The following is a 258,100-nucleotide window of genomic DNA, read 5'->3' as shown; positions in this document are numbered from 1 at the left end:
TTTAAATTTCGATGAGCATGAAAAGTTTATGGTTGCAAATTAATGACATCAATTTCTCATATTGCAAGCATAGCGAATACTAATTTTTATGTACTCAAGTCAAGATATGAGTGCTGTTTTTTACCTGGTTGGTCTGTTGCCAAGTATTATCAATTACTGAACCCTGGACGGATCGTATGATCCCTTGAGTTAATATTGGAATGTAATATGTGTTTGTGTATTTGTGTTCTGTATTTATCTTTATGTGTTAATTAAATTTCAATTTCAAAAAAAAGATACGGTCACTATTTTTCTAGGTTTAGTTCGGTTTTGATAGAGCGTTGCATAAATGATTATTACTCTCTTCCGCCCTCTTTCAGCGATTACATTGTATCAAAAAGTAATTACCTCACGTAGATTCCATTGCACAGAAGAAATGATAATAATAACGAAGCATTTCTTTTTATCCCCAGGTGGAGTTGAGGTTAGAGAAAGATATCTCTCAAGCTCTTTCTGGTGCAACTTGTGATTTTTCCACGGAGGGAGATGATTTCGTGTTACCACCACTATCAATATGCTTTCTTCCATATTATGGCCAGTTTTGTCTCCGCCCTCATGTTCTCGATGTCTACAGTACTTGTCTGCAGTATTGACACTAGCTCGTGAGTAATAAATCATCCGCCGCATCTATCTCTGCCAACGTGAACCTTAAATTACACAAGTTTGCCGCCCATCCTGTCCTCAAGAGGAAAAAAACACTTGCCACGAACAAGAGCATCATGAAGGTTGCTAAAATAATAATAGTAATAATAAAAATAGCAAAAATATATATTTTTTTCCTTTTGGTATTCTGTCCCCGTGAAGTTGGTTTTTCCCTATAAATTAGCATACGACGATGAGACGATCAACATCTCTCTCTTTCTGTTTTATTTATTTATTTCATATTATTCAGGCGTGATCACCATTTAACCCTAAAGGGCACCAATCAGGTTTGAAATCGTTGTTTTGTACTCACTGTTTTCTCGGGAAAAAATACTCATGTAAATCAGATTTTACGATGCACTTATATTCCTGAATATACACAATGATTCAAAACTGTAGGTAAAAATTTTAGGTGGGGGGGGGGGATAGATAGAACGCAATCTAAACAAGCATTTTTTCGTCATGGAACGTATGGTCAAGTATGAAACATTCACGTGCAAAAACCGTAATACGGCACATTACAGACACGAATCCTGGGGAAGAGATCTTTAGGGGTGTCAATGGGAGTCTGGGAGTCACGTACACAATGTCCAGAAGATGGCCACTATAAAAAGAAGACGTGATAAGAGGGTTCGTGGTGGATTGGAGCCATGGATTGGGCCCCACCGTGTCCAATTCACTGGAGTAAAAATGTAATGCTTAAGTAATTCCACATTTCAGGGCGAAAACGGGTCTGCTTCATGATCAAACCACGTGCAACCCTCGGATAGTTGATGGAACTTATTGTGACGAAAACGTTGAGAAAAATTTGTAACCTGAAATTTCTTGCGTATAATCCGCACATGCGAATTTCTCTGCTTGGAGAATCCAAGAGAAGTTCCTGGTAGACTATATAACACACATCTTTAACATGCTGCTCGCCAGCACTGTAGTGCTCAGTGAAGCACCCAAGAGTGCTCGATGCTTATATGTAATTTCATGCTCACGAGGTCTTCATCGGGACTCCAATTAAATCACTACATTCAAATTTCATTAAAGGATTAATTCAGCATTAAGCAAGTCTGAGTTTTAATATTGTATACACCAACATCAACTTATGCCACTTCAGCTGATTGACCGTTAAATGTTATGACAGATTTGGCAAGAAAATTAGTCATTCCATCACCTTTCGTGATTCTTATTTGTACGCAAGAACAGCCATATTTACGCATGACCATAATAGTGCAGATACGGGCCCCACGTCGCATGGGAAACACCATTATAATCTAGCATTGCAATTACATTAATCGTTACGGATTGGTCATTTGTAGGGGCCAAAGTGTAACATTACTTCGTCCGGATGCCCTTATGAGCTACAAGATGACCTCTTATACGCGACCATCAAACTAAATTAGAGAATGAAAAGAGCACCTCTACGCTTTTTTTCTAGAAATACACGTTATTGCTTTTAAATTAAAATCTTCTGAAGATAGAATGGGGGAGGGGCAGTTGATTTTTCTGGGTGCTCCTCTTCAGACACTAGATATAAACGGTGCTCCCGACTTGAAAAGTTTGAAGACCCCCATCTTTTTCTATAAAGCTTGTTTTGGGACATGGTAGTCATGGTATTAATAGACACCTCTCGACTTATTCAGAAGAGTCTAGAATAGAATATGTTTGGAACCAGACAAACTAAAAGTTTGTCTTGTAAATTTTTATTTAAGTTTTTAGAGCAAAACATACCATCAATCAGCTAAGACAGCGAACATCCGATCTATAACGATGCCATATTCAATTATAGAGGAAGCGAAACATCCGGCCATATGTTAATAATGTCTCACACAGTGGTAAGGTGTGAAAGCTTTGGTTTTTTTCCCGGAATAAAAAAAAATGGGAAAGGGCCGTGTTTAAAGCAAATAAATTTATTCATCCTGACAAGATATATGAAGAGCAAAAGCTAAAATTTCGCAGATGCTCAGTGTTTTTTTCGTATGTGTCTCCGAGCAAAATATGACGCAAATTTTTTCAAAATATAACTTATTTTTCTTCTTCTTTTCGTCTCAGTGTTAAAGATTTGGAGAAAACGGTTTTTCGAAGTTGTAAATAACTTGTGGGCAGGCATATCCAAAAATAAAGTTATGCCTTCTTTAGGAAAGGGCATCTTTTCGGTAATGACGTTGCTTTAAACAAAGTTGAGCTCGTTTCTTCATATCCACACACACCACACCAGAGGCTAACGAGTTCCAGCAGCAAATATCCCGAGAAAGAGAGAACCTTGTCTGTTTTCTTTTTTTCCCAAAAGATTCGCCCACCATCCGGAAACATAAACTTTCTTAAAATGAACCAGTGTATTCATTCTTGCTTCCTGTTGTCCGTGTGGTGTGTGTATGTACATAGACACGAATAACATCTAAATCACTGATTGAAAATACACTGTGTATTGGCTATATCTTCTCATTTTAGTAACTAGCAAATAAACCGTAAAACTATCGAGAAAGTCTTAAAAAGCATTTCATGAAATTAGTCGAGAGACACGTCGATCATTGAGAAATGACATTTTTTGGTACGCTTTTGTGATGACATTTTTTCAGAAATTAAATACAAATACAACGACACAACAGGCAAAATGCCCAACGAGGTGGCTGAGAAAAACATACCCATAACAAATATGGATGTCATATATTTGGGGTCATTCAAGTATTACGTCAGCATCGAGGGGGGGGGGTTCGGATTTGCTGACTTTTGATGATAAGGGGGGAGGGGGTGGGTTTGAAGGTTGCTTACGTCATCAACCACCCATTTTTGAAGATATGAAATATTCTAAGCTGCTGACGAAATTTTGCTGACGGGGGGGGGGGTCAAAAGTGGCTGAAAATCTGCTTACCTAATACTTGAATGGCCCCTTTCAAAAGTACAGCAACCCAATTAAACTTTTAAAAACGAAAATTATAAACAATATATACACATGATAAAATATTAGACAATTCCCATAATGTATTTATGGTTGTCTTATTCTAAGTATGGATAGCTTCTCGATTTACCCCAACGAGGAGATTACCCCCCCCCCCCGATTTACCCAACTTTACCCCCAATCAGGAGCTTATATTTTCAAAAAAGGGAACCTTTCCGCAATGACTCTAAATTTACAGTAGAACTAAAAAAGTATTCCTCCGGAATAGACTGATTTACAAAAAAGAAAAAGTCCAACAGGTAGCATGTGGGAGTGGTAGAAGAGTATTTTAAATACACTAGAACCCCGCTGATCCGAACTAATTGGGACCAATATTATGTCTGCTTCAGTCAATGGGTGTTATAAAACATGATGTTGCGTTGATCTCATTGAAGATAAAAACGAGTCCCATTTCCAAAAAATTATGAAATTTTTTTTTGAAAAATGTCATTTACCGGTCATTTATGTGATTTTACAAACCTTGCTAAAGTAAACCTGGTAAAAGTTATGGCCAAGACTTGCTTTCGACGATAATCAAGAAACAATAAAGGAATCCGACGAAATCATCCGGCTTACAGCAATCAAGTTTTCACGGATGCAGGAATCGTCTCCGAGTTTTAACCGGCAATGACTCATCGTCAAGGGATGGATTTGGTTAAGTTCAGGCGATGAGGGAAAAAAAACTCTGAAGAAGGAGGCGGTGACAACAAAAAGTTTGGGAAACTGCACTAGAGCATAGTTTCCCAAACTTTTTGTTCTATTGCGCCCTTCTTCATGAATTTTTTCCTCTCATCGCCCCCCCCCCCCACAACACGAGCGAACCTATAGGATCCTATGTTATACCCATAACTTCTATCGCCTCCCTGGACGATCCCATCGCCCGCCAGGGGGCGACATTGCCCACTTTGGGAATCACTGCACTAGAGCTTAAAAAACCTAAATACTTCAAAAATAAGTATCTTGTCAGGCATAGGCGTATGCAGAATTTTCTCGAGGGTGGGGGGAGGTGGTTACGTTTTTTTCCGTAAAATAAGACTATGATCTCAGTTCAAGCGTACGCCAATGGTCAAGGGTATAGCGGTGAGCGGCGAACATTAATGATTGCCTATTCAGTGCTTTATATTGGTTCTTTCTCAGACTATTCTGGGACGTCGCGGATAAACGTTGTCATAGCAAGAAAGCCACGGATGGCAAAAGTTTGAAAACCTCTGGATTAGATTATGACGCTCCACCACGAAAGACTCATTCAGAAGCTGTGGTTGCTTTTGAAACTGCCCTTTAATACCTGTAGCAGCATAATAATGCAACTCCTGCAGACATCATGTTTCTGAGACGATGGCTACGAATTGCTAGGTATATGTCGCTTCTTCAAATGAAAACGGAAAATTTTTTTCAAGGCAACTATGTAATTCATCATCATGAGGTGAGATCATGTATTCATTGTCCATATGTAAAATGTAACGCATTACGATGCAGAATTTATGAGCGTTTGTTTTTTCTGTTGTTTTCTTACAATTTCTTGCGCACGTCACTTTTTTTTTTCTTTTTAAAGAGCCGTTCGGATTAGTGGAGTACTATGTTTCTTGATTAACATTCGCGAGGGAGTTATATACATTTAAAGGATGTCACGACCCTGAAGAAAAATTCGAAGTTTTACAGAAATGTGTTAGTACTCTTAATGCACCTCAGATAGAAGTATTTAAAAAAGTTGAATATATTCGGATTTATGAAATTTATATATATTTTTTTTCAAACTTTAAAAATTCCTAAAATTCTAACGAATAGTCAGATATCCAAGTTCGAGGTTCATTTTACTAGCATATGTCGAATAAACATTTCTGCAAAATTTCAGAATTTTTCGTGCAGGAGTTTTTTTAAATCTTACGAATGAATTTGAAAACTGCAATCTAAGAAAATCGCGTTCAAAGTATTTTTTTCTTGTGTACATTTACACTATAATTCATTACTTCTTTTTTTTTAATTTTGAAAGAACAAATTAACCGATTGACACGGAAATTTTTGCATTCGATTTACAATTGAATGAAATAAGTTATTTTTTGAAGTCATTTTTGAGAAATAAGACTTTAGGGGTCCCCTTAAATTTGTGAAATGTTCCGTTTTGAGGGGAAAAAACTTGGAAATGTTACGTTTTGATTAAAATTGGTCTTATTAAAGTCTGAGAAATTCGAAACTTCAAAAAAATTCTACGTAATATATATATATATATTTAACGTCTTTATTAAAAAACAAAATGAAATGAAATAAAAAGTAAAAAGTCACGCAAAATACAATAGAAACTTAAGAGCCTAAAATAATATAAGTAACCTTTCATTCTTGACTAAAGTAGTCGTAGTTATTTACCGTCATTAAAAAGAAAATGAAATGAGACAAAAAACTTTCAAAATTAATTAACAAAAGAATATAAAAATAAAATAAAATTTACACACCAAAAAAAAAGGAGAGAGCGTATAATCACGTGGTCGTGACCGTCATCAATTTAAGGAAATTCTTTTAACACCATAAGTGATTCTGTTTCTCATTCGAAAAAGTAAGTCTCGAATATAAAGTAGGTATAGTCAGAAACGTTTTAAAGAGTTCAAAGCCCCGGGATTGCAATTTTTTATGGGCTCTCTTCAACCCTGATTTAGTGAGAAGTCACCATCAAAAGAGTTTTGCTGATGCACAGAAATGTTAAAAAAAAAATTCTCACGTCAAAAATATGCTCTCACTAAAATATACAGTAAAACCTCGTTAAGTCGTCACTCCGGTTAAGTCGCCATTTTTCTTCTGGCCCTTCCAGCTTTCATAGACAACAATGTTATTAAACCCTCGTTTTCGCGTCGCTAATTTCGGTTAATTTTCACTATGAAAAAGTTTGAGAAAGTCAGAAAAAAAAACAGACTATTTTTACAGACTCCCTAAAAAAAATAGCTTATGCTATAAAAAACCATATGCTTAAAAGTCACCATAAAATCCTATATACCCAAACGGAACACAGTTTAAGTAACGAAAGTTACGCTGAAGAAGTTCATTTGCCACCTAAGGTTTTTGAAACGTTAGGAGCTGTTAGAGCTATAGATCTCATTTCTGCATCGACCCTACTAATTTAGGGCTTCAAATTTAAACAAAATATCTTTGTCGAAAAAAATCAGACATTCTTTCCCAAGTTGAGGTCTTCTGTTTACTTTTCCCTGCCCAGGGCCCACCGCCTCAAGTCAAAAGTGTTCGAGATCCTGTGTTCGAGATTACCTTGTAGTTGTATCATGAACTACTGATGAAGAATTAAAACACAAATTAAATTTGATGTCTATGTAAAATTAATGTTCAATAGAGAGTTCTGTTATGAAGAAAAAGCTACCTATTCGAACAGTTGCTCTGTTATTCTAAATTAAAAATTACTAGTATATATCAAAGTGTGTTTTACCATACATTTACATACATTTTACCACAATAAGTTAAGTAATAAGAGATCAAAAAAAGGTAAAAAATTGCTATTATTTTTTCTTTTGCAATCTATAAATTTTATTAATATTGTTATTTTGATTCACACTTCAATAAATGTCATATTACTTTAAATTTATACGATTTTCACAAGATTGCACACAAAAACTGACGGCACTCCGCTTAAGCTGTCATAATTTTTCGATAACATAAGGTGACGACTTATCGAGGTTTTACTGTAATAATTTTGGAGACCCCGGTTTGACTTGGGATTCATTGTCTCACCCATAAACACGCTACTGGACTTGGCGTACCCACAGGATTTTGAAATTATTGACATTTCTCAGAGCATTGAACGCAAGACCTTCACGGAATACTAAGGATCTGTGGATCACAATTTGAGAATTCCTGATGCATTGTATCTTGATATATCGTCAAGCAATACTGCAAATATATGTTAGGTAAATGTGAGAATCCGGTAATTATGCGTAATCACTGGTTATTATGCATAATCACAAACCCTAGCTATAAATTTGATAAATTGCACAGCATTTATCATTTTTATTGGCGGATGACCGAAAATTGTTTGTTTAGATCTGTTCTATCACTCCTTGAAGTTTTGCACGTGAATTCTGAATCATTTGAGTTCGAATGTGAGTCCGATTGTTTTTTTAAATATCGCATGTTTTTCTTTTCCCCTTGTTGCTGTCATTGTTGTCGCAGTGTGTTTATATTGTTTGAAGAGTCGACTAATTCAATAAGAACCTGAATAAGAAAGTACAAGCTGCGTAACGTTTATTAGATAACATGCAAAACAGCCGAGCGCAGTTATAATAAAGTCTCACGGTGCAGAAAAACAACAAAGAACGTGTCTTTATATCCGATGTAGTTTCGTTTTCATTGACGTTATGAGCAAGATCCATTAACATCATTCTCTACGGCAGTGGTTCTCAAACTCTTGTCACCTGAGGCTCTTTTGACCCATACATGGTTCATCTGTGGTTCCCCAAATTAGTTTAGTAGATACGAGCAACTTTGAAACTTCAAAGCATGAATAGGCACACAGAGAGGCACCAACATGAAGTAAACATTGGGGGTGGGCTGAAAGTTGCTGGTCGTCCCGTATATACGGGACTCGTGCGCGTACGCTGGCGAAGGAAAGTGAATTGCATTGTTTTTTTTAGAAATTATTGGGGGGGGGGCACACACACACACACAGCCCCTTAATAAATTTATTGGGAGGTCTTAAAAGGCCTCAGCCCCTATTTTCCGGCACCTATGCCGCTGTGGTGGTCGAGTGGTTATAGTGACGGACTCGCGATGCGAGGATCCGGGTTCGAACCCCACAGTGGTGGTCGGCTGAAGTTGGTTTTCTGTGGTTCCCAACTTCAAGGCGCAAATGCGAGCCGATCTCCCCGTTAAAAAGTCTCGCCACAGAGAGCAGCAGTCCTACAACGATAAATCATTCAATCATAACACTTCACTCATAGTTAGAAAAACTAGTGGCAGATGGCAGCACTACACATAACAAGCATTACAGAGAAACAACAAAAACTTCACGTCAGGTTTCACTACACGTACACGCACATTCCCGCATGTACTGATTCGGTGGGGGGTTCCGCGGGGGGGGGTGGGGGGTCGGAGTGCATGTGTGGTGTAGTAGTAGTAGTAGGTAGGGCCTCCAAAAAATGGCTCGGGGATCCATGATGTTCTTAAGTCAGCCACCTGGTTGGGCAATTTGCCTGTTGTGGCGTTGTATTTGTATTTGTATTTCCAGCTCGTCACGACGTTCCTGACAAAGGTTGGCGGCGGCCCCTAGGAACCACGGCGCACACTTTGCGAAGCATTATTCTATGCTGTGGGAATCAAAAGAAACTACCGATCATTGACGTTATAACCGAAATGTCGTTACAACCGAAGTAGTTATAAAAGAGCTCAACCGTAGTACAAGTTCAATGGGTAAATATTCATTACTGTATTACATAATACAGTAACATACAATTACATAATACAGGCCGCTGTGGTGGTCGAGTGGTTATAGTGCCGGACTCGTGATGCGAGGATCCGGGTTCGAACCCCACAGTGGTGGTCGGCTGAAGTTGGTTTTCTGTGGTTCCCAACTTCAAGGCGCAAATGCGAGCCGATCTCCCCGTTAAAAAGTCTCGCCACAGAGAGCAACAGTCCTACAACGGTAAATCATTCAACCATAACACTTCACTCATAGTTAGTAAAACTGGGGGCAGATGACAGCACTACACATAACAAGCATTACACAGAAACAAACTTTACGTCAGATTGCACTACACGTACACGCACATTCCCGCATGTACCGATTCGTTGGGGGGGGCGGGGGGGTAGCATGTGTGGTGTAGCAGTAGTAGGTAGGAGCTCGGGGATCCATGATGTTCTTAAGTCAGCCACCTCGTTGGGCAATTTGCCTGTTGTGGCGTTGTATTTGTATTTGTAATAATATATATAATACAGTAAAATCTCTCTTAACGGTCACCCCCTCAGATGCGGTCACCTATGTTTTACGACCAAATAAAAATATCCCGGCAAAAAAGCATATTGAAATAATGTATTTTAAACCCTGCTTATCCGCCATCCTCAGATACGGTCACGAACACCATTTTCGTCATTTCGTTCCATTGGACTAAAACCCCTGTATTGACACCAATAGTTGAAATTTTGGTTCAAATTATTCTCACTAGATGACAGCACAAATTCTGATATTTCATTCTCTTTTTTTTGTCAATGGAATTTTTGCTTGAAATTTTCGTTAACTTTTGGCAACTCTGATGCCAGTTAGCTGGTTGTGTTCGTATATTTTACATGATTTCACGCTGTTTAATTTATCTATCTCTAGTAATTCTCGCTCTCTATTACTAAGAGAAGAGATTCCGAAGGGAAAAAATTGATGCCATCGAATACAACGAAAAACGTAAAATGGGAGTTCGTGCAAATAAATGCAATGTCGAGAGGACATATACAGTATATAGATATGATCCATTTTGAAACAAAAAGAACCTTGACAAGAAAAATGGCTGAAAAACGGAAAGCAGGTTAGGAAAAATAAATTTCCGAAGACAGAAGGACTTGCCATAGACAAAGTTGTATACGATTGATTTGTTTTAGCAAAAGGCAAGAATTTACCTGTTTCCGACCCGATTCTACAAGAAAAAGCTCAAGAAGTTGCAGAAGAACTCGGACTCATCAACTTCAAAGCTTCAAATGGTTGATTGGATTGTTTTTGTGTGCGTCACAAATTGCATTTAAGAAATTGTGCGGTGAATATGCTGATGTCAATGATGAAGTGTGCGAAGAATGGAGTAAAAAATTGCCAAAAATTATCGAGGGATATTCAGCTAATGACATATACCAGGGGTAGCCAACAGCTGGTCCACGGGCCACATGCGGCGAATGTTAGAAAGAGTTGGACTACTCAGCAGACCCACCAAACATCGATTGATCAGTTTTTTCAAAAGATGTAAATTTACATCGTGAATTTATTCACGATATACACTTTGTGTAATATTTATTTTGTAATTTTAATTTTGTATCTTCGCAATCATTATGTACTTTCATGTTTAAACGCATTTTATATTGTCGGAATGTCATTCATTTGCAAACAAAGAATCATTTCAGTTTTTAACATAGGATCTTATGGGTTCGCTTGAGTAGGGGGGGGGGGCGATGAGAGAAAGAAATTCCTGGAGAAAAGGGCGACGGAACAAAAAGTTTGGAAAACCATGGTTTTCCAAACCTTTGCCCTTGGACCAAACACCCTTGCCTGTACAGCAAGGGTGTTCCACCTCCCTGGAGAGTGCGAGGCACTTCGTTGATTTGAAAACATGCGCATGTTTTCACCAGATTCGAAGCCCGTAGAGAAAATGATCTGTGGGGGCTACTTCGAGTTGCGACTCGTTTATTTGTTGTATTATAATTGGAATTAATTATTGAAACAATCATTATCATTTCTATAGTTGAAACATAGCTACCTTGTTTTATTGTAAAAAAAATTAACTTTTTTTTATATTGCCACATACGCGGGATTCCTTCAAGCGCGAGGCCTTGTGTGGTCGCATCTGTCGCACGCCTCGGGGAGCGACTCTGGTCAATATAATCCAGAACTAAATATGCATGTAAAATAAATAGCCACGGTTGTACACCATTATGGTGTCAAAAACAAAATCAAAACAACATGAGCACAATAATGTTTTTCCTACCCCCGCCTCGTGTGAGCCACGACGTCAACTGATATCCTCTCGGGATAGGCATCGGTCAGCTATACATATACAATCTAGTCCAATGACTGAGCGAGGCATGTAGAGAAACAAATTTCTGATTGTCCTTTGCTTTTCTAACATGGGCTGCGTTCATCTGAGAAAAAATCATTCAAGTCTAACACCTTCCGGTCAAAGCAAAGTTAATGCATGGCAACACCAGAAAAGTTCTCTATCTCTCAGATCACTTATTCGCGTTTAAATGGGGATGGAAGGGAGCTTTCTCATGATGATTAGTACTGAGAGTTGGAAAATTTTTAAAAGACCAGTTCTTTTGTTCTCAATGCTCAAGATATCCAAATATTACAGATTATGACCTCTGAAATTCACTAATAAGCCTACAAATATGTTAAAATAGACACTTATGATAGAAAAATTCCAAAACAGGGTATTTTCACCAAAAAAGTTTGGAAAATAGGCAAAAAAAGGTATTTATGACATTTTTCCTGACCTTCCGGGCTCTATTAGTAACTAATGGTACATCCTATCCTTCGCGTTGAAAATTTTAAATACTTTTATCATATCCCCCCCCCTTCCCCCACCGACACCTGCGTTCCTCCAATGTAAAAATATTCAATGAATCAAGTCTTTCTTCATAGCTCAAGCCTTGTACGCCAACAAGAGCTCGCGTAGCTCTGGAGACCGTACCTACAGAGGAACATAGACTTGATTGAGGGAGGGCAGAGAAGAGCATGCGTCATAGGCGCTGGAACTTAGGGGCTGGGGAAATTTGAGTATCCCCTCCAGATAATTTAAGAAAAAACAATGCAATGTACCCTCCCTTCTCCTGCGTACCCGCTTGAGTCCCGTATATGCGGAAAGACCAGCAACTTTCAGCTCCCCCCCCCCCATGCTTTCTTCATGTCATCGCCTCTGGCCTCCTCGCGTAGCTCTTTTCTGCACCCTTTCAACCAAGTCTATGTCCCTCTGTAGGTATAGTCTCCAAAACCTTACGGCATACTCCAGTCCAGGACAGACTAAACGTTGAAAAAGCAGAAGAATGACTATATTAAAACAAGAAGAGACCTTTTAAGAATAAAACAGCGGTCGCTTTTTTGGCCACAGCTGAACAGTGTTCAGGAAACCTAAACCGCTCGTCTATGAGAATTCCCGAATCGGTGATTCTAGTTGCATATATGGGATAGTAATATTCAACTATTCGTGTAAGTGAAACGGGGGATTGTATGATTTTGATATAGTGTTTTCGAGTTTGTAATTGTAAACACCTGGAAAGCATTTCTTTTACTACTACGGTAGATTTTTATTGATTTATGGATAGCAAATAATAGCCCTCCTCTAGGTTGGCTTAGGTTAGCTTTTTTTGCAGGTAAGGTGAAGACTTAAAAATTATCCCAGACCAGAATGTAGACATCTCGGGTTCAGTACAAAATGTTTCAACTTGACCAAAAAATAAGAATTGCGGCAGTTCATGTACAAAAAAATCTAAATTGAGTTTGGGCCTCAGGCCGCACGCATTATAGAAGAAGCATTTATTTAGGGAATTGATTGTTTGTTGGGTCATTGGATTTTCCGGGAAGAGGGTTGTTTACAGATCGGGCTCCTCCCGCTTCGACAGAATGTCAATTTCTGGGCTTAGACGCGTGATTTTCAATTTTCACTATTGAGTCATCGTTGGTGTCCGATTCGTCGTCAATATATAAAATATCATTAATGAGTGTTACTCTCTCACCTGACTTGATGCTTGAATTCATGAGTGGGTGAAGCAAATACTTGATTTTGCGGGTAGCTACCGAGAAGTCCTTTTTGACACGAATCCCCCCTCAAGGCCGGAGACTTCTTGCGGCGTGATTCTCTAAAAGCACGAAGGGATTCATCCCGTTGCGAGCGGCTGATGAATTATACGATCAAACTTTTGGCACCTTCTCGGGCACCACGTGTCGGGAATTTCAGTGGGTGTGCGATGCTGATGTCGATTCTCTCGGCGTCGTGCAACTGTAGATTTTCCGACAGTACCTCTTTCGCCACGCTGGTCCAGTCAGTTTCAGCGCCTTCGGGTGGTCCTGCAACGTTCTCGAAGATCAGATTATTATGCCTATAGTAATCCTCCATACTATCTCTCAAGTCGCCTGTTTACACGTTGGAAGCTCAGATAAAAGTTTGCTACACTTCAGGCTGAGAGGGTTTTTACCCTGGGGACTCTCAGAAAAACCAGATTTGTTTTCCTATCGAAAGCCGTACACCACACCATTGTTTATCCAATGAAATTCCTTGACCATACGTCCCACTTTCAAAGAAACTTTTGCAGTTTTTTGGTTCAGAGTTATTTCGCCGTTTTTAATTATGAAAGTATTGATGAGCCAGTTGAACCTTGTTAAATCCCTACTCCAATGTTCCCAGGGAGGCCCCGACTATCAGGGCAGAAACTAGGGAGCTGTGAGGGGTTATGGTGCTCCAGGCCCTCGACAAGTAAGAAGGGGAATTCTTTCCTTGCCTTTATTTGACTGCTCTCGAAAAATAACTGGGTGTGGGGGACACCAAAATGCACACTTGCCCCGTGTGATAAAGTCTATTCTTGTTTCTGATATTACGCCCCAGGCTCTGTCTGTTCCCTCAAGTTTTCTTAATATCTTCGTTGTCAAGGTATAGTTCAAAAGAGTGACAACACGTGGTGTCTTGTGAATATTTATTGTTCCAAAATTTTGAAAATTTCTGTGTCTAAACAAAAGCCTAAGCTGCCACACGGGTGCACCGCACCGCACCCCTTGTACCCTCGCTTAAGCTGCCCCTGCATTCGAATGACCGTGGTATGTCTTGACGAGGCATACTGAAGCTTCCAACGCAAAGGAACAGCACGAAAGCCCAATTCCAGTACTCGGAACCAGCCCTATTGTCATCCTTTATATGAGCTTCTAAGAGACGTTACTGGCAGCGATAATGGCACATCTGGCGTTCATTCATTCAAAAAAAAAGCTAGTCATTTGCATGTCCTATTGAGGGATTCACACGGTGCAAATTTCGAGTCTATTGAATGGCCAGCAGTATACAGGTTGTTCTGTTAATGGGCCGGCAAACTCAGAGGGTTGTTAGTAGGCATCAAGAGGAACAAAAAGTGCAATGGAACATGGTGTTGCAAACCACGTTGAGAGGGTGAAAATCACGAAAAACGCATGCAGGCTCTGGTCCTGGATTGGATACTGTCCACGATACCTGCTATCTTCTAGCGCGTCCGGGAATCGTTTTTACAACGTTGAAGACTGTGCAATGACGTCAGCGGCCGCCACTTCGAACAACTCTTGTAATAATTAATCAAATAAATCTTTTTGTAGTTATTATTTTACTTTTTGTCGTTCCAGCATGATGTCGAAACCTGCATGCGTTTTTCGCGATTTTCACCCTCTCAACGTGGTTTGCGACACCAGGTTCCCTTGCAATTTTTGTTCCTCTTGATGTCTACTAACAATCCTGAGTTTATTGGTCCATTAACAGAATACCCTGTATATTCAAAAACAAAAAAATAATAAATTATTACACATATTTGTGAAATGTTAGGAATTCTCTCCTCTTACTTATCAAAAAATACTCAAATGATAAATAAAAATGCATATCGTGCGTGTATACCCTATGTTTAATTTTGCTTAAATGCATTATTTTTTAAGCCATTACGGATATAACAAAGTTCGCACATAATGAATAGTTTCGCTGTTATTTTTCAGATTTCATTATAAGCACGGGTCCAACATTATTTTCAGTGGCATTTCCGGGCATTAATGACCATACGTTACTGATTTGTATTTCCAAACCCATTATTGTAGGAGCGGGACTAAATGTTTTATTCACTGAATCAGGAGGCGGCTCACGTTTACCTGCCACCCGGGTGCAAAAAACCTCATGCGCCGCCCTTAAAAACGGCCCCGGTGGGATGGCTACACGGCTTTTGGATGAATCATCCTGTGATAATCGTTATTATTTTATGTAGAAATGTCCTCTCCACTTGTTAATACAAGATTCATTGAAAGACTGGTTATTTGTGGAGATGATTACAAGGAAGAAAATTCATCACTGCCCCCACGGGGACACGAACCCCGGTCTCTCGCTTGCCGGACGAGTGGTCTTCCTTGTAATCTTCATCTCCACAAATAACCAGTCTTTCAATGTCCATGACCATACGTACCGTTTTTTTTTGAGAAACTGTCCGGTATTTAGATCCTGGATTATTTTACCGTTCTTAATAATGCCAGATAACGTGCATAATCCCCATTGCAGCTCTCTTATTGATGAGAAATCATTACTATGGCTCCCACAACTTGCAGCAGGACTCGTAGTCTATGAACTTTGGTGCCGTGGTCCCATATAACTCTTTCAGACCCTGGTGCCACCAATGTGTGTATGACACGAAGGGCTCACCTGAACCGACAAGCCAAGGAGGGAAGACGTGGTCCAAGACCTGGCGCCTGGCCACAGAAAACAACAAAAGGCTCACTAGAGAGCTACAAAGACATTATAAGAGTTCATTGACGCAAATTTTGTAGAATAGAAATTTTTAAATTTGTATATAGCTTTTTTTTTAATAATGTGTTTATATTCATGTATTGTATTTTATATGCATAATAAAGCACCCGACACCGCCCAGCCCCCTCATCCGGGGCAATGGCTAAAATTGACAAATGGTCGATAGAGCCTGGGCGGGGCACGGTATGAAATGAAATGCCACCAATATATGTGGGTTGCTTTTTCTCACTGTAGAATTTTTTCTTTTGACCTCGGGGAATTAAACCCTGACTTGAAGGATTGTGTAAGTTTTGAGTTAGAAATATTATGAATATGAACTTTCATCAGAGGGCAGCACTTAATTAGAGGGAGATTTTAAGATGGCTTCCAGGAGAAAGTGCCTCCGGGAAAAGTAAGATTTGTTACATAAAATTCAGTAATAAAATTCTGGAAAAAAAATTGTGTAAAGATGAATATACTCTGCATCATCTTGGCTGAAAAAATTAGAATGAAGTGAATTATTTCCTTGCAAAAAATAAAAAATTTAAATTAAAAATTAAAATTTAAAAATAACGATTTCTTGACTGCTCCAAAAATGCATAAGTATTTAATGCATTTTTGGAGTATCAAAAATGCAAACGCACACACATTTTGAAAATTACAAAAAATGAATGCTCGAGTCTGAAAGAGCTATATAGGGAACTTATAACATGAAAAAACAAGAAATTAGAAGAATCGTCCTGGGCTGGAGATCTGCCCTCGTGGAGGCCATGATCATTACTTACTTTGTCCGTAAACGAGATCATCTGAAGTATTTTGAACCTATGGGTGCTCGTGTAAAGCTTTATGCAGAAAATTTTGATTTCTGAACCAGTTCTGTGGATGCTCAGACCCATGCTGCCAATGTCTGTCACCCACAGAATCCCCGCCTCCGATGCCGCTGCCCGTAATGAAAAATAATGAGGCTGCGGCCTCGTAGGGTTGAAACTACTGTATTTATTTTCAAGAAGGGACTAGAAATTTACATCTAGGGGAAAAAATCCTGTCTACAAAAAAACATACACCGCGTGGGCGACACCCTTTACTTATAGCTCAGTGGCGACACCACAACAACTTTGTTCGAATTACTCTCGAACACAACTGCCACGAGAGCGAATCTCGGACGCGCCACCTATATTCACGAATACGGCCGGTCTTGACCGTCACAGCCTCCACCTCTAGTTTCATGAAACCGTCTCGGTATGAAACCAGGAAGTCTTCAAACATAAATAATACGGTGCATATAAACAACGATCAAAAATATTTGACGAACACATTTCAATAGTGGAGGGCAAAAAAAAAAAAAAAAAGAGACAAAAAAATCGCACATATTTTCAAAAATATAATATATATATATATAGTTCATTCTTCACGAGAACGACGACTTGTAGGTAGATCAATCTATGACTTTTTCGGAGGACGGCCTTGTTGACGCATAGGTATCACCGGTGTCTGTGCAACGTTCTTGCAAGGTCGAAGTGCTGATGTATGATTCACTCCAAGCGATACCTCCGGTGAAGATGTACTGGCCACATCATGTAGATCTCTGGGACACCGCAGAATTTTGGCGCCTCGGCGATGAGCACCTACAATTTTTGTCTTTTTCTTTCGTCTTGTGGAACTCTATGTGCTCCTGGAAGACGGATTCGTCCTCGAAGGTCATCTCACAGTATTGACTGACAATCACCTGGACGCAAATCGGCTGTCGCGATTCTGGCGATGACGCTGTCGTTTCCTCGGCGTACGCCTCGTTCATGTGGGTCATGACGTGCTTTATCATCTGCAATTTCCGACTGAATGTGGACTGGCAGATTCCACAAGCGTAGGCAGCCTGCGAGCGACTGGCGGACATGACCTTGCCGCTGCTTGAAGTTGGTGACTTTGTGGACATGGAATGGCTACACAGGTGTTATTGAACTACCAGTGTTGATATGATGTTTGAACTAGGCTATCCCCCTGGTTTGAGGACATCCTGATGTTCGCTTAGCAGGGCGCTAAGTTGACGCTTTTGTTCGGGAGTCAAATCTCTTCAATCGTCAGCACGCAATCGGTATGAATGCATTAGATCCACTGATTCAGATACTGCACAATCAGCCGTGGAAACCTGTGGAAATGAGAATTGGTGATAGGGAGTGTCACTGAAAAAACCAACATTTCCTCTTTAGATCCACAGCGATACCTGCTGCCGTCAGGAAGTCCAATCCCAGCAGTGATTGGTTACCCTTTGCTTCTGGAAACACTAAAAAGGTGGTATCAATAGTTCGATTTCCAACGCGTACAGGTACTTTGACTTCATAGACCTTGCTGATAGACCGAGTACCATCAGCCAGACAAATAGACGTGGTGGCACTGTTCATTGGTATATCTTTACTTAGGAAAAGATTGTATAAGAGTTCCCCTGCAACCGAGTGTGTCGCACCTGTGTCGATGCATATGAGACCACGATTTTTGACATACTTGAATTTACATCAGCGGTAGCGATACCTGAGCATCTGTGGGTTGACAACTGTACAAAATAGCGTTGTTTGGGGATTTCACAGCTGTCGCAGTCGATGGAGAGCAATTTGGACATTTTGCTTTGATGAACCCTGGCATATGACATCCATAGCAAACTACAGACGATCTGTCATGAAAAGGTACGGATTTTTGGGGTTGCACAGTTTTGCGAACTTGTTCCTGTTTATTCGAAAAATTGTTTCGGTTGAAAACACTTCTGATATTGTCATAGGCATCCAGTTTATCCGCAAGAACAGTGGGTGAGATTACTTCTGTCCACTCATCCATTAGATGCTCTTTGCATTCAGGAGGGACTTTCTTTTTCCTGTGGTCGGTGATGATCAAGTCCTTTAAGCCATGGAAAGTTGTGATGTTCGATTCAAATAACCAGTTCTCGAAGAACGTCCTGAGCTCGAAATAGTAATCACGCCAAGTACTGTCTTTCGATTTCTTGTGAGTAGCAAACAGTTGACGGAATTTTTCAGCACATAATCGGAAACGTTTCAGGAGGACCCCTTTTACATGTTGATAATCAGATGCTTTATCTTCAGGTTCCTGTGCGATGAGCGATGTTACACTACTCGGCAGGACTGTAATGAGGTGGAATACCCAAAACTCTTCAGGGACCTTCGTCAATTTCAGTTGCCGTTCAGCGAGATATAATAGAAACAAGGATATGTCATCCTTTTGAACGTCGAAACTCGGGAGCAGTTTATGAAGTTCAAATCTAAGTTCTGGTGACGTTGACAGAGCTGGCACTGTTATAAGTCACTTCGGTTTGAAGTTTTCCAAGTTCGAATTGCATTTCCAACTTTCAGATTTCGATTTCCTTTTCCGCTTGAAACGTGGCTTGTTCCCTTTGATCTTGGCGAGCTTAGAGTCCGAAATTCTCTCATCGATGACAGTTAGCAAGAATTCTTTCATAAAGTCCTCCTCATAATCGTCGTGGTCGACTATTGCAGATTTTATCTGAACAACTGTCATGTCGGTTGACACTGCTACTCCCAATGCATGAGCTAGAACGATGAGGTCTTGCTTCTTTCCTTTTGCTAAATAAGCCGTATCACACTATATATAAACTAATGTTTCAATAACAATAAAAAAAATCTACACTTTTTGAGACGCGCGGAGTGACATGAAAAAACCGAACACTATCGCGAATTTCGAAAAAACTGGATACAATGAATTTGTTTCAGGTTGAAAACGAACATCGGACGAACATTTGCGACGAAAGTTTCACTTACCAATTGGTAGGTTAGTTCAGGCTGAACGCTGGTGATTTCCCTCGAGTTGAAAAATCGTCATATTTCACGTTGGGTGTCAAATTGTAGCCTCGTAGGGTTGAAACTACTATATTTATTTTCAAGAAGGGACTAGAAATTTACATCTGGGGGAAAAAATCCTGTCTACAACAAAACATAACATCGCGTGGGCGACATCACAACAACTTCGTTCGAACTACTCTCGAACACGACTGCCACGAGAGCGAATCTCGGGCGCGCCACCTATATTCACGAATACGGCCGGTCTTGACCGTCACAAGGCGAGTCTTATTATGAAATTAATTCAAATAAGTTTCTGGTGCTCCAGAGCCACACAAAGAAGCTAAGTTTTTCCTTTGCCTTCATGTGACCGTTCCGGAAAAATGACAGGGTGGGGGCACCAAAATGCACACTTGCTCCACTTGTGACAAAGTGCATTCTTGTTTCTGATGTCATGGTCACTGTCTGTTCTCTCAAATTTGCTCAACATCTTCGCTGTCAAAGTATGGTTCAATAGCATGATATCATGTGAATTTTCACTCTACTGGACTTTTTTTAATTTATGACTGAAGCCTGAATTGCCACCCCTTACAACTTGTCACCTGAGTGCACTGCACCCCTTGCACCCAAGGGGTACAGGGGCTTAAACTGCCCCTGCACTGAATCATCTCTATCTTTAACCTCTCAACATATAGGGACGACACACACACACCTATATCACGTCCTTGAAGTTTCTTGATTTGATGCATACTCAACATATCCACTGCTATCACTGAGATACAGCATATCTACTGCCTCAGCCTATCCTTTATTGAATAGTTTTGATGAGATACACAGACAAAAATAAAAGAGTATCATTAATTACACTCACAATAACACAAATGTGTTTATGTCAGAATTCGTAAAAATCTTTACAAATTCGAGATTTACAAAAACTATAAAACAGAAGCACTTAGAGTAAAAACTATTACTGAAAATTGAAAACAATGACAGCTCAAAGCAAGTTTATTTAGGACTAGCTTTTTGAGAATAAAAAAAACTTTATTTTCGAAAATAAAAATAAGTTTGACATCTAGTTCAAACTCTACAGGAATGAATATGAACACTCTTAAAATACAGTACATAGTGAATGTCAACTTGACAAAACCGGTTATGAGGGAAACAAACTTTTTTCCCCAATCAATCAATTTAAAAAGAAAAAAAAATTCACATTGAAAAACAAAAAATCATCTTCCATCAAATGCAATAAAATGATTAAAACTCTTTACTGAATAAAATGAAACTTATCACAAACTATGTCATACCTCATTATATTTAATGTAAAAAATCAAAACCATTGGTAGAGAACTTTTATGCGGAGAAAAATATGGCAACTTTTTTAATTTTTTAAAATTTACAAGGTACGTTATCCAAATAGTTTAATTCAAAATCTAAAGGAAAAAATGAAATTAAGCCAGCAAAATTTTTTAAATAAAAAAAACTTTCACATTGACAAAAAAAAAAAAACGTGTCTAATCCATTAAAATGAAAAATGGCAATTTAAACTCTCATGAATCAGAAAACAAACTTATTAAGCTCCACACACACACTTTGGCACATGTAAAACAAAAATCTATAACCGCCTTGGTAAATCCACTTAAAATCATTTTGTGATGAATTTGTAAAAAAATTGTCAAATTTGTACATGTAAGCTTGGTGTAAATTTACACATATTTATATGAAATTTACATGTGATTTCACATAAATATGCGCTATTCTATTATGTCAGGTCAATGAATGGCTTCAAGTTTCTGTAATCTTTATGAAATAAATTAAAATTTTCTGGAGGTAAAAGTTTCTAAATATGATTGCACTAAAACATTTTATGCTCATGCAGAAAGCATTTGAAATAAGCATTTTTGTTGGGTCACAGTTAAGAAATTTTTCTCTCTTTTTCCCATTTGTTAAAATTTAATTGTTTTGTAAGAATGGAAAATCACTTATTTGAAATTCTGAGATTACAGAAAGAATTTTTGTGAAATTCATTGCACAAGTAAACTTAAAAGTTAGATTACATCATAAAGCTCACACAAAAATTGGTAATTGAAAAGCTTTGGCAAGTAGTATAATTGAATATTTACATAGTATGTCATTACATTGACAAAACTAAAATTTTAAAAGAGAAAAGGCAACAAAATGTCATTATATTTGGTGACAGAAATCGTCGAAAATAAAATTCTATTTTTAAACACTTTAGAACTGTATACTATATAGGATGTTTGGCACTGCTTCTTTAGTGTCCCGACAGCTTAATACCACAGCCTAATTGACACAATATAATGAATTTTTTTAATAACAACACAAAGGGACCAGTGTTATTTAAAAAAATAATTTTGAAGAGTAATTCCACTCCTCCCCAAAATTTTAACAGGTAGTCTTATAACAAGAGAGGTTTTTTAAATTATAAAAACAGAAAAATAACTATTAAAAAAAATTAGTGTGCCTGCAATTTGAAGTATTTTCACTCCTCAAAGAAATTTTGGGAAGTAAAATTGAATTTTGATATGTCAATCACATATCTAGATGTGTACTGGCACACACTGGTAGGGACTGCTCACTAGCACAGCATATTAACTACCATTTTTTAAAAATTTGAAGGCACCTATGCATTGTGGAATTTTCTTGATAGACAGTATGTTTCTCGTGAAGCACTAAATTTTAGCAATTGTTTTACTTAAAGATGATTAATAGATATACAGTCTGCTTCAACAGTTTAGTCACAATAAGTAAATTACAACAAACAGAAAACTAGATGGCACAGAAAAACAATATTGAGATTTTATTTACACACAAGGCTATATATATTTAATTTTTTTAATGTGATCTTTACATATTCCCAAGGGATTAGCATGATCTGTCAAGGGAATTTGTTAGTCTTAGTAGATATCCATGCTCAAACCCAGACCTACATGGTCAGAGGCTAGCTTCCTACCCACTCGACTGCCAGGCAGCACAATATATATATAGTATTAATTCGAAAATGTAAATAAATATATATATACACACCAGGTGTTCCAAAGTATGAAAAACCAGTGTTTCAAAAGGTTAGGCACAAAAGGTCATTCTATGCAAATTAATGGCTGTGTGTGATTGGACGATCAAGATTGTGTCACGTGATATAAAAGCAAAATCACCAACTTGATCACTAAATCAAAATGTTGAAGTCATTGAAAATCAAGACAAGTTTATAAACTATGGAAACCAAAAATTTGAGACAAGGGTGTTAATGAAATTTTGAATGCAGCTAAATGAAGTATTTACCCCATGCTAGTTGGTAATATAGATGAGCCACGATATGGAAGACCATGTACAATACTATAGTGAAATGGATTGTAAGAATGACATTTAGTCAGAAAATGTCTCTGCATCAGATAAAGAATGGCCTTGATTGCAAGACCGTGTGTCAACAATTTATCCTCAAACCAAAGGTGTCAACCACATTGTTTTGAAGAAAATGGTTTGCCCTCCCTGCCAAAAATCAATCTTTAAAAATGAAACATTAAATTAGCTCATAGGTCCATACATTTATAAGAAACAAATGGTTATGAAAGTCTGGAATTGTTTATAGAGACTTTTACTTCAATGGATAAATGTTATTGCCTTTTCTAGAAGTCTGAAAATAACCAGAAAACTTGAACATAATCTGCTCACATTTGGGAAAATAATTAGAGGGGAATAAATGGGTATTTAAACAATATAGTGCCCCAGTATATCTTTCCACTTCTACAAAGCATTGGCTTTTATCGCTCAACTCACCGTGCTTGGACCAGCCAGCCCTAAGTCTGGACCTCAATCAAATAGAAAATGTGTGAGGCCATTTTATCACAATCAGTGACAAACAATGGGAAAGATTACCTAACTGTTGTGGAGCTGAAAGCCATGAAGGCATCGTAGTGTTCTTTGCATCCAAAAGTATACAAAATCCTGTTCTGTCATGAAAAAGAATGAATTTTTGAAATGATCTGATACACAAAGGTAACTCTAATAAATATGTAAAATATTTTTTGTGTGATCTACAAACTTAAAAACATGTTTCTTTTTAGATTTGTGCCTAAACATTTGAAACACTTGTTTTTCATACTTTGGAACACCCTGTATATATTTATTTACATTTTCGAAATTTGATACTCACTATGTATATGTAGCCTTGTGTGCATGTAAATACATCTTGAGAGATTTTTTTGCTGTGTCATCTAGTTTTCTGTTTGTTATAATTTTCTTACTGTGCGAAGCTTATGAAACAGACTGTACTTACAGTACAATGCATACAGACTCTATACACTTGAGTCAATACAGCTATGAGTCTATACAGTGGAAGAATTACTAATCTAGAGAAAGCTGAGCCAAGCACAAAGTTTTTTTTTACATCAAGCATACGCATTAACAGCATAGAAACTTGAAGTGGATATACAGATAAGGAACTTTCATTTGTTATCTGTTAATTTTTACCACGATTACTTAATCTATGAATACAACTCAACCTACAAGCTTATTCTATCCCTAAAAAGCCTACAAAGTAGGAATTTTTTGGTGAGTGAGAAAGAAAAAAACCACAGTACATTAAATTTAGATACATATTTGTATGTCTGACATTACAAAACATGGCTTACATGTCAAGTACAAGCAACATCAAATCATGGTGGTGTTGACCAGAGATGCCAACATGAAGAAAACATTGAGAAGGCTGAAAATGACCAGTTGTCCCATATATACAGGACTAGAACCTGTATGCAGGAGGGGAGAATTGTGCTGCATATTGTATATTAAATAATTATTGGGGGGGGGGGGCTCAGATAGCCTCAACCCGCCCTAGGTTCCAGCACCTACGGTGTTGTCTATTGTTATCTTGTGTGGACAAGTTGCAACAGTTGATTGAAACTGTCCTCTCTCAAGACTATACATTTAAAAACCCTCCAAATTTGAAGTTACAATACTAAAAAAAAATTATTATTATTTACACTATACTGTGTGTAAACACAATACATGATACACTCACAGATTTTGATGATTTTAATTTCAAGGAAATTATTAATCACCAGTTTACAGATTGAATACCAGATAGCCATGAACAAAATCATTACTAAAAAAGCGATACTTATGGTTAAAAAAAACCTGGATGTGCTTTGTGTATTGCCTCATACTTTTTACTGCAGAAAAGAAAATGTCCTAGGAAAGTTTACCTTGTAATCAGTACAAAAAAAAACAACTTCCTAATAACCGTGAGATGTCATTATTTTGAAAATAATTAACTGTAACTATTTGTTAAAAAGAAGCCATGAGAATTCTCTTCTATCACATAAGGTGTCTGGCAGTGTTATATGGCAATAAATAATAAAATTCAATATATGGCTACTCAAATAATACTTGCTTAAAATCTTTTTTTAATTGAAAATAGAAGTACTCATTGAGTGAATGATCATTAGTGATATTACCATCTTTTCTGAAAGTGATAAAGCTGTCTGACTTTAGCAATACATGGAAGTCTAAAAATAAGTACGAATGAGAGGATGAATGAAGGTTAAGTTCCAAGACTCATAATTAAGAAAAATTCTGAGTGTGGGTGTTTTATCAGATTCTTCAAAGAACGCACTCAATACATGCAGCAGTTCTCAACCTTTTCTGACTCGTGAAGCCCTTTCTGGTATGTAATTTCTATGGCGGAGCCCTGTAGGCCTATTTTTTATTTATTCGTCAAAGTTAATGATTTATTTATATTATTTAAGATATTTATATTATTTTTTCAAATTTACTGGTTTTTTCTAAATTTTTCTCGAGCTGCCGCTGAGCACCAGTTGAGAACCGCTGGTCTAATGGTTAACTGAAAAAATTTGAAGGGGGGGACAAAAACTTGTACTGTCACGTAAAGAACCAAAATATGGTGGCTAAATATAGAGATTTGGCTACAGCTGCAGATAGCATTAACAGCTTGTAATTATTATAAGATTTTTTAGTACATTAGCAAACATGCAAAACTCAGATATACCTGCAGGGAGCACATCAGTAAAAAACACTTAAAAATAACAAGAATGTTTCTGCAAGAAAGAAGGGATGTTACTTCTATGTACTCCCATATGGTGTTTGCACTTGATTTCCCTTTGTATTAGCTGGGGAACCCAGTAGTATTCTTCAGGAAACATTTATAAAATTACAGTGGTTTTTTTTTTTTAAGCCTCTGTCATTATTTTCATTTTTTTATGGCAGACTTAAAGATACAGTTCTGTTTACTTTAAGGAAAAACAGCAACTATTGCAATACTTTTTCAAGATTTTTAAGGAAGCTTTGGGTTTTACCTCATACAGGTCTATAAATGGCTTTCTCAATTCAAACATGGTGACATATTAAGACAAATCATGATCTATATATCCATCAACAAGAAACACAACTGAAAACATTGAAAAAAACTGATGCTATATTGGCGACCAATCAGCGAGTAGGAAACATTGGCTGGAGTTTTATGGAGTGAATTGTCATGATTACTTAGATACACAAATCATATCTGGATGGCTAGTTACATATCATGCCCTCATGAATGTGCAATATGCTTGGAAAAAAGGTGGGAAATGTTTGAATGTTTACTCTACCTATGTTACTCTATGGAAGTTATTTTCCTAAAATGTTTTGTAACATGTGTTTTACTAGGAATACACATTCCTGTTTCAGGCAAAACTTACGATACCAAAATAAGGTATCCAACCAGCTGATAAAAAAAGGGAAAATTGGTACATTTGTGCTTCTGTTCTGGTATGATAGGTCAGAGAGATGATAGGTACAAACTGCTTGATGAGAAGAATGAAAAAAATACATGCACACTTTTAAACACATACTTATGGTGAGGACATTACCTCATTACATTTTTCACTGGGTATTTAGAGGTAAATACAACTAAAAAGACTAGCAGAGGAATTACTACAAAAAATATGAAAAAGTGAGTACTCACATCAATACAAGAATCAGAAAAATGACAATGAAATATGATACATCTCACTTTGCATATACACATCAAGTCAAAAATGCAAGATAAAAAATATTTTATACACTGTATATACTTATATAAATATTCAAGAATAAGAACTCTTTTGGAATTATAAGAATATTATATACAAATAAAACTTCAAAATCAGAGCATCTTTTTGATCAAAATAACTCAGTTTCTTGTTATAGTTCACCCTGAAAATGATTCATTCCCCCTTTCACAGACATAAGGCTTCTTGTGAACTTAGCTTACAATACTCCCATAGGTTCCCGGGGGTGGTTGATAAAGCTCAGGAAAAGCAATTTTCTGCGTTTTCGTCATGTGATACTTCCTAACCTCAACATTTTTCAGAGTATTTTCTCTTCGAGTTCCTTCACTGAAATAAAAATGCATATTCAGAAAAGTAGATTGATTAAGGATGTTTATATCTTGAGATAACATTTAAAATATATATATTTTGATCAAAAACACATCAGATAATTTTTATTTAAGTACCAGAAACGAAAGTATGATAATTTCTTTATAAAAATATCTCTTTAGAAAATTATCATCTAGGCATGCTCAGATTGGCATTAAGCCTTTCATCAGTGATAAATGTTGATCTTTACCATAAGGGGGGGGGGGCCCATTTCCCAGACAGCATAACCATATCTCAGTAAAAAATAATAAAATTATTTTAATTTTTTTTTTTTTTAAATACCAAATTCAAAGTTCATTTAAATACAGCACCCCAAAGGCATTGGAGCGTAGGGTCCCCCATCTCTCTCAAAGCAACTTTGTGAGGTCGCCAAGTTCCACAATAATTTGGAGCATATGTTTCCAATGACTGAGAGCATGGTAAACAAAATGAGAAAATGTTAAAAATGGTCACAAAATATGAAATTAAATTACAAATTCAAATATATATTAAACAGTTCCAACCCTTAAAAATAGTACCCTTTCCAGTCAAGTAGTTTTACTATCTAATCACCTATTAATTCACACTTCTCTAGTGACCCTATAGAGTATAATGGTTTGAAGTTGAAACTACCTGCATTGGCTTCTATCAGTCTAAGAGAAATTTATAACATGTTTTTTTTCCCCATTTACTTCTTGGTCCTCAATGAGTCTGTTATGATCTGATATGATCAAGAGTGACATTGGGGTGATGTTACTAGCACCAGTATATATTAAAATGAGTACACAGATATAAAATTGCTATATTGTTATACTGTTCATATAATAACATGCAATTGTTTCCATTATGAAAAGTTTATCCATTCATTTGATTCCTGCTTATGCATTCTCTACCACATCTCAAAAATGATGACGAGTAAGAGTCAAGTTCGTTTTTAAGATGATGGTCCCTGGAAAGATGTGTGTTACTGACGAGCTTGTGGACCATCCAGATGTGGATAAAGTACATAATGAAAGCTTTAAATTCTAGTTCATAGGATAAACATTAAAATTCAGGTTTCCTTGGTAATGCAATGGCCAACCTAAGTACGATTTCAGAATTTGGCATTTCAAATTCATCAACATGGGACTATATGTGAAACAATTAATATATTTCATGGAAACTAATGACAATACCGAGGATTTCCAAAAAAAACGTGCAAACTTAATAGCAGTATGCAAAATAAAAACTGTATGAGTAAATTGACTCTCTGATCATGCTGGCTAAAATTTTCAATAAGAGTTATGATGAGATAATCATTGTTTTGAAAAATCATTTCAGTCCAAAACATTTATGTGTGATTTTTGTTTCATAAGCACTAGATTTTCTCAAGAGAGAGAGGTATCTCAACTTTTTTCCCATCATTTTTACTCACCAAATCTCCTTAAAGATGTCTATTGTGAGGGAACTTACGAAAACAGAAGGCACACACAAACTATTCCATGGATTCACAACTCTGTTAAAATATAACTTCTTGTAACACAACGAAACCTGGAATTGTTTTTATACTGCTCAGTCGCACTAATACCACAAATAAAACTAGCACAATTGGAAAACTAACTTTAGCTGACGGATCATTACTGCGCCAGTGGTGGGGTTAAAACCCAGGTCCTCGCAATGCCAGTCTGTCACTATGACTTAAAACCTTAAGTTTAAAGGACTGACTTAAATCCCCCAGTTGAAGCATTTGATTGACGATATAACAATATTTCATGGTCCATCATGATGGTTTTACTTTGCTGTGAAGAGAGACAAGAAATTTTCAAGGTTGCAAGCAAAAAATTCTGTCTGGTGAAATCAACTTTCTTTTTTCATGGCTTGCCTTCTGTTATTTTTTTCTTAGTTCATTACTCTAATGATTATTCAAAAAAATCTGAAAATAACATATGTAACAAAATTAGAATTTTACCTTCTCATAGCATCAAGAGCTCTTGTCATTTCATTTTCATCCAAATCAAAATCTTTCATCAGCACCATAACTTGTTCAAGAGTAGAAGACATGCCGGTACGATCTTTGGCACTTTTACAACTTGTGAAGCGTATACCACCTAAACCTCGGCAAATCTGAAAAAAAAAACCATTTAGTTCAAAAATATGAAAACAGTAAGACCCCTCTTTTGCAGACAAATAATAATTTCCCATTGTATAACAAAAGTATGCATTTCAAACAACTGATTAACGGTCACACTCTTTTGCGGACAAATTTTTTTTGTCCTGTTGGTGTCTGTAAAAGAGAGGTTTTGCTGTAAATATTAAAAAAAAAAAAACCAATGAATAATATATTTAGAATAGAGAAAGCATAAAATATAAGCAATAACATATTTATAAAAAATTTCATATTTCCAGATACACATTACAATATACAGTGAAACCTTGCTACAACCCTACCTGATACAATGATATCTCCTTCTAGAATGATAATTTTCCGTTTCTACTTTGAAACGGCTTTTACCCTAATGCTAAACTCCTCTCGATACAACAATATCTTCTCCTATATAACTCCCTCTATAATGATATTTTTTAGAGAGCTATAACAATATTTTTTTTAGCTTTGCTGTTTTCTTCAATCTTTTTTAAAACTTTTTTCAACAAGTCTTTGTGAAACCAGTTTTGTTCTGCTTTCTTTTCTTAAATGCTTGTTGTGTGGTGTGTTATCAGACTTTTTATCCAGCATCTGCAACCCTTCTACCTCATCCTCCGGCTATTCTTACAGGTTAGCATTTGTTAGCTCTTGGAACAACCTTCTTTTCGGTATTACTGACAATACTTTTTGGGAATTGTCTGTCCTGCATGCAGAAGGCTTCCTTACTATATGAGAATAGCAGCACAATCTAGTTGTTGGCTACTATAGTTGCATGTAGGTTTTCTCACCACCATCTTGTCCCTCTTTTGAGGGCTTGTCAACTGTTTAGACTCCAGCTATTTGGTTGTCTCCTATTTTTTTCTCCTTGCACTCAAATCCTAAAATTCAACATCATCTGCTGTGTTACAATAATGAAATCTAGTGCTTCTGTTATATAACACAAAACCGCTGGGTTAATAATTTTTCCTACAGGATAGGTTTACAACAACTACAGTAGGTGATGTAGGTTTTCAACAACAACTCAAATGTTAAGAGAGTCAGAACTAAGAAGTTCAGCCATCAAATGGATTCCTTCTTCTGTGACTATTATACTATGATGGGGGAAAAAACGGACTTTCAGCATCTCTTGTTTGTAGTGATATATCTTGACTTATTTCAGATGAACATTAGACAATAATGTGGTAGTTGAATTAGAATTTTTGCTTTCAATATTTCACTAATTCTTTTTAAATGAACGTGTTTTCGTGTGTCAAAATAGATTAATACTGATAAATCAGTCATATATTAACAATATAAAATTTTCTTTATCAATATTTTCAAATAAAATAGATATACAGATGCGATACATATTTTCTCTAATTTTAGTCACTCAAATTTCTGTTGTTGTACTATATTTTTTTTCCATGCAAAGTAATTTTAATTATAGTTATCAACACTGGCGTATGCACCAGGGGAGAGGAGGTTTCTCCAGCCAGCATTTTAAAAAATGAAAGTAGTAAAAACCACCCCCCCCCCAAGAAAATTCTGCCTATGCCCATGATTATCAAACCTTAAGGTAAACAAAATTTTTTGTTACCTACATAATTAATTTTTAATAATTAATCAATATTTGGCAAAATAAGAGCTTATAAGTGCATTTCTGATGATATTGACCATAAAAACTGAAAGTTATGCCTGTAATGCCATAATTGTGGAATGGTAAGAGTTGATCCCTCTCGCTATAATGGTAATCTCTCTACAATGAAATTTTTCTCGGGTCTGCAGAATATCCTTATATTAAGGTTTCACTGTATATAGGCTTTAACCCCCTTGACAGTGACATCCAAATCCAGCTCGGGCAGAGCAAAAATTTTATATTTGTGATTATACAGGGTGTTTCAAAAAGAATCACCCAATTTAAAAAATCATAACTATTCAGCTTTTGATCCGTTTCAATTAAATAATGTATAGGTAGACAGAGGGAAGTCTCGAGTTCCATGCAATTGCCGACAGGTAGTGCTAATACTTTTCCTTTAGCTGCCACTTCAGTGTTTGTCAAGATGGCGACTGCACAACAGAAATTGTTTTGTGTTCCAAGCTTCGCAAAGTGTGAGTCCGTAACAAATGTTCATCATGCTTTTCGTCGACAATACCTTGGTGTTGAGCTTCTTACCACTCAAGAGCATTAAGCAATGGTATAAACAATTCCAAGACACGGGTTGCCTGTGTAAAGGGAAATTCCCCTGGCCATCCCACGTGTCGGATGAAAATGTGGAGTGCATCCAACAGAGTTTCGCATGTAGTCTACAGAAATCCACTCGCAGAGGATGCAAACATGTTCGCAGAAGTTTGGGATGAATTTGACTACCGTATAGACATATGCTGTGCATCCCAAGGTGGACATACTGAGAACCTTTAATTTGGTTTGTAAAAAAACTTTGATTAGCCATGTAATATAAAATAAATCTTAAGTGTCTATGTCAATACTTTTTTTGGTGATTATTTTTGAAACACCTTGTATTTTAAACATTATTTTACAAAGATAAATTGTTTTATTTTGCCATGAAGCCTGAATTAATTTCATTTACTTTTTTATTGGTATAATGTACAACAACACTGTGCAACAGTCTTTTAACAGTCTTTGTTAAATTACACTGTCAAGGGTTATTGTTAAATAAAAGCAAAATTTTTATTGACAGATCTACTTGGATATTAAAAAAATACAAGAACAGGCAGAATGCCACATGGAGGTATAATTTTTAATACTGTGGCATTAAACATTTTATGTGCACTTTACTTTTAACTTTTGTTTTTGCGCATGTTATAAAATTTTAGTTTTCTGGCAATATATTAAATTCTACACCTGTTTGTAAGCATGAAATGTGTTTTATTAAAAATTTTAATTGTCATGTCATTTTCAGGATCTGAGCATAAACATAACTATACCAAACACATATTATACGACGGGTTCAATAAAAATATTTTTTCAAATACAAAGGACAAAATGATTTACTCACTTCAGCTGCCAGCTGTAATATTTTAACATTTTTGTTCTTGTTTGCCTGTAGCTCATCTTCTAGTTCTTTGAGAAGCTCCTGAACATGGTTTTCTGAGAATCTAAATCCTATTCAAATAATATAGGAAAAACTTTCAATACAATGGTTAGATTAGTGGCAATTACACTGATGAAAAATGAAATCCCAATACCAAGAAGGAATTATTCCAGTTAAACAAAAATTATGAAATATGTATACACATTTGAGAGAAAGATGACTTTTATATAAATTACAAAGTTGCAGAACATGTGTGGCACTAGCATCAGTGTGTTAAACATGCAAATCAAGTTTGCTTTAAATGCACATTGAAAACTTCATGAGAATTATTTTTATTTTGGATTGAGTTTCTTGACGTCTGATGAGAATGAAGAGTGTCCCCAAAGAGAAGAAAAACATAGTATCTCTCAACATCTGCCTAAGTTTGAGTGATGCCATATGAAAGGCTTTATGATGGCAAATTTTATTACGGCAAAATTGCAGAAAGGGTTAGGTGAGATGCCTCTACAGCTGTGGGCATGCATGTGTATCCTGCTAATTGGCCCAAGCGCCCCATCAATATTTATCACCATCTCCACAATACCTATAGGTAAAAATATTGGGTTTGCCCCCACATCTAACATTTTTGAGCCTTACCAATATTGCCAATAACTTTAAGCTCCTTTCACACGCTACAGATCTGTCTGTATAGAGGATCCAATGTACGGAGGCATTTCATTATTGGCACGAGAAATTTGGTGGTAGCTTCCACACGAGATGATATGGATGAGCTGCCGTCGACTGCCATTACAACAGATAGCTGCTGTGCCGTTTCCAAGAACACAGCGGCCTACGTGACTAAATACCTACTTTCACATGCTATGGACATTCAACCGTATGGAGCTACTTTGAGTGGTTTGGTTGTAAAGTTTTCCTAAATTTTATTTTATTAAATTGAGTACTTAGTTCAGTTTATTTTCTCTTTATAGATTTTACTTTTAAAATTAGCAAGAATGGCTTCTGATAGTGAAGTTCTTATTGCATTAATCGAATGCTTGCTTATTATTTGCCAAATACCTGAAATAAAATTATTCTGGATTATATCTCACTAACTGATTCATCAAATCATTTGTGAATGATTGCTTATTAAACATGCATTTTTTTTCTTTTTGTGAATTTAAAAGTGAACTAATAGATATTGAAGTTTTAAGGAATTAAAAATTAAATTTAGGCCTTATAATTATTTTATTTATTTATTTTAATTAGTGTTAACAAGTTAATTTATAATATCTTAGAAATTGTTTATTACTACATTTTCATTCTTTTTAAAACTTGATGTCAACTGTAGACAGACTTGTAAATTTTTTGTTTCCCCATAATTTTTATTTTTAATTTGGTTTCAATTTTTTAAATGTTAGTTTTTTTATTGTATTCAATTTGCATAATGCATAAATTATTTTTTCTTTCAGATATATTTCTTGCTTAAAACTTGCAATGCCTTTTTCAACAAATTTTTGATAGTATTAGTTAATTTGTATAATTCTTTTAAAACTATAAACTATTTGCTTTGTCATACATTTGTCAAAAAAAACAAAAACAAAAAACATGTTAAATGAAAATTAGTTACATTTGTTTATTTATTACCTCTTCAATGTTTCTTCTATTGTCTATTGTAGCAAAGGTTAATAAATCTATAGCAAAAAACAACTTTCGATTTAATTTCTTTGTGTTATTTTTCTATTTTTTAATTAAGTGAATTATATATACATACACACAGGCAGTGCGGTGACTGCCACCTCTCATGTGAAAGCAATTATCTCCATGCGGAGGATCTTCTGTACGTACGAATCTGCATTATGTGAAAGGAGCGTTACTTTACACCTACGATTTATGATAACAATGATCCTAAGAAGGTATTGCTACAAGGAGGCCAGGGCACAGGTAGATCCTAGCCACTAGTGCGAGAGAAGACCACCATATTTGCAGGATGGCCCTAGCATATTGGAATACATCTGTAACAGAAGTAAACTATGGTGTATAACATGGGTAGAGATAATTGATGCTGGGGGATCATTGCCTCCCCAACATCAAAGGTGGAGTCGGCTGATCTAATGTATGTATATGTGAATTGACATCATACTAACCGTGCCCCCCCTTCCCAGACATCCAAGTCTATCTCCGCCTATGGTATATAATAATGAACCATGGTTGGGTTTTTACTAGTAAATACCATGGTAAAAACCTGGTAACTATAATAAAACAAGTTATGTTGATTTCAGTGCTGTCAAAGCTGATTGGTTCCTGTGATAATGTGTGATGGGAAAATTCCCCTTTATTAACCAGCAGTATGATACGTACAGCAGTAGCAGATCCAGGGAGGGGTAATGGGGGCGATCGCCCCTCACAAGAGTCGTCAAGCAAACAATTCTGGTTACCTAATTTTTTTTCTTTATTAATCCTTAATTTTTTTATTCATTTTTTTTCTCAAATTTCCTTTTGCTAAAGTTTGTGCACTTGAGGAAGTACAACCTGAAATTAAAATTGGAAAAAAAGAAGGCTGAAATTATTTCGGCAAAAATTATGAAACTTTTTTTCTAAGATATTGATTTCTCAAGTCCTCCAGAAAAAATACCTAGTACAAAAGTTTAATGATTTCCAACGACCCCAAATACGTCTACATACGATCACAGGATACATGCTACTATAAAGCCGGGTTTTCCTAGAAGTGGGTGGTTGCAATACCTTCTAGAGCAGAAGGACTTCTACTCTAGAAGAAGGTATTGGTTGGTGGGGGCCAGAGCGTGCCGACTGAGCTGAAGAAAAAAAAACAGCGATCGGAAGTTCATTTTGAACTCTAGCTTTTATTCCATAAAAGTTGCAAGGAAAAAAAACAAGATCATTTACGATCATAAAAAAAATAAATAAATAAAACGGCTGACAAATAATAACCGGCAATCTCAGGGAGAGAAAAAAACAATCCCGACATAGACGCAGAAAAAAACCAGCCTACAGTACAAAGCCGAGCTCCCGTGAGGGTGAGAGCATGCCGCCGGCGATTTACATAGTGTGTCGGGCTGTACGGTTCCATATGCACAGAGAATAAAAAGGGAAAAAACATTCCAACATAGGTTTTTGGCGCCGCATGAACTGAGCTGGATCATTTCGCGTCAACAGAAACTTGTTACATAATCACACTACGCGTTTGTATATTCCTACCGTGGCGCATCAGCTCACGGCCCTGGCATCAGCTACTCTGTCATCTGCATGCTCCGATTTGAAGGGAAGCATCGAGCTCGATGAAGGGAAGTGAAAGAACACAAAAATGAAGAGATCGGTAAAACGAGTGGCGCACAATGCATTTGACTCCTCCAGAAGCAGTCGGCCAATCATGCCCGACGTAAAACACTGCCGTGAGGCTTGTTGCGCTCTCTAGAAAAACAGTCTAACTTGTTTTCTTATTATTGGTGAGTGGACGGCGTGTCACGCTGGACAATTCACTTTGCACGCGGAACAGAAAACCAGCTCCTACGAAAACCTGGCTTAAGAATAATGGGAAAAAAACATGCTTTAAATCCAATTATCCAGGGTTATTGGCTGCTAAGGCCCCCTGTGCTTTGCACTTTTTTAAGGACGTCACTTACGGAGTAAAAAAAAAAGTGGCGAAAACTGTTTCGGAAAACAAATTTTTCAAGGACTCTCACAGAATTCTTAAAAAAAAATTCTTTTTTAAGGACTCTTATGGATTTTCAAGGACTTTCAAGGCCTTGAAAAGAAACTTTTTTTTTTTTCAAGGGCTTTTCAAGGTTTTCAAGGACCGTAAGAACCATGTATATGCCTAATAACCAGCAAATGTGATAAATTTAGGGTAATTTATCAAACTTACAAAAATGGTCAATGATTATGCATAATAACCAGATTTATCACATTCACCATAACATATTATATATTTCAGCTTCTTCTTTGTTTTCATTTTTTGCGAGTAACTTCATGGGTGAAAATAATCCCAGACACCAGAAAGCTAATTATCCTAAATCAATCCACTTCTTTTCAGCCACCTTTCGATGGCGAAGAAGAGTTGTTTGCTTCAATAACAGATCATAATGTTTCTTATCCGAAGTCTTCATCGAAAGAGGCTAAAGAATCATGCAAAGGGGGTGAGCGAGCCATGTTTGAAATGTTAACTACGTAAATTTTCAAAATAATTTCCATCTTATTAATGAAACATCATACTGTTTGAAGTAAATAAACTAATTTGAACAGTAAAAACACTTTTTTAATGAATTAATTTACTATGATGATTATTAATGGTCAGAGTAGATTAATTAGTTAATTATAATTAATAATTGATCAATAAGCATCAGGAGTAAAAATTATAATTATAAATTGCTTAATTTGTATTAAGTATAGTTATATAGTGTATTCATGGCAGTTAATGCATTTTTTAATAATTAATAAGCTAAAATTATTAAAAAATTAATATGTGGCAGGAACTAATAGTGTTCATGATATGGTTAATTTAGTCATTAAAAATGGCTCTGACTTGGTAAAAGTCAGAAATGAAAACGTTTATAAGTGTATCTCAGGCTTTTACCAACTCGCCTTGGTAAAACCTAGGTCTTACCAGTCTTCAGGTTTTTATTGTAACATATACATACAGGACCATTAATCAATGATTTTGAATGCTACATACCTTGATTCCTGGCAGTTTTAGCAGCTCTTTTGTATCTGTCAAAATGTTCTTGAAGAAGAGCAAGGCTGTCCTGATTCAATTTATTTTGCAAGGAGTCCATCTCTTGTCTAAATAAAATTAATAAGGAATTACAAGGAATAAAAAAATGAATATATACAGTATATATATATTTATTTATTTTATTTAAAAAAGAAAAACCTGTTCTCTAAAATAGAGAAAAATGTTTGTGGACATATTCAGCAAATTTCAATTCAAAATTCTTTGTTTTGATTTGGAAGAAAATCATGCTTGATTATATAAACAAAATTTATAGTTTGATAAGAAAGAGTGAATCCCAGTTTTAATAATTGCTTTAAGATGAATATAACTGCAACTGACTTGGTAGCTGTTCATGTTATTTGGTTGACCATTTTAGAAAATACAAATAACTACTGCTGATATAAGCGATAAAAGAAATTCCCATTTTTAGTTGCACTCATTGACAAGATCTGCCAAGAGTTGGAACATACAGGTAGAGAAATTCCCAAGAATCTTTGTAGTTATAATCATTGTTCACACTCTTTCAAGGGCAAAAAAATAAAAAATAAAATGAAAAATCAAGGATGTTCATATTTTGTGAATTAGTGACACGTTTTGAGATTGATAGGAGTGGGGGGAGCTTTGGAAACCTTTTAGGAACTTTTTCTCTGCCAGGGTACTAAAACTATATAATGGAAAACAGGACCAAACTGAACTAATTCTGTTTTCTACAATAGTACTGTACTACTGTACTGAGACACTAAAACCTCAAAACTCGTCTACAATAAGCTAACATCATGATTTGTTGACTTGACACACTAGAACTGAAACGTGTTTGTTGCAAAACTTTAGATCCAAGTCCATTTTTTTGTATGCCTCTCTGATGTTTTGTAATGCCCCTTGGTCCATTAGCTGAAGCAAATACATAACATTTAAAGGTAAAAAAATCACTTTAATTTCCCCGCAATTATTTCAGTCATTGTTATACAGGATTTTGTCTTTAACTCTTATCTCACCTGTAGGGATACTCACTATTATTACAGTTTTAAACACGCCATGTTTGAAAGACAAACCCCAGTAATCCGAAGAGGTTCCTGTTCCAATTAGTTCAGATTAGCGGAGGTTCTACTAAATAGCAGAGATGTACCTAAGCTGAAAATTTTTAAGAGATGGCAGTGAAAACTTGCATAGTGTTTGAAATGACATTCCCGTCTTACCATGTCAAAGGAAGTTGCTAAATGGCCATTAGGTGCATGTCTAACTGGCTTGAAGGGTTAGTTCCCCCCCCCCCCCCAGTGTACACCTGTGTGAGCACCCACGGGTCGAAAATACTTCTGATGCCCCTGGTTTCAAACTTTTTTTGTGACTCTGTATAGCTTGCCGACCCATATTACTCAAACTAAATGTTTTGGTTCACAGACAACACCACAGGATTCGTATGGATCATTCTTAACTGCTTTGAGCCATTCAGCTCATTGAGGATTGGTGTTAAAATCTGTACATTCAAGGTTAAAACCCGTTTTTCTATAGCTCATATTATCAAAGCAAATAAAACAGTTCACAGAAAATAAAAACACCTCCTGGAGACAAAAAAAAAAAACCACAACACCTACACTACTAATGGCAATCTGGTTGCTAAAAAACACATCATTATAACTTATTTGTAACATCATTGTTGCTTATTTTCCTTTGATGCATACTTACTAAGGTTTGCAGAATATGTAAAAGGTTAGTCATAAACGAGTATGCCCCTTACCATAAACTTGTTTTGACGTGACCATAAACTTGATTTATCATGTGACCCCTCTTCGGATGGGAGTAATGCAAAACTGTTGTTTCTTGACAAAGTTTTCTCTATAGGTTTTATTTACAATTCTTATTAATTTTTTTGAATGGATGTCACAAATACTGCTTATTACCAAGATATTTTTATAAAATTTTTAAGATAATTATTTGATTTTTACTGCTGCTGGTACCATCGATAGTCCCCTGTGCAATGTTGATGATTGCAGTTGTAACATCTGTAATTATCTGTTCTGACACTGGTTTCCATACTCTGCTCTGGTGGAACTGTAATCGAGTTTGTTTCTTCAAACTTCTGAACTCTGCTTTCCAAAAGATTAATTGATACAGGGGCTTTCAATAGCTATGCCAGTTTATAACCAGTCATGTGGCTACGACAGCATTTGCAGTTGCGGCCATATGTAACAGTGGTGCCTACGATAGCATATGCCATCTCATGCAGATTTTCTGTCTTTATCACATGAATACAACAGAATAATTTGTCATACAGCTGCTATCACCTGCACAGGCATTCTTCTACTTTATTATTTCGCGATTAGTTAGAGTTTAACAATTATATTTCAAGGTCTGGGGTTATTATTACTATTATCTTCGCCACGCTTTGCAAGGATACATCTTCAAGTGGTTTTTTTTGCAAGGATACATCTTCAAGTGGTTTTTTTTAAGTGAAACTTCTTTAGGAACATAGCAGTGAAATTTTGTGAGAGAAAGGAGACCATCACAGAAAGTGGAACGCTTTCTTTTTCCTCAAAACCGGTTTCATAGAAAAACTGATGTGTGATAAAGTTCAGACTAGCAGATGGTTGGTGGTGGGGATGTTAATAGAGATTTGGTCGCGTAAGAAAATAAAGTTGGGGGAGTGCGTACAGTGATAGAGCCCTGCTTACGCCAACCAAATTTACGTGAACTTGGAGAGTTTTTCATGATTTTTTATGAAAAATGTACATTTTTCAAATTCAAGTACAATCACAGGCTAATTGCTGAATTTGCAGCGATTATAAAGTTATAAGTATCTGTTTCCATGTGGGATTCACATTTACAGGAGTGGTGAAAAATACCTAAACAACAAATTAATGAAAATGGAAATTAATTTAAGAAGTAACTCCAGAACTTATTGAAAGTGATAATTTGGCATTTATTATAAATTCAAAATTTATGAAAAATGATAGCAAAAATTAACGAATCAAAAATACTGCAGCCAACAAAAACAAACAATTAATGAGAGAAATTGTTTTAGAATCAATGAAAATTCAAAATTAATGAAATACATAATTAAATAATTACTGAAAGCTTATAATTTTGGAGCCCTCTCTGATTGATTTAGGTCCCTGGGCAAGACTTAGGGATCCCAACAGTATTGTGAGAGCAGGGGTTGCAGTGGGTGTTGAAGCACCCACCGAATTTCATAAAACCATTCTGAGCTTAGTATTCGGAATTTCAAATCCTATATATAGAGGTTGGCGGGCACTTCAGACACCTCTTGATACCAGTTAATTTGGTATAGATGAGTGATGTCAAAATCATGCATTAATGGAAATTAGTGTAAAAATTAACTCTCCAGAACTTATTGAAAGTGATAACTCAGCATTCATTATAAATTCAAAATTGATGAAAAATTATAGCAAAAATTACAGAATAAAATACAGCAGTTAACAAAAACAAATGTGCAACAATGTGCTTTTTCTAAGTTCACGAGAGTTCCAAGGACATTAAATGCTCGTTTAACCTGTGAATGATGTGTTATTAGGAGAATCAAAAGTTTTTAATATCTCATTTCAGCTATCACAAACAAACCAGTTTAGAAGATATTTGTTGGATTTAACATTTAACAACCTAAAAGTTTCACTTCTATCACGCGAGATTCTCATACAGTTTTTTTTCTTTATATATATTCTAATAATTAGTAGCGTACAAGGAAAAAAAATATATACAAGATATACATGTCATATTATAAATTCCAATGCATCATTTTTTAACATGAATTACTGAGAAACATTTTCTGCATTCATTTTGAACAACCCATGCTGTCATTGCATTTAATTAAGAATTCAATATTTTTATTTATAAAACTAATTATTTTTACTAATTAACTTTTATTATTATTATTTTTGATTTTAAATATACAGCAGAGAACATGTTTTAATGTTTTTATAAAAAATTCAACCAAAAAATATACTTTAATAGCTTCAAGCTTCCAAAAAAGAAAAAAGGATAAAAAGCATACATATCTTCATAAAAAGAAGCACCGCAGGTAGCACACAGCGACATTAATTGGCCACTTTCTTTTTGACCCTGTAACATATCTTACATACGTAGTTGGGTGTTGGTATTTTGAAGTATAAAAGCTGTATAACTATTTTACAATCACTGGATGACAGCATAAGTGTGAGGCAACTAGTTTTTTAAACATGTTAATAAATAAAAATTCATTTAGATATTTCACCCCTGTAAGTGTTTACTGTATACATTTTTTGTGTCATTCAGTAAGACACTCCACCCCAACAACATGTTCTTTAACAAATGCATAAAACAAATTAAGGTTTTCTTTGCTGTAAAATTAATATTCGTGCAGCTGTATTATTCAACATATTTCAAATGGTACGTTTTATTGTAAGCACATAGTGCTGATGATACTTTAAAAAAGCACCACGTTAATTAATTCATTGTGTACTGAATGATTAGTTGAAAATATTTTTTTTATTTTTAGGCATGATTTAGAGGTGATCTGACCTATCAAAAAATTTATATGATAATTATTTCCTTTTTTTCATAATGTGGTAGATAAAGGGTTAAACTCACGAAAAGCAACTGCTGGGTTGAACTGGTGAAGATATAACAATTTCACAAATAATGCACTGTCGTAACATGCATGTTGAGCTGAGCTGAGGTCCACAGAAAGTTGTTCGGACCGTTACCCATGTCTTTAGAGCCTGCATTATTGGCTCATTTAATTATTTTTATTGCACCACGGTCATTTTCTGCACACGAGGGCTAATTAGATCAGGACCTACAATTCATTGCCAATTCCGAACGCAGGCTGGTTTTTTATACTCATCGAGAGGTTGGTGTGCTAACCCATCGATGGGGGACTCCCTGCGGTAGCAATTTTTTCTGTGGTCATGTCACCGTTTCTGCTGTACCTCTGTGTCAGGAAAGTTTTCTGAAAAGGACAAACCGGGTATCGAACTCGCGACACCTCTAAACATCCTTTAGTAGGCGAGTATCCTATCGACCTGGGCTACAGCGCCCCACATTATTGGCAATGTTGTTGATTTTATAGGAGTGAATTTGCATTATGAATTTACTTGTATTTTAAGAAAATTGTTGGTTATGTGAATGAAAAAATTTCATCCTATTGGTGATGTTTGCAATTACAGTTTTTCCACAAATCTTTTTCCTATGCTGTCATCAGTTCTCCTACCAAAGTTTGTGCTATTTCGGTTATCATATCGAGCAACAAAGATGAGTCAGAGTAGTGTCAGTTTAATTACAAACACCCTGTAATATCAATGATGTCACTCTCATCTCTTGGTTCCCTGGTACCCATATTACTGAAAAACTTATATCCTTAATGATTAAAAATATACAGTAAGGTTTGTGAACTTTTATGCTTTATCCACTGAAATTGAGTATTTTACATGTCAGCTACATCCCTGATCAGCAGGAGGCTGAGGGGCATATTTTTTAAATATTTTTATAAAAGAATAAAAATATCGAAAGAAAATAACTTATATACTTTTTCAATCAAAGGTCAATTCTACACATGCCCTATCATTTTAATTATCTGTATTTTTGGATTCAAGCTAAAGGCATATAGAGGTGAACAATTTCTTGTTTGAATAAGTTTTTCTTCCCATTCTCTTTTCAAATTCTTCACAGCCAGGCTGTGTTTGATGCAAGTTCTGGGGAAGGTCTACTATATTTAACTTAAGTCACAAAATGAAAAATAACAGATACACTTACTTTTCAGCCAATGTTGCTTTCTCATTAATCCCAATATTAAAGAAGACTGTACAAACTGAAAAATTACAACCTTGAGCACAATCTTTTGGCAATAGAGCTATCACAGATTCAGGTACAGGGATAACAACTGACAAATACAATCTGTAAAAAAAAATAACAATATATTTGTGAGTGATTCATTCTGATGAAAAACAAGCAGAAATTGAATGCCATAATTTCTTTTTTCAGGATACTGTAAAACCCCTCTTAATGGTCACCCCTCTTTTGCGGCCAAATAATAACTTCCTATTGTATAACAAAATTACGCATAATGCATTTCAAACCCCTGATTAACGGCCACTTCTCTTTTACAGATAAATTTTTTTTTTGTCCTGTTGGTATCCATAAAAGAGAGGTTTTACTGTACACGAAAACAAAGGCAGTATATTAACTATATTTTAAAAATATTCAAATTGCGGTATCTAGAATACCACTGCAGGTCTTTGACAGTATAAATTACTTACCTATAATATTTGTTATTGCAATGAAACATCTAATTAGTACAGCTTTGAAAATTTAGCAACTGAAAATGTTTGACATTGCATTCTGGGAAATCTTGGCAGAACTGAGAAATCACTTTTCCCCATAACCTAATTCACACCCTATTCAAACCACAATCAGTAACAAATGCAGGGCTGGCATGGTATTTACTGCTTTCTACAGTTTTGGTGAAACATTTTTTTTTTAAAGATTTGTATCCCCTTTGGGAATAACTCATAGCTTTTATCAACAAATTTTTCTAATCATTATTCATTTCTCCCAAACAAAATTGAAAACACTGAAAAAAAATTATATACAGGGTGATTATAATTAGAGTTTCCATACTCGGTGTGTGTGTGGATAGTTTTCCTCAAAAACTACTCATCTGAATACAGCCAATTTTCAGAATTTTTTAATGAGACCATGGGAGAGAGATTTATGCAATAAAAAAAAAAAAAAGATCAACTTTGACAACCAGGTGAAAAAGTGGCATTTTTCCATGGCCCATATAGCATATGTACCAAGTTTCAATGGAATATGCAGGGCTCCCACTCAAAAAATGAGAAAAAGTAGGAAAACGCAGGACTAAAAAGTAGGATGGGGGAGGTTAACCCCCTTAGACAACATAATCATAGCATAATGGAAAAAAATTCCTAAAAATTTTTTTTAAATTTTGAATTAACTTTTTTTTCCCTAGCACTATTTCAGTCAAGCCAAAACAAAATGACAAATGGCTTGGTTACAAAACCAATTTTTGGCCAAAACAGTGCACTAGCAACCACAGATAATTCTTTGCCGTCTCTCCTCACATATATCACATTCTTTTCTGGGGTCTTCCAAAGTGAAGAGCTTGTCAACTCTCTTCAACAAGGCACAGCAAATTTCGAAGATGTAAGTTTTTTTAAGAATGACGCACCTTCGAGACCACTTTTACAAGCACAATGCAAAATGTGTACATTACAAGATCCGACGTAAATAAGGCAATGTGAACCAGATATTTTTACTGTGTTGTTCATCCTTTTTTTAATTTTACTGTTTTGTTCATATTTTACTGTTCAATGCCAGTGTATCATTTTTCACAAATGGAGCACTTCCATTTCTAGCTCTTTGCTGAGCATTGTAAATATTGTTTATGCCTGTTCATGCCTTAAAAATACAGAAGACAACTGAATGCTATTGGGTAGCATCAGAATCACCAAACCTAGAATAGGCCTATGTATCCAACTGCTTTGAAATGCAAACTGTTGTTTCACCTATTTGCACCATAATTTTGAATGATGAAAGTTACTGTCCAAGACCATGAAGTAATAAATACAAAATTATTTTTCCATCCAGACAGAAGTTTTTAATGACTACTATACTTGTTGAACCCTCAAACTAAGCAAATGAAAAATTAATCAATCAAATGGTCCACATACACCCTCCCGTCCAAATTACCTTAAAAATGATACAATTTCTGCTTTGGCAGAATCATTAATTGCATTCTCCAACATTTGTAATATTTAGCAATATATCAATAATTTCCTGCTCAATTAAAATCATTTACACAAATTTTGTTGATAGGATTTGGTAAAAAAAGTAGGAAAAGTAGGACAAAACCGAGAAAGTAGGACATTTTACCAAAAAGTAGGAAAAGTAGGACGAGTGGGGGCCCTGAATATGTCTACTAGAATGGGCACTATATAGGTCTGAGTAGTTTCAGTATGCTGACAATGCTCAGATCAAAGTAGCACCCACCAGTATATACTGATGGCGCCACTTTTCACCTGGTGGCCAAAAATTTAGCTATTTTTTTTATTGCCTAAATCTTTTTCTCTCATGGTCTCATTAAGATAGAAAATTTGGCTGCGTTCAGATGAGTAGTTTTTGAGAAAAACTAAACTAAAATAAAGTATGGGAACTTTAATTATATATAGTCACCCTGTACTTACTAGCATGCACATTAAAGTATCTATACCCATTTCATCATATTATTATTCTAAGTTTCTTGTCATAAAGACACTGTCTCATTGCATAGAAATAGTATATGGCCTCTCTATATAACAAAAATAATATAGCTGTATAATATACAAATTCTAAGAATTTATACATACAAAGATTGGGGCAAAAAATAAAGAAAGGTTTTTACACAGACCTAATTCAAAGTCTGCTGCTGATGAAAACAAAAGCATTGCTCATGTTTTTTTTCTACATTGCAACAGTTTGGTTTCTACAATTCTCATTTTCCTTTTCTAATTAAGACAAAAGTTTTTTTTAAATTTTTCTTATAATTATCAGCTAAACAGTGGATCAAGCTTTTAATGTTTTCAAAAACTGTCATGAAAAAAAACTTTATAAGTGGGATTAAGCTTTAAACGAGTAATCTTAATAAGAATTGGTTGCAGTTGAGCCCACAAAAATTAGTTGCACAGAAAAACGTTCAAAGTGGGAACATTATAAACAGGATTAACTGCATATGTCATATTCATAAACTGATACTTATTAGTAAAAGAACAGACTAGTAGTGTATAAACCAGGTTTTTAACCAAAAAAAACCTTGGCCACAAACAAGCTATTTTCACTTATTGATTAAATAATCATTAACTATTATTTGTTAATCAAAAACAGTAACTCTGCATATTAATTCATCAATAGACAGAGGCAAATTGTATTTACCAGTAAAACACAACCCTAGACAAATATCATAGGGATATCTAAATCCATTGTCATGGAATATTGCATTGAAATGAGTAGTCACGGATTGCTTAATTCTACTGTAATCAAATGCTCTAATGAAGCGGTTCTCAACCGGTGCTCTGCGGAGCCCCAAGGGCTCCCTGTGCAACTCCCAGAGGCTCCGCATCGACTCAAGGAAAATAAAATGAATCAGTAAATTTGATAGAAAAGTAAATAAGAGAGGCCTACACGGTTCTGCCATAAAAATTATGTACAAAAAAGGGCTCCTCGAGTCAAAAAGGGCTCCGCCATAAAAATTATATACTGAAAACGGCTCCACGAGTCAAAAAAGGTTGAGAACCGCTGCTCTAATGCATAGCTGCCAACTTTGTTTTTGTGGAATTTTTCGTTAGAAAAAATACAATTTTTCTAACATATTTTCAGACCAGAGGCACAGCAGTTACCAAAACAACTTTTATTTTAAATTTTATTTTAAAGTACAATACAGGAGAAAAAAATAATGGTTTTTTGACCGTTAATATATTTATTCTGGCTCGCAACACAAAATTCATCGAAATAAGACTGGATCGCTACGATTTGAAATCATTCAACTAGATACTGAAATGCAACCCATCATCCCAGATTCCAATTATTATTTTTTGTTTATTACTTCTACTATCATTGTTGACCATGCAAAACTTTAGGTACATATCTCGAAAACTTTTTGAGAAAAAAAAAAGTTTTCTAACCTCACAAATGACGTCTCTTAGGCTAACCCCATTCAAGCAATATTATTTGCGAAAATATATCATAACTTTGCAGATTTGCAATACATTCAAATAAAATTTTCACTAAAATGCTCACAAAAAAAAAGTATATTATGACTAGGAAAGAAAATTTAAACCTTTGCATTAAAAAATTAAATTGCAAAAAATTCGTTGAAATTTAATTTTTGATTCTTTTTATAATAAAAACACAATGGCTCACCTTTGCTTTTTCATTTACAAAAGCTCTCCTGCTTTTTGCACAGTATATTCAGTGAACATTTAACAGATGAATGAATTTTTTTTAATAATAATATCATTCATTCATGTACATTTGTAGTTATGAAGTTTTTTGTGACATTCCCAAATTAGGACAGGTGGTGAAGGTAAGACATATTCTTCATCAAAATTAAATATAACACCTGATTATTGAATGATCTCACTGATACAGCCACTAACTCAGAAAACTTTATAGGTGTTATCATGTTAAATTTAAAATATGTTACAGTAAAATTTCATAAGTAGCTGCCTCTAGTGAATAGTTACACAACAGCTTGTTATAACACACATTTGGGGATTTCTCTGCTTTTTATTGGATCAGTTGTTGAAAATTTAGCATTTGAAACTAGATGAAGTCACATTTCTTCATCCCTCAAATATCATACTTTTTCTCTGTCTCCTGACATGGTAGATATAATGAGGGATAACACTGCATTGAAATCACTTTCATTCTACAGCTATTTCTGCACTTCTCAGCAGTTAGCTTGTCTGCTGCCACTTATTTTGGAATCGATGAAAATATTAGAAAGAGAAAAAACAAGCACTTTTTCTTCAGCCCAGTGTGATTGCACTCTTTTTAGCAGTGACCACAAAAGCATCATGACAAGTTTAGCCTCAGTTATTCGCAATATCTCTTGGTTACTCAGGGTAGAGTAGTAACTAGGATTTTTATGGGAGGTGTAAACATGACTTTGTCATCCCCATCACTAAAATGCAATGATTTTATATAATGGGATTTTTGTCCCAGCCTTAAATTTGCTGCCCCCCTAAATTTTGCCACTGGGGGTAATTGCGCCCTTTGCCTCCCTCTAGTTCTGGTACTCGCTGAGAGTATCATCCCTCAAGATTGGAAACTTGCTGAATGGGTTCCGATTTCAAAAAGGTAGTAGAGATACAATCATACAATCTCTAAATATTGCCTAGCAGGTTTGAAAATACCAGAAATTATCATTAGACTACTACTGGTTAAGTAAATGGAGGAGAATAACATACTGTTCAATAAACAGCATGAATTTGGGAAAGGAAAGTTTTGTGCAACCAACCTGCTTTGCTTTCATGATCATGTGACTTAAGCTTTAGGGAGAGGCAAAACTGACGACTTAGTCGATCTGGATTCTCAAAAAGCATTTAATCAGGTCCAGAATGGTAAACTGAGAAAGTATTTACACAGGATTGGGATTAAGCAGCTTGTTAAATTGAATAGATTCGTAGTTATATGATAGGTCGCAGTGGGTCATGTTGAACAGAGAATTTTCTGATTATATCGGTGTCACAAGTGATGTCCTTAAAGGAAGTGTCCTAGGTTCCATACCTTTACCTTCGGCATACATACATATTTTTATCTGATTTTTTTTCAACCTCTTCATGGGGTGATTGGCCTGTTATGGCCTCAAGATTTTGCATTTTAAAATATATTTGAGGACCTGCCTGTGACCATTTATACCTTGAAACAGACATTTTCCATGCTGTGAAAACTTGAGACATTTTCATAGTCAATTTAGATGCCAATTTGTTATGGAATACTCTTTCACTGATCCCCCTTACATTTTTTTGTTTTACAGTAGCACTAGTTGCATTTCATGCAAACTTTAATAACATATTTATAAAGAATCAACTATAACTTGACATAACTATAATTAGTTTAACTTAGAATTTATCGCTTCTTGTGTAAATTAATACCTATCATATACAAGACAAGACTTTTATGCGATTATATACACAAGGACAATGGTATGATTACGGACTGATTAACTGTGGATAATGTTTAATTACAATTTTTATTCCAGATTTCTCATTGTGTATATGACATGAAACAACTTTGTTTGCCATTTTCATATAAATCAATAAATTTATGGATACACCCATGCTTTGGAAACGCTTTGATATCTCTCTGAGATGTGAAGTGTGGTGTTCCCATTCCTTCAATGTTCAATGCAAATTTATACCACTTTATGAAGAAAAAACTTAAAGCTCATACAATGAGTTATAGAAATGAATTACCTTTTGGGTTTGCTAATACAATTGAATAATCGATGTTTGGATAATCCACACAGCAAACTGATTAAAAACAGTTCCAAAACCAAGCCTAAACCTGAACACAAAAACTTGATCATTTTGCCTTTCTTCCCAAAAACCAGCCAACGCATCGCTAAAATCCTTCGAAAATACAATTTTTCTTTGGTTTTCATCCCCGTCAATAAACTTTGTTTCTCTTAACTAAAAGATCCCATTGACACACTCAACAACTGGGGCATCTACAGCATTTCATGGCAATGCAGATTATCATTATAGGCCAAACTAAACGTGCCCTAAAATACTGTTTAAATGAGCATAAAAGATACGTAAGAAACCAAGACTTTAACCGCTCATCCATAGCCCAACACTGCTGGTCCTTTGACCATAAATTTGACTTCTCTTCTGCAAATCATCCATAAATGTCCCTCACCGTCTGACTTGGATTCCTTCGAATCATTCCACATCAACAAAAACACAAACCAGTTGGTCAATGACCTATCTAGCACACCACCCTTCTCAAAAATCTGGCAACAGTTTCTACAATAATTATTCTTCTCTATCAGCATCACTATCATGTTCTCGGTTGTGATTGGCTCCGTCATTTTTCTTTTTTCCGTCCTCTTACTCTACTCTTTTGTTGCGGTTCATTTTGAATTTGACTCTTGTCTACAACAGCGAGTAACTCCCGCTATGAGGAGTTTCTCAATATTTTCTTTCTTCTTTGTTTCTGCTACTGAGGAAGGAACTTCATATAGTTCCGAAATGCGTATAGCCGTGTTCGTTTTGGAATTTTGGGTATATCCAAACGTAGATTATTCAATTGTATTAATGACAGTTATCCCAAATAATCAGAATAAGTTTTAGAAACTAGCTTTGTGCATTAAAATTTTATTTTGCTTCAATTATGATAGAAAGTTCAAGAGATACACACCTACTCCCAACAATCCTAGGCTGTGGATTTTGCGAGGAACCACAGGGTTCTATTGAGAAAAATACTCTACGAAGATCATCAACACCAACTATCATATCTTCGATACATCCAGTTTCCTCTCCATAGCAACTGAGTAGTCCTTCAAAATGTGCAAAAACACCAACTGTTCGCAATATGTGAATGAATATAGCATCAGGATTCTGGCACCACAGTCTGGTCATAAGTCCAGTAACCAAAGCTGTCAACTGTGTGTATAATATATATAATACGAAAATTTATTAAAAATGTTGAAAATAAATGAATATTAAAAATGTTAGAAATAAAAATGAAATTTAAAAAAAAAGTAATTTTTTGGATGGCACAAGCATTGAATTTCCATGCTTGTTCATTGAAAATAAAGTATAAATGGGGGAAGAAAAAGACAACAAACAGAACTAGAGGGGGAAGGTAAAAAGTTTAGATTTTTCAGTATCCATTCCTTATTATACAGGGTGATTATAATTGAAGTTGCGATTTCATAATGCAATAAAGTAAGAATCACTAGTCAGAATCACTATAAAAGTTGCATGAATACTCATGAAGCAATGGAATTTTGTTTGGTGAGGGAAAAACCAAAAAACTTTGATAGATGGTGCTGTACTCATGAAACAGTCCCTCGATGAGAATATCCACTCCACCAGCTTGAAGGGTACCCTGAAAGCATAAGGGTTCCATCGCTTCATGAGATTTGCGTTACACTTGTACTTTGCCAGCGGCATGTACCAACATCAATTTTAACTCATCCACCCAGGCAACTTTTTTTCATGTCTTTAGGGTCCAGTGGCAATATTTCCATGCCCAGGCTTATTGTAGCACCTTGTTATGTGCAGTCAGCAAAGATACTCTCATAGAACAATGGCTTCTGTACCTAATAGCAAGGAGATGGTTCTGGATGGTGTAGCTGCTAACACGTTTTGGTGCACAAATGTTAAACAGTAGAGTGATTTGTTGCACTGTGGCATGTCTCTATCTATCAATGTTACAATGTGGGCTAGCCAATATTGTCCCTACACATCAAGGTTACCAGACATCCTTCTTTTTGATATCATTTCAAGCATCCTCCTAGGTTTTAGAAAATTCACCCTGTTGTCCACCTTTTCGGGTTTTCAGAATTCTTTTTCTTCCGGGGAAATTTTTTGTTTCACTCTGAAACATAATATATTGTTTGTTTTTTTCTCTTGCATCTTTACATGCACGCTTTAACTAATCACCGTTAAAATTCCCAGAATACAAGACCCAAGTTGCCTCTAAGCAAGATAGGTGCTATTCTAACCATGGCCCAACTTGCTCCAGGATAACATGAAAAAGCTAGCCTGAAAAAAAAAAGGAAAATTTTTGCTCTGGAACAACAAAATCACAACAACCATTTTAAGAATACCATTGTTTGCTTACCAACATCTAATGCCACATCTGTACACTAAAGTGGAAAGGGACATTCCATTCAGAAATTCAAAAAGTAGGAAACAACACTCAATGCTGTGGTAAAATCGCTTCTGGCAAAAAAAGCTCTAGGCAAAGTCATAAAACTGACCAGAATGTGCGAACAATTAATTCATTAAAAGCGAGGGTATCACGCGATATTTGATATTTTTTCCTTTTTTAGTGGTTCTAGTTTAGTTAGGAAAAATTATTGTGGTGACAGATTTTTTTTTGTTGGTATAGTGGCGATATCTGTTGTGGAAATCAGGAAAAGTAACATTACCAAGGAGGCATGTGCAAGAATCCTCCTTTCTCAGTTATCAAATCTGGTAACCCTACCACACATCCACACACTGCTGTCCATGACAGTTGACCCTGGCAGGGATTCTTTTACTGGAATCAGTAACAATAGACCTTTCATGCAGTGTCGTGAAAATTCCCATGCCTGCATGCCTTCCAATATGGAGTGACCCATAAGTGGATATAGACTCCTCAAACAGGGGGGGGGGGAAGATCGTGAGAGCATGCATAGTGAGTGAGGGAGGAATGTCCTCCTTCACCCTCCCACCCATGCCAATGATAAAAACATTTCATGGGGAGGTCACCACTCCTGTATCCACCTATGGAGTGGCACATACGTCTGGCCTCAACAATTTTCCCATGATCAAATGCATTTAAATCTTTTGCCTTACCAATAATACATTCAACTATGACTGCTCTCATGATTCTACTACCAAAGTGCTGCTTACGTCATCTTCATGTCTGTCACTGACCGTCCACAATGTTTTTTTTGGCATATCACCAGCTGTCTCCTAATTCTAATTTTCACAGCATAATATGATTATAACTATTAATATGAAAAAATTTCTTACAGCTTGAGAAAAAACTATATCTCGTCGGTGCCGCACCTCTTGATTATCATCAAGTGAAACATCAGACTCCTAGGAAGTCAAAAATTAATTTGAAGCTGTGAAACAGTTTTGCACACATACAGATTCTTAAAAATTTGACAGTGTCAATTGTTAATAAATAATGTGTTTAAAATAAAATACAAAAAAATCAATATTTTCAAATTGTTTGCTTGTTAATAAACAAAATTTGAAATGTATTTTATTAAAATAATCATAAAATATATTAAATAAGTGAGGTCTTTGCTCACTTATGCAATGACAGAATGGAACTTTGTGCATTTGTTATGTCCAAATTTTTAAAGAATGACATTTGAAAGAAAAATGAATTTGATATTGAAATTATCATGATGTAAATTATTTTATCTATATGTTACAGTAAAAGCTTGAAGAGTGGTAAAAGCCCGAAAAACGCTTGTAAACGTATACATTTCAGACTTTTAACAAGAACTTCGGTAAATGTTGACATTTACCAACTTTCAGGGAAATTAGTAAAAATGTGAATTTTCTAATTTTCATAAATTTGAAAACTTGTCATTTATTAATCACAATGATCCAGATGCTAATTAAGATAATTAATTAGTCATTCAAATTTGTGAAAATTAGTAAAAATGTGATTTCTATAATTTTCATAAATTTGAAAGCTTGTCATTAATTAATCACAAAGAATCCTGATGCTAATTAAAATGTCAATTAATTAAGTAATTAGTCATTAAAGTTTATGAATTTATCTAATTCACAAACTTATCTTCTTTCCCGCACATCATCATGTGCACATGTTCTGGATATTTTAATGATAATTCGCAGTAAACTGTAATTACAGCTCGTTTCTGGCTTTTTCACCTCGGCAACAACCAAAACCAGTTGGCAAAAGTCTATTTTCCTCTACAGTTATCGAGTGTGAGCCAACAGATTTTTATAAATTTGAAAACTTGTCATCTATTAATCATCATGAACTTTTTAGTTCCTTATGATGATTAATGAATTACTTACAATCATGAATTAATTTATAAATTCTGAAAATGATTGTTTACAATTGTCTTGGCAAATTCATTGAATTTAATTTATAGTAATTTTGCTAGCTAATGTTTTTTGAAATGGGTTCCAAATGCAGTTGGTAGGAGTTATTCCATTTTATTTTCTGCAATTTTTGAAACTGCCAGAAATCCTGTGTGATAAAAAAAAAAGCCAGCCAGATTCATAAAACCACTTGTCTGAACTATCCTGCATGAATACCTTTTTACTACTTTTTTTACAAAAGAAGGCAAAATTTTGTCCCAGACAGTGTTCTCTACTCTACAGGATGTTTTGAAGCTTTTTTTTATAGTGTGCTTCACTATAGATATTTTGAAAGGCCTCATATGAGGCATTATCTTATTAGTACTGCGCCCTCCAAGGGGCGGCTCAAGCTTATCTGCTGCCGGGACTGTCGTGAGACAGTTTAGTTTTACCTGAGGATGATGTCACTCTCCGCTATCCATATGAAGGTTTTTTTAACAGCTGGCTGATGCAAATATATATTTAAGAAAGAGAAAAAATTCATCTGCCCTTGCAGGGAATTGAACCCACATCCTTTCACTTTCCAGGTAAACGCCCTAGACTACAAAGGCAAGGAATATTTGAATCTTTCCTTGGAGCTCATGTGCACTGAACAGGACTGTACATGGACAGCCGGACCTAACATGGACTGCTGTCAAAACTTTCGTAGCAGAGAGCGGCATCATTTTCAGATAAATTGCCATCTGGTGGCAGTGTCAGAAATTGTGAGCTTTGGTTTGAGTTAGGTCTGGCTGTCCATGTACAGCCCCATTCAGCACACACACGCTCTAAGCAAAGGGGATTCATTGGCTTTGAGGTCTAGTATGCTCACTCAGCGGTAGGGCATAAAATCATAGCGTGGTGGGCAAAGCAACATGTGAAAGGGTGGAAATTAAAAATAGAGCCATGAGCAACCAATGCCTTGCTCATTCGGTAGGGCATTCGGCAGAGCGTTATCAAACAGCAAGTCATGACAGCCACTGTGGTGGTCAAGTGGTTATAATGAGACTTACATCGCAAGAATCCGGGTTTGAACCCCACCATTGCTACAGTGGTGGTCAGTTAAAGTTAGTTTTCTGTGGTTCCCAGCTTCGAGGTGCAAATGCGGGCAGATTTACCTGTTAAAAAGTCTCGCCACAGAGAGCAACAGGCAATGATACAATTATTCAATCATCACACTTCAGTCATAGTTAGAAAAATTAATTCCAGCACTACACAGAAACAAACTTCACATTAGGTTTATAACACCCACATTCCAGAATGTACCAATTCATTAAAAATTCTGCAGAGGAATATGGACAAGGGGCATGTGTGGTTTAGTAGTAATAGCAAGTCATAACAGTTCTTTTTTCAATTAAAAACTCTGTTCTATTGTTTTAGAATTTGCAAAAATTATAAGAAACAACAGTCAGATTTCAATGCAGAAAAATGAGGTGAATTTCACCATTTTCATGGATAACTTCAGAAACATTTTATTTCTGTATTTTAATCCTTTTTTAATAGAACACCTGGGCAGGAATTTTGGTTGGTCTCCAGGCTCGAGCAATTTTTGAAAAGTCAAATTATATTTTCTTCAAATTTTATAGTGTAAAAAAATTTCAAAAATACAAAGTTGATTCACAAGGCCTGTCAGCCTCCCACTCAATTACAATTTGGCTCATCAGACAAAAAAAGTTATATCAATGAAAATAAGTAGTAATAACCCTGGTTATAGGCCTTTTGCTAATCTTGCGAAAACAGGAAATGGCTTGCATTGGTGCCTAAAGATTGGAAAATCACACTAAACCAACTTCAGCTAATCATCACTATCTGAGAAAAAAAACTCAAATATTTGTGATACAAAGCAATCAGGGCATCCACTGACTCAATTTAAAAATGTAGGAAAAGTGTAACGATTATACATAGTTACAATAATTTAGTCACATGGAATCATCTCACATGCTTATTAATATAATAAAGAAAATGGTCCTTAAAATCATAATTACATCAATTTCAATACACATATAATTTCTTACAGTATTCCTGGGCATTTTGTGGCATACTGGAAAATGATGGGGATAGGCAGTATGTCACCATATTTTTAGAACTATCTTTCCAGTCTTTTTTATTTAAAAAAAGTATGTTTAATAATCTTCTTTAATTCGTAACTGAAAATTGAGAGCTTATTTATGAAACAAATCTGCTCAATACAATTCAACAGCGAATGACTGGGTTCTCTGAAATAAAATTTATAAAAACAATGCAATAATTGGTTTATTATTAGAATATCTTGTGTCCATTGAAACCTCCAGCAGTTTTGAAACTTATTTTTTAAAGATAATAAGAAATAAAAACTGATTTGTGTAATTCACACAGGTTCGATTTGTAGCTATGATTGAGAGTAATTAGTGTGAATGGGACATGGCTATACGATCGAGTGCATATTCAATGTTCATTTTAAATTTTGCGAGTTTGATGGAAATATTAGTGGCACATCTAAGTACAGGGTGGGCAAAAAGTCTGTAGAAACTTTAAAAATGAATAAAACCGGAAAAACAACCGAAATAAAAAATGGTTTGCAGGGTTAGCATCGCTAGGTCACTGGAATTTTTTTTAAGACAGGGAAAAGATAATTAAAAAAATAGCTGATAGATGGCGCTGGTATGAGTGACTTCAGTGGAAATATGCAAATGAGACGGTTATAAGAACTTGCACTCGTAATAAATTCACCGTTGTAAACCATGTATATATATGTATAACATTACCATTGAGGCCCCCATTTAGGAAATAGTCCTCATTCTAGTCATTTATATATATTTTAATTTGTTTCACCTTATTTTTTTTCCGGGATCGATCGGCAAGATCATGTGTCGCCTATCTCGGCCGCCATCTTTATTTTACGTTGTCAGATTCGAAGATATATTTTTGTGCAATATTACTTTTCTCTCTCTCTCGTGAAGATATGTAAATTAGATGCAAGTTCAGTGCCGTACCTTCGTCTTTGTGATTGGTTCCGTCAAGAGGCATTATGGGAATGCTCTCTTATAAATACCAGATGCATAGTGAAATGCTCGTTACTTCTGACTGATTCCTGCGTCTTCAAAACAATTACTTATTCTAAGTCATCTCGCCCTGTTGAGGCATATGCCAGGAGATCTCTGTTAAAATAATGCATTAGTTGCAGAAAGGAGTGCTCCGGCACCTCTCGTTTCGTCATTGGTGCTCGTGTGATGATCAAAGGTTGTCATGGTCTCATCAGTTGTGTTGATTGATTGGTAGCCAGACCGGCTGCTTCTGGGCCTTTCTCAACGTTCGCCACATGCTGTCTCCTATGCAGGGTTGGCCTGTGGTTTCAACGGACACTTCAGAACGCAAACCTATGAAAACTGTGCTCCGGGGTTTTCTCTGATCATGGTACTTAAATGTGATATTCTGGACGGGATTGTGGGAGACCTGGACTAGCACATGAATTTCTGGACAAAGCGGTGAGAAGGTTCTTTTACTGTTTCAAATGTTTTGAGAGAAAAACTAACTGTGATAATCTTTTTGTGTTAAATTATAATAGTTAACGGAATAAATGTTTATTATTTAATGAATGCCTAATTTCTTTCATTGTTGTCATCTATTCAATGATCACACTGAAGTTAATATAATAATGAACCAGGAAATGCACCATATAAACGCTGCATATGTTGACCTGCTGCACTCTGCTGTTGCTGGATTTGACTTGCCCGCAATGTGTTATTCCCTGTGGTGGTGGTCATGTGGAACACATACTGCTATAATAAACAATTTGGAGGCATTCTGTTTGTTATTTGTGTATCTTTTCTTTGACTTGTGTACGTCAGCGCCACCTATCGGCTATTTTTTTTCTATCTTAAAAAAATTCCAGTGACCTAACGATGCTAACCCTGCAAACTGTTTTTTTATTTTGGTTATTTTTCCAGTTTTTATGAATTTTTAAAGATTTTACAGACTTTTTGCCCATTAAATCATGGAAAAGTGTTCAAGATTTATCAAAACAGAAAGAACAATTGAGCTGTCCAGTTTCAAAACCAAATAAGTAAAGAAATCAGTTTCAAAACCAGATAGATCCCATAGCTTGGTTGCAAAACCAGATAGATCCAAGAGAATTGTTTTTTCCCTGAAAGTAATATTTATAGAGCTAAAACTTTGTCATGACCTGTGTCTGTCTGATATTTTTAACTTTTGTAAATTATTTGTAACAATTTGTAAAAAAAATTCTTCTATAAATAATGCAATTAATTAGTTTTTTGTTTCTCTGGAAAAATTTGTGAAAAGTGGGGTGTTGAGATCCTATTTTGAAACTAGACAGCTCGATTAGAAAAATGCTTAAATGACAGAGAAAGACCAAATCGCCAAAAAGAGTTTCTCCATCCAGTTTTCAATTGATAACCAGAAAAAAAACAAAAATTTCTAGATTGGAAAAAAACAAAAAGCTGAACTTATCTACTTTTTTGAAAGATAATTTTTGAACTTTTGCATCAGTGTCTAAACTTTTGTGTCATGCTGTAGTCAATTGTTTATTCCATGGAAAACAGGCTGTGAATAGAGGTAAGAACAGTGAAGTCCATGAAGATGCGGAGATATGTTTATAAACATACCCTAACCATTACACTTTGTGTATTTATCACTTCTTCTGCAACACAAGGTATTTTTGCTAGCAACACCATAAGTTTGTGATCACAAAAATAATGTTAAACAAAAGCTTAGTTAAAATGATACGAGCTTTTTTAAAGCTCAGAATTTTGATTTTCATTTATGTAGAATGAAAATGAATGACTCTTACCCTCATGGATATATAGCTATATGTTAAACGAGCAGTTCTTTCCAGCTGTGAAATGGCATGGCGGAGTTTTTTAATAGTTGGCATAAGCTCTTGTTTCCAATCTCTCGCATCAACAGGATCCAATTTCTTTGAAGAACTAATGAATGCTTTAACTTTAGTGTTCAAGCTGATTATACAAGCCCTTATATTTACATGGAGAATATCCTAAAAAAAAGTGGTTATATTTTCACTGATAAGACTTTTTGCATAGAAAATTGCTTGAACAAATCACTCAACTTTGAGTACATGTTTATCTATATATTTATTCAATATTGCTTGGCCGAGGCCTGTACAAGAGAATGTGATGATGAAATATGACAAAGGTGAAACGATGTTGCAACTAAAATTGGAAATCGTAGTACAATCAAAAACATTGGATGTGAGGTTGTTGCAATCGGTTATAGTTTGAGGAAAGACTTTAGATTTTAAACAGTTTGTAGATGCAAGAATGGGTTTTAATTTTTGGGGATGGTTAAGTATATTGGAAAAATGTAAAGGGTCATTAGAATATGGGAAATGTCTATATTTAAAAAGCCTTGGAAAATTTTGAAAAGTAGAGTTAATCAAGAGATAAGCCTATGAGAGGTAAGTGGATAAATATTGAGTTGGAGCTTGCGCTCTGCAATGGAGGAAGATCAGCAGTTAAAAATGAAGTGGGTGGACTGTCAACAAATTTAACTTTTGTCTATATTTATTAATTCAATATTGTTTGGCCAAAGCCTATACAAGAGAATGCGGTGATGAAAATTGACAGAGGTGACTGTTGATGCTACAAATGAAATCAGAAATTGTATTAAAATCATATTATATTTGATGGGAAGTTGTTCCAATTGATCAAAGTTCAAGGGAAGAAACTAAATTTTAAAGAATCAGTGAATGTAAGGAAGGGTTTCAGCTTTTGGGAATGGTTAAGCCTATCTGAAAAGTGTGAAGATTTGATTAAAATATGGGGATTTGCTAAAATACTTTTGTCATGGAGGATTTTGAAAAGTAGGGTTAGATGAGCAATATATCTATGACAGGTAAGTGGTAAGATATTAAGTTGACCCTTGAGCTCAGTGATGGAAAAAGATGAAGATCAGCAGTTTAAAATGAAATGGATGGATTTATTTTGAATAGATTCAACCTTCTCTATATTGGTTTCAGTATAGGGATCCCAAATTTCACAGGCATAGGAGAGAACTGGAAGGATGTAAGTTTGAAATAAGTTTGCAGAGATGTCGGACATGGCGAGTGGAATTTTTAAGGTGGAAATATAGTGGTACCTTGGCTAACGAACGCCTCAGCTTTTTAAGTTTTTGGCTAATGAATATTTTTCTGCCTCGGCTAACAAACATTTATTTTTGTTGATATGGATTTATGCATCAACATAAAACAGCCAAGTTGTGAACTTCGGTTTTGGCTCTTTAGCACTTTCAGAGATTGGCTTTTTAGTACCCCCCCCCCCCAATCATCATCAGAATTACTGTCACTCGAGCCCTATAAACTTTTCTTTCCTTTCCTGCTTTTTTTTTCCAGATGTACCACCACTTCTTTCTGAATGTTATTGAACCATTTCATGTAAAATGAAAGATTCAGCTAATTTAGAATACATTAAAAAAAAAAGAAAGAAAAAGGAGTCTATGTTATCAGAACACATGTTCTTTCAGTGCAAGACATTTAACTGAAGTCTGTAAAGCTCTGTAAAAATTGATTTAATTCATTGACAAAAAGTTGACTGTAAATAAATGAGATCTGTAGAGACAGATGACATTTAAATTTAATGGAAGATGGTGTAAAACTATTACCTCTGCTGAAAGGAAGGATCCATAATTTAATCTTGAAAATGTGATTTATGAGTATATACCACAACAACACCTGAGTTATATTATCTACAACATGCAAATAGATCAAATCCATCTAGATTATATAAACAACTTTTCACTGAAAATCCAAAACCTCAGATCACAAGTGCATCTACCGATGATAAATTTTCATGTAAATGTGATATCAATAAATCAATTTTTCTGATGCTTCTTATGTTATTACACCATTAATATCTGTAGTTGGTTGAGAATTTTTGTCCTCGGAATGGTTTAAGAAGCTACTGAACTCCTCCAGGGTACTAAGATGGCTAATGTTTATTTCAAATGCGATAATAAAAAATAAGTACATGGATAAGAGCCCAGCAGTTGGAAGAAGATTTTTTTTTGGATGATTACGAATATGGACACAGATTTTCTGTTTGTATCAATTTTGCGATATCAACAAAAATTTAAATTATCAAGAACTACTAAGTCTTCATAAGAAATGTTTTAAAAATGTACCAAAAGTGTATGTCTGCTCAATATGATCTGACCCACAACTAAGTGTGAGCAAGCGAGGCGGGTGAGTGCTTATTAACATTGCAAAGGAGAGAGGGCTGCCAAATGAATGCTTTATCCAGCTGCCCAAGTATCTAGATGAGTTCTAGAGACTGGTGCACCTGACTTCATGAAAATTGATAGAACAGCCAAACATTTTTTTACAAACTTTTGTTGAATTATTTTTTTCTTACCCCTGATTTATTGTCCCTTTGATGCCAGTGCTCCGCATAAGTTACACAGACCTAGAGCCACCCCCAGCCTCTGGTATATAATCTTCATCTTAACTTGTCCTCCCACAGGATTCAAGAAAAAATTTATAACCAGTATTCTGGCATGACTAAATATTAATGCAATTAGTTGCAATAAATTAGATTGGTGTTTGTCAAATTAACTACAATGTAATTAACTCTGACTCAACATTCTGCTCAAAGAGCTTATTTTTGGCAACATTTCCAGGTTTTAATTTTTGTATGCTGCTCTGAAAATATCCATTTCACTTATCCCATATATCAACGGTTCTCAATCTTTGGGAGACTGCAACCCTGTTTATTTCTTTTCGTAAGTGGAAGGCCCAGTCATGCACACTACTAACACAAAGTAATGAGGAAAAATGAAACAGTGAATCATTCATGGCCCAGTTTAACTGATGGCAGGACCCGGCGGTCAAAACACTGTCATACATAATTACGTGATAAAAACTATTAAAAAGTTTCACACAAACTTTAAGATTTACATAATAAAATATTTGCATATATTTGGCTCGAAAATAAATCATGACTTCTTGATGATTTCAACAATTAATTATTGTAAATTATTACTCAAAAGTATTTTTTATCATTACACATAGTGTTTGATTACAAGTCAACCTATCAATGTGTCCCTGAAGCAACAAAAAAAATTGGGCATAGCCGTATAAACTTTGATTGAGGATGAGATCCCTCCCCCAAATATTTATTATAAAAATGAATGTAATAAAATGTACATTTTTTCCCCTCAATATATCTTAGTTTTCTACTCCTTCACACTGTTTGTATAAGTTTTGTTATATGCTGTGTAAACCAAGAGAGTGCTAAAACATTTCTGTTTGCAACTCGAAAAGTTTGTAAGTTGAGGAGTAATTATATACATTTTTTTTAGATGCTGCAAATTTTTTTTTTGCACTGAGCAGCAAAATTCTTAAGGCCAACCTTGCGTTCACATTTATAAAATATGTCTGGAATTGAAAATTATTTTGGTATGTTGATGTTCTGTTTTATGCAGGTTTTACTGTATCATTATATAGGAGTCTAAGTCTTTCACTGTGTTTAATATTAAACTCACCAGAGGTTGTAGTTCTTCAGAAAATGTTTCAACACCTTTTTTTGGTATCAGCTCTTTTAATTTGATTTTATCAGTTTTTGGTGGGTCTGAAAAATTTATCAGTTGTTTGGTTTCCTTTCTATCTTCATACTTTTTTGGTATACACCCAGTACACTTAGTTTGCTCGGACCAATCAATGGAAATGTTATTTTGATGAACATCAAATGACTCGGAAGAATCTTTCAAAAGATTTCTTGAATTTCCCTCAGAAGGCTTGTTATCACAGATATGCTCATATGCATCATTCTCGTCAGATTCAGTAGAAAGAGTCTCATTGCTAACATCAGATGACATACTTTTACCAGAATCATTATCAAATGTTTTGATCATAATAGAATCTGAAGATGATTTGTGGTGATTATTATCAGCTGACTTATTGTCACCTGGATGTTTGAGGCTTCTATCTTCATTCTTATCAGTATCTATTGAGAGCTTCACTACATCACCTTCGATCAGTTTATTATCATCTAAGAAATGGGCAGGTCTTCCATTATCCCAAGAATCTGCAAACTCCCTTTCCTTATCACTCAACGTTTCCTCAGAAGAAATAATCTCTGGTGTTTTGCTCTTCTCAGAATTAGCAGCAGAGAGAGTCTTGTCTTCATCAGTTGATGAACTTTCATGTGAATCATTATTTGATGCTTCAGTCACATTGGAATCTGAAGATGTTTTGTGGTCATTATCATCATCAGTTGACTTGCTTTTATCTGAATGTATGTAAATATCTAATGCCTTGTTTTTATCAGAATCTATTGAAAGCTTTACTGAACTACCTTGGGGTGACTTGCTATCATCTAAGAAATACATAGATGCTCCATTTGCTCCAGAATCTGTTAACTCCCTTTTTTTATCATTATCACTTGGCTTTTTCTCATCTGAATCATTATATGATGATTTGCACTCAGCCAAATCAGTAGAAAAGGTTTCAAGGGAATCATCAATTAACTTTCTTTCACTTGAATGTGCACAACTACCTGATGACTTGTTCTCATCAGTATCTGTTAAGAGTTTGACTGTATCACTTTTGGGTAGCTTATTCTTATCTGAGATTACTCCGCTCTCAGCAGTTGAAGACTTTTCTCTGACATTATTAGTTGGTAGCATTTCAACGGAGCACTTCTCTGGTGCTTTGTCACTATGAAAACCTTTTGAGAGCTTTGTATCAATCATAATCTTTCCTTTATACTCTTCTTCCCCTATATCATCATTAGCTGCTGCAAAAAACTCTTTGTCCATCTCCATTAATTCACATTGTTTTATAGCTAGCTTCTCAATTGTTTCATCAGACATTGCTTTTGCTGGCTTTCCAAGACCTTTCAATAGCTTTTCTTTTGTCTTTTGAGAAACTTCAGATGCACTGAAAATGGTTTTTTGAGAAGCTGATGTTGACATGCTTTCATCTGTTTCCCCAGAAGTTGATGTGCTAGAACCTGTTTCTTCAGAAAACAATGTGCTGGAACCTGTTTCTTCAGAAAATGTGCCGGAACCTGTTTCTTCAGAAATTGATGGGTTTGAACCTTTCAAAGAAGTTGCTGCATCTGAACCTGTTCCCTCAGAATTTGATGTACTTGGACTTGTTTGCTCATAAATTGCTCTTATTTTCTCCCAAAATGAAATCATATCACTAACCGACTGAGCAGCACAACTATGAGTGATCAGGTTAGCCTGGAAATAAAAAAATAAGAAAATTAAAAGTTGAGCAAAAAACACATTGAAATGTGTAAACATATCAGAATAAGATAGGCAAGTCCTTAAAATCTATATCCTTTACGCAAACATAAAACAATCCAAAGTTAAACAACCCCACAGTATCAAACTCACATTTGGCATGATGGTATCAAAAATAGAGAACAAAAGCTTCGATATAAAACTACAGAAAATGCCTTGGGAAAAACACAAACAATCTACTCTGTTTATTTACAACCTTATGTTTGAATGAAAATTTTGCTTTTTAATCTTTCAATGTTATTTAGGTTTTAGGCTATTAACCATTTTTTATCTATTCATTTATTTTATTAATATACCTCTACTCATTCCCAACTTTTAAACCACAATTTTTAGCTTTTAGTGTTTTTAATTTTATAATTTTCTTTTAGTTTGTGTGTAATTGTATATTTTTAACAATGCAATATTTAAAATGAACTGTACTGAAGTTTAATTAATGAAATATTGTCACATACTGTACTTTGTAACACTAATAAGGATCAACAATAAGAACTCATTTATTTTAGATTATCCTTACAGAGCAGAGAAATCCAAGCAACCCACAACTGTGCAGGGTTATAAAAACGGAAAATTCCATAAATTAAGCAGAAAAAAATTAAATATTCCTTTATAAAAAAACCATAAGTGTTACTTTGCTATTTTTGTCAATGTAAATATTATTTTTATTGTATAACTAGCAAAAACATCCAGCATTGCCATAGTAAAATTGTGAATGCACAAAATATGATAAAGTAAACATGCATATTTCAAATCTTTATGATCTCTCTTTCTCTCACATCTACAGTGAAATTCTCCCCAAAACATGAGAAAGCTTAGCAAACTAGTTTGATGAGAAATTGGATTTATTACTTATGTTTTAACAAGAACTTCATGGCAGATGCGAGTAAAGTATTGATCTTGCTGTAAAAAACTCTTATTTTTTTGCACTTTATTTCCAAATTTTTTGGAGGTTTTACGTAGACAAATCTGGATTTGAAGCAAAAATTCAAATGTACTTGGTGGCTTTTCATAGTGCTTGTTCCATTTCTGCAATAAAATTTTGGTTGTTACCATTGACTATTTTAAAATTTTTGTAACTATAACCATAACCGCTGAGAATTAACAGAAGTGAAATAATAGATATCTTGAGCCAATGCATAATGACTATTGACAGCACAAATGCTGATTGTCTATTTTTTTTCAAACATCCAAAACCTCAGTCTACTCCCACTGCAGGTATCTACTACCGTTTCATCACAGAACAGGCCCAAACATGTTGGAACTATATTGCTGTACCTATAGAGGTGTGTGCATACAGCAATACCTATTATGTGTTCAGTGAGTGCTGTCATAAATGTTTGCAATTGGCATGGCATGCATATGAATGTATATTAGTTTGTGGTTCACTGTAAACTTTTAGACTTATAAAGGGAAAACTGACTCGCATTTGTGACTTGGAAAAGCACAGACTGGTTGTCACTACAACGTTTTGGGGGGAGGGGGTGGCAGATTTGACATCATTTTCCCCAGAGAAAACTAAGGAATTATGTGTAAGGAAAGCATTAATTATTTCATAGTAAAAACTTGAGGGATTTAAGAACATTTTGGAACTCTACAAGATACTGTCAAAATTTGAAAGCCTCTCAGAACATCCGGAAGACTTGACTTGGCATCTATGCAAATGGAGCATGTCTAGGACATACTAGAGAAACTGCTCTCACAATACCATTCACTGACTAGATCTCTCACAGAGCTTTAAAAAGCACTACTGAAGAGCAGGAACTGAAGTCCCAGGAACAGCTGGATAATTTATAGCAGAGTATGTATGCCAAGGTGCTGAGCCACATGTATTTCAGTATCAGCCATGCATTATATTGAAAACATTGAAAATTATGAAATCTTTTTGTGTTTATTAAACGAGCATAATGGATGCATACCATCCATTAACTCGCTCCAGACACTTTTTTTTTAAAAATCTTCATGTTGAAAAATATTTTTCTGCTTGATGTTATTTCATTCATTTATAAATTTTGTTACAGTTCTGAGCAAACAAAATTGCTTAAATGGACAATATTGTTAATTTTTACACGAGATTGCAACACAATAGAATTATAAGAAAATTATTCATAAAATATTCAAGCTTCACAGAAAAAATAAAAATATATAAGAAATGTACTTTTCGACTCAAAGAATTGAGGATTTTATTGGTGGCAGTTGGTTCCAGTGGATCCAAATATTCAAGCAAAGCTTGAATATCTTTCTCTATCTCTTCATGTAATTGATCAATTCGGTATATAGCCTCAGCAGCTCTGGATATTGGGTCTGGACCCAGGACAGCACTTCTTATGTCCCTAATTTAAAAATAAATATGTGATGCTTTGTCATAATTAAACATGAGAAATGCAGTACAGTAGACTCTCACTAATCCGGCACATATCAGACCAGGGTGTGCTGGTCTCTGAAATCTATTGAAAAAGCCCATTCAAATAATACAAACTTCTACACAAATGCATGCACTGACATGTTTTTCTCTTCTATGGAGGAAGGGGGGTCTCAAGGAATACCCGCCTAAAAAATGCTGGATTAGTATATGGGCCACACTAGTGCACAACCGGTTTATTGAGAGTATACTGTATTATTAACAATTGCAGCAGAAATGGGCAAAATACAGGCTAGCTATAATCGAAGTAGAGATATGTTTACAGCCTGATTGTAAAACACCTGTTGGCCCAAATTCAACCATATTTGATGTGAAAAGCATTTACAATTTAGAATTAAGTTGTTCTAAAATCAATAGTCCAGAGATTTCAGTACCAAGGACCAAAACAGTGTGGCACTGCAAGCTCTATTTTTTGAAAAAAAGATAGGCATAGGATGCATGGAAAATTATGAAACTATGTATATATTTATTACTATTGAATCAAAAACTTCGTACCTCTTCACATATGGACGAACACCTTTAAGTCTATTCAATCTTCTGAGAAGTCCTCCATCGACAAATCCCATGGTGAAAGCTGAAAATGCTCCCACAGTGACCAGATCATAGACACCAGCTGCAAAATATTCATATAAAAAATAAAAAATAAAGAATATAAAGAGTGCATTGGCTATAACTAAAAAGAATCCATGCCAGGATTTCTCAATCTTTTGATTTGCGGAACACTTCTAAAATAACTTTCTATGGCAGAGACCCTTAGCTTCTTTCCTTTATTTACTCACAAAATTTACTATTTGTTTTATTTTCCTGGAGAGCCCCTGAAAAGTGCGCAAATAAAAATCCCTCATAGAAATCACATAGCAACTGCATTGCTATTTGATTCCAAGTTGTCTGAGCACATCCTATTCCTTCCAAGTTTATAAACCTGGTCCTGAGACATCCTGTGTTGTAGAGATATGTTTTATTATCTAAAACACAGTTTTTTAAACTTTTTGATTCATTGCCTCCTTTTTCTGAAATTTTTTCTCTCATCGCCCCCCCCCCCCGCAAGTGAACCTATAGGATCCTATATTAAACCCAGGGCTGGATTAACTATTAAGCAAAATAAGCATGTGCTTAGGGCATCCAGAGGAAAAAAAGCACCATAAAAAAGATAAATTAGTACATTGTTTTTAAATGTACAATTTTTTTCTGCGCATCAACCATCCAGTAGAAAATCCTAACATTTTAAATTTCAAGAGCACTTGACTTCATAATTGAAGGTTTTTATTGGTTGACCAGGGCCACAACTAAAAGAGGGAGGTTGGGAGGATCTGTTCCCTGAGTGATGGACCAGGAAGGGCATCGAGTTTACACTTTTTTCCCTTTATAAATTATGAGAAGGGGGTGCCAAAATAGATACAGGATCCCTTCCCCCAAGCGACAGTAAATTTCTATTTCTACTTACTAAGGGTGACGCAAAAGAAGAGAAACTTAATCCAATTGCAAACAAGAACTCACGTTAATGCTCAGTTTTTGGATTGAGATTTCGCGCAATTTCCATAAAGTAAGCCCAGAGCCGTCTCAACAGCAACATAGGCAAAACAAATTTTTCTGAGCACTCTTCCCCTAGCCAACCCACCCCACCTAAAAATACCTGCTTTCCAATTTGCACACTCACTCTCTCAAAAATTTTAACCACATCAAATTGTTATGAGGCCTTCGCAGCACTTGAGGTTCCCAAGTCGTGGCATTTGCTAATAATGGGCACTTTGGAAATAGTGTGATGTAATTGAGGGAAAGTTCTTCGATTTTTACAAAATTTTACCAAATAAAATTATTTATGAAAATTTGAGTAAAATATATACTATTATAAGTTTGGAGGCCCACTAAAACATGGGACCCTGAGCAAATGCCCATGTGGAAATCGGGCCCTACTTACTTGCACTCGAAAATTATAAACAGATCTAATTGTCATGAAGGGCCATGGGTTATACATAAGGTTAAAAGTAAAGAGAGACGGGGGACACACACACACACACACACCAAAATCATGAGTGCTTAGGGCCTTCATATGGGTTAATCCGGCCTTGGTTAAACCAGTAGCTTTTATCGCCCCCACCAGACCATTCCATTGCCCACCAGGGGGAGATATTGCCCACTTTGGGAAACACTGATCTGAAAAATTGTTATCACTGAAATAAGACAAATGCTCTAGGAAGAGAATATAGAGACTGACAACTATAATGTTAGCTTTTAACTAAGTGCACTTTAAAACAGCCTCATAGTTAAAGTTAGAATTTTTTTTTTTCTTTTGCGTCATTAGCCTCATTTGGTGTAGTAATGTCTCTCTTTGAGCATTTTCATTCATATTTCCTTAGTAATAAAATTAGTAAAGCAATATGCAGTAAAACTTCATTATAACAATATTTTGCATGACCAGAAAAAAATATTGTTGTAAAGGGATTGAGCTATATTATTAAAAAGAGGGGAAAACCTTTTACTTATGAAAAATTAAGTAAACCCTTCCTCTCACATTAATTAAAAAAGAAAAACCTTTTACTTTTTTAGTAAAAGCAAACCCTTCTTCAGTTAACCTTTTACTCAGACTGAAGTATATGATTAATAATAAAAATCACCTTCTACTTACTTACAAGAGCAAATCCTTCAGAAATGATGAGTCTGGTCAGTAGCAGACTCATCTGTGAAGTAAAAGGTTGTTTTACATTTTCATTCCGTTATGGCTAAGTTAGTGAACATGGAAAAAGTTGCAAATTACAATCCTTGTCAAACCCCACATACCTCTGATCTTAAGTTTATTTTGTTGTGAATAAAATAATTTGGAATGGCTTACAAATCACTTTTCAAACGAATATTCTAGAATGTAGAGGTAGTGCCACAAAAAATGAAAATATGTTTGCAGTATTTTGCTGATCCTTGCTATCAAAATGAAATTGAAGAACTTGGACATAGGCAGAGATAGACTTGGAAGTCTGAAGGGGGGGGGGCACATTCATTATTGCTGGGGGGGGCATGATGATGATGATGTCAATTCATATATATACATTAGATCAGCCGGCTCCATCTTTGTTGCTGGGGGGGGGGGGGACGCCCCCCGCCCTTGAACACTTGGAGTGTCAAATGCTATAGTATCGGTGACTTTATGTGCTGCTGTAGACTGTATAACAACTCAGGCTGGTCGCTGGATAAAATTCCCTGCTATGCAAGATGAAATACTAGAGGCAAAGGAATTATGGCAGAGAAAATATATCTATTTCCAACAGCAATTGGTGTGATTGGTCATACCCATGTAAGGATACTCAAACCAAAAATCCATAGCAATGAATACATAAACTGAAAAGGGAAACCAACTCTAAATATTCAAGCAACTTGTGATGGCAGAGAAATGCTCACGAGTGTGGATGTTAGTTGGCCTGGATCTGTTCATGACTCCTGAATCTGGAGAAATTATGAAGTCAGAAAAGCAATGCATAGAATGCATTGTTCTACTGGCTGATGATGGTTATGGACTAGAATCTTTACTATCAAATTTGTCAAATCACTTACAATTTCTGACTGTGGGACTTGTAACACCCTCCAGTGCCTTGAGCATGGCCTCTTCCCAATCCATCAGTTTAAGGCTGGTGTTACACTATAGAAGTTTGATAAAAGAGCTTTTATAAAACTTTTATAGTGTAATATCGGCCTCATAGATTTATTCCCAGTTCTGATCTGTTTTCTTTTTCAGTTTCGCTTTCATATATTGGTCACTTTCTTCATGAAACTTTTAGAATCTAGTTCTTTTCCAGACAATGTTTCTATTTAGCTAACACCTGTGAGAAGATGGTTGCATCTTTCTTTTTTTCTCCTTTTCGGATTTGGCTAGTATATCTGGACATGCTCGAAGATCATCATAGATAAATTTCAGCTCACTATTGCTGTTATTTTGAGGTTCCGTATCACTTTCACTGCTTAATGACATTATGCTTGATAAAAAATTTTTTTAATGATTTGCGTGGAAATTATGAAAAAAAAAACACCACACATAAAAAAAAATTATGAATTTCCTGAAAGATGTTAACACAATCCCTATGTTAACAACACAATCAGTTCGAGATTCAGAGTGAAGATTTCTTGCAGGGAAAGAAGTTAAAGGTCAAAACAGCTGATTTCCAGGGGTCAATATGATTGGCTCCTGCTCACCTTTTACTAATATATGAGAAGGATTTACTTGCGAGTAAAAAGTAATCATTATTAATACAGATTGAAAGATTTACTTTTAGCATTTAGGATTTTACTTTTGTTTTTACTTGAAGCTCATACTTTTACTTCAACTCTTTTGCTTGTGAGCATTTCCTTCTTTCTATTAATATGACCCATTATCGTTATATTGGGATGCAACATTGTCATCATATGCCACCAAATATATGTTGTTGTTGGCATGTTCTCTAAATCTGCATTGTTAGTACCATCAGATATCATGCTTTAAAGTATTTATTCATCATGAAAAACTATAATTAATTAGCTGACTTTAATAAAATTCATTCAGATACATTGCCCCTGTAAAAAAATTTTACAGTATTGAATTTTTGTGTCTTACAGAGAAAGTGTTAATACTAGCAGTTTCATCAGCATTTTCAATGATCACATGTGTGCAAAACACTGATGTTATTTGATGCTCTTGGAAGAATGAAAACAAGGGACAAAATTCAAATTAAACCAAACTGAGTGAAATATACAAAAAAAAAAAAAAATCATTGCAGCAGTTTCAAAATCTCTTAGAAAATATTGTGATAGAGGATCGTAATAGAGGATTTATTGTAGTAGAAGATATTGTTGTATCGAGAGGTGTTAAATATTAGACTATAGGTAATTCCAAACAAGATTTGAAAAAATATTGTTGTAGAGGGATTTATCATTATATAGAGTATCTTTGTAGTGAGGTTTCACCTGCATATGCATATAATGATAGTTAATTTGAATTTAAACTATAATTCCTAGATGACATAACATTTCTGGTAAAAATATCCCTTTACTTATTCTTCAAACATATTTTGTATAGGCATTGCGTAGATCTGAAATTTGTTTTTGAAGATCATAAAAGGTGGGTTTTTTAATTTCATATACTTCATACCACATTTGCACTGGTGTTCTACATTCTAACTTTTTCAAAAGTTCATCTTTATCACATATATTTGAAGCATTATGCGGAAATGCGCTTAGATAATCACAGAAAAATAATAGAGCACTGGACAAGTTCTAAAACACTAAAGTTAATGGAACAGGGCAAAGAAATGAAATGAAGAAAGAAGAGTTCTTTTGATCAAAGCTGATTTTCTGACTAAATTACATTCATTGAGACATGCAGGTGCCATCATTATACAAATACAAGGCCACAACAGGCAAGTCGGTAAGTCAGGGGAGGTGAAGGTGTATTTATTAAAACTACTAAACCAATCAATGAACCTGAATACATCATCAGTTTAAGAAAAAAAGACATTGACACACACTTGGTTGGTTTTTCAAAAACTCACTTTTTCGAGTTGTAACATTTTGAACACACATCCTTTGCAAATGAAGGTTAACTGGAACAAAATCAAAGTTATGGTGCCTTCTGAAATTAGAGCGCTTGAGAGTACAGTCTTTTCGCATGCTTAAGAAGTCCAACTGCTCCGTATATAGGTTGAACAAATGCAAGTGGCTTGAAGCTGCTGCTAGCTGCCTTTGCTTCCATTTTGGAGGCAGCTGTAAGAAAATTAAAAATACATAAAATTACAAAATGACTCAAGATAAAGTTTGAGTTGGTGTTTCCAGCAAAATCTGCTGAAATTTCCCTGACATAAACTCGAAAAATTTCCAGATTAAAAGAGTATACGCAATGCCAACTTTGATCAAGCACTTATCCAAGGCCTAATTACAAATACAAATACACCGCCACAACAGGCAAATTGCCCAACGAGGCGGCTGACTTAAGAACATCATGGATCCCAGAGCCATGTTTTGGAGGCCCTACCTACTACTGCTACACCACACATGCACCCCCCCCCCCGCGGAACCCCCAAAGAATCGGTACATGCGGGAATGTGCGTGTACATGTAGTGAAACCTGACGTGAAGTTATTTGTTTCTCTGTAATGCTTGTTATGTGTAGTGCTGCCATCCGCCACCAATTTTTCAAACTATGAGTGAAGTGTTATGATTGAATGATTTATCGTTGTAGGACTGTTGCTCTCTGTGGCGAGACTTTTTAACGGGCTCGCATTTGCGCCTTGAAGTTGGGAACCACAGAAAACCAACTTCAGCCGACCACCACTGTGGGGTTCGAACCCGGATCCTCGCATCGCGAGTCCATCACTATAACCACTCGACCACCACAGCGGCCTTTATTAATGGACTTTTAAGTAAATTTTTGGTTATCAAAAATTTGCTTATGTAAAAACAACTTTGAGCAGATGCCTTTCCATGTATCTTGTTCTGGTGAAAAGGTGTCCCAATAGCATTATTTTCTTACGTGCACTTGTGTCTGAGATGCTATTATCTGTTCTCGAATGGCAACACTGCTGTCGTTCATAATTCAAGTCTTCTAGTACTGGCCGCCTTTGGATGTCTCAGTGGATCGTCATGATTGCATTCTCGCCACGCCCATCTGTCATCCCTCTGTCCTATTCAGTGGATTGGTGGATAGTCTATCTCCTCCCTTTGATGCTGTTCAGCTAGTGTGTACTCTCTGACGCCAACATTGAATCTTAGATACTATTACCAGACTTGCCCGACATTATGACTATTGAATGGATTTTCTGTTTTAACGTTGTTAAAAAATTGATAATTCTAGTTGACTAATAAATTTAATTGTTGCTTATGGAAATCTTTGGAGTTCATTTGTCTCTGTATGCCTTGTACCACAGCACCTTCTTCAGATGGGAATGTGGTTGTATGTATGTATTGCATTGTATGAATGTGGGCTGTATGTATTGACTTAAAGTGAGTTATAGGAACAATAATAGCAATGTAAGTGAACTCAAAATGTGAAGAAAACAACAGCTAGACATGTTTTGGAACTGTATCAATTTATGTCTTCAGTAGCAAATAAAAAGACAGGAAAAATGACAAAACCCCATATAGCAGGGGTTACAGGCTGTGTGTGTGTGTTCGGGATGCAGAGTCAAAATGACCAGCCACGTGAGATGGAGGAGGAAGAAAAAATAGCGGAGCCAATCACAGAAGAGAATGTGGTAGTGATGATGATGAAAAAGTTATCAAGAAAATTTTTTTTTCTCCATCATGACTATCACATTCTCTTTCTGTAATTAGCTCCCCCATTTTTTCCCCCCTCCATCTCTTGTGACAGGTCATTTCAACTTGGCATCCTGAACAGCGAGTAAACCCTGCTATATGGGGTTTTTCACATTTTGTCTTTTTATTAGTTACTGGAGAAGGAACTTAATACAGTTCTGAAACGTGTCTAGCTGTTGTTTTTCTTTATATTTTGGGTTCACTTATGTTGGTATTATTATTTCTACTGAATTGGGTTGTTGCACTATCATATCTGCATATGAATTCACAGTTATGCCATAGTGGGTAAAGATCAATGTGATTTAAAAAGAAAATACTGCAAAAAACATTTTTTTCTTGGAAAAAAATCTGAAAGTAACATTCAGTTAAGTGCAGCCATCTGCAGAATTTACTGACAATCCGTAACAGTTGGCAAGTGTGCACATTTCTGGTATTTTAGTGTATGGAGTAGTTTTAATGACACAATAATTTTATTATCATGTGGACAAAAAAACTGATTTTTCAACAACTTCAGAAAAAGAAAAATTGGGGAAAAGGAGTTATTTGCAGGTGAACCTCAATATTTCAAAATGATATTTGACATACAAACCTTAGATAGCACTAAAATTTTGTCCATCAAAGATTTTTCTTCATTCATCCAAAGATTCCTATAAACAAATAAATTAAAATACAAGATGTTGATGCATAGCTTTGACGATAATAACAAATTTAATCATTTTGTACAAAAAAGGAATGTGTGTTAATTTCTCGTAAAATTCACATTTCTCTTATCTGTATAGATTTTTTACATATTTTTTGTTTGAAGGACATCATTCTGTGTGTCCTTAGGTCTGAGGTGTGTCCCTGTTCTGAGGTCCATAGCAACAGTTTCAAAATTAATGCAAGAAAGGCTATAGTTCTCTACAGTTTTAAGCGATTTCATGAAAACATTTTTTATTTGTGAATAATGTTCATTTTTGTGAAAAAAATATTCAATTATCACACTGTCACTGAAATACATACACAAGTCATGAAAAAAAAAATCCTTATGAATTTTAAAAAAATACTAAGATACTGAGATTAAAATTCATTCAATATTTTAACAGACAGCAAATATTAAAATATTCAAAGTTCCAACAAAGAACGTTTGAAAAAAAAAATAGTGATAATTGTCTGAAAATATAATGACAAAAATGCTGATCAAGTAATTATTCTTTATAATTTTTGTTTTTTGTTCATACAAGGCCACAACAGGCAAAATGTCCAACGACGTGGCTGAAAAAAGATGCCCCAGTAAAAAAATATGGATATCAAATATGTATCTTAAGTACATCAGCCCAAAAATAGCAACTACCATGAAAAAAAATAAAAATCATAATAAAATAATACACTGCCCATAAAAAATTATGATTGTCTTATCCCCAAAGCAGAATGTTTTGCATTGTTCTGCAACAAACCCTTGGTTGACTGGAAATGTTCCGACAGTAAAAATTCCCATAATAGTGTTTCTTCTCACTACTTTTCTTAAAATTCTTCCAAATTGTTCTGCAGTAGCACCGATTGTTTTGCATCATACGTTGCAGATTTTGGCACATTCTGCTACAGGGGTCTTATCTAAGTACGGATAGCTTCTTGATCCAACATAAATATCATATTTCTTTTTAAAAGTGTCAATTGTGGTATAATTCATGACCCCTAGGGGTAAGTTATTCCATTTATTCACAACTTTGCTTTGTAAGAGGAAAATTCACAATCCTCGGAGGTAAACTCTATTCCCTTCATTAACAAACTATTAGAGAAAAACTCCCTGCAACACCACAACCTGGAGTTGTCCCTTATGTATTGTAACTTCAGGAATTGTAACTTCATCATTGTAAATCTTGGGTAACCATTAATCAGCTAAATTGGTACGACTATGATATATGATATTAATATATATATATATTATAATATAAAAATATTTGAGAATATAGAGATTTCTGGAATTTCACGCACGAAAGATGAAAATGTGAAGACTATCATATCCACGATCAGACAGAAAGCTGGACTTGAGGTATCGGAGATGGACATTGATGTCGCACACCGGATCAGAAACTACTGTGACCAACAACCTGACAAAATCGTTGCACAATTCCATTCACGGGACATTCGAGATGCCTACATTACCGCATCACGAAAAATGTGTTTGACGGCAAAAGACATCCATGGTGCCTTCTCAGAGCAACAGCGAGTGTTTATCAACAAGCACCTCACGCAGCAGAATAAACTACTTCTCAAGGAGACCAAGGAAGTTGTGAAACAGAAGGGTTTTACTTTTGTGTGGGTCAAAGATGGTAAGATTCTAATGAGAAAGCAATCAGGTGATCGATCATTTCGCGTAGTGAATTCAGATATATTGAAAAATTTGTAACTCAGGTATGTGATTGATTTTGGTTTTTTTTTTTTTTAAATGGATCAGAATTTGACATTTTCTACAGTTGATGATTTCAACATATTTTGTTATGACAATATAAATAATCTTACCATGGCCCATTTAAATATACGTAGTTTACGTGCAAATTTTGACATCTTTGTAGCATATTTAGATCAGCTTGATATAAAACCCTCAATAATAATACTCAGTGAAATCTGGATCTCTGAATGCGAAACTTCATTTTATAAGATACATGGGTACAGAAGTTTATTTAAATGTGGAAACATAAATCGCTCTGGTGGTATAGCACTATTTTTTTCTGAAAGTATAATTTTTAATCAGTTGCATTTAAATGAGATGACATGTGTTGATTCACTGTTGGTTGATTGCACTTACGGGAAATACAAATTTATATTATTAAGCATTTATAGGTATCACATGTATTCTATTGACACATTCATGAACAAAATTAATTATTTCCTTGATTATAAACGAGATAAAGATATGTATTTGATCGGTGACTTAAACATTGATATTTTAAGATCTGAAGACTTAAATATTTTTTCTTATGTGAATTTGATGTCAAGATCTGGATTTGAATCGTTAATTAATTCTCCAACTAGAGAAATCGATGAAACGACAATTTGCATAGATCATATTTTTTGTAGATCCAGAAATTTCAAAAAAAGCTGTACTTCTCGATTTGTGCATAAGTGATCATAAAATGGCTTTATTTTATTTAGAAAAAGATCATGACAGCAATGACTCAAATTGTGAAACAAGGTGCTTTACCTATCTTGATAAAAATCAATTGATTGATCTTGTAAAATGGTTACGTGGGATACTGTTTACAGTTGTGAATCTGCAAACTCGGCAATGAATACTTTCTTGGATTTAATTAAGAATTGTATTGATGCTTCTACTAGAGTAAAGTATAATAAAAGAATAAGAAAACCCTGGATTAAGAAAAAAATTTATGAAAAAATTAAAATTAAACATAGATTATTGAAAGAAATTAAAAAGAAACCGTTTGATATTGAGTTGCGATACAATTTCAAGACATTTAGAAATATGTTAAACAATGAGATAAAACAAAATAAGAATGACTATTATACTGCAGCATTTATTCAAGCAAACAGTGATTCAAAATCTCAATGGAATTTAATTAACAAATTAATTGGTGAGGATAAATATAGCAGCATTGGCACAGTTTTTACTGAAACAACTGGTGAAATAACGAATCCAATTGATATTGCTGAATGTTTTAATGACTTTTTTTCTAATTTTTGTAACAATGATCTTCCTAATAATTGTAATTCATTGTAATTGTTCAAATTTAAATTTTTTTGAGAAATTTTTTTTTATATACCCTACGGATAGTCATGAAGTATTGAGTATAATAAATTCTTTACACTCCAAAAAATCGTCAGGATTTGACAAAATTAATTTCGTAACATTGAAGTGCATTGCACCATATGTAAGTGATGTCTTATCGTTTATTTTTAATTTAAGTTTTATCACTGGCAAATTTCCAGAGTGCCTGAAACTTGCAATCGTTCCTCCAATGCACAAGAAAGGGGACAAAAAGAATGTTAATAATTACAGACCGATTTCTTTACTATGTCTTCTCAAAGGTCATAGAAAAAATAATTAAATTCAGAATAATTAAATTTCTTGACAGCATTAATTTTTTTAGTGAGAACCAATTTGGATTCAGAAAGGCAAAAAGTACAGAGGACGCTCTTGTTAATTTTCTTTCAAATGTGTATATAGCAAATAACAATAATTGTAAAGTTGCGTCATTATTTTTAGCGGCGAACCTTGATCAAGTCTGTCAATTAAAAGTGAAAAGAGTATGGAACCAAGGACACTTCCTTGAGAGACTCCATGTGACAGCCATCCAATCAGAAAATTCCCTGTTCACCATAACCTGCTAAGACCTATCTCACAATCACTATTCTATCCAATTTAAATGGTTCCCCTCCTCAATGTCAATCTCATATAAATGCTTTAACAGGGTTCATACAAAATTTTCAAAATGAAAAGCAAGGAGTTTTTAAGGACTTTTTAAGGAGTTTCAAGCAGTTTTTAAGGAGTCATGGCAAACTTCATAACTTACAAGTTTTACAGCAAAAAAAAAGGGGCGGGGCACATATGCAAATTTATTTTTAATTTGCAAACAAACTTTCCCTCTTCTCAAAAATATAGATGTAGAAGTGGTTCAAAAATTACAAGTTTTGATTTGTTACCCAACATCATAAGAATTCATAAAATAATCAATCCACGTACATGCTTTCTGTCATCACCAAAGTGTTCTAAAACCTTCAAGTGTTAGTCAAAAATATAACTCATAACAGCATCACATAAATTATAAAAATTCTAAAAGTGATATTCTCATTCCCCCTCCAATTATTCAAAATAAAAACCACAGCCAACAAAGATTTTTCTTACAAAATTATTTATATTTGCAGCAACTCTTCAGGGCTCATACAAAATTTTCAAAATGAAAAGTAAGGAGTTTTTAAGGTGTCATGGGGCCACGCCCCCTCCGAAAAAAAAATTGCACCACTAGACAATAAAAGAAGCCCACATGTGAATTGATTTTCATTTAATTTCTTTTTCAATGTTTCCAAGACTTCAACTTTCAGAATAAAGGGTATGATGGGTAGGAATTTCAGCTGAAAAGGAAGAGATATGCCGTGACTGTATGCACAAGTAACAAGCGACAAGAGAACACAAATTTGAACAGTAACAGAGCATGATGATCAAGATTAGGTATTGAGAAGTGTAGTAAGAAAGAAGAGAGAGAGTTGCGGTAGTATATAGTATTAAAATGATTTAAAGAAATCGGAAGTGATGTACTGAGTTTGCAATAAATTTTGTTTTTATCTTGCTTGAGCTGTGGCCACTTCTGCCAGAGAGAGATACAAATACAATGCCACAACAGGTAAAATGTTCAACGAGGTGGCTAAGAAAAAGATGCCCATAAAAATATGGATGTCATATTTCAAAAATACAGCAACCCAATTAAAAATGCAATGATCTGCGGCATAATGACGGATCACTTATATGACGCGCGGCACAGCTCCAGACCATTTGGATCCGCTAAGTATTTGAAGATCACTAGAATGGCTCTGTAGGGGACTCAATAGGGAGAATGTTAGTTCAGGTGCCCACAAACTAGTGAAAAGTTTTACTCGTTTTTCGCGCACAGAGTAAGACGCCATTAAGAATATTTCATATTTTTTATAAAGGGTGGTTGATGACGTAAGAATCATCCAACCCCCCCCTCCACGTCATCAAGTCAGCAAATCGAAAATCCCCCATCCATGCTGACGTAATACTTGAATGACTCCTAACATAAAGATACCCCAAAGTTATTTTCTGAAGGTTAAAAGGTTAAAAAAAGTGGGTTCAGCTATAGCGGCTGATCGGCTCGTCCTTCCCCCCTCCCCTCCTGTAAAACCAGACGTGGCTCGGGCTGTCACTTTTAAAAGCCGGGTTTTACTAGCAGGTTTTCTATGCCGCGCGCAACGCGAATCACCCAGCGCGACACGCCGTCTATTCATCAATATGAAAAGCAGTACGACTGTTTTCCTATAGAGCGCAATACGGCTCACGACAGTGCTTTACATCGGGCGTGATTGGCAGACTGCTTCTAGTGAGTTAAGCGTCGTGTGCCGCGCGTTTCAGCGATCTTCCCTTCATTTTCGTGTTGTGTCTCTTCCCTTTAAACCAGAGCATGCAGCCGATAGAGTAGATGACGCCAGGGTCATATACTATATAGCCATCCTGAGCCGATGCGCCACGCTTGGAAAACGCAAATGCGTAACGCCATTATGTAACTCATTTCTGCCGACACGAAATGATCCAGTTAGGTTCACGCGGCGCAAAAAGCCTACTCCTAGGAAAACCTGGCTTCAGGGATGAACGCTCATTACGGGATCCCAGGAGAGATAAACCCATTCTCTCTCATGGAATCTCTTGTGTGTGGATAGAGCCTGTTCCTCTTCTTTTTTTTTTTGCCTTTTTATTTACGGCAACCAATCTGCGAAACAGATTCGCTTTCCCCACTGGACTTCAGTTTTTAGCATTTTAAGGCGCGGCGGCGAAAAGATACGCTTGTCGTCGTCCCTTACTCAAAATTTTTTTTCCTTTCTTTTTCAGTAGCGAGTTTTAATGTGAATAAAACACGTCAAAAAAACTGCGGAAAGCAGTGACATTTCGCGGTTTCTCGGAATTTTCGTAGTGAGATATTGGCTGTAAGCAAATGGGAAGGAGGGATAAAATAGGAATAGTAGGAGAGAATTGCAGTAAAAAAAAAAAGACGATTGCGGCGAAAGTAGGAAAATAGTAGGAAAAATAGGAAAGCTGCGAGGTCTGCACTCAGTATACTGCGTAATATAGGAGGTTCGAGACATTGTTTCGCCGCATTAGTAAAAACTTAAAAAAACTTTCTCACCACTGGGCATGGGGGAATTTTCGGCTACTGGTTCAGCGGAGTGATGCCGTTCGTTACGGACCATCGATTTCCAACGCTGACCAATTTGCGACATAGGCAGGAAAACACGTCAAAACTAACGATTCGGTAAAAAATCGTATTTTTAGAACCAAAAGCGTATAATCGTATTAATTTACTAAATACGACAAAATCGTAACGGTTGGCAGGTATGCACAACCATTGGATGTTCCAATCCCATCCCCTGCTTTCACATTTCCTATTACAAAGGGAGAGAGCGTTTTTTTTTCTCTTTTCTTCCTCTTTATATTCGGGGGAAGCTTCCTCTTATTTTTCTAGGCAATGCTTGCTATTCATCACCATGGGGAATGCCTATTCTAAGAAAGATCATCCCTTCAGAGAAAAAAAAAAAAAAAAAAGAAGACCTTTTCAGGGGTGGCTGCAAAAAGTAAGGAGTTATATGGGCCCTTCCAGAAGGAAATGAAAAGTTAGGAGTATTTAAGGAGTTTGTAAGGAGTTTGTAAGGATGTGCGAACCCTGTTTAAGAGTTCACAGTGTTGGACCTGATAAAATGCCTTTTGGAAATCAAGATAGACAACGTCCACATTTTTGCCTTTGTCCAAAGCCTTAGTTGCAGGATCATAACAGGAAAAGAGATTGGTTACCCACCTTATTACATACAATTATTTCTCGTTGAACACTCTATTCATGCATCATAAGTAAAACAATGTGAGCCATACTTACAGAAGCATGCATGGTATCAATAATGACAACTTGCTTTCAGCCATTATTTCATGTACATACAGCTCAGCTCCAAGCCCAGTATGAAATCGAAATGTTTGGGATACAAAATTTGTTGCAATGTACTTTAATTGGCCCAATACTGGAACAGCCACTTGAGATGACAATCGACTAGGTAAAGAGTAACTACGTGGCCTTTCCATCTGAAAAATAAATCAAATGCAATGCAAAATGGTAGATCATAACAATATACATGTTTATATAAGAATGACAAAAGAACTGGTTGACTGAAAAAAAAATTGAAAACTGAAAAATCTTTCAAAATCTGTGAACTAGTTGTGTAAAAAAATATACAGGGTGCACACTCTCATTGTTGTCCAATAGCTAATTTCTAAGCCATTTAGTTTTAGTGAAAACTTCCAATAAAAAAAAATGTTTTCATTCATCACTTAAGAGAAGTTCAAGTTAAAAACAATATTTCTAGAAAGTTACTAAGTTTTGAATTTTATATCCAGTTTCCAACTGCTATGGATTTTTAATAATTTCTATGGATGGCTGTACTCAACTACAGAGCTACTGAATATGCTCCCACACACAAATACTGAAAAAAAAATTTCCCCTAACAAAAAATTCAGGTCTTACAATATTTTACTTATTACAGTCGACGCTTGTTATAGCGACCATTCCATAACAACGACCAGTAGAATAAGTCACAAATGTTTTTATATATAGCGAATACCTATATGTTTTTCCTTTTGATATAACAACCTTCGAATATAATGTCCGTTGTTCCATAACAACGACCAGTAGAATAAATCACAAATGTTTTTATATATAGCGAATACCTATATGTTTTTCCTTTTGATATAACAACCTTAGAATATAATGTCCATTTTCGACGGGACGATAGGGGTCCTGATAACAGGGATAATAGTACAGCGTTGACTGTACTATTATTTGTTAACACTAGGACCAATACCGTTCAAAATGTGAAGTATTCTGACCTTCCAATATAACAACCAATGTCAATGGGACGATGGGGTCATGATAATGAGCCTTGACTGTACTATTTTTTTTAACACTAGAAGGACCGATACCAGTCAAAATATCAGGTCGATTTGCACTATAAAATCTTGAATTTTCATAAGTTTTATTATGTTTGAATGTACATATAAATGCAGGTAAGCAATAAAATATGAATTATACGATTTTTTTAAATAAAATTCAATAATTACATTTTATTTTAAATTCCTCATTGTAAACTATGAAAAATATTTAGTCTGAACATTATAGCAGCAGTTGCATTTGCACATCATACTTTTTACATAGTTCAATAGCTCTTTTTTCATAATAGATTATTTATAGGTATTTTCTCTGCTCACGGATTTCTTACCCATTAAAAATGTACCACTTGTTTTGATATTTTTATTTCATCATAGAATCTACATTGGAAGAAATTTGATGTCACAATTCGATGAAATATTTGCTGTCCATACAATAGAAGTGACTATAAGGTTACTGGTCAAATTGACCGGTTGTGTTCCCTTTTTAGGTAAACCTAAAAATATTTCCACTGTTTTTTTTTTTTTAACTAATGATAATTGGATAGCATGTTTCGGTATTTTAAGGAAAAGTCATGAAATTTGAGCAATCTAAACAATCTGCTTCATTAGGAAAATGGCGTGAGAAAATTGACAATGGTTCAAAATGACCAGCTTGGTCCTTCTAGTGTTAATCAAGTCGACTAGCTATGGTGTAATGACTAATTTGTATATGCATGTGATAGAATGAGAGAGAGAGTTCAAGAAAGGACAAACTCAGACTAGAAAAGGGTCAGTGATGGAATTGATGTATTGTTCCCCATAATGAGTGTTGGGACAGAATATTTAGACCAGACTGAAAGAATTACTGTCACAAGCTCTCAATATCTAGGCCGACACTAGAGCATGGGGATAGAGCAAATAACAAGCATCTAATATTGTGACTTCTGTGAATCAGGAAATCTGAAAAGTATAAAATGTCAAATCTGTCCTAAATAAAATGTCAAATCTGTCCTAAATAAAAAAGGGGTCCACGATTATATTAGCACTGGTTCTCGTGTGTGATAAAGGTGGTCCTGGATCCACAAAATCACGACAGGTTCCAGTGTCGATCAACAGAGAATGAGTACCGTGTTTATCTGCCTCGTGTAGCAAGATGGGTAAAAAAAATGGGGTTTTTTTCCAAACTGCTATAGCGTGAAAAAGTTGCCTCTTTTAATATTAATAATAAGAAAAGCAACATAATAAAATTTAAAATTGGCTGACATCTTCCGATCGCGCATCACACTTAAATTTTATAGAAATTGACAAAATTGAATTTTTTTTTTCAAGTTTTTTAATATTACTTAAAATTCTATGATTGACACACTATAGTTTGTTATAGTTATTTTGTGGTTCAAAAAGTAAAATAAATAAAAACATCATTAATATTTCAATGTTTACTGGTCGTGCACTGTGTTTGAAAAACGGGAATTGACCAAATTTTTAACAGTTTCATTATAAAGTTTGCTCATTCCTAGATACACGCTCATTCATTGTGCATGCACCAAGTACATCACCGCAAAAACCCACTGGCAAATGAGTTAGACTGAGAGCAGCAGCATTAAACTGTGAATGATCTGTAGTATTTGATTGCGCAACTGCTGCCATATCTTCAAGTGTCCGAATGTTAAACCCCTCCCCCGACATAGATTTTTTACAAGTGGTTGACAAATGTAAAATCATAAGAGAAAAGAAAGAGACTTGTCTGGACTTATTTGAAGTTTATATGTGCACCTAATAAAGAAATTTCTGGCCTTTACTTTGATAGCAGAAAAGATATTACTTTGTGAAAAAAGTGAACATCAAGCTTTTTCGCAGGGACAGAAAAGAACATTATCTGATTCAGGAGCCTGGATTGACCTGTATTGTACATGTTTCCCCCTTCCTTGAGTTCTTCAACTGGCATAACTCTGCAACATGCCCCAGTAGCATTCCCTGACTCCTATCTCTATCCAAGTTAATAGACAGCAAAAGGAACAGACATGAAACAAATTTTTCACAACAAGGCATTTATTAACAACACATTAATATTTTGGTACAATTAAGATTAGATTTCCATAGTTAAACACAATTCAGATTAAAATTATTTTTTCTCAATAACAGCGAATTTTACACAAGTGCATAAACCATGGCAAGAGTCAAATATCTCACCAATAAATTGGGTAGTCTATATCTTTCGTTGACATCTCTTTACTGCTCAAAGTTCAAGCAAGATAATTTTTACTAGATTGTTCAGGTACAGCATGATCACATTTGAAGAGATGAGACCCTCTTATCCAGTCGCTATGAAGCTGCCAGATCAATTGGGACAGTAAGATGATGGAACTGTCAATGACGCATGAGAAGCCTAGATGAAGCACCAGATGATTTCTCCGGACATAGAAGAATACAATTGGGGGAGAGAGAGAGAGAAATAAATATCCAACTTGTCTGGCATTAACTTCAATGGAGTCAACGGTAGGTAAACAGTGAGATTATCACTGGTTCATCATGCACCCCAAGCTCTTCACATCTACTGCAACAGACTCGAATAGAAACTCAGTAATAATTCTAAAAGTATATCTCGGTTCAACTGGAATCAAGCAAGTGCTTAGGAACAACTTAGAAATTACTTTTTACACGTTATTGGATATAAGTCCACGCCAATAGCAAAACGAATCATACTAGAAAGTATGAGGTTAAGTACTGAACACCAAAGTATGAAAAACTTTTATTGTGCTCGCGCCATCATTATATATACATAACTGCAACAGGTTTTTTTTCTCAGCTCAATCGGACCATAAGCATCTTCCATTGTGTGTTTTTACATGTTTTTCTAGCAATTCAAGCATCACTGTATTTGTTTAACAACCTACTTCAAGCTATTAATCCAGTAATTAAACACAATGTGTTCTTTGCACACCCTCAAAATTTACTGTGGCCATGATCATTGAGGACAGAGGAACATATTAGAGCTTTGATATAAGAGAATTTTAAAAGCATCATCCTTCTTTGGTGTCCCATGTGAGAAAAGCTTACGCAAATTTTGCACATTACTCTGACACCAAGTAGTGTAACATGAATTGTGGGCCCTGTGGTTGTGAAGAAGTATCGTTCTGTGAATTCCCAGAAGTTTTACAATAGCGTTGGGAGTGAAAGGTATGGTGTCTGTTACCATTTTATTGAACCCCTTCAGTAAGATATTATAGTACAATACACTTTTAAGGAAAAAGAACAGAGGAGGTTTCCTAGGGATATAGCCAGCAACTCAACACATGAAGTTATTAAAAATAACTCATGAGAGTTTGAATCAGAGCACAGAACTGATACTCACCATGAGTTCAGGTGTTTAGTATAATTAAGAAAATTTACCAAGTTGTAAATGCTAGTTTCATTTACTACCTCACTTAGTGTCACCTGATGGTCACCAAAGTAATTCCTTCTCGGGATAGAGAAGGCAGGGCATCGTCCTATATAATGAAATGGATTTTGTCTTCCTCTCCACACATAGAATAAAAGGGTGGATCTGCATAGCCACAGTTGTGTAGGTGTTTTGTGAGGTTAGTATGACCAGTGATGATCTGTATAACCTGTCGAATCTGTTTTTTATTCAGTGAAATAAGTGTTTTGGTAATATTCGGATGGGTTTCCAATGCCAGCTTGGCTTGTCTGCAGTCTCGCCTTGAGTTCCATTGCCGAAAATAATTATTTTCCATCCATTGTTTGACATCTTTTATGGTTGACATCGAAACAGGATAGAAAGGTTCAGGTCCGCTGCCTCTGGCTATCTAGTTTGCAAGTTCATTTCCCTGGAAATTTACATGTTCAGGAACCCAATAAAGGTGGTGATGTTGCCTAATACTGCCAGTTATTCAGCATGTCAGTGCAGTATTTGACGCACAGTTGGAACTTGAGAAAGTTGTCGAGAACCATTAATGCTTCTTGGATATCAAAGATAATTTGTTTGCCACAATACCCTTTAAAAATCAAGCTTTCAGTCAGTATGGCTATTGCTAGTACTTCAGCTTGGAAGATGTAGTCGTTTTACCAAAATACGAATGTATCTTATGGTAGTCATGATCCACTCCAGAGATGCAGAAAATTGATCCAGCCCTAGTTTCGGTTATCCTGGAGCCATCAGTGTAACATTCGATAACTCCCATTGAGATGTTATTAATTATGTTAGCAACTTCATTTCTCTCAGGTATGTGGAGAGTGCATTTTAATTAAACTTTTTGTTTTGGAACAGGAGTCTTTTGGCATTAGTAGAGAAGGTATTTTTACTTTACCCAGTATAGACAGCTGATTTTAAAAGCCAGACAATCCGCCTTTAAAGGAAAACTATTAGACACTTTGTGTCACCTACGACAAAATTTGAAGATACCGATTAAACTGAAAGTAAACTGGAATACTTGTCGGTTGTATCTGCCCCAATGCTACGGGAAGTATGTGATATTATGTCACTCATCAATTCTGACACTTGCCCCACCAGAGACATGAAAAAATTTTCCGATCAGGCAGTCAAGCTATATGTCAAACTTGTTACGGAGACCTCAACTAAGGTATGTGGACATGAATCTAGAAATAACATCATCAGATGTTATTTCTAGGTTCATCTACACGGTTTTTGCTTTTGTCAAAAGCCTTCGTCACATGATCACAGAAGCAAAAGAAGTGATACCTTTAGCAACACTACTTCTGAAAATCAGTGCAACTGCCATCAACAGTTCATTAGCACATAACCTAAGGACACTAGGATAAATATCATCTGGTTCTGGCACTTTGTTAAAATTTCAAATTTCCAATTTTATTATTACAAAACATAAATACAAGAAAAAAAATCCATCAAGAGATCATACATCTGATCATTTTTGTAGCATCGCTATCATTTTCTGCACACAAGGGCTAATTAGACTGGGCACTACAATTTATTGTCGATTCAGAATAGCAGCCATTTTTTCATACTCATCGAGAGGTTGGTGCACTAACCCATCGATGTGAGACAAGGGGTCATGTAGGATCCATACTGGTGGATACACAAATTTAATGAGAGTACAAATACAACGCCACAACAGGCAAAATGCCCAACGAGGTGGCTGATAAAAAGATGCCCATAAAAATATGGTTGTCATATGTTTCAAAAATACAGCAACCCAATTAAAAATGCAATTAACACAAATTACAAACAATATATACACATGATAAAATATTATACAATGCCCATAAAGAATACTTATGGTTGTCTTATTCTAAGAATGGATAGCTTCTCGATTTACCCCAACATGTTTATCGTATTTCTTTTTAAACGTGTCAATTGTGTTACAATTTACTACCTCCGGGGGTAAGCTATTCCATTTATTAACAACCCTATTGGAGAAAAATTCCCTGCGACACCATAACCTTGCATTGTCCCTCACCAATCGATACTGGTGTCCCCTTGTAAAAGCAGTCGATTGGCGGTGTACTAAAAGTTCATGGTCCATCCTATCCATCCCATTGAAAATTTTGAACACTTCGATCATATCTCCTCGACACCTGCGTTCATCCAATGTAAACATATTCAAAAAATGAAGTCTTTCTTCATAACTCAAGCCCTGTGTGCCAATAAGGACACGCGTAGCTCTTCTCTGCACCCCTTCAACCAAGTCTATGTCCCTCTGTAGGTATGGTCTCCAAAACCTTACAGCATACTCCAGTCCAGGACGAACTAAGCCTTGAAAAAGCGGAAGAATGACTTTAGGAGAACGCGAAGAGACCTTTTTGAAAATGAGACCAAGCATTCTATTCGCTTTTTTGACAACCGCTGAACAATGTTCAGAAAACTTAAGTCGCTCGTCAATGAGAATTCCCAAATCGGTGACTCTAGTTGCATCCGGGATAGTGACACCATTCAACTCGTAAGAGAACCGTGGGTTGTTCGAACCATTTTCAATAGTTGAATCAAGTAAATAATATACATGCAATGTATATACATATGTAAATAATGTAATACATCAATAAAATGAAAACATGAAAAGAAAAAAATAAACACAGAAATAAACAGAGGAGGGAAGAAAACAGAGTAATATAGTATTATATACAAACAAATAGGTTGATAAGTCATGATTTGCACAGATATTGCTATTTATTGGTGAATCTGGTGTATGCAATGAGATTAGTGTGTAATCACGATTAGTAAAAAAAAATTTTTAACATTTTATTGGGTGTACACAATCACCAGAGGAATATGAATGCATCAATTATCTTAATTATATTTTTATCTAAAGCTCAAAATTTATGTACATTACATACATACATATATGCACATATATACATATTTACATACTGAGTTTTAAAAATAGCCTTCAATGTTGTCTATGCTAAATAGGTAATTCTTGAGCCGTTTTTGAACAAAGAAAGAGATGTAGAACTGAGGACATCATTTGGAGGACTTATAAAATTTTGGGATGAGGTAAGTCAAATAGATTTAAATTTTGTTAGCACATACATTTTTAAGAAAAACGTTTTGAAACCTCCACATCTTTCACTTGAATAGCACTGAGGACTTCATCACCCCATGGGTTCCGTCAAATTTAAATATTGCCGCCTCATTATATAAAAACTGATGTGAAAATGTAATTTATTGCCCTAAACATGCTTTCATTACTCTCCACCCTAGACCATTCCATTGAAAGTGGGGATCAACCGTCACTTTACATCCTTCATTGACATACTACTACTAAACCAGACATGCACCTCGTCCATATTCCTCTGTGGAACTTCTAACAAATTGGTACATTTTAGAGAGATATAGATGGCTTTTTTCTCAGCCAGAGATATCAAGGAAACAGTTATTTTCCGGATATTATGCTGAGGTGAGCTCGGAAAGAAAAGTCATCATGTCTCCGCCGGGACTCAAACCCAGGCCCTCTTGCATACCGGGCAAGCATGCTACCATCTACACCACTGGAGACACATGAATCTGCCTTCCTAATTTCACGCACTGTGTCGTGAGGCGCTGAAGTAGAGGCATCAGCAACCTCTCTTAACTTCAGGAAATGGCCCCTGGGCGTCCCACCCTCTATTCCGTGCAGAATAGAGAAATCATATCTACATACTGTTCATAACATATAAGTGTTTCCTTTTGTGGATGCTATCAGTGATTCATCTTGGGTATATGAACTCTTAAAAGCTTTATATTTTAGCTTTATTATAGCTTAAAGTTTTATATTTTCTTTCTGAACACGTTTAATCAGAAGAAACAAAAAAAAATCAAATTACAAAGCTGCCGACAAAAAAAAACCGTTTTTACCGCACGGCTGTTAATGGAATACAATAACGAACTCGCGTCTTCGCCAGTTGCTTAAATGCAGTCACAGAGACTTTTTTAAGGCTGCTCGATGGAAATGACCTCGGCTGTCCTTTATGAGTGTTTTCCCTAACGATGACGGTATCATTGACGCCACAGCAACGTGAAAGCTCGCGTAAAATCTAATTTTCTGCAAAAATCCAGAGAAATTTTAACAAATCCGGAGAGCCGAAAGAATGATGAAAAATCCGGAGTCTCCCGCCTAAATCAGGAGAGTTGGCAGGTCTGAAAATTTTAAAAATTAAAATTTTTTTAGCTGTCTGTTATAAGCAAAATCTGTTATAGTGGGGTCTGTTATAGTGAGGTTCTACTGTATTTGAATGATGATTTTAGGTCTGTGCCAATGTTGTCTGTCAACCTTGAGATTAAACTTTTTTTCTATCATCACGTACCATTTGCTCCATCTTTTTTTTTTTTTTTTTTTTTGATAAAGGCTGTCAATTGCCTTTCCCACTCTTATACTCTATAGAAGCCCTTTTCTCATCAAGATAAAGGTCCCACACAATATTAGCGAACCAGAGAGGATCTGAGGAGCAGACTCATTGCTTCCAAATAAAGGGTATGACGTCATGCAAAATCAGAAGATAGTTTTATCTTAAATATCAGAAGGAAAATCACATAGTATAGTCATTACAAGAAAATATTTGGGATTTTTTGTCATTATAACGAGTATCAACCATATGAGTTTGATTCACAGGGGTAATAGTGAATGATTAAAAAATAAATTACATTTTCTTTTAGAGGGTTTACTTTCACTTATAAAAGATCCAGGTTTTGACAATAAATTGATCCCTGGGACATGGCAAATTATAATAAAGCGCATCACTGGTATAAGTATTAGTTGAAGAATAATCTATAATGATGTAAACTATTTTGGACAATTTGCTTTATTTTGTAAACAGAGATGCATTCACTTTTCAATCATTGTAATATTGTAAATATTCTAGTTCACTTAACAAATAGTGCAAGACTGGGCAGAATGGTAATTTCATATAATTTATTATCCATAGATTGGGATTGTTAAGAACAGACCTGGATGTTGGTTGGAAGGAAAGAAATCTGTTCATCTATATATATATACAGGATGTTTCAAAAAGAATCATCCAATTAAAAAAATCATAACTATTCAGCTTTTAATCCGTTTTGATCAAATAATGTGTAGGTAGAAAGAGGGAAATCGCAAGTTTCATGCAGTTGTTGACAGGTAGCGCCAATGCTCTTCCTTTGACCGCCACTTCGGTGTTTGTCAAAATTGGCTTTTCCCACAGTTAGAAACCACTGGAGCTTGGATGTTCAAGAATTTTTGAACAATCGCATTCCTAATCGATGGATCAGCTGTATGGGACCCGATGATTCAGTTAAGCATCACTGGCCTCCAAGATCGCCGGACCTCACAGTGTGCAATTTCTTCCTGTGGGGGGTTTATAAAAGACTACATTTATGTGTCTCCCCTTCCAGCTACATTAGCTGAACTGAAGATACACATAACAGCAGTTGTGGAAGCAGTGGATGAAAACATTCTCACAAAAGTTTGGGACAAATTTGACTACTGTATAGACATATGCCATGCATCCCAAGGTGAACATATTGAGCACCTTCCATTTGGTTTGTAAAAACTTTATGATTAGCCATGTATTATAAAATTAATCTCAAGTGTCTATGTTCAATATTTTTCGTAATATACACATTTCAAATCAAGTGATTCTTTTTGAAACACCCTGTGCAATAAAGTCCTGCCTAACTGACTCCTTATCACTGAGCCAAAAACACTGAAGCTATAAATATGGAATTCGGTCTGTAGTTTTATCTTATAATTTAGACTCACTCTCTGGGAATGGATTTTTAAAATTCCACCCCTAAAATGATCATAAGGGAGAATTTTTTTAGATCACAAAATCCATGCAAGCAAAGCCGTGGGTAACAGCTGGTTCTGTATGACTTTGGTTTGGACAAATCAGTGGAATAACTTACCTCAAAGTTCTATTACTAAATTAATTTAAAAAAAAAACTAAGTTGAGACAATAAAACTCAACAGACGAACTCACTTTTGACCAGAGTGAATTGCTTTCAGACAGAAGCTGCCAAGAAGAATGTTGTGAATTACTCAACTCTCTGGCAGATATTGATACAAATCCAACAGGTACATCCAATGGTGAACTATAAATTAAATAATAGATATATTGTGATGCAAAATAGATACCATGATTTCAAACAATTTTTTTTCATTGAAATCTGAAAATATTGCACTTACTTGAGTGTAAGTCTCAAGCTATGACTCTGACTATGTATAAGTTGGTCCAATGTGAAAATCACATCTCCAAGCAAAGAACTCTGAAAATAACATTAATAATTTTTTACAGTCTTCAAACTAACATTTTTGAAGCAAGGCATCAGCTTTGTGCAAGCTGTCAACTTTTCATAACTAAGATACTTCATTAGATTACAGTAGAATCTCCCCCTAATCCAGCACATATCAGACCAGGGTTTGCCAGATTCCTACTACTTAACTGTACATGCACCTTGTACATATTCCTCTATGGAATCTCTAAAGTATTGGTACATGCCGGAATATGCATGTACATGTTGTGAACCTAATGTAAAGTGTGTTTCTGTTTAATGCCTGTTATGTGTAGTGCTGCCATCCGCTATTAATTTTCAAACTATGAATGGAGTGTGATGAGTGATTAATTGTACCATTGTAGGCCTGTTGCTCTTTGTGGCGAAACTTTTTGATGGGGAGATTGGCTCGCATTTGTACCTGGAAGTTGACCCCCCCACGCCTGATGTTGGCTGCTAGTGGCTTGCCTTGAACTCTAGGACTCTAGTCTTCAATTGGTTCAACTAACGTGGATGGATCTGCATCGTGTTCACCCTGGTCTACGACTGGAAAGGAGATGTTCAGCAGAACATGGACTTCCAATGGTGAGATCCATCCACATCTACTAAAACAAATTTTTGAATTTATAACTTAAATGTAAAATTGTTCTTAAAGAAAAATTGAAAGTTACCTTGTTAATGTAATATCACAAAATCAACTAATGTAATAAAGTAATCGATGTGAAAAAACTTTTCATTTCTTGCTTGTTGACTCCTTAAACTGGATATTTTGAACTGGGCATGTAACTTTCGAGGGAGGTTACAGAGTCTGTCACTATGACCACTCCACCACCACAGCCGCTGTGCCAGATTAGTGGAAGTTAATAAAAAAAATCATTTAAATAATACACTCATTGCCATAAAAATTTGCCCACCAAGAAATAATTGTGGGATCGAAACGAAAGTTGGCCTGAAGGTACATGTCGGGCAGATATGCAAATGATTAGAAATGCAGCGTGATTGCGTATTGCGTAATGCCACTAGAGGGCGTTGAACTTCGTTCTCCTTGGAGTATCAAACAGGTAAGCAGAGCTTGCTGGATTGTATTTAATCGTTTGCAAAGGAAATGCTGAGGTAGACATGCCGTTACGCCGCCGTCGAAGACCATATGAGCAGTTGTCAGAGTTCGATAGGGGAAGAATCATCAGGATGATGGAAGCTGGGTGGTCAGCTCGGCGAGTAGCTCGTCAACTAGGCCGTTCTGATTTTACTGTGAGGAGGTGTTGGGACCAGTGGACAGAAGAGACGTCATTTACACGACGACCAGGTTCAGGATGCCCTCGACAGACCAGTCGTCGAGAAAACCATCACATCATCCGAAATGCACAAGTAGAGCCAACTGTCTCATTGGCCGCTATCCAGACACAGGCAGCAGCTTTACTACGGGCCCCTGTGTCTTCCCGAACCATCGCAAGGCGCCTGGCTGAAGGACATCTGGTATCGCAGCGCCCATTACATGTGCTGCCAATGACACCCACCCACCAACGCCTCCGTTTGGAGTGGTGTCGAGCACGACGGGACTAGACTGCAACGGAATGGAACCAGGTCGTCTTCAGCGACGAATCGAGATTCAACTTGAGCAGTGATGACAATCGTGTTCGTTTGTGGAGGCCCCGTGGTGAATGCTTCAATCCTGCTTTCGCTTTACAGCGACACACCGCTCCCACAGCTGGTGTCATGGTATGGGGTGCTATTGCTTACGATACATGGTCACCCCTAATATTGATCCATGGCACAATGACAGCCCAGCGGTACGTCCATAACATCCTTCAGCCACATGTGTTGCCACTCACGGCAGGGCTCCCAGGAGCCATTTTTCAACAAGACAATGCTAGGCCACACACAGCAAGGATGTCACAAGACTGCCTCCGCCACATTACCACCCTTCCCTGGCCTGCTCTATCCCCAGATTTGTCACCAATCGAGCATATCTGGGATCATTTGGGACGGCAAGTTGGACACCCTACGAGCTTGGTCGAACTAGAGGCGCATTTACAGCAACTGTGGAACGAGATGTCTCAGGACATCATACGGAACTTGTATGCCTCAATGCCCGCTCGTATCGCATCGTGCATTCGCGCTAGAGGGGGTCCAACAGAGTACTAAAACTTCTGTTCATCTGTACTTTTTTCTGCAATAAATTATCCTTTTTCTTGGATTTTCTAATCACTTACTTATATCAACGTAGTACTTACATGTGTAAAATTTCGTTTCATTTTGACGACTTCTTCTGGGTGCGCAAATTTTTATGGCAATGAGTGTATAAACGTCTGCATAAAGACATGCAGTGACATGTGTTTCTCTTCTATGCTTGAAGAAACTCCACTTTAAAAAAAAGCCAGATTACTGGACAGGGCAGACTAGTGCATGGCTGGATTATTGAGAGTCTACTGTACTAACACACATTTGTTAACACAATGATTCATTAAGCACATATACATATATTTATGTAGAACATAGAATAGAATTACAATACCTCCTCATATACCATAGCACGGATGTTAAGAGTAAGCACAAAAAAATAAGGCAAATGAATATTAGACTGAAAAAATTCCAAATTTGAGAAAATTTGAAATGATGAATAAAATATTCATGGCCAGTGCTGGGTTTACAATCAAGAGGAATACCCAGACACTAGCCAAAGGCAAAACGTTTCTGAGAATACATAGGCTAGGCCTAAAAAAAGGGGTACTCGATTCTCCTATGTTTTGTCATGCATTACATAAGTCCAACTTCATAAAATAACAATTTTAGATATATGCAAAAGTATAATTTGAAATGTGTGAAAAATTACAGTATATCAAGTACAGAAAATATATAGAAGAGGTGCAGAAATATAAATAAATAAGCCACATGTGGCTTCTTATTGATTATATTCTCATCATTGTCTTCGACAGTGTCTGGGTGTTCCCCTTGTTGATGAATCCAGCACTAACCATGAATATTCAATTCATCATTTCAAATTTTCTGGAATTTGCATTTTTTCAGTTTATTATTCATTTGTCTTATCTTTTGTTGCGCTTACTCTTAGTCCCTGTGCTATAGTATATTGCAATTGTATTTGTTATATTTGTTTTATATATCATCATCAAGGAAACATATTTTCTGGATATTATGCCAAGGTGAACTGGGAAAAAAAATCATTTGGTCTCCACTGGGATTCGAATCCAGGCCTTCTTGCATACGGGCAAGCATTCTACCATTTACGCCACTGGAGACACGATCCTGCCTTCCTTATTTCATGCATTGTGGTGTGCGGTGCTGAGGTAGAGGCATTAGTCACCTCTCTTAACTTCAGTAAATGGCCCCCAGGTGGGACAGTAGAGAGAGATAGAAGACCTTTTCATCCCACTATAAAGAAGTGATTTTGGGAAAATTTTTGGGGAAATACGATTTCCCATTCCTAAAGGATTCAAAATTTCAGGAATTCTGAAACCCTAGCTGCTATCGATCCTAAAAAGGGGGATGAATGGCCTACCCAAGTTCGAGAAGAAATCTCTATGATCAACCCTGCAGACCCTGATCCTTATCTCGCAGTGGAGAGCAGAGTAGCAGAGAGTTCTACCACTGTGCGATCATGCACAGTAAGATCTATATCAGGGATCAGCAACCTTTTTTGGCTGCAGGTCAAAATCAACCAGAATGTGTGCACATTAAGAAGATGTTTCGGGTATATAATTTATACACGCAAATATAATTATACTTTATTTTCGAAACTCAAGTGGGTCATAGGTTGCTGAGGCCTGATCTATATCTACAAATGCACATGAATCCATTGTCACTTGGGTTGTTCGTGGGTACCCCTAAATCTGAAAATATGATCAAATCTATATGCTAAGAGGAAAAATTAATAATATTGTAGGTACTTACAGTAAGTCCAACTCTTTCTCTTACATGATACACAGCCAATTTGATTTGAGTTATTTCTGAGACATCTCCTTTGAAAAATGCAGTTGTTGTGAAGAAGCATGGATTGCTACATTTCTATTAGAATGAGAAATATACTCAATATTTTATGGCATGAAATTTAGTATTAATGCACTGAACAAAATAATACAAAGCCATAAAATTGAATATTACAGAGTTCCCACTCAAAAAATTAGAAAGAGTGGGACAGGGAGGGTACCCCCGTAGACAACATAATCATAGCATAATAAAAAAAAAATCCCTGAATTTTTTTTTGAAACATTTTAAAATAATTTTTTTTTTTCATAGAACTATTTCAGTATCCCGTAAGATTGACCCGAGCCAAAAAAAAATGACAAATGAATTAGTTACAAAAACAATTTTTGGCCAAAATAGGGTATTAGCAACCACAGTTAATTGTTTTCTGTCTCTTTTTACAATATATTTCATTCTTTTTTGGAGTCTTCTACAGTCCAGTCTATCAACTCTCTTCGACAATGCACACAGCAAATTATGAAGACATGCAATTTTTTAAAAAATAATGCTATTTTGAGACCACTTCTAAAAGCACAGTGCAAAATGTGTAAATTACAAAGTCTGATATAAATAAGTCAAGGTGGACCAGATGGTTATACTGCGTTGTTCATCTCTTTTTAAAAGGATTTGTTTAAATTTTAGCACTCAATGACAGTGTAATCATTTTTGATAAATGAAGCAATTTCATTTCTAGCTCTTTGCTGAGCATTGTAAATATTGTTTATACCTCTGCATACCCTAAAAATACAGAAGACAATTGAATGTTATTGGGTACCATCAGAGTCGCAAAACCTAGAATAGGCCTATGTACCCAACTGCTTTGTTATGCAAACTGTTGCTTCACCTATACACAAAATGTGCACCATAGTTTTGAATGGGGAATGTTAGTTACTGTCCAAGACCATGAAGTAGTAAATACAAAATTACTTTTTTCAACCAGGCAAAAGTTTTCAATCCCTACTCTATTTGTTGAATCCTCAAACTAAGCAAATGAAAAATTAATGAACCACCAAATGTGGTCCACATAAACCCCTCCTAAAATAACTTTAAAAACTATATAATTTCTGCTTTGGCAGAATCATTAATTGCAATCTACTACATTCATATTATTTTTCCTTATATCAATGTGATTCCTTCCTCATTTAAAATCAATTATATGAATTTCATTCATAGGTTTTGGTAAAAAAATAGGAAAAGTAGAACAAAAACTAGAAAGTAGGACAAGTGGGAGCCCTGATATTATGATCAGAGCATTAGTGGACCAGATGGTTTTGACCTTTTTAGCAATAATGCATATAAATACATAAAATCAAAGAATTTTCAGAATAAATGTTTATTTTTGAAAGTTTATTAAAGCTCAATCACACACACTTCTTTTTTTATAATTTTTATAATAAATATTCATCATAACATCAGTTCTTTTTTCAGAGGTGGGATTTAGTGAATTAATAGAGATGTTTGTAATACAGTATTTTCCAAATATTAACCATTTTATTGTAACACTATTTCTAGAGATGTCAAAAATATTGAATTTTTTGTAGACTAAGTGTCAAAGTTCTTTTGTTATTGGTATTTTGTTGTTAAGCAGCTGCAACAAACTAGAAATTAAAAATGCTTAGATAAAAATACAGAAACTAACAGTACTCAGACATTCTGATGAAGGTATTTTGATGAAACTTGGTATACAGGATACTTGGTATATGGACTGGGGGGGGGGGGAGAGAGATTCAACAAGAAAAGTTAAATTTTTGACCACCAAGGTGAAATAGTAGTACTCTTTGGAGTAGTGTCAGTATAATTATGTAAGGCATGTTGTGGTGGACGTATTTCATTGAAACTTGGTATATGTTGTTATTTGGACCATGGGAAGAAGATAACTGTGAGCAAAAAGCACCAGATTTTCAACTGGTGGGCAAAAATTGATTTTTTTTATAGAATCTTTCAACACATGGTCCATATATCGTTTATACCGTTTCATCAAAATACTTCCATCAGAATGGACACTGCATATATTTGCATATGCAGTATATACATATGTGGGGACATTTTTGTAATGAATATACACTAAGAAATAGAAAATATGCATTTTAAAACATTTTTTTGCGCAGTGTTCTTTTAATGCATATTTCCTCATTTCTGGTACATACTTTGACATTTTTAGTGCATACTTCGCCACTTTTTTGGTGCGTATAATCTCTAATTATGATCCTTATTTAACCTGACTTTTCCCCACATGCCTGAAATGGACCAGACTCCTACATTCAAAAACATGCTGGTGAATGCAAAGAAATATGGTATAAGTTTACCCCTCCCCTTCTACGTAGACCACCAACTACAATGCAGATGGAGATCAAATTTTTCCATCCGCAAAAACTGGTCCATATATAAGTTAACCCCCATAATTTTGAATAACTCAATTTATACGTGAATATATACTTACTTAATTACTTTTTTGTACACAAGTAATTTATTGATAACAAAGATTTTTATAAACAGTGGAATATCGATCATAATCACTATGTATTAACATCCAAGATGTGTTTAAAACTGATGTCTCATTCATCAAGTGAAAATTTAACTATTTTGCTGTTCAATTTGTAAACAACCAAATCCTCAAACAAATTTAAAAAAATTTAATAGCTCAGTCAATATTTGTTGTACAGCAAAGAAACTTGTTCGGTTTTACAAATTTCTGAAAGAACAAACTTCTTCTAGACATAGGACCTAATTATAAAGGATTGGAGTAGAGATGTAGCCAGAAATTTCTTTCGGAGGGGGGAAAACTGATGTTTTGTGGGACCAAAGTGGCAGAACAATAGACTTGACCATGTTATTCTATAAAAATAAGCTATTTTTAACATTTCAGGGGAGCTAGACCCCACATTCATGCCCCCTTCTGGAGCAGGGCCCCTAGGTTGGAACCTTTGGCAGGCCCCCAGACCAGACTTTTGACGGGCCCCTCTGCAGTGAATTTATAGCGTGAAAAAACAAAAGATAAGAATTGTCCCGGGCCTCATCAGCCCCACCCTTGTGGGGGCTCCATGCTCATAGTCTCTTCTCTCTCTATGGCCTTGGACTAAAGAAACATATAAAACATTAGATTTTGTAATCTCCAAACTTAAACCCCTAGGCATCCTCTGTTTATCTGGATCTATGTTTGGATACAAATGCGAAAGTCAAAAAGCTCACAAACGCTAGACTGCTTGCAAATACCAAATAATCTACAACTAGGACTCAAGCTGAGCTTTCCTCCCTTATTTGGAAAGCTATAAGCATTAATCAAATTAAGAAATTTACATTAAACCATTAAATAAACACAACTCATAATGGTTTGATATTTATGGTGAGCTTTATCAAAAAAAAAAAAAAAAAAAATTTGATTGTTAACTGTGATTATGAGTGTTTTGTATCATGTGTCTTTTTTTAAAGGAAATTGTTCTTTGGCCAAAAATGTTAGAAGAACATTATTTCAAAAGAATTCCTCTGAGAAATCTTGAGCAAAATTTCTTTCCATCTGAACTATAGCACTTGAGTATACTCAAATGCAGCAGCAAATGGTTTTGATACAAAATAGTTAATCAAATCATTTCCTTATATATTTCTCACTTACTTCAATTACTTCAGTTTGAGAAAACTTGATCCATTCAGTGGACGGGGGAGTGTTAAGCAATAGGCAAATAATTGGATTTGGTGGCGTACCATCTCCATCGCATTTTAGATTGTCACAGCCTGGAGATAAAGCAATGCACATAAATATATACTAATCAATGCATAATTACCTTATAACCTAATTATGAGCATCTTTTCGGAATGAGAGAGAGAGAGACAATTGAAAGATCATAATAAATTTTTAATAGCAGCTATTACTTTAGCTTCTCTTGGTACAAGGAAAAGTTTATTATTCAATCAATCTAGACGCTTGATTAATAATAAAATTGATTTCTCTGACAACTTTGTTTCAGATAAATTTTTATCACAATGTTTAAAAAATATATATAATTCAGATAAATATATAGTTTTTGTCACTTGATATAGATATTGATCTGGATGTACGACGGAAATTTTCATTTCAAGTTGGAAAAATAATGTGTGATATTGCAGCAGCTGCTATAGCATATGACTGTTGGCACTGGATTAAATAATACTAATGTTCTTTAGAGAGAAGGAATAACTAATAATCACTAGAGGCTAGATGATAGTATGTGAGGTCAGATGGCTACACATTCCAACTTGAATTTTCAGAGCAATAACAATGTAGAGAAGAGCGACTTTTTATCTCTGAGACCAAACTGAAGTTTTAGATAACTTTTCAAAAAATTTGGTTATTTTGATTTTGCACCACAGTTATTTACAAAGCTGTTAAAACACTTACATAAATAACTAGCATCATTTATCCAGACATGCCAACATCGGCATAAAGCCTCTTAGTGGTGATGAATGCTTACCTTTATCAGAGGGGTGGGCACCCTCACCAGAGGACAACATAACCACACATAGCCCATAAAAAACAATATTTTTTAAAAGAAAAGTTAAAATAAAAAGTCCATATTAATACAGCACCCTATAAGCACTAGAACCTAGGGGCTCAGTCTCCTCGACCCTTCCCAAAGAAACTTACTGAAGTTGCAGAGTCCAGCAATAATTCATGAATATTCAATACAACTCCCTCCCAGCATACACATTTGTGGGTCGTATATACAGACCTTACATCCCTCAATTTTTTCTTTGTATCAGAACTCTAGTTGCAGCTGCAAGGAAACATTCAGTGTTTAAGCCATGCAGGTGCACCCGCGTCCAATGAGAATGCTTCAAAGCAAACAAAACCACTAAATACACTATTGGTGCAGCCCAGAGATGCCAATGATGAGCTATAGCTAGTGCTGTCTTAACGCATGAGTCCACCCAGGCAAGGCCCGGGGGCTTCAAGAGAAGAGGGACCTCACAAAAATGAGATCTGGTCGAAATTTTCTAGGAATTACCAGGTAGGGCCTCCGAAAAACCACTTGGCCCAGGGGCCCATGATACTCCTAAGAAGGCCCTGGCTATAGGTAGCACGTCAAATATCCGGAATTTCGGAAAAGGATGCATAAAAATTTGGTTCAAGGTTCCCCCGGGACGTATTTTCAGTTCCAAGAATAAAAATTGAGAAAAACCTTCTCCAACTTTTTCTCTTTCATTTTCTTCTTTCTACCGTCTGTCATGATTGCACGACCTTTAAAAAGTAGTTCTACTACTTTGAAGTACAAATGAAGCATTTTACTGTACTGTACTGGTATACAGGCCAGTTGTTGAAGAATAAAGTGACGGATATCTGGTTGTGTCAATGAATGAGGGGTCATATACGGAATTTTAAAATTTCAGAGTTTCTATTCACTTTGCAGGTTTTCTCACCTCCGATTACATACTGGAAATTACGGTACTTTCGAGGCTATCTATCAGCATTCAAAGACAGCGCCTAAATGGCGTACATTCATCTTGTTCTTACAAGATGGTGAGTGCAAATTTTTTGAAGAATTGTAAAGGTTTTTTTTTGGAACACCCGTTCAAATCATAAAAAATTTTCCGAGGTTGTTGAGAAAAAAACTAAATTTGTAAAAACTCTATAACTTGAATATCAACAGTTTTGTCATCTAGCTGCTATCGGCTTTTGGAGGGGGCAAAAGGATCTAATTCTTCACAGCAAGTTTGAGTCATTAATATTTAAAAACAATTTTAAATTAACAGATAGTACAAGAAAGTAATTTTTTTTTCCAAAATTTCAATTTCCTACAAAAATATTTTTAATTTTCAATCTTCTTGGGTGGGAGAGGGGCACAGGTCTCCATAACCCCCTTCCCTCGATTTTGCCTTTGGGAAAATCTGAGTTCGAAACCCTTGATTACTCAGTGATAATCAGCTAAAAATATGATTTTCTAAGGTTTTGGTTAACTTGCACAGCTGTTTTTAAGACTAATCAGCATATATCACAGGAAAAACTTGAAAGATGTATGGAAACCACAGCCTGAAGCTTACTCTATCAGTTTTTATTGAATTCCTGAACAGCACATAGCCACCAATGATGTCTACTAGCATGTATCAGAGTAAAGTTAATGAAAATATTTGGCGGAGGTGGGGGAAACTTAAGCTAAATGTCTAAATAAATATATATTGTATATTATCAAGACTTTGGAAAATATTTGTGGGCAAATACACGTTTACTCTTATGTGCACATGATACGATCAGTATTATTTCAAAATTTGTAAATGGGCATATAAAAGAGTGTTTAGTCATTATGACAAAGGCAATGAAATGCCAGGGTACTTGAAAATAAATCATATTGAATATCAGTAAACAGTTAATATCAGGAAATTGTTATAAATCACAACTTACTTATACTCAACTCCAAGGATGGTTCAAAGACTTGTGAACCATTACCTAAAAAGTTTTTGTACATAAATGAAAAATTTCAGAAAAATTAAAGGAAAAGAAATTTTTTTTCACTAATCAATAGGTTACTTCACACTTAAATATCAAAATATCATGTACTGGGTGTCCGGGCTAAAAGTATCTAAAAGCAATGACTTATACTGAGAGAACAACACATGATTAGTTAGGAAAGTGCTTCACCATCGATAGAGGCTTGATCCAAGTTTTCTACAGAAGTCACACATGCACACTGTCAACAGCTGCATTGAGACACTTTTAGCAGCAGTCGTGCACTAACTGCCAGACAGCATGTAGAGTTAGAGATACAAAAAACTAACATAATTAATCTACCCCCCCCCCCCCCAACAGAAGCGAAATGACATGACACACTTTGGCATGTTGGAGAAATTTTTCTGTAACATATTCCTTTGATTTCATCTTTCAGCAAGACGGCTCTTCACCACACTTTCATGGAGATGTTAGATTTTTTTTAATAGGATCTTTCCTGGATTTTGGATCTAAAGAGGAAGCCCCCCCCTGCCTGGTCTCTCAGATGTCTGAACATAATGCTGTTGGACTTTTTTACTTAGGGATTCATTACAATGATTGTACACTAGCAAAACATTTGATTTGGATGATTTGAAACACAGTGTATCTCTGTAGCAATTGATTTAATAACGCCTCAAATGCTACTAAACACTTGGCAAGAGATTGAGTACTGTTTGGACATCTGCAGAGCCACTAATGGTGCTGAAATTGAACTTTATTGACCTGGAAATAAACTCAAGGATTTGCCTCCTTTAATGCAACAGCCTTATAAATAATTATATGTGTCTATCACTATAAACCATTGCTTTTGGATATGTTTGGCCTGGAAAACATGTATATTTATGATAAAAAATATTTTTTATACATAGCTTGAACAAATGGGCCTAGGATTCATGTGGGATAATGCACTGAAAATTTATGCAGATAGCCAAATCAATTTGATTGAAATTACTTGAAATTTATTTATTGCCTTCTAAATGAAAACAAATGATCTATTTGTTATTAAATGAAATTTATAATCTTATTAAAATAGTAAACATTAACAAAATATATAACATTTGGTTACACTGTATTTTAACTCATCCAAACCTGAATTGGAAAATCAAATTTTTGATTGCAATGAGCTAAAATCATTGCCATTAGTGATAAAAATTAGGATCGAACTGCCTCTGCAGTGTTGCCGAAGGGAATCTAAAAATCGAATAAAACAAAGTTGTTTTTTGAATACTAGAAGGATAAAAATAAACCACATAACTATTTAACAAACTTGTTGTGGGCATTTGAAAGTTATGTCCATTCAGATGGGTACCAGATCTGAAAAGGTTAACGTTTGACAATTTCATGTTTATAAACAAACACACCCACATAAATACATACCATAACTGTCAACTTTTGAAAATGAAAATTCTGGAGATTTTTGCGCGAACCCATATTTTATGCTAAAACCACTCCCTAATAAATACAAAAGGGATTTTTCCAAATAAAATAGGGAGTTTCTACACATAAAAGTTAAAGCATAGGGGATAAAATCCCTACTCAAAAATTGAAGTCAAATAAAATAGGGATTTTACACACATGGAAGTTAAACCATTGGGAATAAAACCCCTACCCAAAACACAAGTGAAATTGGTGGCAAAACTTCAAAATGGTGATCTAAAAAAATAAATAAATATTGTGTTCAATCAGAAACGCTGTGAACAAACATTCTGCGCGAATGACCCCAAAATCATCGGAAGATGAAGGAAAAAAAAAGTGTCAATGTTTGAAGAACACACAACTTTTTGTGACACTTGATGTTCTTTTTTCATTTCACATGGGTGATGATGTCAGTCTTTCCACCATGGTTGATGTTTATGTCCATAACACAACTTGTACAAAAAGGAAAAGTCGGTTTTTTTCTGGAACGATTGATGAAAGGAAATTCATCGGAATAAGTGTCTTTAAAATTGATTAAATATGTTTTTGCTTATCAGTATTCATGTTTTGTTATATCACACGTACGTAACTTCAACAAAAGAAATTTTGACCACATGTGCATCACCATAATCTTCAATTATTATCCAGGGCTATTGGCTGCTAAGCTATTTCCCTGCACGATAAGACAAACTTTCTTATTACCATCAGAGGGTTTGTAAAACTTTCTTAAAAAGGAAATTTCCCCATTTACAACGTGTGACGTTATATCAAAAGGGGAAAAAACAGAGGCAAAGGACTTCATGCCCCACAAGAAATTCCTTAGGGATGGTTTTTAAGAGGGGATTTTTTTAAAAATAAAGTTAGGGTGTAAAGTTAGGGTTTTTTAGTTTCCCTAAAAAAATAGGGAATTTTTGTGATTTTCGTAAAAATTCGGGAGATTTAAGAACTTTTCGGGTGGTTGAGGGACGAAGCTAAAATTCGGGAGATTCCCGGAAAATTCGGTAGACTTGGCGGCTATGACATACATATACAGGGTGATACAAAACTCAACATAGAAACTCTTAAGGAAGGCAGAAAACACAAAAACAAAACAGAATCACATAGGAATGTATGACAGGAAACTTCAACCTGATCAGCTGAAGGATGAATGAAGATGCAGAAATGACAAGCCAATAATAGGTGGAAGAACTCTCTTTATTTTTATTTAGCTATACTTTACATGAGGGCAGTACGTATACACATTAAATTTCACAACAAGTGCTCACAGTTTTTACCATCCACGGTTATGCATGCTTGAGGGCGCTGTTATTCGCTGGAGAAATACCAGGTATTTTCAAAAGGGTTTGACAATCAATATATCGCCATTGTGAAGCGTGCATAACTGTGGATGGTAAGAACTTTGAGCACATGTTGTGAAAGTTAATGTGTACCACGTACCATCCTTGTGTAAAGTATTGTTAAATAAAGAGTTTTTCCACCCATTATTGGCTTGTCATTTCTGCATCTCAGTTTGCCCTCCAGCTGATCAGGTTGGGGGTTTCCGGTCATACATTCCGATGTAATTACGTTTTATTTTTGTGTCTTTTACCTCCCCTAAAAGTTTGTATGTTGAGTTATGAATCACCCTGTATATAAGTGAACACAAACTTAAGAACTACACGTTTTCTTATACTCCACATCATCATTTACAACCTACTCTAGTCCATCCCAGTACGGTCTATCATAGCATCTTTTTCTGATGTCACATTTCCAATGCAATTATTAAGGCAGAGCATGAGCAAACTGAATTGAAGACGCCAAAATTAATGGAATTCATATCCATAAAGTAACATCTCATACAAAGTTTAGAATAACAAGGTTTTATAAAATGGAAACATTCTGAATTACATTGCATCTTAGCTTCATTCTTTAGAACATCCATGTTCACATATCTACACAGAGAAAAACAATATATACGTTCAATCTAGTGCTCGTGCAACATATTTGCATGCAAACACCAGTGAAGTGGTTTTTAAAACCTTGCATACAGAGAAAAGGAAAAAAAAATATTTCAACACAAAAACTTTTTTTTCACATTGAAACCCCTTATATGTAATAAACATTTTTTTTTTAAATAGTTTTGTTAGCATATAATCATCTGCAGTTTTCTCACCATACAAGAGGTAATTTAAATTAATTTTTTTTCCAATAAATCCTCTACAAAAAAGTCTAATATATCTATATGTTTAATTGTACAATTTTCTCTCTACAGTTTTTTTAATTATTAAAATAAATAGTAGGAATACATAACATTAAACTCAATCTTGAAAATTTTTCTAAAATTCTGTAGAATCAAATAACTGACAGTTTCTGATGATGCTACAAACTCTACAAAGGGAATGATAAACCAAAATGTAATTTTGGTTTATCGTTACCTTTTCTACTGAGGGGAAAAACTTCATATAAGCTCTGAAATACATCCGGTTAGTAATCCATATTTTCAGCTTACCAATACATAGTTTGAATATCGTTATCCTTTATGTTACACTTTATAGCATGCAAGCATGATTTCACTACCCCTTTTCTTATCTATTACATTCCAGTTTTCTCTGTCATATATTGTTAATCAAATCACTATCCAAGTAAGCATTAAGTTTCCTTTTTACTCTTATTAAACGGTTTTAGAGATATCAACCAAGAAAATCATGTTGCTTGGAACTTAGCTGCCTCCCTCAGATAAACTAATCAATTATAATTTTGCCTCATAATAAATGCTCAAAAGTGCATTTTTTGGTGGTTTTAACACCACCAATTCAAAAGATATGTTAACAAAAGCATAAATTTGTTGACTCGTGATGCTGCCTCTCAATATAATGATAATCACTACACAATATTTTTTCTTGGTCAGTATAATATAGATATATCAGGATTTCACTGTAATATAATAGCCAACCATCTAGTCAATACTCAAATTCATTATGGCCCTTTAGCCAGAACAGGCCAATTGCTTTCTTATGTTTGTTCATAAACAGATTCAAGCCTTTAATTCAAGTACACTGCTCACATAACAGGCAAAACCTGGAGTACATATAATTAGCATGATAATATAATTCATGGTTTTTTTTACTTTTTTTTGCATTTTGTATGTGACAGTCTCAACTTTTTTTTATATAAAAATGACTTGTTTTTGCAATGAAGTTTGATTGAATTTTTAATCTTCACTGAAATCATGAAGATAATTTTCATAACATAAATCATATTATTATAATTATATTCAGTGGAACATCTCAAATGATGAATTTTTTGGATAGCAAAGATTTTTTCCTTGATTTTTCTGCCTCAGCTAACAAATATTTTTATTGATGTGGATGCATACACTAACATAAAACAGCCGCATCATGAGCTCAATTTTAGTGTCAATCATCATCAGAATTACTGTCACTCTCAAGCAACTCATATCCACCCCAGAACGTTTTTCCAGATGTACCTTCACTTCACTTTCTGAAAATTTTAAACCATTTCATATAAAATGAAAGATTTAGCTAATATAAATGCATTGAAAAAAAGGCCTATGTTTTCAGAGCACGAGTTCTTTTAGTGCAAGACTTACCATCAAACTCAACAGTCTGGACCAAAGCTTTGGTCCGGACATTCTAGGAGCTTATCTTTATTATCTGCATGTATCAGAGACAGAAATGAGCTACCCAATCACATACAGATGGGGACACCTACAAACTTGAGACTGGGTTGAGTCAACACCAGTTAGTATACTAAAGCTGGTGTTGGTTGCACACATAGCATAAAATACAAAGATTTTCGGTATCTCATCTTCTTGTAAATTCTCATTTATCTAACTTTGAAGCTGTTCATTTTAGCCTTTTCTTTTGTCAGTTTATCTTTTTCATAGTGCTCCTTGGTATTAAAAAAAAACTCATCTTTATATTTTAGGCAGTATCTGTAATCAATTAAATAATTTCCCATAAAAATCAATAAAAAATTGTGTTTCGGCTAATGAATGTGATTCCAAGATGAATTGCTCTCATTAGTCGAGGTATCACTGTAAAGTGGATCCCACTTATAATGTTCCATTTAGAACATTTCTCCACTTAGTAAAACTTATTTTTGTGGTCACAACTTTTATTAATAGTCATCAAGATTTCCTGTTTAAAGCGTTTTCCCACTAACAAAGTTCTCCATGACAATTGTTTGAAAAACATTTTTAGTGGGATCCACTGTATATGAATACTATGAAAAGTGCACCTAGACCAGGGAGTAATGTCGCTGTATAGGCGATTATCATTACACAGGGTATCATTATAATGGATTTTCACTGCAACATTTTTTTCTTGGGAAATACATTTTAATTCACTGCTATTTGCAGATGTCCTCTGATTCCTGTCCACTAGCAAGTGCTCAGCAATTTGAAAAATTATTGATATTTTCTCATATTTTTCTCAATGAAATATTATCTCTCAACCTATAAACATAACCATGGATATATATATACTCACTAAAAATTTTAATCTGTTTTGAAGCACATGGAAGCAACACTATTGAATTAGAATCAACATTAATTTCCTCCAACTTCTTATGTAGATCACTTAACTGCTGCCGCATGCTACCAAAATTAGCTTTTCGAAGAGCATCAATCCAAGAATCTTTCTCAGCTTGTGATGAAGCAGCAAACTGATATTTTTGTTCATCATTCTGAAATACTGAAAATATAGGATATAAAATTTAAAAAAACTTAATAAATAGGATAAATGTTCTTGTAATTTGAGTATTTTTTCATTTCCATATATCCAGAATAAAATTAATTTTTTACATGTGCATATTCAGACATGTGTACTGAGGGAATGCATGGGATAAGTGACCATTTTTTGCATATGGTCTTCCTGCCATTTTAATAATGAAACAAAAGAAGTTCATGTTGAGTCAGTTAACAGTAGAAGTTGTGCACTGGTGGGCTCTAGCATAGAATAAAACAAGACTTGAATGCTGGAACAGACTCTGTGATGGTTTTTTGGCGACTTTTAAAGCAAAATGAGAAAACTTACTGAATATTGCTGTAATTACTGGATATGAGAGCATTGACTAAAATGATAACAACAAGTGGATGAATTTGGGCTGAATAAAGACATAGTGGAATAAAAATGAAGAAAAATAAAAGTGATGGCCTTTGTGTTTGTATTTGAATAATTTCTCAGAATTTTGTTAAATTAAAATGCTGCAGCTGTTAAAATTACTAAAATTAAACAAGCTAATTTTCATCACCATTAAAACCCATTGTTTAAGCATTTTTACAATTTGACAAAGCTATTTACTCATATTTAAAGTTTTCAATTCATCATAACTGTATGAGAATGACAAATATAATGCATCTCCTAAGTTAGAAAATGGGAAGTTTTTTGTGTGAGCCTGTTATTCTGCAAGCAACATTTTGACATCTGCACAGAATGACAAAATAGCATGCTTCTGCATACAATATTAGTGAATTTCTTCTGTGCAGTAGAAACTCTGTATACGCGGGAGCCTTTTTTATTGCACATGCACAGCCTAGAGGTATGAGAGCAGGGCTGCAACTAGGCTGGGGTAACCGAGGCCCCGAGTCAAATAACGGCCCGATAAAAAATTTACACTTATTTTACATAATGTTTTTTTAAAGGCCCCAAGAAAATGTCTGCCCTGGCACCCTGAGAAGGTATGCTACAAACCTATATGAGACTGAGTATTTTTTTTGAGAATGTAATATGAGTGAATGCATCATCAAAAAGGTTTTAACACACAATTGTAGAGCTAATCAATATACAACTGTGTAATGATTTTGGCATACACAGTAAAATTCCAAATCAAAACAGAAAAATAAGTTACTTTAAAAATACAAAACTTTCTCTTCCAATTCTCCGCATTGTGATTAAATATTGACCTGTTTTTTAGAAATAACTTAGAATACAATTCTGCCTGATAAAATTTTCAATCATCAGAAATTGAAAAAAAAATCATGCACAAGCCATTTTTTTTTTTTGCTATGTGGACGTGCAGGCATCGTGATGGATTTACATAGTGAGGATCCAGGTTTCGACCTTAATGGTAACATATTAGTGATCAGTTGAGGTTGATTTCCTGTGGTTTTCAAACGTCAAAAGTGCCAATGCCAGCCAATCTCTTTAAAAAAGTCTCTCCACAGGGAACAAACAGGCCTATAATATTTTAAAATTCACACACACTACAGCAGGCAAAATAACCTGCTGAAGTGTTTGCTTCCATACCAGTGCTATAAACCCATCCCCTCCGAGTCTTTTCAACTATCCAAGTTATGCGAACAACAAAATGAAATAGTCAAAAACATTTTTCCCAACATCATTTATTCACAACACTCTTTACTTTCACAATAATCAATGAATTTTTTTAGTTAAGACATTTCTCGTTAAAACAAAATCATTATTCTGTTATGAAGGGGCCAGACTACATAGATAGATCTCAGACATAGCTCATGACAAAAATCAAGGTAGTTCTCATCCAATGTTCTGGAAGTCCATGTCACTCCTTGATATCTATGGTGCTTGAGCAACTGAAGAACAATGCTAGACATGAATGAATAATTAACTGCTTCATCCAGACACAAAGAGAGAGAGAGATGCTGCTATCAATAGAGGATTTTTTTTCAAAAAGAGCACACACAGACACAACTCCGGTCTATTCCAATGGGTAATTTACTACCGCCTGAGTTGTGCCAGAAGTGTAAGTGTGTGTACCTAACAGTCTGAGTGTATATATAGTGGATTTTTTGTGCTGCTATCAAGAGAGGATCGATACCATGTGACCAGTTGGATCAATGATGAAGTTGACAGCAAGTCTACAATCAATTCATCAAGAACAACCAGCCATATTCAGCTCTCTGCAACAAAACTTGAACAGAAATTTAGAATTGCTTGTTAATCCTTCAAGTGGTTTTTAAAATTTTCTTCATCCGCATTATAACTGCCACATTGGAAATAAAAGCATGTTAAGAGCCCGAGATATTTTGGGGTGACTGAAATAAAGCAGATCAAGTTTGACGAGATATCTCAGAATTGCAGCTGTAAGGGTTAAAAAGACCCGGTCCTGCTAGAGTCAAACAGGTTCCATAGCACAGGTTAGGAGTTACTTCTTCATATCACTGGATACTATTTCCAGCCAATGGCCAAATGCAGTGTATATAAGAGCTAAGTGAAGTTCAAATCAGAATATGAACCAATGCAAAAGCAAACTAGCTCTAGGAGGGAGCCATATTCATATAAATACACTGCTCAAAACAATTAGGGGAGCAAGCAAAAAAGTGAAGAAAACCGTGCGAGACAGCCACGTATTGGCATACAATGGATAGTACACACGTATCAATGCACAATACAGAAAAAAGACGTAAAAAATTTGGAATTAAGCTTTAATTCTTTGAAAATATGGAAAAAACATGAAAAGATGATTTAGGGCAACAATTTGGTTACATGTAAACGATAAAAAAAAGTACTGTTTAGACATGATGCACAAGTTTTAATAGGGCGTGTGGTCTCCTCGAACAGCTAAGACTGCTGCACACCTGTTTGCCATGGATGCGATGAGGTTATCGATCAAACTTTGGGGAATACTGTTCCACTCCTCAAGAAGTGCAATCTGCAAGTCTCGGACAGTAACAGGCGGCCTTGGTCACGCAGCAATGCGTTGTCCGAGCATGTCCCAAACATGCTCGATTGGATTTAGGTCAGGAGAGCACGCTGGCCATTCCATACGCTGTATTGTTTCAGCTTCAAGCATGTTCTCCACCAGACGAGCTCTATGCGGTCGGGCATTATCATCCTGTAAAACAAAGGAATCTCCAATGGCTCCAGTGTAAGGGATGACATGAGGTCGTAGTATCTCGTCTGCATACCTTCGGGCCGTCAAAGTGCCATTCCGAATGATATGCAGGTCCGTACATCCGCCTATGCTGATTCCACCCCATACCATCCAACCAGCTCGTCTGTATTGTGACCTTTCATGAACGAATGCGGGGTTATTTCGAGTGCCCCTGTCCCTCCATACCAGAACAAGTCTCAAGGTGAAAACCATTTCATCATAACCAGAATTTCTCTGAAGTCCAGAGCCATCTGCATGTGAATCAAAAAAGGCTATTCTTACATAATACTTTCACCATTTTTACTATGCATTAAAAAAAGGTATTACACAAATCCATAAAATTAGAACTCAAGATGATACCTCACCTGAGGGTCCCACAAGCAATCACTACAGGAGTGAAAAACGAATTCAGATGGGACACCAGCAGCCCGACCTTAAGTCTCGGTTTAGTCTAACAGCTGGAAAACTCCACCTTGCAGCTGAGAGACTTAACAAACAAACTAGTCTGTGGCGGTATGTTAGTGGGACCTTTGTTGGTTTCTGGTAGCTAGGATGTTCATAGGGCCAAAATATATACAAATTCACTCATAATCTCAAAACCAAGGCCACTGATAAGAGATCCATCCTGTAACATTACACTAGGAAGACAGAAATGGTAGCGCTTCTTGAACACAAAAAATGCATTTCTCAGAAACAAACCTTACATTAGGAATCCAACACTTACACAGCACATTGCGACATGCCCCAGTTCATTAGAAGTTCCTCAGAAGAATGCTTATCAGGGACACGTGCAGTTTAGTAGTGGTAGTAGCCCAAGTAGGAAACTTACAATTTTTTTAAAGGTATAAAATAATCTTTTTCTTTTTCTTGCTTCTCAAGTGACTTAAAAATACCCTCTTTCCTCGTTTTGGTAGATATGCTAGTATAAATACGAATCTAAGTGTCCTCTGATGGCTTTTTTTCCCTATCATTATGTAACATTGTATCATACTTAAGCTCCAGCTTCGTAATAATACACAGTGAAGTCGATAAAATCATAGGTGCTTAGTAAAACCTGGGTAGATTGTTTCTCAGTAAAAGTATGTCTCTCGACGAAGAAATTTTTTTTTTTAAATTATTCACTGGTACTATTGAGAATCAAGTTGATATTTTATTTTTAAAAACACATACAATCAAAACACTGGTATAAGCAAGGAAGAAACTGTTTTGGTAATAACCCCTATTCAGCTGAGATTAGGGTTTTTGCATTTATACACAAGTAAAAAATTAAGTCCCCAACCCCAAAAAAAAATAAGATAAACCTTTTCCTCTTGCAAAAATCCTGCATACTTTAATGCAACGGTTCTCAACTGGTGCTCCGCGGAACCCTTACACAAATACAACACCACAACAGGCAAAATGCCCAGCGAGGTGGCTGAGAAAAAGATGCCCATAACAAATATGGATGTCATATGTTTAAAAAAAAAAGCAACCCAATTAAAAATGTAATTAGAAACATTATAAACGATATATACACATGATAGAATATTATACAATGCTTAATAATAAAATACATAATAATAAAATCAATGTAGGATGGTGGAGGATACCCTCCATTAGACAAAATAATCATAGCATCACAAAAAAAAAATCCCTAAGAAATTTTTTTTATTAAAAAAAAATTTTTTTTAATAGCACTATTCCAGTATTCTACAAGATTGACTCGAGCTAAAGCAAAATGACAGAAATGACTGTAAATGACTATGAAAACAATTTTTGGCCAAAATAGGGTATTAGCAACCAGAGATAATTCTTTTCTGCTCTCCTCACAATATATATATTACATTCTTTTTTGGGAGTCTTCCACAGTCCAGTCTGTCAACTTTTTTTCTTCAATTATATTATTCTTTTGTTTAATGTTGAAAGCAAATCGTTTGAAAAATTTTCCTTCGAGTGAGCACACTGAAAATTTTGAGATTCCATACCAAGATAACACATAGATGGTTTCAATGTACAATCAACGAAAACATTTGGCAGTCCCCAGATTGCTTTGCACTCTATAGAATAAAATTGACCATCATTCTATTTCATGTTTTATTGGTTTGTGTAATTTATTGGAATTTTTAATATTTAAATTTTAAACCAGAAACTTGTTTTAAATTGAAAAACCTTATACATAGATATTATTACTTACTTAGACTGAAAGAATATGGCTCTTCAGAATTCAATTCATCATATACCTCAGATGCCTCCAAGATAATTGCCCCCACTGGTTCAGAACACTGAAAAATTAGTTAAAAATGAGGATCATGTAATTGGTAAAATTTTTACATATTTGTAGGATTGTTGATTTGTTTTTTGTTTTTTTTTTTGTTTCCCAAAAATAAAATATTTGGATTTGTTCCTTTCTTTGAAGTGACAATTTAATTGTGTGTATATTAAAAAAACACAAATAAAGTAAAATAAAAAAGTCAAATAATACACTAAAAATATGTGTTTGCATGCTAACTACTTATTCACATACATTTATATACCATGTATGATGGCAAGAAAGGTCTAAGCCAGTAGTTCTCAAATTGTGCATTGTGGCTCCTAGAGGCATCACAGTAAACTGTCAATATTGATATGTGTAGCTTTGGTGCTTTGAATACTATTGTTCTCTTTCTTTGTTAGACTACTACGATTATCATTGATATCATCACCAAGTTTTCATGGATATCCACAAATGCACTGAAAACAGCAAATCCTTACACACAATATTCATTCTTTTTCACGCATGCTTTCATCAATAATTTGGTTTACAGATATCAGGAACAAATTAAGTAAAACTAAAAGGTCCACTATGTATATATGTAATTTGATGTTTGTTTTCCATTGTGGTAATGGAAGTTAATTTAATTTTTTTTTATGAGTGTGACGATTGGCTTTTCTTTCTTTCAAATAGAGCACAACTCAGGTCTATCGGCATCTATGAGCCGATACCTAGTGAGTTGTGCTGGAAGTGTAAGTGCGTGTACCTAACAGTCTGAATGCGTATCTAGTATTATGTCTGATTTTGCAGTGTTCCATCTATATTTCAGAAGTGAAGTATGATGATTGAATTGCATTTGCACTGTTTGCAAGTCTGTTGCTCTCTGTGGCAAAACTTTTTAAAGTGGAGATTGGCTTGCATTTGTGCCTTGAAGTTGGGAACCACAGAAAACCAACTTCAGCTGACCACCACTGTAGTGACAGTGGGGTTTGAATACGGGACCTCGCAATGCGAGTCCATCACTATGACCACTCGAATACCACAGCAGTAAACATGTGACAATTGGCTGCATATCCTACTTTAGTTTCAATGAAATATGGTCAATGCTGTGTGTCCATGATTTGCGAGAATAATAATTTGTGAAGGATAAACCACCCAGAAGAGGCCTCTCTCTCTCCCACAAGGTTCCAGGAAGAGACCACCCAGACTCTTTAGTTTTAGTTCCTCTTTTTTCCTTTCTTTACTCTGTTTTGTACTGGAGCATGTGCTTTTTATTGTAAACAAGGATGGTCATGCAGAATTCTCCTCCTTGCATAGATCCAACAATTGTGTTAATTGTTATAAGATTTAACAACTCATTAAGAATCTTTGTATAGAACCTCTAAGAAATTAGGAACCCTGGTGGAAAACTTATTTATCCCATATTAATATTGTGATACTTTATTACACTTCAAATGAAATATAAAACTTGCATAGAGTACCCACAAGAAATGCAAATAAAAACAAACCTATACTAGTAAGATTTGCAAGTGAATACCAAAAAAAACTGTGGATACAAAAGGCGAAGTCTAAAGAATTGACAGCTGATACAATAAACTCCAACTTCGCATCCAATAGAATATATATAAATGAAAATCTTTCACAGGAGAGCAAATGCTAGTTTTTCCCTGCTAGAGAGTTAAGAAAGAGCAACAACTTCAAATATGCTTGAACAAAACGATTAACTAAAATATTTTGTTAATTGCTCTTTTGTAATCATCCTTTACTACTCACTGTTCCATTCTTACTTATTAAACTTAAAACGTATTATATCACTACAGAAGAAAATTATAAGGCTAATTTTTAATGACTATTATACTCCTTCCATCACTCTTCAAAAGTATAGAAATCCTACCACTTAGATACTTATATTTTTATAAATCTCTGTTGCTTCTCTTTAAACGTCAATCCTCCCTACCACATTAATATCCACTTGATCTTCTGCTAGGCATAACGCCACATATTCTTTGCTAATTATTCACAAAAACATTAAAAAAATTCATTTCCCTTACCTAATACCTAAGTTTTATAACTCTCTTCCCATTGAAATTAAGAATGCTTCCTCTCTTTACACCTACAGAAAGTACCTCAAAAGATATCTATTGTCTATTGATGATATCTCTGTGCACTTTTAATTTTTTTTAAAGAATTTGTCCCCCACACTAATTAAAGTTATTGATTTTTTCCTATTATATTTATCTTCAACATCTTAAATATTTTGCCTTTCTGACAGTAGCTCAATTATTCAAATCATACTTATCTCTAATTTTTATATTTAAAATGCACCCACCACCCATTGCTACTAATTTTGTTTTTCCTCCCTTCACCCATCTGTTACTTGATATTTAACTATCGATTCCCCTCTCCCATTTATATTTGTGTTTATATACAAGAGTATATATATAGGTATTTGTCCATCTTCACACATTGTACATTTTTTTTATCAATAACCCATCATCCAGTATGTGACAGTCATGTTCACCTTGGATGAAAAGTTGTCTCTGTGTATGTATGCTTTTTTTGCTAAATAAAAAAAAGATGAAAATTTTTCTTCCAGAGACTTGATGACTCTAGAATTATAAGAATAAGGGATGAGCAAGATCTCACAAATTTGAGTGCTAATGAAAAATGATATAACAGACTTGTACCAACAACCTACTCTGGAGGAAATATGTGATGTAAATAATTTTTTAAGTATTCTTTAAAAAGCAACAAGAACATTAAACTTTGTATATTCAAGATAAGCATATTAAAGTCCAATTTTGATAATTTTCCGGTATTCTTGAAGTCGTTATCTCAACGTATAGATAGTATATGCCTGACAGAAATATAGTTAAAGGAAGATGAATTATTTAATTATGACATTGTTAACTATGATCATATGAATGATTACCAAACATATTTTAACTGTAGGACATATAACAAATCAGAAGGGGTCATTATGTGTATTTCAGTAAACCAATCAAAAGTCCTTGCAATTTTATAACTGCTGAAAGCTTATGTATTAACCTACCGGATTGTGATATAGATATCTTATTACAATACAGATCTCACACATACACTATTTCACTGTTCAATGAAGAGTTGGAGCCCTTTATCACGAAAACAAAAAAAAAGCATTTTAATCACTGGGGATTTGAACATTAATATATTAGAGAATAATAATGACATATCAAATTATCTTGACATAATGGCTGTAAATGGCTTCATTGCTTTACAGGAGTCAGTAATCAGAGAACTAAATGAAGGTACATGCATTGATCATGTTTTCTATAGATCAAATAAAAACATATTAAAACAATTCTCTGTGCTTAAAACGCACATTACTGATCACTAGAGAACGGATTATATGCAAATGCAATTGCATATTTTAGCATTTTTTGTTGTTAAAGCATATAAATGCATATTTTCATATACTTATTCAATTTTTTTCAGCCATTTTCTTTGAATTTTTCTAAGTTTGTTGCCTTTTTCTCCTAATTTATATATATCTTTTTTTGAACTTGCAAAGAACACTGATCATTAGAGAATGGTATATGTTGTACTGCAACAAAGAGAGGATAAGAAAAAAAGTGGAAAAGAAAATTATCATTTTAACAATTTATATTTTTTAGCTTTTGGGGGTGTCGGTCTCTCTTGTTCTGCAAAAAGCAATCCATGACTTGTCAAACGTTCAAAGTGAACGGTGACCATACGTTCCAAAACTGTTGTTTTGACTTCAGGGGGTGATTTAAGTACATTTCATAGAAGAATATATAAATGAATTCTTTTTTTCTTTTTTCACTCAGAGGAAGGAGAAACGCTGACTGGACCAATACCTCACATATAAAAATACCTACACAAGGAGATAAGTATCTATACAAGGCATTGACTGGACCCAAGAAAGATATGCCCAGGCTCTGTATCTGGAAGCACTTTGCCCCCCCCCCCCGGGAACTCGGGCATCTCTGGCAAACCTGAAAAAAAAGCTGACAATTATCAAATACATGTTAGGTGGCAGAGGACAATAGACCAATAGACGTAGGATAATTGTTCAAACTTTCATGAAGGAACATATTTCAGCTCACCATAAAGAAGCGGGTTTCTTTCTTATTTTTGTATCTTTTGATGTTTTTCATTGATCTTTATATATTTTTAACAGTACAGATAAAAAAAAAATATGGCAACATTTTGCTGGTGGCAGACTATATCACCCCTCCCACCATTTCTTAACTATTAAGCACTAGGTTCTTCATTGACTTATTTTTAGCAGGATCTTAAATGTGAGAGGTAAACATATTCGTCCACTTCTATTTTTCTTTAGTCTACTGGCTTGAGAAGTCAAGGTTGTTTTCTTTTTCTTCAGAAATTTCTCCGATTTTTTTCTCATTCGTGACCGCACTTGGAAATGCTTAAAATGAAAGGATGCAGAAGCGATTTGTCAAGAAAATGGATTTCCGAAAACCTTAAAGATTTGAAAGATGGGAAAATAATATATTGCAGGGTATGTGAAAAAATATTGCTTGCAAAAAAATTCCAAGTTGACCAGCAAGTGAAAACGAGTGTACATACTTCTAGGGAAGGAAAGAGTGAACAACATTCTATGCAGGCACTGGTTGACCACAGTTTCAACTTCGCAGTGTGAAGGAAAAAACAAATTTTCAATGAATTTATGCAATGCTCTGTTAGGAAGCAACCTTCCTTTCTACAAACTAAACAATATAAATTTTAGAAATTTTCTAAAAAAAGTACTGTAAAAATCAGAATGTTCTGGACAAATCAACCGTTTCGAAAAATTATTTGGAGATTGTGTATGATCAAGTGGTTCAGAAAATTCGTAGTGATTTGGAAAACAACTATATTTGGATAAGAGTAGATGAAACCACTGATGCTTGTGGTCACTATGTGGCACATTTGATATGCGGAAAAATGGATTTTAAAGGGCCATCTTGACCACATTTACTTGCATGCAAGGCTCTTGAAAAAGTGGATCATTCTGGAATTGCCAGATTTATAAATGATTCTTTGCGCATTTTATGGCCGAAAAGTGATTCCTCCTGTGAAAAGGTTCTTGCTTTTATCAGTGATGCTGCCCCGTACATGGTGAAAGCTGGAAAAGCATGTGTTTTACCCTAAACTTGTACAGGTGACTTGCTTAGCTCATGGGTTGCATCGCATTGCAGAAAAAGAGCTGAATGTGTCTGTGAACAAAGTCATTTCATCCGTGAGAAAAACTATTTGTGAAAGCCCCATTGTGCTATCAAAAAAGTACAAAGAAACATGTCCAAACATCCCCCTGCCACCCGAGCCTGTTTTGACTAGAGGGGAACGTGGGTGGAAGCAGCATTATTTTATTCTGAAAATTTTGATGTGAAAAGTGTGGTTGACTCTTTCAATAATGATTCATCCGCCATAATTGCCATGGAAGCGGTTTTTTCCAGCGAAACGCAGAGAAGAGATTTGAGTCTAATTAGAAAACATTTGTTTAGGTTGCCGAGCAGTATAACCAAATTAGAAACCTGGGGTGTTTCACTAAATAAAGCCATACAGGTTGTAAGGGAAGCTCAAAAATGTGTTTTAGACATTTCGGATTCTATGGGAGAGTCCATAAAAGAAAAATTAGAGATGGTGTCTGAGAAAAATTGTTGTTTTCGGACATTACAGACAATTAACAGTTATTTGAATGGGGAAGATGTCCAATTACCATCTGGTAATTAATTACCATGCATTTACCATCAATTTCAATTCACGAATTGAAAGCCAATTTATAAATATTGCCCTGTAACTCCGTGGACGTAGAAAGGACATTTTCTACGTATAAGATTCTACTGCAGGATAAGAGACAGAGCATGATTATGCAGAACATTGAAAAGCATATCGTTATACACTATCTACCAATAAGTATTTGGACACCTATGCAAATGACGATATCTGCGGTCCTGAGATACGTCACGCCCTCCGCCGGTATATATAGTGTAGGAAACAATATCGCATTAGTCGCATGCAAGATGCCGCGCAGTTCAGAGCTCTCTGATTTCAAGAAAGGTATAATTATCGGGCATCACAAAAATGACCGATCCTTAAGGGACATATCTAGCAAGCTGAAGTACCCAAAATCGACAGTGGCCTATGTGATTAAGAAGTGGAAGGTGAGCTGTGATTGTCGGAATTTGCCCCGAGTCGGCAGACCAACGAAACTGGGAGATAGAGACCGACGGGTGCTGTCCAGAGAAATTCGGAAGAACCGCAACCAACCGATGGCCCTCACCCGCGAAGAGTTTCAACAGGCATCCGGGAGTATTGTTTCAATGAATACCATCCGTAAGGAAGCACATCTGATTGGTTTTCATGGTCGTGCTGCTGCCAATAAGCCTTTGATCACAAAGTCCAACCGTATTGCTCGGTTAATGTGGTGCAAAGCACATCGAAATTGGACCGTAGATCAGTGGAAACGGGTTCTTTGGAGCGACGAATCAAGGTTCACCCTCTACTGTTCGGATGGCAGGGTCTGGGTCTGCCTGGAGAACATCTCCTGCCAGAATGCATTGCGCCAACAGTCAAGTTCGGCGGAGGTGGAATTATGGTCTGGGGGTGTTTCTCCTGGTATGGACTGGGACCCTAGGTCCCCATTCATGGTAAGCTCAACGCCGATGCCTACTGCACTATTTTGGATGACAATGTGCTTCCTACGTTGTGGCAGTTTTACGGGGTGGACCCCTGTTACTTCCAGGACGACAATGCCAGCTGTCATGCTGCGAGGTTAACCAAGGCTTGGTATGGTGCCAATGGGGTTCATCGAATGGACTGGCCTGCCCAGAGCCCAGACCTGAACCCTATCGAGAACCTCTGGGACGAGTTGGATCGCCGAATTAAGGGGTGCCCTACCCGTCCAAAATCGGTGAAGGAACTGACATGTCTTCTCCACGCCGAGTGGAAGAAAATACCACTAGCCGTCACACAAGGACTTGTGGAAAGTATGCCCCGGAGGGTTCACGCTGTAATTGCCTCTCGTGGAGGCTCTACCAACTATTGATTTTGAATAAAGTTAGTTTTTCTTTTCTATCATAGGTGTCCAAATACTTATTGGTAGATAGTGTATATTGCAACAGGAATTATGCTACTTGACGAAGTAAGTTAATATTTTTGTGTAAGAATACTTTTGATTATTTCTCAATGACATGCAGTGTATTATATGGTGGGTCTTCTGAAAACTAATTTCTTTTTGCGGAATTAGTATATTTTTATTTTTTATTTTTAAATGTTTTAGATTTTTTATTGCATGGTCATTATTTTAAATTGTAGGTAAAATCAATGCAGCCAATTTCAGTGCATATTTTTCCCACTTTCAATATCCTATTTCGGTTTTTTAATGCATATTTCAATGTTTTTTAAGGCATATTGAATATTTTTACTGCATATTTTGCCCTTTTTTTTAGTGTATATAATCCGGGCTCTACTGATCACTATCCAATACGTGGTTACATTGATATTCAAGATCAAAAGAGTATTAAAAATAATTTAGAATACCTCAAAACAAAACTTATACATCTGAAATGTATCCTTTGAAAATGTTTTTTTTTTCTGAAAATGAAGCCAAACAAAAATATAAACGGTTTTCAGATATTATCTGGGTCAGATATTCGCCTAACCAAAGGATGTTTAAAGGTGTCGTGAGTTCGATACTCGGTTCGTCCTTGTCAGAAAAATTTCCTGACACAGGGGTACAACAAAAATTGCTGCATGACAGCAGAAAACATTGCTACCGCAGGGAGTCCCCCATTGAGGGGTTAGCACGCCAACCTCTCTATGAGTATAAAAAACAAGCCTGCGTTCGGGATTGGCAATAAAGTGTAGGTCCCGATATTAATTAGCTCTCGTGTATAGAAAATGACTATGGTGCGACAAAAATGATCAAATGATCAGATATTATCTGACTAAATTCTAACCTCTGGACTAAAACACAACAATGTAAATATAATTTTAAAAAAATGAGTGGATTACTAAAGAACTCATACTGAAGATAAATATTAAACCCAAAATCTCGTTTTTTTTTTTTTTAATTTTAAAAAATTAAAAAAAAACTAAATTTTCGAAATTTCTGTACAACATTCTTACAGTTTTGCTAATAAACGTACCGTTTACCGCATAATTCTATTGATCTTTGTTGTAGAGATATTTAATTTTAAAATAAGGGCTTATTCGCTGATCACCCTGTATTTTCATGATGCTTTCATGTATGCAAAAAGCATACAAAAGTGTGAAAATATATTTTAGGACTGTTTTCATAGAATACAATATAAATAATGACATCAAATAAAAATATTGGAATAATTCTAATTGCAACTAAAACACATCAAAGATATTTTTCTACGATGTTCATGGCACAAAAATATATATATCTCTGAGAATATACATATTTGTGTATGTATATATGAATAGCATTGTGAAACGAAAAGGTACATTTATTACACACTCATTATCTGTATAAGAAATATATCGTAATTCAACAATTTCAGATCTGATAACTCAAGTTTTTACAGTGCATAACTTTTTTAAATATTCATATCTTATCACATAACATTTATTAGCATAGCACACGGTTTTTGGTAAATGATGGCAAAATATAATTTAATCCCCATAGGGCTGCCTGGAAGGACGTTGTGTCCCTTGGAGTCCAATATGATTATTATGTGTTCATGTCTTGTCCTTTCTATGTGGTTTGTTTTGTATTTTGTGTTTGTTTTTTTGTTTTTGCAAATAAAAAAAACGATTCTGCTTTTCACATATTTCACCCCTAAAATAACAAAATTTGCTCATGTGGGCATTTAGAGGCCATGGAGGCATTTTTTAGACCATGAGGGGTTTTATTCAGGAGTATAGCTAAACTCCTCAACCTTTCGTTAATACCCTCATCAACACCCTGTCTCATAGTTATGCAACATTGCTCTTTTTGAGGAATGGTTTGCTGTATCAAAAAAAATTTCCGTCAAGGAATTAAATTTTTATTCGTTTCATTATATGCACAAAAAAGAGCTTTTAGTTTGCTTAAGTAAAAATTTATCAAAATTTTGTCAATGATTGTGTAAAACCATTTTTTTTCTCTCTGCATAACTTACGACAGTGGTTTGTAAAGTGTGCATCACAGCTCAAAAGGGAGCCACAGACCTTTTTCATGGACCTCAGGCGAGCTGGAGATATTGATGTGTGCATGTTCAGTGCTTTGAAGCAAATCTTTGATTGACTATTCCGGGGAGTCACAGATGAACATGGACCAGGCCAAGAGAGCAATGGGTAACAAACGTTTAAGAATGACTGCCTTATGATGTCCACAGTCAATATTTCATTAATCAAAGTGTTGTTTTGGAAACAATTTTCATGAAAAAACTATATTATCCTAATTGTTTTTAGCACTGTAGTTTTAACAAATTTTCTTTCAACAAACTTCAAATATATAAAAATTAAGAGAGAAAACGCATTCAAGAAAGAACTTACTGGGTCTTCATTCTTGAAATAAAATAGTATATTTCCACGAAGTCTACACCATCTTTGATTGAATCCTACGCAGAAAAAATTAGTCAACTGTAAGATATAATGTAATAAAAGTTTTAATGTGTGCACATAAATTAAAAAAAAAAATTAATTAATGTAACATTAAAAGTCCTTATCATGGCTATAAAAACCATGAGAATTTCTTCAACTCAATAAAAAAAATTAACTTCGTGAACGTAACTTAAAAAACGTGTTCATATCAAAAATAGTGAATTGGCAAATGATACATAAAGAAGTACAGATAGACCTGCTCATTCTTGACACAGAACAAATAAATTTTTGTTATATATATATACACACACACAGTAGGAACAGTAAATGTAGTATGAAAAAATCAAGAGATATGAACAGAGATTGAAGAAACCGCTAAAATTGCTTTTAAAATGACAAAAGCACTTATGCTGTTCACTTGTTCATTCAAAAAATATATACATATTGAAAAGTTTAGAGAATTTTTTAAGAAAAAACACAAGATGTCAACTGCTCTGGATTGGTTCCGAATATTACCAAACAAATGTTTGTTAGTAGAATAAAAACTGAGTGTAAAATAGGAGTAAAATTTCATCCCGGAAACAGTTCCAGATGCAAAAATGCATTGCTAACTGGGAAAATTTCCTCCACCCCGACTATGGTGTGCTTATTTTCATACTGTGGACAGGCGAAGAAGTGCACTATATACAGGGTGTCCACTGTCCATGAACTCTACTGGCAAAATGAGAGTGGTGGTAGTACATGTCGAGACAAACAGTTCTGGAATGGAACCCAGGGTTGCAATCCATTTATTTGAAATTGCCAAACTATGGCAAACTTACATCACGAGGAGAAAAAGGGAAATTTCTTCCTTTTCATCACAATAAATTAGAAATTCCTAGAAGTAATGTTTATGAGGTGCATATCACAAGCAATTTACACGGGAAAAAAATTAATTTTTTTTCTCTTTTTAACAGCATTATGTGGATGTGTGGGAAAAATATTTTCTCTCTCTCTCAGGAATACTTAAGAATCAGAATCTTTATTTAATTTGGTGGAGCCAATTTTAAAGGCGGAGGTATACAATTTCATTTTTGCACACAAAATAAAATGAAATGAATTAAAAAATTAAAAAATAAAAAATTAGTGGGACAGTATTGCGGGGGAAAAAACAACATACATTTAAGCGAAAACCCACGAATTATTATGCAAAAAATAATAGTAGTAATAATAAACCAAAAAAAATAAAAATAAACCATCACATTTACATGAGACTGGGTTATTCAGGTGTGAGATGTGCTTCCTAAAGACACGAATGGCAGAAGTTGAAGAGAACCCTCCTTGTTCTTTAAAATGGAATCGCCGAAACATCGGGACACCTGCCTTTGAGGGACAAAGGAGGACAGAAGAGAGACATTGGACGATCAGTGGGTCTCGGGAGCTGCCTATGTGCAGACGTGAATGTGAGGCGTGTAGTTTGTAAAATGATGGAGACCATTTGCGTTATTGAGTGATCAAATAAAGATCATGCAAAGTGGCAGATACGTGTGATGTTGATTATGTAAAAAGTTTTATTATTGTGAAAAAAAAAAAGGGAATTGAAGTTCACCCACCAATAAAGGTGAACCCAACAGTGGTCGCAGCGGTGCCTTTCGGAAGAAACTGGTGATGTGTATGTGATGAGCCCGATACATCGGTAGCGAGTGAGAGAAACAAGCATATACATCGAGGCGACGCCGGCAAGAAGAGAACCCAAACAACGAAAAGGAAATGATAGTCTCCTGGTACAAACGATAAGTTCGGTGGCGTGAGTAATTTTTTTTTTCTCTCTCTCTCTCTGCGGTAAATATATGGAGTTCAGACAGTTTTGGTTTGAAGATTTTATTTTTTTGTGTTTGTTGCCAGTGTAACCGCAAATCGTGATCAGTGTGTTTCTTGTATTTTTACTGTCTTTTTGTTTGGTTTTTTTTTTTTTCCTTTGCCTTTCGAAAAAAAAAAGAAGAAAAATGCGTGGGTGAGATCATTCGTTGCATGAAACTTTTTAATTTTTTCAACAAATTCGGTAGATAGTAGGAATCCGATAGTGTTTTTGAATTTTGGTTCATTGAGTGACAGGAAAATGACTTTTCTGATGAAATACCGCAAAGAGGAACTGAAGATACTGGCCATTGAGCTTGGTGAGGCAGTGGCACCTGATATCAAGGTAATGGAATTGAAAGATATCATTTTGGGTAATAAGGCATACGATGAAGAAATAGTTAGAGAACTATTAATTACTATAAGGCGCGAAAGAGTAGAGAAGGAGGAGATTCAGAGAGAGATTTATCAAAGAGAAAGAGAACTCCAATTTCGATTAGAAAGCGAGGAGCGTTTAGCCCTAGAAAAAATGCGTATTGGCATGGAAAATCAAAGTGGCTCAAACGAGTCTGGAAGTAAGGTTAAGACTTTAGATGATTTCGTGAAGGTAGTAAAGATGTTGACAGTCAAAGTCCCGTCTGAACCTGAGGGTTGGAGCTATTTTTTCACCAGTCTTGAGAAAGCTTTTGAGAGTGAAAATGTACCTGAGGCGGCAAGGGCAAAAATTTTGATTTGCATGCTGGGGGAGAGAGCTGCTAATCTATTGACATGTTTGAGCAGTGACAAATATGATTATTATAAGGAGTTGAAATTAATTGTGTTGAGGGAGTATCAGCCCTCCCCGCAGACATGTCTCGAAAACTTCCAAAAAGCGAGTCGGAACGAGGAAGAGACGTTCATGCAGTTTGCCACAAGGCTTATGTCGCAATGAGAACAATATATCAGGATGAGAGGAGCCACGGATTTCGAAAGTGTGAACTCATTGGTTGTAGCCGATAAATTATTCCAGACACTGGACCGGGAGACAGCGTACCACATTGGAATCCGACAAAACGGGGAGTGGTTTAAACCTAGGGACCTTGGGAGAGAATGTGATATTTTCTTCGCATCGAGGGGAAGAGAAATGGCTTCGAGTCCGAGGGAAAAACGACGAGGCAGTTGGAGTGACAGAGTTCATGGGCAGTTTCACGATAGACGGACAGAGAACAAACTCTTCGATGGGAGCAGTAAAGGAGTACAATACAGGGAGAGTTGGAGAAAACCCACTTGTTTTGAATGTAATTCAAAATTTCATTTCAGACGTAACTGTCCCATTCTGGAGAAGCGAAAATTTACTGAATTTGAAGGTGAAAAAAAAGCTAACATAAACCATACCCGAACTTTGGGAGAAGAGACAGACGAACACGACAGGGTGGTGGTGGCAAAAGTCCGATCTTTTGGGGAAACAACTTCGGGAAAGTCTGTTCGAGAACATCTTAGCAAATTAGAAAGAATTCCAATAAGTGTAAACGGGAAACTAGTTTATGCTCTCGTAGATTCTGGTAGCGAGATTACCGTAGTAAGACAGGATGTACTTCCTGAAATCCAAACAGAAGGGAGGCCGACTATTTTTTTAAAAGGTATTTTCAGACCTGCGGTAAAATGCCCACTTTTAAGCATTCCTTTAGGAATGGCGGTTGGGGATAGATCAAACGTGATACACCAGGAGGTATTGTGTGCGATAGCCAAGAATTTGGTGGAAGACGTTTTGTTGCCACCAGACGTAAGAAATATGCTGTGTGTGGAAGAGGGGAATTCGCTCGACACTCGAAAAATAGAAACAGAGGAGATTAACTCCAAGGCAGGGATGATGGAACCCAAGAAAATATCCGAGAATGATAAGAAGGCAAGAGTTACGAGTTTTCCGAGGAAATTGATAATGAAGGGATGGATCAAGAAAGAAGCAATTTAGATGAAAAGGATAAAATGCTGTCATCGACAGGTCAGTTCCTTTGGGAACAAAATTTGTGTACGGATTTACGTGGAGCATGGGATAACGCGAAAATTGGGAAAGCAAACTACTTTGTTGCTGGGGAACTTTTATGGCATCGAGATAAGATTCTGGGAGAAACTGTGATGCAGCTAGTTCTGCCCAAGGGCAGAAGAGATGAAGTATTGAAACTAGAGCATTACTCGGTATTTGCAGGACACATGGGAAAAAGAAAAACAATCGAAAGAATACAGTACTCTTTCTTCTGGGACACTCTGAAGAAGGATGCTGAAAGGTACTGTGAGCTGTGTGAAGAATGTCAATTGACTAAACGAGTATTAACGAGGGAAAGAGCCCCAATAACTCCCGTAACAAGACCAGAATTGCCTTTCCAGGTGGTCAATGTTGACATAATCGGTCCAATAACCCCTAGTAGTTCTAAGGGGCATAAATACATTTTATGTCTGGTCGATCAACATACCAGGTGGGCGGAGGCTTTGCCACTCACTGGCATCTCTGCAAAAAGCACTTGTGAGGCATTATTAAGCATCTTTGCTAGAACGGGCATACCTAATGTCATAGCATCAGACAATGGTACCAACTTCAATGCGGAGTTGACTAAAGAATGCGAGAGAAGAATTGGAGCGTGCCCGAGATTTTCAACTCCTGGATACCCCCAATCAAATGGATTGGTTGAAAGATTCAATCAAACGTTGAAAAGGATGTTGAACCACATTATACACGCCGAAGGTAGGAAATGGCATCTGCAACTGCCATATGCTTTGTGGGCGTATCAGGAAATTTCTAATAATACTACGGGAGTCGCACCATTTCAACTTCTATATGGCAGACCTCCACAAGGCCCATTATGCATTTTGAAAAATACATGGACAGGCAAATATGACGGGTTGCAATTGAACACGAAACCGATATCGTTGTACCTACATGATATGAAATGTCGGTTGGAAAGAGCAGCGGAACAAGCAAATCTTACTGCTCAAGTACAACAAGATAGAATGGCGAAATATTATAATCTGAGGTCTTCGGTTAGATCATTCAAACAGGGGGACAAAGTCATAGTGTTAATACCAGACTCTAACAGCAAAATCTACGCTAGGTGGCAAGGTCCGGGTTTTATCAAGGAACAAAAGGGCCAGCACTCATTTCTAATTGAGATGGGGGATGGCAGTGTAAAACATGTACATGAAAACAAAATCAGGAAATTCTCATGTGTAAATTCGGCCAGTATTATTTTCGAAGGGGATGAAGATTTTGGAAGAGTGGAGACATGCCCCACCCAAACTTCAAAGGCCACTGATTTTTTTAAAGGGGTAAATGATCTTAATATAGATTCACTTAATAAACGGCAATCAGCTGATTTAAAAAATCTCATTTTTAAGCATAGGATCTTGTTCGCGAGACCAGTTCAACCAGCTAAGGTTGGCGAACACACGATTGAATTGGTACCCAATGCCACACGGAAAAAACCTCATTGTTACAAAATACCAATGGCATATCGCGCAGAGGTCGATAAACAAATTCAAGAGTTGTTAGACTGGAATCTTATTGAGATATCATAGGCAGAAATTGTATACCCTGTAGTATGTGTTGCAAAGAAAGACTCCTCCATTCGTATGTGTATTGACTATCGAGCACTGAATTCAGTGACTAAGGTCCCCGTCTTTCCGATGAAAGACATTCAAGAACTAATGTACGTGGCAGGAGGGGCATGTTGGCTTACCAGCTTAGATTTATTGAAAGGATATTGGCAAATCAAAATGGACGAAAACTGTCGACATCTTACGGCTTTCGCGACTCACAATGGCGTATACCAATGGAAGACCATGCCGTTCGGGTTGGTCGGGGCCAGTGGTACGTTTCAAAAACAAATGAATTGGGTTCTCAGGGAACATCATGAATATGCTCAGGCTTACATAGACGATATAATAATATTTTCTAAAACCTGGGAGGAACACTTTATGCATATATCTGCAGTGCTGAGAGAACTAGATAACTACAGTTTTTCCATACGTATGCAAAAATGTAACTTCGCAGCGAAAGAGATAAAATACTTGGGACATAGAATCGGGAACGGAAGACATGGGCCAGACGAGGAAAAGGTGTTGGCTATCAAAAACCTGAAGGCACCTGTTGATAAAAAACAAGTGCGCTCGGTGTTGGGGTTAATGGGGTTTTATCGTTCATATATTCCAAACTACGCGGCCCTGTCAGCGCCTTTGACTGACCTCACCAAGAAGGGATCTCCAAATAAAGTTTGTTGGGGAAAGATAGAGGAAGAATCTTTCCAGAAGTTAAAGGATGCATTATGCCGAGTAACTTATCTAGCTACACCACAGTTCAACAAAAATTTTCAGGTACATGCAGATGCATCATGCGTTGCGGTAGGAGGATGTCTCACACAGATGGATGCAGAGGGCCAGTACAAACCGATCGCTTTCGTGAGTCAAAAACTTAATGATACTCAGAGGAAATGGGCCACCATAGAAAAGGAAGCGTGGGCCATTCTTTTTGTTTTGAAGAAATTTGAAAAATGGGTAATTGGGACGAAAATCGAAATAATAACTGACCACAATCCACTGACTTATTTGCAAGATACAACACCCAAAAGCCCAAAATTGATGTGCTGGGCTCTGGCACTGCAAAGATGGAATTTTCAGATTGTACATAAAGCTGGTGCGTTAAATCAGGTACCAGATGCATTATCATGATTGTAGTATTTTTTTTTTTGTAATGTATGTGCGTATCTCGTATTCGGATATTAAATCTGAAGGATGTATTCTATATATATATTTTTTGATATTGCTATGTACATTTCGTACACGTGAGTTAATCATAGTATTGTACCCGGAACATTCAAACAGACAGGAAACAGAATATATATATTTCATATATGTGAATATTGTTGTGTATGTATACAATACATGGATATGTATATTTATGCATAGATGGTCATCTCTATTGCAGAACGTATTTTGGCTTAAATTTTAATTCTTGTTTTTTTTTTTTGAACATGTATGTAAGTCTGAATTCCATGTGTGAATTTTTGTAAAGAGAGGGAAAGATTTATTAGAAACTCATGCTTATTGTGTTTTTAAGAGAAAACCAGCCTCTGCTAGGCAAGTTTCTCTCTTGGTGGGGGCGTGTGAGATGTGCTTCCTAAAGACACGAATGGCAGAAGTTGAAGCGAAGAGAACCCTCCTTGTTCTTTAAAATGGAATCGCCGAAACATCGGGACACCTGCCTTTGAGGGACAAAGGAGGACAGAAGAGAGACATTGGACGATCAGTGGGTCTCGGGAGCTGCCTATGTGCAGACGTGAATGTGAGGCGTGTAGTTTGTAAAATGATGGAGACCATTTGCGTTATTGAGTGATCAAATAAAGATCATGCAAAGTGGCAGATACGTGTGATGTTGATTATGTGAAAAGTTTTATTATTGTGAAAAAAAAAAAGAAAGGGGAATTGAAGTTCACCCACTAATAAAGGTGAACCCAACATCAGGGTTACAAAATTGGTTTTAATTTTCAGATGGATCGGCATAGAGAAGACGATGTCTCAAACAGTAGTTAAGAAAAAAATAGATGTTTGATTTTGGAGTTATTCAAAGTTAGTACTCTCTTGAAATTGGAGATGCCATTCCTAAGCAAGTAATTATCCCAAAAATTTCTGTAAGTTGGGCACTCGAAAAATACACGCTCCCAAGTTTCACTTCTACGTGGATTACAAAAGCTGCATATTTCTCGAGGCTCAACTATGAAATATTTATATCTCAATTTGATAGCTGGCAAACAAAAACGAAGCTGTATTAATACGCGCTTGAGATGTATTTCTGAGCCAACTATTAGTCTTCCAAACATGAAAATGTTTTTATTGATCTATAGCACACTGCGGTATAGCAAGTTTGTAAAAACTGAAGATCTCTTTGTTCACCCTGAAAAGTAAACTGTTCTAGGACATAGGATATGTAATGTTTAATTACGGCAGAATCGAGGTTAAATTTTAAAAAACTGTATCCACTCTCATCAAAATGTCACAAATTGTTGCCAGTCAATTGAATTTGATATCGTAGTCATTTAGTAGCTTATTGTATAGGTTTTTTTAGGCAAAGTTTTGGGAATCTATTACTTTCATGTTTAAAATTAGGAAACAGGAACTTTTTCATTATAACTGATACCTGGGGTTGCCCTAGTTCAATACGGAGGAGATAACCGGAGATATATTTAGGCAGGGCAAAAAATTTTCTAAAAAATAGTGAAAAAATATGTTCAAAGTCATCTAAAGGAATACTTTAAGAGCTTTTATTTTTTTTTGCCGGTGGCTTAAATCACATATTAACACTAGAAAGACAGATCAAAGAACTTAACACTAGAAAGACGAATCAAGGAACTATACCTAGAAAAACGGGCAGGGGTCTGTGTGACCCCAGAGTTTTTCCGACAATTTTTGAACATTTTAATATTTTAGAGCATGGTATTAAATTTTTTATGACAGAATAGAATTATAACACAAAGAATTAGTAAGTGAAACCCTTCATCTCTATTAATATATTTTTATTATTTAGTTTTTAAAGTATTCTGTGTGTGTGTGTGCAAACCACCTCTTGATGTGTGTCATTGTTAAGGAAACTCAAGACAAGGGGATTTGTATTTTCTATATTCTGATAGGATTTCAGTGTTACATCGCCTCTAGGTTTTGAATAGGATCAACGAGTGTGATCTCTTGCTTCATTTTTTCGCAGTTAGAAGCACTTGACAATGTTCTTTCGAAAGGGTTTCAACCAAGCTTGATTTAGACGAAAAAATTCACATAATTCTAGTAACGTGGAAAAGTATCTATAAGCAATGAGTTTCTTGTAAAATATTTAAAAATCCTTCACGTCCTATTGACGAGAAAGTGTCCCATGATATTTCATACACTTTCATCTGCAATAATTTTTCACTACTGATTGACGGGATATTATTGAAATCTTGGATATTTATGGCATCAAGTTGATGTTTGGATGTAGGACAAGGTTTTCATTGGTGGCTTTAATGTGGTTCCCATTTATAGTATCTAGCATTATTTCATTTTGCATCAGCTGAGGCATTGTTGGACGTATGATTTCATTCTGATTCACACATCCATCATCAATACTGTTGCTTGCTTCATAAATTATTTTGTCGGGTAGTTTTCATTCCCCTCTGTATGTGAATTCTCATCACCACCACCAATGCTTCTGGGTTTTTCGCACCCAATCTTTGCCAACTTTTGAAAAAAAAATTTGGTGAATCTACACCTTTCCGCCATTTTTATAGCAATTACAAGCATGTGAATACTTTTACTTTGCAGAACAAACCATTTATTGAAGAAAATAACAAAAATACTTGACAACAAAAGCTGAGACACTTGCTGACCTACAGATACGAATGAAGGTAAAAAAGTCTCACAAATAGGGATTACACAGTATTGGATGCACAAAGAAACTATCAGAAGAATTTTGACCATACAAAAATCAATTGTGACAATGTTGGCCCCAAAGCAGAAAGTTTTGCATTGTTCTGCAACGAAACCTTGGCTGACTGGAAATGTTCTATGGGTAAAAATCCCCATAGTAGTGTTTTTTGCACTTTTTCTAAAAATTCTTCCAGATTGTTCTGCAGTAACACTAATTGTTCTGCGATGTACGTCGAAGATTCTGGCATATTCTGCTTTGGGGAATGTTGGTAGTAATATATGGTGGATATGTTCTAAAATACATGGGAGGGTCTGTGTGACCCCCTTCCACCTTTCTAGGTATATCTGCTCATATCTCCGTTGTTAAGAAAGACAATGAAAACAATATTTGGTATACGATGAGAACATGATAATTCAGGGAAAGTCGAGAAATTTTTAAGTTTTTGGTTTATTCTTGAGATATGGGAGTAGAAAGAGCATGCAGGATCACACAGACCCATCCATCTTTCTAGTATTAACACATGCTGATTAAAAAAGCCATTTGTGACACTAAGTTGCATTGTAAAATTTGTTTTTCTTGATGTGCACCATCATCCCTCTCATTTTGCCATTCCAATATTACCATCTGAGTATTAATCCCAACTCAGTCAGGATAATTAAGATAATTAGTCCCCTGAACACAAGAAGGCTAGCCATCAAATCAAAAAATTTTCTGATTATCTGTGCTCATTAGTCTTATACATGAGAGAAGAATCAGAGCCGACAGAAAAACTTTGTTAAAGTAACAACTTGAAGACAGCTAAAGAAAACAAGTTTTTTATGTCAATGGAAACATTGTTTTTTATGAAAATGATATTTACCGCTTTTACGAAAAATTCCCTCTCTCTTTTCTTTCACATGTAGCAGACCTTCCTTGTCAAACTGGTTTGATGGCTGACTAGCTACAGCTGATAACTCTTTTGAATTACACTTCATTTTTTTAGACCCACTTCACTTTTTAGTGAATAACATGCACTGTAATAAAAAAAAATGTTATGTTATTACACAAATGAATAAATATCATGGTAAACATATGCCACCTTCATATTGGCTACAGATGAAAGATTTTAAATTCTGTATCTACTTTTGAATAGTTTGTATAAAATGACAGTCATACCCTCCAATCATGCTACTTGGACTACATAGGGTGTTCTGTTAATGGACCGACAAGCTTAGAGGGTTGTTAGTAGACATCAAGAGAGACAAAAATTGCAATGGAACATGGTGTCGCAAACCATGTTGAGAGGGTGAAAATTGTAAAAAATGCTACAACCACCTCAGCTGCAACTGCTCGTGTACTTGCAACACGATTTCTTCCATTTCACGAGTGTGTACATTGCGCGGTCTCCCTGCATCTCTCACATCATGCTGGGTGGAAGGTCCTCGTTTCCCGCAGTAGTTGATCGTGGCGAGAGTAGTACGGTGCAGACAATGCCTCATCGAATATTGCTGTTGGTACATCCACTGTGTTAAGTGCCCATTGCCATCTGCTCGACTGTAAATCAGACACATATCAACGTATTCTTTGTTCGTGTAGTGAACCATCACGATACTCACTGAAACAGACAACTACTACACGTGCTTACTACTGCAATAACGCTAATTTACATTGCTCCCAGAGTATGCCGGATATGGTGAGTGAACCCATGAACGCATTCAGTGATCGATTGACATCTACCTTTCGTCTCCTCTGGACTAAGAGTCTGCATGCATTTTTCGTGATTTTTATCTTCTCGATGTGATTTGTGACACCATGTTCCATTGCAATTTTTATTCCTCTTGATGCCTACTAACAACCCTATGAGTTTGTCGATCCATTAGCAGAATACCCTGTATATGAACTGAGAATATTTGTTCTTTCCTAGGACTACCTGCTTTATATGTTGTAAAGAAAAATACTTGTATGCATATGCATATTAAAGAAAACCTTCCATAATTTTGGGGCTGTTGTTTGACTTTAGCTGTTTTCCTGTGGCAGATTCATTAAGACACCACTGACTTCAAGATGGTTCCACACTTGCAGTGCTATGCTGCCATGAGCCATTCAAAAACTGGTTTTTGAGGCATATGGTTGAGGTGATTTTGCCCATCAAAAACCAGTTTTCAGATGTCAGGGAGTGGCTCACCGTGGTGGGTCAGGACTCGGCTTCAGGAGTGACATTCATAGAACACGCTTAAAACTTTTTTATTAAGTATCAATGTAAGAGATATAAAATCAAGTGACTAGAAAAAGTGGTTCCAGTAAAAATTTTAAAGCAGTATACCGAGTACATATTACTACAATAAATATCACAGAGATATGAATATACCCAGACTTTCGGAAAAGGACACATTCTTTCCATAGGCAGTGATAGGCCTAGACTTGGAAGTCTGGGGGGCAAGGTCATTATTGCAGGGGGGCGTGATGATGATTATGTCAATTCATATATACACATATACATTAGATCTGTCGACTCTACTTTGGACGCTGGGGAGGGGGGGGGGAATCCCCTTATCTTCTCCGCTCATGATTCTTTCTAAGAGAAGAAAAAATATGAAGGGAAGAATCTCCACATACAACTTTTTCTCCCATTCTCAGGGGTGGGAAGTGACCAAGTCCATTTCTGAGCAGTTTTGGAGTAGCAAATATAGGATTCGATATTTACAAATAGGAGCAGATATTTACAAATAGGAGCAGATATTTACAAATAGGAGCAGATATTTACAAATAGGAGCAAGATATTTATAAATTGGAGCAGCGAAATCAAAAAGAATATTTTCATTAATCCTCACCCCTTTTCAAAATAAAATAACTGCACTGTCTTTTGTTATCAAACATCTTTTCATCAGCTTATTTTTGGTGTTTAAGGCTTTTGACACCTTGTTTGAAAGAGCGGCTTTCATAAAATTTTTCGCACAAGTCTATTTAAGATGATTTTTACTTACTGAGGACACAATTTGCTGTCAGGAACAGCAGCACTTCAAATGGGCTAAAAATTTTCTATAAGTGTTCAATTTTTTTTATACTCAGAAAGGAATTGTTCCAAAATGGGAGAGAATTTTGGAAGAATCAACACGATGTTTGGCGATTCTGCACTATTATTTGGCGAGATTTTTGATCTGACACTCGTTATTTGGCGATATTGGCAATTTAACACTCGTTATTTGGCGAAGTTTCTAAATTAGCATTTGTAATTCAGCGGAAATGCTCTTTTTACTCTCGGAAAGAAATTTTTTTCATGAAACATCAGGATTTGACGCAATAACGATAGACTACAGTAATTTCTGTTGCTTTCAGTGACAAATTTTTTTTTTGAAAACGGAAACACTCTCATTTGCGCTTTAAAGCTTAAAGACCATTGCGAACCATCTTCAGTTGCATGATCACGGATATTATCGGGGTTTCGCAATGGAAAGTCTGATGAGGGGCCGATAGTTTAAATAAGGTGATAGTTTAAGTACAGTGGAATAAAACACGCTCTTCTCGGAACGTTTCGCGGCAAGCAGGAACAAAAATTTTTTTGGCGTCCTTTCTGAAATTCTGGGCATACTGAAGTGAAATTCACTATTTCGGCTATCTGGTGCAGAAAAATATGAAAATACACTATTGGAACAGGATAGTGCAAGATGTTAATTTTGGCGCAGTGCGATGCAATTGGCACAGAGTTCCCACCCCTGCATTCTCTACAGCTTACCATAATTTCGTGACCTTGGAAAGTAGTTTTAATACTTTGAAGTACAAAAGATGTTTTGTATTATATAACCCATAGGCTATCAACAAATATCACCCCTGAATGATGGCTATATACAGAATTTCCTAATTTTGGAGAGAACTTTTTCCCCTACAGGTTATATACGTGAAATCACACGTGTCCGTAGTTCCATAGAGACCATCTGCTACTTTATAAAGAACCTGCAGCACTACTCGCCCACATCAATGGCATTGATGTCTGTAGCCAATAGTGTGGTTGTCAAGAACTAGTCTTTTGGACTGCCTTTGAGAAGTCATAATTATTGCAAAAGTCCAGATTCAATCCAGCATGGTTTTCCAGTTCTGGTGACCCTCCCAATAAAGGAGAGGCTCTTAGGTGCAATTACATTGCATTTATTAGACTTAAACATAGAGCATGGGTGGTTCCATAGAACCCAGCACTATGACCAGAGGTCCATTGCATTCTCCCTTTCCCCCAAAATACGAGTCTCCTCAGTAGAGTGAAATTCAGCAAAGATCTAATGGGAATGTCTTGAAGTCCCCAGGGTTCAATTAATATTACATCATTTATATCAGCGGTAGGTATTACCATCAGTTTATGTCTGTTACTAGAGATCCCCTACATCACTCTCCTCCCTAAAACAGTTACACTACTTTGTGTGACATAAATTAAAACCTGTTCAGTATTAGCATCAGACTTAGGTGTCTCGGATGAACATTCTGAAATAGAAACCTAGGTTGAATCTGTAAGAGGGTTACTTTGCAGGAAAACATGCCCAATTCTATGCCCATTTCTACTTTGTTGAAACCTGTATCAAAAACATCTTTGGAAAATGCTTGAGCAACTGATAGGGGCCATTCATCTGGAAACTGTATGCATTTTCGCACCACATCATTTCAGAAAAACACGTTACCAGTGGTGAGCGAACCAATTTCAACTAGTCCAGAGAGTTTCAATCACACATTAGATAAGTGAACATCTCTTTTTCTCCCCCTTTCCTTTTCCGTCATTTTTCTCTTTTGTTGTGAACAAAAAGCGAGTAGAAAGAAAAGTAGCCACACCCATATTGAATCTGGGAAATATCAAAAGTGCATGTGAGTAGTGACAAAAGTTTACTAGACAAAGCTATTGCACAGAGTAACTCTGTAGCAGAGAGTAAGATCTCTCAAACGAATAGCCAATAAACTTGCCCAATGTAATTGAGCTTCAACTGTAATGTTCTAGCATTATTCTCACGACCTCTCCCAGCCCTTCAAGTCTATCACCGTTTATATGTACAGGATTTGTCTGGAAAACCTGCTACCCCTCCCCCCTTCAATTTTTTTTTCCGTGTCGATACATCTGAAAGCAAATGCATATCAAGTTACACAAACATCACACGGAGTCGAATTTTTAGTTATTTCACGTCATGGTTCCTAAGCCCACATCACATTCATGGAACTCATAAATTAAAGCACCTTCAAACACGAGATAATCAACATTAAAAGGAAATTTCAATCATTGCCCTCAATGGACAGCTCGATGTCACTTTATTCCAATGATAAACTAACAATGTGCGAAAGAGAAACGAAAATGAATTTGGTAATTCACAATACCGTAGTCATTGAACTTGATATGACGGATAAAGCAACCGGATAAATCGGTAATTAATCGTAGAACGTCATATTTACATCAATTTTTAACTATAACACTTAGAATTTAAAGCTACTATAACCTTATCGCGGAATATAAAATTGACACGAAAGACTGTTACGGGCGGTTTTGACTTCTCCAACCGTTTGTAATCCTTTTCTACTCGATTATATCTTTGTCATCGATGACAAATGGTAGAGAAAATCGATAAAAAGATTTGATTTATAAAAAAATACATTTCTTAATTTATCGCATTAATTAAACCTAAAAAATGACAAAAAAGCTTAGAATTAAAAATTTACTCTTGCCATTAAAGACTGAGGTTAATAAAAAAATTAATTATAATTTCTTCGCGTGTGTGTGGAATCTTTCACAACCAGTTACGAGCGTAGTTTCCTTATCAGAAAATTCATACGTAAATATAGATAGATGTTTACGGATTCAATGTTCAGCATGTATCCTCCTATTTTTATTTTCGCGGTGTCGAGCTTAATTATTTAAAATGTGTGAAGTAGTATAAAATGGTAAGACTTTTTATACTGTATCCCATTGATGTGAAGTATTCGCTGATCTTTAATTGCTCCCTTTATAATTATACTTGTATCTAAACGCGATATAATATAAAATTTCACGTAAGTGTTTGGAATTTTACTTGATAACTCCTGACTTTGTCGAGAAACCAACTTCTCATGAATGTTTTAAAAATGTACGTGAATAAAAAAATCCGTTTATTTTTTGTTTGCGATCTGTTTTTGGGAGGTTAAAGGGATTCGAAATCAAATCTTGGCACTGGTGTACGTGAAACTGGGCTTTAACCCATTCGCATCGTATTTCGATACTTTCCTTCTCTCCTCTCTTCAGCTGATCAAGAAATCATTTTTTAATTTCCCCGGAATTAATGCAGGAAGCATATAGTCAAAAAATTGAAACGAAATCAACTGATAAAAATTTGACATGTAAGTTTGCATTCACATCAGTGAAGGTTGCTTTACGTTTCATGCATACTTTTACCTTTTGACATGACAAGAACACGTCTTGTATTAATTTTTATGGACATTTGTTTTGGAGCAGCTTAACCTAGATGGTCCTTGTGCCAAAAAATCAAAATCCGATCCACATCAGTGAAAGTATAGTTTTCCAACGACCAGACTATGTCTCAGGAAGACAATCTATTTTTTGCGAAGACTATGAAAGGAGATTTCTCCAGAGTTGCTAGTGCACTTTGTGCCCGAGTGGTGCAGTAATATGATGCTCATCTACATCCATGAAGATTGAAGTCGGGTCTGCAGGTTCGATCCCAGGAAAGAACACAAATAACAAGTTCTTTCCTTCTTAATGATCCTGAGGTGACCACATATAGATGGTGTGTTTATTTCAAACTCAACTTGTTCGGTAGTAAATTACTGCATGGCTATATGACCAGAGTTGGTGCATGGTAGAGTAATAGTAGTACACTCTTTTTCTTGGTGAAATGACAAGCCAAGTCAAAAGCCGATTTCCATTGTGTTTGTTCCCTACGTCACTCTACAATTGAATCACTAATTTCATAGGACGTCAAAAAAAAAACGCTGAGGATTTTTATGAAGGAAGATGTGATATAAGTTAGCCAAACAAGTTTTAAAACAGTTTTTCCCAAAAGAAGTAAAATGGAATTGAGGCATTGAAAAGAAGGTAACTGCAGAGATCAAATTTTACGGAAAAAGTTACAAATAAGGTTTTCTTTTCTTTTTTGTGCTATAGGAGTGGTCAAGTTACTGTTAGTGATATTTTCAGAATGCAGTTACCTTCTTCTCAGTGTTACTTGCCTTGTAAAAATAATTTCAGTCAGTGAAAAAACAAATTTTCAATAATTTTGTTGTTTACCTCCTTTTCAATGCCAACGTCTTAATTGTGCGATCTCACATGAATATCCATTGATGTCTTAGGACTATATCCTCACTAGTAGGCCTATGGGTATTTATAGTATGTTTTTTAAATGTGATGGACGTGATCTCAAAATATATTCTTAAGTGAAAAGCAGTATTGCTTTTTACGTGCTGTCAGGGAATTGAGCCGTTGTAGTGGTCGAGTGGTTGTAATGACGGACTCGCGATGCAAGGATCCGGGTTCGAACCCCACAGTGGGGGGTCGGCTGAAGTTGGTTTTCTGTATTTCCCAACTTCAAGGCGCGAATGCGAGCTGATCTCCCCGTTAAAAAGTCTCGTCCCACAGAGCAACAGGCCTACAACGTTACAAATATTCAATCATTACACTTCACTCACAATTTGAAGTATAGATGGCAGCACTGAAATATCATACACAACACTAGCTACACACTCAGACTGTTAGGTGCACTCACTTTGTTCCAGACTCTGCCACGAAGCTGGGCTGGAAGAGATCTCGGCAACGGGATAAGTCCGGTGGCAGAGACCCTGGTGTTCATTCATTCATGCAGGAAATTGAACCCACGTCCTCTCACTTTCCAGGTGAGTGCACTAGACTACGAAGGCAACAAATATCTCAATCTTTTCTTGGAGCTCGTGTGCACTGAACGGGACTGTACATGGCCGGTTGGATCTAACTCAGGTCAAAGCTCGCAACTGCTGTCACTGCCACCAGATGACAACTTATCCGAGGATGACGTCATTCTCCGCTATCCAAACAAATGTTTTTGATTGCTGGCTGATGTAAAAAATATATTTATGAAAGAGAAAATTCAACTGCCCTTGCATAGCATCATCCAGTGCACATGAGCTCCAAGGATATTTGTTGCCTTTGTAGTCTAGGGCGCTCACTCAGAAAGTGAGAGGATGTGGACTCCATTCTCCGCAAGGGCTTTCTAAATTTTCTCTTTCCTAAATACATCTTTGCATCAGCCAGCTTTTAAAAACCTTCGCATGGATAGCGGAGAGTGATACCATCCTCAGATGGTTTTATGTCCTTAATTGAAGCACAACACACCTTTTTCTTCTTGGGAAAAACCATGACATTCGCTCTCAGTGCTTAAAAAATTTTGTCGATTCCCAGCATATAGCTTCTTTTTTTGTCAGCAAGTTTCAAGTTGCCCAAATAGCTGTATGTCGCAAACATCATTCATGCGCCAATGTATGCTATGTGTGTGCCAGTATTTTCATATTTTTACTGTGGAAGGAAAAAAAACATTTATGATTATTTTAGGTCGCTTTTTATATTCAAATTATAGCTGGTGAGAGTACTGTAGAGCATCGGTTATCCGAATACAGCTCAACCAAAACATCAGTTAACCAAAAGCGTTCTAGTCTGCATCACTGACTTGAGACGGCTATGAAGTGGTTAGAACAACAAGAATGTTATGCTGACTTTAAGGCATTTGCGATATTTAGTGGCAAAAAAACGAGTCTAGGCTCTGAAGCAAAAGAAAATTTTGGACTTCTTTTCCTAAACTGTAGGCCTACTTTAATGACCATTTTAACTTGTCGAACTAGGCTAGTTAGTTCTCTGTTATTTGTAAGATGTGTGACACAAAATGTATGCAGTTTTGTGTTTAATATTGCTTTTTCTTTGTTTCATATTGTTCCTGTGACACTGGGTAAATTTTTTTCCATGAATGATTGGTTATCTGAAAAATCAGTTATCCGAACACTTCCAGTCCCCAATTGTTTCAGATAATCGATGTCCTACTGTATTTTGAAATCAAATCCACCATTCTAATTCCAAAAGAAAAAAAAGCAAGGCTCTTTTTTTTGACAAAAAAGACTCAGAATTTACCTGAAACAGTATTAATAAGCAGTGAAATCTCAATTAGTCTAATGTGCAGGGGCCAACGGAAACCTTTGTGATATCATTATGTTGACTCATCAAAAATTGTAATCCTGGAAGGGAGTATTGTATTTCTAAATCGCTTGTATCGTATTTCACTACATGTCAAATTACTGAGGATAAAGAAATTGACAAGGATAAATTATTCCAATGCAACCAAATCATTGAATGAGAATATTAAAAAAAAAGAAGACATGCACTGTATTTATGAGTAGGATATGGAAGTACGAAGGATACTTTTATAAATGAAGCATATAAATAAAATGAAAGTAAGATTTTTTCTGCAAAACAAATGTAATTTCAGATTGCTTTGTTTCATTCATGTTTAAAGAAAGTCTTTCATGAATTATTTCCTGGACATGGTGGTAGCCCAGGTAGATAAGATCAGGGCGTAACTGGGGAGGGGGGAAGCAGGCAGGTCTAGTGTTTTAGGCACTGGACCATGAGGGGTGCAGAATTCACCTTTTAACTGCTTGTACATGGTAAGGGGCGCCAAAGTGTTGATTTGCCCCAGGTGACAAAGTAGGTAGTTGCGGTCCTGGATAAAATACTTATCTAAAATACCAAAGGAAGTTTAGAGGTGTTGCAAGTTCGATACCCGGTTCATTCTTGTCTGAAATTTTCCTGACGTGGTAGGTAAACAGATAAGGTGATGTGACCACAGAAAAAGTTTGCTGTTGCAGGGAGTTCCACACAGAGGAATTATCGCACCAACCTCTCAGTAAGTATTGAAAAAAGGCTGTCATTTGGAATTGCCAATAAATTGTATGTCCCGGTCTAATTAGCCCTTGTGTGCAGAAAATGACCTTGGTGCGATAAAACGAACAATGAATTATGTCCTCATTGTTTGAAATCATTAATAGGATATTCAGAGTGATGCCTTACTTAAATACTAACCTTTTCTTGAGATTTTGATTCCTTTTGATTTTATTAATAATTTGGTCTTTTTCTTTTGAATGCAAAAGTCGTATTTTGCATTGAAAGTTTTGAAAAATCTGTAGTCTCAAAAGCAGACTATGCTGAAATCTGCAAGATATGTCACAGAATAATTACTGCAGAACAATCTGAAAGAATTTTAAGAAAAAGTGAAAAAAACACTATTATGGGGATTTTTACCGTAGAACATTTCGAGTCAGCCGAGGGTTCGTTGCAGAACAATGCGAAACATTCTGCTTTGGTGTCTGTAGACTACAGAATCAGTATTTTTGAAGTGATTTTTGAACACTGCATTCATTCACAAACAAAATGCTCAGTTCGACAAAATATTCATTGGTGAACTAAGGTGACCAAGTTGATTGTCATTGATCAGTATTTAGCCTGAAACTTGAAAGAAATTCCTTTAATTACCCAGCACCTTTAATTCATACTAGCAGGGTTAATGTTAATTTTTTTTAGTTCATGTCTTACCTGGAAACACCAATTTAAAAAAGAAAACTTTGAGTTAAGGAATAATTTTTTAACACTAAAATGATATTGAAGGATCTGTGCTTATGTGAAAACTTTGACCTAAACAGCGAAAGTATATTTCAATTTATCCAAGATCATTACTCATTTCAAGACCATGTTTTAAACACTATTTAATGACATTACAAACTATTTATTTTAAAATAATACATGTACTCCACTATTTGAGTTTTATTGTGAAAAAAAATGGAGCACTTGCATAAGTTTGCACATACAGTAGGATTCTGGGTGTTCTGATAATAATTGATTGATATTTATATCCAAAAAATCCCAGTTATAAGTATAATGACTGTGTCCCATGTGGTAGAACAGGATGTATTGAAACAGAACATCTGGTTTACTTTTCCACATAACTGTATATCAAAATGTTAAATCATGCCATTTTTTCATATTTGTTTCAAAACAAGATTTTTCTCTTCTAGCTAAAACCTTTTTTTTGATCCAGAAATATATCACAAATTACGATAATTTTTTATTGTACAGTATGTTCCATAGATCCCATGTAAAAGCCTTTGAACCAGGGAGCTGCGAATGTGGTCAGTTGAAAGAAACTGACCAAGAACTGACGGGAGAGACTTATTTTTTTACTTTCAATATGTGTTCACTATGAGAAAGCTATTACAAAAGCAGGCTACTCGTAGCCTATACAGATCATAGTTTCTATTATGGCCTAATTGTGGACTGAGTACGGAAATTTTGGCAAAAAAGGAAGGGGCACCTCACCTCCTACATAGTCTTGTAAGTTGATAATGATGGCTTATTCTGAAAAAATGAGTCTGATTTGAACTTAGCTTTAAAATTTTCAATAACAAACTTTTGATTGAAAAAATTGAGAATATAAACCGAATAACTATAAAATGATCACAATATCTATGATTCTAATAAGCAGTATCTACAGGGGTGAGAACTCTGCGCCAAAACTAATATCTTGCGCCATCCTGCTCCAATAGCATATTTTCGCATTTTTCTGCGCCAAATAGCGAATTTTGCTTTAGTATGCCCGGAATTTTGGAAAGGACGCCAAAAAATTTTTGTTCCTGCTTGCCGCATAACGAGTCTTTCCGAAAAGAGCGTGTTTTATTCCACTGTACTTCAACTATTGCCTTAAACTATCTGCCCCTGATCGGGCTTTCCATCGGGGAAACCCCGATATTGTCCGTGATCGTGAAACTGAACATGGTTTGCAATGCCCTTCAGCTTTAAAGTGCGAATTTGAGTGTTTCTGTTAAAAAAAAAAAGTCGTCACTGGAAGCAGCAGAAATTACTGTAGTCGATTTTAATTGTGTTAAATCCCGATGTTTCGTGAAAAAATTTTCATTCTGGGAGTAAAAAGCGCATGTCCGTCAAATTACGAATGTTAGTTCAGAAACTTTGCCGAATAACGAGCGTTAAATCGCCAATGTTACCGAATAACGAGCGTTAAATCGTCAATATCGCCAAATAACGAGCGTTAAATCGTCAATATCGCCAAATAACGAGCGTTAAATTCTCAATATCACCAAATAACAAGTGCCAGATCGCCAAACATCGTGTTGATTCTTCCGAAATTCTTTCCCATTTTGCAACAATTTCTTTCCAAGTATAAAAAAATTGAAAACTTATAAAAAATTTTTAGCTCATTTGAAGTGCTGCTGGTCAAGGTAGCAAATAGTGCCCTCAGTAAGCAAAAATTATCTTAAATAGACGGGTGCAAAAAATTTTATGACAGCTGCTCTTTCAAACAAGGTGTCAAAAACCTAAAACACCAAAAACAAAAATCAAACTGACGAAAAGATGTTTGACAACAAAAGACAGTGCAGATTTATTTTGAAAAGGGTTGAGGGTTAATGAAAATATTCTTGTTAATTTCACTGCTCCAATTTATAAATATCTGCTCTGAATCCCATATTTTGCTGCTCCAAAATTGCTTCAAATCCCGAATTTGCTGCTCCAAAACACTTCAGAATCCTGAATTTTGCTGCTCCAGAGCTGCTCCGAAATGGACTTAGTCACTTCCCACCCCTGTATCTAGTGTACTTTAGAAATTTGATTTTAGTGTTGTGCATGGATATATATGTGCTGCTTATTCTAAAATATCCAGTATATGCATGTTTGTAATTATAAAGTTCATTCTTACAGGGAGCAAATGCTTCTCAGCTGGAGAAAGAAATTGGACATGATCAGTTCCCATCGAATGAGCATTATTTTGGACTTATAAATGTGAGTGAAATTTCTGAACTTATAAATTTAATTGAAATGTGTAACATATTCTTAAGATAGGGCTATTATGTGAAGTCATTTTAAAAGTATAAGGAAGATTGGGAGTTGTTGGGTAGGTGTCGTGCCATTGCATATTTTTGTGCAGCACTTCATATTGTTAATTTTTAAAGCATATATTTATCTTTGGTTTAATTAAGTTTGAGTTATTGTTATCAATGAGGTCTAGCTTCATTTAGACATACTTTATGCATGATTGTTGATGGTAGCAGTGGGGTTTGAAACCATGCACTCTAAAGGGATTAAATTACAATTACCATAATTTCCTTAGATAATCTATACATGCAAATTTTACTGATTTTAAAAAACAATGCCATTGGGTCCCCTTATAATGATTTTATGTGTAAATAAATGCAGTAAAAATTAAGAAGGTGGAATTTTAATCTGAGTCACGGGGCTTGAGCCTTGTCAGCGTTATTTGATGAAATACAATTGTCCCAATTTTTTTTGGACCTGCAGAACCACAACCCATGGCCTTTTCAGAAGGGAGCGCTATATAAATGCAATTTTTTTTTTGTACACTATAAATTATGGATAGAGGAGCTTGAATGAATGAATGCCAGAATTGTGCCACCAGACTTATCCTGTTGCCGAGATCTCCTCCAGCTCAGCTTCATGGGGAAGTCTAGAACAATGAACCACATTGAAGGGCCTGTGAAAATTCAGTCCTGGAGTTCACTGAAGTTTTGGTCTGCGGATCGACAACCCCTTCAAACTTAGATTACTTTCATTCATTGGAAAAATCAGAGAAAATGAAAAAACTTGTTCTCAGCAAAATAGTCAGGAAAGAATTTTGTAAAGTTCCAGCACCTCGGATCACCCTAAACCTCAAACTTCCAAGACTTGAATTATCTAGAGTCTACTTTAGTATGGTGCTGAATCACTTTTTCATGATTTGCAATATAGTGGAAAAGAGAAAAAAAAATTCTTGCACCAAAATCAAGGTATATTTCCAACTATTTGTGTGGTTCAAGAGTGAAAGGGGTTCCTAGTCAAGTTTTTTTAATAAAAATGTTGATTTTTCTGCACGCATTTATATTTTATCTGTAATAAAATATAAAAAAAATTCATTGTGTGAATCATTTTTTTCAAATATTTTTATTTATTCTCTAAAAAAAGAGAGATTATATCAGAAAATTATGGTATGCATCTATAGTTGGTCTGTACCACATGACTTGTAAATGAATCTAGACATAAAATTGATAACAGAAGAGACTTAACTAGGATTTTTGTAGGGGGGGGGGGACAAACATGATTTTGCCACCACCTCCACTATAAAATTTGATGATTTTATAACTGTTTTTGTTCCCACTAAAATTTTTCAGCCTGGAGCAGTTGTCGCTCCTCTCCTGTTTCGGCCCTGGATAGTAACACAAATTCCTTAAAAAAAAGAAATGTTTTTGTTTTGAAATGAAAAATACCAAGTTCAGGATGCGCATACATCCAGAGACACAAACTCCCCCTACACACACATTCTCAAACCAGTCTGGAAATGTCTTTGCACCATCTCAGTAACATGTGCTGTTATCCGAGATGAATACTTGTGTAGCGAAACCTCTCTTAATGGTCACATTTTTATGGAATGGAAGTCATTCTATAAGTTTACCATTGGGGTTAACCTTTGAATAATGGCCAGTTTTGGACATGAAATTAGAAAAAAATGCATATCATAAAAAAATTTCCCTTGAGATTTTTTTATTGTCTTAAGGAACAAACGAGTTGTAGCTTTATCTGACAAAAAATGAGTCCGGCTATTTAAATAATGTGTGGCTGTAGCTATGAGGTGACTGCAGTGCTGTACATAGTTTTGTTCATGAGACAGTACTTGTTTCCAAGACCAGTTGCAGTTAGTATTTGCTAACTGTTTGGAAATGCCTATAGTCTAATTCTAAATTACTGCCTTTTGATACCACGATAATCCCTCTACAATAATATTCTTTCTTGGTCCACAGAGGTATCGTTATATCATTATTTCACTTACATAGCTGAATGAATAAACGCCAGAACTTTGCCACTGGACTTATCCTGTTGCTGAGATCTTTCCCAGCCCAGCTTATTATTATTACATAGCTGTCAAATCTCCAGAATTTTGATTGTGATTGTATAAAAAACCCTACTTTTAGGGAAAAATATATTCCCAAAAAATTTACCTGAAAGAAAACAGTTGCTTTTGTTTTAAATCCCAGAAATTATGTCACAAGTATAATGTAAATTGTTGCCATTGCATCAAATCACAAAAAGATTCATTTTTTGGGGGGAGAGACAAAATTCGTCAAACAGCTAGTGTCAATGTGGCCTTCCAATGAGATGACTTGTGTCATATGGAGGATGACTTGTGTCAATTGAGATGGCTTTGATCATATGGAGCGTTGAGAAACCAAGTGGTGCAAGTCCAAATTTGGTTGATGTGCACTTAGTTACATAAAATGACTAGGAATTTTGATGCTCACTTAGAAATGAAGTGGTGCAAGTTCAAGCTGATAAAATAACCATACCCATGGTAACAATGTAATTTTCCTGAAACAATAATTGCTAGTAATTTCAAATGCAAATTTCTTTATCTTGAAAAAAATTTTCAAAGTAACTTGAATTCTTAACCCCCTATACGAACCATGTAATGTCCTGTTTTAGGCCCAATGACAATTTTTTGTTGGCGTGATTTGACTTGATTGTAGTAATGACAGGTAATTTAACCTGATTGGTGCTAATCAATGATGGCTTGCAAGATGACATGTTTTTTAAAAATTTTACTTTTATTAATGAAAAATCCCTATATTTTTCAAGAATCCCTTTTATATTTATTTTTGTATGGGATTTGATCCACCTAAAAACTTCCCTAATTCTCATTGTCCAAAGTTGGCAGCTATGTTATCATTTTTTTTTATTCTGGCTCATAGAAACAAATGGTAAACTTTTAATAGAAAACATGATAGAAAAGAGATGGTAAATCACCATGATTAAAATCATAGTTAAATTTGGAAAATTTTAATAGCCATTCTTTTTACATGTTTCTAGGTGTATGGCATCATTTTTTGTCTTTTTGATTTTTCTTTTTTGGATTCTTGTCATAAGCATATACACCAGAGCTTGAATAGGAATTTTGTAGTGTTGATACAGTTCTGGTAAATTTCACTTAGACTAGACCTACTCTTGATATACTATTTTGATGTATACTGTTATAAGAGGAAACTCCAAATATTTTCTCATTGTCAAAACTAAGTATAATGTCTTCCAAGAGGCGAGGAATTAGCCTCTGTATAATTTACTCTTGCATTCATTTCGTTTGGGATTATGTTTGTAACAGGGCTATTCATAATTTTTGCAAATTTGCTGTGGTCTCTTTGGTTTGAATATTATGTGTACTACTTACAGTAGAACCTGTATGCAACAGAACATCAAGACACTAAAATAGTATTTTGTTTCAGACAGATTTCCATTATACAAAGGTGCACATCAAGGCACTAAATCATTGATGGGACTATGTTTTTGTTCTGTTAAAGACATGTTTCCGTCGCACACAGTGTCCATTTTAGACAGATTGCACTGTATTTTATGTACTCAGTTTAATTATACAGTTGTGAAAAAATATCTAATGTTTTGAAAGAGAATTTTTATAATGTACTTTCTATAGAGATGCGTTCAAACTAAATATTTAGAGCAACAGCACCGAGTTTATATATCCCAGCAACTGAATACTTAATACTTGTAAAAAGTGTCAGTGATACTTTTTAAATTGTATTTCAGAAATTGTGCACCGGTAAATATTAGTTTTTCTCATATTTAAATATTTATCACATGAATTGAAATACACTGCTCAAAACAATTAGGGGAGCAAGCAAAAAAGTGAAGAAAACCGTGCGAGACAGCCACGTATTGGCATACAATGGATAGTACACACGTATCAATGCACAATACAGAAAAAAGACGTAAAAAAATTTGGAATTAAGCTTTAATTCTTTGAAAATATGGAAAAAACATGAAAAGATGATTTAGAGCAACAATTTGGTTACATGTAAACGATAAAAAAAAATACTGTTTAGACATGATGCATGAGTTTTAATAGGGCGTGTAGTCTCCTCGAACAGCTAAGACTGCTGCACACCTGTTTGCCATGGATGCGATGAGGTTATCGATCAGACTTTGGGGAATACTGTTCCACTCCTCAAGAAGTGCAATCTGCAAGTCTTGGACAGTAACAGGCGGCCTTGGTCGCGCAGCAATGCGTCGTCAGGGGATTCAGGTCAGGGGAGCATGCTGGCCATTCCATACGATGTATTGTATCAGCTTCAAGCATGTTCTCCACCAGATGAGCTCTATGCGGTCGGGCATTATCATCCTGGAAAACAAAGGAATCTCCAATGGCTCCAGCGTAAGGGATGACATGAGGTCGCAGTATCTCGTCTGCATACCTTCGGGTCGTCAAAGTGCCATTCCGAATGATATGCAGGTCCGTACGTCTGCCTATGCTGATTCCACCCCATACCATCCAACCAGTTCGTCTGTATTGTGACCTTTCTTGAACGAATGCGGGGTTATTTCGAGTGCCCCTGTCCCTCCATACCAGAACACGTCGGGTGTCACACTCCAGACTGAATCGGGACTCGTCTGTAAACAGCACTTGGCTCCAATCATGTTGCTCCCAATCTCGATGTTCAGCAGCCCATCTTCTTCGGGCCGCACAGTGGCGTGGGGTCAACGGAATGCAGACCATTGGCCTACGTGCATAGAGCCCTCCCTCATGAAGCCGATTACGTACTGTTTGGCTGGACACCCTTCGTCCTGTTGCCAAGAGCAACCGTCTTTGCTGCTGCGTAACATTCTCTGTTCTGTTTCGACGGGCTGTTAACCGTATATACCGGTCATCAGTTGCTGTAGTGGCGCATGGCCGACCTTGCCCTGGTCGACGTCTAACATTTCCTGTTTCTTGGAATCATTCCACAGCCTTGCAACAACACTTCTGGCGACTCCAACAGCGTCCCCGGCACTATGTTATGTTTGCCCGGATTCCAGTCTGCCTATAACGCGCCATGCCATGGATTCCGGTAAATCACGTTGAGACATCCTCAAGTCACCTTGTCTCAAAAAAACAATACTGCGCAATCGAATTTCACAGTTACGGCAGTAAAACAGACGTTTCTGCAACATCCCGATTTCTGCCCTTATCTCCTTTTTCTGGTTTTTGACGCCATGAACTTTGATTATGAAGTTTTCTTCTTCCGTTTCCTGCTAGGCTTTAAATTATGGATGATTCATTTTATGTTACTTATCGGTGTACATCTTTGCATAATTTTGTTAAAACCATGTGCTCCCCTAATTGTTTTGAGCGGTGTATGTTAATCTGGTGAAAGGTTCTACTTTATCGTTAATTCAATAAATCAAAATAAATCTGAATCATATATTTGTTTCTGAATTTGTTCTAAATTATTTCTTTTACAGTCATAATGAGTCATTAGTAATTGGTCACATTTCTTATTTCTTACAGTTTGGTAATACTTGCTATTGTAATTCAGTGCTTCAAGCTTTGTATTTCTGCAAGCCTTTTCGTGAAAAGGTTTTAGAATATAAAGCAAAGAATAAGAGAACTAAAGAAACATTATTGACGTGCTTAGCAGATCTTTTCTATAGCATAGCTACTCAGAAGAAAAAAACAGGCAACATTGCTCCAAAGAAGTTCATTGCTAGATTGAGGAAAGAAAATGGTATATTTCTTAATTATTTTTATATACCTCAATATTCATTTTATTTAGTGTTCTGAATAGCAGCCTATCATTCTCATAATTATCATTGCATAAAAGACAATTGAAAAATAATTCTTCATTTTAGTTTTTTTTAATTCTCACCTGTTTACAACTTTAAATTTAAAACTGCATTTGAAACTTAAAAATTCAGACTCCGGGGTTAAAAATGAGTCCAGATATTAAAATTTTCTGGATTTTGGATTGCATTATATCCATTTTGTAGCCTTTTTTCAAATTCTTCATTTCCTGGTTGTCTCCGAATTAATCTTTAACCTATAACTAGAGTATGGCATGCGTCAAGTTGCTGCACAACACATGAGCCACACTATACCAGTTGTGTCAAATACATCCACCATACCAGTTAAGGATTGATGATACAACAGACATCAGTAGAAAAAAAACATTCTTTTTCGTGCTCATTATATGATTTGTGTATTTCTTGGGATATCTGCTTATGTTCTCTTATATTTTAAAAAACATGATTTCATCAGTTATAAGGCAGTATAATTACTGCAGTTCTTTTTCTTTTTTCCGGATGGATCTTACTAACTAATAAAAACATCCAAACATTTTAAACTTGTTGACTAATGATCCCCAGTAGAAAACGAAAAAAAGTCATTTTATGTTTTGACTTAGCTGATAGAAAGAGCTGCAACAGACATTTGACTTGATGTGGTCCTGAAAAAAGTTGATCCTGAAAAAAGGTCCTGAAAAAGATTTAGGAATCCTGTCCCATGAATGGGGTTGAAGATGTTTGGTTGAATATATAATGTTTAAGAAAATAAAGTTATGAGCAACACCCTGACAAATGCCCTGATTGTTGGTTTGGAAATCAGTCCTGGCTTGTAATGGTACAAATAAGTTTTTTGTGTAAGATTGCTTCTCTGATTGAAATAGTGAGTTTTTGATAGATATAACATGAGGATAGACACTGAACATTCATTGAGAACCTACAAATATGCAAAAATTACTTTTTATTCAAACTATTTTAGATTATCCCTGGATAATCAAGGTTCTAAGTTCTAATGTACAGAGGTTCCTCTGAGGTGCTATAGTGCATATTTCTGGGTGCATTTCTATAGTGCGTTTTCTGGGTATTTGATAGGCTATAGCGCATCAAATACCCGGAATTTCAGAAAAGGACATACATAAAAATTTGTTTCATGTGTCCCAAGGAACGCATTCTTTCCTATTTCCAAAAAGAAAAAAAAAAAGTATAAAAAGAGAAAAACCTCTCTAACTTTTCTCCCCTTTTTCTACTGTCTATGATGATTGCCTAACCTTGAAAAATAGTTTTACTACCTTGAAGTGCAAATGAAGCATTTTACTGTACTGTATTATACAGTATTGATAATAATCTGCAGGTTGTTGAAGAATAAGATAAGATATCTAGTTGCGTCCCTAGATGAGGTAACCAAATGAACTATATACCTTATTTTCCCCCCCTAAGGGTTACATACTGGAAATTACGGTACTTTCGCATCTATCGATCAGCATTTAAAGACAATGTCTATACAGCATAAATTTGTTTCATTTCTATAAGATTGCAAATGTGAATTTTTTGAAAAATTGCAAACAATTTTTTGGACCGCTCATTTAAATTGTGAAAAAAATTTCAGCTTGTCGAGTGCATACATAAAAAAAAAAAATATGTAAAAAAAAACTCCACATTGAACATCCATACTGTCTCGTCATTATGCCATCGTCACCATTTCACATTGCAAAAATCAGGGATGTGTACGCAGAATCAGCCTTTGAAGGCAGCACAAGAATTTCTTTCACAGAAATTTTGGATCACTAACACTCAAAAATAATTTTAAATTAACAAATAGTGTAAGAATTTATTTTTTTCAATAAATTAATTTTTGATCTTGGGGGGTCACAGGGAAAGGCTGCCCATGCCCTCCTCGATTTCGCCTTCAGTGAAAATCTGGGCTCAGGGTTTGGAACCTGAGATTGCACAGTGGTAATAGAGTAAATGAAATTTTCTGACGTTTTCCAACTTTGAGTCAGCTATCCCTTTGAAAAAAGGCTCTGTTGCCACAATGATCACACAAGACCTTCAATGCAAATATGTATACATTAAATTTCAAATCCACACTTTAGCAATTTGGGGGACAAATGTCACCACCTACCAGGGTTCCCCCTGACTTTTTATCAATTGTAACAATTTGGCTAATAAGATGGAAAAAGTTGTAGCCAAATGAGAGAGAACCTTAGTCAAAATTGCATCATATTTAATTCTCAAGAATTCAAGATTTTTTTTGCTACCCACAATTCAAAAGTATTTTTGAAATTGAATTGTTGCCTGCTGAGACCATTAACAAACAGTAATACTGTTATTTGTATTTTTTACATTTATTTTGTTCCGCAATGGTGTTTTAATGAGGTTCATGGTACTGAGGGAAGGACTATCATTGTGCAAGTAAAGGGTTCAAACACTAAGTTGTTTTTTGCATGTAGGCTCTTGGGGGTATGGTCAACTAGTCACTCTTCTAGACGAGGTTGATTGCCCTTGTCATGTCAACCCTCCACCCTCCTCTAGAACCATTGTGAAAGTAGCTGAACATTGTTCGTGATTGGCCAACAAAAATGTCACTTTTGGATTTTTTGCACATGCGTCAAATGGTCGATTTGACCATTAAAAGACCGAATGGACACTCGTGATTTGTTGAATTCAATCTTTTATTTATTTGCAAAATGAAACATTTTGTTGCGATTTGATGCAATGGTGATCAGCAGCACGAACCCTGCTGAACACAAAACATGCCAAATGCTGCACGCATACAAGCACACTGGTAAGTTTCACCAACACAAATCTGACATGACTCCCATATTCTGGTGTGAATATATGCGGCAGTTAAATGGTGGTAGACCACAGTTATAGGTCCACTAGGGGGGGGGGGGAAGAAAATCATTCAACCAGGAAATTGCTTCACAAAGATTTATATGAATAGAGAGAGGGAATTAGAAGATAAGCATCAGAATCATTTGCTTTAAATTTAATCAGAAGATATTATTGAAAGAGCAAAGGTTTTCCAAAATGGAAAATCAGTCGGAAGAGAATTTATAGATAGGTCATTCTATTTCAAATCACCCAGCAAAATGACACCCATGGTCACAGATTTTGATAATTTTTCTTTATTTGTTGCTTTCACCATCCTTACTAACCATGTGAAATATTATTTGCATATGTCTAAAACTTTTTGAGAAAAGGAATGTTGACATTTATCAAAAAATGACGAAGATGACTTTTCCGAGGATCGATTTTTAAGAGGTATTGTTTGAGAAAATAAATCATAACTTTTTCAATTTTCAATATATTCAAGTGAAATTTTCACTAAAATGTTTACCAAAACATACAAAATATGAATAAAAATAATTCATACACTTACGTTTGAAATTTATATGCAAAAAATTATGTTAACTTTGTTTTTATGGAATTTTTTTGAGAGAAAAATACAATGTTTCTAACATATTTTTGGACCAGAGGCACAGCAGTTACCAAAACAACTTTTATTTTAAATTTCTCCTAAATATATGAAGTGAAAGACTTGGCAATGGTTTTTTGACCGTTAATATATTTATTATGGCTCGCAACACAAAATTCATCGAAATAAGGCTGGGTCGCTCCTATTTCAAATCATTCAACTAGATACTGAAATGAAAACCATCATCTCAGATTTCAATTATTATTTTTTTGTTTATTGCTTTTACCATCTTTGTTGACCATGAAAAATTTCATTTACATATGTTAAAAACTTTTTATGAGAAAAAATGTTTTCTAATGCCACGAATGATGTCTCTAATGCTAACCATTCAAGCAATATTGTATATATATGAAAATATATCATAACTTTGCAAATTTTCAATTCATTCAAATGATATTTACACTAAATATGCTCACAAAAAAATGCAGATTATGACCTAAAAATTTAAACTTTATTACAAAAAAATCATTAAAATTTAATTTGATTTTTTTTGTAATTAATTTTTCAAACATTTTCTTTTGGATGCGCAGCATGAATTTTCTAATTTTTTTAAAATTTAATCCTATTAATGTACAGACAGATTAATATATTTGACAGTTAATACATTTGAATCACAAAACACAATTGTACTTACATGACTACATTAATTATATTTGTACATTTTGACTTGATTCACTCTTAACAAAAAAAAATTTTAAGTTCTCTTTCTTTTATATTTATTCACGATATTCACTAAGTAAAGTTTCATGAGTTGATGCAATAATTCAAAAGCATTTAATAAATTTTAAAATTCAAGGACTAAATAAATTCATGAAATAGTTAGAAATGTTGATGAAAGGTTGGTGGAAATTGGTTGTATTATCAGGTTTGTGGTTGATTGTAAGATCATTGTAAAGGTTGGTGGAAAAAAAAAGGTTTTTGGTTTAAATTCATACTTAGATTAAATTCATTTATTGTTGAATAAAATCATTTTAAATTTAACCTTCATGTTGAAAAGATACTTAGAAAAGTGTTCAAATTCCAAATAATTAAAATTACTTTGATTAATCACTTTAATTGATCTATAAATATTTCTTATGATGCAACAAAGCCAAACTTTTGCAATATAATAATATATTTTTGCTTAAATAATTATTTTGTATTCGATAAATACAGATATTGTTAAACATATACATATAGATGTATTTTTAAGTTATTTTTAACATGCTTAGTTATAAAATTATTTTTTCAAATCTGATAATCAAAAGATTATTACTTTGGTTAGTAGAACATATATTTTATAAACATATATTTAATTTATATGATAAATATGAAATAGTTACACTTGTGTGAAAAAATTCTACATTATAATATTTTTGAAGTCTTTTAAGAATAAAAATATAGGCCTATTCTTTTTTTCCAAGTAATAATAAAAAATTGCTGATGAATAGCTAGAACATGAGGTATCAAATCACAAAAAATAAAATAATTATCTGATACAACCTGATTGTTGTAGCTGAGGCCTATGGAAGAGAGTAGAACTACAACGTAATGTATATAGTGCCTGGTGGTGATATATTAGATGTGATGTTTCTTGTTGTGATGATGGTTATAACAATAATAATAGTGTCTGTGAAGAAATAAACTATGACACACTGGTCTTTGTCTTTTAGAGGGCAGCTGGTGTCTTATTTGATCATGAGACTATCATCCCAGCAAGTGATGATAAAGTCACCTCTGCTGCTTCATGGAGAAAACTAAAACAAAAGCTTTAGAACGCAACTGCCCCCACATACAAATGATGCTAGTCTCATTTATGATCTTGCGGAAGACAATGTGTTACATAGAGTAACCTAATCCAGGGTTGGCAAATGCGATTAAAATTAACTTGAAGTGAAAAGTTTTTCTTATGATAACAATTTCCATTTTAGCTAAATATTTTACATCATTTTGTAATCCAAAGTAAAATGTCAGAAAAGACACTTCTTGAAATTTGTAGTGTTGGAAAAGAAACTGGATCTGACTGTCATAAAAAGTGTATGTAAAAGTGGAAAATCTATTGCCCATTACATCATTGGACCCATTAGACATCAATCTTTTGATCTTGGGGAGTGGAGTAGTGAGTTCTGAACTTTTATCTACTGTGTGTGAGCATCATAGCTTTTTCTTAAAGAAGTATGAAACATACCAGAAAGCATGATTTAATCCTTTTAAATGTCATAAGAAAAAATAAAAGGTTTAAGAATAGTAAACTTGTACTTTTCACAGAAAATAAATGCAATAGATAATTGTACAAAATCTATTCCAGGGCAAAAAATATGTCATGCTTGTAAAGATAAAGTGAATAAACACATCAATAAATTAGGTGAAGAAACTGAATACTGTAAAGAGATGAACAGTGGTAGTGATGTAGAGATTAATAACTTGGAAATGTCAATTTCTAAACAAGAAGCGCTTGAAGAAATAAATTCATCTCTACAAAACATAGGAGAGTCAGCAATTAAACTTCATGGAGTAGCTTCACAGTGCAGGTCAAACTATGCCAAGAGAAAAATTGAATCTGCCTGTAACACTTTAAAATCAAAGGTTTGTAAAGTTTCTGAAGAATCACCAGAAATTAAATTTCAAAGCACACTTAATGAAGATATTAAACAGAAAGCAAATGATATAGATATTTTGATAGAGTTGATTAAAAAAATACTCAATTAAACCATCACAACAAGGGAAAAACTGCAAATTTTAACTCTGGCCCCTGCTTCATGGAACAAGGAAAAAATCTGAAGAGTTCAATGTCACTGAATATGCTGTGCAAAAAGCACGACAGCTTTTAAGAGACAAGGGCATAATAGCTTTGTCTGAACCTAAAAAAGGGCATTCCCTGGATAAAAATGTAATATATACTGTCATAGACTTTTACCAATGTGATGAATACTCACAAATTATGCCAGGGTCAAAGGATAAAGTGAGAATTGGAAAAAATTTATACAAACAAAAACGATTTTTATTGATAAACCTAAATGAGCTTTATTCAGCTTTTAAGTTGGAACATCCAGATCTAAAAAATAGGTTTGTCAAAGTTCTGCATGCTGCGACCCAAATGGTGTGTGCTGGCAGGTTCTTCTGGTATGCATTCTGTTTGTGTGTGCATCATTCGCCAGAATGTAATACTGTTGCTCCATGCTTTCTCAATAGAATAGACTTATCATAACTTGATTGTTCAATTAGTGTGCTCTATAAATAACCAAGATTGTATGCTTCGCCATTGCTCCAAGTGTCCATCAAATGAAAGTCTGAAATGCTTCATAAAAGAAAAATTTGAAGAATGGGATCCTGATGATCAAGTAACATATAACTCTTGGATATCCACTGATAGGACTGAACAAGTTCAGTTCACTGTGACTTTAGAAGAGAACTTGGAAAAGTTGATGAAAAAGCCTTGAAATACTTGTACCACACTCATTCATAACCAAATCCCAAGCCAGATATTTAAAGGAAAAGAAAGTTAATCTGAAAACTGATGAGGCTATTGTCTTACTTGACTTCAGTGAAAATTACTCATTTGCATCCAGGATGAAGCACAGGATTACCATTGGAGACAACAGTTCTCTCCATCCAGCTGTACTTTATAATCATACAGCAAATGGTGAAGATCCAGTCATTTCAAGTTTTTGCATAATATCAGATGATTTAGAGCATGATGTTGCTTTTGTCCACGAAACACAAAAAATAATTGCAAAATACATCAAAGAAACATTTCCGAGCATAAAAAACATTCATTGCTTTAGTGATGGGTATGCAGCCCAATATAAAAATTGTAAAAATTGTATCAATCTCTGTAATCACAAAACTGAATTCATGTTAACAGCCAAATGTTCATTTTTTGCCACAAGTCATGGCAAATCTCCTTGTGATGGTATTGGTGGCACTGTAAAACGCTTAGTTAAAAAAGCAAGTCTTCAGATGTGTCCTGGAAATGCCATTGATTCAGCTGAAAAATTTTTTCTTTTTGCAGAACAAAAATTGAAAACATTAAATTCCAGATGATTACAAAAGAAATGCTAGCGGAAGCCTGGAATCAGTTAGAGATTTGTTTCGCAAAAGCAAAAACAATCCCTTGCACACATAGCTTTTACCACTTTACACCACTATCAGAAGATGCCATTGGAACAAAAATAATTAGTTTTGATGAAAACTTTTGCACTATCTTTAATTTCTCAGACAAACAACCATCAGTGAGGATGTCACATATCAGTGTGCATAACTATATTGCTTGTACTTATGATCATCTCATTGGTTTTTCGGTATAGTTTTATCTAAACATGAAGATGAAGGTGACGTTAAAGTTGAATTCTTACATCCCAATGGCCCTTCTAGATCTTTTCACTGGCCTTCTAAAGAAAATATCAGTTTTATTCCATTGTGTAACATAATTGCTTCCGGCAATTTTCCAATGACAATGAGATCGGGAAGAGTATACTATTTTCCCGAGAAGGACATGAATTCTATTAATCATCAATGTACAGTGCTGTTGAAAAAAACCCTCATCATTGTAAATGAAAAAGCAAAGGTGAGCCATTGTTTTTTATTATAAAAACAAAAATTATATTTAAATTTTTTGTGATCTGATTTTTTAATGCAACGGTTTAAATTTTTTTCTAGTTATAATCTGCATTTTTTTGTTAGCATATTCAGTGTAAATATCATTTGAATGAATTGAAAATTTGCAAAGTTATGATATATTTTCATATATAAACATCACAAATCCAACTACCTGTGCCACTCATTGCCTTCCTATCTCAAAACAAATCCCTCAAAATTTTGGAATTTTCTCCGCCCCAAATCAGCAGGTACCTCTTCGCTCAAAACTTCCAACTCGGACCTATTTAACCGGGCCTTCTTGTCTGTTTTTTCCTCTGATCCTACACCCCCCCCCCCCAATACGTCTGTTTGATTCACAACTCCTGTCCCATCTCCTTTTCTAAAGCCGGTCTCCTGAATCTTCTAAAAAAACTAAAACCCCCACTCTACTGGCCCAGATGGGTTCCCCAATCATATCCTAAAATTCTGCGCTGATGAAATTTGCAACTATCTCCTCATTATATTCAACGTTCTCACTGAATACTTCTAATCTACCCAATGACCGGAAAATTAATAAGATAATTCCCATCCATAAATCTGGTTCTGTCCCACCCTCTCAATTTTAGACCTATTGCAATCACCTCCTCTTGCTGCAAGCTCTTAGAACACATAATTGCCAAGAATATCCATACCCACCTCGATTCGATTAACTTTTTCTTCCCTAACCAACATGGATTTCGATCATCGTTATCAGTATCTACCCAATTAACACTTTTCATACATGACTTAACAGACTCCATTGATAAAAACCTCCAATCCGACATAATTTTCCTAGATTTTTCCAAAGCATTTGACAGGGTGCCCCACAATAAACTTCTAAAACTTTCATACCTTGGACTAAATGTTCAACTGCTGAAATGGGTGGAGGCCTTCCTTATTAACCGTAGCCAGTTTGTCTCGTACAAGAGCCAGAACTCTCCCTTTCTTCTTGTCAAATCTGGTACACCCCAGGGCTCAGTCCTCTCGTCAATATTTCTAATTCAGTCCTTAGTCAATATTTCTAATTTACATAAATGATCTACCCGACTCCATAAACTGCCGCATCAGACTCTTCGCTGATGACTGTGTCATCTATAAAACAGTTTCCAATCTTTCTGACCAAGAATCTCTCCAATACAACCTTAACATTATTTCTAAATGGTGCTCAACCTGGGAATTACCCCTCAATTTCGCAAAAACTGTTTTTATGAAAGTTACCCGTAAACGAATCCCCCATGAATTCCCCTATTCTATAAATGACTCTTTGATCTCTGAGGTTTCCCATTATAAATACCTGGGCATTATAATCTCTTCCGATCTCCGCTGGAACCTTCATGGTGATTATATCTTTAATAAATGTCTCCAAAAACTCTTTTTCCTTCGCTGTAACCTAAAATACTCCATTCGTCATGTTCGTCACTTGTGCTACCAAACATATATTCTCCCTGCCCTCTCCTATGCCTGTGAAGCCTGGGATCCCCACACCCAAACCAACATAGACAAATTAGAATCTATCCAAAATAAGTCCACTCGTTTCATTTTTAACTGTTGGTCTTCATCTGTCTCCATAACGGAACTCAAGCGACAACTCAATATCCAACCGCTCTCCTCTCTTCGACTTATCTCTCGTTTAACTTTTCTTTACAAAATCCTTCATGGGTTTTTTAATATTGACACCTCCAATATTCTAATCAAACCTTCTCATTTCTCTGTTAGACTCAATCATTCAAAAAATTACAGCCCATCTTTGCCTCTTCAGATTGTCACAAATTTAGCTTTTTCCCAAGAACTATTATCGACTGGAACAACCTACCATCAAATATTGTAGATTGCACCACGATTTCCGAATTCTCTCGTACCATTGATCGTCACTTTCGCCATATATAATTCCGCATCCTCTTGTATAGGCCTCGGCCAATCAATATTGAATAAATAAAATAAACAATATTGCTTGAATGGTTAGCATTAGAGACGTCATTCGTTGTGTTAGAAAAATTTTTTTCTCCCAAAAAGTTTTTGACATAAGTACATGAAATTTTTCATGGTCAACAAGGATGGCAAAAGCAATAAACAAAAAAAAAAAATAATTGAAATCTGAGATGATGGTTTTCATTTCAGTATCTAGTTGAATGATTTGAAATAGAAGCGATGAATTTATAGCCTTATTTCGATGAATTTTGTGTTGCGAGCCAGAATAAATATATTAACGGTCAAAAAACCATTATTTGTTTGCCCAGTCTTTCACTTCATATATTTTCAAATAAAAGTTGTTTTGGTAACTGCTGTGCCTGTTTTTTTTCTCAAAAAGTTTTAGACATATGCAAATAATATTTCACATGGTTAGTAAGGATGGTGAAAGCAACAAATAAAAAAAAATTATCAAAATCTGTAACTATGGGTGTCATGGCTGGGTGATTTACATGGAATGACCCAGATTGATTTATTGGCAAATATATAAATGTGCCTAATTTAATTATATTTTAGATTTATTATATGTATTAAATTCCATATGTTAAATTCTCAGCATTAATGCGTTTCTTTGCAAGCTTTCTCTACTAGTAGAACAATGATAGTAAAAGAATTTAGTTATAAGCTAGTATAAATTAGTCTTTTTTTTTATTTTTTTAAATGAACATTTGGATTTAACATGTTTTTAGAAATTAGTTATTTATTGGATTCACAGGGATACCAGTGAATGAAGGGGGGAGGGCATACTTTATTTTTTGAGAGTTACTCAGTTTCACTCAAGGATCCAGATTTTGCCGATAACATTTGTCCTGGGACCCAGGTAAATTAATAGTGCAGTGACATCTCTGAATGTATATGTTCAAGTTTGGTTTCTTTTCTTTAAATACCAGTTGTTTTTTTTTTAAATGATTAAAAAAGTTAATGAATGAAAATATCTTTTTTGTTAAAAAAAGTAAATTAATTTAATTTCTTAATGAGTTTTTAGACAACCAAGTCATTTAAAAAAAAAATGCAGATTGATTTTTATTCATTCGTAACTTTGTTGCATATCTTTTATACAAATACAACGCCCCAACAGGCAAAATGCCCAACAAGGTGGCTGGGAAAAAGATGCCCATAAAAATATGGATGTCATATATTTCAAAAATATATTGCAAATCAATTAAAAATACAATTAACAAATTATAATCAATATATACACATGATAAAATATTATACAATGCCCATAAAGAATACTTATGGTTGTCTTATTCTAAGTATGGATAGCTTCTCGATTTACCCCAACATGTTTATCGTATTTCTTTTTAAACGTGTGAATTGTGTTACAATTTACTACCTCCGGGAGTAAGCTATTCCATTTATTAACAACCCTATTAGAGAAAAATTCCCTGCGACACCATAGCCTTGCATTGTCCCTCGCCTATCGATACTGGTGTCCCCTTGTAAAAGCAGTTGATTGGCAGTGTACTAAAAGTTCATGGTCCATCCTATTCATCCCATTGAAAATTTTGAACACTAAAAAAATTCAAGTGGGTTATCATTCGGTTTACATATATGAATGTATTTGTTGATGATAAATGAATCATAATACTTTCTGTATATATTATTTTTTCAGAGGTATTTGATAATTACATGCAACAAGATGCACACGAGTTCCTGAATTACCTGCTTAACACTATAGCTGATATACTCCAAGGTAAAATATCTATTTCCTCTGTTGGCGTCTTTTTATTATAGATTGCTTCATAGAATAATTGAAAGATATTACATAGAATAACTGAAATCATTAATTATGAGTTGATTATTCAGAAAAAAAATCTTTTCAAGTACAATAAAATTTTAAATTTTAAATTATAAGTAATTTGGTTTACATGTGTTTTGCAAGACAAGCAGAAAAACTGATGTTGTTATGCAATATGAGTAATTTGTGTACCAAATCATTCTAGATTAGTGCTTGTCAAAAAGAGGCTTTGTGTATTTGCATTGTCTGTTGAGCATTACATGATCAGATCTAAGCCAAAGGTTCACTTCTCTCACCGCCTTAACGAATTCAGGGGGGGGGGGGGGGCAGGCCCAAGCATCTTACAGGACCGTTTTTATTTTAATGAAAAACAATTTTAAAAAAATGAATGCATATTAATGAAAGCTTTCAATAATTTCATACCCTTTGTTTGACTTGGGTCCCTTTCAAATTCTCGTGGGTTCATTTGCTGAGATGCCACTAACCACAAGAGTGGCAATCACATCACAAGCCCAATAATATAAAACAAATTAAACTGCATTTATCTTTGAAAAAATTTGTAGCTGGTGTGAGGAGATGGTTGTGAAAGGAATCATTTGACTTATCATTATTTTTTATGGGGAAGTTCAATTGTATATATGAGTGCTTTGTTAACAAATTATGCTCACAAACTGAAGTACTATTGTATAAAATTTCATTTTCCTGTAATCATTCATTCATAAAAATGTCATGAACATAAAATAATTTGTGCCTCATAATAAATGTTACAGCTGGAGTGACCTGATGATAGCTAAGTTGTAACATACCAATTTTTGGTTCAACAAGTTTGAGTTTGAAGCTCACTTTGAATATTGATATATTTGTCTAGCTGCTCAGAATCACGTTTAAAAGGGAGATTAAAAATCCAATCAACCCATTTAAATACATACAAAATAACTGAAATTTTATGAAATTAATGGATATACAAAAAAGGGGGTGTAGGTATTGTATTTTAACTTTTTTACTGCATTTTATAGAGAGGCTTATTCAAGGATTATTTAAGTAAAATTAAAATTTAGTTAAAAAGTTAATTAAAATTTATTATCTATAATAATAAATTTTAATCTTTTCCATTGTTTTTCCTAGCTGAGAAACAGCAGTGTAATGTCAAAGCAAAGCCGCTTGCTCAGAACGGCACAGAACAGCCAGTTCAGCAACAGTCATCTAAGCCAGAACCTACATGGGTACATGACATTTTCCAAGGGACACTAACAAATGAAACACGGTGCTTGAATTGTGAAACAGTATGTGTGCTTAAGATATATTTTTAAAGAAAATCTTTGTAGAAATATTTTTTTCTACATGAAAATTTCGCCTAAAACATTCCAGGACTAATGTTGCTGTTAAGTAACAAATAATAAAAATAACATTTAATATTCTTCAAACTGTAGCCACTATATTACATTTTGGGGCTTGACTGTATCAGTTGTTGAAAGAAGTTTCATGGTTATGTGAAAATATGTGTTGAGATACCATTGTAACATTTTTTGGAATGTCTTCCTACATCAAAAAATCATTGCCCTTTCATGATAGGTTTCAGTTTTAGAAAGAGATGGTTAGACTAGACCATATCAGAGAAGGGAGGATTTTTTGCTGTTTAGTCAAGAACTGCTAAACAGCAACAGTAGTGAGGGATTCTTCCATCATCATGCAAGATAAACCAGCAGTCTTTCTTTTAAAATTAAGTTCTAAACCAACGTACATACTTAGATGAAGACAACCATAATTTTTATGGGCAGTGTATTGTACATTACTGAAAGTTTTTTTTTGTGAAATATGCTTTTATTTTGGGTCACTGTATTTTTAGATATACAGAAAGATAAATGTGAAAGTATTTTTAACATCTATATTTTTATGGGAATTATATTTTATTGTATTTTTTCTTCTCAGTCACCACTTTGGTTATTTTTCCTATTGTGGTTCTTGAATTTATATTGTACCTGTCTAAGTAAAACTGCTGCATAATATTCTTTATTGATAGTCGGACCTGAAAAAATGAAGGAACAAAACTCTCTGTATATTGAGTCACTAAATCAGACTTTTTACACAATATCCAATGTTTGTGTACCAAATTGGTCAGCCAACATGCTTGTCATTGTCTATGCTTTTTCTGTGTTTGCAAAACTGTGAATATCACTCTGAAGTGGAGAATAAGATGTGCACATGCTTCCACTGATTATTCACAATGACCTCAGAACAGATTGCTACTACAAGAAGCTCACCTATAGAGGGGTTAGCACTGAAAACTCTCTGTGAGAGATTATTAAATGCTGCTGTGTTCTCAAAATTGACAGTAAGCTAATGATCATGGTGTAATAAAAATTATCAGATCTACGATGCAATGCTAAAAAAATGTGCTTGCTAGAATATCAACTGTTGCCAGAGGATGCACCCTAGAATTGTTTCTGGTTAGCCAGATAATTATCAATTTACATGCAAGCAACACATCTTTCAATATTTTCTTGTTTTTGTTTGAAGCGTGCAGACAAACCTCATACAAATATATATTTACATATGTCACTGTGCGGCGACATGTTTTACCTTCTTTATAACCTATCCGCTGTTTAAAATATATTTTGTATGTTTATTGATCATTGTAATCTCTAGTAAATAAGTAGCGTAAAATAACAAAAATACCTAGATATATTTTTGTAAGTAAGCAACAAAATATTTCTTTTTAGAGTTTTTTGGTCGTAATCCTCCACACTGGCCAGTACAAGTTGGAGGAAGCCAATCCGTGTCCATTCACCACGTGTTAAACATGGCTACTTACAGGCCGCACCATGAGAAGATGCAGATCGGACTTTAAGCCTCTACTCTTAGTCGATTCCTTCAAGTCCTCATAATAAAGCAATTAAAGGGTCTTCTCCTAGTTAACAAGTAAAGACTGTTCAGCAGCCTGATTAATGGCTTTCATTGATTTTGAGAAAGTGTTTGACTCTGTCTTCACATCTGTCGTTAAAGCTCTAGATGTAATGGGGGTAGAGAAGACTTACATCACACAATATCATCAAGAAAATATGTGACGAAGCAACTGCAACAATTTGTTTGGATAAAGGAAAAGCAAAGATTAAACTCGAAAAAGGAGTCAGATAGGGTGATACTATCTCACCAAAACTCTTTACCGCTGTTTTAGAAGTATTCAGAAAACTGGATTGGGATAAGAAAGGAATTAAAATAAATGGAGAATTTCTCAACCATTTGCATTTTGCAGACGACATTGTTGTTATCAGCAGTAATCCAGATGAACTAAAAGAAATGATACAAGAATTGACGAAGGCAAGTATTCAGGTGGGCTTGAAAATTAATCTGGAAAAGACTAAAGTTATGTTCAACCCCTTTGCATTGAAGAGGACAATCTTGCTCAACAACACAGACATAGAAGAAGTAGAAAGCTATGTATACCTGGGACAAAGACACACAAAGGAGCATGGAAAGATGTATGCTAGGCATCACAAGGAGAGACAGAAAACAAATCACTTGGATAAGAAACCACACAAAGGTATATGATATCATGGAAAAAATTAAACGTTCGAAATAGAAAGGGGCTGGAGATATTGCAAGAAGACAGGATAACAGATGGACCATGAGTATTCTAGATTGGTACCCCCATGGTGTTAAACGTTCAAGAAGGCGTCCCCACGCAAGATGGATTGACGAAATCAGGAAAGTGGCGGGAATCAACTGGATTGCTAAAGCATCGGACAGAGCAGAATGGAAAAATTTAGAGGAGACTTTCATCCAGCAGTGGATCGAAAATGGTTGTTGCTGATGATGATGATGATGATGAAGCAACAAAAATATTTTGGTGACATTAGTCATGTTTGTCAAAAATGATTCAAATTCACCCAAGATATAGTAGTGATAAAACTGTTCTGTCACATTCGACTTCACTAAAGTTATTAAAATCAAATGATTTATATATAAGCATCTTCCAGATAGTGAGCGGAACAAGAATAATACTAATCATTTTGAATTGCACCTTACAGAGTTCATGTGGCAGTGCTTGGGATGTGATAATGCTTTTGTTGCTATATACCAGTATAGTGATGGCAGAATTTATGATCTGCACTCCCCAAAAGTTAGGCACGCCTTCGTTCTTGTTGGTATCATCATGTAACTTGAGCAGATGAGTGTTCTTTGTATCCTGTTCTGTAAAACTATCCAATGTTTCTAATACTTGACACATTTAATTCCATTATTCTCTTTGAAAAAAAAAGTAAATTTAGCAAATTCACATGTAACAGTTTTAAATAATATACACATTCTGACCACTTAATTCAATATACATATTCAACTGTATTCCAGAGTTCTTGTTGATTTTTTAAATTAAAAATATTTTAAATCACTCTTTTTATCTTTTTTTTTTTTTTTTTTTCAAATAAAAATGTAACCATATATTTTTTTGCTTGGAATGACATTTGTTATCCTAAAGTCCTCCTATTTTGCAAAATTCAATTTTTTTTTTCAGGTTAGCAGCAAAGATGAAGATTTTTTAGACTTATCAGTGGATGTTAATCAGAATACATCAATTACTAGCTGTTTACGAGGATTCAGCAACACAGAAACTTTATGTAGCGAGCATAAATATTATTGTGAAAACTGTTGTAGCAAACAGGAAGCTCAAAAAAGGTACAAAGTTTTTATATTTTTATCTTTACTAAATTGATATTACCTGGACAATTCAACCATTTTACTTAACATATTAACCATCTGTACTGAGTAGGATGACAGCATCTGGTTTATGGAAGTTTACCTGAATACCCTTCGGGGTGGGAGGGTGTGTTCAAGCATTAACATATTAACCAATAATGATTTGATAGATAGAACATCTAATTTTTAAAATTTTTTACCCATTATCACTTAGAAGATGAAGTAATTACATTTTATATATTTTTTCCTAATTATGTTGACGTTACCTGGGCAATTCAATCATTCTAGTCAGTATGTTACCTAATAATAACTTGAAAGATACGTAAAAAATTTAAAAGTAGATGATAAAGTAATTCCAATTGTCATCTGTACAATTACAAAACTGGTCTTACCGTCCTTCATATTCTCATTTTTGTTTTAAAATTTAAATATATGTATTTTTATATAGCAGTGTTCCTACAACCTATAAAGTCAGGGAAAAAATTGCGGTCAGGGATCAGACAAAGTCAGGGAAATTTCTAAAACAATGAAATACAAGCAATTTTTTATAATTTCTAAAATAAATTATAGAAAACTGTGATTGTGAAAAAGGGATATATATATATTTTTCATACACACGCATCCTCACAATCACTTATTTAGTTGTTTCTTTTTCATGGTTATAGCACCATATTCCTTTGTACTGAGTCGTTCCTCCCTCACGAATGTTTTTCATTAACTCTTGTTCACCTTCTTTCATAAAAAAACTTAAAAATCAGGACACCATATTTTTAAATGTCGGAGCATGGTGGGGGAAAAGTGAAATTTTTCCAGGATCACTGAATATATTCAATAAATTAATATCAAGTAATATAACATTCAGGGTTTTTTAACCAAATTAGTTTTTTTTACGTTTTAAACATACTTTACCAGAAATTTGATAAAAATCAAACATTCACAGTTTATTTCACAAATTTATAAATTGTGCTGATATGAAATAAATTTTGCAATAATTAATTTCACTATATTCATTTTTTTTCCCAATTAGGCCATATTTCTCGTTGTAGAGTTAATGTCATCAACTTTTCTTCTTTTAATTCTCAAGATCAGCAAAATAATTCTCCAAAGCAACCTTTTTACATATTGAACTCTAACACAATTGTATCAACACAATATCATTCATTAGCTGTGAAGCAGATCAGTGTTTTTTGGATTTTGTGAAATCTATCTCATTTGCAAGCTATTCTCTCCATGAATGTTTGATTTTGTATTTGTTTCACAGGGTTCTTAGTATTTCATCAGTCCTCAGTTTTATTTATAACTTTTCTTCCTTTGTCCAATTGACTAAAAGTTTTTTCCATTTTAGAATAATTCACAAATTTTTTGCATGCTGAAAAATCACTATACTCTATCCCAGGATCACAATTAGGGGAAGGGGCAGGGCTGAGGCGGCATCGAATTCACACTTTAACTGCTCCTTCTACATTACACGGGGCACCAAAATGCATGCTTGCCTTCGGCTGACGAGGTATTTCAATACTATCCTGCTCAATAAAGTCTTTGCACACTGGATCAAGGAATAAAAAATACTTAGTAGTTTTATGCATATCTCAATTTTTAACTCATCAAATTGTGTTAGAATTTCTAATTTAGAAGCTATAGTATAGCTATGAGAATATCTATGAAATCAAGATTGTAGTAGAAAAACAAAACTTTGAAATTTGACCTATCTGAATTAAGTTAATAAAACATATAGGGCCTTAAGATGTAGAGAAACAAGGTTCAAGTCCGCCACTTCAGTCAATTATTAGAGTTGATTATATTTAAGAATCGCCCTGAATATATAACTCTTATATTCTGGCATGCTGGTTAATGCTGTAATCAAAAAAATTACATCTCAAAATTAAACAGTTGAATGCTCAAGAGCCCTATTATTCACACATTGTTTTGGATAAAAGAGATACATTTGATTAGGTCTGCAAATGCTAAGTCCTAATATGATGCTTTATTTTTTTAGATGAGGGTTATTGTATAACACGCAACATTTGGGAGGGATAATACTGTATAGATTTTTTGATTTTATAAAATATTTGGTTATTTGATGATCAGGGAAATAGTCATCCAAAATCTTTCAGTCAAAAGTTGTAATAACCCTGTATAAGTACCATTATTTTATTCTTAAAAATTAATTGGAATCCCTCAAAGTTAATTCCAATGCCAGTAAAAAAAAAATTATTGGATAGGCTGCAACTTTGAACTAGCTGTAAGAGCTAAGAATTAGCTTTAAAACTAGATAAGCTGCAGTTTTAACTTTTAACAGTAACTTAGAATCTGAGCCTATTTCAAAGTTCTAGGATGTTAAACCAATCCACCATAGATTTATATCAATACTGAAATCACCCGTTATAGTGGACTTTTACTGTACATAATTATTTCAATAATTTTTAATTTAATTTATTTACTTTAATTCGAGCCACCTTGTTGAGAAATTGTCTATTGTAGCCTAGAATTCGTATTTGTAAGTAGATCCTCCTGCTTGAAGAAGTATTAGGAGGAAAAATATTTTCAGTTTATGAAAAGGTCTAACACTTAATGATTGATAGTGATACCCTGAAAATGTCCTACAGTTGCTACAATTTTGTTTCAAAGTTCAGAATTTTTTAGTTAAAAAAGTTATTTAACTGATTTTTATCTTTTTTCCTGTTCATCATTTCTTGTGAAAAGATTGTACATGGGTGTAGAACCTGTAAAATAATTCAAATGCATTAATTTTCTATTTATGTCTTCATAATAAATCATAAACAATTTTATTCTATTTGTATAGAATGAGAGTGAAAAAGCTGCCAATGATATTAGCTCTACATCTGAAACGGTTCAAGTATATGGAACAACAGAATCGCCACACAAAGTTATCATATAGAGTCGTGTTTCCTTTGGAATTAAGGTTATTCAACACTGTAAGTTTGCTTTTTCAAATATATACATATATATAGATAGATATTTACATGCTCATATTGGAACATAAAAATCACATCAAGAAAGAAGTGTCACTTTCTCCCAAAATCTGCATGTTAACATACAAATGATCGGAGATTAAAGGATGTGATTAGATGAATGGACTTGTCACCTTAAAGTGCACAAGTTCTTGTTTTTGCTCTATCAAAAAAATATAAATTGTTGTTTGTTGTTCTCTTGTTACAGAGTTGGCTAGTTTTTGCCATGGGTGGAAAAAAGTGCTGTAAGACTCAGTTTCGCAAAAACTTATGTTTTCCACATTTATGTAGAATGTAGTTCTGTATTATTTTTATATTTTTCTAAATCTAAATTATATAGTTTTGAAAAAAATAAAATCTAGCTCCAAAGAAATTTTTTATCGCATTTAAAGCCAGATACAAATTTTCACTGGTTTACTCATTTCAACCTTGTAATTGAGAACCATCTTCACATTATGGTCTGAAACAACCGTATCTCATCAAGAAAAATATAGGAAATACAGATCCTAAATACAGGAAAGAATGTGGTCACTAATTCTCACTAAAAAAAGTTGCTAGATGTAAAAAAAAAATGACCAACAGTAACTGAAATTGCTAAAAAAATTATCTTTCGGCTGGAGACAATATACAGCAATTAACTGAATTAAAATGTATTTCACAAAAAATAAAACATTTAATGTGACAAATATGTCTGATGGATATTTTTTTTATGGTCATAATTATCATAATGTAATTAATAAGCAATAAAAGTTATAACCTGTACAATTTCTTTTGAAATCAAGACTTCAAGAATGTTTCATTATAAAAAGCAGGAAATTTTTGGCTAAAAAATTAAATTTTATTATTTTATTAAATTCTTTTATTTATTAAATTTTCATAATTTGGGTGACCAAAATTACGAGATATTGGAAATTTACGATAAAATACAGGTCATAGACCACCTTATTCTTTCTTATCCATTCCTTTGATGCGACTCTCACAAGTAAACACATTTGCCTTCTGAGAGAAAACATTTCTAAATACACTGCTCAAAACAATTAGGGGAGCACATGGTTTTAACAAAATTACGCAAAGATGTAAAGTTACGCAAAGATGCAAATCAGCAACTGATGACCGGTATATACGGTTAACAGCCCGTCGAAACAGAACAGAGAATGTTACGCAGCAGCAAAGACGGTTGCTCTTGGCAACAGGACGAAGGGTGTCCAGCCAAACAGTACGTAATCGGCTTCATGAGGGAGGGCTCTATGCACGTAGGCCAATGGTCTGCATTCCGTTGACCCCACGCCACCGTGCGGCCCGAAGAAGATGGGCTGCTGAACATCGAGATTGGGAGCAACATGATTGGAGCCAAGTGCTGTTTACAGACAAGTCCCGATTCAGTCTGGAGTGTGACACCCGACGTGTTCTGGTATGGAGGGACAGGGGCACTCCAAATAACCCCACATTCGTTCGTGAAAGGTCACAATACAGACGAGCTGGTTGGATGGTATGGGGTGGAATCAGCATAGGCGGACGTACGGACCTGCATATCATTCGGAATGGCACTTTGACGGCCCGAAGGTATGCAGACGAAATACTGCGACCTCATGTCATCCCTTACACTGGAGCCATTGGAGATTCCTTTGTTTTACAGGATGATAATGCCCGACCGCATAGAGCTCGTCTGGTGGAGAACATGCTTGAAGCTGAAACAATACAGCGTATGGAATGGCCAGCATGCTCTCCTGACCTGAATCCAATCGAGCATGTTTGGGACATGCTCGGACGACGCATTGCTGCGCGACCAAGGCCGCCTGTTACTGTCCGAGACTTGCAGATTGCACCTCTTGAGGAGTGGAACAGTATTCCCCAAAGTCTGATCGATAACCTCATCGCATCCATGGCAAACAGGTGCGCAGCAGTCTTAGCTGTTCGAGGAGACCACATGCCCTATTAAAACTCATGCATCATGTCTAAACAGTACTTTTTTTTATCGTATACATGTAACCAAATTGTTGTCCTAAATCATCTTTTCATGTTTTTTCCATATTTTCAAAGAATTAAAGCTTAATTCCGAATTTTTTTACGTCTTTTTTCTGTATTGCGCATTGATACACGTGTACTATCCATTGTATGCCAATATGTGGCTGTCTCGCACAGTTTTCTTCACTTTTTTGCTTGCTCCCCTAATTGTTTTGAGCAGTGTACATCAAGCTGTGCTTCTTGCTTTTTCTTACTTGACCTCATAGTTTTGTTTTTTTCTCTCTTGCTACGGTTTGACAAGTAAAAGTATTACATGTTTAAAGAAGGTAGCTGGGAAAGGGGGAAAACCTCTCATGTTTCACCCCCCCCCCCCTATAATTTCTCAAAGTTAAAGATGCCACTTTTTTAGACTCACGCCGGTAGTTCAACTAAGTCCAAACGTTGTTGCCAAAATGCCTGTAGGTAAAGGAGGTTAAAGATTAACACTGGGAACAAAATTTTTGTTGCAATTATACAAGCACTTGAAATTGCCTAATTCGAGTATGCTGTTTTCAAATCTGAACTTGGTTTTTCCCTGTAAGTTCTAGATTTTTCTCAAAATAGCATTTTTAGTTTTTTTCTGACACTTTGTAGGCAACAACTTGTGCTTATAACTCTTGCGTTTGTGGACTTTATGAGAGCTATCTTGTTTGATGTTCCGGTAGTAGTCTGCCATCATATTTTTGTCCCAGCGGCCTTGGTAATGCTCTTCCATCGTCTTTTTTTTAAAAATCATGATGAAAGCGCTTTCCCTGTTCATTACATATAGCCCCAAGATTCGTGGGGAGTTGATAAAGGTAACTAAACAGGAAATGTAGCTTTGCACTCATGTTATACCCAAGCCAAGACCGTAACTAGGATTTTTGTTACCCGGGCAACATTATTTCGCCGCCCCCACAACTTTAAAATTCTGTAATTTTGTAAAAGTGGTCTTTGTTCTCACCTAAAACTGCCGCCTTTTAAATTTTGTCACCCAGGGCAGTTGCCCTCCCCCTCTAGTTCCAGCCACACTTCTGCTTTTCATTCATTTTCATGACAAATAGACTAACTAAACTGCGGAGGGGCTGATGAATTCTTGTTATTAAAAGATGAAGAGCCTTCAGATATTGAAAATTTTTTTGAAAGCTGGATATCACTAACACACGCCACACATTTGCTGATCGTGCTCAGTGTCTTCATCTTTAGATGAGCTAAAATCGTCAAACAGGAATTTGGAGTTGCTCAGAGTGTGGAATCGGTCGAAAATATCAGAGTAGATCTTGTGACAATTTTTCTTGCAGATACCCTGTGTGTTGACCAGGCAAAAATAGCAATTAGTTATGTGATCTGTGGGTGCCCACCAAACTACACATGGGAATTCCAAAAGGCACATCGTTTCATTTTCCTTTTGACCTGTCATGAAGCATTTCCTCACAATTATGACACAATATTGAGGGAGCCTATTCTTTTTTTTTTTTTTTTTTAAATAAACAAATCACAGAAAGACAGACACATATGCAAATACAAACATACACATAGGTACAAACATAAAAACACGTGAATACAAACACTTTGTGACCCCAAGGGACTTAAATGTCCTTCCAGCAGGTCTAAAGGGGGTTATAATCAGGGTTGGCAGGTTTAAACCGTGGTTTAAACTGTCACATCAAAAACCTCAAATATTGCTTTTCGATATAAAAATTCCCATTGGAAATGCACATGTTAATTGCATGTAATGTTTAAAGTGACTATGTTATACAAAGAATAAATATTTAATATGATTCTAAAATAATTTTCTACTCTCGACAGAATTATTTTGGACAATATATATGCTTTTTTTCTTATAAAATTTGAATATGAACATGAACATTGAAGGGAAAACAATGGAACGATTTGACATTCTTTGATTCAAGATGATTCTTGACCTTCCAAAATTTCTTCAACTGCTTATATATGTCTGCACTGATATAAACCGTCTGCTGTACTCTTTTTACAACAGAAAAGTGTTTAAAAAAGTTTATTACATTATGTATGTAATGTTGATTTCTGTTATTAAATTATCTAGGTAACCACTCTGATACTTAAAACGATGCTCTTATTGCGCATAACATTGAAATATATCTAGCGATCAAGATACTAAATTGTAGGACTAAAATGTCATTTAGTTTGGCAATGCTAGCTTGTATGATACAAATACATATACAAAGGTATATGTCAAACTTGGTTTATTCTTACTTTTGCACTATGATATGGTCCATTTACTAGCATTTATAATGCAATGGTTTTCCAATTGAAGCTGTATTCAAACGTGCAAAACAAATGCTTTGGGTATCAAGTCTTGTCAGCTCTGCTTTGGTTGAAAATGCTCTTTAAAACTCTGTGAATTTATACACCCTGATCTAATAAATTTTTAGGTGAAAATAAATGAGTTTAATTAATGCATTAACAGATGCTGCGTGAGAATTTTTATATGGAATAAAATTTTGGGCGGATCATAAAATTTAAAATATCAAAATAGATATTTTTCCTCAGTAATTATCATTCTGAATATAAAACCCTTGAATCTAAATAAAAGGAAGTGTTTTGTTATTTAACATCAAGTTAACAAAAACTATTTGACAACATTAACAATAAGTTTTTGACTGTTATAATACAGAGTTAGTTTCTGGGGGTCAAAAACCTAACCCTGATGCCCTATCATACATATTTTGAATAAGCAGCTCTATTTCACTTAGCAAATTGAACACAGGTAATGAGTAGCTTAGATAAATAAACCATAAAATTATATTTTATATGTTCTAGACTTTTATGTTGAAAAATTCAAAATTGCAAATTATAATTAATATTTTTTTAATTATTGTAATAAATTAATGTTTAAAAATAAAACAATGTAATATGACAAAAAGTAAGTTTTTCATCATGTTATATACCTATTGTGTTCAAAACATTATCAAAAGGCATTCATTTAGGTTTTGGACGGTTTTTGACGGTTTAAACCTGTTTTTGATGCTTGTCATGTCAAAAACCCAACCCTGGTTATAATCACATATGTTTCAGACAACAGCTTTTATAAAGATTAGACATTTTATATTGTATTTTTATTTATATATTTACGATTATGGTATACGTTAAGATGTTAGATTTCTCATTTTGAGAGTCATAATCACAGTTATATAATTAAATTACGTATTATAAATATCAGTTAGTACATTACATGTATCTATCTATACTTATATGCAAAATAACAACCATATACATTCGTTCATCATTTTACAATTTCTTTCTCTTTTCGTACACAGTGCACAAACTATTTTTATATCTCTTTATAGAATATTTGTTAAAATCATTTCATAATCATTATTTTTAACAAAGTCAAATACTGTATGATTTATGTTTATTGCTAATTTGATTTTCAGTATAAAATAAGTTTAGAACTTTAGGGGCTATGTGGGAAAAGCTCTTTTTATGTAGTGTTCTATTAGGCTTCAGTACCTGATATACTCTATTGTATCTACCTGTGGTTCTATTTCAATTTTTTGTTAAATATTTTTCATTTACTTGTGAAAATTTTATCATTCTATATATGTAGTTTTGTCTTATGATATAGTGTGGCACTGTATTTTCGTACTATCTGTTATTATTTGAGATAATTAATAATAATAATTATTATTTATTCTTGTCTTGATCCCCAAGTCATCCTTATTTCAAAATAGGCTTTATAAGCACACTTTGCAAACAATGAAATATTGCTCCTTTGACAAACAAGTGTGCAGCAACCACATACATGACAGAAGGCATTAGGACTATTTGAACATCTACTTGAAGGAAATCATAAATCAGATCTGAAATCAACTCCACAAAATGCACTTATCTACTCAGTTTAAAACTGACACAGAAAATAACACTGAAGAGAAAGAAGAACATCACATTTCCTTATCATATCTGCAACTGAAGTGTTCTGTGGTCGTCTTCCTGACACCCCGCTCTATATGCTGGAAAAGTGTTGCCTTCTAGTATAGCCAACTGGAGTAAATTTATAAAACTGATGCTACAGACTGATAAATTGACACGCTAGTGATTGCATGTAGTAGTGAACTTAAACTACAACAGCTACGCTAGTGCAGGTCGTTAGTCGATAACCTGGGGACCTTTGGCCATGTACCAATATATAATATCAAACTGTATAAAAACTAGAGCTTGCAAAGAAAAACCTATTTCAGATTTGAAATCAGCAATAAGAAAATAACTTGGATCAGTTGAAAAATCTTATGCAACAGAAAAAGAGAAAAAAAATGTTCCCTAGTGTAATTATATTTTAGGATAAATATATGCTCGTTAATCAAAAGTTAACTAGATAGATTATGAATACAAATTATTTTTTACCCACAAGATTGTGTACTCAGTTGCGTAGGAAATTGAATTATCTGATTCAAAATAGCCAAAATGTATAAGTCAATGAATTTTTATGCTCAAATTTACAAAAAATATGCAAACTCAAATTTTTAAATCTATTCAACAAGAAATGAAATTAATTTTTGTCACTTTGTTTTAGTCCGATGATGCCTATAATCCTGACCGACTGTATGATCTGGTTGCTGTTGTTATCCATTGTGGGAGTGGTCCAAATAGAGGTCATTACATTTCAATAGTGAAAAGCCATGGTTTATGGTTGCTGTTTGATGACGACATTGTTGATGTAAGCCAATTTTCTGTTTTATTTCATTAACAATAACTTTCATCATTCCCATGAAACTAAGCTAGATTTACCTATTGATTGATTTGTTATGCCTGTTTTTGAGTTCTGGTGCTAATGATGTTTTTTGATGGTTAAGTTACATGAATAAGAATTTACTTTCATTGTGATTGAGGTTGATTTTTATTGAAACTGAAATCATGAAAGAACCTTCCCTCTATATTATTCCTTATTTCAAATTACTATCCTTGTGCAATTTGAGGAGGATTGAATGCTGATGCAAACTCATTTTTATTTTCCATATTTTGATGAAAAAATGTTTTTATTGAATTCGATCAAGTATTTTACCCTTTATTATCTTTACATTACAATGGTATCTCACATAATTTGATCAAATGGTCCTCGCGATTTGACATTCTCGTAACTCAACACTTGAATTCTGCAGGACTGTGAATTGCTTGTATTTCATTGTCAGATGTTAAATTGTTATTCGCCATTTCATATTGAACTTTTTTGGTTCATGCAGTTTATTACCAATTTTTAATGCTGCATTTTTCAGAACATAAAAATATTGTATTCAAGGAGATATACAGGGTGCATAGGTAACAGCATTTTACTGGCAAACCATTGATCCTAGAGGAATACTTCCAATTAGAAAAAGTATCAAAATAACATGTAGTACTCAGATATGTCATTCATGTTGCAAGGGGTTGTATAGTTATTAGAATAAAAATAAGTCTTTATAAATAACTTTTTATACAGACACCCTGTGCTCAAAGATCTGATTACAAAGTCATTTCACTGTCTCTCCTGATGCCAACAAAAAAATTCCATGTTTCTAAGTGCGATATTTGCTGTGATATTCAAATTTGGAAAAACAGGAAAGTTTGGAAAAAACATTAAATGCAGGTAAAACAGGTTCACCTACTATCCTACAACTTCTCAATTAGAAGTTAGAGGATGAGAGGACTGTGTAAAAACTTAATTTTTGTGTCTTGGTACATACACTACCCCCTAGTAAAATAAACAACATATTAAAAATGGGTATGTATTTGGATACTTTTAATGATTCAAAGTATTCTATAACCAATGGTTCTCAAGAGATAAAGAATTTATAAGAACTTTTACATTCTACTATACCCTGTATCAAGGATGTAAAATCTATTTATCTTGTTAGAAGTACCAAAAAGGAATGTTTGAGGGGCATGTGCAGGGTTATTCATAGTAATATCGTTATTATTACTCTTGAAGACAGAGTAAAATAAACTGGTGTTATATATTCTGGAATTTTAGTTGATGTATGCTGCTTAATTTTCCAACTCTATATGAATATATAGTTTTCTGTCTTTAACTTGTTGACTTAATTAGCTCATCTCGACAGTAAATAATTTTTGCAATAGTTAGATTTTTGTTATCCCAGACTTTTGCTGTACTGAAATTCTAGACAGCAGCATATATAAAAAGTTTAGCACAGAGGCCAGCATAAATTATTACATATTTTTCTCTAACTCCAGAGGTTAAAAAAAGAATGGGGGGGGGGGGTGTTTTTGTAGTTTTGAGTTAAAGTAAACGTTTCCCTGTTCTTAAAACAATATATAGATGATACGAAAACTTTTTGGTCATAATTGGTGATTGGTAGGATAGGCCTGAGAATAAAAAAACATCCCATGACCTTGATTGTACTGTGTTATTGGATTGGCTTCTGGTCTTATTCTTGTATGGCGACACTTTGAGTCATATTTTTCAGAACAATGATTAAAATTTTTGTCTGCAAATGAAAAATTTTATTATCCCAATAGAACCGTTATACTTCTGTGATATCATACATAGCCTGCTACCTTTTCTGAATTTTTTATTTTTTCATTTATTCTAGCAAGATTATTTGTCTGAAAATATCTTTTATTTTGCAGAAGATAGATGCATCTGCCATTGAGGATTTTTATGGATTGACTTCTGATACCCAGAAGACATCAGAATCTGGATACATTCTTTTCTATCAATCCAAAGAGTGACATATGTCTTTAAATTTAATATGAGGCTGCAGCATTTTGGCTGCAATTTGTGTCAAAGCAGTCTGTGAGAATTGTTGAGTTGCAGTGATATATGACTTCCTATGTGTTTTGCAATAATCATAGACATTTGGTCAATATTTTGAAGAAAAAAAAAAGAAAGTGTGACTCTGTATAACATTTAAAGAATCAAAATGTTGCTGTCTGCATAACCTTCCACCTATGTATAATAAATGTATATAGTAACTTTATTGATGCATTCAAGTATTTTTTTCGAGATTCACATGTTGTATTCCAGTGAAAAGGCATGGAAGAAAATTGGTCCAGAACCATAGTCAATGCTCTTTTTTATGAACCCGTACAGACTTGATAATTAGTTCTTAAATGAGAGACAATGAAGAAAGTGCAGAAAGTAAAGTTTTCCACATTTATTGAGGATTTTCAAAAAAATCATATTTTTGTTTCATCACAAAATTTTGGTAAATATAAGAATCTGTGGAATTGATGTAGGATAAAATTTAATGCAAATTCTGCTTCCCTAAAATATTTTCGGGATAGTGGAATGCCACTGGAATCACTTGCCGCCAAAACTATCTTTGAATCTTTGATTAGAGAACTCTAACTTTTGGAATCCCATATTTTTTGGCAATTTTTAGTCTTTGTAAGAGGTTGCACATTAATTTCTTTCAAATTTTTTTTTTCTTCCGAAGTCAAGCATAATCTTTTCCATTTTGTTGATTTGTGAAGAAGAAAGTAGATAAACAGCAGCTGGCCAAAGTTGAGTTTAATCAACTTGGAAATGGACTTATCAACAAGCTAATGTAGCAGTTCTCAAACTTTTTTGATTCACAGAGCCATTTTTAGTCTATAATTTCTATGGAAAAGTCCTGTAGGTTACTTTATTTTTACATTTACTGATTTATTTTCCTGGAGCTCCACAGAGTCCCTGGGAAGGGCACGTGGAGTCCTCAGAGCTCTGTGGAGCAATAACTAATTACCCCTGAGCTAATGTATCATATGATTTCTCAAACCACCATTTCACCAATCATAATGCACAGTGAATTATGGTGTCATTGCATCTTCACTTCATGGTCACCCCCACCAACAATTTAATCCTCCTTCCTGGCACATATATCACAAAAAATGTAGAATGCCTGAATTGAAGTTTGCTTTTTACAACAAATACAGAGATGGCTGGAAGAATAAAATCAGCGGAAATAAAATAGAAGAAAAAGTTTTTGTAAAATAGGGAGTTAATAGAAATGAGTGTTCGTAAAATAGGGAGTTAATAGAAATGAGTGTTCGTAAAATAGGGAGTTAATAGAAATGAGTGTTCGTAAAATAGAGAGGATTTTAACATTAGCTCTATGGCATGCTGTTCAGAACAGTTCATAAAAAAAGTGTATTCTTAAATTGGAGGTTCTTAAAATCTGGGAGTGTGGACTGTACAGATTGTGAATCCGAAAACAAGTGTCTTTGTGCATGAAATGAACATGGTGGGAAAAATAATATAATGATTAAAAATGAAATTTTTTTTTATGAATTGAATCTGTAGTTAAGGCAAAAAAATTATCAAACTGAATTTTTTTCTTATGTACAAGCTATTCAATATTCTTAGTTTACATGAAATCCAATGCTCTATTCCATCTCATGCAGTGAAATGTTAATATAATGATAGTCTGTAGACCAAGGAAAAAATATTTCCAAAGAGATCTATATTGAGAGGTGGAATCACATCATGTGCCACCAAACTTTTTATCATTATTGGCATTTCTTCTAGTTTAATACTGTTAGTGCCACTAGAGAAAGTGCACTTTTGGTCATTATTATGCACAGAAAAAAAAAATTAGTTAATCAACAAAACTGAGTTGTAATGATAACATTGATAGTCATAAAAACAAAAAATATTGGGAATGAAAAAACCATAATACATCATCAAGGAAGCAGTTTTAAAATAAATCAGTAAAGTATGTTTTAACTTGAAGTATACAATATGTGTTGAATAAAAAGAACAAAAAAAGTCAATTTATATGGTGCTTGAATGATGTTCCATGTAAAGGTTCTTAAAAATGTAAATGCCTTCTTTATTATAGGTATATCCATAGATCATTCCTTTTTGAACCAAGCAAATGAAATCAGATCTTACATGCTGATGGAAGTTGTTCTACAATATACCGAAATTCTTGACATGGGCTTCATGAAGTTTTAGTAGGATCCATAATAGCCATACATATAAGATATTGGTCGTCTTGTCTAGTGGTGTGACATGTGACAAGGCTGTTGCAATTGTTAGCCAGTTTGTCCTTTCATACCAACGGATTCCACTTTCTCATACTGTCAACACTACATCAGTCAATGGCTTGACTGCAACAAACATCACCATTTTCTTTGAGAAAAATTTTCTGCAGTCTCAATAAGCCACAATCCTTTTTTTGCCAAAATCAGAAAAATGCTAAATGATAGCAATAATGTTTTATGAGGTATTATTAAGCTTCTTATATTTCCAGATTTCAGTTCATTTTATTTTTTTACCAGGAACATCACTGGTGCATGTAATGTGCATGTGTACTCTGCAGTGCTAATTATTTGCATATCCTCCATCGTGCAAATTTCAAGGCTATTAGATGCTTCCTTTTTGATGTTTTCAATGGCCAGCAGAAGTGAACATATACAGGGTGGTAACTATCGACCGCCCAATAATTACACACGTGATTCCTTGTGAAAAACTAATATTTACAAAGTGTTTTCCATTTTTCGATCGGACAAATATTAAGTGCATTATAAGCTTTTAAAATTTTGTGACATGTCATTTTTCTAACGGTCAGTTATATGCCAAACACCAAACCAAAGTGCATTTCTCTGCCAGCAGCGGGGTGTCACTTCTTGAAAATTAACTGAAATATTCAATCTTATTATATATACACACATGTATATATATAGAAGCCAAGTTTTTGGCCTTCTTCTTTCACAATTGGCGCTTTTACTCTCAATGCAGTGTGATAGTGTAATCTTGTTGTTACGTGTAATTACGTATTAGTTTCATCCACTAAATTGGCAAATTTATCACCAGATTTTTAAAGTGTTAGCCAAATGAGATCTACTTGAAATTTTTTTTTTAACCAAATCAATACTTTTTGCCAAAATGTGGTAATTTGTTCTCTTTCACTATCAAGTCAACATTTTTTGGGGGAAGGTGCATACAGTGCGTTCTGTTTACTACGCGATCGTTTTTATACGCTGTGGTTTTAATCAGATTACATATTGATCAATGAAACACAGGACAATATTTTTTGAGTTATTTTAAAATCTCATCGAAACACAGTCACGTGTAATAAACTTCAAGGAAGATTGCAAAAATGGTAGCTTGATGAAGGTGACTTGTGAAAACACTAAAATAATAACACCGCTTCGATCAGAAACTTTCAATCAAACTAGTCATTTTATGAATTGGCATATTCAAAATAATTAGTGGTTTCTCTGATATTTTCTATTGATTATTGATCGAGTTGCATTTTCATACCAATTTCTGCATGTTGCAATGACGATTTTTCATTTCCTTTTGACTGCAATTGATTTTTATCCCGATGAAATATTAATATTTTTACTTTATCTTTTCTGTTTCATAAGAAAGATTTGGACTACTTTGAAATTTTTATTCCAGCCTACATGATTCGCGCAGAACTTAGTAATTTTTTTTTAAATGAAGGTTTATTCAGGGACATATTTATTCGATTGGACTTTGATTTTGGTAGCGCAAGAACCAATTAGGTCAAACTGCGCCAAAACAAATGACCAATTGAAAATAATTGTGCTTGTCATGTCAGGAAAGGGGGGGGCGAAATTGCCCTTGGACCCCTCTTAACAGAGACAGACTTCAGGATTTTGCCGCCCCGTTGCTCTTGTATGTGTATTTCGCTTCTTAATTTTTTTTCCAATAAAGCATGATTTCCCCCCCCCCTCCCCTCTCCTGGTTCTCAATTTTCGAAATTTGAGAATTTTTTATCACCATGTCTTACTGTCTGTTGCTCCACATATGGTTTTGAGTAGAGCCTACTGTTTCATATGCACATCCATAACATAAATGAGATGGCGTAAAAATTTTAAACTGTAATTGTTAAACTGTAATCGTGACAATTTGTAACTGTGATCGATTTCATTCATTATGTTTGTTGTGTTACTCAGTTAATTATGTTGCAGAATTTCAATCAAAAGCTGTGATGCAACATGTAAATCTTCCATAACTTCTGAATTGGAACTGGAAAAAAAAAATCTCATCTTGAAATTGTTGGAGATGATTTAAGGGGTGTCATGACCCCTGAAGTCGAACATGACTTTAAAAAATATTTCATTCACAATCGTGAAAATCAGATGCAATAAATTTCTTGTCAATCGGATCAATTTTTTTTTTCAAAATAAAACTAAAAATTAATGAATTATAGTGTAAAAATATATGAACAAGAAAAAACGCTTTGAACTCAATTTTCAAAAAATTGCAGTTTTTGAGCTCATCCTTTTAAGATTTGAAAGAAACCTATATATATATATATATATATATACTACACCAAAAATTATGAAATTTATCAGAAATATTTATATGAAATTTTTTAGTGAGATGAATTTCAAACTTCGATGTTTGATCATCCGTTAGAGTTTTACGAATTTTAAAGTTTGAAAAAATGTATAAATTTTCAAAAATATGAGAAAATATTCAATATTTGTTTCAAAAAATACTAGGGTTAACTTCGAAATCCGAAATTCATTTTACTAAACATGGCTAGTAACACATTTGAGCAAAATTTCAGAATTTTCGGGGTGGCAGTAGCGTTTTTAAATCTTTATGGACGAACTCAAAAACATCTGCAACCTTATAAAATCATAATAATTAACACCCACTTAAAAATTTGAAAAGTGTGCACACAGCAACAAAAGATGGAAAAGAAACTGGTTTACTTTCTCGATTGCATAGGGTTATATCATTGTGCAGTTTAAAGAAACGCCAAGTTATACATTTGGTGTATGTTTGGTGAATTTGGCCGGATTTTTAAGTGACGTCATCAATTTTTAAAGCGTTATAATTCATTAATTATGGGTCAGATCAAAAAACGGAAAACACTTTTCCATATAAGTTTTTCACAAGGAATCACGTGTGTAATTATTGGGCGTCGATAGTTACCATCCTGTACATATGGGTAATTTGGGATACTAGGTTTTTTCTGCCTTCAGGTATGGCCTTATAAAAACTTCAAAATGCTTCCCATGATGCTATAGAGCAGTATTTAAAACTGTTAAAAGTAAAACTTTTTTGTGCTATTTTGAAAAAAATCATGAAAAACCATGAAAATGCTTTTTTAAAACTGCCTTTTTTTAGCATATGTGTAAGAAATAAGCTGATTTCATTATTTTAAGAGATAAAAACAGGAAAAATAATATTTTTTTACAGCGATATTTGTTTTCGTAACAGAAAAGTGCAGAAAATCCATGATTTTCAGTCAAAATCCAAAAAATAAAATATTAAAGAATTAATAAAGAATTCCCAGATCGGTGATCCTAGTTGCATCCGGAATAATACCATTCAACTCGTAAGAGAAGCGTAGGTTGTTCGAACCAAATTGAGTGACCATGCAATTGTCAACGCTAAAACACAAGCTCATTCATTTGCCCACGCAGCAATCCTGTTTAGGTTGGTCTCACTCTGGAGCAACTCCCTATCGCTTTGTTTCCTGACTACCCCCATTAGTGTTGAGAAGGCGTCCTCTCCACTTGTTAATACATGATTACTCGAAAGACTGCTGCTGCTGAACCAAACATGCACCTCGTCCATATTCCTCTGCGGAATTTTTAATGAATTGGTACATGTTGGAATGTGTGTGTAGTGAACCTGACGAAGTTTGTTTCTGTGTAATGCTTGTTGTGTGTAGTGTGCTGCCATCTCCCGCCAATTTTTTCTAACTATGGGTGAAGTGTAATGATTGAATAATTGTATTGATGTAGGCCTGTTGCTCTCTGTGGCGAGACTTTTTAATAGGGAGGTCGGCTCGTATTCACACCAGAAGTTGGGAACCACAGAAAACCAACTTCGGCCGACCATCACTATGGCGACCTTCCTCGAAAGACTAGATATATTTGGAGATTGTGATTTTAGAAAATTCACAAATTTCACAATTGTGAAAATTCAACTCTACCTCCACGGGGACTTGAACCCCGGTCTCTCGTTTGCCGGATGAGGGCTGTACCCTCTAAACTATGGAAACAGAATATTTTATTCTTGGAGCGTACATGTAAGGCGGCAGCAATCAACTAATAGCTCATGAATGACGAAGGCCACCAGATGGCGACATATATGTTTAGAAGGTGTCATCTCCACTTGTTAATACAAGATTCCTCGAAAGACTGGTTATGTTTGACGATTGATTTTAGGAATAAAATAATAATCTTCCTAAAATCATCATATAACCAGTTTCTCGGTTATCGCTGGGGCCCCCAGATATGGTGCTTCCAAAAATAGGATCCTCATAGACAATGTCAGACAGGATTAGGCGTGTTCATCTCTCAACGGATTAAAGCACTCACGGAAAGACTGATGAGACAGCGGTAACAAATAACAGGTTTATTGCAACAATTAACAATTAAACATAATTTCGTTAGAAGTTAAGATATGCTACACAGCACCAAGGGCTGTGAGCAGACAGAATATAAATTTACATTTTTAGAATTAACGGTTACAACCAGCGAGTGAACGGAGTGAAGCAGCGACGACATAACATAGCTCAGTCCTTTTATACACAGCACACATCTCCGAGAATATGCAAATGACAATCCATGCAACAACCGTGGATCCGTTGTGACGAAGTTGGCAGCGACTGTACGTCACTATAGGCAGAACATCCCTGAAGCGATGACGTTGGTTAGCAGTGACAGAATTAGCGTACCGCAGGGGCGTAGCCAGAAATTTCGTTCGGGGGGGGGTGGGACTAAAGTGACAGAACAATTGATTTGGCCATCTTTTTCCCTATTTTCGGTCATTTTCTCACATTTCGGGGGGGGGGGAATTGGGGGTCTGGTCCCCCCCCCCTCGCTACGCCTTTGGCGTACCGCCACACCAGTCTTTCGAGGAACCTTCTATTAACAAGTGGAAAGGACACCTTATCAACATATATGTCGCCGTTGGGTTGCCGTTTTGAGAGAGTTTTAAGAATCCGAGATATTTCGGGATTGCCGCTTGGGGAAGGGTTTTAAGAACCCGATGTATCTCAGAATTACGGTTGTAAGGGTGAAAATGGTGCCCCCTTCAATCTAGTGTCCGCTGCACCAGACCCGCCTGCTCCCCCAAGTTACGGCCCTGATGACAACGGATGAGAGACATGCATCCATGAAATTACGCAGTGTTTTAAGGATGTCTGTCCAACACCTCCTAGAGATTGAAGGCCCACATAGTGCGAGCCGGTTTTCCGCTGCTGGAACTATTGTTGCCCGACGGTTTTTCGCTCATTTCGGGCATTTGCCCTGCTCTGATGAACTTTTAGATTAGCTTATGCTTCACAATCCCGGTCCTGTTTGGCATATGTGCAAAATTTGGCGACGATTGGTCTAAAATTTTAGATTTGTATAAAGAACAAACATACATACTTTCACATAAGATTTTTTTTTTTACTCGTCAAACCGGTGGTCAAAAAAATGATGACGTAAAGAGAAAAAAGCAGTTTCGATTCCGGAGTTGCCAATAAAATACAGTAATACCTCGGTTTTCGTTCACTTTGGTTATTGTCGGGTAATTTATTCGCTAAACTTTTACAATGTGGGCATTATATATTCCCTTTCATCTTTAGAAACATATTCATTGTTTATTTGGTTGCGCGTTCTCAGCCACATGTAAATGCATCAAAAATTAGTTTCTTCTGAAAATTATTCCATCAAATCTATTCATAGTTTGAATTTCTCTCACAAATGAAGCATTTGTTTTAATTTTTATTCAATTATTATTTTGGCAAAATAGGCAATTTGCTAAACGAGGGTGCAGAAAAAATAGGAAAACAAACAGCCCGTGTCAAGTTTTATGAGCAATTTGTCTTTGAAAAGGAGTATGGTGATAACCAGGACCCGGATGTTGATCACGTTTACATTTTTGTGCTGTATGTTTTTACTGTTAAATCAATTTTTTTTTTGCTTTGTGGCATTTTATTGGCATTTTCACGATATTTTTTTTACTTTTCAAATTTTTTGACAATGGCAGAGAAATTATATGAATACTGATTGCATTGAGCACTTATGAAAATATGATGTGTGTGATAATTCTACAGGTGAAATTTTTACTTTAGATTTCGATTTCCGTGTGATTCTGAATTATCCTTAATTTATGGACATGAGTGTATATTCAGCTTGTTTTATTTTTTATAATATTTTTTTTTTAAAACTGTGATGTTTGACGAAGTCCTATACTGATTGTTGTTAATTCCCACTCCTAAACCTCCCCAACATTTATTACTCTATGCCGTGCTGTGCTCTTTTTATGTTATCGTTTTAGGTGGATGATGCAACTGTTCGATGTGGAGAGATTCCAGAATGGGATTAGACTGGTTACTTGACCAGCAACTAGGGATTGAGTGCAATTATGATAATGTTTTAATATGTGCTGCTGGATGAGGAACAGACGTACGGTTCTTCCCCATTGATCCGATGGACGGGGAGTGACGGATGGTGTCGTCCTGCTGTAGGTCCGGTGGGATCTTGGGCTGCCGGGGTGTTCTTACTGGTCCTTTGCTTGGGTCGGAAGTCCGGTGATGCGATGCCGGCCGACGTTCGACCGGTGGTCTTGGTGGTTGGCGGGGGCTTTCCTTTTTCCAACATGGCCCAGCCGTAAGGTGACCTACTACTAAACCACACATGTACCTCGTCCATATTCCTATGCGGAACCTCTAACGAATTGGTACATGCGGGAATGTGTGTGTACGCGTAGTGAAACCTGACGTGAAGTTTGTTTCTGTGTAATGCTTGCTATGTGTAGTGCTGCCATCTGCCACCAGTTTTTCTAACTATGAGTGAAGTGTAATGATTGAATAATTAATCGTTGTAGGCCTGTTGCTCTCTGTGGCGAGACTTTTTAATGGGGAGATCGGCTCGCATTTGCGCCTCGAAGTTGGGAACCACAGGAAACCAACTTCAGCCGACCACCACTATGGCGACGGTGGGGTTCGAACCTGGATCCTCGCGATGCGAGTCCGTCATTATGACCACTCGACCACCACAGCGGCCGTAAGGTGACCTGCTTATATCTCACAAGGGACAGAGCGGGGGCCATGTTTGGTGTTTGAATAACTCAAGCCGCGTGTGCCAACAAGGATACGCGTTGTTCTTCTCTGCACCCCCTTCAATCAAGTCTATGTCCCTCCGTAAGTACGGCCTGGCCTCCCAAAACCTTACACCATATTCCAGTTCAGAGGACGAACTAAACCTTGGAAAAGCGGAAGAATGAATTTAGGAGAACGCGAAGACACTTTTTTGAAAATGAGACAAAGCATTCTATTCGTTTTTTTTACCACCGCTGAACAATGTTCAGAAAACCTAAGCCGCTCGTCAATGAGAATTCCCAAATCGGTCACCCTAGTTGCATCCGGGTTAGTGACATCATTCAACTCGTAATAGAAACGTGGGTTTTTTGAACGAAATGAACGATCATGCACTTGTCAACGCAAAAGACATGCTCCATTCACTTGCCCATGCTCCAATCCTGTATAAGTTGTTCTGGAGCAACTCCCTATCGCTTTGACTCCCGACTACCTTCATTAGATTCACGTCATCTACGAATTTGCTAGAATCCCATCGATACCCTGATCGAGTTTATCAATAAGAAGTGAAAAAGTATGAGGTCAAGGACACTTCCTTGAGGAAATCCACAAGTGACACCTGTTCAATCAGAGAATTCTCCGTTCACCATAACCCGTTGTGACCTATCTCTCAACCATGATTCTATCCAATTCAGCAAGTTGCCCCCAATCCCAATCTCGTGTAAACGCTTCAAGAGTTTACCATGTTGGACCCGATCGAATGCCTTCTGAAAATCAAGGTAAATAACATCTACATTTTACCCTTAGGGGTCGTTCAAGTATTACGTAAGTAAATTTTTAGCCATTTTTTGACCCCCCTCCCCCCCCCTTGTCAGCAAAAGTAAGCAAAACTCTAACCCCCCCCCCCTTGTCAGCAAAATTCCGTCATCACTGCCCCCACCTCCTAACGCATGTTGGTGGGATCAGAAACGTACGCGGGAGGGGGGCATATGGGGCTCGTGCGCCTCCCTCTCCCCAGACGAAAAAAAAATCATTTTTTAATGCAAAAATATTTTTAAAACAATTAAAATTTCGAAAGAAAATACTCTTTTATATGTTATTATAATCGATTTCTGTTAATTTCAATGCTATTTGAAGGGTAAGAACTCACAATTTCTCTTTAAGAAATTCATTGCGACTCACCCTTTAAGCCATATATAGTAAACTCTTGACCCGCGGATTAAATGTTGCCTTGAAGTTTATCTGATGTGGCTTGCCGCCCTCAAACCTAATTTTGTAAAAATGAACTAAGCGGCACATTTACAAATCGCTTAAATGACCAGTGGCAAAATTCCAGAGCATTTAAGTGGCCCGTGGCACATTTTCAGATCACTGAAGGTCTCAAAGATCGCTTTCACATTCAAAGATCACCTAATTAACCCGCGACACAGTTACAGAACACTTAAATGATCCGTGGCAGATTTAGAGATCCCTTGAGTGACACGCGGCACAGTTTTAGAGCACATAAGCGGCCCCCAGTGCGGTTCTACGTATCTCTCAAGTTACCCGCGGAACATTCTCAGATTACGTAAGTGATCCGGGGCATAATTAAGAATCACTTGAGTGATGCGTGGCACAGTTCCAGAGCACTTAAGCGCAAACATAATAATTGCACTCCATGTCCAACTATTATCTGCTTTGCTCAGATATGGAAACTTTTTCAAAAAAGTGAAAAGTTACGGTTTTTTTTTCAAATCTTCAGAAGAACAATATAAGAATACTCAGGATTTAAGGAACGGTGATGAAATGCGAATTAGTTATTTAAGTAATTTATAATATTGTTTTGAAAAATTTAATATTGTGGCAAATTTTTCCCAAGAATTATTATTATATAACAAACAAAATGCAATTGAAACCATTGAATTTTTGTGATATTTTCTGTGAGGTCTATGGGGGTGGCGAAGAGTCATTTTCAAAGAAGTTTCAATTGTACGATTTTCACCCTTATACGACGTTTTGACGTGGCTTCTTGAACGTTGTTTAAACGAGGTTCCATTTGTGGTAACGAATCTGTAGCATGGGAGAATCTGGTGGGGGCACAGAATGCAAAGGAACAATTTAATACTTCCGAATCTTTGAAGGAAGACCCTCATAAAAATCCTCATGTAGGTCTTGAGAGTTTTGGAAACACCAATTCCCAGGAAGTCATCTTGACTGTCGTTGTCTGAAGGACTTGTGTGCGAGAATAGGAAGAAAGAAAGAAAGGAGTCAACCCGAATATTGTTTGTCTCCTACTGGTCGATTATCCAATATTTTCTCTAAATTATTTTAGAGTACCCGTTCTCAACAGAAATAAAAATAAAAAATTGCTTCAGGTGAAACAGTAACAAGAAAATTTTTCAAGCTACCAGGTTTCCGTGATTTTGGGGTTCCGCCCATTTCGATTCCGCGGAACCCTAAAAAAGCTCTCATGAAACCCAAGGGTTCCGCGGAACACCGGTTGGAAAACCCTGCTGTAGGGGACTTATCAATAGGTAGAATGTTAGTTCAGGTGCCCAATAACTATCGAAAAATTTTTTCCGTTTTTGGCGCTCCGAATAAGATGCCATTAAGAATATTTCATATCTTCATAAAGGGTGGTTGATTACGTAAGCATCATCCAAACCCCCAGCAGGGGGGGGGGGGCTGAGCATCCTTAGAATTTTGATTCTGAAATCTAAATATTTCCTACATAAAGGGCAACAGAACTGTGTTAGACTTATGGGTGCTCTGTTGAACTGTGTATACAAAATTTTCATTTTTGAATTTATCCTGGGGTGCTCGGCCTGGTGCTCTCCCCCTTCTGGAGCAGGACCTATAGGCTGAGATCTTTAGTACCCCCAGCCAGACTTTTCACGGGCCCCTCTATAATGAATTTATGGCATGAAAAACAAAAGAAGTTATTTTTAATTTCCTCGGACCCCAGGGCGGGGTCTTGTCAGCTCCATGCCCCCCTTCCCAAGGGTGGGGTAGATATGGCTCCAGCTCTGGGCCCGGGACGATTCTCATCATTTTTTGGGTGATATATTTGAGTAATACGTATTTGTTTTTTCACGCTATAAACTAACTAAAGAGGGGTCGTTACCTCTCAAGCCACTGAATTAAAAATTTATGACGAGTTGAGAGTGAAAAATGATCTTTCCCTTTCAAAAATAAATTTAAAATATAACCCCTTATATATATAAGGGTAAAGTTTTATCTTTCTCCGTTATTGGATAGGAGGTTACCTGAAGACGCATTAAACAGTCATGGTGCTTAAATTTATTTAGTTATTTTTATTTTAAAATTATTCGGTGCGGTAAAACACGCGTTAACCCTTTATATCCTGAATTAATTTACCAGTAACTTTTTGATTGTTTTTTTGCATCATTAGATAAGTTTTGATGCAGAATAACCCTAGGGGGAAAAAAAGAGTAAAATCCTTTTTACATAATTTAGTGATTAATTATGCAGCTGGTAGCAGGAATATGGGTAATATGTAAGGGAAAAAAATCAAACACACATTTTTATTTACACTACTCGTGATGATACTTCTGAAAACAATTCTTTTTTTCATTGTAGCAGAGAAATGCATTGCAAAATGATTATTTTGAGTGAGGTTTGAAGTGTAACTTTCGAATGGAGCATATTTCACATCTTCCCCTCTGCTGAACAAATGTAGGCCAATCAGCTCCAAGAAATTGTTTCCTGATGTCTTTGGGCACAGAATAGTTACTCTTCCTCCTCTTCTTTGGCTGTTCTGGTGTGGTGCTGACAGCAGGGACAACCTCTCTTCTTTACTAGGCTACTTGCTACTTCCTTGGGCTATGAGTCCCATTACCGAGTTTCTTCGAAACTCCAATAATGAAATTTCTCCACGTATCTTATATATAAATGTGAAAGTATGTATGTATGTATGTATGTTTGTTCTTTATACAAATCTACAATTTTAGACCGATCGTTACCAAATTTTGCATATATAAACCAACAGGACCGGAATTGAACCATGCTACTTTAAAAGTTCATCAGAGTTGGGCAAATGGCCGAAAAGGTCGAAAAACCATCGGGCAACAATGGTTCCTGGCCCCCACCAGTAACTTTCGGAATATTTGCTTTGGTTACCGTGGTTCCCTAACAAGACGTTTCAGACATGTATAATATACAACCTCTGACAATAAAGTTCCGTGAATGAAGTCAGAACGGCCGATCTGGCAACACTGGCGGAACAAAACGCTGCACATGCGTAGCGGCAGGTGTTGACCATCTGCCGCCACCGTTGTTCAGTTGAGCGTCGTTTGTGTTCCGTGAAAGGCTTGTTTAGTGCGTTGGTTCTTAACTGAGAACAGGAAAATGAACGAACAAAAGATCAATTTAAAGTTTTGTTTTGTCTCAGGTACGACCCTGAAACGAAACGGCAAAGCATGGAATGGCGTTCTCCTGCATCACCTCGTCGGAAAAAGGTCAGAGCAGAAAAATCACGCATCAAAACGATGCTAATCACCTTTTTTGATAGTCAAAGCATTATCCACAAGGAATTTCTACCTGAGGGAACGACGATGAATGCTGCGAGGTACATTGAAATTTTGACCCGTTTCATGAAACGTCTTCGCAGGGTACAACCTCAGTACGCACAACAAGGTTCACGGTTTCTTGTTCACGACAATGCTCGCCCTCACACAGCCAATATCGTCAAACAGTTCCCGGCAAAAAAGGGGGTTGTGCAAATTGAACATCCACCATACTCGCCAGATCTGAATCCTCCAGACTTCTTCCTATTCCCACGACTCAACTCGCTTTGAAAGGAAAGAGATTTGACGATATTCCTGACATCCAACGAAACGTGACGAGGCTTTTGAACTCCATCCCAAAAGAAGACTTCTTGCAAAGTTTCCAGGACATGTATAAGAGATCTCAGCGGTGCATAGTAATGGGATGTGACTATTTCGAAGGACAGTAAGGTAACTTTCGTTAACATTTCATCTACGTTAATGTTACAGGACTATTCACCGAACTTTATTGTCAGAGGTTGTATATAGTGGTTTCAAAGTTCATAACACAATATCCTTATGGAGGGATTTATCGTAATAAAGAATATCGCTGTATCGAGAATTTAACATTATACTAGGCAATTCCAAACAAGATTTGAAAAAATATTGTAGAGGTATTTATCATCGAGTGTCGTTGTAGCGAAGTTTTACTGTTTATACAAACACTGTAGCGTACGTAGGATTTTCTCATAAAGGAAATCGTACTTTCCATACTTTAAATGACGACAAGACGATCCAAATGTTGAATGTTACACCTTGAAAAACATAAGGGTTTTAATAACAGGTTGAAAAACATAATCTCTTGGTATTAAGGGGTACATAGTGTCTCGATGCACTCCAGGTGAACAATGTAAAAATGGGCATTCAATTGTAAAAAAAGACTAGAGGAAAAACAGAATTTTCAAACTTTTATTCGTCTTTAAAAATTTGTTGTTCAACAACTTGATCGAGAAAAGAAAAGTCCGACTTCTTGCAGAATTTTTCCAAACTAAATTTTTGCTAATACAAAAATCATCATTATTTCCCCTCCAACTTCGAATTATTAAAAAATTCGAAAAATGTTGGAATTAAACAAGAAATTTTAACATTACATTAGATAGAAAACTGAAGATGAGTTCGTAAAAGTTCGAATTATTCAAAATTCGAATTAACCACGTTCGAATTATCCAAGTTCTACTGTATAGTTAGGTGGCAGAACGGGAAATGCAAATGCGATAATTTTACGGTGTCTAACTTTTGGTAAGATTTGAGATTTCTAATCAAAATTTGTGAATTAACTATTTTTGCTTTTTTGATAAATTTCTTATTTACCCTTTTATTTCGTGGTTGAATTAGCAAAAAAGATCAAACTACAGAATTTTATTGATTTCCTTTTTTAAAAAAACGTTTCCTTCTTAGCTAAGCAGATCTTTTTGTATAAAAAATGTTTTTATCACATAATCTGTTTTTGAGAAGCGAAGCTTAGTTTATAGATTTAAAAAAACTACCAATAAGTTAAAAGTATTCTCTACTGAAAGTTTGACACCCTTTTAATTTACCACTTAAACGACCACTCACGAGATCTCTCGTGTTTCAATGCTAGACGTAAAGACCAGCAACGAGATTTTTCTCGATTTTTTATTTTCTCTCTCTCTCTCATATATATATATGTATTTATCTTTCATTTCCAAACGAGAAAATCGCCGATCTTAGAGTAAGCCTACGGGAAATAATATGCGGTCATGGGCAATATGCTTATGAGCATCTTTTTCTCAGCCACCTCGTTGGGCATTTTGCCTGTTGTGGCGTTGTATTTGTATTATTTGTATTTAAGTGTTGATAAGTAAATTTTTATGGGAAGAGGTCGTCTGTTGTCCAGTGAACATTTTTCTCTCACATAAATTATAAATAATTTAAAATTATTTGCAATAAATTGGTTTGAAAAGTCATAAAAATTCACAGCACATAAATCGTACAAAATCATATTAGTTTTTGAAAGCGCATGAGCTGGACATTTCTCATTCTGAAAACAAGACGTGAAAAAAATCGCAAAATGACGCCAAAATCATGTTTAGTCGAAGGCATATGGGCACGGAGATATGGGGGTGGGGGGCATGGGGGAGGGCAATGCCTCCCCAGCGTCATAGGTAAAGCCAACTGATCTAATGTATTTGCGTATATATGAATTGACATCATCATCATGCCCCCCCCCCCAACAATCATGTCCCCCTCCCCAGACTTTCAAGTCTACTCCGCCTATGGTCGAAGGATTCCGAATAATCAATTTTAAAAATATTAGTCGCAATTACATTAATTTGAAACGAAGCACAATGATGGTGAAAATTCTAATTTACATGAATAATGCATTTCTAGCCATTATAAAAGGCGAGGAACGTACTCATTTGCAAACGAAATATCGAGTGAAGTATTTAATTGACTAAAAATTGATATCTATATATTCGAAAAATATACAAAATGGGACTATCAAAAAGAAATAATAATAATAAGAAAAAAACACAGGCACACGCACGCACGCGCACACACACACATACAACACAACACAAACGAGCAAATTTTTCGAAATTAAAGATTATGTACATTTGTAAAGTGGCAATTAAAGCTATATAATGGCGGATAAGTTCTTGCTCCTCCTCTAAAATACCAACATCTATGATATAAAACATACACACAGACATATATGGATTCAAATGTTTTTGATACTGTATATCGACATATTGTGTATCTGATATATCTTTGTCAGATTCACGATATAGATCTTTGTATTTCAAACTATATTAAAATAATTTATCGTTCCAAGTTGTTGTCCTTCAAAGCAAAGATTATTCACATGGAATCAAAGACATATTCGACTGAAAAATTAAAGACTTAATCAATTAATATCATAAATAATTTGTACCATATAGGACGAAATTGTCCTATATCGTAGTTATGACACCTGATATTCCTTTGACATTCCGATATAACAACGATATGGTCCAGATTAGGGTTTCCAAATTCCCGACATTTTGAAGCCATCGGGAACGGGAAATCGTATTTCCCGAGAATTCGGAAAAAAATGACCCATTTACAGTGGAACCCTGTTTATACTCCAACATATAATACTTTCTCATTTATACGACGTTTAGGTTTGGCTTCAATTATTCTCTAGACTTTTAATGTAAAAATATTTCATTTATGCATCACATGACTTCAACTATACGATGTTTTCACTCCGACTCGAATCCCAAATTTTGGCAAGTGTCTTTTCACTCAATGGATGTACATGCGAATTTTTTGAAATGTCATTTAACATATCATGTATATAAAACACTGTAATTAGACAAATACATTTTTAATACACTTTAGATTTCGGTTTAGGGGCCATTCAAGTATTACGTAAGCAAATTTTTAGCCATTTTTGACCCCTTCCCCCCCTTGTCAGCAAAATTTCGTCATCAGATCTGCCCCTCTGAATCCAACTCATATTTTCATAAAGGGTGGTTGATGACGTAAGCATTATCCAACCCCCCCCCCCTCCCCGTTGTCATCAAAAGTCAGCAAATCGGAAACCCCCCTCTCCCCCATCGATGATGACGTAATACTTGAACGGCCGCTTATAACCCTTAACAATAAATGGCAAAATATATTAAATTTTGCACAATGATACAGTCAATGTACAGATTTTTAAAAATCATGTTTCAAACTCAAGTAAAATGTCGCACACACACACACACACAACAATAACATTCTTCATAGAACTCCTTTAAAATTTTCATTCACAGATTACTTGGTGTAAAAACGCAACTCTGAAATGGGCATAACTTTGATTCTAAGCGTCATATAAACAAAACAAGGCCTGGTTTAGAATCACAAGAAATGGGGCTTTCATAAAAAATGAAAAAAAAAATCTATATTTTCTTCAAAAATGAGGTTTTAAAAACGTACTCGGATGCCATAATCAACTTCTATTGATTTAAAATGTTTTTCCAAGGTTAGCACTTTAAAATTTCTTTGGGAGAGAATTTTCCCTAATTGCCTAAGTGCTCAAGGACACAGGTAACGAATTCTTTCCCTACCCAACCTGAGGCGAATACCGATAGATGACCCCTTTTTTTTTTACCCATATCGATCAGTAGTAAATTGTTTTATGGTGATGTGAACGAAGTTGGTGTGCGGTAAAGTCGTTGCAGTCAGGGCCGCAACTAGAAGAGAGCAAACAGGACTAGTGCCACGCCATAGTAGCATGGTGGTAAGATGCTTACCTACCACCATGAAGGTCATCGTCAGGTCTCCGGTTTGAACCAGGGGAAGAACACCTTGTATTAAATGTAATATAACAAGGTGTTTTTTAACGACCACTGACAGATGGCGGCTATAGATATCTAGATGCCACTTTTTGGGGTGCATGGTAGACCAGTCCGATGACCACCTCGATCGCCAGATTTATTGAGACTCGATTACTTTTTATGGGAGAATTTGAGGGTGACTATATTTATGATACTCGAGTTGACTTTGCTGAAGAGCTCGTCGCTCGACTATCTTATTGCGGCTGCACGCTAGCGAAAAATACCGGGCATCTTTGAAACTTCTCGCTAATCACTCCATCGACGCTGCTGAGCTTGTATTACTTCTGATGGTCAAAATTTTGATCATTTATTGTAAAAATTGCTGCAACGATGCTATTTTAGTCAACAATGTTTTTTCCCTTTCATGTCTTATTTTTTTGTGTTTGTGCCTCTATGTGTCACTTCCCCCATATATTCCTATCCAAAAAAAAGAAGTTTGTTTTAGTGAGCTGTACCACCCCTTCAAAGTTTATCCCATGATTTTAGAATCTTTTCGTTAATTTATGCTGTATTTTCCAAACTTTTCTCCGATTTTTGAATTCAAATATTTCAGCACTTAGAAACGTGGAATTTTTTTGTTGGCCTCAGGAAAGATACTACTACAACAAAGCTACAACTTTCTAACAGGGTTTTTGAGCACAGGGTGTCCGTATAAAAAGTTATTTTTTTAATACCTATGCAACTCCTACACAGTCCTCTTGTCCTTTAACTCCCAATTAAGAAGTTGTAGGACAGTAGGTGAACCGTTTTACCCGCATTTAATGTTGATTTTCTCCAACTTTCCTCCTTTTTTAAAATTCGAACATCTCAGCGAATATTGCGCTTAGAAACGCGGAATGTTTTGTTGGCATCAGGAGAGCCATGGCAACAACTTTCCAATCAGATTTTTGAGCACAGGGTGCCCGTATAAAAGTTAAAATTTTTATTTTAATAACTATGCAACTGTTATATTGTAAAGGAATTAGGAAAAGTTAAAAATAGGAACGTACAAGGGATATGAAAAGTGGTATATGAAAGGATAGGACTTTGAAATTTTGTATTTCAATGCCATACCAGCCAGGTGCTATCCAGGTGCTAGTTAGAAATTAGAGTCCCAAAGAATGTAAATCATGAAAGAAAGCTATAAACTTGGCGCGTAGCACGTAAGGAATACAGAACCAAAGAAGTAAGTATAAAAAAGTAGTGATAAACAGATCTATAAATATGGGGACTGAAATGAATCGTATAAAGGGTGCAGGACATTATGAAAGAAATCGGTATAAGATAAATATGGAAATAAAATTCAGCGGCCGCACTCATATTTCAATAATATTTTCAGCTGGTCAGAATTTTGTATACACGTAAAAGCGTGATAAAGTCCGGGGTGAGAATAGATGGTATAGGTAAAGGGAGACTTGCGAATTCCGGGAATAGTTCCCACAGGAACGTCAACCAAACTAAAAGGATAGCAGTAGCCAATGAAACGCAAGTCCGTAGGAAAATTTTATCCAATAATGAAAAGTGAAGAGACGTTTTCTAAAGAAATTTAGGAAAGAAGAAAATCGGAATTATATAGCGAATGAAATGAAGATTATTGAATATAAGGAGGGGTAGAGGGCGGATAGCCGAAGAAAAAGATATAAGGGGTCATTCAAGTATTACGTCAGCATCGAGGGGGGGAGGGGGTTTCGGATTTACTGACTTTTGATGACAAGGGAGGAGGGGGGTTTGAAAGTTGCTTACGTCATCAACCACCCCTGTTTGAAGATATGAAATATTCTAAGCTGCTTACGAAATTTTGCTGACAGGGGGGAAGGGGGGGGGGGGGTTAATGTTTTGCTGACTTTTGCTGACAACGGGGGGGAAGGGGTAAAAAATGGCTGAAAACCTGCTTACGTAATACTTGAATACCCTAAGGAGTAGAGGGTACAGAGAAAATATAGAGAGATTTCGGAAGCTACTTCTCTACGAGATAGGTCCGCGAGAAAGGTTCAAGATGGGCATAAAGAGCATTAACGGAAAAAGGTGGAACTTCACCGGATTTGGGGTAAGTCACACTTCCGCCTTTTACGAACCAATGTTAAATTATCACTCTCTATATATTTTGAATTATGTAATGCACAATCCTAAATTTTAATGTACATCATAAATATATGTCATTTATTTTAGAGTAGCCTAATAATTAAAGTTAATTAACTGTCTTATAATTTTGTCTCTTTGGACTTGTCATTCTCACGGTTATTGACTTCGTTTACAACGTAATGTACTGTTGGAGCGCAAATTTGAAATGTATTAAATTAATCAGATCATGTCATTGGGAAGATTACTTCTGAAGGAAGATAGATTTTTAAAATCGTAGTTATTAAACCATGACTGTTAGTGAATAACGGCCTAACACAACCTCTTTGCAACATGAATGACATATCTGAGTACTACACCTCATTTGGATACTTTTTCTAATTGGAAGTATGCTTCTAAGATCAACAGTTCAATATTAATTTGCGGTGCGAGGTGTTAGCTATGCACCCTGTATACATCCGAAATGTCAGTTCATTGAAGTGTATTTTGAGTACAAATATATTTCATTTGAAATTCATCTTTGGCTAGTACTTTTTTAAATGAATACAGTACAGTATGTTTTTGCGGAATGCAAGTAAATAGATATATGAGACATGAAAGGTATAGTCTGCCCTTCACTTTATGACTCACGAGTTGCTTATTTTGAGAAATGCGGTTATATATATATATATTATATGAAATTTATATAATATAAATATATATTTGCATGAAAATATTGTATCTCTTAGCCTATTATATATATATATATATATATATATATATATATATATATATATATATATATATATATATATATATATATATACGGGGTGATTATAAAAAAACTATCCCGACATATGAGCCCCTAACTATCATACCATGCACAGAAACTGAATGAAATTTTGGCATAAGGTATTTTGATGAATGCGCTCAAGAATGATATGGAAAACAACAGTGTCACTCTAACAGTTACGGTTACAGTGAGAAAATTTCGAAAATATCAAATGGCAACACCAAGTTTTTTGTATTGGAATGTGATCTCCATTGTGAAAAACCCTAAATAGCGTTCGAACGGCAACTGTAGCATGAAAATCACCGGCGGTAGATAGGCTAAAAGTGAGGACAACCAATAAGGACAGAGAAGCAGCATAAAATAAAGCATTTTATTGTGTTTCACAAATTTTCCACATGACCTTGTGGAGGACTAATCAGGCTGGGATCTCAGCCGAAGAAACGGTGTGACGAATGAAACGAACATTAATGCTCTGGTGCACGGCAAAGTCCTTTTTACTTTTTCCTTGCCTAGCTCCGGGGATTTTCGTGCTACAGGTGCCATTCCAACGCTATTTAGTGTTTTTCTGTATGGAGATCACATTCCAATACAAAAAACTTGGTGTTGCCATTTGATATTTTCGAAATTTTCTCAGTGTAAGTGTAACTGTTAGAGTGACACTGTTGTTTTCCATATCATTCTTGAGCGCATACCTCAAAATACCTTATGCCAAAATTTCATTCAGTTTCTGTGAATGGTATGATAGTTAGGGGCCCATATGTCGGGATAGTTTTTTTATAATCACCCCGTATGTATGTATATACATAAACCTATGTATAAAAATAGGCTAAGATACAATATTTTCATGAAAATATAAATGAACTACATGTGGATTAAAAGAAAATGCAAAACGAAATGTATGAAAATAAATTTATTTCAAATAAAACAATAGATTCATTCAAAGACGTTTTTACCAAGTAGCCTATGTTTTTCCACACGCATACACATTTTTTCGACAAAATTGCGAATGAAGTTCATAAAATAATAAGAAAGAGTGCTAACTATCGCAGTATGTGTATAATTCGCATTTCCGTTTTCTTAGACTCTTTATAAAGAATTGGAATACCGAACTATTTTTCTGGTGAAATTTGAACATGGAAGAGTTGGTAAACTTTGCCTAATAATACTTAGAAAAATTACCAACGGAAAAGGCAAATACAAAACTCCTTATGCATTTCGACACGCTATGGGTGTCATCTTTAGAGCATAAAAATATCACACTGACCGAGGATCCCGCTTGGATTGGTTATATAATTTTAACTCTCGGTTGCTCAGCGGAAAGAAAAAATACGTCTGCCCAAGTCAAACGTCGTGACTAGAATGAAGCTGAGCGCCTGCTTGTCTTCTATAACGTCCTGATTGGCTGCTTGAGAAATGGAGTTATCTGATTGGTCTATTCCAATTTCCTTACAATTCCTGCTCGTAATGAACTTGAGCTATGGCGCTGCGATCGGTGGTGTTGGTTTACTAATTTATTTTTGAATGCCCGAATATATGTGCCTTTGTAGAAGTCTAAATCAGCCGTGGACTTCACTTTGTGGAAACATTTTTCACATTCTTGATTTTTAGCACAACGAGCATACTCATTTAATCTTATTTTTATGGGTCTTCTTGTCTGTTCTATATGTAACCAAGAGGGCAATCACCACATGAAATGTAATAAATACCCCATTGTTTATTCTGTGGTCAAAGCCGTATCGGGGGAGGCTTCGGAGTGTGTCCCCCTGAAATGTGAGAAAATGACCGAAAAAAGGGAAAAAGGTGGTGAAATTTATTGTTCTATCACTTTGGCACCTCTGAACGGAATTTTCGGCTGCAGGCCTGTCTGTGGTGTAGCACCTTTAGGAGGTATGAAACTCAAGTTTTTAGTAGGCACATCTATGGTTTTTGTTAGGTTAAACTTTTTGAGAATCGGTTTGATCTTGAGTGAAACTATTGGGTCGTATGGTATAACTACACTTTCTTTGGGTGGCCTATCTGTGATATTTTCTAAAATAATTCCTCTTGTTGGTTTCATAAATTTTTTACTTATTTCGTCAACGATCTTGGTGTTGAACACCCTGTCTTTAGCAATTGCTCTGATGGTTTCTAGTTCACTGTCTAACGTGTTCCGATCTGAGCAGATGTTATACGTTATAGAAGACTCACGCTCAGGCGCTCAGCTTCATTCTGATCACAACGTTTGACTTGGACAGACGTATATTTTTTCTTTCCGCTGAGCAACCGAGAGTTAAGATTTGGTAACCAATCCAAGTGGGATCCTCTCGGTCAGCATGATATTTTTATCCTCTGAAGACGACACCCATAGCGTGTCGAAATGCATAAGGAGTTTAGTATTTTCCTTGTATTTGTCTCTTCCGTTGGTGGTTTTTCTGAGTAAAATTTGAACATGCTGAAATTTTTCTTTAAACAATCATAACATACGAATAAATACTCATTATAACATAATTTTTATGTAGATGATAACCACTATTCTAGTTAGACTCGTTTGTTAGTTTTCATCACAAAATACATCCAAACATAGGATCAGCGAACCCTAATATAGGATAATCCAAAAGTCACACGACCCGTTACAAAATAATTAATTTCCCGAATTCTACTGATTGTGAATGCAAAGTTTTTTCATAGACAGCAGCACTACACTGTTCAAAATGGAAAATAATTTTTTTAATCTTCCATGATCACTGATACTCTCAGCGGTTCTTTATTTGCTGTATGATCAAGATGGTTTTTTGCCAGAAGCAAGGAATTTTTATAATTGATCAATATTTTTCCAAGTCATTCGTTCGAAGCCGTTATTGAGGCGTTCAAAAATGAATTCCCAAATGTTTCTGTGCCCAATAACACAACAATCTACTGATCGGTATCCCGTTTTCGAGAAACTGGAAGATCGCAGGCAAAGTGGGCGTCCGTCTCTACTGAGCCAGTGTGGAATGTGTGAACTAAAAGACAAAATCGTGAACACTCACCTTCAAAAATTAAGAAAGATCAGATTCTTTATTGATGAAAATGGTATTTATAATCGCATGATTCTACGTTTTTTTACAGATGAATCCTAGTTCCATTTAACAGGTTGTGTTAACAGCCAAAACAGAATTTTCTGCATTGAAAATCCGCACGTTTATCCTAAAAATCCTCTGCATTCGATCGAAATCTGTGCGTAATTTCATGCCATAGAGAATGGCGTGGGTCCAATTTTTTTTTCAAGAAAAAGTGGTTGGCAACTTGTGCAAGGATATTATTTTCCAATTCATCGCACTGTTAGATGAAAATGAACGTCTTTGCTTTTTTTAACAGGATAGAGCAACCTGACATACGTCTAATGAAACGATGGTATTTATTCACGAATTTTTCGAAGACCGCCTTATTTCAAAAGGATTGTTTTTGGCCACCAAGATCACCAGATCTGTCACCCTCCTGATTTTTCTTCCTGTGGGTACACCTGAAGGCAAATTTATATAAGAATAATCCCCATTTAATTGATGAACTTAAAAACCATTCAATCAGAGATTGAAAGGGTGCGCTCACCCTGAGAAAAGTGGCTGAAAAAAAGAATACGCGCTTGCATTCACGCAAAAAGCTCATATTTTGAACACATGTTCTGACATTTTGAAACAAACTTTGTTTTTATATCAAAAAATGTTGCTTCATTCGAACTAGTATAGTTTTTTGATTTATTTAATGATATCATCTTAAAATATTTTAGCACGAGTTGCGCGACTTTTGGATCACCCGGTATTACTGATACAAAGAATATTTCTGCAAACACGAAGTGATTCGACATCATAGATGTGGCCATCTTTGGCTCTCTCTCTCTCTCTCTCTCTCACACACACCGAATCAGTAAGTTTCCACAACCTATCGGAAGTTGATCCAGCACCTCCTATAGACAGAGGTGCTCTTCTCTAGGAGGTGCTGGCAAGCCCGTCTTAAGAGCACTATGGGCCCCCAGGCGAATTGGTTTTTCTGAGGCCCCTATCGGACCAAAAATGATTGCTTACTGATTTCTATACTTCATCTCGAAGATCTTAACGAGATCTCATTATCATGAAGCCCCTGCCCAGGTGGGACCCATGCGTCCCACCAAGACGGCACTGGGTGTTGGTTAGTCTCACTCATGTCTCTCGTAGTTGTATTTTTAAATCATCGACGGTAACTTGTTGGCGCCCCACCGTCGCCACAGTGGTGGTCGGCTGAAGTTGGTTTTCTGTGGTTTCCAACTTCGAGGCGCAAATGCGAGCCGATCTCCCCATTAAAAAGGCTCGCCACAGAAAGCAACAGGCCTACAAACAATACAAGTATTCAGTCATTACACTTCACTCACTTCACTTCTGAAATATAGATGGCGACACTGAAAAATCAAAACAACACTAGATACACACCCAGACTGTTAGGTACACACACTTACACTTCCGGCACAACTAACTAGGTAGTAAATAGCCCATGGTGATAGATCTGAGTTGTGCTCGGTTTGAAAAAAAATAACTTGTTAGCTGTCAACACAGGTATCCAGTAGCGGTCTTACATAGAGGCAAGAAAGGTCCCACCACATGGAACCTTCCCTTTGGAAGAATTTCGTAGATGTAATATTGCAAATAATAAAACATTTTCCCTTTTTTTTTTAAATTTTGAGCCACGTAACTGCTTTCTTAAATTCTTGTGGGTGTTAAAGTTGGAACTTTTTGTGAACTTTTTGGAACGTCTGAAAAAAACAGTTATTTTATTTTGAAAGTTTGCAAAGCCGTGAGCTCAGCTAGTGACATAATAAAGAGAAAATGGTCTGCACAAAACAAAACAAGTGAACAGTTAGCGAGAAGTGCTCGAACAAATGTACAACAGGAATAAAAATGTGCAATTTTCGTCGATAATCATTTTAGGGACCTCCTAGAAAAAAAAAGTCACCAGCGAGCGAGGCCTCGCAATCCTAAACTTAGGGCAGCCACCGCAGGTATCACGTAACCCTCGGAGCATTGATATATGAGCAGAATCTTGATGGAAAATGAAATTTCAGATTGGAAATCTATCCATCTACATTTTTTTCCATTGTTGAAAAACAGAAGAGAGCAATATAAATTGCACGACTACAATGTAGTTTTATTTTTGCGGTTTTTGATCTTTATGTTTCATATTTCTGTTCTGATTCTGGAAGTTTGGAGATGGAAATTTTCTTTCTTTTTTATCAAGATTTTCCCAATTCCCGTAAAACTGCATCAATGCTTCGGTGGTTTCGTGGTACCTGGGACTGAAAACCCCCACATTGAATTTTGATATATATTACTCGGGCTCCACAAGTACTCTCATTCAAATACATTCATGCTTGGTAGTTTGCTTCGTATCATTTTTCAACAATTTTTTGCTCAATGTGTAGAAAGACAAATTTTATCAAAGGATGGAAATGAGTTTTATTGCTTTTACAGCTAATTGCGATTGATATGATACGTCGTTTAAAACAACACACATAATGCATATAAATTTATTTATGAGACTCAACTGTCCACAATCAGACGCCGTCTTCTTATCGATTACCTGCGGCGAGAACCAATCGATTGGAGTCTGATGCTTCGGTAAAGTCTTCCGGAATAAAAAAGTGTCTGATTCAAATCAGAGGCTATGCATATAACATATTGGGCTCAGACTTCCTGGTAATATGGAATAACTAATGCTCTCATCGTATGTGGTTTTTATCTGGTATAAGAGGGAGTGTAAGGTTCGGCTTTGTACCGAAATGAATGACATGTACTGTAGTTGATACTGATAATGTCACAAAACATAGCTCGGTAATATTTTTTAGATTATCCTCTTCACCCTTGAACCAAAACTGGCGATTTTTTGTTGTTGTTGTTTTTGTTGTTGTTGTTTTTGTTGATTGATTTGTGTTTATTGTATGTTAAAATGCCCTCTTAGAAAGAATTTCATTTAAAAAAAAGTTAATTAATTAATTTGGGTCGATGTCTTTATTAGGAACATTGGAGTTAGACACACATATGTGTACCTCAAGTCTTAACTTGACAAAAGAATCATTAAAAACCATTTAAAACCATTCAAAACCGTTAAACCTGAGGATCCAGATGTGTAGGCCTCTGGAACGGAGAGGTTATATTTTACATGAAAAATACAACTATTAGCATATGTAAAAAAAGTTATCATATAAACCAAAAAAAGATGCATTTCAACACGGGCCCTTCTACAGTGAATTTATGGCATGAAAAAACAAAAAATGATGGTAATTGTCTCGGGGCCCCAGAGCTGCAGCCCTGTCAGCAACGCCCTTGTGGGGCCCATGATCTCGGGAACGTGAAAAAGTAATTTTCTTTCAATACAATCAAAGAAGACAACAGATAGGATGCATAGAATAATCAGAATGCAAGCAAAGAGGGATCCTCGAAATGTCCACCAGGCAAAAAAACACGATGAATTTAATTCGAAACACGGACTGAATGTGAGTTTATCACTTGTAAAACATCGGCTGAACATTGAGCTTGTTTGGTTTGGTCTTCTCCAAGCGAAAAAAAAAATCGTTATTACTCAGTTATAGAAGGGCAAGGGGAGAGGGAGAACTATGCCAATCTTCCTATTGACAAGAGGAAACAATCTAAGTTATACAAATAGGAATTATAATACACCATATGAGGTATTATAGTCAAAATTATGTTTGCACCTCCTGAAAAAATCCTTGTTACGGCCTTGGTTAAAACTATGCTTCCAAGGGAAAAAGATATTGTTAATGGAATAAAAACTGTCTGCTCATAAAACTTACAAAAACATTCATAAATTTATTTTTATCCAGATTATAATTTCTCTTACTCCATGTGCTGTCATATAGATAAGAAAATTTCAGAATCATGGTCTCCTTCACCATCTTCAGATCTTTTACCTATCTTTTTCTTCTTGCTAGATATAGTATGAAGAAATATAAATCCCCCCCCCCTTTTACATGATACTTTACAATACCACTTAAACGAAATCTATTCCATGATCATTGCGTGAACTCGGGGCCACTATGGTTTATACATCATACGCTTGGTCAGCCGGGGAATGCACAATTTGGGCTCCCTCGTATTATGTTCAAAGAGCGGTTAAAGGGTCAGCGTGAATTCGACGCCCCGGCCAACAGATCTACCTGCTCTGCACTAGTTGCATTCCTGCGTGTACTATACGTCTTACTCGAAGAAAGGACAAAGTATAAAGCAAAATAGCAAGGTAAACTAAGAATTTCTTACGCATTTCGACACACCATAGGTGTCGTCTTCAGAAGTAAAATAGAACAACTAACTTACCATGCTGTTCAGGGATCCTACTTGGATATCTCAATATATAAATGTATAATAATGTTACATTACATCCCTAATATATAAACTTTACCCACAAATGAAGACAACAATTTCACTACCTAAGGGCTCATTTTGCTTTTCAATTCCTTGTTGGCTTTCGTCGTGATAGCCAGCGCTTTTTGGTTTCTATCATCCATCACCATTTTAATTTGAAAACTTTTAATTCTTCGAACCCACTGTCTTTTGAAATTATCTTTAAGGATAGTATAGTTTCTTCTTACCATTGAATTTTATTTATTTTACATCTGCCGTGACAACGTTGGTTTTTGGTTCTATTCACTTGGGTTGGTTACCAAATCTTAACTCCCGGTTTCTTAGCTGAAAATTGCGTCTGTACAAATCTGAAACGTGACCTGTACGGACGTTATTTTTCTCTGAGCAAGATTTGTTGACCACTTTAAGTGGGATCTTCGGCCAGTGAGGTAGTGATTATATTTTTCCCTAGAGCTATATACAATATCATGGTATAGATTTCGTTTGCTTTGTAATTGTAATTCAGTTTCAAATTTCAAAATTCAAAAAAAAAATCTGAATTGTTTCTGGATTAGAAAACTTATACGTGCCATAGTTGAAATCGACGTATCCTTGAGAATTACAGTAGATATTTTCCTATAAGAATTAAAAAAATTCAGAGAAACAATGACAAATTACCACATACTGTGTATCAGAACTGTTACAGTGAAGTCTCCATGTAACGAAATCACTTCATTCCACCAAAAAATTCATTGCATAAGGAATTCATCAGAGAAATAATTTTCAGTATAGATTGAATATTAACGAAGTTATGAGTGTTCCAATAAAAATTCCGCTATGCAGAGATTTGTTACGTAGAGACTCTGCTATAACCATTCTATCATTTTGTGCAGTGAATTTTAAAATAAACTAAATATGATTTTGGCGAAATTTTTGATTATGTACTTATATTTTTTTATATCAACTTGGACATGGAAATTGGATGTACATATTTTTATAAAGAAGTAGTGAAATCTCAATAGAAACTTTTCATGAAACTATATGAACCATACGAATATTGACAGTTGAAACATTCCAATCAGAGGAAGAAATATGTATTATTATTTTAAGAGTTTGATTTGTGCTTGAATAGAGATATCTGTCGCAGATGCAGACACGAAACGCGTGATTGTTTCCACATTTGGAGTACGGCGTTACAGCTCAGAGAATGCAAGTATTAAGTTTGCATATATGTGTCGTTGCTGTGCTGAGTAAATTTTTTTACTATGAGAGGCCCAGATTAATGTAAAGTCTCAATTTTTTTAAGCCGTTCTCAAACAGATAAGCTCAAGTAATTTTATTCTTACTGAGGGCAATCTCACTGTTCCAGTATCCTCGATATACTTTAACCATGTTGAAAGATAGGAAAGCATTAACGGAAGCAGCAGATTGATGAATAGTTTGGGGGATATTAAATTTGATACCATTCTTTGCGAAGTCCGAATCAGTCAGAATGATTCATGTTTCAGATGAGCAATATTCACGTCAGTTAAACAGGACACACGCCAACAGAACACTCAAATAAATGAAGAAATCCCTTTTGCAATAAATAATCATTGAATGGCCAAAATATATATAACCTAAGACGAGCGTATGTGAACCATTAGACATCGCCTAAAAGAGAGCACGGATATTTATTTGGAAAGGTTAGACCAAAAACCCACCACGACCACACTAAATGAATACTCATGTTTTTTCTGGCGGGCTCTGTCCATAATTTCTGTTAAGCGATTTTCCCGGTTCTATCACATACACTAATCCAAAATAATTTTGATCATTCAATGCTCACTTGTTGAAAAATGTATTTCCTCATTTTTATTTTCATAATTTGATGGCGCATGAATCTTGTTTTTTTGGGGGGAAAGGAGCTATCTAGTACATGAACTATTCATTCTGATTACGAGTCATGGATTTGCCATCTAAATTGATACCAATTGTTGCAATCTATTCATCGATCTGCCTCTTCCATTTGTGTTTTCCTACCTTTAAATGTGCCCTGTTTAACGTTATTCGTTATTTCTTGACGTTTAGCCATATTTTGAAACATTTAATTGTAAAATCCACTTAGATGGCTTGTCAAAAATTTGCCATTACTACTAAAACATACCATTTATGCATATAGATCAAAGAACTCTTTGATCAAAATTTGCGGAGCAGTAAAAAGTCGTTCCTCGTAGATCAAAGTGTGAATTTTTTTGTAAGTTCTGTAAACCTTTCAGAGCTAAACAGTAATTTTTTTTCAAATCGTAATTCATGAAGGAAATAAAAATGCATAGTTTTGTTCTCAACGAAAAAAAAAATGCAAAATCTGATTTACTAACACTATTAATTATGTATATGCAGCAAACATCTGAAATTAACGTTCATGAGTAAAAATGTCATACTTACGCTTGAAATGGTAGTGCTTTTGTTGTTATTTCAGAATAATTGCGATCGATTTTCTTGAGAAATCCTTGATGGTCAGTAGGTACAGTTATTTGGTTGCTAAGATAGCAAAAATCTTGAAATAAAAGTGTATTTGTAACAGTAGGTTTTGAGCACTCAAAACATGATTAATTTGAAAGATATCAGACATATCATCAGACAAACCTCTAATTTATAGCCTAGTGAGGCGTATGTCAAATTTTCAATACCTCAGGAATTTTATTTTAGAAAAATAATTAGTAATTTATGTTTCAGATGCTCATATAGAAGCAAAACTAAGTAATAATTGATAACGCTCTTGACATGTAGAAACAATTTTGTTGTAATTTCATCTGCATACAAGTAAATTTGCATGAGAATTCCTGGTGATAATTTTTGATGGAATTACGAAATTGGATTTGATTCTTATATATATAAATCAAAATGTAGGAATTAAAATATTAGAGTAATTCATACCAAAGAAACTGTGTGTTGAAGTTTGAGAAAATTATAAATTGATATTAAAAAAAGAAGAAATAATAATTGTATTTAATCAAGTGATTTGAATATTCATAATCATACGAAATTAAACAGTTTTACTAGCTTTGTTTTCGAAAACTTATGAGATTAAAAAAAGACGTTTTGTACATTTGTACATGTGATTACATTTTAAGAAATTTTTTGACAGCATAGTCGGCAACGAAACTAATACAAAATTGCCCCATACGTACACACTTATGTATAATGCACTTGTTGCACAAAATCAGAAAAATTTAATATATGACGAATCGATGTTGAATCAACTATATTCACTTACGCTGCTGATTAATCGAATTTAAGATTTTTGTATTAAACTTTGTGTACACGTATATATACATAATTATAAAATTTAATATGTCTATACTGTTGAAGTTGAATGAAAATTCATAAGAGAGAGTGATGCTTAAAAATAATTGAATGCATAAATCAGGCACTCACTTTTTCTGGAGCAAACTCTGATGCACCCGAATTCAAAGGAAAATACGTGTGTGTTGTGCAGCTTTTGGAATTTGGGGAGTATGGAACGAATTGGATACACACACACAAAAAAAGAGGGAGTAAAAATGAATGAGATGAAACAGTTATCCTCCATCATGTGGAAGCTAATCCAAAACTTGATGTCATGGTTAGATGTTTCGTCCGCGTAGATTTATTGGAATTACGTTCAGGTTTCAAAGACAACGAACGAACTCTTTTATCAACGTTCGTTGATCGCATGAAACCTCAACAAGAATTCCGCCTCTTCCTTAACAAGGATGCTCATTCAGCGCCAGATTAATTCCGGAATGATCGATGACACACGAACGGACAGCCACCATATGGGAGTCGAATTCCGTCCTTTCGCTCACCCACCCCTACCAGAATGGAAGCTTCTCTCATTCCGGTACTGCCAGCGCCTCTCTGCTCGACAACCATACTCACAGAACGTCCCTTGCTGCGGCTGCTGATGATGTTGTCTATGCTTATGTGGTCTTTCTTTTTCCGGAAGCCTACCTTCTCACTACCACTCACAACAACAACAGCATGCTTGCTATCTTTGAAAAAGCGGTCGATTGCCACCTTCTAACCAAAACTCTTTTTACCACCGACGATCCAACTCTTACGAGATATTGTACATACAGAGTACAGTGAAACCTCGCTACAACGAAACTCGATATAACGATTAATTCCTCTACAAAAATATATTTTTTTAAATCCTGTTTGGAATTGCCTATAGTCTAATGTTAAACTCCTCTCGATACAGCGGTATCCTTTTCTACGATAAATGTAAATACAAACACAAGGCCACAACAGGCAAATTGCCCGACGAGGTGGCTGAAAAAAGATGCCCATAAAAAATATGGATGTCAAATATGACCAAAATACAGCAACCCAATATAAAAGCATTATATCACGAAAGAAAAAACTAATAATTAATACTATATAATACACTGCCTATAAAAACGATTATAATTATCTAAGCATCGATAGCTTCTCGATTTATCCCACTATGTTTATCGTATTTCTTTTTAAACGTGTCAATTATATGTTAGAATTCACGACCCCCGGAGGTAAACTCTATTCCATTTATTAACAATCTTATTAGAGAAAAACTCCCTGCGACATCACAACCTGGAATTGCCTCTTACTAAACGATATTGGTGTCCCCTTGTCGAAGCAGTTGACTGATGGTATATTAATAACTCATGATCCATCCTATTCACCCCTTTCAAAATTTTAAACACTTCAATCATATCCTCCCGACACCTACGTTCCTCCAAGGTAAACATATTCAAGAAATCAAGTCTTTCTCTATAGCTCAAGAGTGTGAAAACAAGAGCACATATAGCTCTTCTCTGCACCCTCTCAATAACGTCCCTCTATAACGACAATTGTTTTATGGATTTTAAAACCGCTATAGCAATATTCTTTCATATTTCACTCAAAATCATCTTCAATGTATTTTTAAATTCCTCACCCGTGTTTGTTCTTTCGAAAGTGTTTAATAGCATCGTAGTTCGCATCAGTGGCGTCTTAACGCATGGGCCCGGGGGCCTGAAGAGAAAAAGGGGCCTCACAAAAATTGTGGTTGAAATTTTCGCGAATTTGCCTGGTAGGGACTCAGAAAAATCACTTGGCCCAGGGGCCCATGATGCTCTTAAACGGCCCTGGTTCGCACTACCTACTCTCTCGAGAACGTGTTTATAACTATTTCAGTGTAGTACTCGAAAGTACTGTGTGGTAAATAACTTTACAATGTGGAGTAACTGAGTTTTATTAATCAACTAATCAATTGCAATTTTTTGTTGTGAATGAATACTTTTAATGCATTTTATGGTGGTACTAACAATACCAATTCAAAAGAGATGCTAACAACAGCATATATTTCGTAGCGACAGATGATAATGTCTCTCAATATAACGATAAACTCTATACAACGATATGTTATCTTGGTCCGCAAAGCATCATTATATCGAGGTTTCACTGTATATACAGTCAAATTTGGTTATAACGACCTCAGTTGTATGATCACCTTGGTTATAATGTCAGTAGTCGACATTTATAATGTCATTGTAAACGATTTGGTCTGGGCTGATACTTATAGAGAATAATAATGAGCCTTGCTTGTAATGTCGATGAAAATGTCACGCACTTGGGTATAACGACACATTTTTCGTCGTTTTATGGTGTTTTTAGATACCTAACGATGGAAAAGGGGATTTTTAAGAAGTTTGACGCTCCGATATGCTCCTAATTAATATGACATGTACGCGGGACACACATTACTGCATTTTCCTATAATCTCTCCCTTTTCGACTTTTTCCTTCACAAAAATGTCCAGTTTTACGCGGTTTTTGGACGAAATTAACTTATGGTATTTTCTTCTGGGTCATCTCGAATAGAATCCGGATTCTAGTTCATATGGGTCATGTCGATTAGAATCCCAATTCATCTCACTTTGTTGCCATGTTAATTTTTTTTATTTTCGTGAAATACATCTTAAATCACTTCCTATTTTTTTAGCACTCTATTTCTGGCCAAGGATTATTCGTTAGCTACATTTGGCTACTTCTCTGACAGTTGGTAATATTTTTGGCAAGAATTGGTGATATCTTGTATTTATGACCCCCCCAATTAACCATTTTCTCTCGATCAAATATAGTCACCCCTAATCATAATGAAAAAAATAGCACTTTCCTACACAACATTTGATTACATCTTATTACAATTTTCATTAAAAAAGGTCTCGAAAACGGCAAACCTTGGTTATAACGACAAAAATCCATGGAATCTCAATGTTGTTATAACCGAGTTGGACTGTATACAGGGTGTCCTATAAGTCTTAACTTTGCCTTTAGCTCACCAACCGTTCGTCGTAGAGATATGGGGCAAATACTTTTTGATTGGAAGTTAGAGAGGGACGTATAAAAATTTAGATTTTTATTTTGTGTCACACTGCATTTTCACTCTCATCACTGTTAGAGGGTGATTTCTGAACACATTTTGAGAATTTTTTAAATTGGAACCATATCTCTACGACGAACTGTTGATGACATAAAGGCCGAGTTAGGACTTATAACACACCCTATACTGACTTGACCCTATACTGAACATGACTTGCCACCATATGAAAATCTTTATTTACAAGAGAATGATCTGCAAACATTTGGAAAAAAACACAAAGTATAATCTTCTCAAAGGAAGTAAATAATGTGATACCACAAACCCAAAAAGTGTATGATAGCGATAATACCAGCCACTTGTCGGTTTTCACATTATGCCATTCGTAGAAAGAAAACTAAACCAAAACTTTTGACGTAAATTATAGCTCATTTAATTTTGGTCATAAAAGTAGTCCAAAGTAAAACTGATTGCAAACATATTTCAGAATTTTTTTATGATAATGGTCAAAACTAATTTTTAGTGCCTTGCGTTGTCCATGTCACTTGAGTTGCCCACAGTGTTTTTCAACCGCTGGTTCACGGTATACGGTTCGTGAGAATTTCCGGCTGGTCCGTGAAAAAAAATTTGTCTCGATTCATATATATCCACTGCATAATTTTATATTTCTCCGATTATCTCTCCCATTTTTTTTTTCGATGGTCCGCAAATTATTTCCCCATTTATTTATTTTTTTGCCGGTCCACGAAATTATTCAACTTCTTTCACCAGTCCGCAGTTGTAAAAAGGTTGAAGAACACTGGAATGCAGTTAACAAAAACTTTAGAGTGTTTTTTTTTTCAATTACAATTGTCTCCAAGCCTATTTACTGATCGTAGATCATGGCATGGCATATCAAAATTATTTGCATATACTCTACCCCCCACCCCGGCACATGAGATTTTATTGAATGAACTTTCGTATTTTGTCACACACACAACGATACTTATTAATCGGCATACTTCGAGATTACACAAAACGATGAACTCCTTTTGACCAAATCCTTTTATTTGAAATGTCACTTGCATAATACAAAAAACATTCATGAAAGTCAAGTATATTTTCTGAGGAGACTCAAAAGATAAATAGGTTTCCCTGCAACGAGCTTCAATAAACATTTTATGTATGTAGGAAAGATTATATAGTTTCACAACATGTGGTAATAGCATGAAAGAAATTTGATAACAGTTTTTCAAAGGATTTTTCAGGTTTTTCCATTCGTTCTCCAAAAAATAGTTTTAAAATCCTAACATTCGATGAAGTAAAACGTGATATATATAAATACATAAATACTACTCGTAAAATCAAGATTTTGGTTTCTTAAATCGTATTTGAAATGTATATGCTAATTTACTGCAAGATCTGTGTTACTGCTAGAAAGCTATCATATCTCGTAAACTGGTCGGTGAAGGAAACGATTCGAAACAAAATTATTTTCTAACATTCTTTTAATTCCATTGCAACGTTAATATAAAGCGTTTTTCCATTATTACTGTGAACTACCATTCAAACTTTTTTTTTTTTTAAATTCATTACGTATAGAATATTAGAGAAATTCACTTATATTATGCATTTGAGAAAAAAATCACCCTGCTAGAATAATAGAAAATATATCCCATCAAAAATATATCATGTAAAATATGCGACCAAGTCTCGAGATTCCTTACCCGTCAAAAAGTTGTGATATCTGATATAGAGCCAAGTCTAAAAAGGCTGAAACGCACTACGCTGACGTGACGTGGTACCACACGTTAATGCGCGTGTGATATAAAATTCCACCAGTCTTCTGTAGGTACGTTCATACTATGTTGACGTGACGTGGTAAAGTCTGTGATGATGTAATCTGACGTAACACGCAAAAAATCCATTAACACTACTCTGACGTGACGTGGGACCACGCAGAAATGCGTGCGATATAAATTCCACCTATGAGTCTTCTGTAGGTACGTTCACACTGTGCTGATGTGACGTGGGAATGTGTCGGGTTATAAGATCTGACGTAACACGCCTTATTACGTGTCACAAAAAAATCAAACCTTTCAGATTTTTGTCAGTCATGTGATGGCATGTGAAGATCCCATTTTTGTTTTTCCCGTTCTTTTTGCTTCGTTCGTGTTTTGATCAATTTTGTTTTTTATTCACGTTTTGATCAATTTTGTTTTTTGTTCGTGTTTGATTCATTCGGTTTTTTTTCGTATTTTTATTTATTTTGTTTTTGTTCTCGTTTCAACAATAAAAGGGGAACTAATCGAACACGTTCGATCAAATTCTCTGCTGTATGACCCTACCATCACCGTCTATAGCAGAAAGCCTCCGCGCGAAGCTCGTGACGTCACTGAAGTCGTCCATTTCACCTACAGTCATTGGATGTACTGCAAAAAGGTGAAGATTTCGCATACGTCGGACTGCTATATTCAATGGCTACAGATGAAATGGACGACTTCAGTGACGTCAAAGCTTCGCGCGGAAGCTTTCTGCTATAGGAGGTGTTGGCTCACCAGATATCTGTCGATCTGCATTTATGGGAATCAGAGCAGCCCTTAAGAGTGTGGGATAGGTGCGGTCTCACCGGGCTCTGCGTTTTGGGGGGGGCCCGCATTTACAGTAGCAATAATTTCTTACATAAATTCTGGAAATCTGCATTTTCATTTAGAAAGAAATAGTGCTGAATTTCCACCATATCTGGAATTGTTTTTTTAATAATTTCTGAATTTTCATCACTTCTGGAATTACAGTGAAACCTAGATATAACGATATTCTGCGGACCTATGAAAAAATATCGCTGTAGAGGGATTATCGTTATATCGAAAGGCAGCAGTTTAACATTCGAGTATAGACATTTCTGAGCAAGACTTGAAAAAATGTCGTTGCAGAGGGATTTATCGTTGTATCGAGTAACGTTGTAGTGGCGTTTCACTGTATTTCTATTACTCTATATTTTCACAAATTCTGAAAATTTATTTCGAATTTTCATGATTTTCCTTTTCTGAATTTTCGATTCGTCTCTCACAGAAGAAAAAAAAATTGGGGCTAAGGGGTCCAGAGCTACTATTTTCGCGACGGGCCCCATGTATGGTAAAGGCGGCTCTGTATGGGATGCATCCACATTCTTCTCGAACACTGTACTGCAACGATTAATGCAGTAATTTGTTCTTTTCTCTTATAAAGGTCATCCAAAACACGTCTCACACACATGCATGGGTACTGAAAAAACCCTATTTTTCAAAAAGTCAAAACAGTTATAAGTTCTCAAAACGATAGTACAGTAGTAAATATCACGACCAACACACACAATGACTTCACTTCGACTGATGGCGTAAAGGCTGAAACACACTACATTGACGTGACGTGATTTCACGTCATGCCAAAGATGTGGTAAATTCTGATTCGTGGAAATTCCACGAATAAGATTTCACAAATTCGTCATCGTAGTGTGTCTTGGCTTTAATGCATCTCTTAAAACGTCTGTGCAGTGTGCACACCGTATAATGTTTGATATGATCCCGTGCCACCTGACGTGACGTAGTTACACGTCACGTCATAGTAGTGTGTTTCAGCCTTTAACCCATCGCTGACAAATCGAACGTTGGGCATGAAGGCAAGATGTGTGTGTGTGTGTGCATTATCAGTACGTATAATAACTGTGAATGTTGTTGAGACACCCAAACTGTAGTATTCATGATAGGGTGACCACATGACAGGGTCGCACCCAGAAATATATTTCAGAGGGGGCAACTAGTGTTTCGGAGGGGGTGAACCAAAGTAGTTAAATAATTTACTATAGTTTTCCATAAATTTCGGTCATTTTTCACATTTCGGGAAGAGAAGACCGGATCCTCTGTTCCAACATTCCTTTATTTCCCGTCCTCAGATAATTTTGAGCAATTTCGCAATCATTTGGCATTGTTTTTTGGTGACAATTTCTAATATACGGAATTTCCCAAATTTTTCATTTTTTCCTTACTTTGTATCCCAAACATTACCTTCATACCGAATTTCATGTTTCCAGGGCTGCTAGAAGTGCCTGGGATTTTTGATGATCGGTAACGGAGTCAGTATCAAAATAACGAAAATTTGAGTTTGAAACTCTCATGAACTACAGATGATAGCCATGTGAAATTCAGAAATTTAAATAAGTTTCAGATATGTTTCATAGTCTGGATATGCCAAGTTTCAGATACCTAAAAACTCCAGTACAGAGATAGGGGGGGGGGTCTCAAAAGTACCTCGAGTTGCTTCCAGAAAAGGATGTACGGCCGTGCTTTTTCCGCTCGACTTGGTGGGGGCACGGCAGTACCCAACTATACATATGTATATATATGTGTGTGCATATATATATATATATATATATATATATAAAGTCGAACCCCCTTATAGTGAACCGTCTGCGGATCCAATAAAAAGTTCACTATAACCCAAGGTTCATTATATTTAAATTTGTTGAAACATTGATATTTCTTAGCATTTGATGGTGGTTTTATTGAAAACATTCACTGCGATGTAACACATAATTTCCTAATAAATTATTAATTTCTTAAATAGACAATGAGGCTTTTCGAATATACGTCATAATCATCATCAGCATCACTCTTGAGGGACATACAGTGGATGATCCCCATAGAGATCAATGTTAAAATTGCCGATTTTAGCGTAGAAATGCGGAAATTTAGTGGGGTTTCCCGCCACATAAATAATTTAAAAATTGAATTGAATCTTTGGTTTTCGAAATATTGAGCTCGCTTAGAGATACGAAGCCTAAAAAATTAAATATAAAATAATGAGCGAGACCACTTTTGAGGTGGATATTCATGCAATAACATTAATTTCAGCTTTTTATTTATATCTCCTCAAGCGGGAAAATGAGAATTAATGTCTCCTTTTTGTCTCATATTATCCAATTGCATCAATCCATATAGTTTAGGATGTTTTTAAATTAATTATATGCCCATATAAAATACATCGAAGAACCGCAGCTTTAATCAAGCATTTTTGAAGGAGAAACAGGCAGATCGATAACTTGAAGTTAAGAAAAAATTCAAAATTTCTAGCTCCCGTTAAAAAGAAGAAAAACGATTCATTTCTATGTTTCTTTAATTTAGATTTGTTTCTTTCATGAATCGCACAGGAAGTCGCCATATTGGTTATCTTGTATGCCCCTCAAAACATCACGTGATCCAAAAAGCCTCATTAATCAAATATTAGAAAGGAAGAATTTGGAAGAGTAGAATTACTACTTTTATTTTTACATTCTAGAGAAAAAAAAATTTATTTTTGATTGAATACATTTCGATTTTAAGTAAATTTCATCAATTTTCTTATCGACGATTAGGAAGGAGTCCAAAGTTTTTTGTACACATTTTCCGTAGAACAAAGTATATTAACAGAATATTTGCAGCCCTTTCATTTCAGAGACTAAAGGTGCTGAAATTTCATTTTCTTCTTCTGAGGGTAGGAAATCTTCGTTCTTTGCTTTACTTCGGAAGGAGTCCCCTTCGTACCAAGGAGTCAATCAAAAAATTACCCTTGGTGTTATGACCCAAAAAGAAAGTGTTATCCTCAAAAAATTATGAAGAAAATTAAAGTACATTCATACACATCTCACCCAGAAATACATAAAAACAAAAAAATAGCGGCGGAATGCAATTATTAAAGCCACAACAAATTACCAAAAATGATAACAGTTGGCTGCTTATCACACTCCTTGCGCTTCTATAAAGAGAACTTCTTTTCCTTTTTTCCTACAGCTTCCCCCCCAGAAACTCTCTGTGTAGTAACGGTGGAACCTCGTTTATACGATGTTCAAGAGGCCGAGCCAAATCGTGCATATTTGAATGAGTAGAAGAATTAGAGGTAATTTTTTCGAAACTTTTTGAGGATGACACACTCTTTTCCTTGTGAGCTAAATCCAAGATTTCTAGACATTCTAGCGTACTTCAACGAACATCTTACACACATCAGAACTGAAAAAACTTTTTTGCTGCGCGAAAATTCAAATTTCAAATACTGCTGGACTCGGGACGGAAAGATTTTTCGAATAACATCTGAGGAGGATCTACATTCATTGACTCGGACTGACATAACTGACTCTTCTCAATCCACTTGTATTACCATAAATACCATGGATGATCTGAACGATTTTTTAAAATGTTCCAGCCAACAAACTTTAAGTGTGCAATTATAATATTTTTCATGTTAATATTCAAAGTATGCGTGCAAATTTTGATAATTTAATAGCTTTGTTGTCTTATTGTATAAATCAAATATCAATATTAGTGTTGTCAGAAATCTAAATATATCATAACGACAGTTATCAATATCAAATTGAGGGCTTTGATTCGTTTTTCTGTTGCCGAAAAAAGGATAGATCAGGAGGTATAGCTGTTTATACATGTTATAAATAATATAAAACATTTTAAAATAAACGTTTTGTTTTGCGCAAATAGAAATTAGTCTACCGTTGTTAACTGCGTAAAACGTTGTTTTGTACTCAAAATATCTGAAAATTACTACTATCAAAATTTACGCTCGCATAATTTTACGATCTCAAACTTTAATATTGAGTTAGAATCGTTACTAAAAAATTTGAGGTCTGATAGAATCATAGTAATAGGTGATTTAAATATAGATTTATCAACTAATAACCCTGACACACAAGAATATTTGAATAATTTATCTCAATTCGGATTCCCATGTTTAATCAATGAACCCACTAGAGTTAAAATCACCTCTACGTGTATCGATTACATTTTTACTAAAAATCAAAATCACAGATTATCATTTGTTTCAGGGATATTTTCAAATGATTTAACGGATCACTATCCTACCCTTTATATATAAAATTAAATTTTGATCACGATTCCATCTCTAAACCCCCCGAAGTCTCCCCTATAATACGACTAGACAGAAATAAACTGTCATACTATTTATCTAATTACAAATGTAAATAGTTGAATAAAGCATATTTAGATGTACACACAATTGTACATTATAAATATCTTACATCTTCTCTAAACTCAATTCAAAATAGTTTTAAGTATGTTTACATACCAGAACAAAAAAATTTAAAAATAACTGGATGACAAATGAAATTTTCATATTGATCAAGAGAAAAGAAAAACTACATAAGAGACTGAAAAGATATATATATCCACATGACCGAGTATATAAAACAGCCTACTAGTGTTTAGCTAATACTTTGAAATGGAAAATCATAAATACCAAAAATTAATACTACAAAAACCGATTTTTAGAACGTAATACGAACCGGCAAAAATATTCGTTTGTGAATGAAATTATTAATCAAAAAAATCAAATTCAAGTATTGCCAACGTTCTTGGATGCTCACATCTTGACATATCGATTCAATCTACATTTTAAAAATATTAACAGTACGATCACACTAGCGATGACGAATATAAAAATCATTTATGCTCTACCATGAATTCTTTTGCTTTGTGTGATGTGGATGATAAAGAAGTCATAAATACCTTGATGTCATTTCCTAATAAATTTAAATCGGATATTACGATGGAAACTCTATTTTTCTAATACAAATACAAACTTGTAGTCTACACAGAGCCGTACATTTCCATCAGGTTTAGGAATGACTACCAACGGCGATCCCCAATCACTTGTTGCAACTTTCGATATGATTTCTTGGGATTCAAGCGTGTCCAGTTCTTGATTGACTTTTTTGTGTAAGGCATAAGGAACTTTGCGTTACTTGTGAAAAACTGGTTTGCAATTTTCACGTAGTTGCAATGAGACTGAAACCTGGGATGCAACCAACTTTTTCTTCAAAAATTTTAGGATACCTCGAAATAATGTCATCCATAGAGTTGGTCCGTTGAACTTGTAATGTTCCCAAATCTGCTGGTTTTTGAGAGTCGATATCTTCTAGGCTTATTTTCAAGTGCCTTATCCAAACACGTCCTAATGCATTATACTCCTCTGGAACAACATAGAGTTCTTCGCGGGATGTTTTTCGCCAATAGCGAAATTCTTATTATTTTTATGCCTGCATGTGCCATAATTCTATCTTATTCAGCATCAGGTATGAAATTTATTTGAATGTGTATTAAATGTGATAATTGTATTTTGAATACAATGAATGCATTTGTAATTGTATATAATTACGAATGTGCCTAATTATTATTTATACTATTTGATGTATGGATGTATGTTCTTTAACACATTTAGCATCTACTCATTCCTTTTACTAATAGTTTGATCATAAAAAATTGTCTACGGTTGACTGTACAGGTCCCGGCCTCTTGACGACTAATAATATATTATACATTGTAATTTATGACATATCTTTAACTGAAATAAAATTGAACTGGAGATTGAAAAAAAAAAATAGAAGAACCATGAGCGAACTATATATCAGACACAGACCACGAGACACATTTGAGAACAAAATTATAGAATTACCACGGGAAATATATCGAAGAACCACTGGAGCCATATTATTAAAGAGTATCATACAAGATTGTTATTTATTTTATTTATTCAATATTTCGTGGCCGAGGTCTATACAAGGGAATGCGGTGGTGGAGTTTGACAGAGTGACGATTGATGTTACAAAGGAAATCAGAAACATTTGTACAATCAATAATGTTTGACGGGAGGTTGTTCCAGTCGGTTATTGTTCGAGGAAAGAAACTAAATTTGGGTGTGAAACAATCTGTGGATGCACAGATGGGTTTCAATTTTTGTGAATGGTTAATTCTTTTTGAAAAGTATGAAGCTGGAGTTAGAAAATTCGAAGTGTCGATATGAAAATGGCAATGAAGGATTTTGAAAAGGAAGGTTAATAGAGAGATATATCTACGGGAAAAAAGCGGTTGCATATTGAGTTGGCGCTAGAGTTCAGTGACGGAGGCAAAGGGTGACCAACAGTTAAAAATGAAGCGGGCGGATTTATTTTGAATAGATTCTAATTTGTCTATGTTTGAGAGAGTATGGGGGTCCCAGATTTCACAGGCATATGAGAGTACAGGACGGATATAGGCAGGGGCTGCTTAAGCGAGGGTGCAAGGGGTGCGGCGCACCCGGGCGGCAGCGTAGACTTTACTTAAGACCCCAAAATTTAACACAGTAAAAATTCACATGACATCACGCTTTTGAGTCGTACTGTACCTCGACAACGGAAACGTTGAGAAAATAGACAAGGCGTAATACCACAAACAAGAATGTAGGCTATCTGGGCGGCTCGAGACAAAATCTGTACCCGTGTGGGACTTATTTTTTGCGCCTCCTACCTACTGCTCCCTTCATAGCCCCTACCTCCTGCGTCAGGGCCCTAGGCTTCGTGGGGCCCCCATGCCAGATTTTCCGTGGGGGCCTACTACAGTTAATTAATATAGTGAAAGAAGAAAAGTTATAAGGATTTAGTCCCGGGCCTCAAGCTGGAGCCCTGTTAGCCCTACCCTTGGAAGGCCATGCCCCCCTCCCTCACAATTTATCCAAACAATTCCTAACAAAAAGTTTTTTTCGCCCCTCCAGAGCCGACAGTTTGATTTTTTTCGGCCAATGGAACTTTTTTTTTACCCATTCATGCCGGATTTATCATCCTATTCAGCGGTGCTCCGTGTGACCGCAATGGGTCGCATGGCCACAAGCGCTGCCCCGAACTCTATTACAAGGAGCATGTGTGCATTTTGGTTCCCTCACCCACGGCCCCCACAAGAGCCCGGGACAATTCTCATAATTTTTTAATTTTTTTGCTTTTCACGCTATAAATTAACTATAGAAGGGGACGTGAGAAATCTGACTGGAAGGGGGCCTGCAAAAGTTCCCAGACTAGGGGCCCTGCTCTAGGATGGGGGCCCATACCCTCACTCAGAATTTGTTCCACAAATTGATGAAGTTTGGGAGATTGTTAATATAAATCAAAAACAATAATGGCGAGAGGACCAAACCCTAGGGCATGCCATACTCAACTTGGAGAAATGTGGAGTTCTGGCCCTTGAAGGAGACAAACTGACTGCGGTTGGTAAGGAAGGCTTCCACCAATTTAAGCAGTTGAACACATAGGCCAAGGTTTCGGAGTTTAAGTAGAAGTTTATTATTGGGCACCCTGTCAAAAGCTTTAGAGAAATCCAAGAAAAGTATATCAGTTTGGACGTTTTTGTCGATACTGCTTGATAAATCATGTATGAAAAGAGCTAATTGGGTAGTTACTGATAAAGATACTAGAAATTCCGTATCATACCGTAAAATGCTGCCTATGAGAATCATAACGTAGAAAGACCACGGAAACCACATCAGAGGACCCCGGAAACCATACTATTGGGGGGGGGGAGGTGGGTTCATTGCAATATGAGAAACATATTTCAAGTGGTCAACCTGAACCATATCAGAGAAGGACCACGGGAACCATATCATAGAACGACGAAGGAGGGAACCATATAATAAAATGGTTTTTCAACGCAATGGCCCACCAAGCTTTTTACTAACGCGTGTAGTTTAGTTTACTCGCCCGCGCTGTGTCAACGGTTGAAGGCTCCTACCACAAAAGGATCACGGAAACCCATATTATAGAAAGGACCCGATAATCAGTCAGCACGAGAACCACACAGTGGGTCACCGTATCCGCAGTTCAGCAAACGATGCGCATGATAATGGGGGAATCACGTACGTGGGGATTATGCTGCAGTGTGTATTGTACAGCGTGATGGTTTGTATACTATGCAAATTGTGTATGCATGATATATATGTATCGTATATTGTGGTGTATAAACAATATTGTGTGCATCGCGCATTGTAGTGCATTTTGTAGAGAGGGGGTACGCATATTGTGTTTTATAACGTTGTATTGCACAACGTTATATTGTGTTCTATAACGTTCTATTGAGGGTGCTGTGGGTGTTCGAGCATCCATAATATTTTGCACCATGGGACTGAAGATGTATCTAGAGTACCACTAGAACAATTCGGAAGTCAAAATCTCCTACATTCAAAAGCTCGAGTCGAACACCCACAGTTTTGAAATACTTCCGAAGCCTCTTACATGTACTGACATCATCATCATCGTGACTTCGCAGGCTTTCAAGTTTATCTCCATTCATGTCCCGTTCTTGGCTGAAGATATGCCTTAATCATTTAAGCCATTTTGTCACACCACGGTCCTTTTCTGCATACGAGGGCTAATTGAGGAATTTATTTTCAAAAGGAAACATTTCCACTTTTTTTTGAAATGCACTTTTCAACAGTTTCTGAAACTTTGGGATGAGCTCTGTCGGATTATGCAATAAGATTTATTCAAACGGTAATATTTTGGTCGAAATTACAATGTAAAGTGGGTTGTTTCTACCAAAAGAGAACATATCCAACATGCTTATTCATTTATATATTTCATTGAAAAGGGAACACAACAAAGCGATTGTCCTATTGTCGTTAAGGAATTTTTTTTAAAACGGCACGTTTTCAGAAACACCTTCAAAGCCGCATTCTACACTAAAACCTATCGATAACGAATACCCACGGGACTGAAAATTTTGTTCGCTAACGAGGAGTGTCCGTTAATGGATGGTAAAATACATTGAGTCCCGTCGACGTAATTCAAAAAGTGTTCGTTGGTGGAGTTGTCCGCTAGCAGGAGTGTCCGTTATGAGAGGTTCTACTGCAGAATGATCGTGTTTTTTATTAAAATTATTTACGGGAAAGAAGTAAGGTTACCTTACTCGGCAAGGTGAAATCATGTGGAATCAACGGGTGGCATAGAAATTTCAGTTTTCAGGTTTAACCAGCTCCAATTCTGATCAAAAAACAACATTTCCACTAATTTTCTTTCAAAACGGATCATTTGCAAATTTTGAATGTAGATAACTCCCTTGAATGTTGATCAAGAAACATCTTATACTACACTCTTATGCTACCTATTGGACTGTTTTCTACTTTTGTAAAGCAACCTATTCAGGAGAAAAAATGTTTTTTACTTCTGTTGTAATTTTAAAGTGGAAATGTTCCCTTTTGAAAATAAGCTCCTCAATTAGACCGCGACCTACAGTTTATTGCCGAATTCGAACGGCAGTATTCGACATTATTTTCCTTTTTATATGCCTCACCGAGAGGTTAGTGTTCAAAACCCACGGGGGGGGGGGGGGTTTAGAGTTGTGGCAATCTTTTTCTATGATCATTATCTCCGTTTCTGGTGTACCGTGGGCTGTCTTGGTTATAAACCCGATACCATTCTATCGCCCCCCAGGGAGCGATATTGGACACTTTTGGCAGCACCGCCCCAGTGCAAGGATTTATACATGTATGCTAATAAAACAAAGCTTTTAAAAAAATCACTGGTTCTGGACTTTTTCTTCTGGAAGCTAATAGATAATCACATTTTTTACTATGGTTGACAGCATAGACGTACACAGTATTTTCTCAAGGGGAGAATTGCTACGTTTTTCCTTCAAAATAACACTATAATTTTGCCCCCCCCCACTCCCTGCGTACGCCAATAGATGATAGTAACTAGAGTTTTAGTCTACAATGTTCCGGCTTTTTGTGACTTTTGTAACTTTGAGATATACCAGTATATTCTTTCAATGCCGGGGCCTATTAAAGAAGGAACTACGACTTGAAGCCGTATTCCAACTGCTAGAGACAAATAACTACAGCCCTGCAGGTATTCGAGTCCAGACCTCCACATCTACTATGCATTCCTCATGGATAAAATATAACCATGATCTCTGTTAATCTTATGTTTGTGGCTTTCCTATACATCGATCAGATGATTGTGTTAATAGTTTTTTTACCAATGTTGGGGTACGCGCATAGTGCATGCGTGTTTCGATCCAGGTAGTGGGCGTGGTTTACTCGCACCGTGTGGGTGTACATAGGGCATGCCGGTTTTCGGCTGCCTATGGCTGCATAAATACTGTACATATTTTTTTACTCGTCAAACCGGCGGGAGGGAAAAAAGCGAAAAAAAATGCTGACTCTAAGAAAAAAAAGCAGTTTCGATTCCAGAGTTGCTGCAGCATCTTTCAATTTTTAGTCACTAAACTTTTACACTGTGGGCATTGTTTTTCATTTTCAGAAACGTATTCATTATTTTGTTGCATTCCCAGCCACGTGTAAGGCATAAAAAATTAGTTTCTTCTGCAAATTATTTCATTGAATCTATTCATACAATGAATTGCTCTCACAAATGAAACATTCGTTCCAATTTTTTTTCAGTTATTATTTTGACAAAATAGGCAATTTGCCAAACTAGGTGGCGGAAAAAATAGGAAAACAAACAGCCCGTGGTTAAGTTTTATGAGCAATTTGTGTGTTTAAAAAAGTATGGTGATAACAAGGACCCGGATGTTGATGGCATTGCATTTTTATGCTTTTTTCACTGTTAGAGCATTTTTCTAGTTTTGGAACATTTTTTGTCATTTTCACGCTGTTTTCTCACTTTTCAAATTTTTTGGCAGTGGTAAAGATTGAGAAAATTATATGAATACTGATTGTATGTGTGTGTGTGTGTCGAGTACTTATGAAAAAATATGCTTGAATTTTTTTGGAAAATTAAATAAAAGATGCTTTTTGGCTTCCTAACCATAGGCATGCATACACAGGATTTATTCGGGGGGGGGGGGGGGAGTTAATTTTTCGGTTTTTACTGGAAAAAACCCTATTTTATCCTCCCCGAGTACGCCGGTCATGGTTCCCACATCTAGCAACAGGGCCTTTCAATCAGATTATTCGCAGGACTCTCAAAACTGAAGTTCTTGTGAAAAAACAAAAATGATAAGAATCGTCTCTGGCCCCCAAATCGGAGCCCCCCCCCCCCCCGGAGAGAAAAATCTACATATGATTTTGATGCTCTTTAAACTTTTTCTCTCGACATTCGAACATAACTGGTTTTTCAAGAAAACTTTTGATGGCATTTTTTCCAATTTTTAGGACATTTTTTTAGTCATTTTTCAAGATTTTTGGAGCAACAACATCCGGGCCTTGGTGATAACATAGTAAATTATTTTGGTCACTACCAATAATAAATGTAAGTAGTCTTCCGCTGTTGGAACGAGAATAGCTCGAATTATGATCGCAAATTTAATTTAACATCTTGTAAATTATTAACTTGATAATTAATTTTACCTTGTCGAAGGCCCGTGGGTCAGCTGTTGGCCACCCCCTGCCATATAGTATGAAGGAGGGAGAGAGAGAGAGAGAGAGAGAGAGAGAAAGATCCTGAATTTATTATCTCTCCCATCTACTCTGGGCCCAATAAACTCGCCTCGAGAAGAGGTTCAGTTGAATAAATAATAATAATAAAGTAAGTATAACCACTTTTTTTTATTCGTTAATTAATATTTATTAATAATCAATCGGTTGAATGGATTCGGAGGATTAAAAATCCCTTCAGGTCACAAAATGGATGCATGTCAACTGTAGGGTTGGTATGATGTTTACTTGTGATGGGTGTTTACGGCCTTTGGAAAAACCAGATATAGGCCTAGTATAATTATTTCATAACTATAAAAAATATTTTGACTAAATTCTCCTTAACCAAAAAAAAAAAAAAACCACAAACATATGTGGTGAATAACACACGGTCATCTTTTCTTCTAACTACTAACTGATGTTGTGAACAATTCTCTCAATGTTTTCAATTTACCAAATTACCAATTTCAAATTTACCAGTGTACCACATTTGAGTCTTTAAAAGAAAATTGACAAATATTATTTTATGTTAATCAATAAATCAGTATCTTCCTAATCAGGTAGTCTGAATGAAGTTTATGGCAACCCGTGCGGAGGCCTTTTATCTCTAGGAGGTGCTGGCTCTTCCTCGTGCCTCAAAGTACTGTAAGTGCTTGAGCGTTCTCCGCCACTGTGCATTTATGGTTTTGCTGCCTGTAGGCTGTATAAATTTCGCCACCCTTCTACCTTTTCAGTCTCGTATTCTTGAACACGTATTACAGAAATACAGAGTGGGCAAAAAGTTCGTAGAAATTTTAAAATTTCATAAAAAACCGGAAAAATAGCCGAAATAAAAAACGGTTTGCAGGGTTATCATCGCTAGGTCACGGGAATTTTTTTTGACAGGGAAAAAACAGACGATACGTGGCGCTGACGTACACAAGTCAAAGAAAAGATACGCAAATAACGAACAGAATGCCTCCAAATCATTTATTACTGCAGTATGTGTTCCACATGTCCACCACCACAAGGGATAACATATTGCAGGCGAGTCACAAAACCAGTAATGGCAGAATGCAGCAGGTTTGGATGTATACATGACTCCTCTCGGCGGATCGCATCTTTCAGTTCCGACAGATTGGATGGACCGGATCGATACACCCGGGACCGTACCGCTCGTACCAGCGCCACCTGTCGGCTGTTTTTTTGGTTTTTTTCCTGTCTTAAAAAATTCCCGTTACCTTAGGGATTCTAACCCTGCAAACCGTTTTTTATTTCGGTTATTTTTCCGGTTTTTATGAATTTCTAAAGTTTCTACAGACTTTTTGGCCACCCTGTATATGTCGCCTATCCTAATTTTCCGCTATGTGGATATAGTATTGAGGAAAGAAATATAAAAAATAAAAAACTTCTTTTACGAGCCGCGATGAGTCATCTCTCTGGCCTATAGTATCTAGGAAAATAATCACTTGGGCTGTTTTTCCCTCTTCATTTTGTACCTATTACTTTGCTTTTAAAGTGGTAAGTGTACGAAAATTTGACAAAAAACACATTTTTGAATTGAATTTTAAATTAAAAATTTTTTCTGTGTTCGAGTTTTTGTTCTACCTGGACTAGAAGTATTTCTACTATATTTTAATATATATATATAAACAGCTGAAAGGCATTGTATATGCTAATGTTTTGCATTAAAAAGCTCTTTTCGCAAAAAAGAAAAATGTCAGATTTTTTCAAACACCCCCTGTTCAAGTGTCTTAAAACATTGTCTCTCTCTCAGCACTGAGGTGTTACATGCTTTGCCAGAATTTTTTTAAAACTAAAATGCTGAAAAGAAATTTTGTAGCACAAGATATGAGTAAATTTTGGTTATTTTTGGAAAAGGTTCTATGTTGTTGATGTTAATATTCGAAAACAAATAACAACTAAAATTGTAAAAGCTCTCGTTCAATTGTATAAATATATTCACAGAATTTGAGAAAAAAATTGAGTTCCTGAAGTGAACAAAAAATTTTTTAATGTTTTTTAAAACGGGGGTGTTTCTCATAGGAAAGCATGGGAAGCCACTGCTTGCTTTGGCCCTTTAATAGAGCGATCAATGGCTTCATCTGGCAACCCTGATTCCCCATACTTCCTCAACGGACGCGGTGGCCCACGACCTCCTATATAACCTCCTATATAGGAGGACGTGGCTGGCCACGCCGACTCCTGTCCGTATTTTTCTTGAAAAAATATAGTCAGCTGAGTAATATCACAGAATTGTGGGTCATATGGTCACATTTATTGATATGATTACTTTTGTCTCTCGCCCAAAGCTTCTAAACTTTCGGTCGACGATCAAGCCGTCTAGATAAAGAATCGAATTGACCCAAGGAGGTTATAATTCCCTCCAAGTTATTCTGGAATTGGCCCCTGTTGTGTTTACGGAAGAGAACCTCGTGTATGCTTAAACAAAGATTGTGATTGATTGAGAACCTCATGTTAATTTTGAAGATTTGCAATGGTAAGTGTTATACAAATAGTTCCGTTCGCTGAAAACGAGACATTCTGTTCCTAAACTGCATCAGTTCACTTTAATAATCTTTTTACGGAGATATTCCTGTTGCAGCGTTAGAATTGAAAAATAAAAGTCACTAGAGTGCCCCGGACGCGTAATTACAATTCCTACTTTGTTAAGGCGGGTTTTCCTAGGAGCAGGGGTTGCAACGTGAATCGTCCAGCTCGACACGCCGTCCACTCACCAATAAGAAAATCAGCATGACTGTTTTCGTACAGAGCACAAGGAACAGATGCAGTATGGTCCGCCACAACTTTGGCGACTTTTTCCGCGCGATAAGTCGCCAAGACTGTCATAATGGGGCTCTGGGTTGCCGTATATTTTTACATCTTTTCACTTTTCACTGGGCGATACTAGATGGCACTGGCTTCGTCAAACAGGATTTTTCTTTTGTTCACCGCGTTTTTTCAACAGTTCTAAGCAGCCATTGTTCCATTTCCAGCGCGTCTCTCTCTCTCTTTGATTATTATTCCTCCCTTCTGTAGCTTACGTCATTACGAATTATTATCTACTTCTCAGGTTGTATCATACCATTTTATTATTTCGTTGTATTTATTAGTTATTCATCCATTGCCATGCCTTCCGTTTTATCGGTTTATTATTTAAAATGAACCTACAGAATTTTTCATGCCCGGATCCGTTTATTAAAAAAAGGGTCCGGATTTTAGTTTTAATGCATAGAATATTTATTTATTCAACATGCCCGGATCCGTTTATTTAAAAAAAAGGGTCCCGGTTTTAGTTTTAATACATAGAATATTTATGCCCGGAATTCCTTATGCCCCGATCTTTTTATTATTAAAAAAATGGGCCAGGTGTAATTTTTTTTTATTTTTATGCTTGGTGGTTTCTCTTATGTTTTGCATGCTGATTTTTTTTTTCTGCGTCCGTAGTGTCTGACGGCCTTGGCGACTCTTCGTCGGGCCATCAGACGTGTGGCGCCAAAAATCGCCAAGTGGCGGACCATACGGCAGCTGTTCCGAGCACAATATGCCTCACGACAGCATTTTACGCCAGGTGTGACTGGCCGACTGCTTCTGGAGGAGTCAAATGCGTTGTGCGCCGCGCACTTCACCGATTTTCTCTGCATTTTTGTTGTGTTTTCTTTTCCTTCTCTTCAAACTGGAGCATTCAGATGACAGAGTAGCTGATGCCAGGGCCATATACTACACTGCTCAAAACAATTAGGGGAGTAAGCAAAAAAGTGAAGAAAACAGTGCGAGACAGCCACGTATTGGAATACAATGGATAGTACACGCGTATCAATGCGCAATACAGGAAAAAGACGTAAAAAAATTTGGAATTAAGCTTTAATTCTTTGAAAATATGGAAAAAACATGAAAAGATGATTTAGGGCAACAATTTGGTTACATGTAAACGATAAAAAAAAGTACTGTTTAGACATGATGCACAAGTTTTAATAGGGCGTGTGGTCTCCTCGAACAGCTAAGACTGCTGCACACCTGTTTGCCATGGATGCGATGAGGTTATCGATCAAACTTTGGGGAATACTGTTCCACTCCTCAAGAAGTGCAATCTGCAAGTCTCGGACAGTAACAGGCGGCCTTGGTCACGCAGCAATGCGTCGTCCATTCCGCACGCTGGCCATTCCATACGCTGTATTGTTTCAGCTTCAAGCATGTTCTCCACCAGACGAGCTCTATGCGGTCGGGCATTATCATCCTGGAAAACAAAGGAATCTCCAATGGCTCCAGCGTAAGGGATGACATGAGGTCACAGTATCACGTCTGCATACCTTCGGGCCGTCAAAGTGCCATTCCGAATGATATGCAGGTCCGTACGTCCGCCTATGCTGATTCCACCCCATACCATCCAACCAGCTCGTCTGTATTGTGACCTTTCACGAACGAATGCGGGGTTATTTCGAGTGCCCCTGTCCCTCCATACCAGAACACGTCGGGTGTCACACTCCAGACTGAATCGGGACTCGTCTGTAAACAGCACTTGGCTCCAATCATGTTGCTCCCAATCTCGATGTTCAGCAGCCTATCTTCTTCGGGCCGCACGGTGGCGTGGGGTCAACGGAATGCAGACCATTGGCCTACGTGCATAGAGCCCTCCCTCATGAAGCCGATTACGTACTGTTTGGCTGGACACCCTTTGTCCTGTTGCCAAGAGCAACCGTCTTTGCAGCTGCGTAGCATTCTATGTTCTGTTTCGACGGGCTGTTAAGCGTATATACCGGTCATCAGTTGCTGTAGTGGTGCGTGGCCGACCTTGCCCTGGTCGACGTCTAACATTTCCTGTTTCTTGGAATCGATTCCACAGCCTTGCAACAACACTTCTGGCGACTCCAACAGCGTCCGCGACACTACGTTGTGTTTGCCCGGATTCCAGTCTGCCTATAACACGCCATGCCATGGATTCCGGTAAATCACGTTGTTGAGACATCCTCAAGTCACCTTGTCTCAAAAAAAAATACTGCGCAATCGAATTTCACAGTTACGGCAGTAAAACAGACGTTTCTGCAACATCCCGATTTCTGCCCTTATCTCCTTTTTCTGGTTTTTGACGTCATGAACTTTGATTTGCATATGAAGTTTTCTTCTTCCATTTCCTGCTAGGCTTTAAATTATGGATGATTCAATTTATGTTACTTATCGGTAGACATCTTTGCGTAATTTTGTTAAAACCATGTGCTGCCCTAATTGTTTTGAGCAGTGTATATAGCCGTCCTGATCTGATGCGCCCCACTAGGAAAACACAAACGCGGTGCATGATTATGTGACACGTTGCTGCAGACGTGAAATTATAGTTCGGCTCACGTGGCGAAAAACACCTATTCCTAGGAAAACCCGGCTTAGTAACATAGGAAGTATTAACACGCCAGTGATTGGTTACTTGGTTACTGTGAGCAAAAACCCCTGAAAATTTTGGAATTTTCTTAGCCCTATATTGGCTGGCCCATTTTCCCTTAAAATTGATAATACCAACCTTACTTCTCACCTTGATATCGCCACAGAATTTAATGGAGCTTTTTCGTCAGTTTTTTCCTCTGACCTCACTCCCTCTCAGTGATCTTTTTCCAATTCATTATTTAACACTAGTCCTGTCTTTTTCTCTAAAACAGTCCTTCTCTGGGTTTAAGCTGGATAAAAAATTCCTTTCGCAAAAAAGCGAAAATTGGGGAAAAAAGCTTTAGCAAAATGCTACAATGCTAATGTAATGATTGGTGGTTGGATGTCTACTCGTTGCGTACCTCCTGTACGCATTTTTGCGAAAGTAGCTACTACTTTTTTTGCATTCTACGATTTTCTTTCGCATTTTGCGAAAAATGCGACCGTAGCTTAAACCCTGGTTCTTCTGAACTTTTTAAATAAACTGAAACCCCACTCCACTGGCCCTGATGGGATCCCAAATCATATTCTTAAATTCTGCTCTGATGAAATTTCTATAATTATCTTTTAATTATCTTCAACATCTCATTTAACTCATCAACCTGACTGGAAAATTAATAAGATTATCCCAATTCATAAATCAGGTTCTCTTTCATATCCCCCGTAATTTCAGACCCGCCACTATCGCCTCTACCTGCTGCAAGCTTTTTACTTAATTAGCTCTTTTCATACACGATTTATCAAGCAGTATCGACAAAAACGTCCAAACTGATATAATTTTCTTGGATTTCTCTAAAGCTTTTGACATGGTGTCCCACAATAAACTTCTACTTAAACTCCAAAACCTTGGCCTATGTGTTCAACTGCTTAAATAGGAGGAAGCCATCCTTACCAACCGCAGTCAGTTTGTCTCCTTCAAGGGCCAGAACCTCCCATTTCTCCAAGTTGAGTCTGACATGTCCCAGGGTTTGGTCCTCTCGCCATTATTGTTTTTGATTTATATTAACGATCTCCCAAACTTCATCAATTGTCATATTAGACTCATTGCAGATGATTGTGTCATCTACCAAACAGTGCACAATGAATCTGACCAAGCATCTCTCCAAAATAACCTCAACATTGTCTCTAAATGGTGCTCGTCCTGGCAATTACCCCTTAATTCTTCAAAAACAGTTTTTATGAAAATTACTCGCAAGAGACTTTCTCCTCGATTCTTCTCATACTATCAATAACTCTTTAATCATCGAAGTTTCTTATTATAAATATCTCTGTGTAATTATTTCTGTTGACCTCTCCACGTTGATAATGTCTTTCATAAGTGTCTCCATAAACTTTTTTTTTTTCGTCGAAACCCCAAAAACTCCACCTGTCATCTCAGACATCTCTGCTTCCAAACTTACATTCTTCCTGTGCTCTCATATGCCTGTGAAATCTGGGACCCCCATATAGACAAATAGAATCCAATATAGACAAATTAGAATCTATTCAAAATAAATCCGTCCGCTTCATTCTTAACTGTTGGTCATCATCTGCCTCCGTCACTGAACTCAAATGCCAACTCAATGTGCAACTGCTTTTTTCCCGTAGATCTCTAGGCTTATTAACCTTTTTTTCAAAATCCTTCATGGTCATTTTCATATCGACACTTCGAATTTTCCAACTCCAGCTTCATACTTTTCAAAAAGAATTAACCATTCACAAAAATTGAATTCCATTTTTGCATCCACAGATTGTTTCAAATTTAGTTTCTTTCCTTGAACAATAACTGACTGGAACAACCTCCCGTCAAACATTATTGAGTGTACAACAATTTCAGATTTCCTTTGTAACATCAATCGCCTCTGTCAAACTTTACCACCGCATTTCTTTGTATAGGCCTCGGCCAACCAATATTGAATAAATAAATAAAAAGCTAGCAAGACGTCACGAGAGGAGGACTTATGGACAAAACTGAATTTCAAAGTACATTAATGAAAAATGAAAGCATTTTTTTATTGAACCAGTAAATGATAGCTGGGCCCAGCTTTGCTAGCTGTTATTATTGTCTTCTCGATGCACGTGAACCACATTTGATTAAATCAGAAACAAAAATGGAAACATTTTTTTAGTAAATTAGTAAATGAGAACAAAGATGGAAGAATGGGGAAAAAAATTTGGATGGTATCAGACCGAATCAAACACACAACCTTCGGTACATGAGTCTTGCACTATAACCATTACTCCAACGGTGTATGTCGGATTCAAGCACAGTTAAATGTATCTATTGTTAATCATCGCCAGCAAAAATTTCACCATGAGTGCGTAATGCTTCATCACTCATTTTGGCCAATCACGATGCATGAAATTTCTGCAAGGTAGCTAGAAATGTAGCGATTGTTTATAAGCGACCAGGTGAAAAAGCCTCGGGCTGTGACCTTGTCAGCCCCCTACTGTGCTTCCCTGTACAAATAAATGGGACCTTGACTGTCAGAATTTGAAAATCAGCCAGACTATGTTTGTACCCTTGATGATAGTTTCGGCTCTTATATATACTAAACGTTCCTTTTAATTTTTAATTTTACCTGCGCTAATACGTTCTGTCTGCTCTCGATAATACAATCAGTAAAGAAATTCTCTTATTCGTGCATATTCTATTTAGATGCTGTTTTCTTTTGATGCACATCCCTGTCTGGCAATGCACGTCCATTCCGACGACAAACTGCAGATTTCGACAGTCGTGCCGGTATGGACCGATTGAACCGATGGACAAACTACTTCACTCCTTTCAACGTTGTTCTGCTCTTTTGCTCTGTTTTGAGCCCACTATTGCTATACTTCGCGGTGCAACGCGGATGTTGTGCGCATGGCTTAACATTGATGAATAATGTGTTCAGTAGTTTTGTGCATTCACAGGACGTGTTTTCAACATGCACAGGCATGCCTGTGGAGCTTGTTTTGGAAAAATTTTTTCTAGGTGCCGAAGGAACTCAGATGCGACAAAAAGCAGGGGGAGGGGAGTCTAGGGTCGCAAATGTCTGTATATATGACCCGCAAGGGTGTATGCGGGGATGGATTGCATTGGATATCCATGATCTACTGAGCGCTTAGGTGACCTCTCAAAGTCAGTTGAAGCCATGGGTGGGGATACAGAGAGGGAGGGCGATAGGGAAAATTGGTCCCCCAATTAAAAAAAATTATTGGCATAGGCAGAAGAACAAAAGGTGGACATTTGCCCCCCCCCCCCTAGTTCGAGAAACAACATGTAGCTGCATATGCTTTTGCGGGGTTGGCTTATGTGGCTTGAGCCCTTAGGGTCTAGTTCCTATAGGGTGTTGTACTTAAATCTTTAAATTAAAAAAAAATTGAGTTTTTTTTTTTATTGTGGTTGAAGGGGTTGGTCACTCCCACCATCGTGGTGAAGCTCAACATTCAGCACTACTGAGAAGCTTCATGCCAATGTTGGCATGTCTGTATGTGTGTGTATGCATTGACATCTTCATCATGCTCTGTGGAAAGTTTCGAAGGATTACAATTGATTTCTTATCAAATTTTTTTATTTTGTAAATTCACTCACGTTACCCCTTTCATTAAGATCCCTATTTTATTAACCCAAACTACCCTAGGTGTCGCTGCCCACAGTTCGGAAACGACTGGTATAAGAACACAGTCCAGCATGGTTAATTTTTTTGAATGAGAAACAGTCGCCAAAAAGTCCCAGAAAAGTCACTGAATTTTGCTTTTGATATTTGGTGGATACCCTGCATCAGTTTTGCGATATAGTTCTACTGTACTTTTTCAATATTTTGTAAAACTTTTTTGAGAGCTTTTATTCATTTGATCTGTAGTGTTTCATTTATAGTTATTATATTTTTTAATTCATTAAAATCAGATTTTTTTTTCTAGGCGAAGTATCTTGTCCAAGTTGTTGTGCTTAGTGCACAAGTGATTGGCCGAGCTTTTGCTAGAGCGCTCCAGCAGGAATATACAGGTTTTTTATATATATATTTCTGTAGTAGCAAAGAGCCAGAGGAAATTTTTTATCTTTCAGAATGGGGGTGAAGCAGATCTACTATATTTTAATCCTTTCTGTAGCAAGGACTACAGATATTTGAACTGCTGCTGTGGTGGTCGAGTGGTCATAGTGACAGACTCGCATCGCGAGGTTCGGGTTCGAGTCCTACCATTGCCGCAGTGGTGGTCGGCTGCAGTTTGTTTCCTTCGATTACCAACTTCAAGGTGCCGTTAAAAAGTCTCACCACAGAGAGCAACAGGCCTACAAACAGTACAAATATTCAATCATCACATTTCACTTCTGAAATATAGATGGCAGCACTGAAAAATCAAACAACTCTAGATACGCACTCAGACTGTTAGGTACACTTCTGGCACAACTCACTAGGTAGTAAATTGCCAATGGCGATAGACCTGAGTTGTGCTTGGTTTGAAAAAAAAAGACATTTGAACTTGATACTTTTTGTTTCATGCCAAGCACAACATCATGGGCAATTTACTACCGATTGTGTTGTGTGGAAGTGTAAGTGTGTGGTACCTAACAGTTAGGGTCCAAATTCCCTACATTTTGAAGCCTTTGGGAATGGGAAATCATGTTTCCCAAGACTTCTCGGGAATTTCCGAAATCACTTGTTTACAATTACATGACCATCTCAGTTTATACGTTTTCATGACAGGAATCCCGTATTTTATAATTGCTTTACATTTTATTGTATTTATATTATAATATTATAATGATCCATGCAATTAAACATAGAAAATTTACAAATCTTTGCGTGAAAGGTTGAATATTGACACATGTGCTGTACTCAACTCTCCTGGTGACGACTCTGTCACCTGTCCTGGAATTAATTATAGTTAAGATAGGCTCTGAATGATTAGAATCAGATTAAATTAAATTTACACAGCATGTGAAATTTTATTTTCTCTAATTTTCCCTCAGTTAGGGGCCATTCAAGTATAACGTGAGCAGATTTTTAGCCATTTTTGACCCCCCCTCCCCCTCAGAGTACTTAGTGACCTGCGACACATTTATAAAACGCTTGAGCGGTCCGGACACATTTCTAGATTGGAAGGATCTGCAGAATGTTTAGAGATCACTAAAAAAGCTCTACAGAGGACTTATCAATAGGGAAAATGTTAGTTCAGGAGCTTACAAACTAGCGAAAGGTTTTGCTTGTGTTTGGCGCACCGAGTAAGATGCCATTAAGAATATTTCATATTTTTATAAAGGATGGCTGATGACGTAAGCATCATTCAAATCCCCCTTGCCATCAATAGTCAGGAAACCCGAAACTATGCTGAAGTAATACTTGAATGACCTCCTTAGCAAAGAAGAAGAAAAAAAAAAAAGAACCTTACCTTTTGTGTAGTTTGAATTTCAACTTGTCTATGCAACAATAAAATGACTTCATTTCAATTATGCTGATCACATGCTTACACATCACTCTTAATCACTACTGATAAATATGATAATTCATGCCCACTAACAGAGAATAAGCATTTCAGATGTAGCGAATTAGTTTCAGCTACGTCCCGTGATTCTTGCATTCATAATATAAGTCATGGGCAAACTCAAAGAAACGTTGGCAATTTCCAGATTAAGTCATTTATTAAAGTCAAAAACACAAATTAAGTTGCAATACGTTAATTCAAATGTTATCGTTAAACATGAATAGCCATGATCTCAATGAATAAGATATGAACAGATCTCTCTCACTCACTTATATTGTCGACTATCCACACAGACTATGAAGATCTAGCTGACTTCTTGGGAATCAGACTGGGAATGGTGGGCAATTCCACTTGATCGACGGAAGTCCATGATCACATTTCGTGAATCAGCACACGTGATGAAGCATACGTTACTAGCGGGAAGATCACAATTTACGAGACAGCACACGCGTTACTAGCGGGAAGATCAGAATTTATGAGACAGCACATTGATGACATGCCACACACCATGAGCGGGAAGATCATCATTCATGAATCGGCAAGACGTAGCTCACCAAAGCATCAGAAATCAGTAGACAGGAAGACGAGACGTAGAAGATGATTTCATCACACGAGGAAGATGACGACCATCACTTTTCATTGTAAGCTCTTTTGAGCATCCTGGAACGCTGTACTCCAGACACACGGATGTAAATCACATTACAATGATCATCGCTCACATCAAATACTTTGTCCGATTAGAAATATACTAACTCAGACTAGATGAATAAAATCATCATTAGAAGACCACAATCAGTCGGAGTAGTTTTAAGCTCAGTAAGATTTGTCACACATTCAGATGATTTGCATATGGACATGTGACATTGGGTTATGTTCAACATTATTACATTTTGGTGGCAACAGTCTCAACACAATAGAGGATATTGATCAGGCTCTCCCCATATTGTTTACATGGCTATTTTATTATGAGGTCATGGAACTATTAAGACGAACGGAAGCCCGCTGGTACCTCCATCCGTGAGATAAGGTATTTAATAATACCACATATTTTCACTATATATATTTATATAATATCATGACATTATGCATAAATAATAAATATAACAAAGCAATTCTCGTGACTTGACTTGGTCCTCTCCCGGGGACCACTTAGTGTTAATGGAACATGTGAGCCCCTAGGGTGATATGTTAGAGAATTCTGCATTTTAAACTGCGTCTAAACTTTTGAGATTTGTGGCTTCAACTGTGAAAGGGGATTTTTCTTCCACTTGTATATAATGGCTATTATTATTTTGGCATTTAAAGCCATTCAGATTGAAAGGCCGATCGTGGTCAGTGGTCATCCCTCATAAAAATAACGGAAAGGATGACCCCGCAACCGCTCTTATTTTCTTGTAGGATTGCTTAGAAAACGGGGTAAGTTGTGAAAAACAAATTTTCCCAGGGAAGGATTCACGTGCACAAAATTGGGCAGTATAAAGCCATAAAACTTCCTCTCTTAATCACATGTAGGTGGTTAGACACAAAGGACAAAAAGGATAAGTTTCTAAGTATTAAAGTTGCAGAGAGAGGAAAGGCAAGAACGTATTCGAAGGAGGAAAGTTGGATTCATTGGGCATTTTGCCTGTTGTGACCTTGTATTTGTATTATGCTATTTTCTGAAGGTTGGCAGGTCTGCTATAGGTATAGAAGATTAAGCAAATTTTCAACAAATATTCCCATTATTTTTTTTAAAATCTTTTATTTTTAATTTTCAGTATTAATGTTTCACAACAGTTATTTTCCCGATTTCTCTAGATTTCAGGAACAGGAAATCACAAAACATTCCCAAGAATGGGTGGGCAGGAATTCTCGCCCAAAAAACCCTACTAACAGTCTGTGTGTGTATCTAGTGTTGTGTGAAATTTTTGTAATTGTGAGTGAAGTGTGATGTTCAAATATTTGTACCATTGTAGGCCTGTTGCTCTCTGTGGCAAGACTTTTTAACAGGGAGATTGGCTCGAATTCACACCTCGAAGTTGGGAACTATAAAAAACCAACCTCAGGTCATTGATAAAACTGATAAAAATTATGTTTACTTCTAATGTGAATTACTAGAATACAAATATTAAAGTTGCATTCCTCTGGCTCTGAGGTAGAGATTTTACTTTAAAAACTCTAAGATATTTACTTAATATTTTTACTTATACATAAGTAAAAGTGATAAAACCATTGTGCATCAATACCCCCAAAGTTATGCGATAGTTGGCCTACCTCAATGGCTACAAAAAATGTTATGAAGAATATAAGTAAAAAAAACATTGTTTTTTATGAGTAACTTGTAATGGTATGTAAAGTAAAAATTATGATTTAATATTAAATTATCTGTTATTGTATGATATATATTTATATATTGCTTTAATAATTTTCTTTGAAAGGAATGTATATGAATCAAATTGCTCATTAAGATACACATTATTGCTTTAATTACAAAAACTTGAGAAAATAAACAAAATTTGATCTGTAATCTCAAATCATCTAGGTCCCAATGAGTCTGGATTAGAGATGTTCCCATCTTCCAAACATTTTTTACCTAGTTGTGGGGACCTATAATGCCTGTTTTGCCCAGGGCCCTTTCAAATCAGCCATGCCTTTGCGGGGGGGGGGGGGAATAAGTTCTAAGAAGAGGACTTGTGAATTAATGCACATGTCCAGTACTTGTACGTTTTATATTATAAAAGTTCAGAACAATAGCAATGATAGTTGACAGAAAAATTATGATCAAAAGGTTGAAGTTTATAGTGTAGTTTACAGTCAAGTTAAGCAAAGATAATGTTATTTATTTGCTTTTTCACTTGCATTTTAATTCTAATACTGGTCTTGTCACTGAAAAATTCATACTCCTAAAATTTTCTATTTAATTTTTTGTCATAAGGAAAATTGTGTGATTTTGGTTTTAAATTAAATACGAAGAAAGTTATAGAAGAACTAGACCAAAATGTGTTCTCTACTCTTATACACAATGGTTTTCATATACCACCAATACCATTTTCAGAGCAAAACACCCTTTAAGATATTTTCCAACACTTCCAAAGTATTTGGCGGTATGAAGATTGTGAATCTAGTCTTTAAACCAGTGACCTTCCTTAATTGATTTCCGAAAAAATGATTAGTTGAAAGTAATATCATCCAGGACTCAACAAATAGTGTAGCATTTTACCCTTTCTATTTGCATATTGGATTGTTTCTAGTTGAGATGGCTTTTCAGCGTGGCCCAATCCTTTGGGGTATTGAGCTCATATCCCCATGGGACAGAGCCTGGGCCATGTCTGGTTTTTTTAGTCGATGTCTTCAACATCTTGAACCCCTTTTTTTTCTTATTCTCATAGAGTTCACATTTGATAAATAGTTGCTATAGAAATTTATTTTAATCATTTTACACATCAGTAAATATATAGCTATCAATACAATGTTTGTTATAAGCAATTCACATTTTAAAATAACTGATTAACAATTTGATTTAATCAATTAACCAGTTTAAAAACTCAGTAGATTACAATCCTAAAAATTATGCATAAAAACTTGTTTTTTTGTTGAGCATAAATATTTTTCACCCATCAGCATATTTACTATCAGGGTTCGGTTTTTGATGTTAAAAACTGGTTTAAAAACCATCAGAAACTGTCAAAAACCTAAATGAATGCTTTTGGATAATATTTTGAACTCAGTAGGTATATAACTTGATAAAAAACTTACTTTTTTCTATATTATGTTACATTTTTAAACTCTAATTTATTACAATAATTAAAATATTAATTAAAATTTGCAATTTTAAATTTTTTCAACATACAAATAATATATAACTTTATGGTCCATTTTATCTAAACTGATTACCCGTGTTCAATTTACTAACCAAAATAGAGCTGTTTATTCAAAATATGTTTGATAGGAATTCAGGGTTATGTTTTTAACCTCAGAAACTAGCTCAGTATTAAAACAGTCAAAAAATTACTGTCAGTGTTGTCAAATAGTTTTTTAACCTGATAGGTATGTTAAATAATAACTTTTATGCAGATTTTTATATTTTATTATTCAAGTTTTTATATTTTGAACTACCATGTAATTACTGGGTAATAAAATATATATTTGGTATTTTAAATTTTCTGATTTACCCATAATTTTATTCCATATTAAAAATTCTTGCACAGCATCTATGAAATCATTAATTTAACTCTCATGTTCTCACCTAAATATTTCTTGGGTTGTATAAATCTGGCATTTTAAAAAATATTATTACTTATTTCAATCAAAGCAGAGCTTGAAGGACTTGATACCCAAAAAATTGTTTTGCATGTACAGACAGCTTCAGTTGGAAAAACGTTGCATTATATGTAAATGCTAGTAAATATACTACATCATAGTCAAACTTAGTCATCCTTACTTTTTGCATATCATTACATATATGGTGTAAAAGAACTTTTTAAATTCTTATCTGTTATAAAAGGAGTACAGCAGATGGTTTATATCTATACTTATATACAGTCGTCACTCAATATAACGACTTCCTTTGTCCCGTCAAAAGTGAATGCTATATTGGGAGAGTCATTATATCGAAAGTAGTTCATATATGATTGTCATTCGATGAAAAAATTTGGGACTTATCCTACTGGTCATTGTAAAGGAATGGTCATTATAATGAACGTCGGCTGTATAAGCAGTTCAAGAAATTTTGAGAGGTCAAGAATCATCTTGAATATCAAATAGTTCCATAGTTTTCCCTTCAGCTTTTATGTTGTGCTCTATTCAAATTGTATATTTTACAAGTAAAAATAGACATATATTGTCCAAAATAATTCTGTAAAGAGAAGAAAATTATTTTACAATCATATCAAGTATATATTCTTTTCATAACATATAGTGACATTACATGCAATCAGTGTGTGCATTTTTAATGGGAATTTTTATATTTAAAAGCAATATTTGAGGTTTTTGATATGACGGTTTAAACAGTCAAAAACCTATGCATTAAAACCTGCAAACCCAGCTTACTATGCGATTAAATCTCTTATTTAAATGTTTTCCAGCTAGCAGTGTTGCTGCAAAACAAGCAGCAACAGGGCGAACTAGCAGCAGAGCTCAGGCAATGTCTAACATCAAGCATGGGTTGACTTCACAAGTATGATCGTTTTGTTCATTATGCATATGTTGAAATTGAAGAGCTTGTAGCAAGAAGGGGTTAGCTCTATTAATGGCACTTTTGGGAAATTAAACCTATGAAGAGCTACCCTTTTCTTGCCCCAATACTATTATGGCATTAGTTCTATCTATTAAGAAACACAATAACACTAACTGCTGAAGTTATCTTCATCTTGCACCAAATTATGATAGTTTTAAAACAAAAAAATCAGACAACTCAAAAGTAACAAAAATAGAGCAAACACCCTTCTTGCTGAAAGCCCTTCAATTTTTAGATACACGCATTTGTATTTGATACAAAAGATATAATTAAGATACATAGTTAAATGTTTAAATAAATGCCAGAGATGCAGTTGTGCTCTAATTAACCTGGGTCCCGGGACCCAGGTAATTCGAAAAATCTGGGTCTTTTTTGAGTGAAAGAGTCCCTCTCAAAAATAATTTATCTTGAAAAAAATTATCCCCCATAATTTCACTGGTATCTCTATGAATTTTCTTCCAGCATGCCCCAGGTTTTTGATCACCTGCTTATATTTCTTTGTTGAGACTGAGTGGTGGGCCATGTTCTGGGTAGGAGAAGAATGTATCTGTGAATCAAGTAATTCATTTCTAAAAACATGTTCTATCCAAAGGTTTATTTACTTTCATTGTCTACTAGTAGGAAAAGCTTGCAAAGAAGCTCATTAGCACTGAGAATTTAATGTATGGAATTCCGCACATGTAATAAATCTAAAACAAATAGTTGATCCTGCTTATGTTCCTCCCATTTAGAATGGTTTCCACTTATTTTCGTGGTCCTAACAATAAGTAATTCTCATTAAGATTTCCTGTTTAAAGCGTTTTCCTGTTTACAACATTTTTTTATGACTGTTTTTTTGAAAAACGTTATAAGCAGGATCTACTTTAATTAACAGTTGAAGATACACATTTACATACACAACCATTTTTGCCACTCTCCCGGCAAAATTCCCAACCCTGAAAAATATAATGTTCATGTTTTCACTTAATTTTGTGAGATTAAATCTAAAGCGTTTCGATTGCATTATGTTGTTTATCTATTTTTTTTTTTAATTTATTGAAACTAATGTGTTGTTGATTTCTTTTTGTTTTTGACCCTGTAGTGATTGTCTTTTTTACATAGCATTTTATACTTTTGCAAGTACATCAAATATGCATCTTTTATTTAAGGAGGCTCGGGATATTTTGAATGTCTCTGGAGAAAATCTTGATCCAGAAAAAGTGGAAGCAGCATATAACCATCTTTTTCAAGCAAATGAAAAGTCCAAAGGAGGATCCTTTTATCTACAGTCAAAAGTAATTATTTTGTATTTCTTTTTTCATAATTACCATACTGTATGTCTGTTAATTAGTGTTTTTGCATTTAAAGTAGAGTGTGTGAATGGAATAAAATTTCATGTAAAATCAAAGAATTTGTTTATAGATCAAGGCTGGACAAATCATTAAAAGTATAGGCCAGCTAAATTTCTTTAGAACTAAGCACATGTATTTTCAAGAAAAATTTGTCAAGAATAATCTTTCTTTTCTTTTTAAACTTTTCTAGAACTTGATCCCCCTTTCTATGCTAGTAGACAAGCTGACATAAATTTAAAAATCTTTTTGTTATCTCCAGACCTCGATTTAGCAACCATACATAGATAATTTTATAGGTGGCAATACCAGTTTTATTGTCGCCATGGAGACTCATGCCTGGGATTTATCAAGCCCTGTTATTCATGTCCTAAATTAAATGATTCATGCGAAAAAGTTTAATCTCTAATTAACGTTAATTAATTTCTTTAGAAATATTTGGAATGTGAAATATATTTCAAATTACAAATGAAATAATGTATATAGCTGATTAGTTGGTATATGTGAGTCATATACATGAATATAATTTGATGTTTCTCTCTCTCTCTAAATATTCAAATTTCTCATTGTTTGAAAAAAAAATCTTTGAAGAAAAAAAAAATTTCATATTATTATACTGTTAGAAAATGAGAGCTACTGTTCCTAATTTTTTCCCAGGAGTTTCATATTGCCTGCTTGGTAGGAACTCGCTATCCAGGAGAAATGGGCTTCTCAAGGCAGTTCTGTACTAGGTCTGAATTCAGTGATATACTTTCATCACAATATAAGTCAGAATATATTAAGCGCTTTAATAATATTAATAATATTAAATTTTTTGGATATCCTTCTAAAAAAGTAAAAAATGCATCAGTTATGATTCTTTTAACTGCATTTAATAACAGTCCTTCTATAATTTTAACTGTTCGATCCTCCGTAATGGGTAGAAATAAAAGTGATGTTAGTTTTCCTGGTGGCATGGAAGATTGTGAAGATTTAAACCCTGTTTCTGCTGCACTAAGAGAAACTGAAGAAGAAATTGGAATACCATCGAATATGATAGACATTTGGACAACTATGCCACCTGTTCCTACTGATTATGGAAATATTTGGATAACAACAGTCATTGGGCACTTAAAGGAGCCAATCAACTTGGAACACTGCAGAATTAATAGAGATGAAGTTGAAAAAGTTTTTCACAGGACATTAGAGTCCCTTTGTAGTCCGAAAAATGTGTGTTACACTTATTTCAAATCCAAACGCAAGTATGTATTACCTGTGTATATAGGTGGGGAACATCGCATATGGGGAATAACTGCATTTATTATTCATCAGCTGCTGCTAGTTCTTTGCCCATCAATTTATAAGGGACCTTCATTGCCACCTGGCATGATAACGTAATATTTTCAGTAACATTTATTTTGTTTCAAGCTATTTTGAGCAATATATAGTTGACTATTTTTAATATCAGCAAAAATATGATTGAATTTTAAATAGTATTCATACCATAATTTTCTATAATACATTTGGAGCTTGCATGGTTTTAAAAATCAAGGCTGCAGCTCATTATATTACTTTTCCCTTTTGGTTTTTTGCAAGCATTTCTTGTGCAGAAAATTCACAAAATTTGTATATAAATATTACAGCCAATTAAACCATGTGAACTACCAAACATGACTATATTTTTATTTGTTATTAAAAACTGAAAAGTGGGAGAAAGAAGCTTAGGGTGAAAGCTCTAGTAACTAAATTGTTGGTCTTTCACAAAGCTATGTGTGGCATATAAAAAAAACTGACATTTCTATCAATACTTTTTCTGGAGATTTCTCTGATTACAGCTTATATGTATGTCCCAGAGGCTTATTTTTTCACTAATTTGCATTTATTTGATTTTTTTCATTTAAATAGTATATTGGTGTATTAACTTTTAATTTTTTTGTGTTATAATATTAATTTAAACTAGATTACCTGCTTACACACAGGTTGTGAGAGCAAAGGAAAGATTAGATGAAGAATTAAGGATGCAAATCGAGAAAAACAAGAAAAGTTGAAGTATAAATTATAGGTACAGTCGAGCCAGGTGTAACAAAGTCGCTCGTAAAACTATTAAAAATATTCATTATAACCAAAATGCATTAAAAATTTTAGTTTAAGGAAACCGATCTGCTTACCTATGTGCCTAAAGTAATACAGTAGCTGCCGCTTATAAGAATCACATTTTGTTTAGCCATTTTGATTCTTATAAGCGGTTGATTCTTATATCTGGAAATTTTTCCAGTTACCACTGGAGTATGCGGGGGGGCGGGGGCCTTCAGGCGAGATTATGTTTTTAATGTGTGTGAAAACCAAAAAAAAATCTTAATTTTTTATTGAATATTTTAATTTCAAAAATTTTGAATCTATAGCAATAGCATATCATTGTCTTTATATACATAAAGATTGTTCATTTTCAATGTAGACTGACTATAATGTTTCACAGTAATTGAACTACTATTGTATGGCCCCTGGGACCCAGAATGATTCTCAACTTTTTTGTTTTTTCATGCTATTATATTCACTATAGAGGGATCCCTTGAAAAGTCTGGTTCATGGACCCACCAAAGATTCCAATTCCTAGGGCAGAGGTATTCAACCTTTTTCTAGTCACAAGCACTGTTTGTACACATCAAAAGAAGAGCGCCCTCATGGCAAGTTTGACGTATGAATGCATGAAAAATCAGGATTGATTTTTATTCCTGAATGCAATTTGTACAAGGTATTTAATTGAGACATTGATCAAGTGTTTGTGAGCACAAAATCGGGCATCAGCATAGAACATTATAGGTGCTTCTTGAGCAACAGGTTGAAGATACCTACCCTAGGGGCTCTGCTCCAGGATACGAGGAGGGGGGCATGACTATTGTCTGAGTGCATAACTCTAGATCAGAGGCTCCAAAACTTTTTGTTCCATTGCTCCCCTTTCCTTCAGAATATTTTTTAATCATCGCCCCCAACTCAAGCCCATCCATAGAATCCTATGTTATACCCGTAGCTTCTACCATCCCTGGAGCTTTCTATAGACCCAGGGGGCAGTATTGCCCACTTTGGGAAGCACTGCTCTAGATAGATCCACTTATCAGTAACTTTGACAAAAAAAAGTTTTTTAACCATGAACCTGTTGAAGATAAGTTCTGTCATTCATGGAAGGTAGCTCACTTTACTATGAAGCTGTAATCCTTACTCTTTGGATGGGGGAAAGGAAAGTCTATGGTCGATATGGGGTGGTTTTATTACAAAGTTAAAAGTGACAATAAATAGTCTTCGAAATAACCTTGTGAAGAATCAAAAATATTTTACAAGTTCCCACTACTGAGATGAGTGGTGGCAGTTTTTGAGGAAAAGAAATGAATAGAAAAAATGAAAAATGGTATAGATAAGTTGATAAGAGAGTATACAGTAAATTTCTTTCACCTTCACCCTACATGTTCTCTTACATGTATATAGTAGAAAGATAAATATTGAGGGAGGGGGAGAATCACTAACAGGAGTATACAAAAAATGAAAAAAAAAACACTGGTTCATAGGAATACAAAAAAGCTTTGTGAGGGTGAGGAGAGAGGAATTAAGTTCTAAACACCAATTTCTAAATTACATAAATTTACCAGTAAAAAGATCCCCTTTTACTCTTTTATTTTTCAAACACATTTTGTATAGACATTTTGTGGGGATCAGAATTACTTTTTCTAAAGATTGTAAGAGGTTGATTTTCTGATTCCATATTCTTCACACAACATTCGTACTGGTTCCGCATCCTAGCTTTTCTAAAAGTTCAACTTTCTCCTATAAACTTAAGCAATATGTTGCCATTAGCGGCTTGTACCTGCCACATCACTTGGTGTTTTTGGCATGTTTGGAAATTCACTTGAATAATCACAGAAAATAATCAAGTCATAGACAAGTTCTAAAACAATAGTGCATTGAAATGAAGAAAGGAAAGTTCTTTTGACCAAAGCTGATTTTCTGACTAATCACATTCACTGAGATATGCAAATATCATCATTGTTTCCACTTTTCTAAAAGCTCAAAAACTGCAGTGGACACCCACAATACATCTGAAAAATGTGGCACAAAATGATAGAAAATGGGCAATGTAATAGAAAAAGCAGAAACAGAATTTGGGTAAAGAAAAACATCAAAATCCCTAGTTGAGAACACAATTCTGTGCAGAAGTGTTCATATTATGGATCCTCCTGATTTGAGAGGTTCTACTGTATTTAATCTTTTTTTTTATATTTTAATATTGTAGATTCAATGGAACAAAAAAAAAGTTGGTTATAACTGATATTTTGTTACATCTGATTTTGATATAACCTGGTTTGTCTGCATAAATAAGTCATGCCTTGTATAGTATTTATCTTAATTTGTTTATAATAAACTGTTTTTAAAATTCTCATCTTATTTTTTTCATATGTAAAACCTTTATTCACTGATCAACCTTAATCTTTTATGGCTAGTATAGGTATCTCATGAATTGAACTATATTTCTGAGGATTTTTTTTCAAGAAAAGAACTGCTCTTTGTGTGTGTGCTGTATATATAAATAAATAAAATGTGGAATTTTTGATAGTTTTCATCACTGCTTGTGCTTCGATTGAGATTGAAACAGGGTGCATAGGTCCAGGTCCTTTGTCAAGATCTTTCCTGACCAGAGGCACTAGAAATTAGGAAGTGGGAAAAGTTTTTTCTTTCAAGCTTTGTGCTTCAAAAATGAATTTGTTAAATCACTTGATCTTTTTTATTATAACATACAAACATATATGCAAGCATATACAAAAACACTTTCAACCTCAAGGGACATACATGTCCTTCCAGTAGGTCTATAAGGGTTTCTGCGTGGATTATTTTTCTTAAAATTCTGGTGTATTCCTTATTTTTAATACCCCAGAAAATGTCAGTGCAAGGAAAGTTTGAATACTTGTAAACACTGGGGGGGGGGGGTCTTTTTTGTCTTATTCATTGCATTCCACATAGGGCTCTACTCATTAATACCTTCAATGGACTCTGGTAACTGTAAACATCAAGAATACAATGGAAAAAGAGATTCAAAAGAGGAAAAGAAGTCTGGATTATAAAAAAAATATATCAACTTGGTGTCATTTTTTAATTTCCACATTCATGATTAAATTATTCCACACATTACCAAGTACTCTGCCAATGCATTTCATGATTTCATTCTACATGAAAGAGAATCTGACAAGACAGGTATTCTGAATGGTTTCATTCAGAGTTTCACTATAATTTTATATTTTTAAGTAAAAAATTATTTGCAAAGAATTTACCCAGAAAAAAAACTGTCTCTTTCATTTTTTATCCCTGAAATGACGTCACAAGCATAAAGTAAATTGTGGCCATTGTGTCAAATCACAAGAAAAAAGAAATACTTTTGAACTTTGGTTAACGAGCAATTTGCATAATGAGCAAATATTTTGAATAAATTTTCACCTGTTAATGAGCGATAGTATTACAAGCAAAAATTTCACGCTTTGTTAATTTATTTTCACATTATCACAACTGTGAGCTGATGGTTTTTCACTTTTATCTTCACATGTACTCAGTGGTGTATTTACAGGACTACTAAGTGGGCTATAGGCCAGAGTTGGAGGGGTGGGAAATTTCGGAGTATCAAAATAGGAGAGAAATTTTTTTTTTAATTTGTGTTTCATAAACGTGTGAAAGAGCCATGTGTGTAATTTCTATCGTAAATAATATATAATTAATAAGCCATATTGCTTATTTTTATTTGTGTTTTTTCCATGCAGACTGCCGTCGAAGTAAAAAAATACACGATTATATCTAACCTTCGTATTTACAGTGTTATTCGTAGCCTTCCCAGATAGTATTGTCACAAGTAGAGGTGGGAGGGTGAGTAGGTGTACAGCAAGCACTCATTTCAGATAACTGAAGGTGTTGGAAAAAAACAGAGTTCAGCCAACATCCCTTAAAGAAAAAGGGGTATCTTCTTTGGAGGGCTATCTTTTAGAGCAAGCATCTTGAACCTGTTGCTCGTGAGCACCCAGAGTGCTCAATGCTCACGTCAGATTTTGTGCTGGCAAGCACTTGACCAGTGTCCTCATTGAATGTCTTATACGAATTCTATTCAAGGATTAAGATCATCCTGATTTCAGACATACGTATGTCAAACTTGCCATATAAGGGTGCTCTTTTATGATGAATACAGGCAGTGCTCGTGACAAGAAAAATATTGAATACCTCTGTTTTAGAGGGTGTTGGTACAGTTGTCTGGGAGAAAAAAAGAAAGGGGGTTCTTTCCAAACACACATGACTGGATGTTGCTGCACCCTTCCCAGCTGACCACAAAGAACATTTCATTAGCTCAATTTCAGCTTGAAAGTAAAAAGACAACATTCTATGCAGGTTGTGTGAAGGATGTGTGTGTGTGTGTCCTGCTGTAGGATGAGTAGACAGAGCATGAGCGGAGATATGGAGGGGGGGGCATGGGGCATTGCCCCCAGCCAGCATGAAAGGTATAGTCGACTGATCTAATGTATATATGTATTGACAATCATTGTGCCCCCCTCAGACTTCCAATTCTATCTCCGCCTATGAGACAGGGTAATAAAAAGAATCTTCTGCAACAAAGATTCTCTTATTGGTGCCGGTCGGGGCTTTGGTAGAAGTCTTGTAGAAGCTATGGTTGACCATCTAGGGGTACACACAGATAGAAACAGTGTGGCTTTAAAACAAATGGATGAATTTGATTACAATACGATTTTTTAAAACTTGTTTGGGAACCAAAATTGGATGAAGCTGGTCAATCCAGAACAACATCCGTTTGCAGTCTCTAATTGGAATATAAAGTAATCATGGTACACAATGGTAAGCAGGGTAACACGATTCCGTTTATTGGTCATATAAGGACAGCTCTCATGTTACGTTTTCCTGAAAACACAAAAAAGGAACAAATGTGGATCTTGGCAAAATCCACATTTTTATGAATTGTATACAGTGTTACAAAACAACATTCGGTTATAAACGCAGGATTACCAACAAGAAAAACAGAAGAAAAAGCTCTTCATTACACTTTCCTGACGAATAAAAAGTAAGCAAATATTAAATATAGCTGCTTCTGATAAGTTCACACATTTTGTATTTTGTGAGTTTTCTTTAATGTGTGTGTGTTAATTTATGAACACAATCACCACAATTCAATCTTAGGTAATTTGTAATACTTATATCAGTAAGACAGATTTTTTTATGATGCATCAATAAATTGAAAAAAAATTGAGATGCTAGAGCTCATTTAAGAAAAAGTAAAAAACAGGAATATTTGTTGTATTTTTTTTTTAATATATATTTTGCGTGCAAAACTACATGAAGTTGACTCACATCCGGTTTGTAATACAGGGATAACAGTTAAATCGTGTTTTCTCTAATCTATTATATTGGAGGAGGAGAGGCATCTGAGCCATGGACCCTATAAGTTTTTGCCTATGGTAATTCGTAGTATAAATACCATGAGTTAATCCTATTGGCTCTATAAAACACTTGATTTTTTTTTTGTCTTGTCTTAATCTTGAAAGAAATATGTATATATTTTGTGTGTAATGCAATATTTTTCGAGGAATCGGGACTAAGAAAGAGGCTGAAGGGTAAACCATTTATATATGGCCAAACCAACCCGTTATATGGCAATCATTATGAATCGTATAGGATAAGAATTCAGGACAGAAAAGTAAAAAATTTAGGCGCAACGATATGAAGTACCACTTTTTGTGATTTGTTAGTAATGGTATGGGGGGGGGGGGGTAAAAAAGGTTAGAAATGGGAGGGGCGGCATGTACTGTGTAACTATGGGTAATATTTCTCCCTTAGTCTCTGGTTAGCGTGTTGCACTCGAAAAATGAACACGTGCGAGGGTGACTGTTTGCAATACAAAACTACGTGAAGCATATTGTAACCATGCGTATGTTCGCTTGACGTTTTCTTTTTTAAATTCTGCTTAGAGAAAACTGCTGATTGCATAATAGAACGCGACTTTGACGGGCTAGCTCATGAACAGGTACCAACATTTGCCGAAGAGATTATGTCCTTGGGGGAAGACTATGGGACTGGAGGTGAATGAGCATGACATTTAAGAACTAGTGGTAGAACAAGGCCAGGAGTGTTGACCGTAGATGGATCTCCTTTGCACGCAACAGCAAGAGTTAATGGACAGTATCTCGTCTGATGATGAGAAGTCACTCACTTTTCAAATGAGATTAGAGAGATGTGTGGAATGCGAGAATCTGCAAAATTTTGTGGAAAAAAACCAATCGAATAAGGTGCAGCAAAGCGAGCAATGAATCTCTCTAACGACAATGCAATTTCGAATTTCAGAGAAATCCTAAAAAGGATATAATTGGATATGTTCTTTTTCAAAGTCACATAAAAGAATAGGTTTGCAAACAACAGAGTCCGTAAATCGTCCTAAACGATAGTACTCCTCTCTCTCATCCTAAGTTAATTTGTAAACATCGAATTTTTTTGTATTTTTTTTTATATTGTGGTATTTACTATATTGTTGTGTTCTATTTGAATGCCGTTTTTATTAGTCATTTCTATGAGAATGAATAATTGGGAAACAAATAATCTGAGTTTCCATTTTATGGGGAAGTTTGATTTGATATAACGAGAGATTTTCGCATAACGAGCACGTTGGCGGAAGGAATTAAGCTCGATAACCGAAGTTCCACTGTATTTCATTTTCGGGGGAAGAGACGAAATTCACCAAGTAGCCAGCGTTAATTCCAGGGCTATATAGGCTGTTTCATCTCTGATGTTGCGCTTACCGCCTTGAATCAGTGGGCGTGGTCTCGGAGTTGCTGTGTGACGTCACGACTCTGCTACATTTTCCTCGCAGACTACATCCCATCAATACTACGTTTTATAAGCTGGATTATTTTAAATTTTAGTGAGTGATCTCTCGTTTATGGTGTTGTTTTAGTATCACTGATGTGCTTGGGTGGTACTTATAATATTTTCATGATTCTTGTGAGGGAGCAAAGATCGACCTTTGGGGGAAGCACAAAATTTTTTTGGAGAAATTTTACCCTTCAAAAAGCATTTAAATTAACAGAAATCTTTATATAGCATGCAAAGGGTATTTTCTTTCGAAATTTCAATTTTTTTCACCGAAATATTTTTTTTAGTTATTGGTCGGCTTGGACAACACCACCTATAGCAGAAATCCTCCGCGCGAAGTTTTGACGTCACTGATGTCGTCCATTTCACCTGTAGCCATAGGATATAGCAGTCCGACGTATACCTCTGATTCTTGTGTAAATCAATGACTAGCAAATACTGAGTAGTTGTGCGATTGCAACGAGCAAGAGCAATTCTCGGATAAATATTTCTTGGCTAAATACTTTATCTTTTGGTGGGATGACAGTGCCGTCGGAGACACGGAGAAGAACGGTTGATAGCTTCGAAAGAGTTTTTAATCTCTCCATAGTGAGCGCAAGACATTCAACCATTAAAAAGGTGGTATTAAAGAGGCGAAAAAAGGAAGACTAAGTAGTTCCGCGATATTTGCCCATAAGCATGGCGTAGCCAGGTTTTGGTCAGTGGGGGAGCAAAATTCAGAAAGGCGCCACTCGTTAGGCCCAAACTTAAAATTATGCATTAGTAGAAAGAACTTGAAACTTTCCAATTTAAAAAATCAAATTAAATTTTTGTTTTCAGTTGATGTTATTTTTCAAATTAAATTAATTACTTTTCAATTGATTAATTTATTTTAACCGCTTCGCTTACAAGGTTTCGGTGAGAAATTCGGATGATATCTATTTGACGAATGGGCGAAAAATATGGTATAATCTCGTTCTAACCTAACCACACGTTAGAGAAAGGTAAAGAATTTGATGGGAAAAAAACAAATGAGGAAAAATAGTATATATATATAAGTGCAGATAAAGAGAGAGTAGATATATGAAGTGTGTATGTGTGTGTGTGTGTGTGTATATATATATATATATATATATATATATATATATATATATATATATATATATATATATATATATATATATATATATATATATATATATATATATATATATATATATATATATATATATATATATATATATATATAGATTTCTCTTTTCACCCTCACCCAACCAGTTCTCTTTTGCTCTTATACGTATGTAGTAGAATGATACATCGTGTGTGGGGAAAAAGTCACTATAATGATTGTAGAGAAATAAAAGGAAGGTATAAAGAACAACTTTGTAGGGTTACAACAAAGCCTGACGGTGATAAGAGAGGAAAGAAAACCGAGAAGTGCTTGTTTTTAACTTTATTTTCCAAAGGTATTTGGAAGCAATATTACGTCTTTGATCGTAAAGTGGTTATTTTTTTTAATTAATTTAAAAAATCTAAATTGTATTTCATGTTTTGTGTACTTTTTTTTTACAAATCCAAACTCCGAAACAACTGGGAAATCGCTCCAAAAGGTGGTTGGAAAATTTTTTTGATTAAAATACAAAAAATGATAGAAGAATAAAAGAAAAAAATATATATTTTCTCTTTCTAAAATTATTCCAAGATATGAAAGTATAGAAAAATCATGCTTCCATTTGATTACTTTCATCATGTTACACTCTTATCGTAAGCACATATCACATGCAGGCGCAGATCCAGGGTGATTGTGTTGGGGGGGGGGCGCGAATTTTTACAGTGAAGGTTTCAAACGGTGAGGCCCAACCTAGTGTCCGCAGACGCCCAACATGCTTAAAATATAAAAATTAAGTAATCAAACATTGGCCAAAACACTGCAAGCATGTGAATGACGAAAAGAGTGATTTTAACGCACATGTACTTGCAATAGTGTGGGAAACAAGCGTGTTATAGCACGGTGATGAATTCAAAGAAAGAGTAGTCAAGAAAATTAGACTAATGGAAGAGAGAGGAGAGGGCGGCAAAACCGTAAATGCGCTTCTGACTGAAGAACATCAAAATTACTGTCAATCTTCAAACATAAATTTCTCATTTATGAAAATAACTCATAAAGGATGAAAGATTTAATTTGGAACCACCTTAGCACGAGTTTCGGAATTACTAATCAAGAAATACAAAACATTGGGAACACAGACGAAAGTGTAGACCAATTATTGGTGTGCATGATTAGGAAAAATTCAAGAGTAATAAAATTTAAAATTGCACAATGAAATTCTAATTCCACTATTTAAAATAATAAATTTCTCTTTCAATTTTGTGCAGACTAGGGTTGCAAAAACCTATTCAAAAACATGTTTTTCCACCAAAGATACGTTAAATAAGAAAAGCTTACTTTCATGCAAAATGGAATGATTTGCATTTTTTAAATAATTTATTATGATTGTTTAAGTGCACAATATTAATTTTAAGATTTTTTGGCTGAAAAGATTCCTCTCGTGGCTAAATTTAATCCCCAGAAAACGGAGCCGACACGACACAATCAATTTTATATAGTGGATTGGGCTTATAATGTTCCTCAATGTGCCGAAACTTGTGGGGGAGGCGGGTTTGGTACCCCAGGCGTTGGATTTTACTTATCAACCGAAACGGCGACCCAGTCTATATTCCGAGTGGCCTGGTGGTAAGATGCTCGTCTACCACCGTGAAGGTTGCCCTCACGGTCCTGGGTTCGAACCCGAGGGGGGATATAGATAAGATATTTTCTCTAACGAACTTGAGGCGAGACCATCGATAGACAGTGTCTTCATTTCCAACCCATCTCCTTAATGACAGTAAATTGCGATATAGCCAGAGTTTGTATTTGGTGAAGTAGTCTATATTCCGAAGAATTTCTAACCGATAGGTCACCAAAGCGGGGCAGAAAGTGTCAAGACGATTTGTTTAGGAACAAAGCATCGAAAAATAAAAGCAAGAGCTGCAGGGAAAAAAAAAAAGGACCATTGCCTACAAAATCGGATATGCATGAAATGGCACTACTGGAAAGGGAGCAAAAATTGCATGACATATACTGAATATAAAAACTATATTGAGAAAGAAAAGATGCAATATTGTGCACCTGCGGAAGGAATGCAAAATTAGTGGCTAGGAGAAGAGTACACTTGCAAGTCCGTAGCATATTCCAAATATCTAACGATACACTATTTTACATGAGAATAGATGAATAAACAATCCAAATTTTTACAAACTATATATGTGCTACGGGCGCTGGACCGGGAGGAGGGTGTATTTCACCCTTTTACTTACCTTCAACATTACAAGGGGGAAAATGCTGACCAAGCATCTGGTCACGGCACTGCTGTTAGACAGGGCCGTCTTAAGAGCATTATGGGCCCCCGGGCCAAGTAATTTTTCTGAGGCCCTACCAGGCAAATTCTTGAAAATTTCAACCAGATCTCATTTTTGTGAGGCCCCAAGCCGTGCCCGGGTGGGCCCCATGAATTAAGACGGCACTGCTGTTAGAACCTTTTACTCTTAGTACGATTAATTTTCGTGATCCCATCTTTCACTAAGTTTCCTTGATATTTCCCGTATAAAGTGTTTTTCCGCTTACAACGTTTTTTTATGACGGTTTTTGGAGAAATATAAGTGAGATCCACTTGTAACGTGTTTAATACAGGTACTTATTTATTCGCACCTGAAAGATTTCAAATTGTGAAGGCTTCAAATTATTAGATGGGGCCGAGGTATTATAGAGAAGCTTTGTTCAAAAGTCCCCTTCTGAAGCAGGGCTCTTGACCTAAGATGTTTTTTTCGAGGGAGCGGGCTTTTCCCAGATTTTTTCATATTTTTAGGCCCCACTATAATGAATTTGTAGACTTGGAAATAAAAAATCGTGAGAAGCTCTGTTAGCCTCATCCTGTGAGAGCCCCTGCAGTGGCGTATTTATGGGGAGCTTAGCGGGCCATAGTCCAGGGTTACAAGTTCAGAGGGGC

General features: G+C 35.5%; 4 protein-coding genes across 6 annotated transcripts; 3 read left to right on the top strand and 1 right to left on the bottom strand.

Moving 5' to 3' along the window:
- Nucleotides 1–25,815: 25,815 nt before the first annotated feature.
- LOC149085335 (uncharacterized) lies at nucleotides 25,816–137,688 on the bottom strand. Its single transcript, XM_089233297.1, has 24 exons — nucleotides 137,521–137,688; nucleotides 133,055–133,208; nucleotides 122,889–122,953; nucleotides 113,322–113,409; nucleotides 107,788–107,991; nucleotides 101,798–101,842; nucleotides 99,038–99,156; nucleotides 95,356–95,469; nucleotides 91,361–91,440; nucleotides 91,155–91,266; nucleotides 80,704–80,903; nucleotides 73,698–73,755; nucleotides 71,351–71,561; nucleotides 66,336–66,453; nucleotides 65,577–65,751; nucleotides 61,658–63,361; nucleotides 57,954–58,157; nucleotides 52,091–52,159; nucleotides 49,761–50,005; nucleotides 42,597–42,737; nucleotides 36,813–36,919; nucleotides 32,108–32,214; nucleotides 28,938–29,092; nucleotides 25,816–26,968 (listed from the first exon to the last, which is right to left on the bottom strand). Exons 2-24 carry the CDS (start codon nucleotides 133,167–133,169, stop codon nucleotides 26,836–26,838), a joined length of 4,569 nt encoding a protein of 1,522 aa, XP_089089423.1. The 5' UTR covers nucleotides 133,170–133,208; nucleotides 137,521–137,688; the 3' UTR covers nucleotides 25,816–26,835.
- A 264-nt stretch (nucleotides 137,689–137,952) lies between these two features.
- Usp12-46 (Ubiquitin-specific protease 12/46) lies at nucleotides 137,953–179,188 on the top strand. Its single transcript, XM_089233296.1, has 9 exons — nucleotides 137,953–138,081; nucleotides 144,917–144,997; nucleotides 150,537–150,753; nucleotides 162,463–162,543; nucleotides 163,714–163,871; nucleotides 167,099–167,259; nucleotides 170,084–170,216; nucleotides 176,788–176,931; nucleotides 178,839–179,188. Exons 1-9 carry the CDS (start codon nucleotides 138,079–138,081, stop codon nucleotides 178,938–178,940), a joined length of 1,080 nt encoding a protein of 359 aa, XP_089089422.1. The 5' UTR covers nucleotides 137,953–138,078; the 3' UTR covers nucleotides 178,941–179,188.
- Nucleotides 179,189–230,139: 50,951 nt separating this feature from the next.
- On the top strand, nucleotides 230,140–249,606 carry LOC149085332 (mitochondrial import inner membrane translocase subunit TIM16-like). 3 transcript variants are annotated; one of them, XM_089233293.1, is made up of 6 exons: nucleotides 230,140–230,298; nucleotides 237,093–237,177; nucleotides 243,719–243,810; nucleotides 245,019–245,144; nucleotides 245,856–245,929; nucleotides 247,157–249,606. In XM_089233293.1, exons 1-6 carry the CDS (start codon nucleotides 230,296–230,298, stop codon nucleotides 247,161–247,163), a joined length of 387 nt encoding a protein of 128 aa, XP_089089419.1. In that variant the 5' UTR covers nucleotides 230,140–230,295; the 3' UTR covers nucleotides 247,164–249,606. The 3 variants fall into 3 exon arrangements, with proteins under 3 accessions (XP_089089419.1, XP_089089420.1, XP_089089421.1); XM_089233294.1 differs by lacking the exon at nucleotides 245,856–245,929; XM_089233295.1 differs by lacking the exon at nucleotides 245,856–245,929 and having other exon boundaries at nucleotides 247,138–249,606.
- Nucleotides 245,939–246,697, top strand: LOC149085333 (mitochondrial coenzyme A diphosphatase NUDT8). Its single transcript, XM_089233292.1, has one exon. It carries the CDS (start codon nucleotides 246,051–246,053, stop codon nucleotides 246,573–246,575), a length of 525 nt encoding a protein of 174 aa, XP_089089418.1. The 5' UTR covers nucleotides 245,939–246,050; the 3' UTR covers nucleotides 246,576–246,697.
- Nucleotides 249,607–258,100: the final 8,494 nt, after the last annotated feature.

The sequence above is a fragment of the Pholcus phalangioides genome, unplaced genomic scaffold (assembly GCF_987345545.1).
Source record: "Pholcus phalangioides strain wild (caught in Gottingen) unplaced genomic scaffold, Ppha-v1.0 ptg000007l_1, whole genome shotgun sequence".
NCBI lineage: Eukaryota > Metazoa > Arthropoda > Arachnida > Araneae > Pholcidae > Pholcus > Pholcus phalangioides.
Note: the sequence above shows the minus strand (reverse complement) of the source record. Positions and strands in the feature narration are given on the sequence as shown.

Bases quoted from the DNA above. Each gene is read 5' to 3' on its own strand.
- LOC149085333 (XM_089233292.1), top strand. From the start codon at position 246,051: ATGATTCTTTTAACTGCATTTAATAACAGTCCTTCTATAATTTTAACT.
- LOC149085335 (XM_089233297.1), bottom strand. From the start codon at position 133,169: ATGAAGTGTAATTCAAAAGAGTTATCAGCTGTAGCTAGTCAGCCATCA. The intron at 52,160-57,953 runs GTAAGAGTCATT...TTGACTTCCTAG, and splicing joins ATAGCTATATATCCATGAGG to GAGTCTGATGTTTCACTTGA. The intron at 26,969-28,937 runs GTAAAATTCTAA...TTTTTATTTCAG, and splicing joins GCTCTTGATGCTATGAGAAG to TGAAGGAACTCGAAGAGAAA.
- LOC149085332 (XM_089233293.1), top strand. The intron at 243,811-245,018 runs GTATGATCGTTT...CTTTTATTTAAG, and splicing joins AGCATGGGTTGACTTCACAA to GAGGCTCGGGATATTTTGAA. The intron at 245,145-245,855 runs GTAATTATTTTG...ATTTTTTCCCAG, and splicing joins CCTTTTATCTACAGTCAAAA to GAGTTTCATATTGCCTGCTT.
- Usp12-46 (XM_089233296.1), top strand. The intron at 150,754-162,462 runs GTATATTTCTTA...TTATTTTTTCAG, and splicing joins TAGATTGAGGAAAGAAAATG to AGGTATTTGATAATTACATG. The intron at 162,544-163,713 runs GTAAAATATCTA...TGTTTTTCCTAG, and splicing joins TATAGCTGATATACTCCAAG to CTGAGAAACAGCAGTGTAAT.